This window comes from Hyla sarda, chromosome 3, assembly GCF_029499605.1.
Source record: "Hyla sarda isolate aHylSar1 chromosome 3, aHylSar1.hap1, whole genome shotgun sequence".
Classification (NCBI taxonomy): Eukaryota; Metazoa; Chordata; class Amphibia; order Anura; family Hylidae; genus Hyla; species Hyla sarda.
The window spans coordinates 236,374,135-236,662,492 of NC_079191.1; the positions used below are offsets into that span (position 1 = coordinate 236,374,135).

At 42.7% G+C, this 288,358-nt stretch overlaps 1 protein-coding gene across 9 annotated transcripts; it reads left to right on the forward strand.

Moving 5' to 3' along the window:
• The first annotated feature begins 37,552 nt into the window (after nucleotides 1-37,552).
• On the forward strand, nucleotides 37,553-236,162 carry AFG1L (AFG1 like ATPase). 9 transcript variants are annotated; one of them, XR_008891304.1, is made up of 15 exons: nucleotides 37,553-37,743; nucleotides 45,809-46,023; nucleotides 88,839-88,890; nucleotides 96,245-96,346; nucleotides 112,796-112,926; nucleotides 141,509-141,608; nucleotides 148,451-148,509; nucleotides 159,940-160,022; nucleotides 164,471-164,541; nucleotides 164,798-164,898; nucleotides 174,485-174,625; nucleotides 183,894-184,007; nucleotides 185,906-186,048; nucleotides 203,391-203,548; nucleotides 235,876-236,162. XR_008891304.1 is itself a non-coding variant. In XM_056566261.1 (14 exons), the coding sequence occupies exons 1-13, from the start codon at nucleotides 37,614-37,616 to the stop codon at nucleotides 185,670-185,672; spliced, it is 1,428 nt and encodes a 475-aa protein (XP_056422236.1). In that variant the 5' UTR covers nucleotides 37,553-37,613; the 3' UTR covers nucleotides 185,673-185,716; nucleotides 185,906-188,194. The 9 variants fall into 9 exon arrangements, 5 of the variants coding, with proteins under 5 accessions (XP_056422236.1, XP_056422238.1, XP_056422235.1 ...); XR_008891303.1 differs by lacking the exon at nucleotides 235,876-236,162 and adding an exon at nucleotides 203,651-203,873; XR_008891306.1 differs by lacking the exons at nucleotides 203,391-203,548; nucleotides 235,876-236,162 and adding exons at nucleotides 185,544-185,574; nucleotides 186,586-188,193.
• The last annotated feature ends 52,196 nt before the right edge of the window (nucleotides 236,163-288,358 follow it).

Genomic DNA, 288,358 nt, shown 5'->3' on the forward strand with positions numbered 1-288,358 from the left:
CTGATTGGCGCAGTGGTTCCAATTAGTGTTTACACCTGTGCACTTCCCTATATCACCTCACTTCCCCTTCACTCCCTCGCCGGATCTTGTTGCCTTAGTGCCAGTGAAAGCGTTTCCTTGTGTGTTCCTAGCCTGTGTTCCAGACCTCCTGCCGTTGCCCCTGACTACGATCCTTGCTGCCTGCCCCGACCTTCTGCTACGTCCGACCTTGCTTCTGTCTACTCCCTTGTACCGCGCCTATCTTCAGCAGCCAGAGAGGTTGAGCCGTTGCTAGGGGATACGACCTGGTCACTACCGCCGCAGCAAGACCATCCCGCTTTGCGGCGGGCTCTGGTGAAAACCAGTAGTGACTTAGAACCGATCCTCTAGCACGGTCCACGCCAATCCCTCTCTGGCACAGAGGATCCACTATCTGCCAGCCGGCATCGTGACAGTAGATCCGGCCATGGATCCCGCTGAAGTTCCTCTGCCAGTTGTCGCTGACCTCACCACGGTGGTCGCCCAGCAGTCACAACAGATTGCGCAACAAGGCCAACAGCTGTCTCAACTGACTGTTATGCTACAACAGTTACTACCACAGCTCCAGCAACCATCTCCTCCGCCAGCTCCTGTACCTCCTCCGCAGCGAGTGGCCGCTTCTGGACTACGACTATCCTTGCCGGATAAATTTGATGGGGACTCTAAGTTTTGCCGTGGCTTCCTTTCCCAATGTTCATTACACTTGGAGATGATGTCGGACCAGTTCCCCACTGAAAGGTCTAAGGTGGCTTTCGTAGTCAGCCTGCTGTCTGGAAAAGCCCTGGCTTGGGCCACACCGCTCTGGGACCGCAATGACCCCGTCACTGCCTCTGTACACTCCTTCTTCTCGGAAATTCGAAGTGTCTTTGAGGAACCTGCCCGAGCCTCTTCTGCTGAGACTGCCCTGTTGAACCTGGTCCAGGGTAATTCTTCCGTTGGCGAGTATGCCGTACAATTCCGTACTCTTGCTTCTGAATTATCCTGGAACAATGAGGCCCTCTGCGCGACCTTTAAAAAAGGCCTATCCAGCAACATTAAAGATGTTCTGGCCGCACGAGAAATGCCTGCTAATCTTCATGAACTTATTCACCTAGCCACTCGCATTGACATGCGTTTTTCCGAAAGGCGTCAGGAGCTCCGCCAAGATAAGGACTCTGTTCGCACGAGGCGTTTCTTCTCCTCGGCTCCTCTCTCCTCTGGTTCCCTGCAATCTGTTCCTGTGCCCCCCGCCGTGGAGGCTATGCAGGTCGACCGGTCTCGCCTGACATCTCAAGAGAGGACACGACGCCGCATGGAGAACCTCTGCCTGTACTGTGCTAGTACCGAACACTTCCTGAGGGATTGTCCTATCCGTCCTCCCCGCCTGGAAAGACGTATCCTGACTCCGCACAAAGGTGAGACAATCCTTGATGTCCACTCTGCTTCTCCACGTCTTACTGTGCCTGTGCGGATGTCTGCCTCTGCCTTCTCCTTCTCTTCTGTGGCCTTCTTGGACTCTGGATCTGCAGGAAATTTTATTTTGGCCTCTCTCGTCAACAGGTTCAACATCCCAGTGACCAGTCTCACCAGACCTCTTTACATCAATTGTATAAACAATGAAAGATTGGACTGTTCCATACGTTTCCGCACGGAGCCCCTTCTAATGAGCATCGGATCTCATCACGAGAGGATTGAACTTTTGGTCCTCCCCAATTGCACCTCGGAGATTCTCCTTGGACTTCCCTGGCTTCAACTTCATTCCCCAACCCTGGATTGGTCCACTGGGGAGATCAAGAGTTGGGGGCCCTCTTGTTCCAAGGACTGTCTAAAACCGGTTCCCAGTAACCCTTGCCGTAACTCTGTGCTTCCTCCAGTAACCGGTCTCCCTAAGGCCTATATGGACTTCGCGGATGTTTTCTGCAAAAAACAAGCGGAGACTCTACCTCCTCACAGGCCTTATGATTGTCCTATCGACCTCCTCCCGGGCACTACTCCACCCCGGGGCAGAATTTATCCTCTCTCTGTCCCAGAGACTCTTGCCATGTCTGAATACGTCCAGGAGAATCTAAAAAAGGGCTTTATCCGTAAATCCTCCTCTCCTGCCGGAGCCGGATTTTTCTTTGTGTCCAAAAAAGATGGCTCTCTACGTCCTTGCATTGACTACCGCGGACTTAATAAAATCACGGTTAAGAACCGCTACCCCTTACCCCTCATCTCTGAACTCTTTGATCGCCTCCAAGGTGCCCACATCTTTACTAAATTGGACTTAAGAGGCGCCTATAACCTCATCCGCATCAGAGAGGGGGATGAGTGGAAAACAGCATTTAACACCAGAGATGGACACTTTGAGTATCTGGTCATGCCCTTTGGCCTGTGCAACGCCCCTGCTGTCTTCCAAGACTTTGTTAATGAAATTTTTCGTGATCTGTTATACTCCTGTGTTGTTGTATATCTTGATGATATCCTAATTTTTTCGACCAATCTAGAAGAACACCGCCAGCATGTCCGTATGGTTCTTCAGAGACTTCGTGACAATCAACTCTATGCTAAAATTGAGAAATGTCTGTTTGAATGCCAATCTCTTCCTTTTCTAGGATACTTGGTCTCTGGCCAGGGACTACAAATGGATCCAGATAAACTCTCTGCCGTCTTAGATTGGCCACGCCCCTCCGGACTCCGTGCCATCCAACGCTTTTTGGGGTTCGCCAATTATTACAGGCAATTTATTCCACATTTTTCTACCATTGTGGCTCCTATTGTGGCTTTAACCAAAAAAAATGCCGATCCCAAGTCTTGGCCTCCTCAAGCGGAAGACGCCTTTAAACGACTCAAGTCTGCCTTCTCTTCGGCTCCCGTGCTCTCCAGACCTGACCCATCTAAACCCTTCCTATTGGAGGTTGATGCCTCCTCAGTGGGAGCTGGAGCTGTCCTTCTACAAAAAAACTCTTCCGGGCATACTGTTACTTGTGGGTTTTTTTCTAGGACCTTCTCTCCGGCGGAGAGGAACTACTCCATCGGGGATCGAGAGCTTCTAGCCATTAAATTAGCACTTGAGGAATGGAGGCATCTGCTGGAGGGATCAAGATTTCCAGTTATTATTTACACCGATCACAAGAACCTCTCATACCTCGAGTCTGCCCAGCGGCTGAATCCTCGTCAGGCCAGGTGGTCTCTGTTCTTTGCCCGATTTAATTTTGAAATTCACTTTCGGCCTGCTGATAAGAACATTAGGGCCGATGCTCTCTCTCGTTCCTCAGATGCTTCTGAAATTGAACTCTCTCCTCAACACATCATTCCTCCTGACTGCCTGATTTCCACTTCTCCAGCCTCCATCAGGCAAACTCCTCCAGGAAAGACCTTTGTTTCTCCACGCCAACGCCTCGGAATCCTCAAATGGGGTCACTCCTCCCATCTCGCAGGTCATGCGGGCATCAAGAAATCTGTGCAACTCATCTCTCGCTTCTATTGGTGGCCGACTCTAGAGACTGATGTGGTGGACTTTGTGCGAGCCTGCACTATCTGTGCCCGGGATAAGACTCCTCGCCAGAAGCCCGCTGGTTTTCTTCTTCCTCTGCCTGTTCCCGAACAACCTTGGTCTCTGATTGGTATGGATTTTATTACTGACTTACCCCCATCCCATGGCAACACTGTTATTTGGGTGGTCGTTGATCGATTCTCCAAAATGGCACATTTCATCCCTCTTCCTGGTCTTCCTTCAGCGCCTCAGTTGGCTAAACAATTTTTTGTACACATTTTTCGTCTTCACGGGTTGCCTACGCAGATTGTCTCGGATAGAGGCGTCCAATTTGTGTCTAAATTCTGGAGGGCTCTCTGTAAACAACTCAAGATTAAATTAAATTTTTCTTCTGCATACCATCCTCAATCCAATGGACAAGTAGAAAGAATTAACCAGATCTTGGGTGACTATTTACGACATTTTGTTTCCTCCCGCCAGGATGACTGGGCAGATCTTCTACCTTGGGCCGAATTCTCGTATAATTTCAGAATCTCTGAATCTTCCTCCAAATCCCCGTTTTTCGTGGTGTACGGCCGTCACCCTCTTCCCCCCCTCCCTACCCCCTTGCCCTCTGGTCTGCCCGCTGTGGATGAAATTTCTCGTGATCTTTCCATCATATGGAGAGAGACCCAAAATTCTCTCTTACAGGCTTCTTCACGCATGAAGAGATTCGCGGATAAGAAAAGAAGAGCTCCTCCCATCTTTTCCCCTGGAGACAAGGTATGGCTCTCCGCCAAATATGTCCGCTTCCGTGTCCCTAGCTATAAGTTGGGACCACGCTATCTTGGTCCTTTCAAGATTTTGCGCCAGATTAATCCTGTCTCTTACAAACTTCTTCTTCCTCCTTCTCTTCGTATTCCTAATGCCTTTCATGTTTCTCTTCTTAAACCACTTATCATTAACCGTTTCTCTCCCAAATCTGTTCCCCCCACTCCTGTCTCCGGCTCCTCGGACATCTTCTCCGTCAGAGAAATTTTAGCATCGAAAAAGGTCAGAGGGAAAACCTTCTTTTTAGTGGATTGGGAGGGTTGTGGTCCAGAAGAGAGGTCCTGGGAACCTGAGGACAATATCCTGGACAAAAGTCTGGTCCTCAGGTTCTCAGGCTCCAAGAAGAGGGGGAGACCCAAGGGGGGGGGTACTGTTACGCCGAGCGCTCCGGGTCCCCGCTCCTCCCCGGAGCGCTCGCTACACTCCTCTCACTGCAGCGCTCCGGTCGGTTCCACGGACCCGGGGCGCTGCGATACCGCCTCTGGCCGGGATGCGATTCGCGATGCGGGTAGCGCCCGCTCGCGATGCGCACCCCGGCTCCCGTACCTGACTCGCTCTCCGTCAGTTCTGTCCCGGCGCGCGCGGCCCCGCTCCCTAGGGCGCGCGCGCGCCGGGTCTTTGCGATTTAAAGGGCCACTGCGCCGCTGATTGGCGCAGTGGTTCCAATTAGTGTTTACACCTGTGCACTTCCCTATATCACCTCACTTCCCCTTCACTCCCTCGCCGGATCTTGTTGCCTTAGTGCCAGTGAAAGCGTTTCCTTGTGTGTTCCTAGCCTGTGTTCCAGACCTCCTGCCGTTGCCCCTGACTACGATCCTTGCTGCCTGCCCCGACCTTCTGCTACGTCCGACCTTGCTTCTGTCTACTCCCTTGTACCGCGCCTATCTTCAGCAGCCAGAGAGGTTGAGCCGTTGCTAGGGGATACGACCTGGTCACTACCGCCGCAGCAAGACCATCCCGCTTTGCGGCGGGCTCTGGTGAAAACCAGTAGTGACTTAGAACCGATCCTCTAGCACGGTCCACGCCAATCCCTCTCTGGCACAGAGGATCCACTATCTGCCAGCCGGCATCGTGACACTTATCTAGACACACCCTAAGAACAATTGGATATAATGCCAAAGGCTTTAACTATTCCCTGTTCTTCCGGTTAGTCAATCTGTCCGATGCTGCTACTGTCAATCTGTCCGATGCTGCTACTGTGTTACCTAAATACACCCCAGTCACCCAGCAGTATCTCATAGAGTCAAGGGACATCCTAACAGAACGCAAGGTGGCCCGACAGCGTGCGGCCCAAGTGGCTGAAGGATCCGGTGCAAGTACTCCTGAGCCCTGGTGGGCACAACTCCAAGTAGGAGATGATACTACCCCAAGGGATCAAGTCAAGGGAGTCGTCAACATCGCCAAAAGGTACCACGAGGCTTTTAATAAACATCCCCAAGACTTTGGACATACGTCTATGATCCAACACAGAATCCTCACCGGCGACAGTCCACCTATTGAAGAAAGACACTGTCCGGTCGCACCAGACATGTATCAGACTGTCAAGAAGATGCTGGCCGACATGAAAGAGGCAGACTTCATTCAAGAAAGTCAGAGTCTCTGGGCGGCGCCCCTTATTATGGTCAAGGAAAAGGATGGAACTATCCGCTTTAGTGTTGAATACAGGAAGCTGAACAATGTCACACATAAGGACGTTTATCCTCTGCCAAGAATCGAAGAGTCACTCACAGCCCTCGGGTCAGCAACTTACTCATCCACCTTGGACTTAACCAGAGGGTATTGGCAAGTACCTATGGCTGTGGAGGACCAAGAGAAGACCGCCTTTGTGACACCTATGGGACTGTTTGAGTTTAAGAGTACACCGTTTGGGCTATGTAATGCCCCTGCTATATTCCAGCGTCTGATGGAGTGGTGCCTGGGCCATCTTAGCTTTCAAAGTGTCCTATTTTACCTGGACGATGTCATCATTTATTCCAAGTCCTACCGGGAGCACCTCAGACATCTGTCAGATGTCTTCCAAGTCCTGATCAAGCATGGGCTTAAGATCAAGACATCAAAGTGTCATCTGCTTAAGCCGCAGGTACACTACCTGGGACATGTTGTCAGCGCAGAGGGAGTCCAGCCTAATCCTGAAAAAGTGGAAGTTGTTAGGAACTAGCCTACCCCGTGCACGGTGAAAGATGTCAGGAGCTTCTTGGGATTTGCTGGCTACTAACACCTCTTCATTCCCCACTTTGCCCAGGTTGCAGAACCCCTCACAGCTCTTCTGCAGGGTACGGCGAAGGAGAACTATAGTGGAAGATTACCTGTTGAATCGGCTGAAGAGCAAAAGACAGAGTTCCGAGCTCTAAAACATCTGCTGACAGAACCACCCATCGTGGTGTATCCAGACTACAGTTAGCCATTCCGGCTGTATACTGATGCCAGCTTTGAAGGTCTGGGGGCTGTCCTGTCCCATGTTCAAGAAGGGCAAGAGTGAGTGATAGCCTATGCCAGTCATAACCTGCAAGGAGCAGGAAAAAAACTATGCAAACTTCAGCTTCTTCAAGCTTGAACTTCTCGCCCTTGTAAGGGCCGTGACTGAAATTTTTAAGGACTACCTGGCTGCCACGCCATTCACTGTCTGCACAGATAACAACCCATTGGCTCATCTCAATACTGCCAAGTTGGGTGCCATCAAGCAGGGTTGGGCCTCAAGATTGGCCAACTACAGTTTCACCATCAAGTAAAGGAGCGGCAAGTCAATTGTCAACGCCGATGTACTCAGATGACCCCTGGCGAAGAATCACCTGTCGAAGACGAGGGGGAAGACGTGGAGATGCCCCCATTTTACCAGAAGTTCATGAATCAGAACGTAGTGACCGCACTTGGGGATGGTGAACCCAGGCCCGAGAAGGTCCAAAAAGACCTATACGCCTGGAAGACTCTACAAGACGAAAGTCGAGTCATGGGGGATCTGTTTGACTACCTTCTGATGAAAAAGGTAACAACCCACCTACGCTGGTCCCAGTGTGACTACGAGTCGAAACGTCTGTGGCGACAGAGGAAACGACTGTTTGTGCACAAGGGACTGTTGTACCGGAATTCTTTGAATCCGATCTCTGGTGATGGACTTCATCAGATTCTGGTTCCTCGAAGAGACGTGGCGATGGTCCTCAACACATATCTCGATCAGCCGGGACACTTTGGAGTCCACAAGACCGGGGCTACTGTCAGGCGAAGATTCTTCTGGATTGGGATGCGGAGCGACATTGAGAAATGGTGCAGTGAGTGTGCAGTCTGCAACGTCACCAAGAATGTGTGCAAGGATGCAAGAGCTCCATTCCATCCAGAGTGAAAAGTCTTAACAGTTGGTCATGCTAGACCATGTCAAGTTATTTCACCATGTCTCACTCACATGTCTCACCATGGTGGATCACTATGCTATATAGGTTGTTGTAGTACCAGTTAAAGACCTCACAGCAAAAACAGTGGCCCAGATATTTTACTCCAATTGGGTACAAACCCTTGGGTGTCCAGAGTCTGTCCTAATGGACCAAGGAACGGCCTTTGAGGCCCAACTCTTCCATGAGCTGTGTCAGTTCCATGCCTGTAAGAAACTTACAGCTTACCACCCTCAAGGGAATGGCCTCTGTGAGCGCATCACCCAAGTCTTCATCCACATGTTGTGAGCAGCTTCTGTATCCAAGCAGTAAGAGTGGCCCCGATTGTTGACCGAATTGTTGGAGATTTAAAACAACGTGGTCCATTGTTCTACAAGGTACACCCCTTTCTACCTGATGATGGGGCAGCATGGGCAGCTGCCGAAGGACCGAACATTTGGGCTTCAGCCGCCATTCAATAACTCCCCGCAAGCCTCCATGGAGTGGCTCTCTAACCATCAAAGAAGGATCCAAGAAGCATAAGAGATTGTTGGCAAAAAGATGGGCAAGGCTCAACGAAGACAGCAGCAAGATTATAACCGTCATGCCTCTGCCAAACCCCTCCAGTTAGGTGACAAAGTCTGGCTGCGGAAATTCTCGAGAACTCATAAACTGGACTCTATCTGGGAGACAAACCATATACAGTGACGGCCGTACCCTGTCCAGACTCTGACGTGTACAAGGTACAAAAACTTGGGTATGAGCCACAAGTTGTCCATCGTAACAGAATCAAGCTATGTCACAAAGAAGACTTACCTGTGCTCCCCACACCTACCTGCCAGGAGAAGGGACCCATCCATCCATGGATGTTCCAATGTTCTCTCTCAGCCAACCTGCAATCTTCTGTATCGCGCCAACATCGGGACCGGTGCAACCAACCTTAGTCTCCACACCAGCCCCCGTTCTGTCACCATTGGCACCAGAGTACACCCCGGTTTCCAGGTCTCCAGTGTCTCTGCCAGCCAGCCCGAGTCCTGATAGTCCAGAACCAGTTACAATCCTGGAGTTAGACAACAGCAAAGCCCTCGCAACTCCCGTGATGACAAGAGCTCCCGAAAAGGTAGCTGTTCCTGACTCGCAAGAAGTGGTGTTGCGTAGGTCCCAGAGGTCTACACAGGGTCAACTGCCAGCAAGATACAAAGAATAAAACACAAAGTAAAGTCATGTACTACACATAGGGGGAGATTTATCATTAGGCGTCTATTGTAGACACAGATCTACCCCTTAACACTGCTTGTCTAATTTACACTCTTGCTCAGAATTTACAAAGGTTGTGCGCTCCTTTGATAAATCTTGTGCAAATATAGAAACGCCCACCCTCGCTCTACCGTGCACTCCTTCTCTACCTCACAGGAAAAGTGGACGTAGGGATTTTGTTCTATTGCTTTGAGGCCAGGATTCCATTGAGGTTTTTTGTCCATCAGCAAAAACGCCAGACAAACTGTCCCAGCTTTCTCCTGCATTTTGTCAGTTTTTCTTGCGTTTTTGTTGGTGTGTGGAAACAAAAAAATGTACTAAACATTTTGTTGATTTTTTTTCTTCGAAATTTAGATACATGAATGCTGAGGACTATGTCAGATTTGGTGGATTACAAAGAACAGCGTTTAAAAAAAATGTGAATAAAAAGGGTTAATGAGGGCTGTGGGGGAGTGTTTTTTTAAATAAATTTTTTTCCAATGTGTTGTGTTTTTTATAATTTAATTTTCAGGCTTAGTTGTGGAAGGTGTCTTGTAGACAGAATCCATTACTAAGCTGGGGATTAGCGTTAGGCCCCAAAACAGCTAGCTCTTACCCCCAATTATTACCCCAATACCCACCGCCACAGGAGTTTCCGGGAAGAGTGGTACCAACAGGCCCAGAGAATCAAAAATGGCGCTCCTGGGCCCAGGCGGTAACAGTCTGACGTTATTTAGGCTGGGGTGGGCCAGTAACAACGGTCCTCGCCCACCCTGGTAATGTCAGGATGTTGCTGCTTGTTGGTATCTAGCTGATACTGAAAAAATGAGGGAACCACACACTTTTTTATTTATTTATTTATTTATAAAAAAAAAACATAGGGTTCCCACTATTTTCAGTATCAGCTAGATACCAACCAAGCAGCAACAGCCTGACGTTACCAGGGTGGGCAAGGACCATTGTTACTGGCGCAATGTAGCCGCATGTACCGCTGGCTTGTTAACTCAAATGTGGATCGCAGTGGGTCTCTGCAGAATGACCCGATGCGATCTGCACCTCAGCCCCTGGACTACAACTCCCATCATAGGCAGAGTCTGTCCATGATGGGAGTAGTAGTCCTATAAAGTCCTACAGCTGGGGGATGTGCAAGTGCCATCCCTCAGCAGCGCCGCGGTACTACAACTACTCCCATAATGGGACAGTAGTCCAAGGGCAGAGGGGGAGATCGCAGCAGATCATTCTCCGGAGATCAGCTGCGATCCGCATTTATTAACTATATAAGCCGGCGGCACATGCGTCTACACTGCGCTGTCCGCCGGCTCCTATATACAGTTCTTATAATTCATAATCCCCGCCGGGAGACGGGAGCTCCGATTGGTTAATAGCTTTTCACCAATAAGAGCTCCCGTCTCCAGGCGGCGGGGATTATGAATTATGGCAGTGTAAACAGGAGCCTGGAGCCGGCGGGTAGCGCAGTGTAGCCGCATGTGCCGCCGGCTTTTACAGTTAATAAACGCGGATCGCAGTGGGTCTCTGGAAAGTGAGCTGGTGCGATCTGCACCTCAGCCCCTGGACTATAACTTCCATCATGGGCAGAGTCTGTCGATGATGGGATTAGCAGTCCTTACTGTCCCAAAATAGGCACTTTGGTACGTGTCCTCCGAGATGGTGTATATTTGCGCAAGAAAAGTGCTTTTGCGCTTTTTTTCTTTGCATAAAAAAAATGCAGTTAATAAATTTGATTCTACAGTAGAAAGTGCTCCATGGTAAACTTAACCGTAGACATGGCTATGAAATTTTTTTTGCAAAAAACCTCTTGTGCAAATTTTTACAAAAAAATACACCAAACAAACTCTATATACAATGATAAATTCCCCTCATAGTCACTAAGTACACCTATAGTCATGTACACATATCCGTCACTACAATAGGGCTGTAGCACTAACTACATAACAGTCCATTCAAATGTCTTTAAGTTGTCATATGTCTAATGTATAATGTCTTCTTGTGTCCACGTTCTCAGGATACTTTGCTGACCAGAAGATATTCCTGTACCCACTACGCACGTATCAAAAATAAAGGTAACAAGTGTCAATTGTTGTCTAGAAATGTTTAGTCTAATTTATATATCTAGTATTTTGGGGAGAAGTGTGTTATGCCAAGGGACCCCAGTAGCCAAGGCATTGGGTAAAAATCCTCTGGCAAAAATCTGTCAGAAGGATGTCTAAAGTTAAACATAATGTCATAGTCATGTGTATAATGTTATAGTCATATATAATGTCATAGTCATATTCTTCAGTAGTCTTTATAAGTTCAGAGCATGTATGGACATTTCATATACTCTTTACATCTACCAGTTCAAGCAAGTTCAGCCTGATATGGACATTGTGTGTAATGCCCCAGGACTGTATGTGGCCCCTGTGGTCGTTTCGCTCCTCTGCCCGACTGCGACTTCGTTAAAGTAGGGGAGTTTGTGGTGTCCCAGTACAGGATGGTGTGGCCCAGTACTTTCCTTCTGCCCTGTCAGGCAGAGTCCCTGCATGTCCCCAGGGTCCCCCTTATAGTATCACTAAAATGTATGTGTTTGTTTTATAAAAGTGTAATGTTTCTTTAATGTTTGCACCACATGGTTGTTACCCAGGAGGCACTAGTGACCAGGTGACCCTCCAAGTGACCTATGGGCTTCTTGCACAGCCCTCCTATGAGGGGCTGCAATCTCTCTCTTAGTTCCTGAGGTCAAGTGCAGTCAAGTTGTTCCAGTGGCTGTGTCCAGAGCATTGGAGGCCTCAAGTCCTGAAGCCACAAGTCGGTCATCAGTAAGTCATCTTATTGTAAGTCACCATCTCTGTCAAGTCAAGTCCATCTGTAGTCACCGTGGCCTTCACTAAAGTCAGTCTAACTACTGCAAGTCCCTGCGAGGTCCCCCTGTGTCACTGGTCACCTCCCTGGGATATTTGGCTGTAGTGCAAAGACTATATCACCTGTTTTGCCTCAGTAATGCTGCCGTTATCCTTAATCTGGTGTTGGTGTCTTCATTGCCCCTGCCTAACCTAGGATCAGCGGTTTTACCTTCAGGTGGTTAAGGCTAAACCATGCCTTGGCGTCACGACAAGAAGGGGTTAATACAATCTGCCCCTTGGGCCATAACATCTGCCCTGCGTCTACCTTGCATTGCACCCCAATTCCCCATATGCAATGGTGTCAGTATTCATTTTCCATGTTGAGACAAAAATCTCTGTGTTTGTTTTGTTCATAAGCAATGTTTTGGGCAAAAGTCCTTCATCAGGCTCCAAAAGAGAGACTGCAAAACAGCACATGCATTAGATCTAATCAGTATGACACAGAAAGAAGTGCATCGACATGATATTACAAGGTGAAACAAAGACATAATGTAGTCCAACGGCATACCAATATAACAATAATATTAGCTGGAATATACCCCTGACTGAAGAAAACTGTAGCCTCTGGAGAGAAGGACCCCCCACCCCAATAAAAATGATAAGAGCAAGCTGGACATGTAGAACGTAAAGCTGCCTGCCTTTGTTTATAGGACTGTACACAGACATGAATGCGATAGCTATTGATAAAGCACCCTATAGATGTGTGTTTCTAACCAATTCCAACAGGCCATAGCATTCATTGGGTGTATATCCCCCCCCTTTTCTTCTATGTAAAATTATATGTGTAATATCACCAGCTGGTCTAATGCAGTGTTCCCATTAATCAGTAGCCATACCTCCTAACTGTTACGCCGAGCGCTCCGGGTCCCCGCTCCTCCCCGGAGCGCTCGCAACATCCTCGCAATTGCAGCGCCCCGGTCAGACCTGCTGACCGGGTGCGCTGCGATACCTCTCCCAGGTACCTCTCCCGCGTGCGCCGGGTCTCTGCAATTTAAAGGGCCACTGCGCCACTGATTGGCGCAGTTAGTTTAATTAGTGTGTTCACCTGTGCACTCCCTATTTATACCTCACTTCCCCTGCACTCCCTCGCCGGATCTTGTTGCCATTGTGCCAGTGAAAGCGTTTCCTTGTGTGTTCCTAGCCTGTGTTCCAGACCTCCTGCCGTTGCCCCTGACTACGATCCTTGCTGCCTGCCCCGACCTTCTGCTACGTCCGACCTTGCTCTTGTCTACTCCCTTGTACAGCGCCTATCTTCAGCAGTCAGAGAGGTTGAGCCGTTGCTGGTGGATACGACCTGGTTGCTACCGCCGCTGCAAGACCATCCCGCTTTGCGGCGGGCTCTGGTGAATACCAGTAGCAACTTAGAACCGGTCCACCAGCACGGTCCACGCCAATCCCTCTCTGGCACAGAGGATCCACCACCTGCCAGCCGAATCGTGACACTAACTTTTGCTGAGAGCCTCCTAACCATACTGATAGCCACGCCCCCTAACCACGTCTTCAGTCACGCCCTTACCACGTCTGCACCTGCAGAATGAGAATACCTCTTTAACAGCAATAATATTGTCAACACTCGAAGTTGTTCAGTTTCCTTTTTCTTCTCCATTTAGCTCAGACCACCATGATGATTTCTTCCAGCTACGATTCATCTCTGGAGAACCTGGTGGGAAAAAAACATTTTAGGCTCCACACTTTTCAGTAACTATCATGCCCCAAATTGTACGAGTGGGTAGCAGAAGAATCCCCCTCCCCATAGTAGGCGGCAGATTCCCCCCATAGTAGGCGGCAGACTCCCCCCATAGTAGGCAGCAGATTCCCGCATAGTAGGCAGCAGTACCCCCCCCCCCCCCCCTTAGCAGGCAGCATTTCCCCCAAAGTAGGTAGCAGTTTGAAATTTTTAGATCTACAACCTAGGATCTCTGCAACCACAAGGTTTAAATGAGATGATGGAACTCATCCATTGATCTTAACATCACAACACCCCCCCCCCCCTCCAAAAGCCATGCAGTTTCCCCCATTGTAGGAAGCAGTTTCCCCTATAGTAGGCAGCACTACCCCCATATTAGGCAGCAGTTCCCCCATAGTAGGCAGCAGCAGTTTCTCCCATTGTAGGCAGCAGTACCCCCATAGTAGGCAGCACCTCCCCCTTTAGTAAGCAGCAGTTTCCCCCATTGTAGGTAGCACTACTCCCATATTAGACAGCAGTTCCCCCATAGTAGGCAGCAGTACCTCCATATTAGGCAGCAGTTTCCCCCATATTGGGCCGCAGTTCCCCATAGTAGGCAGCAGCAGTTTTCCCTATGGTAAGCAACAGCAGTTTTCACTTTCCACCTCCCGGATACTTATCTCTTTGGCTCTTCTGTCTTCTTCCCCTGTCAGCTTCTGCGGCTCCCTCAGCGAGGCCCCTTCCATTCCTACTTCCATCCCACCCACCGCATCCAGGCCGGTTGAAAGCTATGCAGTAGCTAGTATTTGTCAAATGTAGCCCAAGCATTGATGCATATGGTCTGAACAGGAAAAGCTACTGTAGCACATATTGCTACAACAAGTCAACGCTGACTACGATAGGTGTCAGAACACCTTGTGCATCGCATCTTGCTCTGTATGGAGTTTCGTAGCTCCAGGCTAGTTAGAGTAACCATATTTATCACAGTCCAAAACCAATGAGCACCTAAAGTGAATAAATAATGCAAATCTGTTTGATACCTTTGCAAGGCACTGTATGTTATTTAACGACATATGTAAAATATTAATGGATTTATTTGAAGGTATCCATGCATTAAAGTGACAAATACCCTTTATTTTGGTGAGGAATATAAAGCATAACATTCAGTCTAAATAGCATATACTCCCATTTGAAAACATGCATTGATATCCTTTTTGCTATTGCTTAAGAAATCTGCCAGGAAGTCGCTGTCATAAATATTTTCTCGCAGGATATTTTTTGAGCCGTCTTGAAGCTATTGTACATTTTCATCATAAAATACTGATGAATGAGGAAGACTGTGTCATTGTCTCTCCTTTCACTGTGATATCATGAATAACCATTCGATAATATACATGTTCAAAATTATTTATATAGAGACTGAGAAGGAAGAGAGAGTGCACATATTTGGCTACAATCTTGAATGTCACATCATAGTTTGCATTGTTAGACAGAAGGAAACTAAGACGGTTTCAGAAATCAGATGTTTCCATGGAAGATTACTCTGTGATTTGCTTTAATTATTCATGACATCTCACCCTTCCATATTGTAAACTGCTTTAATAGTAGAAGTAGGAATAAACTGTCTCCTTGCTAGCTCATTGTTCTCAAGGAGACAAGCTCTTTATAGAGAAAAGTTATTTGTTATTTAAATCATTTTACTGAAGTTGTTTATTTCCCTATTTGTGTGTTCTAAAAATACTCCCACAATTGTAAGGCATTTAAGAGAAGTTTTTTTTCTCTTTCAAATCACTGCAATCTGTATTAAAATTCATTGCTAAATAGACACAGGTGTTGATATAAGTCGTGATAGCGGGCACCCAGCTTTACAGTGCTCCCAGAGCCATTCTGTAGTTTTGCTGCATTATTGATTTTTATATTTAGATGAGCATAGTGCCAGTATCCAACAACCTATAAAAAAAAAAAAAGTTTTCTAACTAAAGCGGATATTCAAAGATGTTTTCCAATATATTGAAAAATGTTTATGCAGGCTGGGGATTGAGTTAAAAAAATAAAAATAAAAAATGGATTTAACACCATATCAGGTGGTAAACAAATTATTAACAGAAGACTTTCTTCAGACATACTTTTTTTGGCCTAAAAAAAAAAACAAAGGACCCAAACTCCTTCATGAAGTTTTTTTATTTGGTTTTGTTTTTTACACCCACATTTTTTTTTTCATTATAAGTCAGGTAATGCTTTGATTATGTAATTTTTGGATTTCTAATGAAGAATGTGAAGGGGGGGGAGCAAAAACACTCACATTAACACATGCAATTTTCTCAATCTATACATAGAGAGAGGAAAAAGGCCACAGACTGGGTAAGAGCAAGAACATTCTGCTATTTGAAATTGCCACTGGTGCATAAAATGGTATAAACAGAAAACATTGTAAGTTTGGCATTTTAGATTTTGCTATTGATTGCTATTGATATTGCTAAGGTTTTCTGCGAAACCACTCCCACGGGACATCTTATTTCACAACAGTGAGTTTGCAGCACCAGCTATTCATTCATGGCTGTTCCACTGGCTGTGAACTTGTTCAGTACTAGGCAGCATGCTGTAAATACACATCATTCTTTCCTATATGTCCCAAAAAGAATATATAGCCATCACAATTTGTCATAGCATTATATTAGTAAGTTATATAACTTGGGGTGACAATATTATTTAAATAAAATCCACCATCTGAACAATACCGCCTTAGTATTTGTTGTAACACAAAGAAGTAAAACATAGCAAAAATGATAAACTGGGCATCACTGTAATTTCACTGACTCAAAATATAAAGATAAAAAAATTTCAACACAGTAAACGCCATTAAAATGAAACACAAAAAAAAAAAAAATGACAGATTTATTTTTTTTAGTTCCACCACACAAAAACTTTTTTCTCTGTATATTTAAGGGTCGGTTAAACGTTGACATTGAACAATACAATTCAACTTGCAAAAAAGACCTCATATAGCTGTATTAGTAGAAAAGTTCAAAAGTTAGAAGGCAAGGATGAAGATGCACACTTGGCTAAACCCCTGGTTTGTTACTGGACTGGTCTGCTAACATGACAGTTATATATTTATTCATTTTTAAAGGGGCTTTTAGGGCTATGCCCAAATAGCAGGCATGTAACTAAAGTCCTATGGATGCTGTTGCAAATTCTGGACCCCTCCTCCCACCACTAGCACTGTTAAGGTATATAATGATACATATTGCCAACAACCCCCCCTCTCTTCCTTTTTAAGAAGTAATAGTAATAATAATAATAATAATAATAATAACTTAACACCTTAAAGAGTACCATGTCATGATCTTAAATAACAATAAGTGGGGGTACTCTATCTATCTCACAGTGTATTGTCCGAGAAATTAGCCTAGAATGGTATCCTCTAACCTCTGGAGAAAATGATAAAAAGCAGAAAAATTTGGCTGGTTCTCAAGGACTATATAGAAATGATGATAAGATGCACAAAAAAAAAAAAATTATAATAATTATAATAATTAAATAAAATAAAATGTATAATAAAATGAGAAAAGTGTGTGTGTTATTAAATGATAATGGGAAAGAATATGTAGTAAATATAGTTGTAATGAATGGTAGAGAATAGTGAGTAATAAATGTAGTTGTGGTATTGGTGTGAATGGAAACAGTGTTGGTGTTAATGTAATATAGCAAATGAACCAAAAGGATATATGGATTTACTTGTGTTGCAATAACTCTAGCACTAACCTAGCACAACAAGCGCTGTAGGTTAGCGCTAGGATCCAGCACTTGCATTATTAGTGTTATGTTTATGTTGATAAATTGTATCTAATAAACTGTTATACTTTGGACATGGTCAGCACATGAGTTATTGCAACACACGTAAATCCATATATCCTTTTGGTTCATTTGCTATATTACATTAACACCAACACCGTTTCCATTCACACCCGGACATTATTCCACTGTCACATACACCAATACCACAACTACATTTATTACTCACTATTCTCTACCATTCATTACAGCCATATTTACTACATATTCTTTCCCTTTATCATTTAATAACACACACACTCTTCTAATTTTATTATACATTTTATTTAATTATTATTATTATAATTATTATTTATTTTATTTTTTTGCATCTTATCATCATTTCTATATAGTCCTTGAGAACCAGCCAAATTTTTCTGCTTTTTATCATGTCATGATCTTGTTAAATTTTATAATCCTCCCAGTTCACTCCCCCCCATCATGATAAACCACCCCCTGCCTTTATTTATTTATTTTTTTCTACCTTTATGTTGCTCTGTATTTTCTGCTCAGTCTCAGTTGGATTCACAGACTGGGAGGGGCCTTATCCAGCAGGTGTGACATCATCTGAAGCCATACAGGGGAGAACTTCCTCCCTCACTTTACTACACACAGCCCAGAACAGTTCAGTGTGTGAGATGAGCTATGATTGGCTAAAGCTCCACCCCCCCCCCCCCCCTCAGCACTAAAGATTGCATTTCCTGATTTTGGACTTCTGCCAAGCCAGCAGGAGTCCAAAGTCTGTGCAAGAGATGGGGGGAAATGTGCTCTAGGCAAGTAGAGAGACACCTAGTGACAGCTTTTTTAAACACATAAGGAGTGTAATAGCAAAAATTTGTCTTAATGACACAGCAGGTTTTGATTTCATTTAACCATAAAATGTACGGTTGAAACAAAAAACAATATTATTTTTGAGGGGAAATTTGCAATTTTGCAACTTTTGGGGGCTAAGTTTTCACGTGTAAAACTGACATGTTGAAACAGCCCTGCAAAAATGGAATAAAAGTGCCTGATAAGGCTAGGCCCCCAATGTGTTTAGGGCTCCTGTTACGTATACAACCTGAAAAGATTGACTAGGTGAGTCCTTTGGGGTCATTGAAAAAATTAGCATCCCTTCCCCTCTGCTACAGTATGTCGGCACTTGTTCTCAGCAGGGTGCCGACAGATACCTGTGACGGAAGCCTTAACCCCTTATGAACAATTGACATAAATATACATCCTGAGTGGTGGTCTGACTATGAAGCAAGCACAGGAGCTGCGATTGCTTCACAGACTGTAAGTGATGGCTGCTATCAGCCAGTCAATGAAAAGAACAGTGATCTCCGTTATTAACTCCTCAAAGAGGTACTCCGCCCCTAGACATCTTATCCCCTATACAAAGGATCTTATCCCCTATACAAAGGATAGGGATAAGATGTCTGATCGCGGGGTCCCGCCGCTGGGAACCCCCTGTGATCTCTCCTGCAGCACCCTGTGTCAGCTGCTGCACAGAGCGCACTTCACTCCGTGCCTGATGACGGGCGATACAGGGGCCGGAGAATCGTGACCTGACGGCCCCATCCCCTCCCATAGACTTGTATTGAGTGGGCGGGCGTGACCTCACGAGGGGGCAGGCCGTGACCTCACGATACTCCAGCCCCTGTATCGCCCATCATCAGGCATGGAGCGAGGTTCGCTCTGTGCAGCAGATGACACGGGGTGCTGCAGGAGAGATCACGTAGTGCCCAGTGGTGGGAACCACTGTGAACAGACATCTTATCCTTTGGATAGGGGATAAGATGTCTAGGGGCAAAGTACCCCTTTAAGTTTCGTGCTCAAGCAATCAGGACACTTAAAGGGGTACTTCGACCCTAAAAATCTAATCCCCTATCCAAAGGTTTGTGACGTCACACCACACCCCCTCCATTCATCTCTATGGGAGGGTGCATGACGGCTGTGTACTAACCGTCACGCCCCCATAGACATGAATGGAGGGGACGTGACTGTGGTGGTCACCCATCATCTGACACGGAGTGGAGTTCGCTCCTACATCAGATTACAGGGTGCTTCGCCTGGAGATCGTGGGGGGGTCCCAGTGGTGCCCCCCCCCCCCCCAGCGATCAGACATTTTATCCTTTATCCAAAGGATAAGATGTTAAGGGGCAGAGTACTTCTTTAACCCCTTAAAGACCCAGTCCATTTTCACCTGAAAGGGGAACTCCCGTGGAAAACTTTTTTTTTAAATCAACTGGTGCCAGAAAACTTAAACAGATTTGTAAATTAATTCTATTAAAAAATCTTAATCCTTCCAGTACTTATTAGCTGCTGAATACTACAGAGGAAATTGTTTTCTTTTTGGAACACAGAGCTCTCTGCTGACATCGTGACCACAGTGCTCTCTGCTGACATCTCTGTCCATTTTTAGAACTGTCCAGAGTAGGAGAAAATCCCCATAGCAAACATATGCTGCTCTGGACAGTTCCTAAAATGGACAGAGATGTCAGCAGAGAGCACTGTTGTCATGATGTCAGCAGAAAGCTCTGGGTTCCAAAAAGAAGACCATTTCCCTAAAAAGTACTGGAAAGATTAAGATTTTTTAATAAAAGTAATTTACAAATCTGTTCTGGCACCAGTTGATTTAAAAAAAGAAAAAAGTTTACCACGGGAGTACCCCTTTAAGGACCCGAGAATTTTTTGCACATCTGACCACTGTCACTTTAAGCATTAATAACTCTGGGATGCTTTTACTTTTCATTCTGATTCCGAGAATGTTTTTTTTGACATATTCTACTTTATGTTAGTGGTAAATTTTCAACAATAATTGCATAATTTCTTGGTGAAAATTTGATTTAAATTTTTTTTTTACTTTGAAACTCTCTGCTGATAAGGAAATTGGACATCCCAAATAAATTATATATTGATTCATATATATACAATATGTCTACTTTATATTTTCGTTATAAAGTTGACATGTTTTTACTTTTGGAAGAGATCAGAGGGCTTCAAAGTTCAGCAGTAGTTTTCCGATTTTTCACATTTCCTAAATCGGAATTTTTCAGGGACTAGTTCAGTTTTGAAGTGGATTTGAAGGGCTGTCACGATTCGGCAGGCTGGAGGTGGATCCTCTGTGTCAGAGAGGGATTGGCGTGGACCGTGTCGGTGGACCGGTTCTAAGTAGCTACTGGTTTTCACCAGAGCCCGCCGCAAAGCGGGATGGTCTTGCAGCGGCGGTAGCAACCAGGTCGTATCCACCGGCAACGGCTCAACCTCTCTGACTGCTGAGATAGGCATGGTACAAGGGATAAGGCAAGAGCAAGGTCGGACGTAGCAGAAGGTCAGGGCAGGCAGCAAGGATCGTAGTCAGGGGCAACGGCAGGAGGTCTGGAACACAGGCTAGGAACACTCAAGGAAAGACTTTCTCTGGCACAAGGGCAACAAGATCCGGCCAGGGAGTGCAGGGGAAGTGAGCATAAGTAGGGCAAGGAACAGGTGCAGCTAATCAAGGTAATTGGGCCAGGCACCAATTATTGGTGCACTGGCCCTTTAAGTCTCAGAGAGCTGGCGCGCGCGCGCCCTAGAGAGCGGAGCCGCGCGCGCCAGCACATGACAGCAGGGGACCGGGACGGGTAAGTGACTTGGGATGCGACTCGCGAGCGGGCGCGTCCCGCTGTGCGAATCGCATCCCCGACGGCCATGTCAGTGCAGCGCTCCCGGTCAGCGGGACTGACCGGGGCGCTGCAGGGAGAGAGACGCCGTGAGCGCTCCGGGGAGGAGTGGGGACCCGGAGCGCTCGGCGTAACAAGGGCTTTATTATTAGAAATACCCCATAAATTAACCCATTATAAAAACTGCTATAAGTATTCAAAATGACATTCAAAAAGTGTGTTAACCCTTTAGGTGTTTCACAGGAATAGCAGCAAAGTGAAGGAGAAAATTCTAAATCTTCATTTTTTACACTCACATGTTCTAGTAGACCCAGTTTTTAACTTTTTACAAGGGGTAAAAGGAGAGAAATCTCCGTAAAATTTGTAACCCAATTTCTCTTGAGTAAGGAAATAACTCATATAAAGTGCTCTGTGGGTGCACTAGAGGGCTCAGAAGGGAAGGATTGACAATGGGATTTTGGAGAGTGAGTTTTTCTGAAATGGTTTTTGGGGGGCATGTCACATTTAGGAAGCCCCTATGGTGCCAGAACAGAAAAAAAACAACACATGACATACTATTTTGGAAACTACACTCCTCAAGGAATGTAACAAGGGGTACAGTGAGCCTTAACACCCCACAGGTGTTTGACGGCTTTTCGTTAAAGTTGGATGTGTAAAAAAAAAATTTCCGCAAAAATTCAGTTTTTCCCCAAATTTTACATTTTTACAAGGGGTGATAGGAGAAAATGCCCCCCAAAACTTGTAACCCCATCTCTTATGAGTATGGAAATACCCCATGTGTGGATGTCAAGTGCACTGCGGGCGTACTACAATGCTCAGAAGAGAAGGAGTCACATTTGGCTTTTGGAAAGCAAATTTAGCTGAAATGGTTTTTGGGGGACATGTCGCATTAAGGAAGCCTCTAAGTTGCTAGAACGGCAAAAAACAAACAAAAAAAAACCACATGGCATACTATTTTGGAAACCCCTCAAGGAACCTAACAAAGGGTACAAACACAGGTGTTTGATTACTTTTCGTTAAAGTTGGATGTGTAAATGAATTTTTTTTTTCACTAAAATGAGGGTGTTACCCCAAATTTTTCATATTCACAAGGGGTAATAGGAGAAAAATCCTCACAAAATTTTTAACCCCATGGAAATACCCCATATGTTAATGTAAAGTGCTCTGCGGGCGAACTAAAATGCTCAGAAGAGAAGGAATGCCATTTGGCTTTTGGAGAGAGAATTTGATTGGAATGGAAGTCGGGGGCCATGTGCGTTTACAAAGCCCCCATAGTGCCAGAACAGTGGATCCCCCCACATGTGACCCTATTTCGAAAACTACGCCCCTCACAGAATGTAATAAGTAGTGCAGTGTACTTACAGCCCACTGGCGTTTGACAGATCTTTGGAACAATGGGCTGTGCAAATGAAAAATAAAATCTGTCAGACACCTATGGGGTGTACATGCTCACTGCACCCCTTATTACATTACGTGAGGGGTGTAGTTTCCAAAATGGGGTCACATGTGGAGGGGTCCACTGTTCTGGCACCATGGGGGCTTTGTAAATGCACATGGCCTTCAATTCCAGACACATTCTCTCTCCAAAAGCCCAATGGCGCTCCTTCTCTTCTGAGCCCTGTAGTGCAACGCAGAGCACTTTACATCCACACATGGGGTATTTATATACTCAGAAGAAATGGGGTTGCAAATTTTGGGAGGCTTTTTTCCTATTACCCCTTGTGAAAGTGAAAATTTGGGATAACACCAGCATTTTTGTGAAAAAAAATTTTTTCTTCATTTTCACGTCCAATTTTAACAAAACTTCTTCAAACACCTGTGAGGTGTTAAGGCTCATTATACCCCTTGTTACATTCCGTGAGGGGTGTAGTTTCCAAAATGGGGTCACATGTGGGTGTTTTTTTTTTTTTGCGTTTATGGCTGCATTCACACCTCGTTTTCAGCCTACGGTTGCCAGATCTGGCTGGGGGAGGGGAAAACTGGGCGCTCCCGTACCCCAGCCGGACGGCGCTGAAATCCATTTACTTTAATGAGCCGACTGGAGTCAAATGGGGACTCCGATCGGCTCATTTTTGAGCCTTATCTGGTTTTGTGACCGGTTCTAAAACCGTAGTATACTACGGTTTTAGGTCCAGTCAAGAAACCGCATATGGGTCAAAAATGACACCATTTGACACCAGACACCATTTGACTCCGGTCGGCTCATTAAAGTAAATGAATTTCAGCGCCGGTCCGGCTGGGGTACGGGAGCACATATTTTTTTTTTCCCCAAGCCGGTTCCGGCAACTGTAGGCTGAAAACGAGGTGTGAATGAAGCCTATGTCAGAACTGCTGTAACAATCAGCCACCCCTATGCAAATCACTTCAAATGTACAAATGTCTCACTCCTGAGCCTTGTTGTGCGCCCGCAGAGCATTTTACGACCACATATGGGATATGCCCGTACTCAGGAGAAATTGCGTTACAAATTTTGGGGGTCTTTTTTTCCTTTTACCTCTTGTGAAAATGAAAAGTATGGGGCAACACCAGCATGTTAGTGTAAAAACTTTATTTTTTATACAATATCATGCTGGAGTAGACCCCAACTTTACCTTTTCATAAGGGGTGAAAGGAGAAAAAGCCCCCCAAACTTTGTAAGAAAATTTCTCCCGAGTATGGAAATACCCCATATGTGTCCCTAAACTGTTGCCTTGAAATATGACAGGGCTCCGAAGTGAGAGAGCACCAGGCCTAAATTAGAGATTTGTATAGGGACGGACCCGGATGCAAGAATTAGACTTGCCTCTGATACCAAAATTACCCTACGGCACTGCTTCATAAACAGGGTGCCTCCAGCTGTTGCAAAACTCCCAGGATGCCTGGGCAGTCAATGGCTGTCCGGCAATACTGGGTGTTGGTGATTTTAAACATCTGGAGGCTCCATTTTGGAAACAGTGCCGTGCGGGACGTTTTTTCATTTTTATTTGGGGAGGGAACTGTGTAGGGGTATGTGTATATGTAGTATTTTAGTTTGTGGTAGTGTAGTGTAGTGATTTTAGGGTACATTTACACAGGCAGGGGTTCACAGCGAGTTTCCCACTGGGAGTTTGAGCTGCAGCGGACAATTTGCTGCTTCTCAAACTTGCAGCTGAAAACTCACTGTAAACCCACGAACATGTGAACATACTCTGTATATTCAGCTGTCGCAAAACTACAACTCACAGCATGCCCTTTGGCTCTCCACGCATGCTGGGGGTTGTAGTTGTGCAACAGCTGTAGGAACACTGGTTGCAAAACACTGAGACTTTGATACTTAACTCAGTGTTTCACAACCAGTGTGCATCCAGCTGTTGCAAAACTACAACTCCCAGCATGTACGGTCTGTCAGTGCATGCTAGGAGTTGCAGTTTGCAACAGCTGGAGGCACACTGGTTGTAAAACACTGAGTTAGGTAACAGACAATGTTTCCCAACCAGTGTGCTTCCAGTTGTTGAAAAACTACAACTCCCAGCATGCCCAGACAGCCGAAGGGTATGTTGGTAGTTGTAGTTATGCAACAACTGGAGGAGTACAGTTTGGAGACCACTTTATAGTGGTTTTCAAACTGTAGCGCTCCAAATGTTGCAAAACTTCAACTTCAAGAATGCTCAGACTGCCCAGGCATGCTGGGAGTTGTAGTTCGGCAACATCTGAAGGGCCAGATGTTGCTGAAGTACAACTCCCAGCATGCCTCGACAGTCTCCGCTTGCTTTGAATTGTAGTTTTGCAAAATCTGGAGGGCTACAGTTTGGACACCACTATATAGTAGTCTCGTAACTGCAGCCCTCCAGATGTTGCAAAACTACAGCTTCCAGCATGCCGAGACTGTCCAGGCATGCTGGGAGTTGTAGTTCTGCAACATCTGAAGGGCCACATGTTACAGAACTACAACTCCCAGTATGTCTGGACTGTCTGGGCATGCTGAGAGTTGTAGTTGTGCAACATCTAGAAGGGCACAGTTTGGAGACCACTGCATGCTTGAAGTTGTAGATTTGAAACACCTAGAAGCAGCAGTGAAGATCACCGCCGCTGCATACACTTGCCTGTGCCGGTCCCCCGCTGCCTGCACCGGTCCACGCTGCCTGCCACCGGTGATCAGGAAACTGCCACCGGTCCCCCCGCCATGCTGGCCCTCGCAGCCGTCTTCCCCTGCTCTGCCCGGACTTCCAGGGGACGGCAGAGCAGGGGAAATGAACTGTCACCCCCCGCACCTGCCCTATGATTCACCGGTCAGTCCTGACCGGCCAATCGCAGGGGATAGGAGGAGGTGGCACCCCTGCCACCTCGCTCCTATCCTTCAGGATGGTCGGAGCTCTGACAGCTCCCATCATTCCTATTTTCTAGGCGATCAGGTACCAGAGATCTGATCAGCCCGGGAATCGCTGCAAATCGCCGATCTGATCTGGGATCTCAGGACACCCCACCCCCCCTCAGCAGGCACACCGTTCTGGCCCCCGCCCGGCGCACGGCGGAGACCGAAATTCCCACGGGTGTACAGGTACCTGTACGCCCTTGGTCCTTAAGGGGTTAAGTGCCAATAGCATAGCATTATTCAGTGTTAGCAATCTGAATATTGCATGGAAAAGTCCCAAATTTTGATTTCTGGCTTACGTCTTCTTTCTCTTCACCTTCTAAGACACATAGCTTTTTTATTTTTCCACTGACAAAGTTATATTAGCTTGTATTATGATACGTATGCGCATACGTATTACGAAGCCAGAAAAAATTATATGTAATGCAAAATAAAAATAAAAAAATATGGAATTGCACAAATTTTTTTTTCCAACTGTAGTTTTTACACAAAAAAAGAACACAATAGAGCAAAGCAAGGCAAATAAATCACCAAATCCTGCAATAACAAAATAGCCATCAGGAACAATGACAAAGACTATTTCAACATAAGAAAGGAATACAAATCCCCACCAGGCAAAAATAGTAGTGTAAGAACAATAAGTCCAAACAAACATCAAGGGAGCAATCCTTCATAAAATAATAGTCAATAAAAAACTTTGAATTATAGGGGGGGGGGGAGGTAAAGGGAAAACACAAAATGAACAGAGCGTAGAAGAAAAACACCGGGAAAAAGGAGAAACCAGAGAAGCAGAGAGAGAGAGAACAGGAGGTAGAGAACTAGAGGTCAGGACAAGAATGAGGCTAGGAGAAATAAGGTCACGGAGGCTGTCTATCTGTAAATCGATCCCATGGATCCCAGATGGACATAAACATGGGGACATTATTATTCAAGGAAGCAGTGAGAGATTCGAAGGAGCGAATCTCACGAATGTGGGCAAGGAGATCACAGAGGCAAGGTCTGTTTCCAATGTTTGGCGATAAGGGTCTTGGCCGCGACAACTATGTGCATGAGAAGCTTAAACAGCTTTTTCAGCAGGACCCTAGTAGACAGAGGACACAGCCAGAAAATATGGAAAATAGTACCCAGGCCAACGTCACAATGCCAGCATTGGGGAGGAATGTCAGGGTTCAATTTATTCAATAGTACTGGAGTATGGTACCAGCCCATGTGCATGTTAAATTGCGTCCCTTTATAAGCCATGCATATCGAGGCCTTGGAGGCCCGCTCCCAGATTATGCGCCATTGAGGGATCGAGATAGTATTATTATCGAAGCCTATGGGCAAGGACACCGTCAGCGAGCCTTGTCTGGAGGACAAATAATGGCGAAGGTGAACATAGTGGGCTTCCTCATAAGAAGGAAGATCCCGACAAGAAACCAGCTGATCAAAAGAAGGGAGAGAACGATTGATGGGGATCAACAACATCCGCCCAGCAAAATAGACCTCTTGAGCCCAATTACCTAACCATACCCGAAGTTAGCCCCGGAGAAAAATGAGGGTGTTAGAGAAAAGACTGTAGAGGGGAGAAAGAGGAGAGAAGCCTAAACTGTCTAGAACAGTAGCTCCAAACGTAACGGGAGAAGGACATTGTACCTAAGAGAGGACATGCAGAGGTGGGGGGAGCTGACAGAAAGGAATTAGGGTGAATCGGGGCAAGCCACAATTTCTCCAATTCCATCCATTTACTGTAAGCATGGTAAGTAGACCACGTGGCTAAGTGGCGTAAATGGGCAGCCCAATAATATTTAGTAACATCAGGTACTCCCAACCCTCCCATAGATTTAAAAAAAAAAAGGGGGGGGCTTGGACGTACTCAATCTACTATTGTGTCCGGAAACTCTGTCTGGGTGATATCCTCCTATACACCCAAGAAAATAATCCAAGGAGTGATTTACAGCAAATGTCAGGTTCTCAAGGACTTTAGAATGTATGCGAGTGTTAGGTGAATTGAATATTATTAAATTCTAAATTATAAGGTTAGAAAATTAAATAAATAATGAAGTAAGAGAATTCGATAAATATTAGTGCACGTGTTAAAAAATGAGATGTACTGATGCAGGTGGGAACAATATGCCTCATTACATGTCCAAGGTACAAAACAATTTATTGGGTAATAAAACAGATATGTTATGAAACAATAGTTAACAATTAGAGAGGATGCAGGATCCTTGCAAGTCTCTCTGAATCAACAATATAACCACTGATCATAAAAGGGAGCAGAGTATAGCGCTATACTCGGCTCCCTTTCATGATCAGTGGTTATATTGTTGATACCAGGGACATGTAATGAGGAATATTCTTCTCACCTGCATCAGTACATTGCATTTTTTAACACTTGCACTAATATTTATCTAATTCTCTTACTTTATTATTTATTTAAAGGGGTATTCCATTTATTTTTTATTTTTTTATTTGACTATGCTACAGGGGCTGTAAAGTTAGTGAGCCCACGCTTACCTCCTTCTCATGTCGTCTCCCTGCACTGTATACCTTTGATGTGGACTCTGAATAAACCTCATGGATAAAGCAGCTATTGTGGTGAGTGCACTCATTTTCTTTCCTACTTGTTGGATTACATGGACTTGAAGCTCTTGTATTTATAAGTTCGCACCACCACCCGCTGCCATAACACCACACTGCAGGCAAGTGTTCATTACACGCAACATCCTACAGGTGTATGCAGAAGCAGTGCCAGGCTGTCTTTCTCTCTTATTTTGCTCATAATATAGTGTATGTACCTGTATGTGACGGTTTCCTCACAATTCTTCTGTGATTTTCACCCCAATATTTATTTTTAACAGCATACAAAATGACTGTTGTCTCAGATTTTTCCCAGGTTGCAATGCGGCCGAGACCTGACTCACTAGTCAGCTGATGACAGGGAGCCTGTATGCTTCAATGGGTGAAGGGATCAATCTGCAACTAATGCAACAGCTGTAGCCAACCTGATTGAAAACCACAGGTCTTTTGAATGGATGCAGCTCATTTATGTCTCAATGGGTGGGGTGGCTGATGTGTGGGAGGGAGGAAAATGGAATTGTGGGATTTGTAGTAAAAAAAAAGAAAAGTCAAACAGGAAATGCCAGTTCACAAAAATATTGCCACAGTATTATGGTAATCTCTAGGGATGTAAGAAAAAATCGATTTGCGCGATTATCGCGATTTTTCATTTGGCTATACTGAATCGATTCAAAACATTTTTGAATCGATCCTTTTAGGGATGTGGAATTTGTATCTCCTGACGCACGGAACAGCAAGTCCTGGGCGTCAGGAGATACAAATTCAATTTATGGAATACAAATTTGTGGAGCCGGGCAGGCCGGATCTGACGCGGCGGCGCTCTGGGTGTATGGAGCGGGCTCCGACTCGTGCCCGCTCCTTACTCTGCGGCTCCCGGCTGATTTCAGTAGCCGGGGCCGCTGATGCATCACCGCTGCTAATATCCAGTATGCGGCGCTCAGAGGTGTGTATGGAGTGGGCTCCGGACTCCTGCCCGCTCCATACTCTGCAGCCCCCGGCTGATTTAAGTAGCCGGGGCCGCCATTGATATCCAGCATGCGCCACTCTGCAGTCTGTATGGAGCGTGCTCCGGACTCTTGCCCGCTCCATACTCTGCAGCCCCTGGCTGTTTTCAGTAACCGGGGGCCGCCTCTGATAGCCAGCATGCGGCGATCGCCAAGGCTGGCTATTAACCCTTTAGATCACCGCTGTCAAAGCTGACAGAGGCGTCTAAAGGGATCTGTGAACGCTCCCTGGTGGGCTAGTGGTGTGGATCGCCCCCCCCCCCCGCAGCGTGATCGCGGGCGGGCGATCCACTGTGGAGGTAGCCGGAGGACTTACCTCTGCTTCCTGCTGTCCCGTGGCTCTGTCATTAATAGAGCCTGGCTGGACTAGGCTCTATCAATGGATCACAGAGCAATGGAGTTCAATAGAACTCTATTCATCTGTCTGAGGAATCTAATGATTCCTCCTAAAAGTCTAATAAAGTGTATAAAAAAAATAAAGTTTTAATAAAAGTGTAAAAGACATTGTTTTTGAGACAGAATCGGGATATATCGCGATGTATCGTCACCTAGACGGTATTGCGATATATCGGGATATATCGAATCGCCACACTGGTATCGCGATTCGAATCGTACCGTCAAATTCTTGGCTATTCACACCCCTAGTAATCTCACAACATAGCTATTTAGCCCCAAGACAGGCGCAGATCCTTCCTAAGCCTGTCCATTACTGTCTGCCAGGTACGTACTAAAATCCCCTTATGGTGGATAACCCCTTTAATTCTCTCACCTTATAATTTTGAATTTAATAATATTCAATTCACCTAACACTCACATGCATTCTAAAGTCCTTGAGAACCTGACACCTCCCATAGATTTACAGGCTAAAATAACCAACATAGGGAGACGGTGGCGCTTGGCATCCAAAATAAAGCGGAAATAGCCGACTGAAAAGAACGTAGCGCAGCTAAGGGGACCCGGACCGGTAACATCTCAAAAAAGTGAAGTAATTTTGGAAGAATGGCAATCTTCACCGCCACAATGCGTCCGAAAAAATAAATATATTGGGACTGCCATTTTTCCATTAGAGCTCGCAGCTCACGAAAGAAAGCAGGAAAGTTGGTTGAATATAAAGAAGAGTAGCGAGGGAAAATCGACACACCTAGATATTTAATGGCAGAAGGAGACCACTGAAAGGAAAAATCAGCCTGAAAAAGAGAAATCAAGGAGGGAGGGAGATTTAAAGGCAAAGCCTCAGATTTAGAGAGGTTGACCTTGTAGCTTGAAACAAGACCATAGGTGTGGAGGAGTTTATACAGTGTGGGTAAAGACAGCAAGGGATTAGTGAGAGTAAGCAAGACGTCATCAGCAAATAGGCAGATCTTAAATTAATTAACCCCTTCCCTATTAAAAGTTTAAATCACCCCCCTTTTCCCATTTTTTAAATAAAATAATGTAATAAAGAATAAAAATCATCATATGTGGTACCGGCGCGTGCGTAAAAGTCCAAACTATTCAAATATTAGGTTAGCTAAACCACACGGTCAATGGCGTACACGTAAAAAAATACCAAAGTCCAAAAGGGTGCATTTTGGGTCACTTCATATACCATAAAAATATTAATAAAAAGCGATCAAAAATGGTACCTTTAAAAACTACAGATGACGGCGCAAAAAATTAGCTCTCATACCACCCTGTACACAGAAAAATAAAAAAGTTATAGGGGTCATAAGATGCCAATTTTAAACATACTAATTTTGGTGCATGTAGTTTATAATTTTTTAAAGTATTAAATTAAAATAAAACCTACATAAATTGGGTATCCTTGTAACCGTATGGACCTACAGAATAAAGATAAGGTGTCATTTTACCAAATATTGCGCTGCGTAGAAACGGGAGCACCCAAAAGTTACAAAATGGCGTTTTTTTGTAATTCCACCCCACAAATAATTTTGTTTTGGTTTTGCCCCAGGTTATATTCTAAAATAAGTGATGTCATTGCAAAGTACAATTGGTGACTCCTTAAGGTGAAAATAGGCTGAGTGCCTAAGGGGTTAATCGTGAACCCAAAGCAATGCAATGACCTCTGACCACAGATTTATGGGCTTCCCACAGAACCGCCTGAGAGGTCACAGAGCCTTTGTTATTAGCGAAGTACTCAAGTATGCATGCTCGGACCCAGTCCTGGGATGGGGGGGGGATTTAGGCAAAGAATCATTAAGATGCAGTGACAGCGGGGAGGAGAGGTGGTGAAAGGAGAAAAAGAAAGAAGGATAGGGCTATGATCAGACCAATGGACAGGTTTCACAGAGGCACAGGAAAGCATACAGACCATAGGGAGGTTGCCAAAGAAATAGTCAATACGAGTATGAAGTTTATGAGGTTGAGATTAGAAGGTAAAAGGTCAGTAGGGTGATTAATGCGCCAGAGATCAAAAAGCAAGGCCGAACGAACCAAGCGCCAGAAAAGCGTAGATAAGCACAACTGCGAAGGGGACGGCAACGCATCTACAGTAGAATGGCGGTCCATAGAAGGGAAGAAAACCAGGTTAAAATCACCCCCCAGGAGCCACACTGAGGAGGGGATTTTATGTAGGCGAGACAGAACTCATCACAAAAAAGGCACCTGAGAGGTATTGGAGCATAAATATTACAGAGAAGTAACTGCCTACCCCCCATAGAGCCCTCGTTTATAACAAACCGACCCAGGGGATCCGCATAGGAAGAAAAGACCTGCAAGGAACAAGATCTAGAGATTAAAATAGCCACCCCCGCAACCTTCCTGTCCATTAAAGCTAAAAAGACCTGAGGGTAGATATGGTGAAGAATTTGGAAAGTACCTGTCTTGTCAAAATGTGTCTCCTGGAGGTAAACAATATCCGCCTTCAGGGCAAACAACTCTCTCTGCAACAGTCGCCGCTTAGATGGAGAGTTAAGGCCCTTTACATTCAGGGATACACAGTTAGCCATGAGAGGGTGAGAGATAGGGAGAGTGCAAATGTGGAAGGGTACTCACTCAGACCGTTAAAAAAGCCCACAGGAATCGGGGGATGAAGAAGAGACCGGTAGAACCACCACAACAGCAGTCCGGACCTGAAAAAAGGTAAAAACCCCAGAGAAGACAAGTAGAAAAAGAGAACGACAAGACAAAAGGCGAAAGAAGAGGCTAGAGGACGAAGAAAAACACAAGGGAGAACACAAAGGGAAAACATAACCATAAATGAACCAATGGCTTGTAAGCCAGAGAGGAGACCATAAAGTTAGAAGGGAATATGTTAATCAAAAATCCCACAAACAATCCTTTAGTTGCCACGGCCTCAAAGGGGGAAGTAGAAGAACGCTCCAGAAGGGAAAACCCAACACAAGAAGTGTCCCGGCCCAAGGCCAGGGAAGAGAAAACCCCTGAAATAATGGCAAAATAATAAAAACTGAACAAGTATATGACAAACGTAACAAATTAAGCACAGAGCATACTACAATGAGGAAGATAAACGGACAAGGAGTCTCGAAAAAATCCAATGGACAAACAGCAAGAGTCTCGGATGGATCCCTCATGGTGGGTCAGAAGGGGTGCTTCGTTGGCCCGGAGAGGATGGCTTCCGGACAGCTCGGGAGTGCTTGCCCATACAGGTTGCCACACCTGGGGCAAGGGAGGAGGAGGAGTTAGGCCCTAATCCGTAAGTTGAGGAACCGGTAAGTCCAAGGCAGCACAGAATGCCGTCAGGTCAGCAAAGGAGCGTAGCATAGCAGAGCGTCCATCACGGCGTGCCAAAAGGGCAAACGGGAAGGACCACCTGTACGGGATTTGGGCAGAATGTAGAGCTAACAGGAAAAGGCTGCAACATTCGTCTCTTGCGTAAGGTGATCCAAGAAAGGTCTTGATACAACTGGATGGGAGCACCATAAAAATCAAAGTGCCTGAGTTAGGGCAATTTTGCCATACTCCTTTCCTTCAGTTGAAAGTTAGCAACACAGCAGATGATGTCTCTGGGAGGACCATTGGTAGGGCAGGGACGGAGAGCCCTGTGGACACGGTCCATCTTTTTCTTGTGAGACAGGGTTTCACCTAAGATCATGTTAGATATACTGTAGCTTCCAACGTAGCATGTAAGTCCTCCACCTGAGTGGCCACCGGGAGCCCATGGACCCTAATGTTGTTACGCCTACCCCTATTGTCTAAGTCGTGGGCCTACTCCAGACCCTCCATCCAGTCCAAAACATGCTGTAAATCCTGATGGAGCGTAGAAATCTCTGCCCAGAAGGTATCTTTAACCTCTGAAATAAGATCCAACTTATCTCCCAAATTCCTACTTAGAAATACTTTAAAGGGGTAATCCAGCCCAAAGGATAGCGGATAAGATGTCTGATCGCGGGGGTCCCACTGATGGGGACCCCAGCAATCTGGCATGTAGCAGCCACCTGTGGGCGCTGCACGCAGTGCTGCAGCCACCGCGTCTGCCGGGTCATGACTACGGGGCCGGAGTATCGTGACATCCCGCAGGGGAGTCCAGACTCGGTGGCTGCAGTGCTGTGTGCAGCACCCACAGGTGGGTGCTACATGCCAGATTGTGGGGGTCCCCAGCAGCGGGACCCCCGTGATCAGACATCTTATCCCCTATCCTTTGGATAGGGGTTAAGATGTCTTAGGGCCGGAGTACCCCTTTAAAGTATTTCTTAGTAGGAATTTGGGAGAGAAGTTGACTCAGGTCCGGGGGGACAGGTAGCAGGAACACAGGACAGTCCAGGTCAGAGTCCAGACAGATGTCCCAAGGTGAGTTATCAGGAATAGAGCGAGCGGCCCAAAGGGCCCGTGAGACTGAAAGTGGGTCCTGCGGAGGTACAGCTCGGAGGGGTCCAGCAGTGTGCTTTATAGCATAGTCCTCTGTAGTTTAGGAGGAGCACTGAGGGGAGAAGTATGGACCCCAGATGAGACACCCTGCAAGGGTTCAGAGAGCTTCATTTTTGCTTAGTTTAATTGTTATAAAAAATTGAAAACTTGAAAAAGAAAAAAAAAATCTCTGCCATGTTCTGACCCCTATAAATATTTTTATTTTATATCCACCTATGGAGCTGTGTTAGTGTTTTTTTTTTTTTCTTGTGCTATGAGCTGTAGTTTTTAACGATACTATTTTGTGCAGTCCTGGCTTTTTGACAACTTTTTATTACATTTTTTCTGGGATGTGATGTCACCAAAAATCAGCAATTTTGGCGGCTGAAATTATTTTGTCTTTACGTCGTTGACTGTGCAGGAATAGGAATGTAATATTTAATAATTTGGACAATTATGCAGTAATACCAAATATGTTTATGGTTGTTTTTTACAGTGTTTTTTTTTTTTTTTTTTTTAAAGGGGGGGGGGGTAATTTACATTTTAATTATGGGAGGGAATTTCTTTTTATATTTTTAAAAAACTTTAATTTAACTTTTTTTACTTAACGGGAACTATCATAAGCCATCAGTAGATGGCTTGGCTTACATTGATCAAAGTAATGCTATTGCATTACATTGATCCATGTAATCAGCACTCGATTGCTACGGGCTGCCTAAGGCAGCCTTCAGCAATAACTGATCCATGGAAGCCTGGAAAGCAGAGGTGAGACCCTGGGCTTCCACAACAACCCATCTGCACCGCGTGATTACATTGCAGAGGTGCCGATGGCGCACAAGGGATTACCGGCATTTGATGTTTACATGCTGTGATCGCTATTGATCATTGCATTTAACCAGTTAAAGGACAGACATTTGAGCGATAAACCACTAATTTTAATTATTACCTTGTTCTAGTTTTTAAAATAAAAAAAAAACACAAATTGCAGTTTTTGGTCACATCACATCCCAGAAAAAAATGAAATAAAAAGTGATCAAAAAGTCATATGTTTCCGACAAAAACTACAGACTATGGCACAAAAATTAGCCCTCACACAGCCCTGTATATGGAAATATAAAAAGATATATAAATAGAGCAATTTTAAACATATTCATTTTGTTTAACCCCTTCATGACCCAGCTAATTTTTTTCAGGTTCACATTTTTTCCTCCTTATCTTCTAAGACCCATAACTTTTCTTTACATTTGACTGACAAAGCATTAGGGCTTATTTTCTGTGTGGCGAGTTGTACTTTCCACTGATACACTTTTTTTTTATTATACAATGTATGACAAAGCCAGAAAAAAATTATATGTATGGCAAAATTGAAAAAAGTATGGAATTGCACAATTTTGTAGGGCAATAATTATTTTCAGAGTTCAAAATATGGTAAATTTGATATGCCATCTTTATTCTATGGGTCAGTATGATTCCAATGATACTGTGGTGCCGGGGTGTTGCAATGGTGTAGCACAGTCTTTACATTTATGCAGTTTCTCTAGAGGCAACCGGGATGCAGGATACCTCACAGGCTTTGCTGGGACTTGTAGTATTGAGATGATTTATGCAGGCAACTGGCTACTAATATTATTCTTGCGTTGAGTAGTAGTCACAAGAGTTGTAGATAGAGCTTGATAACTCACGTTTTGAAGTGGCTGCAGGTTCTTTAGGCTTTGGCCTAACGGAGATGAATTTAAATAGTACAGGTATTGTGCTTTCTTATGAATCCAGGAATCAAGAGAGAGAGAGAGTTTAGAGACTACAGCCCCTTATATACTAGGGGGGCTGGACTAAAGCCCATTGGTTGCTAAGCCTGTGGTCCCTGTGCCCATGGTACTCTGGGTAGTGTCACATGACTAACCTCTATACATTTGTACAACTGTAAGTATAATGAACAGTATGTACACAACACATTTACAATGCATTAACAGAAGGTGAGCAAGGGGGTGAGCCCCGAAGGAGAGCCATATGGACTGCAGGGACTCTTCCAGAGGGGACCTAGAGATAGTACAGGACCATGTCCTGTACCGGGACACCACAATACCAAACTTGAATAATCTTTGTTTCGTTTATGGTTAAAAAAAAATTTACCTTGAAAAATAAACTTTGTTCATTCCCATGTTCTCACTCCTATTTTTCCACCTACAGAGCTGTTTTAGGGTTTGTTTTTTGTGCCATGAGCTGTCATTATTCATGGTACCACTTTTGTGTAGTTCTGGCTTTTTGATCACTTTTTTATTATGTTTTTTGGGGGGAATTAATGCAACAAAAAAAATCAGCAATTTTTGCATTTGGAATTTTTTTATGCTGTTCACCGTGCAGGATCAGAAGCATAATAATTTAATAGTTTGGACAATTACGTACGCGGTGATACCAAATATGGGCATTTTTGCTTGTCTGTACAGTGATTTATTAAAAAAATTGGAAAAAGAGGGTGACTTGAATTTTTATTGGGGGAGGGATTTTTTTTTACAAAATATTTACTTACAAAAACTTTTTTTTTTTAACACATTTTACTAATCAGGAAAAAAAAAAAAAAAAAAAGACGCCGTTTAAGGACGCCGCACGACGGCAGTGTGAAAGTAGCCTAAAACTTTTTTTTTAAAAGTGAATAAAAAAGCTATAGAGGGTCAGAGTAGGGAAATTTTAAACATACGTATTTTGTTAAAAAGTTTTACTTTTTTAAAAGCAGCACAATAATAGAAAAGATATGTATACATGGGTATACATTTAAAACAGCGGTCTTCAAACTGTGGCCCTCCAGATGTTGCAAAACTACAACTCCCAGCATACCCGGACAACGGCTGTCCGGGTATGCTGGGAGTTGTAGTTTTGCAACATCTGGAGGGCCACAGTTTGAAGACCGCTGTTTTAAATGTATTGACCCAAAGAATAAAGATAACATGTAATTTTTACCATAAAGTGCATTGTGTAAAAACAAAAAGTTTTCTCTTCAATTTCCTGCTACAAATTATATTTTTTTTGTTTTGCGCTGTACATTTAATTTGTGGTGAAATTCCGCCCTTATGACTCTTAGAAGTAGAGATGAGCGAACTTACAGTAAATTCGATTGGTCACGAACTTCTCGGCTCGGCAGTTGATGACTTTTCCTGCGTAAATTAGTTCAGCTTTCAGGTGCTCCGCTGGGCTGGAAAAGGTGGATACATTCCTAGGAAAGAGTCTCCTAGGAGTGTATCCACCTTTTCCAGCCCACCGGAGCACCGGAAAGCTGAACTAATTTATGCAGGAAAAGTCATCAACTGCCGAGCCGAGAAGTTCGTGACGAATCGAATTTACTGTAAGTTCGCTTACTTAGAAGGCCAGGAGAAAAAATAAATAAATAAAAATAAATTGGCTGTGTCCTAAAGGGTTTAAATGCAGCGTGAACCCAGCCAAAATATGGCGTTTCCTGTAAATGACAATGGTTTTAATTGGTTACTCATTTCAGATGGGCACTGGTGGGCAGACAGCTGGCAGCTTATATACCCATCTTTGTGACAACCTGATGGGGCTTGGATGATATGCCCATCATGTTTAGTCACTGTGTAACAATAATACAGTATATAATATAAAGCAGTGGTTGCCACTGTTGTAAAACTACAACTCCCAGCATGCCCAGACAGCCGTTGGCTGTCCGGACATGCTGAGAGTTGTAGTTTAGTAACACTTGGTACACTGCTATAAAGGGCTTTCCTCTGCCTCCTCTCTATAGAGCAGTGTTTCCAAACCAAGGTACCTCCAGCTGTTGCAAAACTATAACTCCCAGCATGCCTGGACAGCTGGGAGATGTAGTTTTCATCAGCTGGAGGCACCATGGTTTGGTAACACTCGCCACCATGCTGTTCTCCGTGTTGCCTAGCTACTGGCCACGCCCCGGTCCACGCTCCTGTGTGAACATTTGTCTCCCTTCCTTCCTGAATAAAGTTATTGAAACCTGCCTCTTCTAACATGGCGGCTCCCGTTGCGCCCTTGGTTCCTTTACGCAGTTTTTTGACAGCATACCGAAGGCTGCAGTATAAAGCCCAGTGTGCTCAGCTGGCACGGCGTACGGTGCCCTGTCTATGGAGTAGTGCGGCGGGTGAGTGGCTCCGGGTTATGGAGGGGATCAGCAGCTTGTGAACAATGAATGGGAGCTGGGGACACAAGCCCTGCCTGCATCACAGCACTGTGCATTCCGGTTATGGGCTGTTCTTTTTTTTTTTTTTTTTTATCTATAAATAAAGCTTGTTGAAATGAGAAAATTGTGGACATAACTATGTGCCCCCAGCAGCCAATCAGATTACAGCTTTCTTTTATCTGAGAGATGTGGGAAGTTAAAGGAGAAGTCTGATTGGTTTCTGGAAATCAGGTGGACTTGCTGATGGGATTTTTGGTTCAGATTAGTTAAAGCAATGCCAATGTATTTAATGAGTTGTCCTGGAATTAAATAAAATGACATACAGCTGGGGGCACTATGAAAAAGAGGTGATCCTTACTTGACCGGATTCCCTGCAGCTGCCATTCAGACATCTTTCTGTCACCACTTCCTCCTTGTTCTTGTGATTCATCAATGGAGATGACCCGCACAGCCAATCACTGGCCACAGCAGTTTCCAACTTTAGTCAGTGATTGGCAGCTCCTGTGGAGAAGACTCATCACAGTAAGGGTCTATTCACACAGGCAGAATTCCGCCTGAAATGAAAGCCCAATACACTTCTATGGGATTGTGCACTCCCGTTGACACTTTGGGAATCCCGTTTGCGGAATAGCGGGATTTCAGAAATGTCAGCGGGAGTGCGGAATCCCATAGAAGTTTATTGGGCTTTCATTTCAGTTGGATTTCTGCCGTGTGAATAGACCCTTAGGGTATGTTCACACTGAGGAATTGTAATTCTGCGCCAGTATTCTGCTCCAATTTTACCTTGAATGAAAGTCCCATTGACTTTGGCTACAGCTTGGTTCACGCTGAGGAATTTCTGCAGATGAAATTTTGACGTTGACTTATATTCCGCCGGTAGATTGAACATTTCTGCTGAAATCTAAAAGCCCACTGAAGTCAATGAGACTTTATCTTTTCCTGAAAAATGTTTTCGGAGCAGAACTAACACAGAATCGTATCTAACCCCAAAGTGGCTGAACATCGTCTGCAGCATATCCTGATCCTCCTCTTCAAATCATGTGCCAAGCAGAAGATGGCAGATCTGCCTGACCAAAATGATTCTTCATCCATTCCTCAGGATGAACATACCCTAACAAAGAAGTAGCTTCCCCAGCCATAAGTTAAAGGGGTACTCCACTGCCCCAGCATTCAGAACATTTTGTTCTTAATGCTGGGTGTGGGCTGCCGGGGTTGTGATGTCACGCCACACCCCCTCCCATAGACTTGCATTGAGGAGGCTTGGCGTGACACCACGAACCTGGAAGCCCGCACCAAGTGTTCGGAACGAAATGTTCCAAACACTAGGGCAGTGGAGTACTCCTTTAAAGATCTGTATAAAAAAAAATTTCTGTCCCTACCTATTGTTAATCTAACCCCCCACCCTGCCATTTAAAAATGTTTTCCTACCTTATAAAGGGCTACTCTTCTGCTTGAGTCTCTTGCTCTGCAGGAAGCCGACTTCCCCAGCAGGTGCAACGTCACTGATGCCTGCTGGGCGCCGACTTCCGCCCTCACAGCTTCTATGCTGTGCCCCTGTCGGGAGCCTGCATTGATGAGCGGCCAGTAGCACAGCATCCTGCTCTGGGATCTCCTCCTCCATGTTTAGCAGTTTACGCGCTACCCAGGGAGGAGGAGTATAGCCACGCCGACCTGCCATGCATGTACATACGGGGAGGCCAGTGAGCCAATGCTGCCGCCAGTCTGATTGGCAGACAAGGAGCGAGCACAGGCTGACTGAATTCGGACCGATCCAAATTCGGGAATCGGTCCAAATTCATTTGTGACCTCACGGCAGGCTGCAGCCGGCCATTAGGAGGGAGATCCCTAGTGGCCGGTTTTCAAATATAAAATAATATATTTTAAACAAAAAAATAAAAAATAATGAATGTATATTAGAGATGTTATAGTACAGGTCACTTTCAGCATTGATCCCTTTAAAGTTTTTTCTTAAAATCCCATCCACATTGTTGCTACTGACAATCTGTAACGTATATGTCACATGTAGCCTTACAGTTATACATTTGTTTGTATCACTGACGTTATCTTTAAAGGGGTACTCCGGTCGAAAACTTTTTTTTTTTTTTTTTTTTTTTTTTTTTTTAATCAACTTGTGCCAGAAAGTTAAACAGATTTGTAAATTAGCCTAGACCACTAGAGGAGGAGAGAGCACACCGTGCAGCTGAACATGCAATTATACGATACCGCTGGTATACACTGGCAGCCTCCGGACCCGTTAAATAACAGAGCAGCACCTGCGGGGTGCACACACTAGATAAAGTATCCAATAGTACAATAAAAAAAGAGGTAGCGTGCACTCACCACGGGTAAACGGCTGCAGGCCCAAGGTCCGGGATCACCGAGGCATAGACGAAGACGGTAAGGGGCGCTCAGAGGCTCTTCCACTGTCTCTATATGCTTTCAAGGAGTTCACTGTCCAAAAGGACCTAAGCTCCTTGTCAGCTAGAGAAGTAATCCTGTATTCTAAAGCTTTTACACTGAGTACTTTAACTTCATCCAGGGAATTGCAGGACATGAAAAACGCCCCTGCGTCTTGTCTATTGGTGTTAGTAGAGCCAGAGGCTCCAGCTGGTGGGGTATCTGTATCCATAACTTAATAATGTGTATAGAAATAAGGCTGAATAGGGTGCTCATCAATCCAGACAATTTTTATTGTACTATTGGATACTTTATCTAGTGTGTGCACCCCGCAGGTGCTGCTCTGTTATTTAACGGGTCCGGAGGCTGCCAGTGTATACCAGCGGTATCGTATAATTGCATGTTCAGCTGCACGGTGTGCTCTCTCCTCCTCTAGTGGTCTAGGCTATTTTGCTCTGCTATTACTTGTTTTTCTGGATTGATGAGCACCCTATTCAGCCTTATTTCTATACACATTATTAAGTTATGGATACAGATACCCCACCAGCTGGAGCCTCTGGCTCTACTAACACCAATAGACAAGACGCAGGGGCGTTTTTCATGTCCTGCAATTCCCTGGATGAAGTTAAAGTACTCAGTGTAAAAGCTTTAGAATACAGGATTACTTCTCTAGCTGACAAGGAGCTTAGGTCCTTTTGGACAGTGAACTCCTTGAAAGCATATAGAGACAGTGGAAGAGCCTCTGAGCGCCCCTTACCGTCTTCGTCTATGCCTCGGTGATCCCGGACCTTGGGCCTGCAGCCGTTTACCCGTGGTGAGTGCACGCTACCTCTTTTTTTATTGTAAGATTTGTAAATTACTTCTATTAAAAAATCTTAATCCTTCCAGTACTTATTAGCGGCTGTATACTACAGAGGAAATTATTTTCTTTTTGGAACAAATCCCCATAGCAAACATATGCTGCTCTTGAAAGTTCCTAAAATGGACAGAGGTGTCAGCAGAGAGCACTGTGGTTGTGACAGAAAAGAAATCCCCAAATAAAATAATTTCCTCTGTAGTATACAGCCGCTAATAAGTTCTGGAAGGATTAAGAATTTGTAATAGAAGTAATTTACAAATCTGTTTAACTTTCTGGCAACAGTTGATTAAAAAAAAAAAAAGTGTTCCACCGGAGTACCCCTTTAACTATCGCTGATATACACGGTATAAGTACACGGGGATTACAGCCCCTAAGCACCTTAAGCAAGTCACTTCTAGGTCACCCAAACAAAATATTTGTGACTTATTGGCTGTAAATCAAAAGAACCCCCCCCCCCTACTGTCGTGTTGCAGCTGTGTCATGTTACCTATTGCAGCGCAACCACATTAAGGCTAGGTTCACACTACGGAATCTACGACCAGATTTCCGCCAAGGAATTTCAGTTGGGAATTCCAGTGCAGCAGAATCCTATTGCTGGCAATGGGATTCCGCTGCCTGGTGCACACTATGGAATTTCAGTGGCAGATGTTCCACCACTGAAATTACACTGCCAAAAGAATGGTCTGGTCCATTCTTTAACCCCTTACGGACCAAGCCCATTTTGACCTTAAAGGGGTACTCCGGTGGAAAACTTTTTTTTTTTTTTTTTTAATCAACTGGTTCCAGAAGGTTAAACAGATTTGTAAATTACTTCTATTAAAAAAATCTTAATCCTTCCAGTACTTATTAGCTGCTGTATAATACAGAGAAAATTCATTTCTTTTTGGATTTCTTTTCTGTCTGACCACAGTGCTCTCTGCTGATACCTCTGTCCATGTCAGGAACTGCCAAGAGCAGGAGAAAATCCCCATAGCAAACGTATGCTGCTCTGAACAGTTCCTAAAATGGACAGAGGTGTCAGCAGAGAGCACTGTGGTCATGACAAAAAAGAAATCCAAAAAGAAGAATTTCCTCTGTAGTATACAGCTGCTAATAAGTACTGGAAGGATTAAGATTTTTTAATAGAAGTAATTTACAAATCTAATACAAGAAAGAAAACATGCGTGCACTCACTGCTCAGCGGAGACAGTTCGGTGTATCTGTTTGGTAAACGGGTAGCTGGATCACAGCATCAGCGCAGATGTAATGGCGTTCGGAGGCTACGCCGGCAGTTTCACACGTGAATGCGTGCTTCTTCAGGCCGGAAGAAGCACGCATTCACGTGTGAAACTGCCGACGTAGCCTCCGAACGCCATTACATCTGCGCTGATGCTGTGATCCAGCTACCCGTTTACCAAACAGATACACCGAACTGTCTCCACTGAGCATTGAGTGCACGTATGTTTTCTTTCTTGTATTATATAGGATACTTCACTCTTTGTATGTGCGGGGTGCAGAAGATGACTATTTAGGTTGCCGATACCAGGCCGCACTATTATTAAGGTGAAGTAACCTCTTTGTGTGCCCTCTCCTTTCCCGTCTTATCATTATTAATTTACAAATCTGTTTAACTTTCTGGCACCAGTTGATAAAAAAAAAAAAAAAAAAAGTTTTCCACAGGAGTACCCCCAAGGACCAGGCCAATTTTATTTTTGTGTTTTTTTTTTTTTTTTTTTTTTTTTACTCCTCTCCTTCTAAAATCCGTAACTCTTTTATATTTCCTTCCACAGACTCATATTTTGTTTTTTGTGTGACCAATTGTACTTTGTAATGACACTTCTCATTTACCATAAAATGTACGACGAACCCAAAAAATACCGTATTTATCGGGGTATACCACGCACCGGCCTATAACACGCACCCTCATTTTACCAAGGATATTTGGGTAAAAAAAGTTTTTTACCCAAATATCCATGGTAAAATGAGGGTGCGTGTGTGCGCGTGTATACCCCGATACATCCCCAGGAAAGGCAGGGGGAGAGAGGCCGTCGCTGCCCGCTTTTCTCCCCCTGCCTTTCCTGGGGTCTAGAGCCATGCTGCCGGCCCTTCTCTCTCCCTGGCTATCGGCGGCGCTGCCCGTTCTGTCCCCCTGACTCTCGGTACCGGCGCCCCATTGCCGGCGCCGATAGCCAGGCTGAGAGAAGCGCCGCCGACAGATAGGGGGAGAAAAGGGGCAGCGGCACCCAATGCCGGCGTCGCTGCCCCGTTGCCTCCCCCCAACGGGGAAGCGACGCCGGCAATGGGTGCTGCTGCCCCTTCTCTCCCCCTGGCTATCGGCGCCGGTACCGATAGTCAGGGGGACAGAATGGGCAGCGTCGCCGATAGCCAGGGGGTGAGAAGGGCCGTCAGCAGGGCTCTAGACCCCAGGGAAGGCGGGGGGAGAGAAGCGGGCAGCGACGGCCTCTCTCCCCCTGCCTTTCCTGGGGCGGTATCGGCGTATAACACGCACATAGACTTTAGGCTAAAAATTTTAGCCTAAAAAGTGCGTGTTATACGCCGATAAATACGGTATATATTTTTTGGTGAGGAAATTTAAATGAAAACCACAATTTTGCAAATTTTGGAGGGTTTCGTTTTCACACTGTACACTTTACGGTAAAAATATTTACTTTATTCTGTGGGTCAATATAATCAAAATGATACCCATCTTTACATACTTTTCTATTACTGTACTGCTTTTAAAAAAATATCAGACTTTTTGTACAAAATCAGTATGTTTAATATCGCCCTATTATGACCACCTATAACTTTTTCATTTTTCCGTATGCGCGGCTGTATGAGGGCTCATTTGTTGCGCCGTGATCTGTACTTTTTATTCATACCACATTTGGGTTTATGATTTAGATCACTTTATTAATTTTTTGGGGAATAAAATGTGACAAACAGCAATTTTGGAAGTTTTCTTAAATTTTTTTACGTTTATGCCGTTCACCATACGGGATCATTAACATTATATTTTGATAGTTCTGACATTTACGCACGCGGTGATACCAAACATGTTTATTAAAAAAAAAAATTTAACACTTTTTGGGGGTAAAATGGGAAAAAGGGACAATTTACATTTGTATTGAGGGAGGGAATTTTTATTTTTACACTTTTTATGTCCCCATAGGGGACTATCTATAGCAATCATGTGATATAGGCATAGCACTGATCAGTGTTATTGGCTATCTTCTGCTTTGGTCTGCTTGATCTCAGACCAGAGCAGAAGACCCTTGGAGATGGCCGGAGGCAGGTGAGGGGACCTCCGGCTGCTATTTTAGATGATCAGATCTCCGCGGCAGCACCACGGGCGATTCGATCATCCATTTAAGCATGCGCATTGCCGCAGATGCCATGATCTGTATTAATCATGGCATCTGAGGGGTTAATGGCGGACATCAGCGAGATGGATTTTTTTCATCTGGCTCCAGAAAGACAAAACTAATTTTTAGCAGTTTTCTATAAAAAATCTTAATCTTTCCAGTACTGCTGTATACTACAGAGGAAGTTGAGTTGTTCCTTTCTGTCTGACAACAGTGCTCTCTGCTGACACCTCTGTCAGGAACTTCAGTGTCAGGAACTGTCCAGAGTAGGAACAAATCCCCATAGCAAACCTCTTCTGCTCCGGACAGTTCCTGACATGGACAGAGGCGTCAGCAGAGAGCACTGTGGACAGACTGAAAAGAACTTATTAATCACAAATTCCCATCTGATCCTAAGCCCAGATGGGACTAATTCCCAATACTCGGGATCCCCCCTAAATATAAAATTTTACTTTTATTTCAAAACCCTTAAAATACTTATTAGGTGAACATATATACAAATATAATATTAAAATTACATGGGGAAACTAGACTCTGAGTGGTGTTTATATATCCACTTTTTGATAGGGGATTATCTTCCTTTATTTATGCAGTTCTGCTACTTTATTCTACCTACTCCTATGCATATAAACAGTGTTGACTCCCTAAGTAAGTCTGTCCCTATGCGATTAAAATATCACTGGTGTACCCTCCCGACGTTTCGTTGGATAAACCAACTTTGTCAAGGGTCGGGGTAACCCTGGGAAACCCTTTGGGATATTTTGTGAGATAGACTGAAAAGAACAACTCAACTTCCTCTGTAGTATACAGCAGCTGATACGTACTGGAAGGATTTAGATTTTTTAATAGAAGTAATTTACAGATCTGTTTTCTAGCATCAGTTGATTTGTATAAAAAATGTTTTCCAGTGGAGTAACCCTTTAATTATAGTAGAGTTGTCTTTATGCTGTCTTATGCCCAGGTAGTCTACTGTTAGCCAAAACAGCATAAAAAATATAGGGCAGTTGGATAAAATAATACAGTGGATTCATAGGAATGAGTGGGGTGTATTTGTTAGGGGATTGCTCCCCCTCTCCTCTCTCAGCGATGGTTGTCGGCTGCTCTCTCAGTGCATTCTCTGCTTGCTTCTATTAGCCAGAAAGTAGTTTTCATACCGTGTCTTGATGTCCTGTATAGAAATGAGCCCCAAGTAGTCCCAGGGGCATGTAGCATCCTTCGATCATGGCGGGTCTGGGCTGTATTCTCACCTACTCCAGAGTGAATGACAGCCCAGGCACTGCGGACATCACAGCTCTGCTTATAGAAATCCCATGGAGGCCCAGAAGTAGCCCTATCGTTGGCCATGAAGCAGCTTCAGGGCAGCACAAGATTGACTTGGACTATGGACTTGATTTGCTAAAAATCTGATTTTTATTCTTTCTTTCAGCTCCTATAAGCCAGTTAACGGAGTCCAACTGTGAAATAAACACTAATTGTAACCTGTTTAAAGAATGCACTGGGCCTCTTCAACATTATGACCTTCTAGTGAAGGACGGTGTGCTAAGGAAAGATGAGCACCAACGAAGAGTCATGCAGGAGTTGCAGAGTCTTCATGAGGCTCTCCGAGGGTACGTGAAGGAATCCAAAGGAGTTTTAGCAAAGGTCAGGCATGCAAACATACATTTATGCTTTCGTACATCCTTTTTTATGTAAATATACTTTAATTCTCACCAGCTTTATTAGCTGAAAGTGGGAGTAACTGAATGTAGTAACCTATTTGTAATCCACACCCTGCTTGTAAATGATATGGAATTAATGTGGCAAATACGCAATTAAATGATTATATAAGAAGCCAGGCACAAAGTACATTTAAAACTTTATACATGGAAACCTACAAGATGTCCATAAATAGTGTATTTCCATCTGGACATTTATGGCATATTCACAGCATAGCTTTGAACAGCATAGTTTGTGATGCTACTTTGTTTAGCAAAACTCCCATTTAGGGTGCGTTCCCACATGGCGTATATGCAGTGTATTTCACGCTGCGTAAAATTTATGGCAGCAGGGGAAATACGCAGCGTATTCCTCGCTCTCTATACACACAGGGCTTTCCGGCGGCAGCCCTATGTGTGCAGTGAGTTTTGGTGGCGGGGCCGCACGTCACAGACACGCCGGCACACGGCCCCGCCTCCAAAACTCACTACACACATAGGGCTGCCGCCGGAAAGCCCTGTGTGTATAGAGAGCGAGGAATACGCAGCGTATTTCCCGCTGCTGCCGTAAAATTTGCGCAGTGTCAAAAACGCTGCGTATACGCCCTGTGGGAACGCACCCTAAAGGGGTACTCCGGTGGAAAACTTTTTTTCTTTTTTTAAATGAACTGGTGCCAGAAAGATAAAGGGGTACTCCGGTGCTTAGACATCTTATCCCCTATCCTTTGGATAGGGGATAAGATGTCTAAGCACCGGAGTACCCTTTTAAACAGATTTGTAAATTAGAGAAATATGTGTGCAGCTCAACAAATCTGTTTAAAGGGGTACTCCGGTGCTTAGACATCTTATACCCTATCCAAAGGATAGGGGATAAGATGCCTGATCGCGGGAGTCCCGCGGGGTGCCGCATGCAAGATCACGGGGGTCCCCAGCAGCGGGACTCCCGCGATCAGGCATCTTATCCCCTATCCTTTGGATAGGGGATAAGATTTCTAAGCACCGGAGTACCCCTTTAAACAGATTTGTAAATTAGAGAAATATGTGTGCAGCTCACAACCAAAATCCGAGGTATATGTGCTTAATAAGATCGATCCTCACCGACCAAATATATGGAAAAAATAAATTAAAAAATACCATACCAAATGATACACAATGATAAATGGAGACAGATTGTATGAATCAAATGTAAAAATGTATTACATATCATAAACAATTACTGTATATACTCGAGTATAAGCCGAGTTTTTCAGCACGATTTTTCGTGCTGAAAACGCCCCCCTCGGCTTATACTCGAGTGAACTCTCCGCCCTCAGTGGTCTTCAACCTGCAGACCTCCAGATGTTTCAAAACTACAACTCCCAGCAAGCCCGGGCAGCCATCGGCTGTCCGGGCTTGCTGGGAGTTGTAGTTTTGAAACCTCTGGAGGTCCGCAGGTTGAAGACCACTGCGGCCTTCGACATCATCCAGCCCCCCCCCCTCTCACCCCCTTTAGTTTTGTACTCACCTCCGCTCGGCGGGACGTTAGGGTGCGCTGGTCCGGTGGGGTAGTGGTTCCGGGCTTCATCGGGGGGGCCTCTTCTCCGCGCTTCGGGCCCGGCCCTGGAATAGTCACGTTGCCTTGACGACGATGCAGAGGGACGTTCATTACCAACGCCTCTATGACGGGCCCGAAGCGTGGAGAAGAGGCCCCCCCGGTGAAGACGGCAGCCCGGAACCACTATCCCACCGGACGACCTCCCCACCGGACCAGCGCACCCTAACGTCCCGCCGAGCGGAGGTGAGTACAAAACTAAAGGGAATGAGAGGGGGGGGGGGGGCTGGATGATGTCGAAGGCCGCAGTGGTCTTCAACCTGCGGACCTCCAGAGGTTTCAAAACTACAACTCCCAGCAAGTCCGGACAGCCGATGGCTGCCCGGGCTTGCTGGGAGTTGTAGTTTTGAAACATCTGGAGGTCCGCAGGTTGAAGACCACTGTATCAGACATTGACAAGCGGTGATGATGAAGGTGGGGGGGGGGCTGATGACATGTGGTGATGATGACAAGGGGATGATGAAGGGGGTGTGTGGGATGATGACGGGGATGATGAAGGGGGGGTGTGGGATGATGACAAGGGGATGATGAAGAGGGGGTGTGGGATGATGACAAGGGGATGATGAAGAGGGGGATAATGTATTTCCCACCCTAGGCTTATACTCGAGTCAATAACTTTTCCTGGGATTTTGTGGTGAAATTAGGGGCCTCGGCTTATATTCGGGTCGGCTTATACTCGAGTATATACGGTAATCATAAAATAAATGGTGCATATAACAAAGAAAATAAATAAATGAGGTAAAATACTTAGAATTTTGCACTATATTTGATACCGCAGGACTTTACTTTCGGTTCATCACAGCACGGGACCAGTGGCCGATATACCCGGTGAGATATAACAACTGAATTCATTGTAGGTGGTCTACTATAACTATCTAAAAGACTGTTCGACATCTGATTCTTATCTATTGCTTGACATCACATGCTGAATAATATAAATTTATTTGAACATTCCAAAGTGCTGGAAAATTAGCATTGCCGGATTATCAACCAAAAGTGCACCAACTATCTAATAGCAGAGCAGCACAGTTGCCATTAGGGCCCAATGGTAATAACAGTATCAAATAGTTCAATATTCTAATTATTTTACCTCATTTATTTATTTTCTTTGTTATATGCACCATTTATTTTATGATTAATTGTTTAGGATATGTAATACATTTTTACATTTGATTCATACAATCTGTCTCCATTTATCATTGTGTACCATTTGGTATGGTAAAGTTCTTGAGGTGTGGTTAATATTTTTTAATTTAGATTTGTAAATTACTTCTATTAAAAAAATCTTTATCTTTTCAGTACTTATTAGCAGCTGAATGCTACAGAAGAAATTCTTTGCTTTTTGTATTTCCTTTCTGTCTGACCACAGTGCTCTCTGCTGATACCTCTGTCCGTGTCAGAAACTGTCCAGAGCAGCATAGGTTTGCTATGGGGATTTTCTCCTGCTCTGGATAGTTCTTGATACAGGCATCAGGTGTCAGCAGAGAGCACTGTAGACAAGACAAAGAAGAAATTCATAAAGAAAATAATTTCCTCTGTAGCATTCAACTGCTAATAAGTACTGGAAGGATAAAGATTTTTTTAATAGAAGTAATTTACTAATCTGTTTTAACTTTCTGGCACCAGTTAATAAAAAAAAAAAAAAAAATTTTTTTTCACCGGAGTACCCCTTTAACCTCTATGTAAACTGTGTGAACATCCCGCTCAGCTGCTTTCAGACCACTACTGGCAGCTGCAAACTGACCAGAAGTAGCCAGGGAACCCTCGATCTAAAGATAGGGGCAGGGTTGAACCCATGTCTATGAGATATTTATGGCATTAAGTGGATATGCCAGATTGGAATACCCCTTTAGAGTAGGGTCACACGTCCCGCAGCTGAAATTCTCTGGTGGATTTTCTGCTGTAGCATTATCAAAGCGGAATTTCCACAGAGGAAAATCTGTAAGTGGATCATGGTGCTACCCATTGGAGTCAATGGGTTCCAATTGCGGATTTTCCGCTGCGCAAGTGAAATTTCAGCTGTGGTAAAGTCTTTGCGGAGGTTAGTTTACTATTGAAATCTACAGTAGTGAACTCATTAATATTATGAAAAGCGGCACAGTGAGCACATCAATCAAGTCTTTATCCACATGTTGCGAGCAGCCTCTGTGTCAAGACAAGAAGAGTGGCCCCTACTGCTGCCCGAACTATTGGAGAGCTATAATAACAGTCCACTGTTCTACGAGGTACACCCCTTTCTACTTCATGATGGTGCGACATGGACAGCTGCCTAAAGACCGAATATTTGGGCTCCAAGCCCCATTCAACAACTCTCCGCATGCCTCCCTGGAGTGGGTCTCTGAACACCAGAGAAGAAGCCAAAGAAATTGTCGGCAAGAAGATGGACGAGGCTCAGCAAAGACAACGACAGGATTATAATAGTCATGCCTCTGCCAAGGCACTTCCATTGGGCGACAAAGTGTGGCTGCGGAAGTTTCCAAGAACCCATAAGTTAGAATCTGTCTGGGAGACAGAACCGTACACAGTGACGGCCATACCCTATCCAGATTCTGATGCGTATGAAGTACAAAAGCATGGGTATGAGCCGTAAGTTGTTCACCGAAACTGGATCAAGTTGTGTCTAAGAGAAGATCTGCCAGTGCTCCCAGCACCATCTCTTCCAGCCGTCAGACCTGCGAGAGAGTACGTCCCAGGTGAAGGGATCCATCTATGGATTTCCCCTTGTTTTCTGAGTCAGCCTGCGATCTTCTGTGTCTCACCAACCCGGGGGCCGGTCCAACCGACACTAATCTCCACACCAGTCCACGCCTTTTCACCGTTGGCTCCAGCTTATACCCCCGTCTCTAGAGTGCCGACCCTGTCACCAGTCTCTCCACCACTGCTTCCAGCGATTCCAAATCCAACTAGTCCTGGACTAATACCAGCTCCCTAGTTCGCTGAGGAAGAGCCAGTTGCCGTTCCAGAGGTTCCAAGAGCTGCCAAAGATGAAGGCATTCCAGACTCTCCAGAAGTAGTGTTGCGCAGGTCCCAAAGGTCAACACAAGGACAAATTCCTGCAAGGTACAAAGATTAGCTCACAATATAGTGTGCAAGGTTATGTACCACACAGTCAGTTCATATGTAAACACTTAGGACTGCAACATTACAAGTTAGGACTGTAACATTACTTGTAGTGCCAGTCCACCAATGTTCAATGTGTGTGTGTGTGTGTGTATATATATATATATATATATACACATACACACACACACTAGCTGAGTACCCGGCGTTGCCCGGTTTTTCCTTCAATTGCGGATTTTCCGCTGCGCAAGTGAAATTTCAGCTGTGGTAAAGTCTTTGCGGAGGTTAGTTTACTATTGAAATCTACAGTAGTGAACTCATTAAAATTATGAAAAGCTAAACTACATTATAGTGATATTTATGAGAATGATATATATATATATATATATATATATATATATATATATATATATATATATATATATATGGCCCAGATGTATCAAACTGTGTGAGAGAAAAAGTGGAGAGATTTTTCCACAGCAACCAATCACAGCTCAGCTAATGAGCTCTGGTAAAGTGAAAGCTGAGCTGTGATTGGTTGCTCTGGGAAAATCACTCCACTTTTTCTCTCGCATAGTTTGATTAATCTGGGCCTACTGTCTAGATAACCAACCAGTATGTATACTAGTGTTTCCCAACCAGGGCACATCCAGATATTGCAAAACTACAACTCCCAGCGTGCCTGGACAGCCAAAGGCTGTCCAGGCATGCTTGGAGTTGTAGTTTTGCAACACCTGGAGGCACCCTGGTTGGGAAAAACTGACATATCCAGTAACATATATCGTAGGGTTGGAAAAAGATAAACACCCATCTAGTTCAACCTATACAGTGATCCCTCAACTTACAATGGCCTCAGGTTACAATAATTTCAGCATACTGTGGTCTTTTCTGGACCATTGTAACTTGAAACCAGATTCCACATACAATGCTATGGACAGTCCAGATCTGCAAAACATTTCAGTGGCTGGAAAAACTGACCAATTAGAATGGACATTTTACTGGTAAAACATGTATACCTGAAGTGCATGCACTGACTGGTGTCTGGTGGCGTCTTCTACAGAACAGGGAGGTACTACATGTTCTGTACTACTCTTTACTTGTGCCAGAGTAAGCTTCCTTTTTTGACATCAGGTGAGGGTAGCTCCGCTTAGCTCTACACCTTTAAAGGGGTACTCTGGCGCTAAGACATCTTATCCCCCCCCCCGTGTGACGTCACGCTTCGCCCCCTCAATGCAAGCCTATGGAGGGGGCGTGACAGCTGTCACGCCCCCTCCCATAGGCTTGCATTGAGGGGGCGGATCAGGCATCTTATCCCCTATCCTTTGGATAAAATGTCTTAGCGCCGGAGTACCCCTTTAATTACTTTGTGGTAAAATGGCTACAAATACACTGGAGCGTTTGAAGGCAAAATAAACATATTCAGCGGTTTCTTTCAGTCCAGTTGCTACAGATGTGTATAAAATCAACCACTTTCCAATTTAGTCGGCCTTTCGGAATAGGTTGTTCTAAAGAGTTCTCTGAATTCCAGTTTAGTACTGTAATAGTATGCCAACGTTGTAACAGGTCAGTGTCTGAAATGTCTTCCACAATTCATAAAATATTATTGAAAAGTAGAAATGTTTATGGACCATTGAAAATCGACAAACCACATAAGATTACAGAGCGGGGGGCGTGGCTTGTGCAGCGGTCTGAGCAGTCGCATGTAGCGGTAGCTCCCGCACCAAACCTGGGATTTCTTCCTCCTGCTTAATATCCTGACTCCCGATCCACCACCTGGTTGTACCGACAACATGGGCCGTACTAATAGAACAGACCAGAACCGGACTAAGGACAAATCTGCTGTTGAAAAGCTCCAAGACTACGCCAGAGGCCCTGTCCAAGATGGCGACGGTGGAGCGGCCTGCGCAGCTCCGGAGATGGAGGATGGCCGGCCTGAGCCCGAGAGCCCCGAGGTTCCTGACCCTGAACTTACCTTGAAACAAGTGTCGGACCAGCTCCTCCCGGCGATCGCGTCGTGTCAGGCGACTCTTACTGGAAAACTGGAGGAAGTGAAGGTAGATGTGGGCCTGCTACGTCAGGACTTACAGAATGTGCGTGGCCGGTTGGTGCAGGCCGAGAATCGCATTTCCGCCTTGGAGGATACTGTCTCCCCGATGCCGAATACTATTTCTACCCTGGAGACGCAGCTATCCCTGTGTAAGCAGAAACAGGGCGATCTGGAAAATAGACTGCGTAGGAACAACATTTGCATTATAGGACTACCTGAGCGAGCTGAGGGGCAGTATCCTTCTTTCCGGACTTTTCCGCAGACCTACAGAAAAGGAGAGCAACCTTCACCACTGTCAAGGCTCAACTTCGGGAACTGCAAATATCTTACTCCATGGCATACCCCGCCCACCTGAGGGTGGCTGATGGCGATCGGGCAGTCTTCTTTAACGATCCGGCGGAGGCATTGGACTGGCTACGCAGAAGAAGAGGAGCTTCTCCCCGCATAAACGCTTGAGTATTTCAACTGTTTTCCTCCATGGCTCCATTGCCCTTTTTTCTGGTTTATTGCTAATATACGTTTCCCCTGCCCTTATGGGATAATGTTATGGCCATTTCCGGTGGTGGGGTGGAGGGGTTTGTTTTATACTCAACATCCCAGGTTCATCCCCGCATACAGAGTCACCTTTATAACATCTACGGACTGTAGTGCACCTGCTGCAGTTGTGAGTGCATAGGACTTGGTTACAGACTATGTGTTTCTATGAGATGCTACGGTCTCTCATTTATTGGGTTTACAAATGGTTATTGTTTTTGGCCTGCACTTCTCTATACCTTACGGAGGAATATGTTGTATATGATGCCTTTTTTTTTTGGGAGGGTATTAACTTCCTGTCTCATGCTTACCTATGTTGCTTTAAATGATGGCTACTTATCGAGTAATGTCGTGGAATGTCAGAGGTTTAGGGGCCCCAGGGAAGAGGGTGTAAGTTTTTTCACATATTCAGAAGTTTCAGCCGCATATAGTGTGTCAACAGGAGACGCACATGGTTCCGTCTCGGTGTCACCTCCTGGGAAGGCCGTGGGTGCAATGGCAGGCACACTCCTGCCACACGTCGTTCTCACGGGGTGTCTCCCTGCTGATCCATAGATCTCTTAGATGGGAACCCATTACAGTCAAGATTGACCCTCAGGGCCGCTTTATCCTAGTCCACGCCTTTGTGAATAGCACTCCCCTGGTACTGATCGGTATATACAACCCCCCACCCGATACGTTGGAGGTTTTTCATATAGCGATATAATTTGCGGCGGCGTACCCAGGGGTCAATTGTTTGTGTATGGGGGATTTTAATATAATCCCCAGTGTGGCCATGGACTGCCATTTGGTGGGCCTGGGTAACCCCTCCGGGGGCCCCAATCCCTTCATGGCTTTTATGCAGGAGGTGAGTTGGATTGACCTTTTTAGGGTTAGACACCCAACTGTTAGAGTTTACTCCTGTTACACCCTAGGTCATAATTCCTTATCCCGTGTAGATCACGCCTTTGGCTCCTCTGCTTGGGCGGGACTGGTGTCCGAGATATTTTATCATACTAGAGCAATATTGATTTTTACTGTTACTGTTCCTTCTATTTCAGCTCATGGGAGATGGAAGGTGCACCCCTTTTGGTTGCAGCTTTTAGACCCGGTGGACAGGATCCCTGACCAACTGCAGGTATTTCTTGGGACACATGACAGTGAGACGGACCCAGGTATTTTGTGGTAAACTCTAAAGGCGTATTTACGAGGTTGCCTTAGGTCATCTATCTCTTACCTGAAGAGGGAGACATCTGTTAGGGAGGAGGAATTAGCTAAACAGTGTGCTGAGTTGGAGGCCATGTATGCAGAGGACCCCTCGGATGCCTGCAGGGAAGCTTGGCTTGCCATGGGAAGGACATATTTACAACATCTTACTGAGAAAATGAACCGTAAGTTGTTCTTTTCTAAACAATTTTTCTTTGAGCATGGCAACCAATCCAGTAAGCTTTTGGCTCATTTAGTGAGACAGGACAAAGCTGCTCCCCCTATTCTTTGCATTTTGCCGATTTGATGGACTATCTGGCTCAGATAACATTTCACAGACTGACGGATACGGACAGGGAGGACTTGGACAGGGACATTACGATTGAGGACATTGAGGAGGCGGTGACAGAGAGGAACAAGGGCAAGGCAGCTGGTCCTGATGGGCTTCCCTTGGAAGTATATGTTAGATATCTCCCTCAGGTGGCCAGATGTTTGCAGTCTATGTACAGCAACGCGTTCGCATCGGAGTCCTTGCCGGCATCCTTATGTGAAGCTACCGTAGTGATCCTCCTTAAGCCTGACAAGGACCCCTTAGAGTGCGGGTCCTATAGGCCAATATCGCTGTTTAATATTGACTACAAAATACTTACCAAGATCTTGGCCCTACGTCTGAACAAGTGTATTAGGTCCATCATACATGAGGATCAATCCGGCTTTATGCCGGGCAGGTCCACCACGGATAACATTAGGAGAGTCCAGACGGCAGTGCAGTTGGGGACGGCATTGGAGGAGGACTGGGCCTTGGCTTCGCTTGACTCGGCCAAGGCCTTCGATCCAGTTGAATGGCCTTATCTCCTGGCAGTCCTACAGCAGTTTGGCTTTGGACCTTAGTTCATTCGCTGGATCAGTGTCCTTTATACAAATCCCAGGGCGCAAGTTTGCGTTAATGGGATTTGTTCTGCTTTCTTTAGCCTGGGGAGGGGCACCCGGCAGGGGTGCCCGCTTTCGCCCCTGTTGTATGCTATAGCGGCGGAGCCTCTGGCGATCCAACTTAGACAGGACGGGGATATCTCCGGTATAGCGTACGGCGGTAGGGAGGACCGGGTCGGCTTATATGCCGACGATATGGATCTGTTCTTAAGTAACCCTCGTACCTCCCTTCCCCTGGCCATTTCCAGGATTGATGACTTTGGGGTGTTTTCTGGTCTCCTTATCAACTGGTCCAAGTCCTTTTTACTTCCTCTTCTGCCTTCTGGGTGGCCCACCGTTTTTGCGGGCCTCCAGGTGGTCGAACAGTTTAAGTATTTGGGCATTCTGGTGCATCGAGATATGTCTAACGATTTTACATTGAATTCCCTCCCACTTCTTTCCCTGATCAGAGAGAAATTTAGGATCTGGAGTACCTTGCCCCTCTCTGTTCCTGGCCGGATTAATTTGATCAAAATTATCATATTGCCTAAATGCCTTTATATCTTGGAGCACGCTGCTACCCCTGTTCCAATGTCTTTCTTTAAATCCCTTTACTCCCTTCTGCCCTCTTTTATCTGGGGTAACTCCCGTTCCAAATTGAAGTTGACGACTTTGCAACGCATGAAGGCCCGGGCGGGTTATGCCCTCCAGGACTTCCAGGTGTATTATTTGGCGGGACAATTGAGGTTTATTCGCTCATGGGTCAGGAATGAGCCATTGCCCAACTCGGAACACCATCTTGCCCATTACACTCATCAGACCCATTTTGCGGGCCAGGCCTTCTCCTGGTGGAGGCAGACTTTTGCCTCTCCATCGCCTGGCCTCCCAGGTTTGGAGGATGGTTAGGCAGCTCCACGATTTTAGGGACATAGCGACTGACCTCCCTCTTTGGGATGCCCCGTATCTGACGCACTTGACGACGGACTTGGACCCGACTTTCTGGAAGACCCATGGAATCAGAGAACTGTCCCACTTGTATTCTGATAATGTTCCTTCCTCTTTTACCCAGTTACAGGACAAACATGACTTACCTCGGACAACTTTTTATAAATACCTGCAGTTGCGTCATGCCCTCCTGTCTCAATTTCCCCCGTCCACTACAAAAATTTCTGATTATCCATTGATAGGAGTCCTCTGGTCTCAGGGACCTGGTGGGCTAGTCTCTGCTCTCTACTCTCATATTATTGAGACTAAACATGCTAGGACGCCTCTCCCTGCTGAGGCATACTGGAGATCTCATGTACCTACTATGAAAGAGGAACAGTGGCAGGAGATTCAATTATCCCACACATTGGTGTCCCCTGCTGCAAATAACAAGATCACCCAGCTCTATATTATTCATAGTTGCTACCTTACACCGATTAGGTTATGTTGTATGGGTAGAACTCAGTGACCAGTGTCATAGATGTAGCTCCCCTAGGGCGGATTTCTGGCACCTTATCTGGTCCTGCCCATATGTACGCTCTTTCTGGGGAGAGGTGACTTCCTTTCTCTCGACCCTATTGGGTAGATCTGTCCCCCGGGCGCCCCTGCCCTGCTAGTTTGGTATTTTTGATGAGGAACACTGGCCCCCTTTCACTCGGGTTTTGCTTCGAGAATCGCTATTTATGGCCCGCAAAGCCATAGCTTTGAAGTGGATGGACCCTAGACCTCCTACTATGTCTACGTGGAAGGGATTGATTAACACTGTGTTACCATTTGAGCGTATGGTTTATAAACACCGGAAATGTGCGGCGAAATTTGAAAAGGTATGGGGAGTGTGGTGTGCGTCAACTGACACTCTGTTCTCATCTCATGATTTCCGATCATCTAGGGACGCGTTACTGTCTCGCGCTCCACCCTGACTTAGAAGTTGATTGTTATTCCTTTAGGGGGTTCTCCACCAGTCCCTCTTCTTCTTTTCCTTGTTTTTCTTTACTTTCCCTTTCCTGTGCCACTCCCTTTTTCTCCTCTGTTTCCTCTTACCTGCCGCTGTCCCTCTCTATATTCTTATTCTTTGTTTGTTTTCTTTTCTTTGCCCCCCCCAGCCGCCCCCCCCTCCCTTCTTTTCTTTCCTCCCCCTTTTTATTTCATATTTTCCGGGTTTTGTTTTTTATTTCCTTTTCCTTTAGTTGGTTTATTGATGGCATTATGACACAGTAAGCACCCAATGATAGATGGTCCTGATAGTAGCGTTTGCCTTATAAGTTCGAGGTGCACTTTTATTACGGGATTTGTAACATGTTTGAATGCTGTACGATATGTCTATTTCTGTACAACTATTTCACCCCTGCGTGGGTATTTTGTCGTGTGTCACAATGGCTTGTGTGGAGTCAATAGTTTTTTTTTTTTTTTCATGTTTTGTTGTCTTTATTTCCTATTTAATAAAACGAATAAAAAAAAAAATAAAAAAAAAGATTACAGAGCGGAGTTGTCAAGTGCTGAGTGACATAAAATTCACCAACATTCTGCTGACTCAACATCTGCAGAGTTCTATACATCATCTGGCATTAAAGGGTACCTTTCATCAAAAAAACTTTTTGATATATTCTAAATTAATGTATGCAGAATAACTTTCCAATTGCATGTTATAAAAAAATAGGCTTCTTTCTATTTAAAACAAAAATAGAAAAAAAAAAAAAAACACAGCCGCACATCCACAATTTGTATTTTGATCTACTTGCTTCTCAGTATAAATTCAAACACTCACAGGTAGTTAGTATACATTTTGATCAAAAAGTACAAGTCCACTCGCCACGTCAAGGCCACCTATTTAGAGTGGGTCCCTAACCCAACATTGGTGTAGCGCCGAGGGGCGGCTAGCACCACTGCAACACCATGCCCACAGCGGGAGCAACCCAGTGGCCAGGCATTCACACTGCTGCCCGAATAAGCCCCTGGCTCCGGGCCACACCACCCCACATACAAAGCATCACCGTGACAATGACCGCCGCAGTGCAACCACACCAATGTGAATGCCAGAGAGCAGGGAGCAGTGCTGAGCTTGTCTGTGTCCCGGCTGCAGTCTGAGATTTAGGACTCCAGCATGAGTCTGAAATAAAAAAATAAAATAAAATAAAGCTTGTGGCCAGAACTGGTAGGGAGACCCCTAGTGGTCATTTTTTCAAAGTGGAAAATTAAATAGAAAGAAGCATATTTTTTGATAACATGATATTGTAAAAGTTAGTCTGCATACATTAATCTGTAAAATATTAAAAGTTTTTTTTTTTGCTGAAAGGTACCCTTTAAACTACATGCCAGTCTTACATCATCAAGTACAATTTAAAGTGTCGGATGAAGGAGGAATAATGCTATGAGGTTGTTTTTCAGGGTTTCACCTATGCCCCTTAGTTTCAGTGAAGGGTAGGGTCACACATGACGTATTTTGCTGCTGCGTATTTTCCTACTCATTGAAGTCAATAGGTATTTTGATACCCATTTTCTTCAGTATAAAGGAAAATACACAGCAAAATATGCCATGTCCATGACCTTACCCTAACACTTAAGTATAGCAAGACAGTTAAAATAATTGTATACTTCTTACTTTGTGGGAACAGTTTAAAGATTACCTGTCATGATCTTGATAAATATTTTCATGAGGGACAAGTAGAGTGTGTTCCGTTTTATTTTATCGGACAAGTAGTTTTTTTCCCCCCCCCCACATTCCTGCAATGTTTAGCACAATATTCAGCACTATGCACTGAAGGCTTCATGACTTTACAGCAGTGTTTCCCAACTAAGGTGCCTCCAGCTGTTGCAAAACTACAACTCAACGCCTTTGGCTGTCCAGGCTTGCTGGAAGTTGTAGTTTTGTAGCTCAGGAAAAGAAAGATAAACTATTTAGATCTATACACTCTATACACTGTGCTGAGCTGAGGTCCCACCTGCATTTCCTGACTTTTGTCTCTGCCAGGCTACTGGAGGCAGGGCCAGAAGGAGGACCCCTGGTGACCAATCTTTTAACCCCTTAAGGACCAATGACGTACCGGTACGTCATTGGTCCTGCTCTTCTGATATAACGCGGGGTTACACAGTAACCCCACGTCATATCATGGCGGGCCCGGCGTCATAGTGAAGCCGGGACCCGCCTCTAATAGCGCGCAGCGCCGCGCGCTATTAACCCTTTAGCCGCGCGCTCAAAGCTGAGCCGCGCGGCTAAAAGTGAAAGTGAAAGTTCCCGGCTAGCTCAGTCGGGCTGTTCGGGATAGCCGCGGCTAATCGCGGCATCCCGAACAGCTGACAGGACAGCGGGAGGGCCCCTACCTGCCTCCTCGCTGTCCGATCGCCGAATGACTGCTCAGTGCCTGAGATCCAGGCATGAGCAGTCATGCGGCAGAATCGTTGATCACTGGTTTCTTATGAGAAACCAGTGATCAATAATGAAGATCAGTGTGTGCAGTGTTATAGGTCCCTATGGGACCTATAACACTGCAAAAAAAAAGTGAAAAAAAAAAGTGAATAAAGATCATTTAACTCCTCCCCTATTAAAAGTTTGAATCACCCCCCTTTTCCAATAAAAAAAAAAACACAGTGTAAATAAAAATAAAAATAAACATATGTGGTATCACCGCGTGCGGAAATGTCCGAATTATAAAAATATATCATTAATTAAACCGCTCGGTCAATGGCGTGCGCGCAAAAAAATTCCAAAGTCCTATCAATGCAAAAATGGTACCGTTAAAAACTTCAGATCACGGCGCAAAAAATGAGCCCTCATACCGCCCCATACACGGAAAAATAAAAAAGTTATAGGGGTCAGAAGATGACAATTTTAAACGTATTAATTTTCCTGCATGTAGTTATGATTTTTTCCAAAAGTCCGACAAAATCAAACCTATATAAGTAGGGTATCATTTTAATCGTATGGACCTACAGAATACATATCAGGTGTCATTTTTACCGAAAAATGTACTACGTAGAAACGGAAGCCCCCAAAAGTTACAAAACAGCGTTTTTTTTTTTCAATTTTGTCGCACAATGATTTTTTTTCCCGCTTCACCATAGATTTTTGGGCAAAATGACTGACGTCATTACAAAGTAGAATTGGTGGCGCAAAAAATAAGCCATCATATGGATTTTTAGGTGTAAATTTGAAAGAGTTATGATTTTTTAAAGGCAAGGAGCAAAAAACGAAAATGCAAAAACGGAAAAACCTCCGGTCCTTAAGGGGTTAATCCCTTCCCGCTATAGGACGTATGCATACGTCTCAGCACCTGACACGTTCGTGAGCTGGGACGTCTGCACATGTCCTAGCGATCTCCTGCACTGCAGCGGTGGGACCTGGCTGTCAATCACAGCCGGAGTCCCGCTGCAGCATTAACCCCATAGATGCCATGATCAATCCTAATCACGGCATCTATGGTGTTGACAGGGGGAGCGTGTTCACCAAGGGCGGTGCCGCAATACGATCGCGGGTCGTTGTTGATTGCTATGGCAGCAGGAGGTCAGATCATGACCTCCTGTCTGCCTGCTATGGAAGCCTGTGAGATCCAGCCACAGGCTGGATCGCACAGGCTGTACTGTGTGCAGCTTATCGGGTCTTACTGTGCTGCAGTACAAATGTATTGCAGCATAGTATAACCAGTAAAAAGTGTAAAAAAATAAATAAAAAGTTCTTAAATAAAATTATGAAGTGTAAAAAAAAAATAAAAAAAAAAAATAAAAAATAAAAAAAACCTTTCCCAATTAAAGCCCTGAATTATCACCAGAAAAGATCAAAAACACAAATCATATACATAATAGGTATTACCACGTCCATAATGACATGTACTATAAAACTATAATGTAAATTATCACGTACGGTGAACGTCATAAAAAACTAAAATTCGCCAATTTTGGTACAAATAGCGGAATAAAAAAGATCAAAAGGTAGCACGTATCGCAAAAATAATACCAATGAAAAGTACAGCTCATCATACAAAAAAATAAGCCCTTACTCAATGGCGTCAGACGAAAAATAAAAAAGTAACGGCTGTTGGAAAATGAGTGCCAGAAAAATAATTTTGCTCAGAAAAGGAAAAAGAACATAGAAAGCTATATAAAATGGGTATCGCCGTAATCGTACTGACCCACAGAATAAGTATAACATCACTTTTACCGTACAGTGTACACCATAAAAAATTAATTAAAAACGTCAGAAATTTTCCAGTTTTTCACAATATTTTGAAGTTTTTCACAAAAAATGCTGCACGTGTCAACAAAAATGCACCACTTACGGTATGTAAAGTACAATATGTCACGAAAAAACGATAGCAGAATCGCTCTGCTCAGACAAAGCGTTCTAAAGTTATTACCATTTATAAAGAGACACATGTCAAATAAAAAAAAAAAAAAAGAGCCTGGTCATTAAGGTAAAAAATGGGTCCGTCCTTAAGGGGTAATTTAACACATAAAGTTACACAATTTTATTAAGAAGTATATTAGAAAGGTAATTCATATAGGCTAATCTATAATATATTAAAGGGGTATTCCAGGAAAAAACTTTTTTTCTTATATCAACTGGCTCCAGAAAGTTAAACAGATTTGTAAATTACTTATATTAAAAAATCTTAAGCTGTCCAGTAGTTATTAGCTGCTGAAGTTGAGTTGTTGTTTTCTGTCTGACAACAATGGTCTCTGCTGACACCTCTACTGGTCTCAGGAACTGTTCAGAGTAGGAACAAATCCCCATAACAAACCTCTAATGCTTTGGACAGAAAAGAAGCACTCAATTTCAGCAGCTGATAACTACTGGAAGGATTAGGATTTTTTAATAGAAGTAATATACAAATCTGTTTAACTTTCTGGAGCCAGTTGATATTAAAAAAAAAAGTTTTTTCCTGGAATTCCCCTTTAACCCCTTAAGGACTCAGGGTTTTTCAGTTTTTGCACTTTCGTTTTTTCCTCCTTACTTTTAAAAATCATAACCCTTTCAATTTTCCACCTAAAAATCCATATTATGGCTTATTTTTTTGCGTCACCAATTCTACTTTGCAGTGACATTAGTAATTTCACCCAAAAATTCACAGCGAAACAGAAAAAAAAAATCATTGTGCGACAAAATCGAAGAAAAAACGCCATTTTGTAAATTTTGGGGACTTCCGCTTCTACGCCGTGCATATTTCGGTAAAAATGACACATTATCATTATTCTGTAGGTCCATACGGTTAAAATAATACCCTACTTATATAGGTTTGATTTTGTCGCACTTCTGGAAAAAAATCATAACTACATGCAGGAAAATGTATACGTTTAAAAATGTCATCTTCTGACCCCTATAACTTTTTTACTTTTCCACATACAGGGCGGTATGAGGGCTAATTTTTTGCGCTATGATCTGAAGTTTTTATCGGTACGATTTTTGTTTTGATCGGACTTTTTGATCACTTTTTATAAATTTTTTTAATGGTATAAAAAGTGACCTAAATACGCTTTTTTGGACTTTGGAATTTTTTTACGTGTACGCCATTGACCGTGCGGTTTAATTAACAATATATTTTTATAGTTCGGACATTTACGCACGCGGCGATATCACATATTTTTATTTTTATTTACACTGTTTTATTTTTTTTATGGGAAAAGGGGGGTGATTCAAACTTTTATTAGGGAAGGGGTTAAATGACCTTTATTAACACTTTTTTTTATATCACGGGAGCCGGCGCAGGACGTAAATATACATCCTGCATCGTTAAGGGGTTAAATTTCATTGATGGTGACAGGAAGCATTTAAAGGGGTTATCCACCATAAGGTGATTTTAGTACGTACCTGGCAGACAGTAATGGACATGCTTAGGAAGGAGCTGCACTTGTTTTGGGGCTAAATGGCTATGTCATGAGATTACCATAACACTGTGGCTAGCTTTTTGTGAACTTGTATTTCTTGTTTGACTTATGTTTTTTTGACTACAAATCCCACAATTCCATTTCCCCCCTCTCACACATCAGCCACCCCACCCATTGAAACAAAAGACCTGTGGTTTTCAATCAGGGTGCCTACAGCTGTTGCATTAGTTGCAGATTGATCCCTCCACCCATTGAAGCAGACAGGCTCCCTGTCATCAGCTGACTAGTGAGGTCAGGTCTCGATCGCATTACAACCTGGGAAAAATCTGAGACAACAGTCATTTTGTATGCTGGTAAAAATAAATAGCGGGGTGAAAATCACAGAAGAATTGTGAGAAAACCGTCACACACAGGTACAGACACTATATTATGAACTACACTAACTTTACAGCCCCTGTAGAATAGTCAAATTTAAAAAAATCCTGGAATACCCCTTTAAGGTAGACCCTTTCCTGTTCCAGCATGACTGTGCCCAGTGCATAAAGCAAAGTCCATAAAGGCATGGTTGATTGGGTTTGGTGTGGAAAAACTTTACTGCCCCACAGAGAACCCTGACCTAAACCCCACTGAATTAGAATGGAGATTGTAAACTAAGCCCTTTCATCCAACATCCGTGTTAGATTCATGTGTCAAACATTCCCACAAACACACTCTTAAGATCTTATAGAAAATCTTCCTGGAAGAATAGAAGCTGTTATAACTTAAAACGTTGGACCAAACTCCATAAATAATATTTATGATTTCAGAATGGTATGTCCTAAAAGCCCCAAGACATTTTTATCATGTTAGATCTTAAAGGGATACTCTGGTGGAAAACATATATATATTTTTTAAATCAACTGGTGCTAGAAAGTTTTATAAATAGATTTATAAATTACTTATATTTAAAAATCTTTATCCTTCCAGTACTTATCAGCTGCTGTATGCTCCATGGGAAGTTCTTTTATTTTTTAATTCCTTTCTGTCTGAACACAGTGCTCTCTGCTGACACCTCTGTCCATGTTAGGAATTGACCGGAGTAGGAGCAAATCCCCATAGCAAACCTCTCCTGCTCTGGACAGTTCCTGACATGGACAAAGGTGTCAGCAGAGAGAACTGTGGTCAGACAGAAAGGAAATTCAAAAATCAAAGAACTTCCTGTGGAGCATACAGCATCTGATAACTACTGGAAGGATTAAGATTTTTAAATAGACATAATTTACAAATCTGTTTAACTTTTTGGCACCAGTTGATTTAAAAAAAAATGTTTTCCATTGGAGTACCCTTTCAAGGGGCTATCCCAAGAATTAAACTAGCATCTCTATTTAAGTATTTGATCCATAAAGGTCTGACCACTGGGATCCCCATAGATCGATAGAATGAAGGTCCTTGTCACCAAATTGAATGCTCAGTGTGCATGCTCAGCTGCAGCTCCATTCATTCACTATGGAACTTCCCAAGATATTTGAGTGTAGTGCTATTTTCAGAAGTCTTTTAGCAAGTGACTGGAGCAGTGGTCCTGATGCTCCATTAACTGGTTAAGGTCTTCTACATTCAGATCCTTATCACATATCCTGTGTGTAGGTTAAAATTTTAAATCTTAGAATAACCCCTTTAAAGGCTATAGATACCTTTTTGAAAATATGTATTCTTGCTTTAAAATTATGTTGTGTTAAAAAACTAAAACTAAAAAAAACCCTGCTTCTTATGAATAGTTCATTATTAAAAATGTTGCTTGCTTTTGCTTCTCCAGTCTCTACATATTGCTTTATGAGCTCTGTTTTCTCTCTTTACTTGTAAACAGCTGAAATAATTCGCTCCTGCATTGTATGATCACCTCTCTCCAGTCTGTATCAGCTGTCCTCTAGGGTTTTTCTTGCTTCTGTCTACTATGTGAGCTGGTGTGGAACCCCCTCCTTGCTTTTATCTCTTAGGCTTCTTTCACACTGCCGTTAGCATACGGCAGTGTGACAGCCATCAGGGGAGCCCGGGGAATAGCGAGAGAAAAAATACTGCTTTCGCTGTCTTTTACTCCCTCCACAAAATAACGGTGCCAGAAGGATCCCATTATAGTAAATGGGATCCATCGGGACCAGTTATTGTCCGTTGTGCCCCGTCCCGATAACGGCCGTTAAAGGCTGGGAAAAAGAAAAGAGCCTAACGGCCGTTTAAGGTCAAAGCACGGCGGCAGTGTGAAAGTAGCAATAAGACACAAGACTCTGGTGGACATTGGCCCTCATTTACTATTCTAAACCCGACCTCTTTTGTCGGGTTTTTTTGTCGCATCTTTGTCTGCGCCATGTCGCAGACATCGTGCGCCAGTCTGCGACACGATGCGTCATTTTTTCCCGACGGACCCGATGTGGATTCTCCCAAACCCGAAAAAGGGGCGTTACCCGACATTTCTGAGCTTTCCCACGTATTTATAAAGGTTTCCAACCCGAATTTGTTAAATTGTTGTGGATTTTTTCCCGACAGCTCAGAGGAGTTGGAAACCAAAACCAACAAAACCCAGTGCGACAAACAGGATGCGACATAATAATAAATACCAGGGGAAAAAAGCAATCGGGTAAGAAAGCAACATAGACTTACAACCCGATTTTCTTAGTAAATGAGGGCCATTATGTAGAATGTGGGTTTCAATTTGTATTCTGGAAATAAATAAAATGAAATAGTGACAGGCCTGCTTATTAAAACTATATGACCTTTGTGTATAAATGCTAGGCTATGAACTGTTCTATGCTATGTACAAACAATGTACAGTAAGTGTTTTGGGTCATTATCCTGTTGGAGGACCCATGACCTATGACCAACTTCCTGACATTGGGCAGCAGATTTTGTTCCAGAATGCTTTGATAGTCTTGAGCCTCCTCCATGGTGGTTTTCCTTTTATTTTAAATTTTTGCGTGTGCGAGTATGCGTGTGCCAAAAAGCTCAAATTTTGACTCCTCTGTCTAAAGGACATTCTCTCAGAAGCATTGTGGCTTGTCCTTTTGACAAATGAGACAAAACTGGAGCTTTTTGGCAAGTCACATCAGCCCTATGTGCACAGACGCAAAAATGAAGCATACAAACAAAAAGAACAGTGTACCGACTGAAGCATGGAGGAGGTTTGGTTATGTTTTGAGGTGCCGTTGCTACATCTGGCACAAGGTGTCTTGAATCTATACTGGGTACAATGAAATCTTGAGACTATCAAACCATTCTGGAGCGAAATGTGCTGCCCAGTGTCAGGAAGCTTGGTCTCAGTATCAGGTCATGGGTCCTCCAAAAGGAAAAAGACCCGAAACACACAGCTAAAAACACCCAAGAATAGCTAAGAGCAAAACACTGGACTATTCTAAAGTAGCCTTCTACAAGCCCTGGTCATGAGATCCTTTCACTTCTCTGCATAGAAGTCTATGCAGGGCAATTAACACTTTTGACATGTCTGATCCACATGTCAAAAGTGGCTGTTAAAGGAGTACTCCACACGACATAACTTATCCCCTATCGAAAGGATAGGGGATAAGTTATAGATCGCAGGGGGGTCTGAGCACTGGGGCCCCCGGGATCTCCTGGATGGGGCCGCGGCAGTCATGCCCCCTCCATGTATCTCTATTGGGTACATGCAGGGAGTGTGTCGGCCGCCGCGTCATGCAGGGACGGAAGTCCCCCTTTCCAGCATACTGCCGCGGGCCCGTCGAGGAGATCCTGGGGGGCCCCAGCGATCGGACCCCCCGCTATCTATAACTTATGGGATAAGTTATATTGCACTACAGTTGTCCTTTGATGCCAAAAATGCTTTGAATAAAAAGCAAAAAAAAAATAAATTATAATTTTTTTTTTTTCCACTACAGTACCTTATACTAGTACAGTACTGACTTTTTATCCTAAACCTTTGTGGGAGTTTAAGTAAATGTTCTTATTTGGTATTCGCTCTAAAAAAAAGTTACATTAGATGAAGTTTGATAGAATCAATTTTCATTGCTTGGGCAGTTCAATTCTTAATTCTTAAGAAAATGTTCTCAGACGATGAAGTGGTCTACTTTAACAGAGAAGTGTTCCTTGTGGAAAGTGATATAATGCTAGGGCTTTTTCAGGAAATAATTATACAGCAAATTCTGGCTAGAATCATTTGTCCCTGATTCTTTAAGGAGATAATGATGGATCCAAGAGAAGGAAATCTTACATTCAAAGAAAAAAAAAATCTATCGGGCTGTTAAAGAATAAAGTTAAACATTCGGGTTTAATGTACACGTATGAGAAAAAATGGTTGCAGCACCTTGATCATGTCTACAAGTTATTTACAAAGGAGGATTTAAGTCATTTGATTTACAGCTAATTCTTAAACCAGTTTGTTTTGCTATGAGATTGTGGAAACTGGTTTGGTTTATCTGAGTGGCCTTAGTAATAGCTTTGATAAATACTTAATAATACATTCCAGTGGTATTGCAGAATATGTCAGAAGTACAATGCTCAAAAAAATAAAGGGAACACTAAGATAACACATCCTAGATCTGAATGAATGAACTAATCATATGAAATACTTTCGTCTTTACATAGTTGAATGTGCTGACAACAAAATCACACAAAAATTATCAATGGAAATCAAATTTATCAACCCATGGAGGTCTGGATATGGAGTCACACTCAAAATCAAAGTAGAAAACCAAACTACAGGCTGATCCAACTTTGTTGTAATGTCCTTAAAGGGGTAGTACAGTGGTGAAAAATGTATCCCCTATCCTAAGGATAGGGGATAAGTTTGAGATCGCGGGGGGGTCCGACCGCTGGGGCCCCCTGCGATCTCTCTGTACGGGGGCAAGGCTCTCTGGCCAGATAGCGGGTGTCACGCCCCATCAATACATCTCTATGGCAGAGCCGGAGATTGCCGAAGGCAGCGCTTCAGCTCTGCCATAGAGATGATATCCCTACAACGCCTGGGCATGCTCCTGATGAGGTGGTCTACTGATAGATGTCCTCCCAGACAAGGAATAAAGCATCTGCCAACTCCTGGTCAGTCTGTGGAGCAACGTGGTGTCGGTGGATGGAGCGAGACATGATGTCCCAGATGTGCTCAATCGGATTCAGGTCTGGGGAATGGGCGGGCCAGTCCATAGCATCAGTGCCTTCCTCTTGCAGGAACTGCTGAAACACTCCAGCCTCATGTGATCTAGCATTGTGTTGCATTAGGAGGAACCCAGGGCCAACTGCAACAGCATATGGTCTCACAAGGGATCTGAGGATCTCATCTCGGTACCTAATGGCAGTCAGGCCACCTCTGGCAAGCACATGGAGAGCTGTGCGGCCCCCCAAAAAGTCACCCCACACCACTACTGACCCACCGCCAAACCGGTCATGCTGGAGGATGTTGCAGGCAGCAGAACGTTCTCGATGGCGTCTCCAGACTCTGTCACATGTACTCAGTGTGAACCTGTTTTCATCTGTGAAGAGCACAGGGTACCAGTGGCTAATTTGGCAATCTTGGTGTTCTCTGGCAAACGCCAAACGTCCTGCACGGTGTTGGACTGTAAGCACAACCCCCACCTGTGGACGTTGGGCCCTCATACCACCCTTATGGAGTCTTTTTCTGACTGTATGAGTGGACACATGCACATTTGTGGCCTGCTGGAGGTCATTTTGCAGGGCTCTGGCAGTGCTCCTCCTGCTTCTCCTTGCACAAAGGCGGAGGTAGCGGTCCTGCTGCTGGGTTGCTGCCCTCCTACGGCCTCCTCCACATCTCCTGATGTACTGGCCTATCTCCTAGTAGCGCTTCCACGCTCTGGACACTATGCTAACAGACACAGCAAACCTTCTTGCCACAGCTCGCATTGATATGCCATCCTGGATGAGCTGCACTAACTGAGCCACTTGTATGGGTTGTAGACTACGCCTCCTGCTACCACTAGAGTGAAAGCACCGCCAGCATTCAAAAGTGACCAAAATATCAGCCAGGAAGCATAGGAGCTGAGAAGTGGTCTGTGGTCACCACCTGCAGAACCACTCCTTTATTGGGGGTGTCTTGGTAATTGCCTATAATTTCCACCTGTTGTCTGGTCCATTTGCACAACAGCATGTGAAATTGATTGTCAATCAGTGTTGCTTCCTGAGTGGACAGTGCGATTTCACAGAAGTGTGATTTGACCTTTATTTTTTTGGAGCAGTGTACATCTTCAGGAAGGTTATACATCACCACCTATCAGTTAGTAATAAAGTCTTATTGCCAGTTGGAGAAGATCTCTTATGTCCTTCAAAAACTTAAAGGGGTTATCTAGGAATAGAAAAACAGAGCAAATTTCTTTAAAAAAAAAACAGGTCCACGTCTGTCCCCAGGTTGTGTCTGATATTACAACTTGGCTCCATTCACTTCAATAGAACTGAGCTGCAGAACCACACACACAACCAGGAGACAGAGGGGAAGCATTTTTTGAAAGAAATTAGCTTTGTTTTTCTATTCCTGGATAACCCCTTTAACCTGACAGCATACCATTTTCCCCTTTCCCCCGTCTCTCCCCTCCTTTTTTTTGCTAAAAATTGGTGTTTTATAAATTGACAACATATCTTGTGCCAATGTTTACAGAACAGATTGCAGGAGTGGGGTGGGGGGGGGAGAGACTAGGGAAAATGGTAATAGGAATCTGGTCCTTTTTATGGGTACGTTCACACTCTGATAACCCACTGCTTGTTCTGCTACCATTCACTTCAATGTGTCTGCAGATCTGCCACTATTGCAGATTTTCTGCGGACCCATTGATGTGAATGGTAGCAAAACCCGTTGCAAATTATCATTGTGTGGGGTAACTTCTGAAATCCTTTTAGTTCCCTTTAGTTAATGGGGTTATCCAGGATTGAAAGAATGGAGGTGATTTTGTTTAAAAAACAGCACCACATCTGTCGTCAGTTATATTGAAGTGAACGTAGCCAAGTTGTAACACTGCACACAACCTGAGGACAAGTGTGGTGCTGTTTGTGGAAGAACTTAGCTCTGCTTTTTTGTTGCTGGATAACGCCTTTTAAGGCTAGGATTCCACTGAGGTTTTTGCACTGTTTTTTTTTTTTTTTTATGCTTAAAAACACAAGGAAAAAGGGCAGAAAAACTGGCACTGTTTTTCCCTGCGTTTTTCTGGCGTTTTCACCTTTGTGTGGAATTTGCCTTTTTTGTCCCCTTTGTGGTTTTTTTCCAAAATTTGTTGGGTACGAAAAAAATAAAAAAATAAAAAAAAGGATGCAGTAGGGATGAAAAAAAATGTACTGTATTTAACGAAATTTTTATTTTTTATAACGAAATTTTAATACATTTTTAATGAAGTGTGTCCATGATGGGAGTAGTAGTACCAGTACTAATGGACAGATCGCCCCAGTGTTGCTCCTGACACCAGATGAGATCGTCCATAATTTAGCAGAGATGCAGAGCGGCTCTATACAGCGCTCGCATGTCTACATTATACTCCGGGCCGGCCAGTGATGTGAATAGAAATTCACATCACTCATTCATATTTTCCGCCCAGAGTGGGGATTGGCCGGATGATTGCAGACAATCACAGCTCTCAGCAGGAAATATGAATGAGAGATGTTCTATTCATATCACTGGCCGGAATATAGTGCAGAGAGGTGGAGCGCTAGAGAAAGCCGCTCCACATCTCTGCAATAGAAAGGACGATCACAGCAAATGTCAGGAATTATACCCGCTGTGATCTGTCCTTAACTGCGGGTACTACTACTCCCATCATGGAGCACACTCTGCTCCATGCTGGGAGCTGTAGTACCTGCATTAATAGACAGATCGCAGCAAGTGTAACTGATGACACCTGCTGTGATCCTCCTGTATAATGTATAGATGCAGGCGGACGCTCTTCTATGGTCCCCTGCACTGACATATATATGCACCTATTCATATTTCCCACAGAGAGTTGTGATTGGCTGGAACCATCTGACCAATCACAGCTCTCTGCGGGAAATATGAATAGGTGTATATATACGTCAGTGCTGGGGACCAGAGAAGTGCGGCCAACCGCATCTAAACATTATACTGGAGGATCGCAGCGGACCCTGGGCGATCTGTCAATTAGTACAGGTACTACTACTCCCATCATGGAAAAGTGTGTTCCATGTTGTGAGTAGTAGTACTACCTAAAAAACTAAACAAAAAAACGCACACTACATTTTTATTATTGTCGGCTACATTTTTAGTGCCCTGCCCACCCACATAAATTGATCCCTGTTTAAAAATTTATAAAAATTTAGTTATAAAAAAGTTAAATTTCGTTAAATGCAATTCTTTCCATCACTACTGTAGCTTTTTTATTTTTTAATGGTACCCTATGAAATTTTTATTAAAAAAAGGTATCTCCATCACTTTTTTTGGATCGCTAAAGTCGAAAAAAGAATCAAAACTGCCGTCAAGAACGCCAAAGTTAAAACCCACATAGACTTCTATGGGAGAAAAGCGCCACAATTTCTGTGCAAAAAATTTCAAACTAGGTTTTGTAGGACGTTTTGGAAAACCAGCCTCTGAGCCCAAAATAGCTGAAAAATGCCAAAAGGATTAAAAAAAATTCCAAACTGAAAAACGCCAAGTGGATCTGGCATTTTGCAGTTTACTATTGACTTGCAGCTTGCATCTGGACGTGGCAAAATGGGTGTTTTTTACTGCGTTTTTGCTAGAAAATCCTCAGTGGAATTCCAGCCTTAAGCAAATATCCCACAAATACTATGTTAACCATGATTTTAAACTACTTTGCGTTGTTTCCACGGGAAAATGGGCTGCTGGAAAGTGTCACATAACTACCCACAACTCTTAAACCCTTTGCATTCACTCTATTTGTATTTGACCTGCCATTGCTCTACTTTTTTTTTCTTTAGCATTTTGTTAGGGTCAGAAAAAGGCCTTCTATGTAAGGATAGAAATACATGTTGCAGAAATGCTGCTGAATCCATTTCTGGCTTTAGCTAGAAAATCGGCTGCTTTTTCTGCAATGTGTGTTTGTAACCTTAGCCAATTTTTTGTCCAGCTTAAGCTGCTTTTTGGCTTGAGCTACTTCCTGCAGTTTAGTTTATCATTAGAACAGCGAATTAGTCCGGCCATGATAGCTTGCTTAGAGACATGGGGAGGATTTACCAAGACTGACATTTCACACACCAGTCTTAAAGTGGTACTCCGCCCCTAGACATCTTATCCCCTATCCAAAGAATAGGGGATAAGATATCTGATTGCGGGGGGGGCCCCACCGCTGGGGACCCCTGAGATCTTGGCTGCGGCACCCCAGATATCCGGTGCACAGAGCGGACTTCAGATGACTGGTGATGCGGGATGGGGGCTCGTGACGTCACGTCCCTGCCCCCTCAATGTAAGTCTATGGGAGGGGGCGTGACATCCTAAACGTCCTCAGAGGTGAGACCCCCACGATCGGATATCTTATCCCCTATCCCCTTTGGATAAGGGATATGTCTAGGGGCGGAGTACCTCTTTAAGTAAATCCCTTCCAGTGTAGGGGTTCACTACATTTATCGAAAGGCACACACCTCATGATAAATTCATGTGCATGGGAGACAGTTACTGTACACACTCGCTTACCTGTTTGTGTAAATGGCCTTTCACTCTTTTACATTTATGAATGGGTAGCCTGCCATCATGCAAGTAAACAGCCACACAAACAATCTAGCTTTCTTTCATACTGCACAATCATTGAGTCATGTGAATGGGAGGCCGATTTAAAGCATAGATCTACGCATGTATCAGGCATGGACCTGCCCATAAGAGGACCCTTAGCCTTTTTGCTATCCTGTTGCAGTCTGAGCAGTAGGAAGGGTCTATCTGTAGCCATCTAACAGCCAGACACCGGATTGTGATGACAAAAAGTGATGGTTAAATGGCTGATTTCATGGGACACACAGGGAAGATATCTTTATAGATTTAACTAAGTTTTGATTTCCGCATATGATAATATATGATCACTGGAGAGGGGGAGGTTAAGGGAAGAATTGATGGGACTTTTAAATGCTTTGTGTATTTTCTTTGAAGCGTTGGCTTTACCTCTTAGAGGTATACAACAGTGGACATATCAGTCAGATTTTATCTGTTTATGTAAGAAGTTTTATTATCTCCAGTAGGGCTGCACGATTTGGGGAAAATAGCGATTAAGGAGGTAAATATTGTGATTGCAATATAATAAACTGTGAACTTCCTGTCCAGTTTCCCTTATTTCATCTCTATTCCTCAATTTCACATTCCCCATATTTCATGTCTATCCTGCATTTCGCATTCCCCCACCCCCATTTTATTTCTGTTCCCTCATTATGTCCACACCCTCCATTAAATCCCATCCATTTTATGTCACATGACATGGGGGATGTCATATCTACCCCCCCCATGTCACATCTCCCCCATTTCATGTCCACATCCCCATGTCACATCTCCTCTAATAATGTTGTGCCGTAGGGCTGCCACAGTTCCCGTTCTCCTCCATTCAGTCCGGTGTCTTATGGGACTTACATGACCTTCCTGCTCAGCCAATCACTGGCATGACACCGCTGCAGCCACTAATTGGCTGAGCGGGAAAGGTCCTGGAACCAGATGCATGTCAGGAGCACAGAGAAGATACCGGGACCACACAGAGGAGAATGGGATCTGCAGCAGAACTACAGGGGCCGAGGCTAAGTGAGCATCAGTTTTTTTTTGTTTTTTTTTTTTTAATAGGTCTTCCCCGAGCCCCTTTTATTACTTAGGACAGTGTTTTCCAACATGGTGCCTTCATCTGTTGCAAAACCACAACTGGTTGCATGCCCGGACAGCCAAAGGCTGTCCAGGCATGCTGGGAATTGTAGTTTTGTAATAGCTGGAGGCACCCAGGTGGGAAACACTGCCTTAGAATAGGACCTTCCTTGGCAGGTAAGTTTTCCCCGGTGGGGGGGGGGGATATGGCTATATCGCAGTTCGCAAAAATTGCGACCAATATATTGCACAGCCCGTATCTCCAGATGACTTTCCTTGGCATGTCCTGTCCTGTCTGACTGATTACCTTGCTAAGAACATTATTGGAATATTTTTAGTGACCTCAGATGTGAGTTGTTTTTTTTTTTTTTTTGTCTTGATTAAGCAAAATTATGCACATGCATTTTTCTTCCTGTGATTCTGATGACGCCTGGATATTTGCATGATGCCGATCTATAAATCCTGCCAATCTCCTGGGAAAAAGGAAAATAACATTTTATCATTATGTGGGTTCTGTTCTTGACCAAAGTCAAATGGGATGATCCCATACATATATTGTATGATTAGTTTAACCTCTCTTAGAAGGTTTGTTATCTCTTTAGCTTTAACATAATTGTACAAATAAAAATGTTCTCAACATTGCTTACTGGTGCTATTTAAGTTGCTGTAAAACAGTGTCCTTAAAATTAATCCGCACTCTAAGAATAAATAGAAAAGATAAACTAGATAACACATTTTGAGGTCAGAGGCTGTTTGAATTAAGGAACTCTTAGCATAGAAAAGTCACAAATAAATCCCATTACTCCCTTAAAGGGGAACTCCAGTACATTACATCTTATCCCCTATCCACAGAATAGGGGATAAGTTTCTGATCACAGGGAAGATCCGACTGATGGGACCCCCTGCAATCTCCTACCTTGCCTGCAGTTTAAAAAAAGTGATACTCCCCTACCCTTATTCCTCACAGCTGCTTCTGCATAGCTCTTGACCTGTGTTTATCACCGCTCCTTACTGGTTCCAGTGACTCCTCGTTCCCACAGGGAACTACCTCTTCAGCCAATTAGTGGTATATCACAGTTTCCAGTGATTGGCTTAGTCAGGCTATACTTGGGGGATGGGAGCGACAGCTGTTGAGAATCAGGGTATTTAGTGTTTTCTTTTTTATACCACCTTTAAATGTAAATTTTTATATAAAACCCCTCAATTGTGATTATAGGTGAAATCAATTTCTCCTTGTGGCAATATTTCTCTAAAAACACAGTTTGAGTAAGAAAACACATTAAAACTGCATGAAATGTGAATGGACACCAACCTACTCGTAAGAATTAGTTCACCTGGGTGAACTCGAGCACCCTCCCTAATTTAACTGCAGTGATCAGACTCCACACCCTTCACATATTCAGGAGATTTATCGGAAATGAAGGCAGCACTGGAAAATCATTTCAGTGTGAAAATAGAAATAAAGATGGCTGAAAACCAATTTCTATCACATCAGCTAAAACAGGTAAACACAAGGCATACACAAGAACCTTTATATCATTCTCTAATAATAGGCTATGTTGCATTTTATTTTCCTAAGAGTGCTTCTTAAAGGGAATTTGTCAGCTCTACTTGCTGCTAAGAGCTGCAGACACCACTGGATAGCTGTTTGGAGATATATAGTAAGGATTTCTCCCTGGGGATAGCTCTGGGATCGTAATTGACACAGCCACAGGACACGTTTCCACTTCAATCAGCAGGCAAACAACAATACTTTATGCAAGTCTGGCCCCTTGCCAGGTTTATTAGATAGGTTGCAGGATAAATAAAAACATAACACAGGAACAAAAAAAACCTAGACCATCTAGTCACTAACTACACAATCCAGCATGCCCTGACTATCCACTGGTGGGCTTTTTCCAGCCAGTTAAACTTATGCCTACTGCAACCTTTTACTCACTGCTCACACACAGCGTTTGCAACCTCTTGCTGTGTGTCTCGTCCACATGTCACCGTTGGGGCCTCTCACAGCTCGGGCTGTGTGTTCCTCACCAGAACTCCTGCCTCCCCCAAAGCCACCTTGCTGTCTTCTGTGGAGAGCCCAGACTACACTGTCTGACTTCCTTTTAAACCCACTTCCCCTTTCTGCTACCTCATTGATTAGTTCACAGGTGGAGGTTTCTCCAGGGTTAGCTAGGGAAATACACCCTTCCCTTGCCACAGTGTCACAATATATAAAATAGCAAAAAATGGCTGTAGCACTCAAGGGTCAGATGAAAAAACGTGAGTAGCTTTATTCCATAGTAAAATACTTGCAACGTTTCTACTGCCTGTGCAGCCTTTATCAAGCAAGCTACTCATGTTGCTCATCTGACCCTTGAGTGCTGCAGCCATTTTTTGCTCTTTTGTCTGGAACATGGACCTGTGACAGCAGTTGGTTGGCCACCTGCACCATTACTATTATTTCTATTTGGTTGTGCTGCTGCTCCATTATTACTTTATATACACACACACACACAGAGTGACCCCCCCCCCCCCCCCCCCCCCGACCTACGGTGGCCCTGACATACGATAATCGCATGTTGAAGGCAGCATCAACATACAATGCTTTTGTATGTGGGGACCATCGCATAAACAGCTATCCGACAGCGCTGACTGCTTCAGCTGCCACCGGATAGCCGTTTACGGTGCCCCTTGTGCTTCGGTGATGGTCTCTTACCTGTCCTCGGGGCTCCGGAGCGTCCTCCTCGGGATCCTTTCCATCGTCGTCATCATGTCGCAGCGCACGCCATCCCATCATCCAATAGGAGCGGCGTGCGTAGTGACGTGGCAACAGCGACGTGAGAGCGACGTACCCGGGCAGCAGAGACGTTCCGGAGCGGCGGGGACACCACGGGGACGCGGCGACAGCGATGGAGGGCGACATCCAGGGCAGCGGTGACCAGCGGTGATGGGTCCGGAGCGGCGGGGACAGGTGAGTGTAACTTCCTATTCTTTACATTGCACGGATCCCTCAACATACGATGGTTTCAACAAACGGTTCATTTGGAACGGATTACCATCGTATGTTGAGGGACCACTGTATTTTTATTTTATTTTTTTTTATATAAAGTGGCAAGGAAAGGGTGGATTTCCTTTGCTCACTCTGGAGCATCCCTCACCTGCGGCCTAATGAATGAGGCAGCAGAGAAGGGAGGCGTTCACACGTGCGTATTTTTGCTGCAGATCTGCTGCTGCAGATTTTGATGTCCATTGACTTCAATGGGAAGCAAAATCTGCTAAAGCAAATATGAAGCAGATCTGCAGCAGAAAATACTCATGTGTGAACGCACCTTAAGGGAGAGATTCAGTCTGATCTGGGCTCTCCCTTGGAAACAGCAGGTTGCTGTAAGGAGCAGACAGCGGGCCCTGTTTGAAGCACACAGCAGGAGCTGTGAGTGGCCCAAGTGACAGTGTGAACTGTGAGCAATCAGGTTGCAGGAGGCATATGTTTTAACTGAATCAGGGGAGCTCACCAGTTAGTAGACAGGGCATGTTGAGAGTTGTAGTCAGTGACCAGACGGTCTAGAACTTTATTTTGTTCCTGTTTAATGTTTTGTTTTACCTGCAACATGTGTAAAGCTGTATGCTGAACTGTTGTCTGGCGAGTTATTGCGAGGAAGCGTGTCCCCTTGGCAAGTTATCAGGACGATCCCAGAGCTATCCCCGAGGACGGTTCCTCACATTATATGTAATATATATATATACGGTATATATAGCTGTGTGTGTTTTTATTTTTTAGCCAAGAGTCAAGGAGGCAAAGTGAACTGCTGTATTGCCACAGTCTTGCATGCTTCCCTATTTGTCCTTACTTTCCAGCTCGTACATGCTGTGTACATCAGTCAAGGAGGGACGTTAAGATGAGGGCAACTGAAGAGGCATGCCAGGCTGTGGCAAGTTTAGCAACCACCATCAGCTCCAGGAAAACAAAGGTTTGCTTTTATACCCCATCAGCTTTCCAATGGTGTCAGCTTTTGGCAGTAAAAAGAACTATTTTAGAAGACACAATTTACAAAAAGTTACGAAATGCATTATTGCAGTTGAGGGTAGGATCTGAATTGAATTGGATATGATAACAACTACAAAAAAAAGGACTCAAATAATTTGTGAAAATAATTGTATTAGAGCTCAAAAAACGTGATCTGGAAACAGGCATGCAACAATCTTGTTTTGGTCCAACAAAGGGCAGTTACATTGTGCTCATTCACCCATTGCCACTTTGTTGTCTCCCATAAGTACTCCTTTTAAGGTAAACATTCCAAAATCTTGTTGGAAGCTATTTTAAAGATAGCTAGCAAAACACAGATGGCTGGGAGCAAGCACAGCAGCACTGGACCTGCCTGCAGCCCTGTCAATCACTCATGGTGTCCATGACGTGTCGATGACCACTAGACACTGCAGGACTGGTATGTGTCTTACGAGGCAGGGGGACCTCTAGTGGCCATTTTTTGGACTGGCTTTTTCAGTATGAAATACTGAACATTTTCTGATGAAAGCATTTGCAAAACATGTTGTTTTTGCATGCTTTATAACATATCAAAAGTTATTGTATCTGACAGTGCCCATTTAAAAGCTCCTGTAGGTGTCCCTGTACTTTTGTTTATGTGGTAGATCTGGCCAATCTCAGACTAGCAGTATTACGTGATATACATTTCTTTGATGAATCTGATCCCCAGGAATGACAAAATTAAGAAACTACAGCACATGAGTGATAAGTAAACCCAGGTGCTATACTGGGATATTGTTTATTGTATTCTGTCTCTTAATGGGGTATTCAGTTGAATTAAAACACCTGTTAGAGGGGTTATCAAATAAAAAACAATGTATCCCCTATCTAGAGAAAAGGGGATAAGTGTCTGATTGCAGGAGGTGCAACTTTTGGTACCCCCATGATCTCCAGAACAGCACCCCCGGCTTTCCCCAGGTCCTGGAGCTGCAGACGTCATGTCATCTATTTATTTCCATAGGAGATACCTGAGTGCTGTATTCCCATATCCCCTACAGTCCCATAGAAATGAATAAATTACTTGGTGTCTGCATCTCCAGGATGCACAGAGAGCCGGGACCCTGTTCTAGTGATCACGGGGCATCACAGTGGTTGGAATACATGGGATTAGATGCTTATCTCCTATCCTATGGATACATTTTATTTTTTTGTAGTCTTCTTTTTAACTAAATAGGAATATATGGAGCTGTTGGAGACATGTTTTATTCATGATAAATCCCTAAGCTTTCTTATTTTTCCACTCACATTGTTGTGTGTGTGTGTGGTCAAAAAGTTGCATATTTTTTGCACAAGGACCTTCTTTGCACAAAAATGTTGCAACTTTTTGAACATTTTCGTCCGGATTTCAGAGAGGGGAGGTTTTTGTGTTTTTTTTCGGGCCAAAAAATACAATTAAAGGGGTTGTGCGCTGCCCTGCAGTTCGGAGCTCCGCTCACAGCACCCGGAAGTTCATTACTCCGAACGCTGTGTGCGGGCTTCCGTATTTGCAGCCGTGATGTCTCGCCCGCCCCCTCAACGAAAGTCTATGGGAAGGGGGTGCGACCGCTGTCACGCCCCCTTCCCATAGACTTTGGTAGAGGGGGCGGGCGTGACGTCACGAGGGGGCGGGCGAGACGTCACGAAGGGGCCGGGCGTGATGTCGCGGCCGCGAACACGGAAGCCCGCACACAGCGTTCGGAGTAATGAACTTCCGGACGCTGTGAGCGGAGCTCCGAACTGCAGGGCAGGACACAACCCCTTTAAAAGTTTGTGCGGTCGTAGCCTGAAAGCCTTACATTAAACTTCAATTTTATATTTCTGAGGAGCATAAGAAATATTGTCTAACTTAGCCCAACTATGAATTTAAATATCTTTCACTGTTATGAGGGGGTCTTAAAAAATGGTGTCCAGGAAAAATTGTCCCTACGTTTGGTCTAAATGAATTGTAACCAGGTGCAGTCTATCTTATAATCACAGAAACAAGAATAGTTTGAAAATCATAGTGTTTTTGGAACTATCACCTAAAAAAAGGCCCGGAATTAGCAACACAATGTCTACAGCTGCAGCGTAAAGCAGATGTTGCACATCATAAACCAAATGATGTCTGCTGAACACTTATAATTTTACATCTGGCATATTGTAGCAAGATCATTTTTTTTAAATGGATGGAGCATCTATATATACTTTGTCCACCTTTTTGTATGCTACAAATTGTTATCTTCTATTTCACTTAGTTAAAATAAAAAGTAATAATAAACAAGTGTCATTCAAATGCTGTACATCCCTACATTACGTTAGTTACAATATGACACTGATGTTGAGAGGATGGATGCAGTTTTAGGTTAGCAGATCTGTGACAAATTCGACATATTTAAAATATATATTTCTTTATGGGTTTTACCCTTGTTGGTTAATAAAAATGAATCCTGCCATTAGTTATTCTGATCACTGTTTGTACATTTATAATGGTACCATGTTTGTTAGCAGTTGAAGAGTCAAACTGGGGGTGCTGAGCTGCAGCAGCATGCCTCTTCAGGCCCTGCACTACATGATTTATGTACAAGGCTTGGCTTTTAGCCCTGTATATCAATCAGTCAAAGCACAAAAAAGAAAAAACACAGGAGCACAACTAGTGAGGACCGTATGGACAAGTTGAATACAGTGGGGATCAAAAGTTTGGGCACCCCAGGTAAAAATTTGTATTAATGTGCATAAAGAAGCCAAGGAAAGATGGAAAAATCTCCAAAAGGCATCAAATTAGACATTCTTATAATATGTCAACAAAAGTTAGATTTTATTTCCATCATTTACACTTACAAAATAACAGAAAACAAAAAAATGGCGTCTGCAACAGTTTGGGCACCCTGCAGAGTTTATATCTTGTACTGCCCCCTTTGGCAAGTATCACAGCTTGTAAAGAGTCTTTAAATTCTTGTTTGAGGTATCTTTGCCCATTCTTCCTTACAAAAATCTTTGAGATTTCTGGGCTGTCTGGCACGCACTGCTCTTTTAAGGTCTATCCATAGATTTACAATTATGTTGAGGTCAGGAGGTTGTGAAGGCCATGGCAAAACCTCAGTTTATTCCTCTTGATGTAATCCCCCGTGGATTTCGAGGTGTGTTTAGGATCATTATCCATTTGTAGAAGCCATCCTCTCTTTAACTTCAGCTTTTTCACAGATGGCATCAAGTTAGCATCCAAAATTTTCCAAAATTCGATTGAATCCATTTTTCCTTCTACTCGTGAGATGTTCCCTGTGCCACTGGCTGCAATACAACCCCAAAGCATGATTGATCCACCCCCATGCTTAACAGTTGGACAGAGGTTCCTTTCATTAAATTCTGTTCCCCTTCTTCTCCAAACGTACCTTTACTCATTCCGGCCAAAAAGTTCATTTTAACCTCATCGGTCCACAGATCTTGTTTCCAAAATGCATCAAGCTTGTCTATATGTTAATTTGCAAAGTTCAAACACTGATGTTTGGGGTGAGGACATAGAAGAGGTTTTCTTCTCATGACTCTTCCATGAAGACCATATTTGTACAAGTATCTCTTTATAGTGGAATAGTGTACCACAACTCCAGTGTCTGCCAGATGTCTCTGGAGGGATTGTGCAGCCAATCATGGGTTTTGAATTTTTTTTCTCACAATCCTGCAAGCTGTTCTGTCTGATATTTTTCTTGGTCTTCCAGATCATGCTTTAACTTCCACTGTTCCTGATGACTGCCATTTCTTAATTACATTCCAAACAAAGGATATTGAAAACGTTTTGCTATATTCTAGCCTTCTCCAGCGTTGTGAGTGTCAACTATTTTCAGTTTCAGATTTCTAGACAACTGATTAGAAGAACCCATGGTGCTGATTGTTGGGGCAAGGTCAGATGAGTCTGGGCATTTAAAACCTTTGAGATTGACATCACCTGGTCTTCCCTGATGATGATTGAGAACAAGCCATGACACTGGCAGGTCTCAGCTTTGCAAAGGGGGCAGTGCATGCTATAAATTCTGCAGGGTGCCCAAACTTTTGCAGATGCCATTTTTTTGTTTTCTGTTATTTCTGTTATTTTGAAAGTGTAAATGATGGAAATAAAATCGAACTTTTGTTGACGTATTATAAGAATGTCTAATCTGTAATTTAGGCCTTTTGGAGATTTTTCCATCTTTTTTTTTTTTTTTCTTTTGTAGCTTTTTTTTTTTTTTATTACCACCACATATTACAAAAAGAAAAAAACGAATAATACAATATTTTATACAAGATTTTTCCATCTTTCCTTGGCTTCTTTATGCACATTAATATACATTTTTACCTGGGGTGCCCAAACTTTTGATCCCCACTGTATATTAAGGAAGGAAAAATTGGCCCCTTACCTGAGGGTGTTATGATAAGAGCACACCACCTTTGAAAGCGTATGGGTATATTGCAGTGGTCAACAGCCTTGTGGCCCATCTGATTCTTCAGGTAGGAACAGTAGGTACAGACATAGAGACCACAGTTGGACTCCAACAGGAGGAAATTGGGACTTCAATTGCCAAGGCACTTCTCCAAGGAATGGATAGAAGTATATGGCTTTTATTTAGCTAAAACTACAACGCATATAAGAGCGTTTTCAGCTTGGTCCGGACTCTTGGTCCAGTCTGGTTAAACAGACTGCATGACAAAGAGCCCGGTCCAGGCTGGAAATGCTCTTTTATGCTTTGCACTTTTAATCCAAATAAAAGCCGTATGGAATGGCTACCCGTATATTATATATATATAGTCATGGCCGTAAATGTTGGCACTCCTGAAATTTTTTAGGAAAAGGAAGTATTTCTCACAGAAAAGGATTGCAGTAACACATGTTTTGATATACACGTTTATTCCCTATGTGTGTGTTGGAACTAAACCAAAAAAGGAGGAAAAAAAGCTAATTGGACATAATGTCACACCAAACTCCCAAAATGGGCTGGACAAAATTATTGGCACCCTTTCAAAATTGTGGGAAAAATAAGATTGTTTCAAGCATGTGATGCTCCTTTAAACTCACCTGGGGGCAAGTAACAGGTGTGGGCAATGTAAAAAATCACACCTGAAAGCAGATAAAAAGGAGAGAAGTTCACTATGTCTTTGCATTGTGTGTCTGTATGTTCCACACTAAGCATGGACAACAGAAAGAGGAGTAGAGAACTGTCTGAGGACTTGAGAACCAAAATTGAGGGAAAATATCAACAATCTCAAGGTTACAAGTCCATCTCCAGAGATCTAGATTTGCCTTTGTCCACAGTGTGCAACATTATCAAGAAGTTTGCAACCCATGGCACTGTAGCTAATCTTCCAGGGCGTGGACGGAAGAGAAAAATTGATGAAAGGTGTCAACGCAGGATAGTCCGGATGATAAATAAGCAGCCCCAAACAAGTTCCAAAGATATTCAAGCTGTCCTGCAGGCTCAGGGAGCATCAGTGTCAGCGTGAACTATCCGTCAATATTTAAATGAAGTGAAACGCTATGGCAAGAGACCCAGGAGGACCCCACTGCTGACACAGAGACATAAAAAAGCAAGACTACATTTTGCCAAAATTAACTTGAGTAAGCCAAAATCCTTCTGGGAAAATGTCTTGTGGACAGATGAGACCAAGATAGAGCTTTTTGGTAAAGCACATCATTCTACTGTTTACCGAAAACTGAATGAGGCCTATGAAGAAAAGAACACAGTACCTACTGTGAAATATTGTGGAGGTTCAATGATATTTTGGGGTTGTTTTGCTGCCTCTGGCACTGGGTGCCTTGAATGTGTGCAAGGCATCATGAAATCTGAGGATTACCAATGGATTTCGGGTCGCACTGTACAGCCCAGTGTCAGAAAGCTGGGTTTGCGTACGAGATCTTGGGTCTTTCAGCAGGACAATGACCCCAAACATACGTCAAAAAGCACCCAGAAATGGATGGCAACAATCGCTGGAGAGTTCTGAAGTGGCCAGCAATGAGTCCAGATCTAAATTCCATTGAACACCTGTGGAGAGATCTTAAAATTGCTGTTGGGAAAAGGCGTCCTTCCAATAAGAGAGACCTGGAGCAGTTTGCAAAGGGAGAGTGGTCCAACATTCCGAAGAAGCTTATTGACGGTTATAGGAAGAAACTGATCTCAGTTATTTTTTCACATATATATAGATGTGTGTGTAAAAAAAAAAAAAAAAAAAAAAAAAAAAAAAAAAATATACGGGTAGCCGTACCATACGGCTTTTATTTGAATTAAAAGTGCAATGCATAAAAGAGCATTTCCAGCCTGAACTAAGCTCTTTGTCATGCAGTCTGTATAACCATACTGGTTAAACATACAACATGATGAAGAGCCAAGGCCACGCTGGAAACGCTCTTTTATGCATTGCACTTTTATCCAAATAAAAGCTGTATGCTTGATAATACTCCGTTCTATCCATTCCTTGGAGAAGTTAGTAATAAAAAAATAAAAAAAATAAAAACACCTACCTTTCCATCTTATTTTTATACTTCTAAAAATTGTACTAATCTCTGAGGAGGCTAGATCTCAGATGGGTATGTACTAATGCAGTTTATTGTCGTAATATTTGCCGATTAATTAAGATCTGATCCGCATATTGTTCCATATGCGTCTAAACCAAAGTGATCTTATTTGGCAATTGTACTTCTTCCACTAAGGAATCTTTTTAATTTGAATCCTCTTATGTTGTCGCACATCTTCTATGAAGCTTTAGATTTGAAGGATTTATTAATATCCAAGCAAGGACCCTTATGGGTATTCTGTTGTTTTACATCCTGATCAGCCTTTTGTTTTTCAGTTATTATCATAAAGACATGATTTCTGTAGGCTATAGCAAACAGAAGGTACCCAAAATGAGGAGAGGGAAGCACTTAAAGAAAGTACTGCCTCTGAAGAACATCAATTATGAATGTAACTTGACAGTCAATTGGTGATTCAGAGTATAGGGAGTAGTAAATGATCTGTGGTATAATTTTATTAAACTTTGCAAAAAAGAAGGTTGCAGCAGCACTCTTGTTTAAAAAATGGAGGCTCATAGCGCACTTTTTGATCAAAACATGTCCCCCATCCACCATGCGGCGGTGGCCTCACTTCAGAGAGTCCATCCGAAGTGAGGCCACCTCCGTGTGGATGGGGGACACATTTTGATCAAAAAGTGCGCTAAGAGCCTCCATTTTTTGACCAAGAGTGCTGCTGCAACCTTCTATTTTGTATACTTTGTATTTGCCATTTTCTTGCTCTATTAAACTTTCTTTTATTATGGTCAGGGTAATGGGGGTTGTATAGGATTAGAACTATTGGTGTGTGTGTGTGTGTGTGTTTTTCCCCTCCAAAATCGCCACCACATTTGTCCATGGGATGTATCTAGTATTGCAGTTCATCCACATGGACCAAACTTGGAATGAGGTTCAGTACTAGACAGCTCAGAACAAAAATGTCTCTGAAAAAATAAGCAAACCACATGTGCATCTACTAAACCCATACTCTCTTCACTTTACCCAAGATTTTACACAGAAAAATACTTTCTTCTTACTTAGCTCTAGGAATTACTCTATTGGAATTACTGCTATTTTACCTGTAAAAATGCTGATACATCATTAAAGAGTACCTGTCATCAAAACATTTTTTTTATATGTTATAGATCATTCCATATTAAACAACTTTCTAATAGGATTTTATTTAAAAAAATGTTTCCTTGGATGTCTTTTTACATTTTGAAAATGTAGCCACTAGGGGTCTCCCTTGGAGTCCCTGGCTGCAGGCCTTGTGCATTGATTTCGGACTCACGCCGGCCTGGCAGTGAGTCCAAAATCGCAGACCGCTGGCTGAGCATGTGATCAGCTCAGTGTATCTCCCTGCCTGTCAATCAGATAGGCGGGAGTGCTGTGCTCACTCGCACACCCCGCAGGGCTCTGTGCAGGGAGGACAAGCGGCGCTCTGTGCAGTGAGGACAAGCGGCGTTCTGAGCAGTGAGGACAAGCGGCACTCTGAGCAGTGAGGACAAGCGGTGCTCTGATCAGTGAGGACAAGCAGGGCTCTGCAAATGTGGGCTCCCCCCCCCCCCCTCCAATTTTTTTTTAGGAGTAGTTAGGGAACATAGCTTGAGTTAGTTTAGAAAAGTTTGTTTAGTGACAGGTACTCTTTTAATAGATGTTTGCTACATGCTTATTCAATCGACAGCCAATCCTACCCCACCATACGCATGCATGCTCAGCCAGGGAAATGGATTAGAGTGGAGTAAGCTGCTGCCGGACACCTATGGCTGCAGCTTATCTTCCCTGTAGACAAAAGGGTTGAGTGTTAAAATTCAGAATGACCAGTCTTTCTTTCCCCCAGCATAACCTGTCAGGGTAAATTCAGAAGGCCCACATAGTTATAGGATAGTCTGCTATTCCTGCTAAAATTTGCAGATTTGGACAACATTTCTCTTATTTGAATTTGGGTAGAAAACAGACATGGTGCACATCTACAATCTTGTATAATGATCTGATTGCTTCTCAGCATAATATCAAAAACGAACAGGTTGTTAGTATACATTTTTGATCAAAAAGTACAAGCCCACTCGCCACGTCAAGGCCACCTAGTTAGAGTGGGTCCCTAACGTCCCTAGCATAAAATGGTGTAGCACTGGGCGGCGACCACCACTGCCGCGACACCAGTGCCCACGGGGGGGGGGAAATTAGATCATTATACAAGATTGTAGATGTGCGACCATGTCTGTTTTTTCTACCTGAATTCACATTGTGTTTTCTATCCCCTCTTTTTTTTGTTTGAACATGTGTCTGCACTCTTCCCCACCCCCTCAGCCCAACCCTATATAAGTAGTAGTTAGCTACACAAGGGCCATTTCTTTCCTGGCATCCTCCCAGTCTGACTGGGAGAGCATGGTAAGTGTGCTAGAACACCTTGTTCACACTGGTGTGGTGCTGTGCGGCATCCGTTGCCGCCGTGGCGCCGTGTCTGTGGGGAGGGTGTGGGCCATAGACTGGTTTGAGTGGCATGGGGGCTGCTCTGCCAGTGGGTCATTCCCCCCGTGGGCACTGGTGCCGCGGCGGTGGTGGTCGCCGCCCGGTGCTATGCCATTTTATGCTAGGGACGTTAGGGACCCACTCTAAATAGGTGGCCTTGACGTGGCGAGTGGGCTTGTAATTTTTGATCAAAAATGTATACTAACAACCTGTTAGTTTTTAATATTATGCTGAGAAGCAATTAGATCATTATACAAGATTGTAGATGTGCGACCATGTCTGTTTTTTCTACCTGAATTCACATTTCTCTTATTTGCATGGGGCTTTAAAGGGGTTCATCAGTTTTAAAAAATAGTTTATAAATAAGACTATCACCCCAAATTATATAGCTTATTAATATAATGTTGTCACAAATTGTACTGGTATCAGCATGATTCACCGCTGGCAGGAAGTTGTGTCGTTTTTTTATCTTAACAATTGATTTACTGAAATCTTTGAGAATCACCTGGACTGCAAAAGCCGAAATACAAAACGTCACTATTTGTTTACCCAACCTCCAGTACAGAATGATGCCAGGCTAGCTAATCGTTAGAGATCATGAGTAATCCTCCCCCCCCCCTCCCCCCGCTACACCCCCACTCACACACACACACACACACGCACAAACAAATCTTTACAACTGAGGTGACGATTCCTGCAGTCACTGTAATGCTCCTAAAGCCTGACTTCTCAAGAAAAAAAAAATGCTCACCATGTCTACTAGTGTACCTTACCAAGCTGTCACTTATGGAAGTCACTAGAGCGCCAGGAAATGCAATAAAAGAAAGACTGGCTAAGATTTATCAATATGTCTGAGACACAAATTTGTCTTTTTTTTTTTTTTTTTTTACCAATTTAAGATGGCAACCAATCTCAACTCACTTTTCACGTGTCAAATTGCTCGAATAAAATGAAAGGTAAGCTGTGATTGGTTGACATCTGTCTGAGACAAATACAGACACATTTTTGTCTCAGATTGATAAATATGGGTCTACACGATCATCAAACACTTAGAGAAGGCACATGATGAGTGACTAGAGACTATAGTCATTACATCCTTCAGAATGATTGTCATCAAATTCTCCTGATCTATTTCATGCTCTCAGACTCCAATATACACCAACCACACTCCACTGAGGATCACGGCGCTGTGATTGGTGTATATTGGAGTCTATTATTCACACCTTTGTCTGCGTGTGGAGGAAGGTGCAGCAGCCTTACATGAATACGCTTTTACATGTGTTGTGCGGTATTTGCACAACCCGTTCTGGTAAGTTGATCTTTGGCTCACCTGATTGTCTTATTCCATCTAAGGGTATCACCCAAAGGAGCGCTCCTTTGCTTTGTTTGTTCTATGCTCTCAGATAGGTCAGGCTGAACATTCTGCCCTAAGTGTATACATATTAGTAATTTTTTTAAACTGTATAAGGGTTGTGTAATATATAATGCAAAAGAAGGATAACCTCAATTGAAAAGATGATCAATGCGATTGATCTGTGGATTGAACTGGGAAATCAGGAGTTGGACAGGATCCAAGAAGAGACACCTGCATCCACTGGCATTGGGAACATCCATTTGTAATACAGGCTTGAATTTCTAAAGAATTTCTAATGAATGAAGAAAGGGACCATCAGGGCTCCGGGGAGGAGCCCCCATGGAGCAGGTTTTGGTAGTCTAGGGAATCCTGAAACTCCAACGGTACCATATCCTAAAGAGAAAGGCATTTGAGTTATGTGTCACATATGTTTGACAGCACAGCCCTATATTAAATAAAATAAAAATCTATACAAAAAGCTACCAGTCACTCAGACCTTTGTAGAATTACCTGTAATGGATATCTATATAACAGATGCAAGTGTCTACATTTGCCCATTTATTCTTTTTTTTTTTCTCATTTCAGTTTTTCACTCGAAGGAAACCTCAGAAAGGGTTGTATGTCTTTGGAGATGTGGGTAGGTGATATTATTTTTTTTTTTTAAATACGTTTTATTGAAGATTAAACAAACATCAGACAAATCGCCTCACAGAGCAAAATGGTATAAAGCGGAGTACACAATTAAAAGAAAGGCACTGAGAACATATACAAGTAAGCAGGATGTAAACGACATAATATCATATGAAGATCCGGCCTTAATCAGTGCAGTGAGGGCACAATCTGAGGGAAACCGAGAACAACCAGTTGAGTAACCTTAACACAAAAAGAGGGTGAACAAGGTGAACGAAAAAAAAAGGAAAAGAGAAGAAAAGGGGGATGGTATGTAATATAAAATCGGCAAAATAATATTGAATAGAGGCCGTAGTGTAGAATTCAGCAGATATTGCCACATCTAGTCACGAGTGCCAAGCATATCGTTTCTAATGTTAATGCTAAAGTAGACCCATGCGTCCACAGAGGGGAGGGAGCACACACATCCAGCACAACATCCTAACACATAAATCAAAGTGGTACAAACTACCACATCTAGAAAGGGAAGGGCAGTCATGACCTTAAGTCCCCTCAGGGGATGCGGAGTATGAACATTGGGTCAATGGTGAGGAGCACCAGGGACCCCACACAGAAAGAAATTTACCAGGGCATTTTCTATTCTTATAAACAAGATGGGAGAAGGGTATCATGGCATTAACCAAAGCTTTCCACTGAGACAGGGAAGGCGGGCCGGGGTCCATCCATTTGAGGGCAATCGCCTTCCTAGCAAAAAATAAGGATTCTCGCAGTAAAGTGCGTACATAATGTGGCCACACTTCCTCATCCAGAACTCCAAATAAACAAATCAGAGGGTCACACCCCGGGGAAGGTTGGATAATTGTGGCAAGAAGACCAAGGACATCCTGCCAGAAGGATCTTATATCAGGGCAAGCCCAGATAAGATGCCAGAAATCAGCTTTAGCCGCACCACATCGATGGCAGGCGTCCGAGTCAGAACGACCCATTCTATGCAAACGAACGGGGGTGACGTAACTATAATGTATAATATTTAATTGAATCAGTTTATTATTAGCAGAAGGAGACACCACCATATGTGAGGAAAGCATCTCCTCCCAATCATCTTTAGTCAAATTGGGAATATGAGATTCCCAGTGTCGGATAGCCGGCAACCGGGAACGGGAGTTCTTGGCCTGAATGAGGTGCGTATATAGGATGGACACCAGTCCCCTAGGACCCTGCGATTTTAAAACACCAATAAGAGGGAATGCCGATATGGGTGCACGTCCAGCAGGGAACTGTATTGACAATGCATGACGGAGCTGTAGGTATTTAAAGAAGCAGTGTCGGGGTAAATCATATTCTGATTGCAATTGCTCGAAGGAACACAAAACATTATCCCTATACACATCGCCCAGAGTGCGCACACCAGCATTCATCCAAAAAACAGAGTCTAGAGTCTCACCCACATGGATGAGAAAGGGGTTGTGCCATAGAGGGGTATCAGACGGGATATCAGCATATCCATATACTGATTTAGCGGCCCGCCATACCTTTACAGCCAGCTTATGTGAAGGTAGGTAAGCACGACCCCCTAGAGTAGGGCTTTCTAAAAGCATCCGGGGAGACATTGAGGGGACGAACCTATCCAGGCATTGTTCAGAGTCGGGCATGGAGTCTCCCAGAACCCAATGTCTAATATATCTCAGCTGCCCTGCCAGGTAATACAAATAAAAATCAGGAAGGGACATACCCGCCTCCAGCTTGGGACGTTGGAGAGTGGTGAGACTAATCTTAGGTCTGCTAGGTCCCCAAATAAACGGAGACAGAAGGGAATGTACAGAATCAAAAAAGGATTTAGGGACAGGAACAGAAGCATGTTCTAGGGTATACAAGCATTTGGGGAGAATAATAAGTTTGATAAGATTAATACGACCAGAGACGGACAGTGGCAGCTGGGCCCATATCCTAAACTTAGATTTAATGTAGGGCAGGAGGGAGAGAACATTGACCTCAAGATCCAGCATGGGATCCCTATTGATATACACCCCCAAATATTTAAATGTAGTGACAACCGGGAGACCACCCAACGTCGGGGGCCACGCTCTAGGCAGCAGAGGCATGACCGCCGACTTGGACCAATTAATGAACAGTCCCGAAAAAAATCCGAAACGATCCATCAGGTCGATCGCATAGGGGATCATTGTAGTGGGGTCGGACACAAAGAGAACCATGTCATCGGCATAAAGGCCTATGCGGTCCTCCCTACCTCCCACAGACATGCCCCGGAAACCAGGATCCTGACGTATACGCAAAGCAAGGGGCTCCACCGCCACCGCAAACAGAAGCGGGGACAGGGGGCACCCCTGACGCGTACCACGGCCTAGGTGAAATAGGGGAGAACACACACCATTCACCAGGACCTGGGCCCGCGGACACCTGTAGAGGAGGGAGACCCAGGACCTAAAATTGTGACCAAAGCCAAACCTACAAAGCACTTCTAAGAGGTATCCCCACTCAATCGAGTCAAAGGCCTTAGCTGCATCAAGTGACGCCACGGCCCAGTCCCCTCCCATAACACCACCCACCTGGACGGCAGTTTGGACACGACGGATATTATCCGAAGTGGATTTGCCTGGCATAAAGCCGGATTGGTCATGATGCACAAGCGACAATACAACCCGATTCAGTCTATTGGCCAGGGCTTTAGTTAGTAGTTTATAATCAAGGTTCAATAAGGAGATAGGCCTGTAGGAACCGCACTCCATAGGGTCTTTATCAGGCTTTAGGAGGACAACTATCGTCGCCTGGGTAGGTGATATTATTATTGTTATTATTATTAATAATAAATCTCATTATTTTCGTAAATGTTTACCATCACATATATGTCATTCCTCTCCACCCCCATGATGTGCTTAACCTCTTAACGACGAGAGCCGTAAATGTACGGCGCTGCTAAGTGTCACTTCGCGCACAGCGCCGTACATTTACGGCGCTGCATCTCTTAATCACCGCATCTCTGGCGCGGTGATCGGAACGAGATGACTGCTGATATCTATCAGCAGCCATCCCGGCATATCGCCCAGGGGAGTCCTGAGATAAATTCTGACCAGCGAATCACGGCTTTTCTGGGCTGATCGGGTCTCTGGTGACCCGATAGCCCGGAAAATTGGGATGAATGGAGCTGATGGAGACCGATCATCCTAAAGGATAGGAGCGAGGTGGCAGGGATGCCACCTCCTCTTATCCCCTGCGATTGGCCGATCAGCAGCGAATCGCAGGGCAGGGGCGGGGGGAGTCAAAGTTTAGATCCCGCTCTGGAAGTCCGGGCAGAGCGGGGCAAAGATGACTGCGGCGGTTACCCGCGGGACAGCGGGGGACCGGAGGGGGACCAGCGGTGGGGAGGACCGGCGGCAGACAGCGGAGGACCGACGGCAACTACAACTCTCAGCATACCCAGATAGACAAAGGCTGTCTGGGCATGCTGGGAGTTGTAGTTTTGCAACATCTGGAGGGCTACAGTTTGGAGACCACTGTGCACTTCCAGATGTTGCAAAACTACAACTCCCAGCATGCCAAGACTGTCCAGGCATGCTGGGAGTTGTAGTTCGGCAACATCTGAAGGGCCAGATGTTGCAAAACTACAACTCCCAGCATGCCCTTCGGTTGTCCGGGCATGCTGGGAATTGTAGTTTTGCAACTACTGGAGGCACACTGGTTGGGAAACACTGTCTGTTTCCTAACTCAGTGTTTTCCAACCTGTGTGCCTCCAGCTGTTGCAAAACAACTCCCAGCATGCATTGGCAGACCATGCATGCTGGTAGTTGTAGTTTTGCAACAGCTAGTGGTACACTGGTGCGGAAACACTGCGGTAGTCTGTTACCTCACTTAGTGTTTCCAAACCAGTGTGCCTCCAGCTGTTGCATAACTACAACTACCAGCATGCACGGTCTGTCAGTGCATGCTGGGAGTTGTAGTTTTGCAACAGTTGAAGGTTAGCCCCCCCCCCCCCCCCCCATGTGAATGTACAGGGTACATTCACACAGGCGGGCAGAGGTTTACAGTGAGTTTCCCTTTCAGTTTGAGCTGCAGAAAATTTTCCGCCGCAGCTGAAACTCCCAGCTGGAAACTCGCTGTGAACCCTTGCCCATGTGAATGTACCCTAAAAACACTCCACTACACTAACACATAATAAAGGGTAAAACACTACATATATACCCCCTTACACTGCCCCCTCCCCAATAAAAATTAAAAATGTCTCATAAGGCAGTGTTTCCACAACGGAGCCTCCAGCTGTTGCAAAATAACTCCCAGTATTGCCGGACAGCCATTGACTGTTCAGGCATGCTGGGAGTTTTGCAACAGCTAGAGGCACCCTGTTTGGGGAACACTGCCGTGTCCTTCTCTATGCAAATCCCTAATTTAGGCCTCAAATGCGCATGGCACTCTCTCATTTCGGAGCAAGGGGTATAGTGAGCCTTAACACCCCACAGGTGTTTGACAAATTTTAGTTAAAGTTGGACGTGAAAATGAAAAATCTGATTTTTTTTCACTAAAATGCTGGTGTTACCCCAAAGTTTTTATTTTCACAAGGGGTAATAGAAGAAAAAGCCCCCCACAATTTGTAACACCATTTCTTCCAAGTATATAAATATGTGTATGTAAAGTGCTCTGCTAGCGAACTACAGGGCTCAGAAGAGAAGAAGCGCCATTGGACTTTTTGAGAGATAATTAGGCTGGAATTGAAGGCCATGTGTGTTTACAAAGCCTCCATAGTGTCAGAATAGCGGAACCCCCCACATGTGACCCTATTTTGGAAACTACACCCCTCATGTAATTTAATAAGGGGTACAGTGAGCATTTGCGCCCCACAGGTGTCTGACAGATTTTTGGAACAGTGGTCCGTGAAAAAGCCCACTGTTCAAAAAATCTGTCAAATGCCAGTGGGGTGTAAATGCTCACTGCACCCCTTATTATTGGAGTGTAGTTTCCAAAATGGGGTCACATGTGGGGGGAGGGTCCACTGTTCTGGTACTATGGGGGCTTTGTAAACGCACATGGCCTCTGACTTCTGTTCCAACCAAATTCTCTTTCTAAAAGCCCAATGGCTCTCCTTCTCTTCTGAGCATTGTAGTTCGCCCACGGACCACTTTACATCCACATATGAGGTATTTCCATACTCAGAAGAAATTGTGTTACACATTTTGGGGGGGCTTTTTCTCCCATTACCCCTTGTAAAAATGAAAAATTTGGGATAACACCAGCATTTTAGTGAAAAAAATTTAATTTTTCATTCTCACGTCCAACTTTAGTGAAAATTTGTCACCTGTGGGGTTAATGCTCACTGTACCTCTTGTTACGTTCCTTGAGGGGTGTAGTTTCCAAAATAGTATGCCATGTGTTTTTTTTTATGCTTTACTGGCACCATGGGGCTTCCTAAAAACATGCCCCACAAAAACCATTTCAGCAAAATTCGCTCTCCAAAATCCCACTGTCGCTCCTTCCCTTCTGAGCCCTCTAGTGCACCCACGGAGCACTTTACATCCACATATGAGGTATTTCCTTACTCGAGAGAAATGGGGTTACAAATTTTGGGGGACATTTTTACCTATTACTTCTTGTGAAAATGAAAAATTTGGTGTTGCACCAGCATTTTAGTGAAAAAAATAAAATTTTTCATTTTCACGTCCAACTATTGTGAAAATTCGTCAAACACCTGTGGGATGTTACGGCTCACTGTACCCCTTGTTACTTCCTTTAGGGGTGTAATTTCCCAAATAGTATGCCATGTGGGTTTTTTTGCTGTTCAGGCTCCATGGGAGCTTCCTAAATGAGACATGCCCCCCAAAAACCATTTCAGCAAAATTCGCTCTCCAAAATCCCCTTGTCGCTCCTTTCCTTCTGAGCCCTCTACTGCGCCCACAGAACACTTTACATCCACATATGAGGTATTTCCTTACTCGAGAGAAATAGGGTTACAAATTATGCGGGACATTTTTACCTATTACCCCTTGTAAAAAGAAGAAAAATGGGTTTACAAGAACATGTTAGTGTAAAAAAAAAGATTTTGAATTTTCTCCTCCACTTTGCTGCTATTCCTGTGAAACACCTAAAGGGTTAACAAACTTTCTGAATGTCATTTTGAATACTTTAAGGGGTACAGTTTTCATAATGGGGTCCATTGTAGGGTATTTCTAACATAAAGACCCTCAAATTCACTTTGAAACTGAGCTGGTCCCTGAAAAAATTCAGATTTTGAAATTTTCATGAAAAATTGGAAAATTGCTGCTAAACTAAAAAGCCCTCTAATGTCTTCAAAAAGTAAAAACATGTCAACTTTATGATGCAAACAAACTAGACATATTGTATATGTGAATCAACATATCATTTATTTGGAGTGTCCACTTTCCTTACAAGCAGAGAGCTTCAAATGTCGAAAAAATGCTACATTTTAAAATTCTTCATGAAATTTGGGTAATAATTCACCAAGAAATGATGCAAGTATCGACAAAAATTTTCCACTAACATAAAGTAGAATATGTCAAGAAAAAATAATCTCAGAATCAAATTCATAAGTAAAATCATCCCAGAGTTATTACAGTTTAAAATGACAGTGGTCAGATTTGCAAAAAACGGCTGCGTCCTTAAGGTCAAAATGGACTGCGTCCACTCAACAGGTTTACATCCCATTTTCCTCTCAAATTTAGTAGAACATGTCCACCAAACAGTCTTCACACCCAGGTGCATCAGCACTGCCAACTCTTCTCAAATATGGGTAATGGGTTCCAAAACCACTCAAATACTTACTGGTACTAAATACATTATGGTAGTTAACAGGTAACATGTACAAACAACTTGTTCATATATATATATATATATATATATATATATATATATATATGTATGTGTATATACACGTATATACACGTATATACACACACACACACACACTGCCTTTCACAGACTGGTTGCCTGGAACACGACTCTGCTTGGGGGTCCTTCATTCTTAGGATAGGCAAGGGTCCTAAAGCTCAGACCCTTACCAGTCATAAAGTAGTGATTTTTCTTTGAGATGGAAATAGATCTGTAACTGATGCTGTTGCTTTACAGTGATGTATTGCTAGTAAAGAGAGGAATAGGTAGCCTACGACAATGATTATAGCTCTGGCTATACATATTGAATAATGACTGTACACTAGAACACTTGCTATGGGAAATATTGATACTTAAAATAGCTATGGGCAATATTGAGACTTACATTACATTGAGTTTTCTATGATCTGTTAAGACAACTGCATCAATCAAGTTTGTTGGTAGGATAATTGTCAATTACAAAACGCTAATAAATAAAAATACAAATGCATGTGTGTTTATCATTTAAGGCACTGGCAAGACTATGGTAATGGACATGTTTTTTGCACATGTTGAAGTTGAGAGGAAAATGAGAGTGCACTTCCATGGATTTATGCTTGACGTACATGAAAGTAAGTTGTCCTAGTTTGACTTTTTCTGTCTAAGCCATTTAATTTCTGTTTTATGTTCTGGATTCATTATATCTTACAAAAACCTCATATTTGAAAGGAGTTATTACAAAGATAATATAGCATATCTTCCTCACATTGATCAACTTCCACTGAGACACTTTTGTTTGTGTTACAAAAAGATGTCAGGGGTGGGGGCCGCATGATTTGGGCATGACCTGACCGCCAAGCTGAGCAGATGCATGCTGTCTTGACTTAGCTTTGAGCTTGTGTCTTATTAGTATCCTGGACCCTCATCACTTACCTACCACAACTACTCCAGACCAGACCTGGACCTTCTTGACCTCCAGCATGAGTCAGACCCAGGGTCAGTCTGGCACAGAATATTTGCAATCTTATGCCTGTCCTATGCTATGTTGGTGCCAGCTCCTCCGCTGCTGCCAGAGCACGCACTTTAGCTCTACCTGTCTCTGCTGAGTTATTAGCTCCTGACTCGGCACCTGAAGAAGAACCTACCCTCAGGCATGTATCAGCACAGTGTTTACTGCCTGTAAAACTTCCCTAAAAGGTATGTTAGGGGAGGTGAAATTTGACTTTGGTCGCCTGATACTGGATGTCAACTATTGAGGACAGGTTGCATCCATTGCCTGTTGACCTGCTAACCCGTGGAAGGAAAAAGCTGACGACTTGGAAAACCATCTGAGACGTAACAACATAAGAATCATCAGTCCCCCTGAAAGTGTTGAAGGCCAGGACCCGGCTCCTTTGTCAAACAATGAGTGAAGGACATATTTCCTAATGCGGCTTTCTCCTCAGCCTTTGCAGTGAAATGGCCCATAGGGTCCCCACCAGGCCGCTGCCTCCAGGAGCTCCTCTCCAGCCATTTATGACACGTAACCTGAACTACAGTGACTGGGATCTCATACTGTGCCTTGCCCGTAAATTGCCGACACTAACCTTTAACAGCTCTCCAGTATCTTCGCAGATTTTTCTCCGGATTTGCAGAAGAAGAAAGCAACCTTTTAAACTGTCATGACGCCGTTTAGAGAAATGACCATCCTTTATTCAATGGTGTACCCCACAAGATTGGGGGTTGTGAATGGCGACGTATTTTGTCTGACCTCTGGAATCTGTTGAGTGGGCCTCGCGAAAAAGTGGTGCACCTGGACTCTGAACTGTGTTCCTTGATTATGAGTGCTTAACCCATAGAGGACATGCAACATACATGTACATCACTGTGCCCTGGTACTTGGTGTACAGCGATGTACATCGTGAGGTTCCGCGATCCCCACATCTCCCTAAACCTCATGGGGCATCATGGATAATGGGGGATATCAGCAATTACACTGATGTCCGCCATTAACCCTTCAGATGTCTTGATCAATACTAATCAGGGCTTCAGATGTATCTGCGGTGCTCAGGGGGTGCTCCTTTGACCACCCGCAGTGCGATTGCAGGTAGGTTTGTAGGTTTGCATTATTTTTGGGTTTGTAATTTTTTGTGCAACATTTGCACCTGAAAAAAATCTGATACCACTGCAAGTTGAAATCTGAAATCGACTTTTGTAAGATTGTTTGTTGCTGCATAGCTCTGAAATTGCTGTGAATTCTGTACAGATTATGTCATGGAAAAGGTACCTGAATCTGGACAGTACTCACAACATATTAGCTTTTTTTGATGGCGGAGTTAGCAAAGATTTGGGGGCAAATTTACTAAGACTGACATTACATATGTCAGTGTAAGAACGTGCCTCCTGATAAAACCAGGTGTATCTGAGGCTGCCCATGTGGCTGCCATAGAAATCTAAGGCAGCTTTGAGCTTGTGTAAATTTCCAATAGGCATACTGCCCTTCAGCAATTTACATCTGCTAGCCCAGAGCTGCCAAAAGTGAAACATTTTGTGCAAACTGGGAGTTTTGTGCAGATTTTACGACACTTGGCAGATCTGCGTGTGCCAGGTCTATAAATAAAGTTTTCTTTTACTTTTGTTTTTTCAAACATTGAAGTGTATTCTTTTCAAATTATTTTTAGTTTTTAAACCATTATGTAGATAGGTATACTGTAAGTACTTACTAACATAGAAAGTAAACCTATCCAGAAAAAAAAAACTTCCAGAAATCCTTTATTTGTATTTTTTTCAACTGTAAATTTTTATTAAAATTTTAAACCAACTGTAATGCAAAGGACCCTAACTGGTCTGCTCATGGAGCCCAAAACAGGCAAACTCCGATTGAATCCAACATAGGACAAAAATGAATAGCTCCACAAGGCCCTCTAGGAGCCAGAACAGACATTCAGGTAAACATCACAAAAACTCGACAAACCTAAATAGACAAAACACACAACAGTTAGACAAGGAATTAAAAGGGTGGAGAGAAGAGGGAAAAATAGGGGGGGGGGGGGGGGTTAAGAGATGGAAAGAACTAAGGGGGTTGTCAGAGAATCGATCCCAGGGTTCCCAGACAGAAAGAAAGAGAGGCAAGGTATTGTTGAGAGAGGCAGTGGGGGACTCGAGAGATCTGATCTCCCTAATCCTCCCCCAGAAGATCCATCTCAGATGGGGAAGGGTTTGCTTCCAACACTTAGCAATGAGGATTTTGGCCGCCAGTTGTAACTCCCAGCATGCCCTTCGGCTGTCAATGCATGCTGATTGTTGCAGTTTTGCAACAGCTGCACACACATTGGTTGTGAAACTGAGTTTGTTAGCTAACTCAGTGTTTTGCAACCAGTGTGCTTCCAGCTGTTGCAAAAATACAACTCCAAGCATGCACAGAGAGACTGTAAATGCTGGGAGTTCCAGTTTTGCAACAACTGGAGGCACACTGGTTGCGAAACACTGAGTTAAGTAACAAACTCTGTGTTTTGCAACCAATGTGCCTCCATCTGTTGCATAACTATAACTCCCAGCATGTATGGTCTGTCAGTGCATGCTGGGAGTTGTAGTTTTGCAACAGCTGGAGGTTTGACCCCCCCCCCCCCCCCCATGTGAAGTGTTTTTAGGATACATTCACACGGGCGGGTTTACAGTGAGTTATGCTGCAAGTTTGAGATGCGGCAACTTTCCGCCGCAGCTCAAACTCCCACCGAGAAACTCATTGTAAACCTGCGCACATGTGAATGTATCCTAAAAACACTACACTAACACATAATAAAGGGTAAAACACAACATATACACATACCCCTAGTCCCCCCCCCCCACCACCACTCCAATAAAACAAAAACAAAAAACTTATTGTATGGCAGTGTTTCCAAAACGGAGCCTCCAGCTGTTGAAAAACAACAACTCACAGTATTGCCAACAGCCACTGACTGTCAACGTATGCTGGGAGTTTTGCAACAGCTGGAGACACCCTGTTTAGGAAACACTGCCATAGGGTATTTTTTGTGGCGGATTCAAATACCCTATTTAGTCCTCAAATGCGCATGGCGCTCTCTCACTTCGGAGCCCTGTCGTATTTCAAGGAAAGAGTTTAGGGCCACTCGGGAGAAATTGCGTTACAAATTTTGGAGGGCTTTTTCTCCTTTTATCCCTTATGAAAAGGAAAAGTTGGGGTCTACACCAAAAGTTGGGGTCTATTTTTTTTTACACTAGCATGCTGGTGTTGCCCCATACTTTTAATTTTCACAAGCAGTAAAAGGAAAAAAAGACCCCCAAAATTTGTAACGCAATTTCTCCTGACTACGGAAATACCCCATATGTGGGCGTAAAGTGCTCTGCGAGCGCACAACATGGCTCAGAAGTGAGAGCGTGCCATGTACATTTGAGGTCTAAATTGGTGATTTGCACAGGGGTGGCTGATTTTACAGCGGTTCTGACATAAACGCAAAACAATAAATACCCAGATGTGACCCCATTTTGGAAACAACACCCCTCACAGATTGTAACAAGGGGTATAGTGAGCCCTAACACCCCACAGGTGTTTGACAAATTTCCATTAAAGTTGGATGTGAAAATAAAAAAAAATAAAAATTTCACTAAAATGCTGGTGTTACCCTACATTTTTCATTTTCACAAGGGAGAATAGGAAAAAAGACCCCCAAAATGTGTAGCCCCATTTCTTCTGAGTAAGAACATACCCCATATGTGGATGTAAAGTGCTCTGCGGTCAAACTACAATGCTCAGAAGAGAAGTAACGCCATTGGGTTTCTGAAGAGAGAATTTGTCCGAAGTTGAAGGCCATGTGTGTTTACAAAGCCCCCATAGTGCCAGAACAGTGGACCCCCCACATGTGACCCCATTTTGGAAACTACACCCCTCATGTATTGTAATAATGGGTGCAGTGAGCATTTACACCTCACAGGTGTCTGACAGATTTTTGGAACAGTGGTCCGTGAAAATGAAAAATTGTATTTTTCATTTGCACAGCCCACTGTTCCAAAGATCTGTCAAACGCCAGTGGGGTGTAAATGTTCACTGCACCCCTTGTTAAATTCTGTGAGGGGTGTAGTTTCCAAAATAGGGTCACATGGGTCCACTGTTCTGGCACCACGAGGGGCTTTGTAAACGCACATGGCCCCTGACTTCCATTCCAAACAAATTATCTCGCCATAAGCTCAATGGCGCTCCTTCTCTTCTGAGCATTGTAGTTTGCCAGCAGAGCACTTGACGTCAACACATGGGGTATTTCCATACTCAGAAGAAATAGGGTTACAAATATTGGGGGAAAAACAGCATTTTAGTGAAAAAAAATAAAAATTAATTTACACATCCAACTTTAACAAAAAGTCATCAAACACCTGTGGGGTGTTAAGGCTCACTGGACCCCTTGTTACATGCCTTGAGGGGTGTAGTTTCCAAAATGGTATGCCATGTGGGGTTTTCGGCTGTTCTGGCACCATAGGGGCTTCCTAAATGTGACATGCCCCCAAAAAACCATTTCAGCAAAATTCACTCTCCAAAATCCCATTGTTGCTCCTTCCCTTCTGAGCCCTCTACTGCGCCCGCCGAACAGTTGGTATACACATATGAGGTATTTCCTTACTCAAGAGAAATTGGGTTACAAATTTTGGGGGGCATTTTCTCCTATAACCCCTTGTAAAATTTGAAAAACTGGGTCTACAAGAACATGCGAGTGTAAAAAATGAAGATTTTGAATTTTCTCCTTTACCTTGCTGCTATTCCTGTGAAACACATAAAGGGTTAACACACTTTCTGAATGTCATTTTGAATACTTGGAGGGGTGCAGTTTTTATAATTGGGTCATTTGTGGGGTATTTCTAATATGAAGTCCCCTCAAATCCACTTCAAAACTGAACTGGTCCTTGAAGAATTCCGATTTTGAAAGTTTTGTGAAAAATTGGAAAATTGCTGCTGAACTTTGAAGCCCTCTGATGTCTTCCAAAAGTAAAAACATGTCAACTTTATGATGCCAACATAAAGTAGACATATTGTATTTGTGAATCAATATATAATTTATTTGGAATATTCATTTTCTTTACAAAAGAGAGTTTAAAAGTTAGAAAAATGCTAAATTTTCATGAAATTTGGGGATTTTTCACCAAGAAAGGATGCAAGTAACAACGAAAATTTACCACTGTGTCAAAGTAGAATATGTCACGAAAAAACAATCTCGGAATCAAAACAATCGGTTAAAGCATCCCAGAGTTATTAACGCTTAAAGTGACAGTGGTCAGAATTGCAAAAAAGGGCTCAGTCCTTAAGGTGAAAAAGGGCTCAGTCCTTAAGGGGTTAAAGGCTCTTTCCCAGATAATCCTCCACTGAGGGAGCGTAATAGCGGTATTCAAGGCCTCCTCCCAATGATTCATATAACGGTGAGACGGAGGACCCCCATCCAAAGGAGCACTAAGAATAGAAAAGATATCAGAAAGAAGGCCTTTCATCTGTGGTCAAGAGCGGCACATACATTCAAAAGTGGTTGGTAAAGTAACCACATCAGTTACCAATGCAGAAGACATATAATGCCTAAGCTGGAAATAATGCAGCCGTTCGGATGAGGGAAGGCCGTGCCTAGAAACCAAATCCTCAAAAGACAGTTAAGCGAGAAAGAGGGTCTGCAACATCAGCCCAACAGAAGAGCCCCCTACCACCCCACTCCCTAACCATGCAGGTGGTTAAACCCAAAGGGAAGGCAGGATGATAGAGTACGGATTGTAGGGGAGAAAGAGTAGAAAAAAGCGTAAACTTTCTGGAGCAATACCCCCATACATAACGGGAAAAAGACATAGGCCCTAGGCCTGAAGAGACTGAGGGAGGAAGGGTGCACCACAGGAAGGTGTTAGGGTGTATCGGGGCCAACCACAGCTTCTTTAGCTCCATCCAGCGACTGTAAGCGTGATAAGTAGTCCGCAGCCAAGTGTCGTAAGTGGGCAGCCCAATAGTACTTAGCGACATCTGGAACCCCCAAACCTCCCATAGTCCTGCTAGCCATCATGACCGACATCGGAAGACTATGCCGTTTACCATCCCAAATAAACCGAAAAATGGCAGATTGAAAAGCAGGGCAGACAAGGGGACTTGGATGGGTAACATTTAAAAAAAGTACATTAGCTTAGGAAGTACCGTCATTTTAACCGCTGCAATGTGCCCAAAAAAGGAGATATACTGAGATCGCTACTTTTCCATTAGGGACCTAAGATGTTGGAAAGAGAGGATCAAAATTAGTAGCGTAGAAGGAAGAGTAGCGAGGGGTAAGGTCCAAGGTAACTAATAGCCGAGGGAGACCAACGAAAAGGGTAGGCAGAATGTAGCTCGGTGGAAAGAGGTGGAGGAAGGTTCAGTTTTAGAAAGCTTTTCCTTGTAGCCAGAAAAAACACCATAAGAGCGTAGAACCCTATAAAGATAGGGAGAGAGGGGGTGTGGCCTGGATGGCGGAGTGAGCGAACGCGTGTGGTGAGAGCTACCGCTGACCCTCGCTTCACCCTGATTATATCTACCCTGTTCGGCCGGTCATCTCCCTGCTGGTCCCTCCTGTGCTGCGGATTCTCTGGTGCTGTCCTCGGTCCAGTCCCAGCGGCTGTCGGTGGTGTGGGCGGCTTCCTTCCCCTGGACGGTCTGAGTGTGCGGGCTGTGCAGTTTCTGCTGGCTCTCCCAGGGTCTCTTCAGCCCTTCCTGGGGCTGGGAGCCCCTTCGTGGGCGGGGCTAGTGCTACCAGTACTGGTTGCTGTGGACACTCCCGCCGTGGAGTGCGGCCTCTGCTGTGATCCCTGGCTGTGGTGCAGCTCCTAGTGCAGTGGGACCTGTGTGGCTGCTGATTTATCCAATGCCCTTCCCTCAGGTTCTACCAATTGCTGCTTTGTGACACCCTGTGGTGTCCTGTTGAAGTCCTGGCCTCATTCTTCCAGAACTTTTGCTGGACTGCCTGATGAGTTTCCCTCCCTGCCTGTGAGTACCCTGGTGGGAAACATTTGTGCTTGCTGGGGCTTGTGGTGCATTGCCAGTTTATTAGGCCTATCCGCTCTGCTGTGGTGCCCTGAGCTTACTGGACTGTGTGGCTAGTGACTTTCTACCTGCTCTCCATGTGGCCCTATCAGCCATGGGTGGCCCCTGTGGTAGTATGAGGAATAAGAAATCCAAACTGAATGCTGAAGCCTCCCGGCCGACCTCTGACGAGGATGCCTACTCTGATGATGGGTCCCCCTGTTCCTGTGGCCCTTCCCAACTGGATCCTGGTGCTCAGACCCCGCTTGCTACTAGAGTCTCTGTGCAGGCGGCAAAAGCATTGAGCCAGTTTTCCAGGGCTCCCGACCGTCCTAGGGGTGATTCTCCTGATCCTCCGCTGTCCTTGTTTAAGGGATCTCCGACTCCGCCGCAGCAACAGTCCCCTGAAAGGCTTGTCTATGATGCTGCTACTATGGACCAGCGGTTCGCTGAACTTTTGGCTGCCTTCACCTCCTGCCAATCAATTATGGTGTCCAAAGTGGACGAACTGCGGCAAGAATTTATCCTATGACAGGAGACCCAAAAGATCTGTGAGTGCGCTGAAGAAGTGGAGCGCAGGTTCTCTACAGTGTAAGATACTTTACACCCGTTGCCAGAGCGGGTTGAATCACTGCAGCCTCAGGTTACAGGGGTGCTGAGCCACATAGATGATACGGAGAACTACCTGAGGCGCAATAATATCCATCTTGTGAACCACCCTGACAAGGTGGAAGGGAATGATCCTATGGTGTTCCTGGAAATGTGGCTGAAGGAGATTCTTCCAGCGGACACATTTTCTCCTTATTTCTCCATTGAGCAGGCTCACAGAGTCTCGGCTTGGCCTCCTCCTCCTGGGGGTCCTCCATGTCCCTTCCTGGCCAAGCTTCTACACTTTAAGGACAGAGATGCTGTTCTCCATGCAGTGCGGATCAAGGGCGAGGTCATTTGTGATGGAAGCAGAGTGTCCTTCTATCCTGATTTTTCTGTGGAGCTACGCAAGCGGCGGGTGCAGTTCACAGAGGTCCGCGCGAAGCTGCTTGCCAAGGGCTACTGTTACTCGATACTGTAGCCTGCTCGCCTGAGAGTGGTGGATGGGGCCTCTACTAAGTTCTTTACTTCTCCGACTGACGCTCTTCACTGGGTGAAGGCAGCCACCCCTGTCAGACCTCCGGATTGATCTGCCCGGGACTACCCTGCTTAAGACTGCTCTCCAAAGCTGTCATTAGATAGTGGTTAGGGAGCTAGATTTTGCCTTAGGGTCTCCATTGGTTCCAGTCTCCCTAAGTTCTCTCAGGGTAGTTTCTTTAGCTACCGGCCGTTTTAGTTTATGGTGGGGTGGTGGGTGGGTTTTGGTATAAGTAATTTTTAGATTCACTTGGCGTTCTTTTGACTCCCGTAGTTGTTGCATTAGGGTCTAGGTCTGCACTGTGTTAGGGTATAGATGTTTACTATGTCCCGCTTAGTGTAAGACAGGGTTTTCTTGGGAATGTTTTGGTTATGCCTTATTGCCTTTGTCTACATGTCTTGTGTTTGTGCCCTGTTTGTCTCTTTGTTGGCTGTGTGTGGTCCCGGTGCTCTGCCCTTCCTTGTCCTGACCCTCCTTTGGTCTTTCCTGTTCCAATATATTGTTATTTTTTTCTGATGGGGGCCCTGAAAGTGGTTAGTTGGAATGTTCGGGGCTTAACTCTAAGTTGAAAAGGCCCTTATGTCTAGACTTTGTGAAACGCCAGTCTCCTCACATTATTTGTCTACAGGAGACCCATATTATGGGTCAGAAGGTTCTTGCCCTGAAAAGGGCTTGGATAGCACGGGGCTACAATGCCTCCTATTCTAACTATGCTAGGGGTGTCTCTGTGTTAATTACCAAGTCCCTGCTGTTAGCGGTCTCTCAGACAGCCTGTGACCCCTTTTGGAAGGTTTTGTGATATTACATTGTTCTCTGGGTTCTTTCTCCTTTTGTTCTTGTCTCCGTTTCTGTGCCCCCTACTTTTCAGGTCTCTGTTCTGGAGCTAATTACTAACAAACTGTTGTCTTTTCCCTCTGATCCTGTCCTTTTCATAGGTGATTTCAGTGTGGCTACTGATCCTATGCTCGATCGCACTACCGCTGCTGACCCTGTCTCCTCCTCATTTAATACCTGGTGCTTGGCTTTGGGCCTGACCGACCTCTGGAGGTGGAAGTACCCGGCTGCATCTTCCTTTTCCTTTTACTCTGTGGCCCATAGGTCATTCTCTCAAATTGATCTTGCTCTGGTGTCTGAGGACCTCCTTTAGGTGGTAAGAGATGTTTCCTACACTACTAGAGGCATCTCAGACCACTCTGCTGGTAGTTCTCCTCCTAGGTCCTAGTCCCCCTTCTTATCTGGCACATGCACCCTGACTGGCTGCAGGCTGAAGCAGTTGTGGAGGCTCTGGGGGTTACCCATGCAGAGTATTGGGAGAATAACGCTTCTTACCCTGACCCCTTAATTCAATGGGATGCATACAAAGCCACGGGTTACGGGTGCTTTTGTAGCGGGTGTTGCGAGTCAGAGGAAACTTAGGTTGGCTATGGAGGGCAGGCTGCTGCAGGAAGTTAGTGCCTTGGAGGCAGGGTATGTTAGAGATCCATCTCCTGATCATGAGAGGGTGTGGGCCAAGGCTCAAAAGTCCCTTTTGGTTGTTCAGAAGCATAGAGTCCAGTTGCAGTTCGCAGATAGGGAAGCTGCCCTATTTGAGTTTGGGGATAAGAACGGGAAACTGTTGGCGTATATAGCGAGGGCTAGTCGTCCTGCTGCCTCTATCCCTTGTATTAGGGGCGGGGACGGTTCTGTGGTGGTTCACCCTCAGTTGATTAACTCTGTCTTCAGGGACTTTTACTCCTCTTTGTATGCCACTCCTAGGCCCGGTCAAGGGGAAAATTTGTTTTTCTTACATGACCTATCCCTTCCCATGCTTGGTCGCGCTCAGGCGGAAGCGTTAGATGCTCCCTTTACAGTTGAAGAGGTGGAACAGGCTATATGTGATCTTCCTCTTGGGAAGACTCTGGGTGTAGATGGGATGATAGGCGATTAGTATAGGATGAATGAGAAGCGACTGGCCCCTATACTCCTTAAACCTTTTCACTCAATAGCTATTGCAGATTCTCTTCCAGACTCTGAGGGAGGCATTGATTGTGGTGCTCCCTAAGCCTGGAAAGGACCCGTTGCTGCCTGATTCTTGTAGACCTACTTCCCTTTTGAATGTTGATATTAAGATATTGGCTAGAGTGCTGTCTACTCGCTTATATTGAGTCATTAACGCTATCTTTCATCCTGACCAAACTGGGCTTATGCCGGGTAGGGCTACTGATGTTAATGTGAAGCGCATGCAGCTCAACATCGCAGAAGTGGGGGAGGGCTTTCCTACTGGTGTGGTGGTTAGTCTGGATATTTGTAAGGACTCAGTTCTGTGGCCCTATCTGTGGGAGGTACTGGGTGTGTTTGGGTTTGGTCCCCAATTCTGTGCTTGGGTTCGCTTGTTATATGATAGTCCTAGGGCCCATATTCGCACTAGCTTGGATGTTTCTGCCCCCTTTCTCCTGGGTCATGGCACGAGGCAGGGGTGCCCGCTATCTCCCTTTCTTTTTGTGCTGAAGTTTGAGCCTTTGCTAGCTGCCCCTGATATATAGAACTATTTTCTTGCCTCCCAACTGGTCTATGCAGCGTGGTGGATCGATCTGGATCTATCGAACTCGGCGACCGCCTTGGCTAGAGCAATTATGGGTTCCTATGAAGCTCTCACTAACTCACTCTACAGGTTCACTCTCTCTCCTCCTTTCCTATTAAACAACAAAAACCGTGGTCTCAAATGGCTGGAAGTGCTCAACCCCAAATGCGGTTGTGCATTTATACTGGGGGAGCAGATCCTGCCCTTGTAGTCCGTTGGTTGGAGGTGTGTAAACTCCATATGTAATGCGCCTTGAACATTTTCTAGATAGCATTATGGTAGCACCTGTGAGGCCATGCACCTATATTAGCCAACTCAGGTGGGGCTTGCAGCTTGCCTCCCTCCTCCCATTGTGTGTGTGCTTGGCCACGCTGGAGGGTACCTGGGAGGACTCTGTGAGCCGACCTAATGCTACCGTAATTGCCCACTTGCCCCTGTTTTGCTTAACACGCACAGGTAGGTTTAGCGCTAGGTCCCGTGCCATTTGAGAAACCTTGGCGTTGGTGTGCGGGCTCTGGTATGTCCTTCATATAAGGATATACTGGCGAATGTCTCATTTTTAACATCAGTGTTGAGGGATAGCCAATGTCGCTGTATACATCTACCACAGTAGTGCACCTAAATTCCTGTATTGTATTCTCCTTTCCTATTCCCCTTCAACCTATAGCTAAAGTGTGGTCCTTGGTGTTGAGTAAATTTCCACGCGTGGGTATATATATATATATATATATATATATATATATATAGACAAAGAATAAGTCAGCCAGCACTTTAGTTGATACCAAACTATTATATGGACCTGGCCTACAGGTGCACGCTACTAGGCTAGATATACAGCAACAAAAGAATACAGCAGCACACTGCCAGCACAAAGATATAGTTGAAACATGAATATGCAGTTAAAACATGGAGAGCTATACAGCTATGGTGTAATAGATGCAAATGTGAAACTATGAAATAGTGAGGCACTTAGCTCGCAAATTTGTCTCCGCCGGCGGTCAAATAGCTTGGACCGACCCACCGCGATAAGGTGGCCTCATTGGGACGGACCCTACACTGTGAATATGCCTCTGTGTGAACAGTTCAGTAAGCATGGCAGGGTCTGGAACATCCAAGACACCTTATATACACACCTGAGGTGGGTGGGGTGCAAGGCCAACATGGAGGTAGCCACTCCCCCGTATGTGCAATACAGACAAAGAATAAGTCAGCCAGCACTTTAGTTGATACCAAACTATTATATGGACCTGGCCTAGAGGTGCACGCTACTAGGCTAGATATACAGCAACAAAAGAATGCAGCAGCACACTGCCAGCACAAAGATATAGTTGAAACACTCACATAGTTAGTATAGTTCCCCCACATTAGGTGCAGTATAGTTCCCCGCACATTAGGTTGGCAGTACAAGTTCCCCCACATTAGGTTGGCAGTACAAGTTCCCCCACATTAGGTTGGCAGTACAAGTTCCCCCACATTAGGTTGGCAGTACAAGTTCCCCCACATTAGGTTGGCAGTACAAGGTCCCCCACATTAGGTTGGCAGTACAAGTTCCCCCACATTAGGTTGGCAGTACAAGTTCCCCCACATTAGGTTGGCAGTACAAGTTCCCCCACATTAGGTTGGCAGTACAAGTTCCCCCACATTAGGTTGGCAGTACAAGTTCCCCCACATTAGGTTGGCAGTACAAGTTCCCCCACATTAGGTTGGCAGTACAAGTTCCCCCACATTAGGTTGGCAGTACAAGTTCCCCCACATTAGGTTGGCAGTACAAGTTCCCCCACATTAGGTTGGCAGTACAAGTTCCCCCACATTAGGTTGGCAGTACAAGTTCCCCCACATTAGGTTGGCAGTACAAGTTCCCCCACATTAGGTTGGCAGTACAAGTTCCCCCACATTAGGTTGGCAGTACAAGTTCCCCCACATTAGGTTGGCAGTACAAGTTCCCCCACATTAGGTTGGCAGTACAGTACCCCCCCTCCTTTAGGTGCAGTATAGTTCCCCCCCCCACATTAGGTGCAGTATAGTTCCCCCCACATTAGGTGCAGTATAGTTCCCCCCCCCACATTAGGTGCAGTATAGTTCCCCCCCACATTAGGTGCAGTATAGTTCCCCACAGACATACAGCCTTCAGCCATATACAGTGTATGGCTGGAGGCTGTATGTCTGTCTGTGTACTGCCCCACTTCACTGTTCCGACCACCACTCCTCCGGTCCTATAGGCCATAGCAGTAGGTCGTGGGACTGGAGGAGCGGTGGTCGGAACAGCGAAGATGATGATCAACTTACATGCCCGCGCATACTCCTCTTCAATGCTCCTCCGTTCCTATGGGTGCACGCATGGGACGTCCGTGACGTCCCTGCGTGCGCTACCTCCCGGCTGCCCCTGCATTTTTAAAGTTAATACGGGGCCACAGAAAGATAACAGGGACATCCTTGTGTCCCAAAATATCTTTATGGGACACAGGGATGTCCCGAATGTGACGGGGGCGATTAACAGGGAATGGAGATCCATGGAGGGAGAAAAATAAGATTAAAGTTGCCGCCAAAAAGCCAGGCCGAGGGGCGTACTTGTGTAACCAAGCATGAACCTGACACAAAAAGGGGATTTTGGCGGAGTTAGGGGCGTAAATATTGCAGAGAAGCAAGGGTTTAGAACCTAGGGAGCCCTCAACTATAACACAGCATCCTAGAAGGTCAGCATAGGAAGAAGAAATTTGTAGGGTACAAGAGCGAGAAACCAAGATCGTCACACTGGCCACCTTCCTGCCGGAAGAGGCGGAGAAAGCGAGCGGATAGAGATGTTGGAGAAACTGAAAAGAACCAGAGCTGTCAAAGTGTGTTTCCTGAATAAAAGCTATATCAACCCTCTGCATAACCAACTCCCGTTGCAAGAGGTGCCATTTATGGGGGGAAAGACACTTGGCCTTGTCGTTCAGGGAAAGACACTTGGCCTTGGCAAAAGAAAAAGGGAGAAGTGGAAGAAGCAGGAGGAGAAAATGCACTCACCTATACATAGTCAGGAACTACCCTCATCCAGCAGCGCCAACGACAAAGGGTATCAAAGGAGAAGACGGCCACCTCAGGGAAGCTATAAAGAAAAAGGAGAAAAAGAAAAGGGACGACACAAGGGGGGGGGGGTGTCAAAACGAACCCGACAGGACAAGACAGATATACACACCACAACACAACAATAAAACAACAAGTCAAGATAAACCAGTGACCACTTGGTCAAAGAAGAGGCAAAAAACTGTATTAGAAAGGAGGTACGAGAGCCCTCCAAAGTACCTTTCTGATTGGTAACGCCTCGGTAGGGAGATTAGAGAACAACTACCTGAAGAAATAAAACTGGCTCATAGAGGCTCCACCACCCACCAGGCCCTGCCAAAGGAAGCGAAAGTTATGATCACTAACATGGTTAGAAAATACATCAGCGATAATTATTCAACAGCAGAAAACAGGCAATATAACAATAAGTTGAAAAGTGACCATGGGGAGAACAGAAGAACAAAAAGTTCCACAGGCGTAGGGATATCCCACCAAATGCCCAGACACCATCTCACGGTGGAGAAGAAGGGGGTCACGGCGCCCTGGGGGGTGGGCGGAGTGTTTCTTTTGGCCTCCAGACCGCCGATTGCGGACTGGTTGCCACATTGGACGGGGGGGGGGGGGGGGGAGAGACCCCAGTCTAGCACTTGAGGGTCCATCTCTACAGGCATGCAAGGCAAAAGTTCCAGCGATAGGGAACATGGTTTTCCCGGAGGACAGAGAGCAGAGGTTGGAGAAGGCATTGCTTCCTGAGGGTGATCCATGAGAAGTCTTGGTAGAGCTGAATAGGTGCTCCGTCAAAGTCGAAATTCCACAAGGAGCAGGCCTTGGCTATGATAGTTTCCTTAAGTTGAAAGTCATTCATGCAACAAATTGGAGGACTTAGGGCAGAGGGCTCGCTGGGCTCTATCCAACTTAATTTTGTAGGATGGAGGTTCACCCAGGATAAGATTGAAAATGGCCTCCAAGGTGACATGTAGGTCTTCCTCCCGGGTAGCCTCAGGAAGGCCACGGACCCGGATGTTGTTAAGACGTCCCTGGTTATGCAAGTCCTCCATATGGTTATGCATGTCACAAAGGAATTCCGATTTGCGAGGCAACAGTGGATTGAAGCTAGCCCTGGTAGAATCATGGGTTTCCTCCAAACCCTCCATCCTGTCAGAGACGTGTTGCAAATCTTGGCAAAGGGAGATTTCAGCAGGGGAGGTATCCTGCACTTCTGCAATGAGTGACTGAAAGTCCTCCTTAGTAGGAATTTGCGACAAAAGCAGGCTCCAGTCATGGGATGCAGAAGGAGTAGCAGGGACCCCAGAGCAAGCCAGGTCTGATTCCGATACAGTGTCCCATGAAGGACCACCATCAACCACAGGTGGGACAGCTGGGGCTGCGGGCATAGAGGAAGGGCCACACAGGGCCGTAGAACAGGGTGCCCGCACAGAAGATCTCGTAGAAGCCATACTCGTAGGGGGTTTGGGAGCACAGGCCAGGGGGAGCAGTGAAGGTCCGGGCGGTGAGGCAGGTGGAGAGGCCCAATACAGGAATGTTGTCTGAGGGCCCTGGGGAGAGTCCAGAGAGGTCTGGGAGGCAGCAGGCAGGCCCGGGCTAGGAGGGGGCTGTGTGATTGTGCCTTTCACAATGGGGAGTTTGGAGGCCCAGAGAAGAGGGTGAAAAAAACGGTGAAAAAAGCAGGGGAGGGATGGCAGAGTCTTCCCCCACCGTGTGGCAGTCTGAGAGCTGTGGACTCAAGGAGACCCCACACAGGACCTTTGGCAGTGATGGCGGCTGCGTCGCTCTCTGGGTTTTCCCTGCAGTCTCCGGGCCCTGCAGAGGAAGTAGGCCCGCAGGTCAGTGTTGCTGGGTTCACTAAGGGCCTCTGATGCAGGAGAGTCAGGATGGCGAGCGGGTCTCAGTGCTGCCGGCGTCCACGGGGGTGAAGCACTGCCAGAAGACTCCCCGCAGGAGGAAGGAGGCTCAGAGTGGGACTGCAAGCCTGCGGCAGGCCCTGTAATGGCGGGGGGGGGACATCCATGGAGAGAGCCAACCGGGAGGGCAGGTATCTCCGGATGCCGCTGGTCACCGGAGGAGGTGGGTGGACAGCGCAGAATCTCTTGGGGTTTCTCCTGGAGGTTCTCCCCATAGGTTGGCAGGCAGTCAGAGCTAATTATAGCAGGCAGAGTGCCTCGTGGCACGGGATCACTAGCACTAAGCGGCCATCTTCAGCAGTGCATCGCCACAACCCTCCTCCATTTTAGATTCTTAAAACAAATACAACAATTATGATTATTTTCTGTAACACCCAATACTTATAACTGAGACTAAATTCATTGTCTGCTTATTTTTAGGAATACACAGACTTAAAAAAACCTTACCAAAAAGAAAAGTGGGATTTATGGCTAAAACATATGATCCCATTGCCCCAATAGCTGAAGAAATAAGTGAAGAAGCCTGTCTTCTATGCTTTGATGAGTTTCAGGTAAGTAGCAATGTCCTGTTTGATCCCTCTTCTAGCGTGGTCAGCCAAGTCCCTAGGCTAACAGAAGCACCTTCAACCATCCTAGTATAATAAAATGTATACAGATTTTTATTTACTTATGTATTTATTTATTTATTTTTATTATGTACTGAAACTTGTCTGATTACATTACAACTCAGCAGGCAGTATTTAATGCCGCTAGATGATATACATCATATTCTTCTATGACTTGTTTAGTTCACGTACACTTCTCAAAAAAATAAAGGGAACACTAAGATAACACATCCTAGATCTGAATGAATGACCTAATCGTATGAAATACTTTCATCTTTACATAGTTGAATGTGCTGACAACAAAATCGCACAAAAATTATCAATGGAAATCAAATTTATCAACCCATGGAGGTCTGGATATGGAGTCACACTCAAAATCAAAGTGGAAAACCACACTACAGGCTGATCCAACTCTGATATAATGTCCTTAAAACAAGTCAAAATGAGGCTCAGTAGTGTGTGGCCTCCACGTGCCTGTATGACCTCCCTACAACGCCTGGGCATGCTCCTGATGAGGTGGCTCCTGGAAGTCTGTGGTGCAACGTAGTGTTGGTGGATGGAGCGAGACATGATGTCCCAGATGTGCTCAATCAGATTCAGGTCTGGGGAACAGGCGGGCCAGTCCATAGCATAAATGCCTTCCTCTTGCAGAAACTGCTAACACATTCCAGCCACATGAGGTCTAGCATTGCCTTGTCTTAGGAGGAACCCAAGGCCAAACGCACCAGCATATGATCTCACAAAGGGTCTGTGGATTTCACCTCAGTACCTAATGGCAGTCAGGCTACCTCCGTCAAGCACATAGAGGGATATGCGGCCCCCCCAAAGAAATGCCATCCCACACCATTACTGACCCACTGCCATACCGGTTATGCTGGAGGATGTTGCAGGCAGAAGAACATTCTCCACAGTGTCTCCAGACTCTCACATCTGTCATATGTACTCAGTGTAAACCTGCTTTCATCTGTGAAGAGCACAGGGTGCCAGTGGTGAATTTACCAATCTTGGTGTTCTCTGGCAAATGCCAAATGTCCTGCACGGTGTTTTACTATAAGCACAACCTCCACCTGTGGACTTGGGCCCCTCATGCCACCCTCATGGAGTCTGTTTCTGACCATTTGAGTGGACACATGTACATTTGTGGCCTGCTGGAGGTCATTTTTGCAGGGCTCTGGCAGTGCTCCTCCTCCTACTCCTTGCACAAAGGCGGAGGTAGTGGTCCTGCTGCTGGGTTGTTGCCCTCCTATGGCCTCCTCCAGGTCTCCTGTCTCCTGGTAGTGCCTCCATGCTCTGGACACAATGCTGACAGACACAGCAAACCTTCTTGCCACAGCTCGCATTGATGTGCCATCCCAGATGAGCTGCACTACCTGAGCCACTTGTGTGGATTGTAGACTCCGTCTCATGCTACCACTAGAGTGAAAGCACCGTCAGCATTCAAAAGTGGCCAAAACATCAGCCAGGAAGCATAGGAACTGAGAGGTGGTCTGTAATCACCACCTGCAGAACCACTCCTTTATTAGGAGTCTTGCTAATTGCCTATAATTTCCGCATGTTGTCTGTTCCATTTGCACAACAGCATGTGAAATAGATTGTCAATCATTGTTGCTTCCTGAGTGGACAGTGTGATTTCACAGAATTGTGATTGACTTGGAGTTACATTGTGTTGTTTAAGTGTTCCCTTTATTATTTTTTGAGCAGTGTATATAAAGCATACCTTCAAAATGAAAAATTCTAAAAACAAAATAAAGATTGAAATTTCTCCCAGGATACACATGCTTTGTGCCAACACTAATTACTAGTTATATATGCTTATATTTGCCATTCATTATGTGGCTCTGTACCAATCAGCCGATGACAGAGTCCCAGGCACTTACACATGTAAATTAACTATTAGATTTTTCTTTTCCCTTTTTTTTCTTAGTTAAGTGAGTCATAATAGAAAGCAACTCTGGGTCATAATAAATCTTTTCTCTTAAATGCTAATGAAATTTCTCCATTCTCTTCATTAGTAGGCTGCCATTAGTGGTAATTTGTAGCCTACTCTTTTGTTCTACAGTATAATGAATGTGAGATACTAGAATTTTTTTTTTTACTATTACAAGAATACGATGCCCATTGTTTTCTGCTTACTTCTCAGTCTCTGAAACAGAGCTGTAATTTTACAGTATAAGTAAGGGGACGAGATCAAAAGAGAGTAAATTGGCAAGCAAGCACATGAAGTGACTCTTGCTTTATTAATTAGATAGCTTTTACAAATCAATTTATTCTCCTAAGGCAAAAGGCATTGGAATAGTGCAGCATCAAAACACTACATTATAGCCCCAGGCACATCTATTCACTGTGTTTTTTCTTCATATATCAGACAGTTTGGTGTATTGCTATCACTCATATAATCCAAATGTTATTACAGAGCTTTCCAAACACTGGTTCAAAAGTAATGTTTGCCTCTGTAAAAGGGAAATCGTTACAACTGTAATAAGACATAAAGAGGAGAGTTAAACGCACGTAAATTGCATGCCAATTATCCAAAGCTGCTCTATAATGCTATTGTACAAACATGGATATCGTCACTCAAGTCAAGCGTCTGATCTGGAATTGTATGTTATAATGACACCAGTGTACTTGTATATCTACCGGCTAAATGTACCTATCCCCAGGAGCCTGGTATCTGACATTTCCTACTCACCCCTATAATTTTTTTGTGATGTTTATGAAAATGTTTATCATGGCCAAGCTCCTTGGAATAGACCGGCCAGCCCATAAAGTTCATTTGTAGAGTAAATGTGTCCATCTCTATAGTCCAATATTGGAAAATTGACATAAATATTTGTTTTTCCATATGGTAGATTAAAATGTTGTTTAAGGGGTTGTCTTATAAATACAGGCTCTTTTTAAACAGTGCATGTACTGATAGTGGCCCCAATTATTTTGTTCACAGAATATACCGTAGTCAACTAGGGAGGAAGTTTAGGCTATTTCCCACATATGGGACTCACAGCAGACACTTGAGTCAAGGAAAATAAACATACTTGTTTGGAACCCCTTCAGGATTGAGCCAGTTTAAATTTTTTTCCTTGTTTTGTTTTTTCCTTCTCTCCTTATTTTTACAGCCATTGTTTTTCTGTGCAAAGTATTGTACTTTGTGATAAAACCTTTTATGTTACCATAAAATGTACGATGCAACCTTAAAGAAAAAACATTTTTGTTTGGAGAAATTGAAGAAACTTTGCAATTATGCAGCTTTTGGAGGATTCTATTTTACGTAGTGCATTTTACGGTAAATATAAAATGTCATCTTTATTTCAAAGGTCAATATGGTTAAAACTATACCCATATGTACATAGATTTTCTATTTTCTAGTTTATAAAACAAGTCAAATGTATTTTTAACAAAACAAGTATGCTTAAAATTGCCATATTCTCCAACTTTTTTACTTTACCATATACAAGCATGCTTGAGGGCACTTTTTTTTTTTTACTGTGATCTGTAATTTGTATTTGGGTATTTTTTTGACAGTACTTTTTTTTAATTTTTTTTAATCACTTATTATTGTTTTTTTTCTGATACTTGATGGGACCAAAAAAATCTGCAATTTTGATGTTTGGTATTTACGTTTTTGCTGGTCACAGTGTAGGATCATAAACATTATATATATATATATATATATATATATATATATATTTTATTTTTTTTCAAATTGAAAAAGGGGTTATTTAAATTTTTATTACAGGAAGGGCTTTTGTATTTTGCAGAAACTTATTTTTTATTATTAGACATTTTCTAAGTCCCCATAGCGGACAATTATACAGTCGGGCAAAAAAGTATATAGTCAGCCACCCATTGTGCAAGTTCTCCCACTTAATAAGATTAGAGAGGCCAGTAATTTTCATCATATGTATACCTCAACTATGAGAGACATAATGAGAAAGAAAATCCATGAAATCACAATATCTGATTTTTTAAAGAATTTATTTGTGAATTATGGTGGAAAATAAGTATTTGATCACGTACAAACAAGCAAGATTTCTGGCTCTCACAGACCTGTACTGTGTAACTTTTTCTTTAACCCCTTAAGGACCAAGCGTTTTTCTGTTTTTGCCCTTTCGTTTTTTTCCTCCTTACCTTTTAAAAATCATAACCCTTTCAATTTTGCATCTAAAAATCCATATGAGGGCTTATTTTTTGCGCCACCAATTCTAATTTGTAGTGACATCGGTCATTTTACCCAAAAATCTATGGCGAAACAGGAAAAAAAATAATTGTGTGACAAAATTGAAGAAAAAACACAATTTTGTAAATCTTGGGGGCTTCCATTTCTATGTTGTAAATTTTTCGGTAAAAATGACACTTTATCTTTATTCTGTAGGTCCATACGGTTAAAATGATACCCTACTTATATAGGTTTGATTTAGTCGTTCTTTTGGAAAAAATCATAACTACATGCACGAAATTTAATACATTTAAAAATGTCCTCTTCTAACCCCTGTAACTTTTTATTTTTCTGAGTACAGGGTGGTTTGAGGGCTCATTTTTTTGTGCTGTGATCTGAAGTTTTAATCGATACCATTTTTGTTTTGATCGGACTTTTTGATAGCTTTTTATTCCTTTTTTTATGGTATAAAAATTGACCAAAAATATGCTATTTTGGACATTGGAATTTTTTTTGCGTGTATGCCATTGACCGTGAGGTTTAATTTACGATATATTTTTATAGTTCGGACATTTACGCACGCGGCGATACCACATATGTTTATTTTTATTATGTTTATATATTTTTTACATGGAATTTGGGAAAAGGGGGGTTATTTAAACTTGTAATAAGGAAGGGGTTAATGTGTGTTTTTAAACTTTTTTTTTTTTACACTTTTAGTCGCCTTAGGGGACTTTTTGGAGGAATCATTAGATTCCTCATACAGGTCATTATGGTTCCATAGAACCATATTGATCTGTGTGCTCTGCGCTCGATTGATAAAGCCTGGCCCTGCCAGGCTGTATCATTCAGAGCACCGGAGCCGCCCCAGCAGGAGAGGTAAGCCCTCAGGCTACCTCAGTAGTGGATCGCCCCCCGCAATCGCGCTGCGGGAGGGGGGGGGGGGGCGATCCACCCCACTGGATCACCAGGGACAGGAAAAAGGCACCTTTAGACGCCGCTGTCAACTTTAACAGCGGTGATCTAAAGGATTAATAGCCAACTTCGGCGATCACCACGTTACAGGAATCAGCTGGGGTCCGGCCGGTATGATGCGGGCTCGAGTCGGAAGCCCGCGTCATACTCCGTTAACGGCCATTGGATGAGCATAGACGTCCATGGTCGTTAACGGGTTAAGAGTCTCTTCTGTCCTCCACTCGTTACCTGTATTAATGGCACCTATTTGAACTTGTTTTCAGTATAAATGACACCTGTCCACAACCTCAAACAGTCACACTCCAAACTCCACTATGGCCAAGATCAAAGAGCTGTCGTAGGACAACAGAAACAAAATTGTAGACCTGCACCGGACTGGGAAGACTGAATCTGCAATAGGCAAGCAGCTTGGTGTGAAGAAATCAAATGGGAGAGCAATTATTAGAGAATGGAAGACATACAAGACCACTGATAATCTTGCTCGATCTGGGGCTCCACGCAAGATCTCACCCCGTAGTGTCAAAATGATCACAAGAACGGTGAGCAAAAATCACAGAACTATACGGGGTGACCTAGTGAACGACCTGCAGAGAGCTGGAACCAAAGTAACAAAGGCTACCATCAGTAACACACTACGCGGCCAGGGACTCAAATCATGCAGTACCAGACATGTCCCCCTGCTTAAGCCAGTACATGTCCGGGCCCTTCTTAAGTTTGCTAGAGAGCATTTGGATTATCCAGAAGAGGATTGGGAGGATGTCATATGGCCAGATGAAACCAAAGTAGAACTTTTTGGTAAAAACTCAACTTGTCGTGTTTGGAGGAGAGAGAATGCTGAGTTGCATCCAAAGAACACCATACCTACTGTGCAGCATGGGGTGGAACCATCATTCTTTGCGGCTGTTTTTCTGCTAAGGGACCAGGACGACTGGTCCGTGTAAAGGAAAGAATGAATGGGGCCATGTATCGTGAGATTTTTAGTGAAAACCTCCTTACATCAGCAAGGGCATTGAAGATGAAACATGGCTGGGTCTTTCAGCATGACAGTGATCCCAAACACACCACCAGGGCAATGAAGGAGTGGCTTTGTAAGAAGCATTTCAAGGTCCTGGAGTGGCCTAGCCAGTCTCCAGATCTCAACCCCATAGAAAACCTTTTGGAGGGAGCTGAAAGTCTGTGTTGCCCAGCGATAACCCCAAAACATCACTGCTCTAGAGGAGATCTGCATGGAGGAATGCTTTGTAAGAAGCATTTCAAGGTCCTGGAGTGGCCTAGCAAGTCTCCAGATCTCAACCCCATAGAAAACCTTTTGGAGGGAGCTGAAAGTCTGTGTTGCCCAGCGACAACCCCAAAACATCACTGCTCTAGAGGAGATCTGCATGGAGGAATGGGCCAAAATACCAGCAACAGTGTGTGAAAATCTTGTGAAGACTTACAAAAAACATTTGACCTCTGTCTTTGCCAACAAAGGGTATATATAACAAAGTATTGAGATGAACTTTTGTTATTGACCAAATAGTTATTTTCCACCATAATTTGCAAATACATTTTTTTAAATCAGTCAATGTGATTTTGTGGATTTGAGGTATACCTATGATGAAAATTACAGGACTCTCTAATTTTTTTTATGTGGGGGAACTTGCACAATTGGTGGCTGACTAAATACTCTTTTGCCCCACTGTACACAATCATTCAATAGCATAGACTGTTCAATCACATGCTATCGTATAGCATTGAAAAGTAAACTCAGTGCTCTACTAGTACAGTCTGTTATTTTACCTTTTAGATGCTATGATTGGCATTGATCATTTATCTCTTTAAATAAGACATTGTTTATTTCTCACAGTGAATGAAACCAGAGGAAAAACAATACTAAATGCCCATTTTTGGCCACCTTGCCCCACTAAACACGCATTAAAAAGTATACAAAAGTTCCTTGTACCTCAAAATGCTACCAAAAAAATAGCAAATCACTGTGCCAAAAAAAAAAACCTTGGGGTGCATTCCAACTATGATTATGCAAAACGGCACCTTATCCCATTAATTTGAATATGGTGAATGAGTCAGATAGTGACTCCACTTGGCTCCTTTTTGAATCATATCAGTTTTATTGCCAGAATAAAAACCATGATTATAAATAGATCCCCTATTTATGGTAAAGATAGATACCTAGACTTGTGTTCGGTTTACAACAATTGTATAGAGCAGCTGTACTCAACTGGCGGACCGCCAGTCATCCGGACCTCCGGCCGGTTCAGGGAACCGGCCAGAGGTTGCAGCCGTTGTCCCGGCATTCATATGTATCGGTGTCTTTAAGACACCGATACAAATGAATAGCTGAGCATTGCAGGAGCGAGGGAACACTCTGCTCCCTGCCCGGCCAGCGCTTCTCCTGTGATGCAGGCGGCGCGATTAGCGCTGACTGCATCATCTGCTCTGGCCAGTCCTGACAAGAAGAGGCCAGAGTAGCTGAGCAGTGCGGGACCTGAGAAGCAGCAGGAACGGGCCATCTATGGGGCCAACCATCTGTGTCCGGCGCCATAAAAGTGAAAGTAAGGAAGCAGGGGTCTTGGGGTTGGGGGGTAGTGGTGTTAGGGCAGTAGGGAATAAATGGGTCATGGGGGTTAAATGTGAAAATAAGAATGATGCAGGGGTCGGAGGGGGGGGGGGATAATTAGGGCAGAAGGGGATAAAGGGGTCTGGGGTGGGGGCATAAAAGTGAAAATAAGAATTATTCAGGGGTGTTGGGGGGTGGGGAGAATGTTGGGGCAGAAGGGGATAAAGACGTCTGGGGGGGTATAAGAGTAAAAATAAGAATGATGCAGGGGTGTTGGGGTGGGGAGAATGTTAGGGCAGAAGGGGTTAAAGGGGTCTGAGGGGGCATAAAAGTGAAAATAAGAATGATGCATGGGGTCTTGGGTGGGGGGTGTTAGGGCAGAAGGGGATAAAAGGGTCTGAGGGGCAGAAAAGTGTAAAGAAGAATGATGCAGGGGTCTTAGGAGGTGGATGGTATTAGGGCAGGAGGGGATGGAGGGGTCTGGGGGGAGGCAGAAAAGTTTAAAGAAGAATGATGCAGAGGTCTTGGTGGGTGAGGAGTGTTAGGGTAGAAGGGGACTGAGGGGTCTGGGGGGGGGCAAAAAAATGTAAAGAAGGATCATGCATGGGTCTTGGGGGAGCAGAGGAGTCTGGATGAGGACTTAGGGGTCAGGGGGGCAGAGGAGTCTGGGGGTATCTATGGGGGGGGGGGAACGGTCTGAAAGAGAACTTTGGGGTCTGGGGGGACTTAACGCCCATCCACATTGAGGACATTCCTCCAGCAGAAATCTGCTTGCAGCAGAGTCCAAATGTTTTCAATGGTTTTCTGCTGCTCTGTGGAATCGCCACAGTGGAATTCCCCCAGAAGAATGGACGTAAACCCCAAGAACTAACATGTTGTGTGGCAGTATTATACCAGGGGCACAGTGTGTGGCTGTATTATACCAGGGGCACAGTGTGTGGCAGTATTATACCAGGGGCACAGTGTGTGGCAATATTATACCAGGGGCACAGTGTGTGGCAGTATTATACCAGGGGCACAGTGTGCGGCAGTATTATACCAGGGGCACAGTGTGTGGCAGTATTATACCAGGGGCACAGTGTGTGGCAGTTATATATTCAGGGAAACAGTGTGTGGCAGTATTATACCAGGGGCACAGTGTTTGGCAGTTAGAGAACGTTTATGACTTAGTACTAATTATGTTCTACAACAGGCAGTGCCTACTTCTGGCATGGCACTGTGGTCGCCAGGTTTGAACCAGGTCTTAGGGTTTAGCTTGGACCTTCACCGGATGGCAGACCTGGAAAAGCAGAGCCCCACTAAAAGTAGTTGAGTACCCCTGGTATAGAGAATAACACTAGAGTCTTTAAAACATAGTTTTATTAGTAGTCAATGGATAAAATAAGACAAATATAACACATTTAGATTAAAAAAAAATGAAAAACCACAGTGAAGCACGGTTTTCAGTCTGGCGATAAAAATTGACACAGTTCAAAAATTAGCTGACCAAAGCCACTCTGTAGCGGGGATACGGCAGTGGCTGTTTTTTAAATTTCCCAGCTGGATCCTGCAGCCGTATTGCATAATCTTAGTGGGAATGCATCCTCACTTAGTTGACAGCGATGCAAAGAAATTTTTTTAAACAAAGTTTTTTTGTTTTGTCTTTTTGTATCGTAGTAATCATACTGACCTGCAGAGTAAAGATAACATCAAGGTTTGGTGAAAGGCATAAACATGCTGAATTTTCCAACCCAAAATGATTTGGGTAGGAAAATTATGTTTTACCTGATCTAATGGAGTAAATTTTAGATTTTACCCATGGCACAACCCCTTAATAGCCGGATCATCAACTTTCTGTTGTCAGTTGAAGGGACTTGTAAAATTGGTTGGGGAAGGGAGAGGGTGTTTGATCAATTTCACCCTCTAAATTCTTGTCTATAACCCTCCCACCCTCATCTCATTACTCAATATGTGAATAATGAGTATACAAACATTAAGAGGAAGAAAACCAGTGTTACCAGGTGTACGCACATAATGGTGATACACTTGACTATATTCTATATATCACAGAAGCACTGATGCAATTAATCAGTGTAAATTCTCTAATGCGTATGTCTTGGTTAAGTAAAGAAATTGGTGCACTTGGTGTCTGTTTGAAGTGCACTTCCTTTGTGCGGCTCATTGAGCTGTTGTGAGGTTACGGGTTATGGTCTATTGAGGAAGTGACTATGAACTATTGTTTCAGACAATATTAATAAAGCTCTGGCTCACCATGAAGGTACATGCATTTCAGATAGGCCATTTGCTGAATTGTATTATCCTATAATAGTATCTGTATCATTTGATTCTGCTCATTCAGAGGACAAGTAGCTGACTAAAGTGCTGTAACCTAGTATCTTCTCATCTTTTACCATTTGTGCCTAGAGAATAATAGGAATGTAAAATAACATTCATGTTTTGTGGTGTTCATTATGTTGGCTCTAATTAAATGGATCAACTCAGTGTTTATCCCGACTTTGTGAAGTACGGTAAGCACTTGTATTCTTTGTAGGAAAGGTAATGGTATTAGCTGAGCTAGGATAATATGATGGTATAAGCAGAATACAGGTTTTTTTAAATTATCCATTAGCCAGTTTAAAAATCGTATGTTTCAATTGTAACAGTTTTTTTTATCACAAATTCCTAATTAAAAGGATTGTGTCATCAGAAAATGACCTATTTATGTTAAATCTACTTTTAGTTAAAAAAAACTTTAAATACAGAAAAATAATACCTGGAAAAAGAGGAAGATATAAATGAGGGAAGGATAAAAGAAGAAAAAAGCGGAGGGGGCAAACTCCATACTAAGGTTTTTGGAATGGTTTTGAATAATAAAGTCCTTAGCCTTCTGTAGAAGTGTTAGAGGGTTAGTTCATTTCCATTGTTTAAGTGTTACAGCCCTTGCATTTGCAATGATATGTCTGAACAGACTGTTTTTAATGGAACTTATTGGGCTCAAAAACATTGACAGTAATGGCACTTGGATAGTGGCCATCAGCTTACTACCACTTACTGTCTTGTGGGTAGAGAAGATGTAGATTCCAAAAGGTTTGCAATCCAGGACACTCCCACCTAAAGTACAGCATAGTTCTTCTCTCCGAACCTCATCACTAACACTCCTCCAGTCGCGTATATGTTAAGTAGGAGCACTGGACAATGTTACCATCTAGTCCGCAGCTTTTAATTTTTAATTTGGCACCACGTGCCAGTTGCATTTTGTGGGACAATATGAAGGCTTTGTTTAAGTCCGCATGTTGTCCACAAGCATGTCATCCTCCAACACTTGAACTTGTCTATGGTCAGAACAAGAGGGAAGGAGGAGTTGCAGAACAAGGTAGTTAACGGACCATGGTATAACATTTTTAGATACATTTCTGTCTCATGCATAAAGGCAACTGGAAAAGTGTTAGTGACTCCAATCAGCTGTTATATTATGGGATAAGAGGCAAAGAAGATACTGTAGCAATGTACTACTGCAGTTTCTTTGTCCACCTACTGCTTTGTTTTGTAATAAAAGAGAAGGAGTCATATTTGGCTTTTTGAGAGCAAATTTTGCTCGGGGGCATGTCGCATTTAGGAAGCCCCTATGGTGCCAGGACAGCAAAAAAAAAAAAAAACACATGGCATACCATTTTGTAAACTAGACCCCTTGAGGAATGTAACAAGAAATAAAGTGAGCCTTAATACCCCACAGGGGTTTCACGACTTTTGCATACGTAAAAAAAAAAAAAAAAATTCACTAAAAGGTGTGTTTCCCCCCCCAAATTTCACATTTTTGCAAGGGTTAATAGCATAAAATACCCCCCAAAATTTGTAACCCCATCTCTTCTGAGTATGGAGGTACCCCATAAGTTGACCTGAAGTGCACTACGGGCGAACTACAATGCTCAGAAGAGAAGGAGTCATATTTGGCTTTTTGAGAGCAAATTTTGCTCGGGGGGCATGTCGCATTTAGGAATCCCATATGGTGCCAGGACAGCAAAATAACCCCCACATGGCATACCATTTTGGAAACTAGACCCCTTGAGGAACGTAACAAGGCGTAAAGTGAGCACTTACCCCCCCACTGGTGTCTGTCAGATCTTTGGAACAGTGGGCTGTACAAAATTTTTTATTTGCACAGCCCACTGTTCCAAAGATCTGTCGGACACCTGTGCCAAAACTGTCCAGGCATGCTGGGAGTTGTAGTTCTGCAACATCTGAAGGGCCAGATGTTACAGAACTACAACTCCCAGCATGCCTGGACAGTAAGGGCATGCTGAGGATGTGTAGTTTTGCAACATCTGGAAGGGCACAGTGGTCCCAAAACTGTGGACCTCCAGAAGTTGCAAAACTGCAACTCCCAGCATGCCCAGATGCCAAGGGCTGTCTGGGCATGCTGGGAGTTGTAGTATACAGGGTCTCAATACAGCAATGCATGTCTCTTTACGGCGATGTGCATTGCTGCAAAGGGCCCGTCCGCGGCTGAAGATCCACTCGCCTGTCGCCGCCGCCGTCTTCATCACCAGGATCCGGGTCTTCAGGGATGAGGTAAGTACCGGGGCCGGTCCCCAGCACTCCCCTGTCCCCCTCCGCGTCCTCCGGTCTTCCTCCCTTCCTCTACGGATTTCAATGGGCCGGGCAGGGCGGGAGGAAGTAACCGCCCCCCCCCCCCCCCCTGCGATTGGTCGGTTAGTTAACCGAATAATCGCAGGGTTCGGAGGAGGTGGCAGGCTTGCCACCTCGCTCCTAGCCTTCAGCATGGTCCTGGCTGTCTGTGACAGCCGGAATCATGCAAAATTACCGGGCGGTCGGGTCCCAGAGACCCGATCAGCCCGGTATCGCCGCAGATCGCAAGGGCGATTTCCCTTGCGATTTGCGGCGATCGCCGACATGGGGGGCCTACATGGCCCCCCTCGGTGTTTGCCCTGGATGCCTGCTGAAGCCCATTTCAGCAGGCATCCGGTTCCGATCTCTGCCCGGCGCGCGGCAGGGACCGGAAAACGCCAGGACGTACGGGGACGTCCTGGGTCCTTAAAGCCCAGGGTGCGGGGACGTCCCCGTACGTCCTGGGTCCTTAAGAGGTTAAGGATCGGGCGTTTTTGGTTTTTGCTCTTTAGTTTTTTCCTCCTTACCTTTTAAAAATCATAACTCTTTAAATTTTGCACCTAAAAATCTGTATTATGGCTTATTTTGTGCGCCACCAATTCTACTTTGTAATGATATTAGTCATTTTACCCAAAAATCTACGGCAAAACGGGAAAAAAAATCATTGTGCGACAAAATTGAAAAAATACAGCCATTTTGTAACTTTTGGGGGCTTCCTTTTTTTTCGGTAAAAAGGACACCTTATCTTTATTCTCTAGGTCCATACGGTTAAATGGGCACTGTCACCAACTTTATTTTTTGATATGTTGTAGTACTTATGTACTACAACATATCTCTAATATACTTTTATTATAATTTTTTTTAATTAAAATTGTTTAATTTACATTTGAAAACTGACCACTAGGGGTCTCTCTCCTAGTGGCCGGCTGCAGCCTGGCGTGACGTCACGCCTGAAAAAGGACTGATGCGGCCAGGCATCGGTCCTTTTTCATTCAGCCTGCGCTCGCTCCCTGCCTGTCAATCAGACAGGCAGGGAGCGAGCGCATTGGCTCCCCGGCCACTGGCTGGTAGGCCACCCCTCCCGCACTTCGCCGTCTGCAGTAAGTGTAATGAGGGAACGGGGTATGCGGGAGGGGGGTTTGTGATGGAGGGAACGGGGTATGCGGTTGGGGGGGGTTTGTGATGGAGGGAACGGGGTATGGCGCGGGGGGGAGGGAGACGGAGGGGACGGGCTAGCGCTGCATGTAATTAACTAATAGTTTATCTACACAGGGTGCCTCCAGCTGTTTCAATACTACAACTCCCAGCATGCCCTGACAGCCAATAGATCTCAGGGCAAGCTGGGAGTTTTAGTGATGAAACAGCTGGAGGCACCCTGTGTAGATGAACTAAGGGCGGAAGTCCCCCCCAGCAGGCATCAGTGACGTGGTGCCTGCTGGGGAAGTCTGCCTGGTAGTGAGCACACTGCCAGGCAGACAAAAGGCATTTTCAATATAGTTAAAATTAAAAGCAGGGAGGGGGTTAGGGATAGATTGGCAATAGGCAGGGACAGAAAGAAAAAAAAATAGGATGGTCGGAGCTACCCTTTAAAATGATACTCTACTTGTATAGGTTTGATTTTATATTACTTCAGAAAAAAATCATAACTACATGCAGGAAAATGTATACGTTTAAAATTGTCATCATCTGACCCCTATAACTTTTTTATTTTTCCGTGTTCAGGGCGCTATGAGGGTTCGTTTTTTGCGCCGTGATCTGAAGTTTTTATGGGTACCATTTTTGCTTTGATCTGACTTTTTGATCGCTTTTATTAATCTTTTCATGATATAAAAAGTGACCAAAAATACGCTATTATGGACTTTGGAATTTTTTTGCGCATACGCCATAGACCGTGCAGTTTAATTAGTTGTATATTTTTTTAATTCAGACATTTTTGCACGCGGCGATACCACAAGTTTATTTTTGTTTTTATTTACACTGTTTTTTTTATTATTGGAAATGCCGGGTGATTCAAACTTTTATTAGGGGAAGGGATAATTCAAAGGGTTAATGATTTTTTAACACTTTTCTTTTGCAATATTATAGCCCCCATAGGGGGCTATAACATTGTATTTACTGATCTTTAACAGTGTTCAATGCATCTCCATAGGGATGAATTGATCAGTGTTTTCGGCGATTGATTGCTCAAGCCTGGATCTCGGGCTTGAAGCATTCAATCAGCGATCGGACTGCAGGAAGGAAGGTAAGAGACCTTCCTGCTGTAGTACAGCTGTTCGGGATGCCGCCATTTCACCGCGGCGATCCCGAACAGCTCCCTGAGCTAACCGGCACTTTTTACTTTCACTTTTAGCCGCGTGGTTCAGCTTTGAGCGCGCAGCTAAAGGGTTAATAGCGCGCGGCACCGTGATCAGTGCCGCGCACTATTAGCGGCGGGTCCCGGCTTCACTAGGACGCCGGGCCTGCCGTGATATGATGCGGGGTCACCGTGGGACCCCGCGTTATATCACGGGAGCGGGACCAAGGACGTACTCATACGTCCTTGGTCCTTAAGGGTTAAGGGGTATTCCCAACTGCCTCTTCCTGGTGCTTCCTGGTTTCCTGGGCAGTGCTACAGAGTTTAGGCCAGAAGTTTACACACAATCACATACAATACATACAGAAAAACTGACATACACTCACAGACAGACGCACATCATTTACTTCATTCACTTACTAGATTTTATACGGCTCACTTTGACCATTGATGACCTTTTGATCACATGATCTGGGTTCTACACTCACTCTGAGAATTAGACTAAGGGTACGTTCACACGAGCAGATCATAAGCGTGTATTACGCTGCGGACCCGCCGCTGAAGGACCGCTGTATGCTGCCTTTACAGGTGCCTGCTCAGAGCGGCAATCCACCACTACGAGCAGACACACTGCGATGTGCGAGTTGCTGTGCGCATGCGCAGTATACTCACACATCGTGGCAGCTCTCGGGCTAGCTCATAGAGCAGGGGAGCGGCTGCGATGTGTGCGAGTACACCGCGCATGCGCAGCGACTCGCACATCGCTTCAGTGTGTCTGCTTGTAGTGGCGTTATACCGTTATATACCGTGGAACCGCCAAAAATTACAAAAATACTGTGATACACACATTTAGTCATGCCGCCCAGCCCTAGATTGAGGGCAGATACAGCGGCATGAGACGTACAGGAGAAACTTGTTGGTATATAAGTTTTGATCTGTTGCTAACTGATTTGAGAGCCATGCAGGAACCACAGTGTGCAAAGAGCCACTGCCAAGTGCTCCAAAACCAACATATAAAGCAGCAGAGACCATGGGCACCCCTGACTAGCTGCTTTCAAGGCTCAGACTAGCATTCATCCTCACTTGCACGGTTGGACCACTACATAGGGACATAACTTTCCAAATAAACCAAGGGCCCAAGCCAATTTGTTCACCTTCAAAAAAACTCCATTGCACACAAAGGCCTTCTCTGTGTCAATGGTAAGGAAACATGTGGCCAGATTCCTTGCTTTGGCATTGGCCATCAAGTGAGCTTTGGCAATGCCCATCAAGAGAAGGTTCTTGTTTGTGGTCTCTTTTCCGTTTCTCCCCCTAAAAACATCAGCTAGTCAATCTGTATTAAAGGGGTTATCCAACAATAAGAAAACAGAGCTAATTTCCAAAACTGCTCCCCGTCTGTCTCCAGGTTGGGTGTGGTATTACAACTTGGCTCTATTAAAGGGGTTATCCAGGAAGCAAAAACTGACCTATTTTTTTCAAAGACCGCTCCATGTCTCCACTTTGGGTGTGGTCTTCAATTTTGGCTCCATTAACTTCAATAGAACTGAGCTGCAGAACCACACCCAACCTGGAGACAGACAGGGAACGTTTTTTGAAAAAAAATCTTTTTTTTTCTATTCCTGGATAACCGCATGAAAATTATGGTGGCCTGGCTCCAGTGCACACCTCCCAGCAGTGCCTAGCCAGTAGGATATTAAGTGGGGAGAATGAACAGAGAATGAGGGTAAGGGACACGGAACATCCCCTTCTGATAAAGTAGTCTTACATTCATGCCTTTTTGTCTTTTAGGAAGCCTGAATATATGGGGAGTCATCTTATAATCAGCAAATATTGTAATTGGAATATGTCAACTATTGTTGACATCAAACCCTGTAAAGCCACCCTATTCATTGTGTTATACTTTATAAAATTGACATATGCTTCCACCCAATTGTTTCAGTAATAGAAAATGAATTAGAGATTTAGGCTGTGTTCACACACAGTATTTTGGTCATTATTTGTCAGTATTTTAGCCAGAACCAGGAGTGAAACTGACACAGAGAAAAACTTTAGTTTTAACCCATTCCTAGTTTTGCCCCAAAAATACTATGGGGGAGATTTATCAATACCTGTCCAGAGGAAAAGTTGCTGAGTTGCCCATAGCAACCAATCAGATCACTTCTTACATTTTTCAAGGGGCCATTCAAAAATGAAAGAAGCAATCTGATTGGTTGCTATGGGCAACTCAGCAACTTTTCCTCTGGACAGGTATTGATAAATCTCCCTCTGTGTGTGAGCCCAACCATAAACTTCAGCACTCCTGTAACAAATTCCAGACTTTTACAGCATGTGGGTAAGTATTTTGTTTTATTTAGGCTGCGTTCAAATCATGATTTGGGGATCCAGCGGGAGAATTTAAAAACTCTGCTGGACCCATGCCGCACCCGATTCAATTGAAAGAGCCAGATGGAGCCAGCTAGTCACTCCGGTCTACGCATTTGTGGACCATATCTGCTTTTAGTGCTTGACTGAAACAGCAGCAGACCACGGTTTTCAGTCCGGCAACAAAAACTGATGTGGTCTAAAAATAATTGTTTTCAATAAATGTACTAAAATTGCCCTTTATTGCCCCTATAACTTTTTTTTTTTTTTACTTTTCCATCTACGGGGCTGTGTGGGGGCTCATTTGTTGTGCCTTTATTGTGTAGATGTACCTACTGCTGAAAGCAGCCAGCTGCTGCTGAGTACAGAGTAAGTTCACTTCATACACCCTTAGCAAGTCATGTACATGAATGTGATTGGTCGTTAATGGGTTAAATCTCAGATTTTATTTGCTGTTTCTGATGCAGTAATAGCCAATCCTTGTGTGGATGACCAACATTAAGAAATCTGGCTGCAGCTCTGAGATAGCAGTCTAAATAGACCACATCAATTACAGGAGCTGTGTCGGTACACAACAGGACATTAACCCATAAAGGATATTGGACATTCATGTACCGCATGATTGTCTGTGCCTTACTAACACATGACCTACATGTATGCTCTGAGCTGCATTATGTTTGTAAAGCACAGGAACTGCAGCTGGGACTCATTGCTAATGGTGGACATCAGCGATCAGGCTCATATCTGGTATAACCCCTACATTTATTCTAAAGATTAAAATGACTGGTGCCTGTGGGTTTGGACTCCCCCCAGTGAGATTGAGCTAGTCTCCTCCTTAAAGGGGTATTCCAGGAAAAAACTTTTTTTATATAATATATATCAACTGGCTCCAGAAAGTTAAACAGATTTGTAAATTACTTCTATTAAAAAATCTTAATCCTTTCAGTACTTATGAGTTTCTGAAGTTAAGATTTGCTTCTAAACTGGGCGTTTCCCGAGACACGTGTCATCAGAGAGGACTTAGACTGAAAAGAACAACCTTAACTTCAGAAGGTCATAAGTACTGAAAGGATTAAGATTTTTTAATAGAAGTAATTTACAAATCTGTATAGAAAAATATTGCCCGGACCTTCCAAGGTAGTGTGATTTGATTGAATAAACAATAGATAACTGGGTCGTACTCCAATAATAATTCAATGGTTATTTATTTAAAATGTATAGTGCATTACTCCTCACAGGGCCCTTGTGAGAAAAAACACATATAATAGATATACAAAATTAGATATACAAGATTATACGATCTTGAAATGTAAAAATATTATAAAAATATATCACTGGCATATAAAATAGCTCTATATAGACGAATTCATATAACGTCTTTAAGGTATTGTAAAGGTATGGTATAAATGTCCTTTTGTGTGGCAATTATAAATCAAAGTGGATACTCTGTTACCGGTCCTGAGTGATGTGGCTCTGTCAGCTCCCGTGCCCGGATAGCGGTCAGCGGTCTTAGATAGTGCTGTGGCTTTAACTCTCAAGGTCCAGGTGTTATGCGGTAGTGGTCGTCCCAGGCTGGTGGCACTGGCAGGCGCCGATGGTGAATTCGCCGGGAGGCCGTGCGCTAGCAAGCGCCGATGGAAGATTTGTCAGGAGACCAAGCGCTGGCAGGCGCTGATGGTGTCGATCTCCTCACCGCTGGACTTGGAAGCCGGAGACTACACGCTGGGTAGATGGAGCTTGCCTCGTGTAGATGGCGTGTGACGTCAGCTTGAGCCGGAGCTGACCAGGTAAAATCAGGACCGGACACTAGTCTAGATCGACTAATGCGTAGGAGATCCACAATGTGATGAATTTGCTCCGTGAGCTAGAGCTTAAGTTCATGGAGAGCATAAATGCCAGTGAGCAAGATTAGTGCATAAGACTAGACGCGTTTCAGGGTTCTCAAATACGACCCTTTCCTCAGTAGTCATGATGGTTAAAAACAATGTTTGTCTATTTATAGGAGTACGAATCCCATGATTCAACAGTATTCTAAGTGATAACAAAAACATGAAATGGATAATCAAAAGGAATTACCTAGAGAGCAAAAGTAAATGATTGTATATGTGAATACCGTCAGACGGGAAATGGACATATTGGATTACATGTGTGGGTGAAACTGACTAAACTATTTGTAGGATTGCAATTGAATATCTTTCCCACAATTGCAATGAAAGTAAACATTATTAATAGAATGGAAATGTAAATAAAACATAAAAATAAAAGTGAGGGTAAAATTAAAAATAAAAATAAGAATAAAAATAAAAATAAAATAAAAATATAAAGATGAACATAAAAAATGGAAAAAATGGAAAAGAAATTAGATAAAATTAAATAAAAAATAAAAGATAAGTAAATGAATCAATGATAATAAAATAAATATAAAAATGAAAATAAAAAATAGAAAATAAATAAAAATATAAGTGCGAAATAAAAAGAAAATGTAATGAAATGGAAATTAAAATGTATAGGTAAGATGTCATTGTAGAGGATGGAGTCAGTCCATGGGGCACCCCCCCAAAACACTACAGGGGTGATCCCATGGGCCAAGTGCATCCCCTACAGAAATCCAAATAGTTCAAAACTGGAGTTGAGTCCCCCTGGTTCTAAAGTTACAAATTCAAAGATCTTCTTACTTTCAGCCTTGGACATCTTAAGCAGATAACTGCCACCACGCCAATCTTGTTTGACTAATTGGAAACCAGTGAAGGAGAGAGAAGACATATCGCTGTTATGGATGGTAGAAAAGTGAGCTGATAACGGATGTTTTAAGTTTTTATTTTTGATGTTATTGAGGTGTTCAGCTATCCTCATCTTAAGGGCCCTTTTGGTACGACCCACATACTGCTTTTTACAGCCGCATTCGATTATATATAGTACACCTTTTGAATTACAGGTAATTAGCTCTTCTATTTTCCATTTGAACGTGTTAATTTTAGAACAGATCTCTAGAACTTTTTTAGGGCCCTTAATTTTTATACAATTAGCACATGTTCCACACCTCACAAATCCCTTTGTGTTTAACCAGGTAGTGTTCTGTTTCCTTGGGGGAGCTTTTATGGATGGTGCAACGGTAAGGCCCAAATTTGGGGCCCGAGTATATACTATCGGGGGACGTGATGGTAAGAGTGCCCCCACCTCACGGTCTTGTTGTAGCAAATGCCAGTGTTTCCGTATTATTTTTTCTACTTTTTTATAAGAATTATTAAAGGGAATTACCAATTTTCCTCCAAAATCGGCTTCTTTTTTTTCCCTAGTGTTTTCAAAAAAAGTGGTTCTGTCTAATAGTTTAGAACAATCTCTTGAAAATATCAAACTATTAGACAGAACCACTTTTTTTGAAAACACTAGGGAAAAAAAAGAAGCCGATTTTGGAGGAAAATTGGTAATTCCCTTTAATAATTCTTATAAAAAAGTAGAAAAAATAATACGGAAACACTGGCATTTGCTACAACAAGACCGTGAGGTGGGGGCACTCTTACCATCACGTCCCCCGATAGTATATACTCGGGCCCCAAATTTGGGCCTTACCGTTGCACCATCCATAAAAGCTCCCCCAAGGAAACAGAACACTACCTGGTTAAACACAAAGGGATTTGTGAGGTGTGGAACATGTGCTAATTGTATAAAAATTAAGGGCCCTAAAAAAGTTCTAGAGATCTGTTCTAAAATTAACACGTTCAAATGGAAAATAGAAGAGCTAATTACCTGTAATTCAAAAGGTGTACTATATATAATCGAATGCGGCTGTAAAAAGCAGTATGTGGGTCGTACCAAAAGGGCCCTTAAGATGAGGATAGCTGAACACCTCAATAACATCAAAAATAAAAACTTAAAACATCCGTTATCAGCTCACTTTTCTACCATCCATAACAGCGATATGTCTTCTCTCTCCTTCACTGGTTTCCAATTAGTCAAACAAGATTGGCGTGGTGGCAGTTATCTGCTTAAGATGTCCAAGGCTGAAAGTAAGAAGATCTTTGAATTTGCAACTTTAGAACCAGGGGGACTCGACTCCAGTTTTGAACTATTTGGATTTCTGTAGGGGATGCACTTGGCCCATGGGATCACCCCTGTAGTGTTTTGGGGGGGTGCCCCATGGACTGACTCCATCCTCTACAATGACATCTTACCTATACATTTTAATTTCCATTTCATTACATTTTCTTTTTATTTCGCACTTATATTTTTATTTATTTTCTATTTTTTATTTTCATTTTTATATTTATTTTATTATCATTGATTCATTTACTTATCTTTTATTTTTTATTTAATTTTATCTAATTTCTTTTCCATTTTTTCCATTTTTTATGTTCATCTTTATATTTTTATTTTATTTTTATTTTTATTCTTATTTTTATTTTTAATTTTACCCTCACTTTTATTTTTATGTTTTATTTACATTTCCATTCTATTAATAATGTTTACTTTCATTGCAATTGTGGGAAAGATATTCAATTGCAATCCTACAAATAGTTTAGTCAGTTTCACCCACACACGTAATCCAATATGTCCATTTCCCGTCTTCTGACGGTATTCACATATACAATCATTTACTTTTGCTCTCTAGGTAATTCCTTTTGATTATCCATTTCATGTTTTTGTTATCACTTAGAATACTGTTGAATCATGGGATTCGTACTCCTATAAATAGACAAACATTGTTTTTAACCATCATGACTACTGAGGAAAGGGTCGTATTTGAGAACCCTGAAACGCGTCTAGTCTTATGCACTAATCTTGCTCACTGGCATTTATGCTCTCCATGAACTTAAGCTCTAGCTCACGGAGCAAATTCATCACATTGTGGATCTCCTACGCATTAGTCGATCTAGACTAGTGTCCGGTCCTGATTTTACCTGGTCAGCTCCGGCTCAAGCTGACGTCACACGCCATCTACACGAGGCAAGCTCCATCTACCCAGCGTGTAGTCTCCGGCTTCCAAGTCCAGCGGTGAGGAGATCGACACCATCAGCGCCTGCCAGCGCTTGGTCTCCTGACAAATCTTCCATCGGCGCTTGCTAGCGCACGGCCTCCCGGCGAATTCACCATCGGCGCCTGCCAGTGCCACCAGCCTGGGACGACCACTACCGCATAACACCTGGACCTTGAGAGTTAAAGCCACAGCACTATCTAAGACCGCTGACCGCTATCCGGGCACGGGAGCTGACAGAGCCACATCACTCAGGACCGGTAACAGAGTATCCACTTTGATTTATAATTGCCACACAAAAGGACATTTATACCATACCTTTACAATACCTTAAAGACGTTATATGAATTCGTCTATATAGAGCTATTTTATATGCCAGTGATATATTTTTATAATATTTTTACATTTCAAGATCGTATAATCTTGTATATCTAATTTTGTATATCTATTATATGTGTTTTTTCTCACAAGGGCCCTGTGAGGAGTAATGCACTATACATTTTAAATAAATAACCATTGAATTATTATTGGAGTACGACCCAGTTATCTATTGTTTATTCAATCAAATCACACTACCTTGGAAGGTCCGGGCAATATTTTTCTATACATATTTTGTTATTTTTTGCAGCTGTGGTATAGTTGCATGCCCTGTTGACCTCAGGCAGTGTCTACACATTAATTGTGAGCTGCACTTGCACCCCTTTTTTTCCTTTTCTTCTAATTTACAAATCTGTTTAACTTTCTGGAGCCAGTTGATATATAAAAAAAAGTTTTTTTCCTGGAATACCCCTTTAACTCCATGCTTCCCATCTTCACTCTTCTTGTACAGTCTGCCTCAGGTAGCCTGTGCTAACATTGCACCAATATTACTGTACATGATCTCACACGGTGAACGGTGTAAAAGTACGAGAACAATAATAGCCCATACACACTATGGATTTTCCACTCGTAATTAATTTTGAGCAGAACCAGCTTGCAGCAGATTCTTAAAGGGGTAGTCCAATGCTGAAAAACATATCCCCTATCTTAAGGACAAGGAATAAGTTTCAGATCGCGGGGGGTCTGACCGCTGGGGCCCCCCTCGATCTCCTGCATGGGGCCCCGGCTCGCTGGCCAGATAGTGGGTGTCGACCACCACATGAAGCAGCGGCTGACACGCCCCCTCAATACATCGCTATTGCAGCGCTCCAGCTCTGCTATAGAGTTGTATTGAGGGGGCGTGTCAGCCGCCGCTTCGTGCGATTCCTTCCTCGCGGGGGGGGGGCCAGTGGTCAGACCCCCCGCGATCTGAAACTTATCCCCTATCTTTAGGATAGGAGATACGTTTTTCAGCTCTGGATATCTCCTTTTAATAGGATTGCATACTATAGACGTTCTGTAGCGGAACTTCAGATGCAGACTTTTGGTGGAATTCCACCATGGAAAGCCCATTGTAAATAGGACTTGAATTGCTGCTGAATTGCAGGGGTTAATTTCTGCTGCAAATTCTGCATAAAATTAACCCTGATTAACCCAGATCCAAAATTCCTCGCTGAATTTCCTAGTGTGCAATGGCCTTAATTGAAAAACTATGCAAATATGGATATCGATTTGATCTTACTGAACCATAGAATTAAAATACTTCCAGTTTTACTGTAAAGTGCACTGCGTAAATATGAAACACTACTCACCCCCAAAAAGTCGCAAAAAATTGCTGGCATCGAGGAGGGGTTCAATTTCCCCTTACAAATAATATATATTTTTTTTTTTGGTTTGCGCCGCACATATTTAAAAAAAAATTTTTAAATGAAAAAAGGATTTCTAAATACAATTGGTCACAATTTTAATTCAATTGGTCATGCAAAAAACATGCCCTCAGATGGCATTGTGGATGAAAAAAATAAATGTCCTTAACCCCTTAAAGGGGTATTCCAAGAAAAAACTTGCTCCAGAAAGTTAAACAGATTTGTAAATTACTTCTATTAAAAAATCTTAATCCTTCCGATAATTATCAGCTGCTGAAGTTGACTTGTTCTTTTGTGTCTGGCCATAGTGCTCTCTTCTGACACCTCTGTCTGTCTCGGGAACTGCACAGAGTAGAATAGGTTTGCTATGGGGATTTGTTTTAACTTTGGACAGTTCCTGAGACACGTGTCATCAGAGAGCACTTAGGCAGAAAAGAACAACTCAAGTAATTTAAAAAATCTGTTTTAACTTTCTGGAGCCAGTTGATATATAAACATTTTTTTTTTCTCCTGGATAAGACCCAGCCATTTTTTGCACATGTGACCACTTTTCCTTCTGATTCCGAGACTGTTTTTTCGTGACATATTCTACGTTATAGAAAGAAAAAATTATGTGTGCAGCTCACTACCAAAAATCCGTGGTGTAACTGGTTAATAAAGTCGATCCTCACCGACCAATGTGGAAAATTGAATATTAAAATATATTAACCATACCTCAAGGATTTTACCAAACCATATGGTACACAATGAGAACAAAAGGTCTGAAAATGATATAATATTTATTATACAGGTATAAAACAATGCAAGAGCATATGATAGATTCACAAATAAAATACATAAAATAAAATAAAATGTGCACTGTGATATCTATCTACTGTTGGGCCCTAATGGTAGAAATGATGAAAAAACACTATGGCTGATTTTCAAAGCACTGGTTATAATGCTGTAGCTCAGACGTTCTGATAGTTCAGCAAAAAATTTTTGCTGATAGTCCGGCATATAAATTGTTAAATTGCTGTAATCTGAACATTTGGCAGTCCTGAATGGAACTAGATGTAGCTTTCTAAGCAATTGTGGATTATTATCTCACCGATCCTCCGGCCCCTGGTCCCGTGCTGTGACGGACCTGATGGAAAAGTCCTGCGGCTGATATGACAATGTGGGTGCTACAAATAGCTCTCCCTGGTGCAGGCAGCTGCTGGTTCCGTGAAGATGACAATGTGGGTGCTGTAAATGGCTCTCCCTAGCACGGGCAGCCGCTAGCTCCGTGCAAATGGTATGGAGCGATTTCTCAGGAGGCAAGTAGAGATGTTTGCTCCAGCAGGAGACTGGTGATTGTGCGGCAGCGATCCCAAACGTGGATGAGAGGATCAGGTGTGGTGAGTGAGGACTTGTAGAATGTAGAAAAGCCGGTACTTCAGTGCAGGTTACAGCCAAACAGCAGTGATTGTTTTTAGTGCTGTATTCAGACAATTCAGACTCTAGACACGTTTTAGGGTGCTTAAACCGACCCCTTCTTCAGTAGACAAATTGTCTACCCATATCAAAACATTGTTTTATAACTGTATAATAAATATTATATCATTTTCAGACCTTTTGTTCTCATTGTGTACCATATGGTTTGGTAAAATCCTTGAGGTATGGTTAATATATTTTAATATTCTACTTCTATGTTAGTGGTAAAATTTTGTCGATACTTGCATAATTTCTTGTTGAAAAATTCCAAAATTTGATGAAAAAATAGAAACTTTAGCATTTTTTTTTTTTACTTTGATGCTCTTTGCTTATAAGGAAAATGGATATTCCAAATAAATTATATTGATTCACATATACAATATGTCTACTTTATGTTTGCATCATAAAGTTGACATGTTTTTACTTTTGGAAGACATCAGAGGGCTTCAAAGTTTAGCTGCAATTTTCCAATTTTTAACAAAATTTTCAAAATCGAAATCTTTCAGGGACCAGTTCAGGTTTGAAGTGGATTTGAAGGGCCTTCATATTAGAAATAACCCATAAATTACCCCATTACAAAAACTGCACCGCTCAAAGTATTCAAAATGACATAATTTTTTTTTTAACCCTTTAGGTGTTTCACAAGAATAGCAGTAAATTGAAGGCGAAAATTCTAAATCTTCATTTTTTACACTCGCATGTTCTTGTAAACCCAGTTTTTGAATTTTTACAAGGGGTAAAAGGAGATAAATCTTCCTATAATTTGTAACCCAATTTCTCTTGAGTAAGGAAATACCTCATATGTGTATGTCAAATGCTCTGTGGGTGCACTAGAGTGCTCAGAAGGGAAGGAGCGACAGTGGGATTTTGGAGAGTGAGTTTTTCTGAAATGGTTTTTGCGGGGCATGTCACATTTATGGTGCCAGAACAGCAATAAAAAAAACACATGGCATACTATTTTGGAAACTACACCCCTCAAGGAACGTAACAAGCGGTACAGTGAGCCTTAACACCCCACAGGTGTTTGACGACTTTTCATTAAAGATGTGTAAATAAATTTATTTTTTTCACTAAAATGCTAGATTCCCCCAATTTTTTTATTTTTACAACAGGTAATAGGAGAAAATGCCCCACTAAATTTGTAACCCCATCTCTTCTGAGTATGAAAATACCCCATGTGTGGACGTCATGTGCTCTGCTGGCGCACTACAATGCTCAGAAGAGGAGGAGTCACATTTGGCTTTTGGAAAGCAAATTTAGCTGAAATGGTTTTTGGCGGCATGTCACATTTAGGAAGCCCCTATCGTGCCAGAACAGCAAAAAAAAAAAAAAAAACACTTGGCATACTATTTTGGAAACTACACCCCTCGAGGAACGTAACAAGGGTTACAATGAGCCTTAACACCCCACAGGTGTTTGGACAAATTTCTGCAAAAGTTGGACATGAAAATGAAAAATTTGTTGTTGTGTTTTTTTTTTTTTTTTACTAAAATGCTGGTGTTACCCCAGATTTTTCATTTTCACAAGGGGTAATAGGAGAAAATGCCCCCCAAAATTTGTAACCCCATTTCTTCTGATTATGGAAATACCCCATATGTGGATGTAAAGTGCTCTGTGGGCAAACTACAATGCTCAGAACAGTGGACCCCCCCCACATGTGACCCCATTTTGGAAACTACACCCCTCACAGAATTTAATAAGGCGTGCAGTGAACATTGACACCCTACTGGTGTTTGACAGATCTTTGGAACAGTGGGCTATGCAAATGAAAAATTAAATTTTTTCATTTTCAAGGACCACTGTTCCAAAAATCTGTCAGACACCTGTGGAGTGTAAATGCTCACTGAACCTCTATTTAAATTCTGTGAGGGGTGTAGGTTCCAAAATGGGGTCACATGTGGGGGGGTGGGTCCACTGTTGTGGCACCATGGGGGGCTTTGTAAACGCACATGGCCTTCAATTTCGGACACATTCTTTCTCCAAAATCCTGAAATCCTCCTTCTCCTCTGAACATTGTAGTTCACCCGCAGAGCACTTTACATCCACATATGGGGTATGTTCTTACTCAGGAGAAATGGGGTTACAAATTTTGGGGGGATTTTTGTCCTATTCTCCCTTGTGAAAATGAAAAAGCTAGGGTAACACCAGCATTTGTTTTTCATTTTCACATCCATCATTAACGAGAATTCGTCAAACACCTGTGGGGTGTTAAGGCTCACTATACCGCTTGTTACGTTCCATGAGGGGTGTAGTTTCCAAAATGGCGTCACATGTGGGTATTTATTGTTTGGCATTTATGTCAGAACCACTGTAAAATCAGCCACCCCTATGCAAATCACCAATTTAGGCCTCAAATGTACATGGTGCGCTCTCACTTCTGATCCATTTTGTGCGCCCGCAGAGCATTTTACGCCCACATATGGAGTATTTCCATACTGAGGAGAAATTGCGTTACAAATTTTGGGGGTCTTTTTTTCCTTTTACCGCTTGTGAAAATTAAAAGTATAAGGCAACAACAGCATGTTAGTGTAAAAAAATTATATTTACACCCATGCCACCTCACTCCTGCTGGGTAAGGGTGAATGGGGCTTTTTTGGCGATCGCGGACATGGGGGGTGGGGGTTTGCACGGCGTGCCTGCTGATAGATATGAGCAGTCACCCCGGTCCTTAACTACCAGGAAGGGTTATTATTTTTATTTATTTTTTTTAATCAACTGGTGCCAGAAAGTTAAACAGATTTGTAAATTACTTCTATTAAAAAATCTTAATCCTTCCAGTACTTATCAGCTGCTTTATGCTCCAGAGAAAGTTATTTTCTTTTTGAATTTCTTTTTTGTCTGACCATAGTGCTCTCTGCTGACACCTCTGTTCATGTCAGTAACTGTCCAGAGGTTTGCTATGGGAATTTGCTTCTACTCTGGACAGTTCCAGATATGAACAGAGGTGTCAGCAGAGAGCACTGAGGTCAGACTGGAAAGAAATTCAAAAAGAACTTCCTGTGGAGCAAATAGCAGCTGATAAGTACTGGAAGGATTAAGATTTTTAAATAGAAATAATTTACAAATCTGTTTAACTTTCTGGCACCAATTGATTTAAACATTTTTTTTTCCACCGGAGTACTCCTTTAAAAAAAATAACCCTGAAGTTTTGACCAAAGGAGGTTGGACAAAGCACTGCAAATACAGCTGCAGCCGCCCCCAAGTGCAGTTAAGAAGTAAAAACCATATTAGCAACAAGATGAATATCTCTGGAACTGCTGTACTCTTCTGTTAGTTTTCCGTATAAGTAGAAAAAACTTATAAAACTTTACTCAATGTTTACTATGACCTCTGATGTGTAAGGCTAGGTTCATAGTGCTGTTGTTATTAGACTTATTTGTGCAAACATCAGGGTAGCCTATTTTACCATATCAATTCTGTTCTCTTTGTGCAGGTGACAGATATTGCTGATGCCATGATCCTAAAGCAACTTTTTGAAAATCTCTTTCAAAATGGAGTTGTTGTTGTAGCAACATCAAACAGACCACCAGATGGTAAATTTGTTTATATAGTTTATTTTTTTGATAATTTTTGTTGTTGTTCGCTTTAAAGGGGTACTCCAGCCCTAATACATCTTATCCCCAATCCAAAGGATATAGAGAATAAGATGTCTGATCGTGGGGGTCCCGCCGCTGGGGACTTCCGCAATCTGTCATTCAGCACCCACCTTTGCGAGCGCTTCACAGCGCTGGAGGCTCAGAGTGTGCAGCGTGATGACCACGGGGCCAAAGTATGGTGACGTCAATACTCCGACCCCATGTGACATCACGCCCCGCCCCCTCAATGCAAGTCTATGGGAGGGGGCGTGACGGCCGCCACGCTTCCTCCCATGGACTTCCATTGAAGATAGGGGATAAGATGTATTGGGGCCGGAGTACCCTTTTAAGGCAATTAAAGATATTTAGAGTATTAATTATATTATGCTCATTGGGGTAGATTTATCAAAACCTGTCCAGAGGAAAACTTGCTGAGTTGCCCATAGCAACCAATCAGATCGCTTCTTTCATTTTTTTAAAAGGCCTCTAAAAAAAATAAAAGAAGCGATATGATTGGTTGCTATGGGCAACTCAGCAACTTTTCCTCTGAACAGGTTTTGATAAATATCCCCCATTGAGTTTACAATCAAAAGGCAAGATTAATTTGACTTGTATAAAACATTAAGATTCATAAAGAGATACAAATATATACCGTATTTGTACAAGAATATGTCAACCACATTGGTTGTCTCTATTGGCAAAGGTTTGTGTAAGGCTATGTTCACATCAATTTTACAGATCTCTATTACTGATATTGATAACAGATCTGGACAGAGTGTGTGACAATGGACACCAACTGCTCCTGACAGGTCCCATTAAATTTGAATGGAGTCTGTTGGGTTTCTGTTTGATGTCAGTTATTTTTCAGGATTTTAGCAGAGAAAAAACAAATCCTGACCTGCAGGACCATTTTTCTCTGCTAAAGTCCCATCATTATAATGGAATCATCAAACACAGCTCCTAAAGCTGATGTGAGCAAGACCTAAGCTGGGCATGTCTATTTGAGCCAAAGGTGGACACCAAAAGCAGAAGGTCTCTTTGCCAGAACAGAATATGAGCTCATTGATTTTGACAATGAGGTTAACTTAGAAATACTAGTTGGATGTCACAGTATAGTAACTGACTGTTATATGTGCAGTATAAAATATGGATGTTTTTATAATGACATTATCAGTTTTATATGTTAGCATGCCTACCCTCTTCTAATTGTCAGTTCTAAACATTGTTTGGGGTCTTTTTTTTTTCTCTACATAAAGTATACACAAATGTACAATGCACTTATGCAGATTCTGAAGTGGAGTTAGCCCTGAAATGTTGTACTGTACTTTTTAATTAATTCATTAATTAATTAGTTTATTTAACTTGTATATACTAAAGACAAGATTTGTTTAATAGTGGCTTGATACATCTAGTGGGCTTTGGCAGCTTACCATAAACTCCTGGATATGACTACCCTGTCAGAGATATTGAAAAGTAATGGCAGTCAAAATGTGTTCTTAATGCCCAAAATAACTGTGATGTTCATGGGTTAAAATAATATTCTCAAGTGCAGTTTTAAAGTTCTCAGTCCCTTAGTAATGAAACTAATGCTCGAATATATAAACACTCAGTCTCCCTTGACAGTATTTGGCTACCATCTTTTAGAAAACATACTTAAAAGAGAGTTACTATGTAGTGAACCCTGATCTTTCATAGTGTTCATTAAATAATAGGATTTGCATAGGTGCTGTATGAAAACACCACCAATTTTAAGTTTTTTCCCCTTTTTTATTCTTTTACTTTTCAAAGCAAAGCTTTGAAAACCTTGCAGATAAGATATTCTTAATGGTTGGAGATTGGAGAACAGTGTACTTCATTACCTTTCTAATTAGCATCATATTTAAATGATAGGCAAAAAATTCCTCTTAACATTAATCAATACAGTCTTCTTGCTTAAGTGTCATAGAGTAACTGTGTTCTCTCATACTGAATAAATTATGTTGGTACTTTTTCTTTTTAATAAGTAAAAAGTTACTTTGGATTCCCATTCAATGTAATCATTATCAATATATACAGCAGGTAAAATGCGTATTGAACATATCACTTATTTTCTCACTAAATACATTTTAAAAAAGTTGCTATTGATATGAAGTTCTTACCAAATGTTGGTAACTACCCAAGTAATCTATAAATACAAAGAAACCAAAACAAACAAGCTTAGAAATAAGTTATGGGAAATGACACAGGGAAAAAGTATTAAACACGTGCAAAAAGGCTTGGAAAGCCAAGACAACAGCTGTAATCTATCAGTAATCAAAAAGCAATTCATCTTCTTGTCAGTGCAGATTAATACAGCTGGTTCGGTCCCAAATGATGGCCAACAAAAAGGTTTAATTGCCGAGGTGTCAAACAAGACATATCTCATAATGAGTAAAAGCAAAGAGCTGTCTATAGACCTTCACAACCTAATTGTTGTAAAACATAACTATATAAGAAATTTGACAAGGTGTGGACCCCCTGGGTTACCGGAAAGTGTGCTTGTGTGAGTGTTTGTTTGTCTGTCTGTGCTGGGCTTTCTCGGGTCGGGTCCCAGATGTACCTTTCCTTACTGCTGGTGCAGTTTAAGCATACCTTGATTCCTTGTCATTATTGTAGAGTTGGTCTCCGGGACCTACGGAGGCTGTTGTTGTTGACTGTTTGTTCTTTAAACTGCAAAACTAAATAAATACTTAAAAAAATAAATAATAAAGTGGAAAGACAATTATTTCACCCTAAATTTAACTCGACCAGGTGTTCCTCACAAGATTTCTGAGAGAGTAGTGAAAAGAATAATCGGTTGTCCAAGAGCCAAGGACCACTTATGGAGAACTTCAAAAAACGACCTGGAATTATCAGAAACGGTTGTCTCAAAATAATAAAATAAAATAAAAAAATAAAGTATTTAGTGAGGAAAATGGGGATGTGCTTATTTCACCCACTATACCTATGGCATTAGCCACAAATTAAAGAAACAAATCTAAATGCGCGTTTCTTGAAGTAGAGATGTTTATACTAGACACTGCATTTAAAGAGTACCTCATTAACTTGATACATTTTATAATCCTCCCAGTTCACTGCCCTCATCATGATAAACCACCCCCTGCCTTTATTTTTATTATTTTTTAGTTTTCTACGTTGATATTGCTCTGTATTTTCTGCTCAGCCTCAGGTTCACACACTGGGAACGGGCATTACCCAGCAGGTGTGACATCATCTGAAGCCATACAGGGAAGAACTTCCTCCCTCACTCTGCAACGAACAGCAAACGGCAGTTAAGTGAGAGAGGAGCTATGATTGGATGAGGCTGGGGACCCACCCTTCAGCACTCCAGACTGCATTTGCTGTGTTTGGACTTCTGTCAGGCCAGCAGGAGTACAAAGTCTGCCCATGAGATGGGGGAGAAATGTGCTCTGGACAAGTAGGGAGACACCTAGTGGCAGCTTTTTTAAACAAAAAACATAGAAAACTTCTTTTAGAAATATTTTTTTATTTTTTAAGGAGTGCAATAGAAAATTTTATTTTAGTAAGAGTGCCCATTTAAAGAGAAACTGACATCACTTCTTGAATTTTAATTTTTTTTAAACAAGTATGATTCTTTTATTTTATTTTTTTAAATCTCCAGACAACCAATTTAATAGTTGCAGCGAAAAGCTATGATTATGGCTGGGTTCACACCACATTTTTGAAATAAAGTTCCCAGATCTGGTTTTTGATTTAAAAAAAGCATATTCCTCAAAACCTGACTAAACTGTATCAAAACATGTACAAAACGTTGAAAACCGTGTACAGTTTGAAAAGTCAAAAACCATATGGGGAAAACCAGATGGAATCGTATGTTTCAATACGGTTTTTCACCAAAAAACGTGGTAGGCTACGGTTTTGGATACAAGAAAAAAACTGACAAAACCGAACAGGATGCAAAACGGACACAAGCTGATGCATCGTTTGGCATACGGTTTTCAATGGAGAGTCCATGCATATGGTTTTCATTACGGTTCCATACGGTTTTCACATTGAAAACATATACAGGGACTGTATTGCAAAAACGTGGTGTGAACCCAGCCTATGAGACAAAAATGTGGTGTATGTATAAAAGGCATTTTCCCTCTGCTCTCCAGCCATAAGAGCTTTACTATCTGCTCTGAACCAGAGTAGTGCACCCTCCTGCACCCCCCCCCCTTCAGGAGGCAGAGCAGTGCACCCTCCTGCACCCCCCCCCCTCCAGGAGGCAGAGTTGTGCACCCTCCTGCACCCCATCCCCTCCAGGAGGCAGAGTAGTGCACCCTCCTGCACCCCCCCCCCTCCAGCAGGCAGAGTAGTGCACCCTCCTGCACCCCCCCCTCCAGGAGGCAGAGTAGTGCACCCTCCTGCACCCCCCCTCCAGGAGGCAGAGTAGTGCACCCTCCTGCACCCCCCCCCCCCTCCAGGAGGCAGAGTAGTGCACCCTCCTGCACCCCCCCCCCCCCCCCCCCCCCCCGATAGCAAGCGAAGCAAACTCTCCCTCTCAATGCTGTAATGCAGACTGTGGCAGGATCATTGTGGCATCCTTTTATACCCTCCCCTTCAGGTAGGAGGAGCTTCAGCTGTTGCAAGGTGTGCAGGTAGGGAGAGGTCAAACAAAGGTGAATATAATGGACATTAATAATGAGGTATTAACGGATAATAACGGATAAACATTTATCCGTTTAATTAACGGACGTTAGAAATCTATTCATCCGTTATATAACATCCGTTAAATCAGTATAGAATTGAATATAACGGATGTTTTATAACGGATTTATGAACCATAGTGTGAAAGTAGCCTTAATTGTAAAAACAAAAATGTATGTTTAATAACTGACCAAATGTAGTCAATAATAGACTATATTTGGTCTATTAAAGCAGTGGTTCTCAACCTTTTCGGCGACTGTACCCCCAAGGCCTGAAAGTATGTCCGTGGGTACCCCCTCACGCGGAACTTGCGCGCGAGGGGTACCCGCGGACAAAAGGCGTGTTCTTACCTTTATACTAATGCATCTTAATCCCCTAGTGCTACTATTCCCCCTCTATCTTAATCCCCTTGTGCTATTATTCCCCCCTCCATCTTAATCTCCTTGTGCCATTATTCCCCCTCTGTCTTAAACCCCCTGTCCCACTATTCTCCCCTCCCTCTGATCCCCTTTTGCCATTATTCCCCTTCTATCTTAATCCTCTTGTGCCATTATTGTCCAATATGGCAAAAGGGGATTAAGATGGAGGGGGGAATAATGGCACAAGGCAATTAAAATGGAGGGGGAATAATAGCACAAGGGGATTAAGATAGAGGGGGGGGAGGTTAATCAACCCCCGCCTCCATCTTAATCTCCTGTGCCATTATTGCTCCCTCCCTCTGATCCTCTTGCGCCATTTTCCAACCTCCATCTTAATCCCCTTGTGCCATTATTCCCCCTTCCGCTGATCCCCTTTTGCCATATCGGATAATAATAGCACAAGGGGATTAAGTTGGAGGTTGGGAAAATGGCAAAAGGGGATCAAAGGGAGGGGGGGAAAATGGCACAAGGGGATTAAGATGGAGGAGGAATGATAGCACAAGGGGATTACGATGGAGGGGGAATAATAGCACAAGGAGATTAAGATGGAGGGTGGGATCATCAACCCCCCCCTTCCATATTAACCCCCTTGTGTCATTATTCCCACCTCCCTCTGATCCCTTTTTGCCATTTTTCCCGCCTCCATCTTAATCCCCTTGTGCCATTATTATCCGATATGGCAAAAGGGGATCAGAGGGAGGGGGAATGGTGCAAGGGGATTAAGATGGAAGGGGAGAGGGATAATGGCGGAGGGGGGGATGGGGAGTAATAAAACACAAGACATTACATTGTAATTTACACTTTATTACTCCCCATTCCCCCTCTGCCATTATCCCTCTCCCCCTCCATCTTAATGCCTTGTGCTCCATCCCATACATCCCCTCTCCGTCCCATACAGTCCCCCCTCCGTCCCATACAGTTGTTTTTAACTTTCTTTTTTTTTACCTGGCGTCCTGCGGTCCCCTGTTAGGTGTTCCTTCACGCAGCGCGTCCCGTTCAGCGGGGTCGCACTGACGTGTGACGTCCTGCTGCGCTGTGCGGCAACTCCGCGCAACGTCAGGGGACGGCCACACGTCTCCCGGGCAACCACGCAGCTCACTTACAGTAGCCGCGGCCGCAGCTCTGGCTTCGCTACTGTACAGTGAGCTGCCACGGCTATGCGCTGACAAATACTGGCCAATGCATGGCCGGTATTTGTCAACGCTTTCGCATACCCCCAAGCAATCCCTGGCGTACCCCTAGGGGTACGCGTACTTAGGTTGAGAACCCAGGTATTAAAGTGAATAGGACTGCCATGTGTACACTGCAGTATATGTCAGCATACATGCATATACCACAGCCGCATAGCACTTATGTAACGTGAACCAAGTCTGATAATTTATGGAGACGCTTAGGTTCTTTAGGCCAACAAGGCAAAACTTTGAATGTTTGCCATTTTAACATACAAAGGTACAGTGCTTAAGAGTTACTAAAATACAAAGCAGAAAAATGTCAATTCTTAGAGTCCAATAGGAGTCCAATGTCTGCTCCTATGGACAGAAGTTGCACACAGATCCAATAAGCTTGGATTACAATGGAGTTATTTCCAAGTAACTGGTGTCAGAAGATTCTTTCTATATACTTTACCGGTCTACTGATCAACATGCCTTGATAATTGTGTTGGAAGATATTGCAATGGAACTAAATAGACATGTTAAAACTTTTCTTTTTCAGACCTTTATAAGAATGGACTTCAGAGGGTTAACTTTGTGCCCTTCATTGCTGTTTTAAAGGTAAGCAGAGCTTTTAATGTGTTTGGCCAAAAATCTCCATTGTGTGCGTCCTTTCATTGATGCGCTGAAAGGAAATACAGTTTTACACCTTTCTAAACTTTTATCATAGTTCTTACATGTACACAGGCCATCGTGAAATTCTTTCATTTTAACCCGCATACTTTAAACAGTTAGGCCATGATCCAAAGGGGTGGATTTGTTTCTAATTTGTTATTCCAGTTCACATTGAAATCAGACCATGTTTACATGCTACAAAACAAAATAGTAATAAAAATAATAATCTCAGATTCAAGGACATTCTTTGTTTTTTGCTGCAGATTTCACAATTGCAAATGCCAAATCCTCAGCAATATCGAAATTTTATACATGCAATAGGATTGTGAATCTGTGGGCCTTATATGTGACCATGGCATTAAAAATGTTATCTCACCATGACAACCTCTGTTCACATGCTCTATTAGGGTACGTTCACACGAGTGGACCCACAGTGTATTTTACGCTGCAGATCCGCTGCTGAAGGACCCCAGCATTGTGGCTTTACATGTGCCTGTTCGGAGCGGTAATCCGCCGCTACGGACAGACACACTGCCATATGCGAATTGCAGCGCGCATGGGCAGTATACTCGCATATCGTGCCAGCTCTTGGCCTAGCTCATGCAGCAGGGGGAGCGGCCGCGATGTGTGCGAGTACACTGTGCATACGCAGCAACTCGCACATCGCACTGTGTCTGCTCGTAGCGGCTATTGCCTCTCCAAGCAGGCACATGTAAAGCCACCGTGCAGCGGTCCTTCAGCAGCGGATCTGCAGCATAAAATACGCTGTGGGTCCGCCCATGTGAACGTACTCTTAGGGCATATGAAATCCCTGCTCTTTGTGCCAGAATAGAAGGAAGTCTGTAAGAGGTGCTTCTTCTGACCCAGCATGGCTGTATGTTACATGGATAGTTGTTATATAGCCACTGATTGGGGAAGAATTTGCTTACCCCAAAAACTTTTTTTTTTTTTTTTTTTATCAAAGATGATTTTTTTTTTCTCTAAGTGCGTGTTTTTTGGTTTTCTTATTGTAACTTTTTACTAATTACATTTTAACAAATAAATAGCATTTCTTATATTTTAATAAATAAATAGAATTTTTATACACAAAGATTTTCACATGATTTTTCATACCTTTGGAGAAACAAAAACATAAAAAAAAATAGAATGTGTCGGCAGATAAGAACCATTGGCCCATCTAATTTGCCCAATATTCAGAATACTATCAGTTGTTCGTGGCCCTATCTTATATGAAGAATAATGGTGTTAACCATTTTGTGAACACTTTTTTATTAAAATTACATTTTGAGTGTTGATTTCATTGACATCTAATGAGCTATTTTTTATCGAACATATTTATTAAGCAAATTTCTAAGTTTATTCATGGTTCAATGTCTGTGTAATAATGTTGCTTAGTAGTCACCAGACCCATCATCTTCAGATGTTTAAAGGGGATGTTTCGCATCAGAAAAACAGATATGGTTTCTTAAAAAAAAAAAAACTTTGTCTACAGGTTGAGTGTGGTATTGCAGCTCAGTTCCATTGAAGAGAATGGGGCCAAGATTTAATACCACACACCTGAGAACAGGTCCGTTTTTCTTTTGCTGGATTACCCCTTTAACAAGTTCTATAGAACGTTTAAGGAGACAATGGTTTAATTCATTTTTTAATCCAAATTTTCAGTTTTTAGGCTTAGTCTCAGCCACATTTCTATATACTATGTATGGAGACCTGTTGCTCCCTCCTGTTACTGTGTAGCTAAAAGATATATAATCCTTGCTCTCCATGGACCCAGAGTGCTCCACAGTACCCACATTTATTGGTGCCTCCTATAGTCTGCTCTATACACAACTATAAACAACTCCAGTCATAAGCACTCACTTTAACTGCCATAACTCACCTTTAGAACATAATTACTACATTACATATTTACTTTTATATAAAACATAATAGACTCATTTCTTTTTATCGTCTGATGGCTGTGCCCCTAATAATGTACAGTAAATTGTACTTGGTAAAAAGAGTTCTGATGTAATGTGAAGCACTTTTTCTTTACTGCCTTCTCCCTAATGTTAATCACATCGTGGAAAGAACTGTAAGCCAGTTAAAAGGACTTTTAAGTATCACAAGCCATCATGGAGGTCTGAAGAAGAGAGTCTTTAATCCAATAAACCTTTAATTGAGCTCATGAATAGAAAGCCAAGGGAGAAGCTACAACAAGAGTGTGTTGAGGGTCATTTTAACCAGGTGGAACTCCTGGGGATTTGACAAATGTACCAAGAAACTTGTATTAGTTTCTAGCAATGTTTATGGGAGCATAATTAGTTTACCTGGACAAACTTCATATTGGCCGTAGACAAGAAGCCACTGCTATTGAAGTGATCTAGTGTCAAGCGGGATGGACAGGCCAGGCCGAGGCTGTGAGAAATTCACATAGCTAATAGCTTTGTCCAAAGCTGCTCGTACAAGGGAACAGATAATTAGATGTAATTAGGGTGTAGGAATTGTTGTCTCTTTGCCCTCAGCTTGAATAATTTTAGGAGTAAAAACTGCTCATGGTGTAAATGCTTTGATGTATGAAGAGTCATTGTGGCTTGGCAGTATAAAGGCAGTGTTTTATTCTTTTTACATAATGGCTGCAGTACATAAAGAGTGAATGGGCATTGCAACCCCCAAATCTGCTCAATAGCAAGGACCTCTGGGTTTTCTTGAAACAGAATGTGGAAGAAGTTTTTTTTTTTTTTTGTTGGTAATGAGGGAATGAATGTAAACTCAGATGTGACCCCCCTTCCCCCTACTTTTACGTTTTTATGCTCCTTATTTAAATTGAACTATGTTTGTAGAGTAATGTCTATCTAAAACGATTTGGGGAACCGATGAGGCACTATAATGTTGATGTGGAAATGTAAACATACAAAGATTTAGATGCTTGTTATTTATAAACTGCAGGAAAATGTTTTTCAATTCATAGCCCCTAATACGCACTTATGAAGGAAAAGCAAATCAAAAAGTTGTTTAAGGAGCTTTTGGGGCCCCAAGCTATCAGCAGAATGGGGAAAAAGAGGAGGAACAGTAGAATGATGACACCAGGAAGTTTGACCATATTGGTTGTCAGTTTGTGATCGACTTTAGTATATTCTATCATTTTACAATCAGTGGCTAATAAGCTAAATTGAATTTGAAAAATGTTGCGTTGTTCCTGTTGTCAATTTTTCCAGGAGGACGTCAGCATAGTGAGGTCATTATTCTGTCTCACCATACTGACTTAGCAGCAAAGCAGAGAGAGCAGTGCATAAAGAAAGGGAGAAATGGTGGCCACTCATGAGGTATAGGATTGGGCAATCACTTATTTTTACAACTGGGGAACTAGCTGGATCTTACAGGGTCTCTGGCCACAGGATATTCCTTACACTATGAATTGTCAGCATCCACCAAATTCCTGTAATGCCAAAAGTGTCTCCTATTTCTAATAGGTAGAGTAGATATACATTGTTGTACATGGTTTACATAATTTAGTCTCAAAATTGCCCTCATCAATTACATCTGAATTAACAGACATACCTGACGGATGACACTGAAGAGAATGTTCTACTTTATATAACCTTTTGGTGATTGTATTGTGATATTGTATTGTAGTATATGCATTCTTGTACTTCCTAAACCAGAGATCTTAATTGACAGAATAAAGTAAAGAACTTATATTACTGGCTGACCCTTCTGTTTATATGGTTCTATTAAAATTAAGTAGCGTTTGTTCACAAATTCGGCATCGGAGATGTTTGACAGAACATTACAGCAAATGGGATAATTATGATGATTGTGCTTCAGATATGGGTCACATACAGGCTCCCTCTTATCATTGCCTAGTTCAGCCGAAGAAAATCTTGCGGTTCGATTGAAAATTCTTTGAAAGCTATTTACAGCTAATACTTGCATGAAGGTTAGAAAGGTTGATGAAGTGATACCAAGTTGTGCCTTACTATTCTGTTCATGTCAGAATGTAATTACCATTGATTCATAAAACTGTCTCGGAGAAGAGCTGTGGTGTATTCATCTGCTGATAAGACAAGAGCTGACAAATAAAGAACATAGCGTTTGGAGTCTTGTTGCTTTTGAATGATTAGTAATTACCCTTGAGGTCATGAGCAATTCTTGTATTGATTCATTGACATTAGTTATTGAAAATTTAGTTTAAATTGCCTTGGTAGCATGACAGGCTATTAATGTCACACATTTAGGTTTCTTTTGTACCACCTTAAGATTAGTTACATTTTTCAGTCTTTTTTTTTTTTTTTTTTTGGGGTTGTTTGGGGATTACAGAAACCTTACTAAACATTTACATCATGCACTATAGATGCTGGTTTATATGCCTTCTGTAACCATTGTACTTCTAGTCTCATGCCAACCCTACCTTATTAATACAGAATTGGGGGTAAAAGTATGTAAAGGATATTATCTAACTATACATAATACATTTTTGATAAATATTACATTTATGAAAAGTTTGAACAAGCCACTTCATTCAGTTCAGTTACATAGTTCTTAAGGTTCAAAAAAGTCCAATGTCCATCAAGTTCAACCTACATTTTTAATGTGTCACTACTATCCAGAGAAAGTCAAACAACCCTTATGAAGCTGGTGCCGTTTGCCCCATACTAGGGGTAAAAATCCTTCCCGACTCCAATATGGCAATTAGAATAAATCTCTGGATCAATGTTCTGTCCCTAATAATCTAGTATCCATAACCTGTAATGTTATTACTCTCCAGTAATGTATCCAGGCCCCTTTTAAAATCTTATATTGAGTTCACCACGACCACTTCCTCTGGCAGAGAATTCCATAGTCTCACTGCTCTTTCAGTAAAGAACCCCGTCTGTGCTGGTGTAGAAACCTTTTTTTGTCTAGCTGTAGAGGATGCCCCCTTGTTATATAGATACAGTCCTGGGTATAAATAGATCATGGGAGAGATCTCTGTATTGTCCCCTGATATATTTATACATAGTTATTAGGTCACCTCTAAGTTTGTATTTTTTTTCTAAACTAAATAACCCTAATTCTGATAATCTTTCTGGGTACTGTTGTCCTCTCATTCCCCGTATTACTCTGGTTGCCCGTTTTTGAACCCTCTCCAGCTCCACTATATCTTTCTTGTACACTGGTGCCCAGTACTGTACACAGTATTCTATGTGTGGTCTGACTAGTGATTTGTACAGTGGTAGAATTATTTCTTTGTCATGGGCATCTATGCCTCTTATGATGCACCCCATGGTTTTTATTTACCTTGACAGCAGCTGCCTAACAATGGTTGCTATTTTTTTCCTATTATTCTACTTATATCGAGGTTGGTTGAAGGCAGCCACTCTTGCTTGGTAGGGGCACTGTTTTACAATAATTTTTGTGTGATTTTATTTTTCTGTGTAGTCATCAACTGAACAACATAGCGAACTATCATCATATGAAATACACAATCTTATGTCAGACATTTTTTTCCCCAAAATGTTCCACTATTTAATTTGAAAACTTACAGACTTAGGACATATAAATCAATTCTACTTTATTCATCTTACACTTAAATTTAGTGTTATCCAAGATCCCTTCTCCAATTATGTGGGCTGATCCATTAATTTGACATCCTGAAATAAACCTTTGTATATAGATGTATTTCAGTGTATATGAACACTTTGATCACTTTTATACTATCCTGTGAGAATGTGTAAGGATGGGGAGAAAGGGGGTTCTTTTTCTTTTTTTCTTATTTATGTAGAGTTAATCTTCCTTGTTCTGGACAACAACTCCTCTTACTTTGTTAATGTAGATAGATGGAATAGAAAAGTTTTTTTTTTACTCTTTTGATGCTCATGAAAATAAAATAAAAAAAATATATAATTCCTCTTTTTATATGATATATAATTCTTAGTAAAACATACGAGATGGTCCAGCGCAGGTTCGGTGAAATAACGAGTATTTTATTCAACACATGCAGGTATAAACAAAGTGACGCGTTTCGGCTGCTATTTCACAGCCTTAGTCATACAAAAGTTAAAACACACTGAGGAATCTTAAATAGGGGGGGGGGGGGGGAGAGAAGGAGTCACCCATCAGGTAACATGTCACACCTGAGAGAATCAACCTACCTCCTCTACTCCCTTACAATCTGTGTGGTGCTCTTACTTGCAAATACAAAGCAAAGATACATGCTACATAAAACATAGTTCACACACAAAGATAAAAACGCATATAACTGATGGTAATGTATCAAACAAGCTGTGAGTAGACACCATTCATTTAATAGCACTGAACACCAATGTCGAACTAGTACACATTATAGAACTCATTATTATACTATGTCTCGTACACCTTATGAAAAAAGCTGCAAAGTATAATTATACAACTTTGTGTGTTCAGTGCTATATAAATAGCGTCAAACCTCAAAATAAAAGTTTTTGACCGTAACTAGTAGCTACTAGAATGATGGAATGTACCTTCCTAAAATTAAAGGTGTTATCCAGGAATTGAAAAACAGGTAATTTCTTTCAAAGACTGCTCCCTGTCTTACTCCAGGTTGGGTGTGGTTCTGCAGCTCAGTTCCATTGAAGTGTATGGACCCAAGTTGTAATACCACATCCAAAGTGGAGACAGACAGGGAGTGGTCTCTGAAAGAAAATAGGTCGGATTTTCAATTCCTGGATAACTCCTTTAAAAGGGGTATTCCGGGATATAACATTTTATCCCCAATCCAAAGGATAGGGGATAAGGTGTCTGATCACGGGGGGCCCGGGCGATCTCGCTGCAGCACCCGCATTGTATCCGGAGCTGCGTCTCCCTCCCATAGACATGAATGGAGCGGGCGTGGCATGACGTCACGAGGGGTGTGTGGCGTGACGTCACGTCTCCAGTCCCGGAAACTGGAGGTTTCCGAACCTGGACACGCAGCTCCGCATACAATGCGGGTGCTGCAGTGAAATCCCCCGCTGCTGGGACCCCCCGTGATCATACATCTTATCCCCCATCCGTTGGATAGGGGATAAAATGTTAGACATAGTACAATCAAAGAGAAAACATAGCCTGCACTCACCGCACAGTACGGGTATCACGGCCTCGGATTCCGGACCTCCTCGGTGACGTGGGAGTAACAGCCGCTGCTGACAGCGCTCAGAAAATGGGCAACAGCCGGCGGTTTTGCGTTACAATCAACGCTTCTTCCGGCCCAATGAATACGTCATCGCGCTGGTTTTTTATCAGTTGATTACTGAATCATGTGACCAGGTGACATAGTGGTGCAGAATAGCAAGAAAGGAAAATAACGTAAGTATAACTTAATCCCTTAACCAAAACATATATAATTATTCACTATTAGTGTATAGCACTTAATATAAAAAGGGAGACATGTCTAATCTGTCATTTAAACCAAGCGGACCCTGCGCATCTAGGCGCAGAATCCACATGGCCTCAGCTTGCAGTAGAGCCTGCCTTCTATTCATGTTGTTACGACACGTCACAACCACTTCTATTCCTCCAAATTGAATATCGGCACAGTTCCCATTATGTTTAGATCACATGTGTTCTACAAATCGAGGGGAGCTACCTCCTTTTTTCACAGAATACACATGCTCCCGGATCCTTATCCGTAACTGTCTTTCCGTTTTTCCAACATAAAAGTTGCCACATGTACAGAGCAAAAAATAAACTACAAACCTACTGCGACAAGTAATTAACTCCTTCGTCCTAATTGTGTGACCTCCCAGCAACACTATATTTGAGTTAATATTCATGCTGCACTGGGTACACAATCCACATTTTTTATTTCCTTTTGGGAAGGAAGTAGTTAACCAGGTCTCTTGTCCTTTCTCCTTCTTAGTTTGTTTTGATTTATTTTTCAAAAACTCTTGAATCGTAATGCTCTTTCTGAAGGTGACAATTGGTCTGTTTGACGCTGTATCCTGTATATCAGAGTCTGCAAGCAGAAGATGCCAATTACTGGATATAGCTGTTCTAATCATGGAATTCAGGGGACTGTTTTTGAATGCAAATACAAATCTTTTATTTGCTGGGTTAATCTTTTTAAAGTTGTTCTTAGCTTTAATAAGTTCAGTTCTGTCTTTTGTTTCTGCTCTCCTATATACTTGATTGATAATTTTAGCAGAATAGCCCCTTGCTCTTAATCTTTCTGATAATTCAGTCCCTTGTTTCTTGTAGCAGTCATCCTCTGTGTTATTCCTCCTTAGTCTCAGGAATTAGCTATACGGAATTCCATCTTTTACTTGTTTCGGATGTGAACTTTCATAGTGCAGGATGGCATTTTTTGCCACAGATTTTCTGTAGCCCTCAGAGATCAATTGTCCGTTTTTCACCAGTAGTCGTAGATCTAGGAACTCAAGAGTGTCCCCTCCATACACATTTGTAAATTGCATATTAATTTTATTTTCCAAATTGAGGAAAGACACAAAGTCCTCGAAATCCGACTGGGACCCCTCCCAGACCACTAACACATCATCCATATATCTCATATATGCCTTAAGATGTTTGATGTACGGATTTGTGGTACTGTATATATATTGTTTCTCAAAAATAGATAAAAAGAGGTTAGCGTAGGAGCATGAGGTCGGACTCCCCATGGCAGTCCCCGTGCGTTGTGTATACCATTGTGTATTGAATTTAAAGGTATTGTTGGTAAGTATGAACATCAATGCATCACAGATAAAGTTGACATATGCCGATTTTTTATCTGTCTGATTTAATACTATGCGGACGGCCTGCACACCCGCATTATGGGGAATGCGGGTGTATAAAGCCTCCACATCAATAGATGCCAAAGTGTAAGACTCCTGCCAACAAAAATCCTGCACAAATCTCAGTACATCCCCTGTATCTGTCAAATAGGCTGGCATCTCAGGCAGTAGGGGCGTAAAGCCCAATCTACGTATTTTGAAAGATGCTCAGTTATTGAGCCTATTCCAGCCACAATGGGCCTACCTGGGGGGGGGGGGGGTACGAGATTTGTGCACCTTTGGGAGTAGATACCATTTAGGATCTTTGGGGCTTTCAGGTATCAACCGTTCGGCCAATTTCATGTCTATTGCTCCAGATTCTACATGGCCCCTAAGAAATTACCTCAATTTTTCTTTTATTTTGGTGGTGGGGTTCACAGCCAATTTTTCATAAGTGACATCATCCTGCAACTGGCTGACTGCTTCCTAATTATTTTGCTCCTGAGACCAGACCACAATACTTCCTCCCTTGTCAGCTCTGGATACTATGAGATCTTCACGTTTCGCAATCCAGGCTAGACCTTCTTTTTCTTTTTTGGGAGATATTGCATATGGTTTGTGGGTAGATTAATGCCTTCATGTCATTCCTGACTGCCTTACTAAACAAGTCTATAGGACTTCCTGGAATAACAGGAGGATTAAAAGATGAAGGGACTCCCCCTGTAAACCGCACTGACTGAGTCTGACCGTTATCTTGTAAACCAGGTTCCCCTGCTGCTAAACTAGCTAGTAGCCTAGTAAATTCCATTTCTTCAGGATCTAACCCTGATAATGGGCAAAAGCCTAGTGGACCTATCACACATGGAGAATTATGATCTGCATTAGGCATTGATATTTTTTCAGGAATTTTTGCTAAAAAAAATTCTAAATAAATGTTTCTTATTGCTTTAAACAAATCAATCTCAAATGCCGTAAAATCAAAATTCTCCATTAAACAAAAAAAAAAAACTTTTGAAAGAGCAGATATAGTATTTTCAGGAATAGTCACCTCCGATAAATTGACCACTAAATTGCCTGGCTCTAATCCCTCCAGGACACCCCTTTCCTCTTTTGATAATACTTTCCGCGGGGTCTTTCTTTTTCTCCCACCCCGCCTCGTCCTTCTCCTAAAGGGGGCCTCTGAGCATACTCTTCAGGGATATTAGTTTCTCTACTCGCCTCATCCGAGGCACTAGTGTCGGATTCAGTCGTCCAAAATTCCTGACTAAGTTTTTTCTGTCCAGGTCTCCTCCTATAGAATCTTCCTCCTTTTTTATTTTTAAATGTGTTCCAAGAAAAAACATTATCGGAGTCATAATCTCGCTTGTCGCGAATAAATTTGTCTCTTTTCTGCTCTTTAATTTCAATTTGTAATAATGCTATTTTTTTATCTAAGTTTAAAAAAAATGCTGCTCCGAAAAATGTGAACGTAGTTCCGATTTGGACCTGCACAACTCCTCTGTAATCTTCGCATATTCGAGTCTGTGCTGTTCCAAAACAATCTCTACCAGCGTGGTGGCATGTGTCATATGCGCTCTTTTCCATTTTTCAATAAACTCCATATTATCTTGGAAAAGGGAAGGCACCTTATATGTCCTCAAGCCTTGGGGTGCTCTTCCTGACTCCACATACGCTTGGAGAGAGTTAATAGACCAGAAGGACCTAGCTTCTTTGTCTGCTAGTGAGTAAACCCTGTGTTCCAGTGATTTTGTGCTGAGAATCTGCAATTCATCCTGCGTGTTGCAGGATGAAAAGAACGTATCAGCATGCTGTCTCCCTACGTCGGGAAACGACTCCCCGGTGCTTGTAGCTGTTTCCATGTCCATTTTACACAAACTCGATACTAAATGCTGTGCTCAGCTTAAGGTAAAAGGATACAACATACACTTCTCAAGTGAACAGAAAAAACAGCGGCACGAGCAACTTGTATCTAAATCCACTATTATGGACCAAGGACAGCTCTGGGAGTCTCAGTTCAAAAACCCGCGGCGGTGCTAGGACAGAAAGTCGACTTCAGTAAACATAGTACAATTAAAGAGAAAACATAGCCTGCTCTCACCGCACAGTACGGGTATCACGGCCTCGGATTTCGGACCTCCTCGGTGACGTGGGAGCTGTCCTTGGTCCATAATAGTGGATTTAGATACAAGTTGCTAGTGCCGCTGTTTTTTCTGTTCTCTTGAGAAGTGATAAAATGTTAGATCCCGGAATACCCCTTTAATATTGCACTGAGAACAAATTGATCTAAATAGTCAAGATTTGCCCATTAAAGTTCCATAACATACACAGAAATGTTACCTAGTTTATTTCAACCCAATAGCAAGATTTTATGGTTTCATATCTGGTTTCTTTACTGTAACAGCAATGAGACTATATAAAACTCTCTGCTATATAGTCTTGATTAATAGTTATGATTGATAAATTACTGTAAAGGGGTTGTTGATTGATAGTGTTATAGCAGTACCTAAGGAAAATTGGCTTTGCCTTTTTTTTTATTTTTATTTTTTTTAATGAGTATCAATAATAAGAGAAAACATTAATGTATGTCTATTTTATCAGTTATCGTGTGTTACTGTTTGCCTGAACCTTTGTGTGGATGTTCAGAGTTGTATACAGGTTTGACTGTCTTTTATTTTTTGTCTTCTTTAAGGAATACTGCAACACGGTTCAACTGGACTCTGGCATAGACTACAGGAAACGCGTTCTCTCTGCTGCTGGTAAAATATATTTCCTGTAAGTTCTTTTTTTTGTTTGCACTACTTACTAGTAAGGAACTATATTATCGGTACGTAGTATGTATATTGTGAACATCAGCCTACCTTTACACTGCAGTCATTAAAGGAAATCTGTCAGAAGTATCACCGTCACTAAAGCTGTCACACAGGTTTGTAGTGTGGGGGATGATGATGAAAACGATACTCACAGCATCCAGATTCGCACAGCTATTCCGCCGCAATTCGCTTTTTTCTTTTTATGCAAATGAGGGCTTTGGGGTATGGGCGGAGCTCCGAACCAAGCTAGGGGCACGCTGACGTCATCTTCGCCGGGCGGGCCCTCTGTCCGGCTCATCAATATTCATAACCCCCCTCCCTGCTCTTGCGCCCTGTGTTAGTGTACGGCGCATTCGCTGCTTCCTTCCCTGCTCTTACGCCCCATGTTAGTGTACAGCTCGTGCACCGTACACTAACACGGGGTGCAAGAGAGGGGGGTTATGAATATTGATGAGCCGGACGGAGCGCCCACCCAGTGAAGATGACGTCCGTGTGCCCCTAGCTTGGTTAGGAGCACTGCTCTAGCCCCAAGGCCCTCATTTGCATAGAAAGAAAAAAGCGAATTGCGGCAGAATGTCCGGGCGAATCTGGACGCCGTGAGTATCGTTTTGATCAGCATCGCCTGCACTACAAGCCTGTGTGACAGCTTTAGTGCGGGTGATACTGCTGACAGATTTCCTTTAAAGGGGTACTCCGCCCCTAGACATCTTATAAGATGTCAGATCGCTGCGGTCCCGCTGCTGTGGACCCACAGGATCCCTGCTGCGGCACTGCGCTATCATTACAGCACAGAGCGAGTTCGCTCTGCACGTAATGACGGGCAATACAGGGGCCGGAGCATCGTTACATTACAGCTCCGCCCATCGTGACGTCACGGTCCGCCCCTTTCAATACAAGTCTATGGGAGGGGGCGTGGCGGTCGTCACGCCCCCTGCCATAGACTTGCATTAAAGGGACGGGCCGTTATGTCACGAGGGGCGGAGCCGTGACATCACGCTGCTCTGTCCCCTGTATCGCCCATCATTACGCACAGAGCGAACTCGCTCTGTGCTGTAATGATAGCGGGGTGCCGCAGCGGGGATCCCGGGGATCCCCAGCAGCGGGACCGCAGCGATCTGACATCTTATCCCCTATCCTTTGGATAGGGGATAAGATGTCTAGGGGCGGAGTACCCCTTTAAGCATATTAGAAAAAGCCAAGCTCTACGTGTGCTGTGATAAGATGGCCATTGTTTTCTATAAAGTATAAAACCCTTTTAAGATGTCATTAAAATACAGTACAACTCTTTGATGATGGTTATTTGACTTAATATTATAGGATTTGTAGCCCATAATAGTCCTCAGATAATAGTCCAATGGTCATAGTAAATGGATCTTGAAGAAGACTCATGTCAGCCTGTATTTCAGATGCTCTGTCATTTACAATGAATTGGTTAGACTGTAAAGTTATTCCACAATTAAGTTCACTGACACTACCAATCTTCTGTAAACCCCATATAAAACATAACATTTACTATGTATGCATTTCAACTCAAATGAATCAAAAGGTCTTGAGATTGCAAATGCATGAAATATCAAAGAGTATAGAGGTGTTACAATAAAGTCCAAAAAACAATACAATAGGGGCGATTCAATTCTTAAAATGTATTACTTATACAGTAACAACTAATTCAATATCCAAAATAAAATAAGTAAATATGTTACTTAACAAAATGTCCCAGTGGAAAAGCCAACAACATCTGACAACATGACCCAATCAGTAAGATATAGAAACCACTATGTAGAAGTGATATCTGCAGCCGTCTGAGTTGGACCACTCAATTGGGTACCAGACTGAGGTAGATCATAGAAGCATATGACAAATATGCTTTAAGAATTGTATTGCCCTTTTTTGTGGATGTTATTGTAACACCTCTATACTCATGGAATGTTTCATGCATTTGTAATTTTAGGACCTTCTTGATTCATTTGTGTTTTAATGCATACCTTGTGAGTGTTAGGTTATAAATTGGGGTTTATGGCTTTGTGATGAGTTTTTGTTCTACTTACCCTACCTTTTCCATCTATGACTTAACATTAACAACAATGTTTCTCTGAATAGCAAGATATCTTATCATACTTTCTTCTTTTCAATACTAATTGAACATAATGGGAATGTATTTAAAACTGTACCTATTATTTGCAAAAACTTTTTATATAATGTAGAAAATAACATTATGGACCTGATTTACTGTTGTAAACCCGACGTGTTGTCGTGTCGTGCATCAGATTCTTGAAAAAAAAAAAAACCTGACTAACTCTCCATTTTACTGAGAAAACCCGAAAAAGGGGCCATGGAAAGTGGGCGTGGCCACCGAACAGGGGGGGGTGTCCCCGACATTTTCACAAAAACTCACCATGTTTACTAAGGTTTCCACAGAAAATGTAGTGGATTTGAGCTGAGGAAAACCCGACAGATCAGAGCATGTGTAAAAAAAACAAAATGTAGGGAAACATTAGTAAATACCGTGGAAAAAATTATAGGGAATTAAAACCCACAAAAGAAAACTACACTTAATCAGGGACTATATGTATATTTGTAATATACATTGGTTTAAAAATGTGTATATTTTGGGTTGAAAGATTTTGCTTTGTGTCTCTGTGCAGAGACAAAATACAGGATGTGTCCGTGCAGTGAGGCTCTATGACATGCTACTGGCTCACACAGCAGGCTGATTGACAAGCGAGGAGCCTGCACATAGCCCTGCTTGTCCACTCACACTTCCTGTATTTTGTCTCTGCACAGAGACACACAGGCAGTAGCGGCAGGACTGGCATTTTTTCACCCAAAAATATACATGTTTTTAACCAATGTATATTACAAATATGCATACAATGTTATCTACTTTATATAAAAAGTTTTTGGAAATGACAGTGCCCATTTAAGCATTGCATTATGTAAGGTTCCAATAAAGCCATCCAGAAAGTGTTATGTTCCAATAGAAACCTTTAATTTCTCATGTATGGATAGCATATATAGTAGCGCATTTAATTAATAGCTTACCACCCAGTCTTGACAATAAAAGGGCTGCCTCACCAATTTAGTACAGTACTGTGTTCCCCTCTAAGTTTTCCTGCTCAGCTGTGCCCCAACCATCTGGCTAGGATGAGAAACTACAGCTGTCCCTATCCACAACTGCAGTTCCTGCACAGTAGATGTGTCTGGGGCACAGCTGTGCAGGGAAATTGGGGGTCCTAGAGGTTTGACCCCCAATCCTAAAATGAAGGCATATCCTAGCAATATCACTGCAATGCTATTAAGAGCCTATTGACCAAAGTGCCACTATTACTGGGTAAAAAACAGACCTAGTTAAGGCTAGGAAATGGATTTCTTTTGACTGTCGGTCAGTGGTCACGACTACTTGTGGGTTACAGGGCGACCTCATTCAGTCATCGATGCTGCAGTGGGAATCGGTGGTTTTTACCTGTCCCAATGTGTACTGTATGGTTTGTATAAGCTTTCTCCGTGTGCATATAACCCTGTGCACCACACAGGAGACACCATCCCATCCTGAATCTCTTCTGTGCTTCAGGGTATAGAAAAGAGGGCAAAAATAAGGGTTGAGACCAATTTTCCTGGGATGGCCTAAACCAGCACCAGGAGGTGGCTCTAGTTTGTTTTCTTCTTTTAGTCCCCTACTGTTCATAAAACTGCATACATTTCCTATTAAAGGGGTATTCCAGCTTTATGCATGTTATCCCCAATCCAAAAATTAGGGGATAAGATGTATGATCGCAGGGGTCCCGCCACAATCTCAGTGCACGCTCCTAGTGACGTCACGCCACGTCCTCTCCATTCATGTCTATGGGAAGGGGTGTGACGGCATTAGGGGGAGTGCACCGAGATAGGGGGGTCCACAGTGGCGGGACCCCTGCAATCATTCATCATATCCCCTATCCTCTGGAAAGGGTATCATATGTATAAAGCCGGAATACCCCTTTAAGTAGTATACCAGAGATTCCCATAGCTGCATTCCATACACAACCATGAAGCCAGCACAAAAGTAATAGAATGAAGACATTTGCTGATCCTTAGTGTTTGCCTTTGCTTTGCATGCAAGAGCAAGCCAATGTCCTTTCTCTTTGTGTACACATAGCATTACCAGCTTTGTTGTGCCGGCGTGGCCTCATTACTAGACGGTTGTGGAATCACATGAGTCTTTCAGTGTATGCAAATAAGGCCAAATCATCTCCATGCAAGTTAATATTCCCAATCTTGAATTGTATTGTAAAAGTAATGTTTGTGCACAACATGCTGTATCTAGCTACAGTATATAGGTGTATAGGCAAGAAGCTAAGCGGCGGCAGGCAGCTGTTGGGTGCCGGCTTTGAGTGTTATTAATCTCCCGTGCTATTCTTCTTTTCTCTCCAGCACAAGTGAGGCTGATGTGGAGGCTGTCATGGATAAGTTGTTTGATGAGCTGGCTCAGAAACAAAATGATGGTACGTAAGTTAATTTCTCTTGAAAGAGAACACATTTAAAACACAATGCCCAATCTCTACTGACCAATTAATAAGTTCCATTGCTGTCTATGGGTTGATGCCACACTCAAGTGGCAGTCATTGTATCAGCATTTTGTCTAATTTCTGTGTTGAATCATGTGCTATTATTCATCAAGCTATGCATTTCCTAGCTGGAAGGGATGAATTTTAGGGTAATTATCCAGACAAGACTGAGCTTTTGTTCCCGTTTCCATAGTAACAAGACCAAGGATTCTGAAAGTGCAGGGCAGGGAGCTGAAGCTGTGCAAAGCCTGTGGATCCATTGCTGACTGCACATTTGAGGAACTCTGTGACCGTGTAAGTGCCCCAGCAACTATAAGCAAGTTAATAGTGAAAAGTTTTTTATTTATTTTTTGTGAACACCAATCCGTGTTTCTCATAAACATTAAACAAAAACGTGTCTTCATGGAAGAACACCCCGATTATTCACTCTTCTGTATAATAAATTCATAACTTCATTTCTACAATTATCAGGCCAATGCACACATGATATTTTACCAATGGTGGCCACTAAAAATAAAGCAAATGTCAAAATACGAGAGGTACAATGGCACATAGTGTTCCCTGTGGCTCCATGTGGTGCCATATGTTGGAGATGCTGTCCTCTAAGATTAATGCTTATTGGGAGAATAACTTCATACTGTGACATGTGTTGGAGCCATCTTGTAAAGATAGATTGTGCGCGCATATAAATTCAATGGCGGACATTTATCATTGTCTTTAGACAGTTTTGTGTCTAGAAAAGTAGGGTCTTTTTTGTGCCTTTTTTGCACCTTTTGGTTTACACATTTCTGCGGATTTTGAGTTGCAATCCACTGATTTTGGCAATACACATGATATGGAAGGGTTTTATTAACTGTACCTTTTTTTGAAAAGGCGCAAAAAAGGCGCAAAGCCACTGAAAAGTCTCTAAAACTACACCAGCCCAGACTTAGCTTAGCTTTTTGGTGTCTGTGAACAGCGAAATTTCTGAAAATGTGACCTGCACAAAATTTATCAAATGCTCTGCGACCATTTAATAGATTTGGTTCTATTACACATTACCAGCACACAAAAAATGTGTAGACAAATGCTTCACTTACACCTACAATGATAAATGCCAGCCAATAAGTCAAGTTGCCTAGTCAGAGCTCAAACTATGTTAAAACACATTGGAGCCTATAGGTGACAGATTATGTAAAAATATATAAAGTTTAAATGTGTGACTGAAAATGACAGGTGACCCAGGGCTGGTACATGCCAATACATCCGCTGGATGCATGCATTTTTATTTTTTTACATTTTGTACCATACATCTTAGGATTTGTCTGGTTTACCATTAAGTTAAGGAAGGACAAACCTGTACAGTAAAGTCTCATGCACAGAACCACGTTACAGCCGTGTGTTATACAGATCCATAATAGGGTACCCCTAGAGAAGAATGGAGCCCTACTTAACCTGCTTGACTCCGTCACATTTGATTATATCCAAGGGGTTATGGTAAATTTTCAGCTCATTCTTAAAGCGTACCTGTCATAGTGCAAAAACAAAAGTGATATATTACTCAGTTCCTGATCATGTGCATATCATTTTTTTGTGTCTAGGACCTATATATCCCTAACAAATTGCATTTATATGTTGCTCACTTGCTTTTTCTTCTTGCCTTATGGAGGGGGCGTGTCCATCTATCTCCCTCACTGTGGATGACTCATCTGCTCTGAGTCTGGGATCAGCCTGGCAGTCTGCAAATCACTGCACAGTAGTTTTTATGCATACATTTTCTATCTGTACCTAGTAAAGCTGAATGCTTATCAACATAGCTGTCACTATGTGTGTCATTCAGCTTTCACAGGCTCCTGATTGTCTGATCAGCTTCTATGCTATTCAGGAGTCAGAAAGCTTTGGCTGTTCAAGTATGCTGGGAGTTGTAGTTTTGCATTGCAGCAGCTGGAGCTGCAGTGTTTGTAAAGCACTGTGTTAGAGCAGTGTTGCCTTTAGCTGTTGCAAAACTACAACTCCCAGCATGCCCACACATCATTTGTCTGTAGTTTTGCAAGAGCTGGAGGCACACAGCTGGATAATTCACAGCTCTAAAGCAGAGTTTTACAAAGATTGTACCCCCGGTTGTTGCAGAACTACAACTCCCATCATGGGAGTTGTAGTTTAGAAACAGCTGAATGTTGCAGTGGTGCAATGGTGATCTCCTATACTGGATACCAACACACTTTATGGCTGGTATCCAGTATACTGCAAAATACAGAGTAGTCTGTCTGCATAAAGACAGATGACCCCTAGTGGTGGCTATTTTCATTTTTTTTTTTTTTTAGTAAAATTAAAAAAAATTTAAATGCATATTTAAAAAAGTCATCTTATCAGCAGTACTACAAGGTATCAAAAGTTTCATAATGACAGTGCCTTTTTTAAGGCAAATGCAACAAGTATCATTAACTTACAACCTGTTAAGAATAGTGGTCCTGATTTACTAAGAGTGGGGTGTAGATTTCTGTGGGTTTTAACTCCACGGTATTTATTAAGGTTTCCTTACATTTTGCACTTTTCCCTAAATTTTTCTTTACATTTTTTACACATGTTCTGATCTGTTGGGTTTTACTCAGCTCAAATCCACCACATTTTCTGTGGAAACCTTAGTAAATATGTTGGGTTTTTCAGAAAATGTAGGGAACATGCCCCCTTTTCGGTAGCAATGCCCTTTCTTGATGGCCACACCCCTTTTTCAGGTTTTCTCAGTAAAATACAGAGTTGGTCAGGTTTTTTCAATTATGACACAAAATCTGGCGCACAACCCAACAAAACATGTTGGGTTTACAATAGTAAATCAGGGCCAATGTGTTAATATTTTCCAAGAAAACAATCAACAACAAAAAATTATCAGGGATGTGGAATTCCTATCGCCCCACGCCAGGGACATGCAGTTCCGGGCGCCGGGCAGGTGAATTTTTCTGGCCCTTAGCCCGGCTTCAGGCAAGCAAGGCCGGACCTGACAAGCGCGGCGGCGCTCATCAGTCTGTATGGAGCAGCTCCGGACTCGTGCCTGCTCCATACTCTGCAGCCCCCGGCTGTTCTCAGTAGCTGTGGGAAGCCGCTGATAGACAGCATGCGGTGATCGCCGTGGCTGGCTATTAACCCTTTAGGTCGCCGCTGTCAAAGCTAACAGCAGCGTCTAAAGGGACATGTGAATGCTCCCTGGTGGGCTAGATTGCACCACACCCCCCCCCGGAACGCGATCGCGCGGAAGGTGGTCCACTACAGAGGTAGCCAGAGGGCTTACCTCTGTTCCCTGGTGTCCCGTGGCTCAGTCATTGATAGAGCCTGGCTGGACCAGGCTCTATCAATGGATCACAGAACACACATATCAACTCTATTGATCTGTATGAGGAATCTAATGATTCCTCCTAAAAGTCTAAAAAAAATAAATAAAAAAGTTTTAATTAAAGTTTAAAAGGCACATTAACCCCTTCCATGTTAGAAGTTCAAATCACCCCCTTTTCCTATATAAAAACATGTAAACATAATAATAAACATATTTAGTATCGCTGTGTGTGTAATTGTACGAACTATTAAAATATAACATTATGTAACCCATACGGTAAATGACGTAAATGTAAAAAAAAGATACCAAACCACAGAATTGCAATTTTTATAATATCCCAGAAAAAAAAAAAGTTAAAAAGCGATTAAAAAGTCAGATCAATACCAAAATGGTACCGATACAAAAAACAGATTATGGTGCAAAAAAATGAGCCCTCATACTGCCTGGTATGCAGATTTTTTTTTAAAGCTACAGGGGTTAAAAAAATGGCAATAAAAAAAAATTGGAAAAAGTTCAGAATTTTTTTTAAATTTGTAAAACATGACGGAAACTTTACAAATCTGGTATTGCTGTAACCAGGCGACCTAAAGTATCAAAACAACATGTTGGCTCAACCACAAGGTAAATGGCGTAGAATAGAAAACCACCAAATTTGCTAAATTATCTTTTACTATTTCAATTTAACTTCACCGATTACATATATATATATATAAACAAATAGAGGTAGAAGCGGCACTTCAATATTGATTAAATCAATCGGTGGTTCTTATTCACACATCCGTGCAAAACGTGGATAAAAACCACTGTTTGATTTAATCAATATTGGAGTGCCGCTTCTACCTCTATTTGTGATATTACTTGGGAATTGATCTGTTCCTGGAGCTGAGCACCCAGCTGGATCTGGAATCCTTGTCACAGTGCTCCTCTTCCTCTATAGCCGGTATATATATCATTTTTTTTTTTTTTTTTGGAGAATGTTATTGAAAAATGTAAAGGTATCATTATAGTAGGTAGTTATGGCTATTATAGGGCGAGGAGGAAAAAACGAGTGTGTAAAAGCAAAAATTGGCCTGGGCAAGTGGATTGTCATGAGGGACGAGTAGATTTTGCTCCATTTTAGTCCCGTGGACAAGTAGTTTTTTATTAAATTCCTACACCCCTGATTCAGGCAAAGCAAACATGGAAATGCGATTGCTAAAGTTTTACACATATCTGCCAATGTTCAGTCTGGACACGTTTCAGGGCTCCACCCCCTTACTCATGTGTACTAGACTGTGTGGGTGGAGAACTTGTATACCTATGTTAGCACCTGTTGTAACATAATTAGGTAACATCTTATGTTCTTGGTATCAGACTAAAACTTTAGTAGTGAAAGTATAGATAAAGTGCCATAGCATAGATTTCACAAATACACCTTAAAAAACTGTTCTCATTCATTCATTATCCAATATACTATTAAGATTGTCATTAGCATTGAATTTTAACTCTTTAATTACCTGCCAGCACAGGTCTAGTAGCTGATGTCTATAGTCACAAAAATAGTTTAAAATATTTTTGATCTGTCAATGCCCTAATTTGCATGCACCATCTTCTGCTACTCCCACCCTTGCCTTCATTATTATTCAATCCTTCTTCTGGTAAAGTCGCTCTCAGCAACCAAGCAGGGAGATGGGTAATCATTGTATGCTTTTCTATGGGTTTCCTACTATGGATCTGTACAACACAATGCTGTAACAGGTTTCTCTATGTGAGGCCTTACTGTACAGGTTTGTTCTTCAAACCCAACAAATCCTAAGATGTATGCATCCAGCGGATGTACTGGCATGTACCAGCCATCTGTCATCCACAGTCATACATTTAAAACTCTACAATTCTTACTGGATGCCTCTGACAGGTAGCATCTTCAAGCCCTCTGTCCCCTATAGGCTCCAATGTTAACCAGTTGCAAGTGTATGGACACCTTTACACTGCTGGTTGGTACTTGGAATCAGTCAACACTGTGCAGACAGACACACTCTGAACAGGTTATCTCTACTGCTGTAGTTTAGTCTTCCAGCTTTCCATCACTTATCCATAAATAGGACTTGTTGTTTGCAGGACTAATTGTACTTTGTAATGCAATCACTCATTTTAACACAAAATGTATGGAGAAGCAATTGGTTTTTGTTTCTATGCAGTACTTTTTATGGTAAAATTATAAAGTAGTTTTTTTCTGTAGGTTATACAATTACAATGATAACCAATTTGTATAGGATTTGTTTTATTTTACTATACATTTTTATGTCATCATGTCATCCTCTGACTCCTATAATTTTTTACTTGTCTATACGGGGCTGTATGAAGGCTAATTTTTTGCCCTGTGATCTGTAGTTTTTATCGGTACCTTTTTTGTTTTTAAAATTTTGATCACTTTTTATTCATTTTTTACTGGTATATGATGGGACCAAAAATTCACAATTCTTGGCTTTGATATTTTTTTTTTTACATCTATGCCCACCATGCGGTTTACTTAATGTTTTATTTAACTAGTTCGGACATTTCTGCACACAGTGAGACCACATGTGTACGTTTATTTTTGTTTACATTGTTTTATTTGAAATGGAAAAAGAGGGGATGGTTCAAACTTTTATTTGGGGGGGGGGGATTTATTTATATTTATAACTTTATTATTTTTACACTTTAACATATGAAATCATTAGACTGCAGTATCGGTGAAGAGATCAGACTTTACAGGTATGGGCCCTCTGTCCATTATGCAAGTTGATTGGGACCCCGCTATTATCTTGCGGTGGTCCCGATCACCCATAGCAACCTTAGAAATTGTGCACTTTAGGTCCCACGATTGACTTTGGTCACAGGATCTAAAGGGTTAATAGCCTAGCAGCGGTGATCATCGCTGCAGGCAATTTTCTGCAACCAGGGGCCGCACGGTATGGAGTGGAATGATGTCACAATCCTGCTCCGATATAAACTCCCCCCCCTCCCAGGACATACCCATTCATCCTGTCAAGCGAAGGGGTTAATGTATGTCATCCTATGCGATCTGTTAGGAACTTGTACAGTGTAGACTATTGATATATACACTACTACAAATGCAACTCTGGACTAAGACTCGATGTGACAGAAGATAAGTAAAGCTATGTATTTGCAAAAAAAATGTAATACAGTAAATAACTAATCAGATTATTAAAATTAAAGGAGTAGTCTCTTGCAAAGAAAAAAAAAAGATCCCCTATATGCAGGAGGGTCCGAGCGCTGGGGGCATGGTGGCCTCGCTTCCACCGCTCCAGAAGAGAGCCGAGGCTCTGTACAGGAGATCACGGGGGGGGCCCGTGATCTTTTGCCATGAGACTACTCCTTTAAGGTTATTTAGTTAAGAAAAAAGACACCTATGTAAAAATACATCGGGGGAAGTACAGAGATCTCCCACAAGGAGGCATCCTCTACGTCTAGGGGAAAGAAGGTTTCTACACCAACACAGATGGGGTTTTTTACTGTGAAAGCAGTGAGACTATGGAACTGGTCATGGTGGTCATGATGAACTCTAGAGATGAGCAACGTCACAGTGATTCGATTCGTCACCAACTTCTCGGCTTGGCAGTTGCTGACTTTAGTCTGCATAAATGAGTTCAGCTTTCAGGTGCTCTGGTGGGCTGAAAAAGATGGATACAGTCCTAGGAGACTATCTCCTAGGACTGCATCCACCTTTTCCAGCCCACCGGAGCACCTGAAAGCTGAACTAATTTATGCAGACTAAAGTCAGCAACTGCCAAGCTGAGAAGTTGTTGACGAATCGAATCACTGTAAATTCGCTCATCTCTAGTGAACTAGGTAAAAGAGTTCAAAAGAGGTTTGGATAAATTTCTAGAGAGTAATAACATTACAAGTTATGGATAATAGATTCATATGGACAAAACGTTGATCCAGGGATTTATTCTGGACACTCATGCTATAGACTGTATGTTTATTGAATATCATTGCTATAGAAGCAGATAAATGAACCTTGCAAATTACAATATCACTCAACCCTATATATAAATGTGTACTGGCACTTATCATTCCATTTTCAACTTGTGATCATGGGTATTTTCTGTGTTCTTTTCCACTTTAAGTGGTTTAGATGGTTGAAGTATGTTGCAGTTTAAAAGAATACAGAAAGTCTTCATTGTTTGTGTACTGATATCATTAATGTAAGCCGATGCATTAAGTAAAAGTGATTTCTTTTTAATTGCTCACATGAAGAACGTGGAATGTGATAATTGCCGTGATATGCAAAACAGACATAAGTGTGTAAAGAATAAGGATGTATGGATGCCAGCTCCGATAGGAGACTGATGAATGCCTCAGCAGTACAGGCATTAGATAGTAAACAAACAAGTATACAGTCCATGGCAACAATTATGGAATCACCACACTTTACAAATACTCAAATCACAGATGGCACAAAACAATCTTTAATAGGTTTCCTCTGGCTTTTATAACAGCCTAAATTATTGAAACCTGGATTTCCCGAATAATAAACAATATTCTATATCAGGCTCGCTCCATCAATCAAGAAGAGACATATCAGATTTGTATTAATCACTTTTACACTATACATTTTTAATTGGGGGTTTTGAATACAAAAAAAAACATGGGCAGGGATTGGGAGAGAAAATAAAAAAAAAAACAATACTTACCCTCCTAATACAGTACTTCCAGGTTATCGCTGCTGCTGCTTCGGAGTCCCGGGAGAGCCCCAATATGGCAGTGGCACTGGACAAAACGGCATAAAGGGGAGAGCTTTTTTGTCCTGTGCTTCTTTATAGCTGGCTCTTTTTTTGAGTGCCAGGAAAACCAAGGGAGCTAAGATTCTTGGCCTTACACCAGGAAGGAGATTCCAGCTCTAGCTTTCATCTAGATTGCTGTTTTAAGTGACAGCTACATATACTTTCAGCTCTCATTCCTGACCCAGTTACTATGGGCTCGGTTGCACGTAGAGCCCTGATCCTAGTCTTGATTGTAGGACAGAGCTTGAGCTCGTGTAGGAATGCTGCTTCTGAACACAGTTCATTCCTAAACCACTTATAAAGGGACTTTACAACAAGTTCCCCTTCTGGAATTTGCCTAAAAGCCAGATATATGGGGGGGGGGGGAGATTTTTACAAAGGATTTAGACTGGTTTTTCCCATCTAAATTTGTTGCACAGAAAGTCACAGTCTAAATATGTGCGACTTTTGCTTTAGAGGATTTATAGAACATGATACATTCTAGTCTATTTTAGCCTGAAAAATGCATTTGTGCTGAATTTATCAAACGCGACTTTTCGGCGACGAGTTACATCGGCTAAAAGTATGCCGAAATGTCAGACCATACTGGAGCAGGTTTAAATACAGTCTAAAGCATAGATCCCAAAGTCTGTGCGCAGAATTTATCAAGAGCCTTGCGACTTTTGATAAACTAGGCGCACAATAGACCGGCCTAACCCTCTGTAGTTTGGTCTATATTGATGTGGGACATAGACAGCTTAATCTCCCCCATGGTGTCTACTGCTGCCTCAGGCTCTTCTACCAACCAATATGTAGAAGTATGTGAATTTTTCTCTGCTAAATCAGGGACGAAGGAAACAAAGGCTACCAAGACCTAGACTACCTAGTCACCACCTTTCCCTAAGTGTGATGAATTTGAATCATCTGGGCAATCCACACATGCTTTGGCCAAGACAATTGCAGATCCTCCAATGCCTGCATTTGATGGCAGATAAAAAAAATTCGAAGCCTCCTTGGACTCTGTTGCGTCTCAGATTACATCTAATATGCAAAAAAAATTTCAGAGGTAGAACAACGGATCTCTGACTTGGAGGACTCAGCCCAATCTTACTTTTTCCATCCTGAGAGAAACTAGAAAAGGCTCTTGATAAGCTGAACAATTTGGAAAATCGCAGCCCACCTAACAATCTTATAGTGGCCATTCCTGAATCTGTAAAAGATCTTTGATTAAAAAAAAATTCTGCCATAACATTGAACCTGCTCAATGTTCTGGTGGATACCGCGCCGCAGACATTGCCGTCTATCAGGGCGGCAATGTCTGTGCGTTCTAACACTGATCGATTCTGTAGGCTCTGGCCACACCAGCTAAGGATTTTGTAGTGTGACCCCGGCCTTATAGTGAGAGAGCAGAATGTCTGATGCACTTATGTTATCATTCCCTAAGTAGCAGCTAAATGGTAGAAACTTTTTTAATAAAGACTATTTAGAAAGTTGCTCAATTTTGCATTAGGAGGCAAATAAGCAATAAAAATCTGTACAATTTGTACGCTATCAAGTATGAAGAAAATATTCAGAATGAGGTTATTACACACAGTAGAACATAGAATCATGTCCAGTTCTGTGATGACCTGTTGCCTTTATATCAGTGTTTTTCAAACCGAGTGCCACCAGCTGTTGCAAAACTCAAACTCCCAGCATGCCCAGACAGGCGTTGGCTGTCCAGACATGCTTTGAGTTGTAGTTTTTGGAACAACTGGAGGCACACTGGTTTGGAAACAGTGCCTTATATAATACTATTGGTGACTTGTTTATTTTTACATTGTAGCCTCTGGGTGCCAGTGATTATTTGGAGATATGCAAACATTTTGACACCGTTTTTATACGACATATCCCACAGCTAGATATGACGAAGCGCTCCCAGGCTCGCAGGTTCATTACTCTCATAGATGCCTTCTATGATCATAAGGTAAAGTCAATAGATATTATAAATATTTTTGTATGAAATAATCTGGGGACATATAATATTGTTCATATTACATATGTTTTATCATTGCTACTTACTGTATTCTTATCACTTCATGTAATGTATATGCATTGAAAAAGTATTATTCTATTTTTTAATAATCCTATGCCTATTTAAACTCTAACCAAAGGACCGACACCGTCTTAGTGTTTTTTAGAGGCCAAGTAGAGAATGTTCAACATAGTAGGTGCATTACATTTAATTCACCTACTACACTGGACATTCACTTTTTGGACTTTACTGAAGGTGCTGCCGGCCACTTTTCCACTATCCTCCAGTTTTTAGATACTGGACTACTTTAAAACTGTAAGAATAAAAAATGAGTTTAAAAAGCTTTAACAAAGTAGTATGGAAAAAAAATCAACATGAAATATATTTTCCTGTTATTTGCTTAAATAAAAATATTTTGTGCCACCTTATCTGCCTTCCATTCTGGTGTATGGTGGATTTTTTCCTGTATATGAACAGAATCTATGGTTACTAATTTTGCTACTATAATTTTTTTTTTCTTTACTGTTTTATTATATATTTATTTTCAATAGAGTTTGCATTTCGCTTGTGTTAAAAAGAAATACAGTAATAATCTTTTCAATCCAGCATGCAATGGTCCAGCAATTCTGCTACCCGGTCAATGTGACAAAGAATAAATTGAGCCAACAGTTGAATTTTTGAGGGGGAAGATCCATGGCATTTGCTTGGTATCTGTTTTATGGTGCCACAATATTAACATGCATACAGTAATGAAAGTTTGTGCACACTCCTATGTACTTGGGCATTTAATACAGTATTGACACGTGCATATTGTGTTTTTGTTGTACAATACAAATAATATGGAACCCTATTCTCCAGAATGCCGGTGGTTTTCTGCTGGGGAGTAGGTAAGTATATAGTTTAGGGCTTAAAAAACACTTGGTCCTTAGAAGGTCTTAAAGGGCTACCCCAGCCCTCCAGATGTCTGATCGCGGGGGTCCCACCGCTGGGGACCCCCGTAATCTCTCCTGCAGCACCCACTTGTCATCAGCCTCACGGCAGCCTCAAGTCTGTGGGTAGGGGTGTCACAAGGGGGTGGAGCCGTGACATCACTATACTCCGGCTCCTGTATCGTGAGTCATCAAACATGGAGTGATCTTTGCTCCGTGAGGCTGATGACAAGTGGGTGCTGTAAGAGAGATTGCGGGGGTTCCCATTAGCGGGACCCCCCACGATCAGACATCTTATCCCCTATCCTCTGGATAGGGGATAAGATGTCTAGGGCCATAGTACCCCTTTAAGATTAACAACACATGGCAAATTACCATGAACCAAAATGCAGAAGCAGTGTAAACTGTCTTTAAAGGAATCAAGTGGGTAAGTAGCTGCAAGGTTCTACTAATCAAATGCCCTTGATTATTTGATCATCTGCAAGTCTTACCACCTCTTTAAAGAAAAAGAGGATTTGTCTGCTTGCCGGTCTGGAAAATTCTGACATGTTTTGACACAATGCAAAGGCAGAAAGATATTAACAGTTTATCTTAGAGAAGCAACTGTTGCTACCAATACATTTGGGAAGGGTTATAAGTCAATTTCCAAACAATTTGAAGTCCATCATTCTACAGTGAGCAAGATAATTCACAAGTGGACAACGTTCAAGTTGACAATCTTCCAAGGAGTCAACGTCCCAGCAAAATCACCCAAAAGTCAGAGTAGACAGTATTCAAAGAAAATGCAAAAATCTCAAGAACTACATCTCAGACTCTGGCCTCATACAGGCCTCAGTTAGCATGTTACATGTTCACATTGATGACAGTAAGCATTCTTGACAATATGGTTCCACAGTATTGTGAACTGGTTTGTGTTGCCCGCAAGATTACTGTAGTGATCCATAGCCCCTGACAAACATCAAAGAGCATGACACACAAGGGGTGGGCAGACTATTTAATATTGTTAGGAAGAGTTGCCAGCATAAAACCTCTTCATTTTTGAAAAGACCATGGCAGCACAGCTTAAATTTGCAAAGTTGCATTTGAATAAACCACTAGAACAATGTCCTTTAACCCCTTCCCGACCTATGACATACCTGTACGTCATGGGTGGCAAGGTGTTCCCGACCCATGACATACAGGTACGTCATGAACATTACTGCCGCTACTCGCGGCATCCCGCAGCTCCCGGAAAGATGGTGGCTATCACTGATAGCCAGCCATCTTACCATGCGACCACGGGGGGTTTCATCCCCCACCCCCCCACCCCAGCGATCGCTGCTATCAGCTGGTCAAATCTGACTAGCTGATAGCAGCATTTCGCTATGAAAATACTTAGCAGCGCGGTGTGTGAGTCCGGATCACGGGGATCGGGACACACACCGCTCTGCTAAGTGTCCCTGACCCGTCCCCCGGCGTCACTTACCCGTCCGAGCGGTGTCCCGAGCGGTCCCGGCGTCCTCCATGCGGTCCCGGCTGCGCTGCGTCCCGGAGGTGAGTTTCCGGCAGCAGTGCGGCATCTTCATTGGCAGCAGTGAGATCGCCGTAAAGCGATCTCACTGCTGCCTCTTAGAGTTTCAAAACTGCAACTCCCAGCATGCCCAGACAGCCTTTGGCTTTCTGGGCATGCTGGGAGTTGTAGTTTTGCAACATCTGGAGGCCCACAGTTTGGAGACCACTGTATAATGGTCTCCAATCTGTGCTCTTCCAGATGTTGCAAAACTACAAATCTCAGCATGCTCAGTCTGTCCAGGCATGCTGGGAGTTGTAGTTCTCTAACATCTGGAAGAGCACAGATTCGAGACCATTATACAGTGGTCTCCGAACTGTGGACCTCCAGATGTTGCAAAACTACAACTCCCAGCATGCCCAGACTGCCCAAGCATGCTGGAAGTTGTAGTTCGGCAACATCTGATCCTTCAGATATTGCCGAACTACAACTTCCAGCATGCCTGGGCAGTCTGGGCATGCTGGGAGTTGTAGTTTTGCAACAACTGGAGGCACACTAGTTGGGAAACATTGTCCGTTTCCTACCTCAGTGCCTCCAGCTGTTGCAATTGTTGCAAAACTATAACTCCCAGCATGCACTGACAGACCATGCATGCTGGGAGTTGTAGTTTTGCAACAGCTGGAGGCACACTGGTTTGGAAACACTAAGTTTGGTTGCAAAACACTTGAAAGTTTATTACTTAACTTTCCAAACCAGTGTTCCTCCAGCTGTTGCAAAACTACAACTCCCAGCATGCACGGACAGCCAAAAGGCATGCTCGGAGTTTGCAACAGCTGGATGTTTGCCCCCTCCCCCCAATGTGAATGTACAGGGTACACTCACATGGGCGGAGGTTTACAGTGAGTGCTGCAAGTTTGAGATGGCGCAAATTTTGCGCTGCAGCTCAAACTTCCAGCGGCAAACTTGCTGTGAACCTCTGCCCATGTGACTGTACCCTAAAAACACTACACTACACTAACACTAACCTAAAATAAAAAGTAAAAAACACTACATATACACATACCCCTACACAGCCCCCCTCCCCCCAAAAAATGAAAAACGTCTGGTACGCTACTGTTTCCAAAACGGAGCCTCCAGCTGTTGCAAAATAATAACTCCCAGTATTGCCGGACAGCCATTGACTGTCCAGGCATGCTGGGAGTTTTGCAACAGCTGGAGGCACCCTGTTTGGGAATCATTGGCATAGAATACCCCTATGTCCACCCCTATGCAAATCCCTAATTCAGGCCTCAAATGCGCATGGCGCTCTCTCACTTTGGAGCCCTGTCGTATTTCAGGGCAACAGTTTTGGGACACATATGGGGTATCGCCGTACTCGGGAGAAATTGCCTTACAAATTTTGGGGGGCTTTTTCTTCTTTAACCCCTTATGAAAAGGTGAAGTTGGGGTCTACACCAGCATGTTAGTGTAAAAAAATAAATTTTTTACACTGACATGCTGGTGTTGCCCTATACTTTTCATTTTCACAAGAGGTAAAAGGGAAAAAAGACCCTCTAAATTTGTAACGCAATTTCTCCTGAGTACGGAGATACCCCATATGTGGGCGCAAAGTGCTCTGGGGGCGCACAACAAGGCCCAGAAGGGAGAGTGCGCCATGTACATTTGAGGTGATTTGCATAGGGGTGGCTGATTGTTACAGCAGTTCTGATAAACGCAAAACAATAAATATCCATATGTGACCCCATTTTGGAAACTACACCCCTCACGGAATGTAATAAGGGGTGCAGTGAGCATTTACACCCCACTGGTGTATGACAGATTTTTGGAACAGTGGTCTGTGAAAATGAAAAATATAATTTTTGATTTGCACAGTCCACTGTTTCAAATATCTGTCAAACGCCAGTGGGGTGTAAATGCTCACTGCACCCCTTATTAAATTCCATGAGGGGTATAGTTTCCAAAATGGGGTCACGTGGGGGGGGGGTCCACTGTTCTGGCACCATAGGGGCTTCCTAAATGGGACATGCCCCCCAAAAACCCTTTCAGAAAAACTCACTCTCCAAAATCCCATTGTCGCTCCTTCCCTTCTGAGCCCTCTACTGCGCCCGCCGAACACTTTACATAGACATATGAGGTATTTCCTTACTCGAGAGAAATTGGGTTACAAATTTTAGGGTGATTTCTCTCCTTTTACCCCTTGTAAAAATTCAAAAATTGGGTCTACAAGAAAATGCGAGTGTAAAAAATGAAGATTTAGAATTTTCTCCTTCACTTTGCTGCTATTCCTGTGAAACACCTAAAGGGTTAAAACACTTACTGAATGTCATTTTGAATACTTTGGGGGGTGCAGTTTTTATAATGGGGTCATTTATGGGGTATTTCTAATATGAAGACCCTTAAAATCCACTTCCAACCTGAACTGGGCCCTGAAAAATTACGATTTTGAAAATCTTGAGAAAAATTGGAAAATTGCTGCGGAACTTTGAAGCCCTCTGATGTCTTTCAAAAGTAAAAACTTGTCAATTTTTTTATGCAAACATAAAGTAGACATATTGTATATGTGAATCAATATGTAATTTATTTGGAATATCCATTTTCCTTTCAAGCAGAGACTTTCAAAGTTAGAAAAATGCAAAATTTTCAAAATTTTCATGAAATTTTTAGATTTTTTACCAAGAAAGGATGCAAATATCAGTGAAATTTTACCAATAACTTAAAGTAGAATATGTCACGAAAAAACTATCTCGGAATCAGAATGATAAGTAAAAGCATTCCAGAGTTATTAATGTTTAAAGTGACAGTGGTCAGATTTTCAAAAAATGCCCAGGTCATGAAGGTGAAAATGGGCTGGGTCATGAAGGGGTTAAAAGGGTACTCCGGTGGAAAAAAAAAATTTCAAATGAACTGGTTCCAGAAAGTTAAACTGATTTGTAAATGACTTCTATTAAAAAATCTAAACTTTTCTTTATCAGCTGCTGTATGCTCCAGAGGAAGTTGAGTTGTTCTTCTCTGTCTGACCACAGTGCTCTCTGCTGACACCTCTGTCCATGTCAGGAACTGTGTAGAGTGGGAACAAATCCCCATAGAATATCTCTTCTTCTCTGGACAGTTCCTGACATGGACAGAAGTTTCAGCAGAGAGCACTGTGGTCAGACAGAAAAGAAAAACTAAACTTCCTCTGGAGCATACGGCAGCTGATAAGTACTGGAAGGGTTAATATTTTTTTTTATAAAAGTAATTTACAAATCGGTTTAACTTTCTGGCACCAGTTGATTTGAAAACCATTATTTTCCACTGGAGTGACCCTTTAAGAAGATAAGACCAAAGTTGAAATGTTTGTCTATTTTGCAAATACCAAACTCGGCTGTTCACTACAAACACCCTATACAAACTGTCAAGCATGATGATGGTGGGGTGATGCTTTGGTTGACAGGACCTAGTCACCTTGCAGTCATTCAGTTGACCATTAACTCCTCTGTATAAATATGATTGAGTCAAATGTGGAATTATCTAATGGGTAAAGCTTAGATGCAAAACTACAAGTTTAGCTTATGCAAAACTACAATGATCCAAAGCACACAAGCAAATGGCTAAAAAATAAAAAAAACAACAACAAAGTGTTGCAATGGCCCAGTCCAGACCTCTACCTAACTGCATGCTGTGGCAAGACCATAAACCCTAGAGGACTTGCCTGCCTGGTACTTGGCGCACCAGGACATCAATACTGATCGCAACACCTGAAGTATTAGGGAGGCGTACAGAGATTCATCGGACTACCTGTGACACGATTGCGGGAGTCTGATTAGTCAAGATGGCGGCCATAGCTCCACTTACAAGCCTTTTGGCAGACTATAGAAGTAGATGACAGATACAACTAAGTGCTATGCATATCACTGAACAGTCTTGGCAATCAAAAGATTGCAATAAATATTCCAGTGGGAAAACGTAAAAAAAAAAAAAAATTTATAAATAAATAAAAACATATTTGGCATCGATGCATGTGAAGTGTCTGAACTATTCATATATAATGTTAATAATCCTGTACGGTGAATAGTATGAATGTAAAAAAAAATTAGCAAAGTTAAGTACTGTAGAAAAGCATGTAAACATGGTTATCATTTTAATCGTATAGACCGACATAATAAATATAAAATGTCAGTTTTTCCGTAAAGGGCACTGTGTAAAAATCAACTCAGTTTTGCCCAAAAATACTTAAAAAATTTTTGGTTACACCGTACATTGGCATGACGCGGGCCCACAGGTCAGCGATATAATCGCAGGGAGTGGGGTGGGGGGTGATGGTTTGCTAGGGAAGCCCAGGGTCTTACCTCTACTTACCCTGGCTCTGTGACTGCTGAAGGCTGTCAAAGGCCTTAGCAATTAAGCACAGATAGCATAGATCAATGGAATGCAAAAGCATTACATTGATCTATGTTAGTGTTCTAATGATGGCTTCTTCAAGTTTCCTTTAGTTTAGTTTCTTCATTTTTTTTTTTTACAAAAAAAAATTATCCAAGTTTGGTGTGATTGTAATCGTACTGACCTACAGAATAAAGTTAGCATGCCAGGTTTACCGTCTTGTGATCTTTGAAAAAAATGATTGCCCCACAAAATTAATCAATTCAATATTTTTCAATTTTGCCTTATATTTTTTGACATATTTTTTTCTCTTGCTCTTGCTCTTTAATACATTATATGAAAAAATAAAGTGTGTCAATGAAAAGTACTATATCCCCCAAAAAATAAGCCCTAATACAACTTTGTCAGTGGAAAAAAGTAAGCCAAAAAATTGCTGGGTCATGAAGGGGTTAAGACCTTTAATAACCAGATTTCTTATTATGCCCTGATATGTAAAATCCTAGAATTCAAGAAGAGTGCATTATATTTTTCTTATGACTGTATATATGTGTCTCTATGTATATATTATTGATCAGATTAGGACCGGAATATTCAAGATCACCCACATCTGTAATCTAAAACATACCCAGTTATATCTTATTAGTTTGATTCCAAAGTGCTCTACTGTCCGGCAAAATTGAAAAATATTGAATTGATTAATTTTGTGGGGCAATCATTTTTTTCAAAGATCACAAGACGGTAAACCTGACATGCTAATTTTATTCTATTGGTCAGTACGATTACAATCACACCAAACTTGGATAATTTTTGTTGTTGTGAACAGCCTTGGTATTTCTGAAAGACTATCCCCTGTGGTGCCCACTCACACATGGCGGCTACTGTGTGTAACTGTAAACTGTGAAGCTGAGAACTTTTAGTAGAAGTATCATATCCATTTCCATAATTGAAATTGCACACTGAAGTCTATGTGATCTTGTTTTTCCTGAAATAGTACGGATGTTGAAATGTCATTTAACCTTGTGCCTGACAAACAAAACATAACAAAATGGAATTTTAAAGCAGCATCTATTTATAAAACACTGAATAATACATACATTGATAATTGTCATAGTGATTGGATATGCTTACATAACCAAGTGCCTAAGATGCATCCAAGCATCACATGTACCATGGAAAAAATGTCATTTGTAGTACAGTATGAGGTTTGGTTATGCTTCTACCCTGTCATTAACCATGTCTCTGCCTCTTTTCTTTGTTTACATTGGTATCTTATGTTTCTGTACACATGTTGACCCCATCACTGAGTTTGTTACTTTAAATCATATGTTGCAAGAATATGCTTCTTACAGCTCTCGTAAAGAGCTGTTCATTATTTTTCGTAGTTGGCTTTTCAATACAATAGGAAGAGTAGCTGTGCTAACACATACTAACTCAATTTATTTCTAAAAGGACACTCTTTAGTCAGATGTCATGCCTATTATTTACTTGTTGTGAACATACCCTTAAAAAGGTATCTGGCCAACAATTATTGATGGACTTCAACAGTTGATCGGCACCAGAAATAAACATTGCATGACAGCCGAAAGCCTTCACACATTGTAGTGAAATTCTGTAAGTGTAACTGAGCTATTCTGTAGTAACCCAACGCATGGAGTGGGGGCTTCTCGCTTCCATACATTGTTTATTACCGGTGCCAATAAGCTGATTGGCGTTTGTGCCGAGTGTCTGTATCCCACCAATCAAGTATTGATGGCCTGGCCCTTGTGTGGATCAGCAATCAATAGTTTTTGGCCAGAAAACTTCTTCTATTAAGCAGTCAAAGACACTATCTTTCACCATAAGTACCTTCATGGGGCACTATATTGTAACCTAGAAATAATGATTCCTGGACAGCGATGTGCAGAAGTGCTTTTAAATGTAGTTTTCCCTCATCGGTCCTCATCTTGCCCTCTCTCTCTTCACCATTCTCACTGCTATTTAGTATACTTTTCTTCCTCTAGAACACAACTGCTTCCTCACATTTACTGCTGATCTTATTTATGTCAACACATTTGTTCTGAGCAACTGAATTCCTTGGTTGAATGGATGGACATATGTCAGTTTTCAACCGTACTAACTTTGTAAGGCTACATTCACACTGTCGTTCCGTCAAAATAACCCGTCGAACCATCAACCTGCAAAAAAAAAGGGAGTTTGACGGCCAAATTTGACGAGGCATACCGGCAGTGTGAAAGGAGCCTAACTATGAATATTACAATTCTGGCATCCAATATGAAAAATGTACTGCATATTGTTAGTAGTATGTGATTTCTTTTGCACCGCATTCAATAGTTCTCCACATTGTTTTATAAATATCTTGGGAGTATTTGTGGTGTTTCAAAGCTATAGTCCACTTTGAAAAACTTCAGTAAAACTTATTTTTTTTTTCATTTTTTTTTTAAAGGTGCGGGTTGTTTGCTTGGCAGAAACTCCTTTGCAAAGCTTATTCATGCAAAAGCTTCAAGATGCTGTAAATGTAGAGTCGAGAGTACTCCTTGATGACCTTGAAATTAATCAGGTATATAGATAATAGGTATATCACAAAATCTATTAACCCCTTAACGACCACGGACGTAAATGTACGTCCTGGTTTGGCGGTACTTCACGCACCAGGACGTACATTTACGTCCTGTGTATGACCGCGAGCATCGGAGTGGTGCTCGCGTCATACACGGTAGGTTCTAGCTGCTATCAGCAGTCGGGGACCCGCCGGTAATGGCCGACATCCGTGATTGCGCGGATGTCCGCCATTAACCCCTCAGATGCCATGATCTGTACAGATCACGGCATCTGCGGCAATGTGCATGATAAAATTGATGATCGGATCTCCTGCAGCGCTGCCGCGGCAATCCGATCATCTGTAATGACGGACGGAGGTCCCCTCACCTGCCTCCGTCCGTCTGCCGGCGTCTCCTGCTCTGGTCTGAGATCGAGCAGATCAGACCAGGAGATAGCTGATAGCACTGAACAGTATTAGCAATGAAATGATCACTAGAGATAGTCCCCTATGGGGACATAAAAAGATAAAAATAAATAAAAAAGTTGAAAAATGTAAAAATTTAAAGTTTAAAAAAGTGAAAAATTCCCTCCCCCAATTAAAGGAAAATTGTCCGTTTTTTTCCCATTTTACCCCCAGAAAGCATAAACATTTTTTTTTTATAAACATATTTGGTATCGCCGCATGCGTAAATGTCTGAACTATCAAAATATAATGTTAATGATCCCCTATGGTGAACGGTGTAAACATGAAAAAAAAATGCAGCTTTTTTGGCACATTTTACTCCCCAAAAAATTTATAAAAAAATGATATAAAAGTTTTAGATATGCAAATGTGGTATCGATAAAAAGTACAGATGACGACTCAAAAAATGAGCCCTCATACCAGCCTATACACGGAAAAATGAAAAAGTTATAGGTGGTCAAAATAGGACGATTTTAGATTACTGATTTTGTACAAAAAGTTTTAAATTTTTTTAAAGCGGTACAAAAATATAAAAGTATCTAGCCATGGGTATCGTTTTATTGACCCACAGAATAAAGAACACGTAATCATTTTTACCGTAAATTGTACAGTGTGAAAACGAAACCCTCCAAAATGTGCAAAATTGTGGTTTTCATTAAAATTTCCTCCTTAAAAAAATATTTTTTGGGGTTTTATGGTAAAATGAGAGGTTTCATTACAAAGTACAATTGGTCACACAAAAAACAAGCCCTTATATGGGTTTGTAGATGGAAATATAAAAGAGTTATGGATTTAAGAAGGCAAAAATAAAATTGGCCTGGTCCTTAAGGGGTTAAAAACATTTTAATCCTAATCAGTTTTATAATATAAAATCACAAAAAGTAGCAATGTGTATTAGAATGTCTTCTATTATTACAAACATAAGAACTCTATGGGGCCCCTAAGATCTGCTCTGGGCAGAAACTTAGACTGAACTGGTTACTTATTGAATGCACGGTCCCCAACCACCAGAATTGATAAAAATGTCTCCATTCTGCTAGATCAAGAGTAATCTGGTGAAGTTGTTTCTGTCTTATCTTCATTATTTTGCAGGATTCGTCTGGCGGATTGTCCATGTTTACAGGTGAAGAAGAAGTTTTTGCTTTTCAGCGTACTTTATCGCGACTTACTGAAATGCAGACAGACCAGTACTGGAGAGATGGAGACAGAAGTTCGGATTAGTGCCAAACCATGCATATATAGCACACTACATCACTTTATTTGAGGTGACATTTCTTCTGAAGTGTCCTCTCCAAGACTGCATACCATTCTCAGGACCATTATTAACATAAATCTCTTTTATTTTCTTACAGAAGGATGTATATCCTTGTTGTTTTTATTGCCATATGATGCCCACTTCTACCAGTCACTACGTACATATTTATAATTATGCATTATATGGTTGTGTCTTCCAGGGTACCAAGATGGTACTAGTGCCAAATAGTGCCAGCTGTACCATCACTTACAGAATATCTGTAACAGACTATGGAAATATAAGCTCCATTTAGTGCAGTCATGAAAGGCAACTATCTAAAGAGGATGAATGATTAAAATATGAGTAAGGAATATACTTATCAATATATTTATAATGTGTGTCTTAATATGTTTTACTGGGCATATGTCACAGTACTGAAGGTTCCAGTCTCTAAGATTATAGCAGCCAGGAAAGGGTTGACTGCCAAAGTGAGCACTGGTAACCGAATGGGATGCTTAGAATTGTTAGCACCAGCAAACACTGTATGTGCTAAATGGAACTACTGTATGTGTTATTATAGGTCAGTAATTGATAAGGATATTTTAACAATGTATTAGAACAACCAAATATTACTCCATGATGCAACATTTCTTTTTAGGCATAGTCAAGATTCCTGATTTTATTTTTTTATTCTGCCGTGCATGTTAACATTAATATAATTCATCTCTGTTATTATCTTTAAAGTGTTGTTCAGTAATCAAACTGCCTTCATGTAACCCACACAAACAGGAGCATTCTATGCATTAGGCTGCTAAACAGAGGCATTATGTAAATTGTCTCAATTCAGTTATTTCCTATTTTATGCCTTATTTTTAGATGTTTTATTTTTTAAATATGTAGACAAAGTAGTGCTTCAGCTCACCTCCTATGCCAGCACCCTGCGCACGGAACGGTGCCAACCAACACCAAGGAAGCAGTAAATGAAATAGAAGTCCAGCGCAGATTCTTGTGCAAATAAAAGCTAAATCTTTATTCCACCACGACAGAACACGATTAGTGACGCGTTTCAGCCGGTCTTTCCAGGACGTTTTTTCCTGGATTACTGCGGATGTCACCACATTGTATTTTGTTATTCCACATGATAAAGCCATCGTTGCACTTAGATGGTTTTTGAGTGTATATTCTCAATACCCCAGTGACCTGCATGAATATCTTATTTTATGTGTCAAATATTTGCTTACTCATAATTCTTTTATGTTTGACGACGATACTTCCTGCAGATCAGTGGAGCGGCTATGGGGGCGAAATTCTCCCCTTCTCTCGCCAACATTTATATGTGTTGGTGGGAGAAGGGGACACTTTTCGCCCCTAATAACTTCTTTTTTGATTGCATTCAATGGTACGGCCCCTACATAGACGACCTGCTGTTTATTTGGGGGTTGAGTGTAGAAGCCGTACAGGCATTTTTTGCCTACTTGAATGACAATCATTTGGGATTAAAATTTACTGTGCAACATAGTAAGGAATATATTTCCTTCTTAGTTAGATCTTAACCTTTTCGATGACAACACACTTGGAAAAATTGTTACATCCACATATCGCAAAACTACAGCCTCTAATACTATTTGGCACTCTGCCTCTTGTCATCCTGCCCACGTGATTAGGAACCTTCCTGTGGGAGAGATGGTAAGAGCCAGAAGAAACTGTTCTTCTATGTAACTTTTTGATAGAGGCTGACAATATAGAGGCACGCCTTGTCTATAGGGGTTACCCCAAATGGAATATAAGTAGAGCTAGATTCCTGGCCATGAACAAAGATCATACAGAATTGATTTTTTTCCTCACATAAAGTTATGAAAGAAAAAAGTAATATTATTTCTCAGAGGAAACCCATTATTTTTGTGACTCAGTACAGTCAGGACTTAAGAACCATTTGTGGCCTGATCCAAAAATACATGCCTATTATTACAGGAGATCCATTATTTGCTTCCGTATTGGATGCAGGTTACAAAAGTGTTTCTAAAAATGCCCCCACAATCGGGCAAAAGTTGTCACCCAGCTTGTTCAGTAGTCAAACATCTAAAACAAAAACATGGCTTGCAACTAAGGGTTCCTACAAGTGTGGCCACAGAATATGCATGTGATGCAAAGTGATGTACAATACCACTGAATTCACCTCATATTCTACAGGCAAAAATTACAAGATGCAACAATACATCACATGTAATTTATTTGTTTTCATGCATACGGTGCAAAGTGCAATATGGAGGCTGCACCATTAATTCATTGAAAACTAGAATTAGAAAGCACATTTTTAGATGTTGTTCGAAATTTCTCTTCCATTATCTTACAATGAATTAAAAGAGTTAATCCCCCTATAAGAGGCGGTAACTATAGACAAAAAATACTTAAAGGGAACCAATCATCAGATTTTACCCTATATAAGGCTTGGCAAAGCGTTATATAGGGTAAAATTGTTGTCCTCACCATCCCTGGGGGGACGCTCCTGCCCCCAGGGATGGTGAAGATATGAAGTTATAAAACTAGTCACCGCCGTCGCCGTAAGTAGTCACCTGGGCGGGGAGCTCTTCTCATCTACTCCCGTTCTTCGTCCGGGAGCGACGCCCCCTCAGCTTGATTGATGGGCCGCGTCATTGTTCCGCTCACTGAACAGACGGAGCAGAGCGATGACGCAGCCCATCAATCAAGCGGAGGGGGCGTCGCTGCCTGCAGAAGAACGGGAGTAGGTGAGAAGAGCCCCGCCCAGGTGACTACTTACGGCGGCGGCGGTGACTAGTTTATAACTTCATATCTTCACCATTCCTGGGGGCAGGAGCGTCCCCCAAGAATAGTGAAAATAAAGATTTTACCCTATATAACGCTTTGCCAAGCGTTATATAGGGTAAAATCTGATGATTGGTTCCCTTTAATCGTGAGGTTTATTGTATTCTGGAACTTAACACACGCTTTCCTAAAGGGTTTAATCACAGACAGGATGGTATCTTGCATTATTGAATCTATCTATATATATTCTTGTCTGTTTATCCCTTTATTTCTCAGCAGTTCTTTATGCATAAATGGATTATTTTCTGTAACATGCATCTCCATCTTACATTAGACTGGCTTTTTACAGAATTATATATGATATATCTATCCATTTGTATATATTTATTTGTTCTGTAATATGCCTTTTTGTTCATACAGTCATCTTATGTATGTTTTTATTGTTCATTTATTATATTTTTACAAATGGTTTATATTGTATGTCTTCACTATTTTGTATTTCCTTTGTGGGAGTGGACTCCTCTCCCCGCTTCAGGTGTCCTCTGTGCAAGTTGATAGTACAGCCATACCTTTATAGGAGTAAGACTTAACAGTACACCAGTATGAGTAAGGCTGGCAAGACCGGCTGAAACGCGTCCCTAATCCTGTTCTGTCTTGGTGGAATAAAGATTTAGCTTTTATTTGCACAAGAATTTGCACAGAACTTCTATTTTATTTTTTAAATAGGGTGAAAGACATGTTTTTTCATATCAACTGGCTCCGGAAAGTTAAACAGATTTGTAAATAATTTCTATAAAAAAAATCTTAATCCTACTAGTACTTATCAGCTGCTGAAGTTGAGTTGTTCTTTACTGTCTGACAACAGTGCTCTCTGCTGACACCTCTGCCTGTCTCAAGAACTGTCCAGAATAGGAGAAAATCCCCATAGCAAACCTCTTCTCTGTCTGTCTGTTTGAGGAACTGTCCAGAGCAGGTGTCAGCAGAGAGCACTGTGGTCAGACATAAAAGAACAACTCAACTTCAGCAGCTGAGAAGTACTGGTAGGATTAAGATTTTCTAGTAGAAGTAATTTACAAATTTGTTTTACTTTCTGGAGCCAGTTGATATGAAAAAAAAAATGTTTTCACCTCAACGAATGGTGCAATCTGACACTGATGTACCTTGACTAATCTGGAAGTTGTACTGGGCCCTTTCGCTGTTACTTGCAATAAATTATCCATCTCTTCGATTTGTCATCAATGTTTCTGTTGTAGCCATGTCCAGAGAGGTTGGCCTTACACTTCTAAATTATATGTACAACTGTAGGCAGAGGAACATTGAGCCGCTTTGAGATGGTCTTATTTTTAATTTTTTCTTGTTCAATCTGGTACACTCCATGATACTAAACAGCACAGTGACTATTTTTACCCTCTAAATAGGCGACTGACTGATTACAAGTTTGGAGACCTAATTGTTGGATACACCTTAATTTAACATGTCCCTATTGTTAAATTGTTTCCTATCTTTTCAAGGGATACCATCATTGTTGTCCAGGCCAGTTTGTATTATTTTGTTTTTTAAAATGATTCTAATGATCCACAATTTAAAAGCAATCAGTTAATTTTCAGTAAATTTGTATTATTACTGTTGTCCGTTATCGGTTATTTCAGGGAGCATTGTGGGTTTTACCAACAATTTTGTGCCACTGGGTCCTATGTTAAATGAAAGTATACCACATTACTGGATCCAGCTCAATGGAAAAGCAAACCCTGACAGATAAAACCCAAACGGGAGCCAAAATGACACACATACACCATGACTTAACCTTGTGTTTGTGCTAATCCACACCACTTTACACAGTAAGGGTACGTTCCCACACGGCGTATTTTGCTGCGTATTTGCTGCGTATTTGGTGCTGCGTATTTTCCTACCCGTTGACTTCAACAGAGAAAATAAAATACGCAGCAGCAAATATGCAGCAAATACGCTGTGTTGGAATGCACCCTAAAGACGAACAAATGAATGGCTTACCATAGAGCTGTAAGAAAAGATAGTCCAGAATTATTTCTTGTGGAATACAAGTGCTTATTAAAACAGGCAGGTCAAGAGAGCTCACGGGTCCTCCTTGTCGATAAACCATCAAGAATCCTTTACTCTCTGGTTGAGCAGTTGCTCAGTACTACAATTCTCAGAATGCAATGCAAGGTAATTGCCGATACCGATAATGTCCAAAATCGTGAATATCGGCCAAACCGATAATCGGTCGATCCCTAGTATACACACAGTAGACCTCTGCAGAACATATTTAAATTAATAGTAAGCAAACAATTCCATCTCTCCTTTGGAAGCTTAACATATAGAATTTTTTTTACCTTGTTTATTCTGATTCATTGCTTTTACAGTATACTTAAAGTTACACAATATGTCTGTTTATCTGCTGTACATGGACTGCCACATACTGTACACTACTTTATACTAAGCACACAATTACCAGCACCTCCTGCAAAATCTTGAAAGACCTGTTCGATTATTTTAACTTGTTAAGCTAAAAAAAATATGGCTTGCACAGGCTTTTCTCATATAAATGTTTTTAGCTTTCCCTAACTCTGTGTCCTATTTTCATCACCTCAAGAGGGAAAATATATTGGGAGACTTTTAAAAACCAGTCCAGAGGAAAACTTGATCATTTGTCCATAGAAACCAATCAGATCACTTCTTTAATTTTTAAAAAGGCCTCTAAGAAATAAAAATAAAAAAGTGATCTAATTGGTTGCTATGGGCAACTGTTAAACTTTTCCTCTGCACAGGTTGTACCACCATTTTGCACAGTCTCAATAAGACATACAGTTTTGTCACCATTACTGGCGCCCCTGATTGTTTAAGAAAAATTGCCAATATCTTTCTAAATAAGTGAATATTTACCAACGTGGTATCCTTGTCCAAATGCATTCACCACATTTGACCTGTCAACATACATGCAGTCATTTCTAAAAACAAATAAAGAATAAACATATGATATATGATATGGACAAGATTTTCCTAATTTCATTTTTTTTATAGCAATTTCCATCCAAGCCACTAAGATTAATAATAGTTTGACACTTACTGTTCTATAGAGAAAAAATTGCAGCAGTCCCCTTTATTTATCATCATTTGCAGAATGACAATGAAGTATGTGGATAAAATGGAACCAGATAATTCACAATAGATGATGCTCAGAGTTTAGCGTCCCCCATCCCTGCACAGTTAGGCTACATTCACACTACCGTTGCGCCCCGTCAATTACAGCCTTGAAAACTCCCCTTTTTATATTTTTATTTGGAGATTGACGGCTGTCATTTTGATAGGGCGCAACGTGCAATAACGAGTCCCGATGGACTCCCTTATAGTCAATGGGGTCCATCAGGCGCAGAAATTTTTAGAGAGAATAGCGGGATAAAAAGATGGTGCAAGTTCTAAACGAACACCAGGTACAGCAGGGAGATCGCGGGGGCCCCAGCGGCAGGACCTGTGCAATCAGACGTCTTATCCCCTATCCTTTGGATAGGGGGATAAGATATCTAGGGTGGAGTACCCCTTTAAGGTTGTCATGTGGGACACAAGCAGGTCTGCCACTCTCTTCCTCTCACTAGATGTTGTTTACTACTGGTAAAGAGGATATCTGAGAAGGGTAATCTAGAAGGACTCTCAGGAACAGACAATGGCTGGATGGAATAAAGTTTGATTTGCTGTGATTTATGTTCCAACCCAGAAAACGGACAGAAGGTGGATCTGAAGGATATTTGATGAGTTAGTGACACATAAAAAGTAATCTATGGCATAAACAGAATGTCTTGGGTTCTTATAAATGTTGTCATTTCTGCCACAGTTTTAGTGAACACCCTTGGGGCATGGGAGATCCTAAATGGAAAGTATTGCAGAGGGAGATGCAGACTCAAAGGGGGAGATTTATCAAAACCTGTACAAAGGAAAAGTGTCCCAGTTGCCCATAGCAACCAATCAGATTGCTTCTTTCATTTTTAACAAGGCCTCTGAAAAATGAAAGAAGGGAGCTGATTGGTTGCTATGGGCAACTTGGACACTTTTCCTCTGGACAGGTTTTGATAAATCTCCCCCAAAGTGCCTAAATGTCTGAACTATAAAAATATAACAGTAATTAAGCCACGTGGTCAATGGCGTATACATAAAAAAATACCAGTCAAAAAAGTCAGAAATTTAGTATTTTTGGTCTTTGATCACGGTGCAAAAAATGAGCCCTCACACATTCCCGTATAAGGTAAATAAATAAAAAAAAAGCTAAAGAGGACATTTTTAACGTACTAATTTTCATGCAAAAAGTTATAATTTTTTAAAACAAAATCAAACCTATATAAGTTGGGTATCATTTTAATCATATGGACCTACAGAATAAAGATAAGGTCTGTAGGTGAAAAACTGAAAGAGTGAGAAGGAAAGAATGAAAGTGCAAAAGCAGTGGAATACCCCTTTAAAGGGTTAAGTTGTAACTTTCAAATATTTTTATGCAAAATACAGGCAGGTAGAAGTAGCCTTTGTTATATCTGAAACAGCATAACATGTGTTATTATATACCATATAGCTCCCAATAACCCAGGGCACAAAGGCCAGGGGCACTAAATCCCTAATATTCCCTTCCCTTAAAACATAACTTTTATTGCGCATACTAAAAAAGTCCATATATTTTGTTATAGTGACAAAAGGATAAAATAATTAGCTGTTCCTGCACACTGTCACATATATCAATTGTTATTGGGAAAAAATTCACTTTTCAGAAAGTGAACCACATAGTCTGCAGTGCCCCTAGTGTTTTTTGTGTATATAGGAACAGTAGCTTAAAACCGATTATATTACCCCCCTGAACATGTTTCGATACCTTAGCACCATCATCAGGAGGAACATGAAGTAAACATCCTCAAAATGGCCCCCAGGTTGTATTTATAGTCTATCCCTCTCCATCATCATGCGCTCGCTTATGCTATCCAATTGCAACTACTGATGGTCATCTATTGTCAATCAAACATCATTATGACAAACCTCCTCTGTTCAAAACATCCAATTACAGGTCTTTTCATTAAACACAAACTTCACCTGTGTATCCCCTACACCAATCCAGACCTACTTACTGTTCTTGGACTCATCTGATCTCATCATCTATCGCCCACTGACATAATAGGAGCACCGGCGCCGCATCTATGTCATAGCCGCGCAGCCGTCTGGACTTACATATTATTCCAATCCAACCGGATCGACTGCGCATACCCCGAGCTCTGGTCAGTGCCGTGGTACTCTAAGGGGCCGCTCACACTCCTAACATTAAATATCCTAACTGATACAATATAATCGTTTTGAAGCTACTGTTCCTATATACACAATAGCAGTAGGGGTATTGCAGACTCCTGTGTGGTTCACTTTCTGGAAAGGGAATGTTTTCCCAAAAACAATTGATATATGTGGCAGTGTGTAGGAACAGCTAATTCTTTTAACCTTTTCTTTCACTAAATATATATATATATATATATATATATATATTCATTTTTTTTTCTTTTTTAACATTCAAAGGGAAGTTTATTTTGCAAAAACAGGGTAATACAAACCACGGGTAACATAATTCCAGCGTAGTGGAATAAGCAAACATATATTGAGGCATCACGGCTACTGTCTGAACTAAAAGACAATGGATGACCTTCCACATAAGACCAGAGAGATCAATTAGAAAATGTCATGGTTATATCAAGGGTCACCACAGAACAAAACAGGCCCACTAGAAAACTGTACCGGAGGGGAAGCGGAAGAGAGAGATAAGGGAGTATAAGGAGACAGGGGAGGGAGTCGAGGAAGAAAGGAGAAGGGAAGAGGGAGAGATAGAAGAAAATAAACAGGTGAAAACAACTGACCCATTCTCCACCAGCCACCACCATCACAATATCAGCCACTGTCCAACACTCTGCAGTAGGAGACGATGAGAACGGAGAAAAGGTCACCTACAGGAGAAGAAGGGGGCTACCCAACTCTATAGAGCGGAGTTTCAAGGAAGGCTAGCCAAGGCCGCCAGATCGCTATTTACCTGTTGTTACGGCCAGATGAGTCGGCCATCAGCTCCTCCATACGACATATAAAGAGGACCTCAGTGTACCAGTCTGAGGTAGTTAGGGGGGGGGGGTGTCTTTCCAGCGTCTAGGGATCACTTTCCTCGCTGCCATCAACATAAAGTGAGCCAGAATTTTAGAAGGGGATTTCCTGGTCACCGGCATGACAGACAAAAGAAGCACCTTCGGATCATTAGGGAATGACACGCCAGTTATGGTCTCAATGCGTGATACTACAACCGTCCAGAAGGAAGGGCCACTTGATGTGAGACATGGTATCCCGAGCCCCCCCCCCCCCCCCCCCGCAGCGCCAGCAGACGGGTACATTCTGTGTATCAAGACAGATACCCCGTACCACCTAGAGAGATTCTTGTAATTAGTTTCCTGTGCTGTAGGAAATAGACAATTTATGACACAGGAGGAAGGCCACCAACCAATCTGTCAGGGCAAAAGTGGTGTGTAGTTCCACCTCCCATGCTGCCATGAACGCTGAAGGGTGCTAAGCTGCCTCCTCTAGGAGGAGGCCATAGATTTGGGAAACCGCCCTGACTGCTGGGGAGGAGGAATCCCACAATTCCTCGAAAGGGAGAAGAGGTCTAGAAAGTTGTAGATTTCGACCCGTGGTTTCCACAAAGTGACGGAGTTGAAGGTACTGCATGTGCCTAGCCGGCGTGCGGAGGTGCTCTGGCACCAGGTCTACATATGGGCACAATATCGTTCCCCTTAGGGGGAGGGCTAAAAGAGCAGAGAGGCCAAGACAACAAGGGCAATTTTCCCCCGGTTGGAAAGGGAGTTGGCAATAACAGGTGTCAGTTGGCCATCAGGGGATAGGATCCTGGACCTGGATAAGTAATGTTTAAAGGTCGTGACCAGTTCCCTAGACACCCACAGCAGGGCATTGAGTTTACTAGCCGTGAGCGCCCCCCTGAGTAGCCAAGGATAGTGTCATGACCGACTGGGGGGGACAGGGGGAGTGAGCCATAAACTGACCCTAAAACCGCTCTCCCTGCCTACTTGCCCATCCACCCTAAACGGTGGATCGACAACTGGGCGCCGGTCCCTTCCTGTGCTAAATTGCAGTGGTGTAAAAACACAAAATATACATAGTCAGTCATAGGCCAGAACAGAAAACTACTAGACAACCAGATATACCAAACAGGATACAAATAACAGCGCAGAATATAAACAGGCAAACTCATACCGGAACATAGGACACTGTTCACAAACAGGTACAAGTACAAAGGACAAAGATCAGATAAACCAAACAGGATATAATATAGGACACTGTTCAAACTGGACACCCCAATCCACAAAAGGAGTAGCCATTATTAATAAAGCCAGATAGGCTAAAGCATTGAAGGGATTCCCTGGGACATGAACCCCCAAGTACTTGATTGACCTCGAGGCCCACTAAAATGGATGTCCCCTCTGTATGTGTGCCACATCAGCCTCGGGAAGAGCAACTTTCAAAGCCATACTCTTAGACATGTTGACCCTATGATTGCTAAAGTAGGAGTAAAGCTGGATAGCTCGCAGGACCACTGGCAAAGAAGTGTAGGGAGAGGACAGGTAAACAAGCAAGTCATCTGTGAATGCAGTGCAGAGATGCACATCTCCCCCCAGGGAAAATCCCTTGATGTCCGGGTCCATCCGGAGCGCATTTAAAAGATACTCCATGCAGATAACATAGAGGAGGGGAGTGAGCAGGCAGCCCTGGCACGTGCCATTGCGGATGAGTATCGGGGAAGAGAGAGAGCCATTGACTCTTACTCGATCTTGGGGGTCTCAATACAGGGCAGCTATCCGACTCAGCATAGAGGGGCCCAAACCTAACTGTGCCAGCTAAGCCTCCATGAACCTCCAATCCACCCGATCGAACTCCTTTTCGGCAATTAGAATAAGCATCAGGAGCTGTCGATGGACAGAGGCCCTGTGCACTATTGAGAAAGTACGCACTGTGTTGTCGTGCGCCTCCCTAGATTGGAGGAAGCCAGATTGATCAGGGTGGATGAGAGGCCCAAGGACAGCCGCCATGCAGTCTGACAGTAATTTCGCAAACAATTTAGTGTCTGTGTTGAGGAGAGAAATGGGACGGTAGCACGCGCAAAGGTTAGGATCTCAACCCTCTTTGGGTATGACCTTAATGTAGGCACTTAGAGAGGAGGAAGGGAAGCCCAGTTCTGGGGAGATGCAATTAAAGGTCCTACAAAGGATGGGGAGCAGGTCATCTCTCAGAGATTTAAAGAATTTAGCTTTGTACCCATCAGGCCCTGGGCTCTTGCCTGAAGGTAGGTTAGTTATCGCCTGCACAATCTCTTCTTCAGTGAATGGGGCCTCTAACACTTCAATATCGTCATCGGACAACCTAGAGAGGGCAGTCTGCTGGACATAGTTTGATAGAGAGATAGGTGTCGGCGGTGCAGCAGGAGGCGAAGCGGGCGAAGAGAGATTATAAATATCAGTGTAATACTGTTCAAAGGCCGGAAGTATGTCAGCTATAAAAGCATGAAAACAGTGGCTCAGTGGTCAAGCAGGAGAAAGGAGAAAAAGGGGGGGAGGGGTTAAAGGCAAAATCAGTAATAAACAAAAAAAAAAGTGTTCTTGCAAGGTGTCACTAGTGGCAGGAAAAGTCTGTCTGCAAAACAGGTGTACTCAACATACACCAACCCTAGGTGGGGGTAATATGAGAGGAGACAAGGCTCTAAAGTAAGGCTATCTAATATATATAGGGGAGGGGAGTCTAACATCAAATGTGGACGCTAAAGGCCGTCCACAGCCGTGACTAAGCATAAACAAGGGCCCAGAACGGGGCCGCTCAGTACAACTGGTGGGAGGGAGGTTTAACAAGAGAGGCCAGGAAGCAGGGGGCACAGGTAGGGATAGGGACACTACCTTACCGAGGTAAGGGTGGGGGGGGGGGGGTTCGGAATGAAACATCCTCAGGGACAATCAAGGGCAGTCCATGAGGAAGTCTCTACACTAAAGGTCAGCTGGTGTCCATGCTGGAACAAGGTAGGACTCTGGGGCTCAGGATTACATTAAGGGTCCCACCGATTGGTGGCGTGATCTTTGACACTGAGGCATTGGCCAACCAGGGTTAGGGCGCCTGGCCGTTGTGAGGGTCTGTGCCGTGACATGTAGAGCGAAGGGAAAGCCCCATCAATAAGGCACATTTCTGTCTTGGAGCACATGAAGCAAGGGCCGTAGGAGGACCCTCTGGCGGAGTGTGCGTCTCGACAGGTCCGGATACAATTGAAGGGTCGCACCATCAAAGTCCACGTCCCCCAGCTGCCTCACTTTGGGCATGATCTTCTTCAAAGCATAGCGATGGACTCGGCAAATGATGTACCTCGGTCGAGTAGGATCAGTGAACCCAATGGGCTCGATTAATTTCAATGTGAGTGTTACGCCGAGCGCTCCGGGTTCCCGCTCCTCCCCGGAGCGCTCGCAGCGTTCTCCTGTTCGCAGCGCCCCGGTCAGACCCGCTGACCGGGAGCGCTGCCATAATGTCCCTAGCCGTGATGCGATCCGCGATGCGGGACGCGCCCACTCGCGTTTCGCATCCCGGCCCGCTTACCAGACTCGTTCCCCGTCTGTGCTGTCCTGGCGCGCGCGCGCCGGCTCTCTGCGATTTAAAGGGCCAGTGCACCAATGATTGGTGCCTGGCCCAATCAGTCTATTAGCCTCCACCTGCTCCCTGTCTATATAACCTCACTTCCCCTTCCCTTCCTTGCCGGATCTTGTTGCCATTGTGCCTTGAGAAAGCGTTCCTTGTGTATCCCAAGCCAGTGTTCCAGACCTCTTGCCGTTGCCCCTGACTACGATCCTTGCTGCCTGCCCTGACCTTCTGCTACGTCCGACCTTGCTCTTGCCTAATCCCTTGTACCACGCCTATCTCAGCAGTCAGAGAGGTTGAGCCGTTGCCGGTGCATATGACCTGGTTGCTACCGCCGCTGCAAGACCATCCCGCTTTGCGGCGGGCTCTGGTGAATACCAGTAGCAGCTTAGAACCTGTCCGCCGGCACAGTCCACGCCAATCCCTCTCTGACACAGAGGATCCACCTCCAGCCTGCCGAATCCTAACAGTAGATCCAGCCATGGATCCCGCTGAGGTGCCGCTGCCAAGTCTCGCTGACATATCCACGGTGGTTGCCCAGCAATCCCGACTGATTGCCCAACAAGGTCACCAGCTGTCGCACTTGACCGCCATGCTACAGCAACTTCAGTCACAGCTACAGCAACAACCATCTCCTCCACCGGCTCCTGCACCTCCTCCGCAGCGAGCGGCCGCTCCTAACCTCCGCTTGTCCCTGACGGACAGATTTGATGGGGACTCTAGACTCTGCCGTGGTCTCCTGTCTGGGAAGGCCCTGTCAAGGGCCACACCGCTCTGGGCACCTCTCTCACAGTATCCTTTGCAATCTACCCCTGTGCCTCCCGCCGAGGAGGCTATGCAAGTGGATCGGTCTCGTCTGACCCATGAAGAGAGGACTCGCCGCAGAGATAAAAATATATGTCTGTACTGCGCTAGTACCGAACATTTCTTGGTGGATTGCCCTATTCGTCCTCCACGTCTGGGAAACGCACGCACCCAGCTCACGTGGGAGTGGCGTCTCTTGGTCTGAAGTCTGCTTCTCCACATCTCACTGTGCCCGTACGGATTTCTCCTTCTGCCAACTCCTTCTTCTCAGCTGTGGCCTTCTTGGACTCTGGTTCTGTGGGAAATTTTATTTTGGCCTCTTTTGTTAATAAGTTCAACATCCCTGTGACCCGTCTCACCAAGCCGCTCTACATTTCCTCGGTCAACAGAGTAATATTGGACTGCACTGTGCGTTACCGCACAGAACCCCTGCTCATGAGCATTGGACTGCATCATGAAAAAATTTAACTTTTTGTTTTGCCCAACTGCACCTCTGAAGTCCTCCTCGGTCTGCCATGGCTCCAACGCCACTCTCCTACCCTTGACTGGACCACCGGGGAGATCAAGAGCTGGGGTGCTTCTTGCAACAAAAAATGCCTCACGTCTGCTCCCAGTCCCGTCAGTCAAACCTCTGTGTCTCCTCCTCATAGCCCCCGTCCTGGTAACACTCTGCCCCGTGCCAAGCTTCACCCTCTCCCCCCCCCTCCCACTCCCACGCCTTCTGGTTTGCCCGCTGTTGATGAGGTTTCCCGGGACTTCTCCACCATCTGGAAAGAGACTCAAAAATCCCTCATACAGGCCTCATCCCGGATGAAGAAGCATGCCGACAAAAAAAGAAGAACTCCTCCTGTCTTTGTTCCTGGAGACAAAGTGTGGCTCTCCACCAAGTATATCCGCTTCCGTGTCCCCAGTTATAAACTGGGATCACGTTATCTTGGACCCTTTAAAATCAAGTGCCAAATCAATCCTGTTTCCTACAAACTCCTTCTTCCCCCTTCTCTCCGTATTCCTAACGCTTTTCATGTCTCTCTCCTTAAACCGCTTATCCTTAACCGCTTCTCTCCCAAGGTTGTTGCTCCTACTCCTGTCTCCGGGTCCTCGGTTAAAGAAATTCTTGCATCTAAGACGCTCAGAGGTAAAAAAAAATAAATTCTTGTAGATTGGGAGAATTGCGGCCCTGAGTGGAGGTCATGGGTACCCGAGGATAACATTCTCGACAAGGACCTAATTCACAAATTTTCAGGTTCCAAAAAGAGGGGGAGACCCAAGGGGGGGGTACTGTTACGCCGAGCGCTCCGGGTTCCCGCTCCTCGCCTGAGCGCTCGCAGCGTTCTCCTGTTCGCAGCGCCCCGGTCAGACCCGCTGACCGGGAGCGCTGCGATAATGTCCCTAGCCGTGATGCAATGCGGGACGCGCCCGCTCGCGATTCGCATCCTGGCCCGCTTACCAGACTCGTTCCCCGTCTGTGCTGTCCCGACGCGCGCGGCCCCGCTCCCTAGGGCACGCGCGCGCCGGCTCTCTGCGATTTAAAGAGCCAGTGCACCAATGATTTGTGCCTGACCCAATCAGTCTATTAGCCTCCACCTGCTCCCTGTCTATATAACCTCACTTCCCCTTCCCTTCCTTGCCGGATCTTGTTGCCATTGTGCCTTGAGAAAGCGTTCCTTGTGTATCCCAAGCCAGTGTTCCAGACCTCTTGCCGTTGCCCCTGACTACGATCCTTGCTGCCTGCCCTGACCTTCTGCTACGTCCGACCTTGCTCTTGCCTAATCCCTTGTACCACGCCTATCTCAGCAGTCAGAGAGGTTGAGCCGTTGCCGGTGGATACGACCTGGTTGCTACCGCCGCTGCAAGACCATCCCGCTTTGCGGCGGGCTCTGGTGAATACCAGTAGCAACTTAGAACCGGCCCGCCGGCACGGTCCACGCCGATCCCTCTCTGACACAGAGGATCCACCTCCAGCCTGCCGAATCCTAACAGTGAGTGTCCGGTGGTCGCCCAGTAGCATGTTAAAGATCCCAGTGACAGTGGGGAGCAGGTCTTGGGTACGCGTAGCTTCCGGGAGCCCGTGGATGCGAATACTATTCCAGGTGGTCCGCCAATGCTTGATGCATGGAAGTCTGGGAACACATTGTAGTTTACATATCGATTACAAGAACCGAAACCTGAAGTCCTTTAAGGCCCTCACTCCCAGGTCCTGCAGGTCTTCCACATCCTGCTTGATTGGCTGGAGGTCTTGGCGCCAGGCATGTTTCAGATCCAAAGCCAGGGCAGACATATCACTCTTAGAAGCGCCAGGAGTGCCTGAAGTTCAGGATGACCTTTAAGAAGAACAACAGCTTCAGCAAGGGGAGGGAGGGATGAGGATAGTGGGTCGCCCTCCCCATCAGGTAAGCTGACATGATGAATAATTGGTGGAGAAGCAAGAGAACGCCAGGCCGATGCTCACCAGCATGGTCAGGCACCACATGAGTGGGCATTGCAGCAGGGTCAGGGTTGAGCTCAAGGTAGGTGGGCTCCTGGCCCCCAGCACCTCCAGAGGACAAGTCTTTGATGAGGGAAGTCCCTGCTCTTGTTCCATATCCCCTGGGGCTGGTTCACACATAGAGGGAGACAGCTGGGTGGTGGGAGAGCCCTCCGGGCTCCTAAAGAGCGAGGGGAAGCTCTGTGAGGGTGACAAAGGCAGCAGGGGAGGAGGGCAGCTCTAGGTCCAGTGGGGCAGCCAGTCAGTGTTTTTCTGTGCCCTTACCTCAGCTCCAGGAGGAGTGAGCTTGTGAGTCTCTGCATGCTCCATCCATCCCTCAGGGCTGGCAGAGGGGGAGAGCAGTAGTGAATGGCGTGTGGCAGGGGAGCCTTGCTGGGCCGCATGAGCCTGCTCTTCGACTATGTATGCATGTTGCGCTGAGGCGGCGGTCGGATCTTACTTCCCCCAGCAGGTCTGTCCAGTGTGCTGGGCTGACGGTTGGGTCCCTTGGGTGCCGGCATCCTCGTTGGGAGATCCAGCAGGGCCAGTAGATGCTTATGTTGCAGTGCAGCGCCCACATTGGCCACGCTCTGTCTGGTGACTGGGGGAGAAGGGGCGGGTGCAGCCTCTGCAGGAGGCTCCCGTGCCACCTTGGACTGCCCCGGCATCAGGCCCGGCTGCTCAGCGAGCCCCGCTAGTGGGCTGAAGAAGTTTGAAATCAGGACTAGAGGCTTCTGGGGTGGTCCCTGTGACTTGTGGCTTCTTCCTGACCTTGGGGCTCCCATGTAGCAGGCTGGATTCCCCTTGTGCATCGGCCGTGGAGACCATCTCCTCACATGGTAGGCCATGCCCCCTATATATTCACTTTTTAGTACACACAATACAAGTTACGTTTTAAGGGAAGGGAATATAAGGGGATTTAGTGCCCCGGGCCTTGTTACATGTTTAGTACCTTCAGACTAATTGATGTTATGACATAAACCATTTTTATAAAATGCTGAGTTTTTACACCAAATGCATTATTAATAACATTGTCTTATCGAATCTATACTAATTTGCTATATATTACATGCAATTTCTTGTTGTATTGTTCTTATTACTAATTCTTCTGAAAAAAAAACAATAAAAATCATTTTAAACGGAAATGGAATCCCTGCCTTCCCCTTGGGGGATTTGTGTGTTATTTATTTTATACCATGCACTTTATCCTGTTCCAGAGTGTTGGACCATCAGAATCTCTGTACGATCTTGCCAAAATAAAGGAATTTTAGCATGACTGCATATGCAAGGTTATACAAAAGTAGGTTTTGGTGCCCTTTTCTGCTACTATGGTAAATTATTTACATTTATAGTTTTTGAAGCTTTCTATTTTACTGTCACTTTCTAACATATGTATAGATTCCTTTTAGGTGTTTTTATCTGTCACTATACTGTATTTTATGTCAGATTGCTGTAAAGTTGTCATTCACACACTGGTGTACAAGCAACCTTTAGTCTGCTTATAGCAGGAAAGCTGTTCGCCTGCTATAAATTCACATAGCAATTGCAATTCAATAAGATCCCAAGTACAAAAATATAAGCAGCTCCAGTATAATGCAAACCACTCTTCGCCACATACATTTAAAAAAAAAGAAACGGATGAAATTACAGGTTCTCAACTATTATGACTATTGCATACACTTAAATTATCAATAGGTTCATTTTTTTACATACAGCTGATTCTTTTTGTTTCTGATTTTCCCTGCCTTGTATTTGATTTAAGATATCATTTTAGTATTTTCATTTCTGCAAGTGTTATTTAATTTTTAAATATAATTTATGGGTAAGAGCGTATAAATGTATAATAATAATTATTTTCTGATGACAAATAAATCTGACCTTTGTTATTATATTATTACTTCTATTTTTGGCATATTTTTATATATGTACTTTTTATTCTTACTGACTTTTACAGAAGGTGGAACAGTTGCATGTTAATGAAATTATTTATGCTTAAATGGAAGCCAGACTATCATCAGTCTGTGTGAAGCATATGGAACTATTGGAGAGCTGTTCCATCCCTTTTACTGGAGAGATGGCTTCATGGGACATCATGAATATCTAATTTTGAACGTATGTTTGTAGTAGTGCTGCCTGATATAATTTATACTATGTGTTATCCTGTGGATAGGTGATAAATTTATGGTAGTAAACCCTCAATTATTTTTCTTTTAGATGTCCCTTATGAAACCCAGCAACAGCGGGATCTAACATGTTCATACACAATTTTTTGTTGATGGGAAATCACCATCATTTTTTTTATTATTGTCTATGTAAATGATATTTAATTGTATGACTACATTTTGATTCATTTAATAACAAACACATTTTTTCCCCATGCACAGTAGGTTAAAAAAACACATGGAACAATCAAGAAGCATAAAAATAAATGTTTTTTTTTAAATAAAGTGGACAAAAACGTGTAAAAAAAATTCACTAACAGACATCTGAAAGATACAATTTTTTGACACATCTGATTAAATTTTTTAGCATATGCTTTTAATCCATCCGTTTCAACAAGATGTTCAACAGATACAAAAACAGTAAAGCTGGTCAATTACTGCTGGTTTATTTATTTATTTAATTAAATATTAATTCATAATTGCACAATCTATTACATAGAACTACTAACATTTTGTTTACAGCTTTAAAAATTATAAGGGGACATCCAATTTTCTGATAGACCTACAACAGCTTAGTCTAAGGCTAAGTCTCCACTTGGTTTTTTTGCTCTGCGTTTTTAGGGATTAAAAAAACGCCTGAAAATTGCCAGTGTAAGTGTCGTCATCATGCGTTTTTTCTTGCGTTTTTTCTGGCTTTTTTTTTAATTTGTGTGGAAATTGCACCTTGGCGTTTTTTTTTGGTACCCAAAATTTCTTGGGTACCAAAAAAAAAGGATGCAGCAGTGATGGAAATTTTTTATTAAACGCAATGTATATATTTTATAACCCAATTTTTATTATTTTTTAATAAAGTGTGTGTTTCACTTTTTTTTTTTATACATTTTTAAAAAAATTTATGTAGTACTACTACTCCCAGCATGGAACAGACTGTTCCATGCTGGGAGTGATAGTACCTGTACTATAGACATATCGCCCCAGGTGTCAGTTCTGAGACCCGATGCGATCGTCCATAATATAGCAGAGAAGCGAGCAGGTCCATACATCGCTCACCTCTCTGCACTATACTCCGGCCACTGATGTCAACAGAAATTCATATTTCCCACCCAGAGCTGTGATTGGCCGGATGGTTGCAGCCAATCACAGCTCTGAGGAAAAGATTAATGAATGAGTGGCCGGCCCGGAGTATAGTGCAAAGCAGGGATGCGAGCGATGTATACAGTCCAGCTCTGCTATAGACAGGACGATCACAGAGGGTGTCAGTAGTGACATCCACTGTGATGTGTCCTTAAGCAGGCACTACTACTCCCAACATGGATTACACTCTGCTCCATGCTGGGAGCTGTAGTACCTGTATTAATAGACAGATTGCAGCAAGTATAACTTCTGACACCCGCTGCGATCTGTCTATTAATGCAGGTACTACAGCTCCCAGCATGAGGCAGAGTCTACTCCATGTTGGGAGTAGTATTACCTGCAGTTATGGAAAGATCACAGTGGGTATCACTTCTGAAAGCCGCTGTGATCCTCCTGTATAATGTATAGATGCAGCGGCCGCTCCTCTATGGTCCCCTGCACTGCCATATATATACACATATTCCTATTTCCCACAGAGTTGTGATTGGATGGAACCATCTGACCAATCACAGCTCTCTGCGGGAAATATGAATAGGTGTATATATACAGCAGTGCAGGGGACCATAGAAGAGCGGCCGCCACATCTATATATTATACAGAAAGATCGCAGCGGGCGATCTGTCTATTAGTACAGGTAGTACTAGTCCCATCATGGAACAGTGTGTTCCATGCTGGGAGTAGTAGTACTAACTAAAAAAATGTAAAATATATCAAAAAAGTGAAAAACACACACACACAATACATTTTTGTAATTGTCGGCTACATTTTTATTTCCCCGCACACATAAATTGATCCCTGTTTAAAAAGTGATAGTTTTTTTTTCTCAATAATATACATTTCGTTAGATACAATTTTTTCCTTCACTACTGTATATTTTTTAACAAAAAATTTTAATGGTATCCTACGAAATTTTATTAAAAACAGCTAGCTACATCACTTTTTTGGATCGCTAAAGTTCAAAAAAGATTAAAAACTGCCTGCAAAAACGCCAAAGTTAAAATCCACATAGCGCTTTTCTTGGCGCTTTCTCACTCCCATAGACTTCTATTGGAGCAAAACGCCACGATTTTGACAAAAATAGCCGGTTTGAGGGAACTACAGCGTTTTTTTCAAAACGCCAAAGAGTGGGAAAGAAACGCAGAAAAAGTGAAAAAACGCCAAAAGGATTAAAAAAACGCCAAAGTGAAAAAGCGGAGTTCGAAATTTGCGACTTCTCATTGACTTACAGCTAACATCTGGCCGCAGCGTTTTTTGACCAAAAAAAGCCATGCGGCAGAATTGGCGTTTTTCTTTGCGTTTTGCAAAAAAAAAAAAAAAAAACAAGTGGAGACTTAGCCTCACGGCCTCACAACCTTTTAACACTCAAATCAAGAAGCTTTTATTTTAGCAAGAAAAAAGAGTACATAAGAACAGCTTCCAATATAGAAACACATACACAACCTTTTAATCTGAGTGATAATCTATCAGTGATCTGATTGGTCCTTGAAGTTTGCCTTTTATTGTTCTGCATGTGATTTGCAGTGCTGTAAATGTTTGACACAATCCCACTCTAGGCTTAATCCCTTAAATCTAGATTAGAGGTCCTTCAGAATCTTTGTAAAGCAGAGACTTTTCATTAAACTAGTTCAGGGAAAGCTCCGTAAGAAGAACACTGACTTTTTCCCATGGTCTCTCATGCCTCATATCTCATAACATCAAACAGCAGTGTGTGTAGATGGGACATACACAAGGTAGATCATTTATCTGATTTGTGTATATGGAAGTTTACTTTCACAACTTGCTAGTCTGAGGTGCTGCTAATGTACTACCAGCAGTATCTGTAGTGTAACATAGTATCAGGGCTGCCAAGTTGTAGCCCCAGTTTTGTAGCCCCAGTCTATCCTTTATAGGTGTTTCATAGGATAGCTGTGACAATTCTCTAGTCATTTCTACACAGATGTAAGCTCTGCTGCCACCAAGCTGTCACCACTAGCAATACAGGGTGATTCAAAGCCTCAGTATTCATAACCGAGAGGAGATAACTTAAATGTAGCAACGTGAAAAGTTTTATCTATACACTACAAATGGTCAAAATAATGTTCAATTGGTGACACGCCAGATGTCTAGGCGGTAGTCCAATTCCGTTCAGACAGATGCCAGCATGTCCTCTGATATGGACTCCACTGTTTGGTGATATGTTGTTCAGATCCTTGATGTAGCCTTACAAAAAAAAGTTGCAGGATGTTACATCTGACAATCTTGGAGGCCAGTGCAATATTGGCGATTGTTGTTTCCGGTGCAGGTGATCCTGGAAATGTGGAGGTGTACCATCCTGCTGATAGATTATGTTTGGCACATCTTCCTATTTAATACAAAGCCCATTTTCACCTTAACCCGTTGGGGACGGAAGGTTTCTCCGTTTTTGCACTTTCGCTTTTTCCTGCTTACCTTTTAAAAATCATAACCCTTTCAATTTTGCACCTAAAAATCCATATGATGGCTTATTTTTTGCACGACCAATTCTACTTTGTAATAACATCAGTCATTTTACCCAAAAATCTACGGGGAAACGGAAAAAAAATCATTGTGCGACAAAATTTAAGAAAAAACACAATTTTGTAACTTTTGGGGGTTTCTACACAGTAAATTTTTCGGTAAAAATTACACCTTAATCTTCATTCTGTAGGTCCATACGATTAAAATGATACCCTACTTATATAGGTTTGATTTTGTCGCACTTCTGGAAAAGATCATAACTACAACTTTTTTTTGCAGTGTTATAGCTCCCATAGGGGGCTATAACACTGCACACACTGATCTTTTACATTGATCAATGGTTTCTCATAGGAATCCATTGACCAATGATTCTGCCGCTTGACTGCTCATGCCTGGATCTCAGGCACTGAGCAGTCATTTGGCGATCGGACAGCGAGGAGGAAGGTAGAGGACCCTCCTGCTGTGTCCTATAGCTGTTCGGGATGCTGCGGCGAAACAGCCCACTGAGCTAGCCGGCAGTAGTTTACTTTCATTTTAGACGCGGCGTTCAACTTTGAACGCCACATCTAAAGGGTGAATAGCGTGCGGCACCATGATCAGTGGTTCCTTGCGACTTTTTGTTCTGACAGCGAGAAAAGCTAATTTTTTTCCCGCTTTTTTTTTTTTTGTAGAAAAACTATTTTGACTTGCAATGGTCAGAAATTTATGAAGTGCGACAGTCGCAAAAAACTCGCAGGGCATTAAAAAACCTACTAAATTTACTCCAGCTCAGACATGGAGCAGACAAAACCAATACCAAAGTAAAAAAAAATCAGTTGCTTCCTATAACCATCAATAAGCTTCTTACACCTCTCAACCTCTCTTATTGGAAGGGTGCCTTTTCCCAACAGTAATTTTAAGATCCCTCCACAGGTGTCCAATGGGATTTAGATCTGGACTAATTGCTGGCCACTTCAGAACTCTCCAGCGCTTTGTTGCCATCTATTTCTGGGTGCTTTATGATGTATGTTTGGGGTCATTGTCCTGCACGAAGACTCAAGATCTTGGACGCAAACCCAGCTTTCTGACACTGGGCTGTACAGTGTGACCCAAAATCCTCAGATTTCATGATGCCTTGCACACATTCAAGGCACCCAGTGCCAGAGGCAGCAAAACAACCCCAAAACATCATTGAACCTCCAACATATTTCACTGTAGGTACTGTGTTCTTTTCTTTGTAGGCCTCATTCTGTTTTTGGTAAACAGCAGAATGATGTGCTTTACCAAAAAGCTCTATCTTGGTCTCATCTGTCCACAAGATGTTTTTCCAGAAGGATTTTGGCTTACTCAAGTTCATTTTGGCAAAATGTAGTCTTGCTTTTTTATGTCTCTGTGTCAGCAGTGGGGTCCTCCTGGGTCTCCTGCCATAGCGTTTCATTTTATTTAAATGTCGACAGTTCGCGCTGACACTGCCACTGCAGTACAGCTTGAATATCTTTGGAACTTGTTTGGGGCTGCTTATCCGCCATCCGGACTATCCTATGTTGACACCTTTCATAAATTTTTCTCTTCCATTCATGCCCAGGGAGATTAGCTACAGTGCCTTGGGTTGCAAAGTTCTTGATAATGTTGCGCACTGTGGACAAAGGCAAATCTAGATCTCTGGAGATGGTCTTGTAACCTTGAGATTGTTGATATGTTTCCACAATTTTGGTTCTCAAGTTCTCAGACAGTTCTCTTCTCCTCTTTCTGTAGTCCATGCTTAGTGTGGCACACACAGACACACAATGCAAAGACTAAGTGAACTTCTCTCCTTTTTACCTGCTTTCAGGTGTGATTTTTATATTGCCCTCACCTGTTACTTGCCCCAGGTGAGTTTAAAGGAGCATCACATGCTTGAAACAATCTTATTTTTCCACAATTTTGAAAGGGTGCCAATAATTTTGTCCAGCCCATTTTTGGAGTTTGGTGTGACATTATGTCCAATTTGCTCTTTCCCTCCCTTTTTTGGTTTAGTTCCAATTCACACAAAGGAAATAAACATGTGTATAGCAAAACATGTGTTACTGCCATGACTGTAACTCTGCAGCACCAGGACAATTTTCCCAAAGAGATGCATCGGTACTGCCTAACAACCATAGGAGAGTATGAGAAGTAAGCACCTTTTACCCCTGTATGGACAGTGGATCACCTCGAGTTGCACTATAAGTCACATCAGTCAGAAACCCAGTCAACTGAGGTGCAGAAAGCAGTTTCCAGTAGCAAGCTTTGTATTATTAAAGAAGTATCATTTAAAAAAAAAAAAAAAAGTATCCCCTATCCAAATGATAGGGGATAAGTTTTAGATCATGGGGGGTCTGAGCACTGGGGCCCCCTGCGATCTCCTTCAGAGTGGCGCGTCACGACCCCTGCCCAAAACGGGGGCCGCCACGCCCCCTCTATATACCTCTATGGGAGAACCGAAGATTGACGAACGGCTCTCCCATAGAACTATATGGAGGGGGTGTGGCGGCCCCTGCTTCGTGTGGGGGTCATAATGCGCTGCTCTGAAGAAGAGCCGGGGCTCCAAACAGGAGATTGCGGGGCGCCCAAGCACTCATAACCCCCCGTGATCTAAAACCTATCCCCTATACTTTGGATAGGGGATACGTTTTTTTTTACATGATACTTCTCCTTTAAGACTGTGGCCCTATTACAGGAAGATTTGAACCTGCATTTCTTCAAACACATCTGGACCTTTTCCTTGCAGCTACTTTCTAGTCCATAAATGCCATCCAGTGGTCCGGAATTGGGCACCACAGCTCTTTTTCACACCAGTGTCCCCTGGCCCACAGCAAAAGGTTTTGAAAGGGACCACCATCACAGATTTCATAAAAATCCCAGACAAAATAGCACAGCATGCAACGCAATGTTGTCTGCTAAAATGTCATACACCATGACGATCTGAAATAAGGAAGAAAAAAAGGCACTCCAATGGTGAAGAATCACCAGACACGGGGTAAGGAAACAGGGAACGTTTCTTACCACAGATGGTTGTGTCAACCATACACAACAATGGAATGGGCATATGGAGGACACAGGATCCGGTCTGCAGTCTTCCCAGATATTAAGGTAGATTAAAAAAAACAGGTAACTTCAGGTGCAGGTGGGAATGCATGGGCGCTAACCTGGAACAAAGTTGAGAGGAAATAGAGAAAAAAATAGGTGACAGTCCTACTAGGCTAGAAGTGAAAAGTGAGAGAAAGAAAAGGAGTAAATAAAGAGATTAAGAGAGAGTTTCCAATAATAAAATGACATTAATTTAGATACACTTGATGGAGTGAGGTCCTTAGGAGGGCCCTTGCTTCGGACTATTCACAAAGATATAATAAAAATGATGGTATACAATATAAACTTTAAGAACTGTACTGAAAGTTCATATAAAAACAATGCTTAATAGTAATACCCCTTTGGACATGTTAAAACAGGACACGGAGATTTAGAAAGTCTTTGCACTATAATATGCGCTATGAATACTGTAAATGTGGATATGCCCTCCGCTACTGGAGATGAATTAGATTTAGTCAATATCTTGGCAGGGACGGCGCCGTGTCGGCATATGTTAGATAGCAGTTGATACTGCTTAGTAGCAGCGTTTGGCAGCGCTGGATGCCCCGTTTGGAGCCCACTCTACCCTGACGGCACAAACTAGACGGGGGTTAAAGCTGATTGTCCACAGTTTTGTACTAGATTATTGTAATCCTAAACTGTCACGCCCCCTCACATAGACTTGCATTGAGGGGCGGGGTGTGACGTCACACGGAGGCAGGGTCGTGACGTCACGATCTTCTGTCCCGGTGGTCGAGATGGACTCAGCCTGAGGATCTCCAGCGGTTCCGGAAGCCGCTACAGGTGAGTGCTGCATGGTAGATCCAGGGGGTCCCCAGCAGCGGGACCCCGGCGATCTGACATCTTATCCCCTTTCCTTTGGATAGGGGATAATATGTCTAGGGGCGGAGTACCCCTTTAACTTGTGGCTCTGCTGCGCTTTAACTTCTGTGGGATTAAAAGACTCAGCATTACCCACTTGGCTCCTGTGAGAATTAAGTGCACTACCAAGTTAGTGCCAGCTGGCTGACTTTTACGGGTGCTCTCTGGTATAGAGGTTCCCTGTCTGTATTGCAGTGTGGAAATGCATTATTTAGTTTTCTTTTTGCAAACTCAGAGATTTTGTAGTCATCATGGCGGTTTGGGGTGGAGTGAGATGGGAAAAGAAAATAACTCCTGAGGGGGTATTAACACTAATATTTGATCCACCGAATTTGAAGCTGCAGATTTTATGCTGCAGATTTCAATGTAAACTAATTGAACACAGCTCCAAATCTGCATTTTCAAATCCTGTGCATCAAATATGCACAGGGTACTGTACATGGTACTGTACTTCTGACGGCCAAATCAAATGGCAATTTCTCTTTACTGATTCTCTTGGACCTGTCTGCGGCTTTTGACACTGTGGATCACCAACTCCTCCTCAGTAGTCTCCGCTCCATCGGTCTCAAGGACTCTGCTCTCACCTGGTTTTCCTCCTATCTCTCTGGCCGCTCCTTTAGCGTCTCATTTTCTGGCTCTACTTCTTCTCCTCTTCCCCTTGCTGTTGGGGTTCCCCAGGGATCGGTCCTGGGTCCTCTACTCTTTTCACTCTATACATCCCCCATTGGAAAAAAAAACAGTAGATTTGGTTTCCAGTACCACCTCTACGCTGATGACACCCAACTCTATACCTCCTCCGCCAACATCACCCCTGCACTCCTACAGAATACCAGTGACTGTCTCTCTGCCGTCTCAGACATCATGTCCTCTTTATATCTGAAACTAAATTTTTCTAAAACAGAACTTCTTGTCTTTTCTCCATCAACTGATACTGTACCTAACCTTGACATTTCCATCTCGGTATGTGGGACTACCATAACTCCCGGGCAGCAGGCTCGCTGTCTTGGAGTTATACTTGACTCTGATCTGTCTTTCACTCCCCATATTCAGTCTCTTTCACGTTCTTGTCACCTGCATCTCAAAAACATTTCCAGAATCCGCCCGTTTCTCACTACTGAAACTGCTAAAACTCTCATTATTGCTTTGATTCACTCCCGCCTCGACTACTGTAATTCTTTACTAATAGGCCTTCCTTTCTCCAAACTCTCTCCTCTCCAGTCCATCCTTAATGCCGCAGCCAGACTCATCTTCCTCTCAAGCCGCTACACTGACGCCTCCTCCCTGTGCCAGTCACTACACTGGTTACCAATTCAGTCCAGAATACAGTACAAAATCCTCAGTCTCACACACAAAGCTCTCCACAATGCTGCACCTCCCTACATCTCCTCTCTCATCTCTGTCTACCATCCTACACATTCTCTCCGATCTGCTAATGATCTCACACTAACATGTTCTATAATCCGAACTTCTCACTCCTGTCTCCAAGACTTCACTCGTGCTGCACCGGTTCTCTGGAATGCTATCCCTCAAACCCTCAGACTTAACAACAACATCCATAGTTTCAAACGTGGCCTAAAAACACATCTCTTCAGACAGGCCTATAACATTCTCTAATTGGCCTCAACATATCCTCAACATATCCCCACACCTCTTGTTTGAATAGTTATTGTGTAATATTATGTCTCATACTTGTCTTTGTTTGTACCTCATAATTGTAAGTGCTGCGGAATCTGTAGGCGCTATATAAATAAATAAAATAAATAAAATAATAGATTGCACCTGGGGACCGGAGCAGGGCACAGCAGGAGCGCTGGAGGCGAGTACAGTTTTTTTTTTTTTTATGTAGTATGGGCATTCTTCTAATGCCTCCCTATTACATCCTCATCCTGTATTATATTCACAGGGCTGTACTCACTATTCTGCTGGTGAGGTCACTGTGCACATACATTACATTACTTATCCTGTACTCATCCTGAGTTATATTCTGTAGATCTTTTATTTAAAAATATAAAACACTACAATAATTATAAATGACACCATAACAATAATACAGACAACATACAATATATACTAATGAGTCAAGTAATGAGTCCATATAAGTCCTTAAATGTCCATCAAAGTATTTCCTGGTCCAGCCACATTCTCACCAAACACACCACTATAATAACCCCACAAATGTAAACTACTAAACACTACTTAAAGGGGTATTCCAGGCCAAAACTTTTTTTTATATATCAACTGGCTCCGGAAAGTTAAACAGATTTGTAAATTACTTCTATTAAAAAATCTTAATCCTTCAAATAGTTATTAGCTTCTGAAGTTGAGTTGTTGTTTTCTGTCTAACTGCTTTCTGATGACTCACGTCCCGGGACGTGACATCATCATTGAGCAGTTAGACAGAAAATTTCAGAAGCTAATAACTATTGGAAGGATTAAGATTTTTTAATAGAAGTAATTTATAAATCTGTTTAACTTTCCGAAGCCAGTTTATATATATAAAAAAGGGTTTTGCCTGGAATACCCCTTTAATAATAATAATAATAATAATAATAACAACAACAAATAATAATAATAATTCTAACCTTAATACTAATAATAAACTAAAAACCCCTTGCCCAGTTGCATTTTTCTCATCCAAAATAAGTAAATAAATTATAAATAATTAATTGGTGTCACAAACCACCAAAACACCACAAACGGAAAATACAATTTTTTTTTTTTTTTGCCCTGAGCCCCCAGTACATGATAACAGACGTCCATTAACCAGTCCAGGATTTTTTTGGTATATATATATATATATATATATATATATAGTACCATAGAAACCCCACTCCCCCTTTTACCCACCGCCCAACCTGAACTAAACCCCAACACAATGTGATGAACCAACCCCTAGAAACAAATAATATGCTAATATATACAAACATTACATATATAAACACTAAATATATATAAATACACAAACAGAAATATATACAAAAATAGTACAAACTATACAAACCAAACAACAATGAGGCTTTACAGCCACACAAAGCCCAAGTTCAGCGCCTGCAAGCCCTATATTACCATATACCTACAGCACAAAGCAAAAAGACTAATGTACCTACAGCACAAAACAAAAAGACTAATGTGCCAGCATCAGCCCACTACCAGGGGGAGACTACAGGCTAAGGCACTTTAAAGGCAGAGCCCCTCCACAGACGAGAAGCCCTGCCAGCACCCAGCCTCTCATACTCCAGAGAACGCACCTTCATGTTCCTAACCACCTCACCCACAGGGAGGATCTTACGCTGCGTCGATGCTAAACACTGTGCGTTCCATGTAGTACCTGACCACTGAGCTAACTAGGAATAAAATGCTCCAGTCCCAGCCTCCAAGGTTTCTGAATGTCCCATAGGCCCATTCCACATTCCAACCAATGGAAGCGCACACCCTGTTGTAAACCTCTGTGTTAAAGGGACAATGAAGCAGAAAATGCTCCATGCTTTCCAGCATGCCTCCACACTCCTCGCGGGGACATCCCCGGTCCTCAGAGCTCCTGCACTTCAGATTGTCCTTCACACACAGTTTCCCATGGAAGCAGCGCCAAGTCAAGTCCCAAAACTTCAATGGGATCCTGATAGAATTCAAAAGCCCTAAACCAACCTCAGGATCTCAACTTGGGCAATCCTTGAGCGCCAATGGCCTCTGAAAATGAGTAGACAGGACCCTCTTGTCAAGGAATTTCCCCACATCCCCAGACCCCACGACGAATAACCTTCAGAACTGGGGTAGCATAAGCCGGGAGATGCCCATGTGGTGTGCGAAGATCCTTCACTTGCCCTCCTGTCTCCCATTCCTGGAAGAAAGGCCGAAACCATACCCTACAGATGGATACCCACGGAGGAGCCCTCTCTTTCCAGAGGTTTGCAATATTGGTCTTAAGAAAAGTATTCACTAAGAATACTACGGGGTTGACCATACACAACCCCCCTAGTCTCCTCGTACGGTAAGTAACCTCCCTCTTAACTAGGTTCAGTCTATTCCCCCATAACATTTAGAAGAACACACTGTAGACCCGGATCCAGAGAGGTTCTGGCAACAAGCATACACTGCCCAGATATAAAAGCAAAGGGAGCAGGAATGTTTTGATAAGGGTCAAAGACCAACCCTTCCACTGATCCACCTACTGAGCGGCGATCTTAAGCCTGCTGTCCCAGTTTTGTTTGGAGTAATCTCCTTGGCCAAATTCGATGCCCAGGACTTTTGCAGATTCCTGGGGCTCTGGAAGGGCGTCCGGGAGATCAAAACCAGGATCCCTCCCCCCAGCCAGAGACTGTCATACTTATCCTGATTTATCTTGGACCCGGATGCCTCCGAGTAGCGGTCCACCTCTGACATCACCCATTGGCCTTCCTCTTGTGAGGAGACAAACACGGTGACATCATCAGCATATGCTACCGCCCTTAGAGCCGAATCTGGCACCGTCAGGTCCATTCTCCCCGCACCCCCGCCAACGGTCCACAATCAATCCTCCTAAGGAAAGGATCAATTGCAAACACATACAGCAACGGGCTCATAGGAAAACCCTGAAGGACGCCAGACCCAACCTCAAAAGAACTGCCAATCCAACCATTTACAAGTGGGAAACTCTCTGTCCCTACATACAAGGTTTTAAGCCAATCAACAAACCCCCCCCCCCCCCCCCCCCGGCAGGCCATATCTCAGAAGAACAGACCAGAGGTACTCATGGTTAACCCGATCAAATGCTTTTGCCTGATCCAAGGACAGCAAGTACCCCTTCCAGTGGCCAGCAATGCTCCACTGCCTCTCGGACACTGAGCACAGCACTAAATGTACTGCGGCCCGGAACAGAGCAATGCTGAGTCCCCGAAAGGGGCCAGGGTGCAAACTTCACCAGCCGATTAAACAGCACTTTAGCCAGTATCTTTCTGTCCTCATTGAAAAGTGCTATGGGACGCCAATTCTCAATGAGGGACGGGTCTTTACCCTTTGACAAGATGATCAGTGCTGACCTCCTCATTGACTTCGGCAGAGTGCCCGAGGAAAGACACTCATTAAATACCTCAGGCAAGAGGGGAACCAAAGTGTCTATAAAGGTCTTATAGAAATCAGATGTTAAGCCATCTGGACCGGGTGACTTCTTGAGGGCAAGTCCATCAATCGCCATCCTGACTTCCTCTTCCTGGATCATCTCTGTCATCTCTGAACCTACTCCTGGTAGGCCGAGAAAGCTGATATCTTATCTCGATCTAGATCCTTCCTTCCCAAGAGGTGCGAGTAAAAGGATCTCACAACCCCCAGGATCCCTGATCTGGACCTTTTCAAGGAACCCATACTATCATTCAGTCCTGAGACTACTTTACTATTCACTGACATCTTGCAGTTCCTGTAAGGGTCGCGCAAGTGGTACTTCCCGTAATCCCTCTCAAAAACCAAAGATGCGCATCTGTCGTACTGGCACTTCATCAGCAAAGACTTTACTCTGGAGATTTCCTCTCAGCTACATTCAGTCGAGACAAGGTGCTCAAGTTTCTTCCTCAGGCCCTGGTACAAGCGGTACCTGTTTAGGCTTCTGAGGCCTGAGAGCTGGCGGAAGAATCTCGCAACCCTTTTTTTTTAAGATCTCCCACCACTCTGACTTACTGCTACAAAGGCCCAGCAATGGTGCCTGGCTCTGGAGAAAATCCTCAAAAGGACTGTCTTATCTCCGATTCTTCCAAGAGAGACAAATTGAGCTTCCAATAGCCTCTGCCCATCTGGGGGGCCTCTGTAACATTCAGAGAAAACAAAATTAAACAGTGGTCGGAGAACTCCACCTCAACAACAGACACTGCTGAAGAGATGGCTTCCTCCTTTAAATAAAGCCTGTCTATTCTGGACCTACAACTACCCCTATGATAGGTGAATCCCACATGACCTGGGGTGTGCCGGATGTGGACATCCACCAGGCAAGCCTCACTCGCTATGCTATTAAGGGCGACGGTATCATAAGTCAGCTGGTCTCTGGAACCTCCCCTGTCTTGGGGGCTCGTGACAGCATGAAAGTCCCCTCCAAAGACCACCCGCTGACTTGTAAAAAGATAGGGCTTGGTCCTCATAAAGAGACACTTCCGGTCCTCGATGGCGGCACCCTCGCCGTTGATGCTGGCGTCCATTAATGTTGCCAGCATTAAGTCAGATATGGCTCGATTTGCGGCTTTTGATTTTTTTTAGCCGTATGAATGCCGACATTTTATTTTTGTGAAGTTCTTGTCCATTCATCTAAAATCAGGCACCTCCCCATTTCTAACTCGATAACCCGTTGGCATTCTACCACTGCGGTAAAAAGGACCGTCACTCCGCTATACAGCTCTACTGCAAGAGACCAGTAGGAGGGCCCATGCCTTCACTCCCTTCTGGCTTTTAATATAGATGACATATCTGTTAACCTGGTCTCCTGCAAAAATAAAATGTTGGCATTCATATGGTTAAAAAAATCAAAAGCCGCAAATCGAGCCGTATCTGACTTAATGCTGGCGACATTAATGGACACCAGCATCAACGGCGAGGGTGCCGCCATCGAGGACCAGAAGTGTCTCTTTATGAAGATCAAGCCTTATCTTTTTACCTAGTCGGCAGGTGGTCTTTGGAGGGGACTTTAATGCTGTCACGAGGCCCCAAGACCGGGGAGGTTCTAGAGACAAGCTGACTTATGATAGCGTCACCCTTAATAGCATAGTGAGTGAGGCTCGCCTGGTGGATGTCCACATCTAGCACACCTCAGGTCACGCAGGATTCACCTATCATAGGGGTAGTTGTAGGTCCAGCTTTCTTTTTCACATTTCCCTTCTCACCCTCCACATCAGAAGAACTCTTCACCCTCTTGAGAGATACTGAAGTATCCATCACACCAAACACATTTTTACTTTCCTCGTCTCCTGATTCCAGGCCAGTCCCTTCCCCCGAGGACATAACCTCCTCAGGAGAAGAGGACTCGGCGCCCCCCGGAAGCCCCACCGTCACCTTCAGGACCTCACCCTCAGCCTCCCCTTCCGAAAAGGAAGAGATGTCCTTGAGGGGTTGGAATCGATTAGAAAGGCCAATCAGATGGGAGTCAGTTTTGCCTTCCTTTGGCACCTGAACCAGGGTGGGAGAAGATCCTAAATCTCCCCTTTTTCTACTTGTACTCTTCTTTCGTGTCTCCTTCTGTCATCCCTCATCATCCTCCTCCACACTATCTGAGGAGATGGCACCTTCCTCATTCTGGATCGTCCTGACCTCCTTATCCAGCTCATCATTCCTCAGGGTCTCAGCAGCAAGGTTAGCAAGGTTAGCCTCTGGGACAGTATTAGAGGTCGTCCCGGTAACCCAGGCTTTCCCCATCACCCTATCCCTTTGGAGTTTATCAAGATGTCTTAGTTGGTCTGGTGTCTTAGTTTCTTGCTTTTCCTCACTGACCCCTCATTTCCCTCACCTCTGCTAGTCCCCTCCCCAGCAGATTCTGGCTCGTGATCTTCATTTGCTGGGGCCACATTAGCGAAAGAACGAGGACAACGACTGAATGGGTGACCTAAGTCCCCACACAGGTGACACCTAATCTCTGCACAAGATGTGGCAAGATGGCCTACACCCCCACACAAGGCACATTTCTGTACCGTACAGTTTGCACTGAAGTGTGTGGGGTCGCCACACCTGTGACAGAGCTTCGGCTGACCTCAGTAGAAAATCTGGATATGATCCATACTGAGAAAGGCAGAGGATGGAATCTGGGTAACTGTATCTCCTGAACGCTTAAGTTTTACCAAAAAGTCCAGGCTCCTGACCAGATGCCAAACTCGTCCCTGTTCTTCTGGGGAACTCCCATGACCTTCCTATACCGTCCTAACCAGGTGATGATGTCCATACAAGAGAGTGATTTGTTATGGGTCAAAAAGGTCACTCTTGATTTTCTTTTGACGAGACAATGCCTGCACAGCAAAGTCTCGCCAGCCAGGCTCATTCTTTACCAATTCATAGTTCGACCAGAAAAGCTCAAGCCCCTCCAGCCGAAAAAAACCGATATCGAATTCAGGAGAACCATAGGGATGTATCAAGACGTAGATATCAACTGCCTTAAAGCCTATCTTTAGCAAGAGCTCAACCACTTTGGTCCTTGATGGATACATATCTTTGCCCTGCCACCGAAGATGAACCACATTCCTATGGTTATTACCTGGCCCGGCTGTTGGGAGGGACCACATAGTATCCCCCTCTTTCCTCTCAGAAGGCAGAGAGACCATGCCTCTCCATCCAGAATGACAAATCAACTGCTCTACCCTCTACATTGATCGACCTTTCCCCCTTTTTCAGAGCTTCCAGGAGACATTGCAATAAACTGTCCCTAGTCAGGACACGAGGAAAGTATCCAACTACCCACAGCAGTGACATTTGCATAACTCCTAGGGTCTGTCACCACTGGGGGGCAACCGGACCAGAACCTACACCACTATTTTTAACAATACCCTCATACCCAGTCACATTACCATCACCCCCAATAACATTATCTCTAATTATTTCACCACCCTCAATGACAACATCCCATCCACCCCCAATAACATGGTCCCCAACAAAAAAATTTCTAGCCCCATCACCACCACCCCCAACAAGAGCAACACCACCACCTCCCCCAAAAACACTTTCCCTGGTAACATCAACTTCCATCCTCTCCCCAGTCATACACTCCACACCCCAATTTACCTTCTCATTCACACTGGCTGGACCAGAAACAGATAAACTGGCAGCAGCAGATGATGATAATGATGAATTCTCAGTCCGTTTTGCCTCGGCATCATGGGGCACTAGGGCTGGGACAACCTCCGCTGGCCCTTTAAAGGACCAGGCAGCATGCTTACCCAGTCTAGAGGAGGCCCCAGCCCTGTTCTTATTAGTGCCCTCTGCCTCATCAGCAATTTCTCCAATCCTATCAGGGCGCCGCTGATCAATGGGATCAGCGGCGCCAATGCAAAACAATATTTTTCCCTTACTGTCTGGCCTTTCGGCCGATGTCTTCTCTGCTCCATCCCTTCTACTGCAAACAGGCATGGAGCTCTGCGCCCTTTTAGTACCTGTACTCTCCCCGCACCTTTGCACCGAGTCCACCACAGAACACGGGCTGGGCTGGGTAACGGGGCTCGCACATTAAGCTGACCCAGCGGCCTATTCAGGGTTTACAGGGAGGGGGGTGTAGATGTAGCTCACCACTTCTTGCTGCTTTGGCTTGGTCTTCTTTTTCTTCTTCTTACCCCCACGTGCCTCATCTGGGAATTAATTTCCAAATACCAGGTTCTGAAGACACACTGGGGATTTCAGCATTGTGTGTGCAATTTTCTGGGCTTTCCTCGGGTGCAAAAGGAGCTAGCTACCGCTCTGATATTATGTATTTAGTGCTATTGGGGTGAAGGGTGAACCTAACTACTATATGGAGCACAGACAAAAACTACAACTGTGTTGAGGCACAAATGAGGCATTAATGTGTAGGGGGGAAAAAGGGCATCATTAGTATGTGAGGCAGAAAGGAAAGCATTAATGTATATGATGCACAAAGGGGGGAACTATCAGTTAATGTGGGCACAAAGGGGGGGAGGTCCTATTACTGTTTGAGGCACTAAGAGAAACACTATTACTCTGTGGGCCCAAAATGGTCATTATAACTGTGTGTGACCCAAAAGAGACACTAATTCTGTATGAGTCACCAAGGGGGTACTATTACTGTGTAGGGAACCAAAGGGGACATTATTATTTTTTTCGGGGACATTACACTCCTATCTGTTATCTCCTTGGTCCCCTTAAAGGGGTATTCTGACCATAGACATCTTATTCCCTATCCAAAGGATAGGGGATAAGATGTCTGATCGCGGGGGTCCCTCCCATAGACATGAAAGGAGGGGGCGTGGAGTGACATCACCTCTCCAGTCCCGGAAACACAGAGGTTTCCAAGACTGGAGCAGCAGTCCGACATAGCATTGGGGGGGGGGGGGGGGGGGGGTATGCAGTGGTGGGGATAAGATGATATGGTCGGAATACGTAGCTCTGTGATTGCTTAAGGCTCCCTTTGGCAGCCCTTAGCAAGTATCACCTGAATTTTATTTACATTACTTCTTATTAATATCCCCAAATAGTAGCATGTGTTTCTACAAAGAGTCTTCAGAAATCATCTAGTGCCACCAAGTGTTTAAAATAGAATATTACAGCTGTGCAAATATGAACAGTTACATGAATACAGAATAATACATGGTAAAAATTGTCATATTCACCAGTACTTTAATTCCTCTGTATGAACAATAAGAACAGTCTTTTTTTCAATGTTCCCTCAAAGTCATTGTAGCTAGTGAGTGGGACAGTAAGGGTAGGGCCACATGTAGTATAAATGATACACAAAATCCTTAGCCTTCTTAGACCAAAATTGCGAAATAAAATCAAAAGAAAATTTTGAAATGGATTTGTTGTGGATTTTCTGATGGGGATTTTATTGTGGATTATGCAAATTAAAAAGAAAAAAAGTATTCACAAATAAACATTTGTTGTCTGTTGTGCTGATTCACAGCGTTTTGGAAGGAAAATCGATAGCACTGTTTATTTCTTACAGTTTCTGTCTTCCCTATTGAGGTCACTTGGGAAAATCTGCAGTATTTTTGACACAAAACTTGACATGCTGCGGATATGAGAACTGCCATACACTGTGCCCCCTAAAAAAAATAGTTCCCTATACTGTGCCCCTGAAAACAATATTCCCACACATTCTGACTCCTATTACATTGCTGCCACATAATATGCTCCTGTGAACATAATAATGCCAGAAGAAATATCCTCTAAAAACAATAGTGACACACTGTGCCTCTTGAAAACAACATTACACATTATCCCCCTAGAAATGGTCCAACACTGTGCCTCCTGAAACAAGTAATACAATATATTTGTCCCACTATGTGGTCCTGTACAGTAAGATTATTCCTTATAAGATACAGTCATGGCCGTAAATGTTGGCATCCCTGAAGTTTTTCAAGAAAATTAAGTATTTCTCACAGAAAAGGATTGCAGTAACATATTTTTCTATACACATGTTTATTCACTTTGTGTGCATTGGAACTAAACCTAAAAAAATTGGAGGAAAAAAGCTAATTTGATATAATGTCACATCAAACTCCAAAAAATGGTCTGGACAAAATTATTGGCACCCTTAACTTAATATTTGGTTGCACACCCTTTGGAAAAAATAACTGAAATCAGTCGCTTCCTATAACCATCAATAAGCTTCTTACACCTCTCAGCCGGAGTGTTGGACCACTCTTCCTTTGCAAACTGCTCCAGGTCTCTATTATTGGAAGGGCGCCTTTTCCCAACAGCAATTTTAAGATCTCTCCTCAGGTGTTCAATGGGATCTAGATCTGGACTCATTGCTGGCCCCTTTATAACTCTCCAGCGCTTTGTTACCATCCATTTCTGGGTGCTTTTTGGTGTATGTTTGGTGTCATTGGGGGAAATTTATCAAAACCTGTGCAGAGGAAGAGTGGTGCAGTTGGCCATAGCAACCAATCAGATCACTTCTTTAATTTTTAAAGAGGCCTGTGAAAAATGAAAGAAGCGATCTGATTAGTTGCTATGGGCAACTGCACCACTCTTCCTCTGCACAGGTTTTGATAAATGTCTCCCTTTGTTCTGCTGGAAGACCCAAGATCTCGGACGCAAACCCAGCTTTCTGACACTGGGCTGTACGGCACGACCCAAAATCCACTGGTAATCCTCAGATTTCATGATGCCTTGCACACATTCAACTTTGCTGGATTTTATGGAACACTTTAATGGGGTCTGGCCTGAGCTCAACTTAACTATGACATTGAGCCTGAACACAGTGAATTTTTTAGATACTACTGTTAGTATAGACATAACCGGCCTTTTATCTAATGACATATATCAAGAGCACAGATAAAAATAGTATTTTACACTATTAAAGCAATAATGCACACACAACCAAATGTGCTATCCCTAAATCTCAATATCAGAGAGTTAGGCGTATTGTATCAAACCCCGAGATACGTGAAGTGAGAATACAGGATATGAGACAGAAGTTCATCAATAGAAGCTTTCCTCTTACACTATTACAAAAAGCTGAAAGAGAGTCCTTATTAGATAGGATACCGAAAGTAGAGCAACCACGTATGTACTTTGTTCACAAGTTTCACCCTTTTAATCACAGGATTGATGCAGTGGTACGCAAACATTGGCATATTTTAAAGGAGGCTTATTCGGATATTAGAGAATTAAGTGACTTACCTATTTGCTGCAATAAGAAAGCTCCAAATATTAGGAACAAATTAGTAAAAGCAGATATTGGGAGTCAGATTAAAAGATCGCATCAACATTTTATATCGAACAGTAAAAATGGGACATTCCCATGTCTACATTGCACGCACTGTTCCAATGTACTCAAAGGCGATCACATTTTTCATCCACATCGAGACACACCATATAAAATTAAAGGCTATTACACATGTGATAGATTCAATGTAATATGTGCACTGAAATGCCCACGTGGATTACTTTTCATAGGTGAGACCTCTCAACGGATGAAAGACCGTTTAAGTACACATAAGTCGACCATTCATTGCAAAAACGTACTCCTCCCAGTACGTCACCATTTTCATGAAAAAGGACACAGTATAGCCCAATTACTCTTCTGGATCTTGGAACAGGTTAGATATCCAAGATGTGGTGGTGATATCAAAAAGCTTTTCCACTATCGTGAAGCATACTGGATTCACACATTAAATGGGTACTCAGAAAGTTAAACAGATTTGTAAATTAAAAAGAAAAAAGGGGTGTATGTGCAGCTCACAATAACAGTACACACTGAGGTCAAGCTAGGGCATGCAACTATACCTTAATTGCACAAAAAGACAAGCCAATAGAAAAAAGTTGCCCGGACCTTCTAAGTGAGTAAATAATGGTATTGATATTAAATGAAATATTAAATGAATGATTGTCTGGATCGTGCTTCAATGGTAATAGTATAAACAATTTAATAAGATAGGATAAATAGACTGTAGTTAGTTACTTCTCACAGGGCCCATGTGAGAAGAACATATACAATAAAAACAACCTTTAGGTGATAATGTACATGAAAAATGTAAAATGGCAATAATACCAAAAATTAAGATAATATTAATGGCATAATAATATCACTGGCATATAGTGAGTGCAGCTGGTATTTAACCGCTAATATCTAGGCACCCACTGCGCAATATGTTCAACAATTTTATGACAGTTTCAAATGAGTGTTACCGGTCCTTTAGGCAGCAGCCTGGGCAAAAGGCGCTGCTTTCACAGTGTGTAGATGGTGCCGGTACACTGCGTCCTCTGTGCAACGTTCCAGATGGTGTTGGTAAAGTCCAGTAAGGTCCTGGTGAGAGCAGAGGCGATTGGCGCTGGCAGGCGCCGGTGGTCGCAGATCGCCGGGAGGACGTTGGCGCTGGCAGGCGCTAGAGATGGTAAGTCCTCACCGCTGGTTAGATGGAATCAGGGCCATACACTGGATACGAGGAGCTCACCTTGTGTTGTCGGCGTGTGACGTCAGCTGCTGCTGGAGCCGAATTCGTTGCACTGGAGGTAGTTGGCAATAGTGGACCGGACTGATATCGGACTGGATGTCCTGATGGTCTTAGTGGTTTAAAAGCGATAAACCAGCCTTGGTGGATATGCACAATATATAAAATAAATATGCCAGTGATCATGTCCAAGTGGACTAGACGCGTTTCAGGGTTATTTAATGTAACCCTTTCCTCAGTAGTCATATGGTTGTCATAAACTATTTCCTTTTTTATAGGAGCACAAATCCCGCCCGTTGACTCATTTCTGGGTGTTAATGAAAACAGTGGATGGAGTCTACGGATAGGTTCCCTAGAGAGCAATACTATGTAAAAATGGGTATAAGGAAGCTGTGTGAATACTGTTAGAGATATAATGTTGCGTTTTTATAAACAATTATTTTGTAATAAATGTGGAAACAAGAAATTAGTGTTCAATAAAAAATAAATATTTTTAGCAAATTCATTTTGAACATAGGGGTAAAATGACACTTAAGAAAGAGATATAAATTAAAATTAGAAGACGAATATCAATGTGAATTCTGTAGAATGAGAAATATAATAAAAATATAATAAAATGGGAGATAAAAATATGAATGAGCAATGAGAAAAGTAAATGAAAAAATGAATGAAAAAAGGAATTGAAAAATAAGAATAAAAATAAGAATACAACTGATGAATAGATAGATAAAAATAAAAATAAAAAAAGAAGAAAAGTAAAATGAAAATAAGAATAAAAATAAAAATAATAGTAATAATGAAAATAAAGATAATAATAGAAATATAAATAAATAAAAATAAAAATAAATATAAAAATAAAAATAAATAAAAATATATAAAAAATAAATAGAAATAAAAATGAAAATAAATAGAAAAATGAATAAAAATACAAATGCAATTACAAGTACAAATAAACATAAAAATAAAAATATATATAAAGAAGAAAAATAGGAAGTGTTGCATTTGTAGGAGATGGTGTCAAACCACGGGGCACCCCCCCCCTAGATTAAACAGGGGTGTCCACATGGGTCTCCTACAAAAGTGCATCTCCTACAAAAATCCAAAGAGTTCAAAGTTGGAGTTGAGCCCGCCTGGTTCTAATGTTGCAAATTCAAAGATTTTTTTGCTTTCAGCCTTAGACATTTTGAGTAAAAAACTTCCTCCTCGCCAGTCTTTTTTGACTAGCTGGAGACCAGTGAAGGAGAGAGAAGACAGATCACTATTGTGAACTGTAGCAAAATGGGCCGAGAGTGGATGTTTCAAATTTTTATTTTTAATGTTGTTTAAATGTTCTGCTATACTCATTTTAAGGGCCCTCTTTGTTCGACCAATATATTGCTTTTTGCATCCACATTCTATGATGTATAGAACCCCCTTTGAATTACAAGTGATCAAATCTTGGATTTTCCATTTGAAAGAGTTGGTTTGAGAACAGATCTGTGTGATTTTTTTAGGGCCTTTAGTTTTTATGCAGTTAGCACATATCCCACACCTAATGAATCCTTTTGTGCTTAGCCACGAATTAGTCTGTTTAGATACAGGTGGTTTGATTGATGGCGCTATGGTGAGACCTAGATTTGGAGCCCGAGTGTAGACTATTGGGGGGCGTGATGGCAATAATAGACCCACCTCTCTATCCTGCTGTAGCAAATGCCAATGTTTTTTTATAATACCTTCTACTTTTCTATATGATTTGTTGAAAGGAATCACCAACTTTCCTCCAAAATTTTCAGTGCTATCATCTCGCTCTTTTGGTGTAAAAAAAGTAGTCCTATCTAGTGACTTAATATATTCCAGAGATTGTTCAAGTAGCTGATCAGGATAGTCATTATCTTTGAATTGAGTAGTGAGTGACTGTGCTTCTTGTAAAAATTGTTCATCTAAAGTGCAATTTCTTTTTAACCTTCTATATTGTCCTTTTGGGACGTTAGTCAGCCACCTGGGTAAATGACAGCTAGAGTAGCCTATAAATCCATTCTTAGCTGTTGGTTTATAATATGTCTTACATATAAGACTATCCTGATCAGCACTGACAACAATATCAAGAAAATTTATACTAACTTTGCTGATAGTAGATGTGAATTGAAGATTGTGATCATTAATGTTTAAATCAAATATAAAGTGCTCCAAATCAACTGTGTCCCCTTCCCAAATTAAAATAATGTCATCTATATACTGCTTCCAGAGCACCAGGCCTGCGCCAAGCCTCGGCAAGATGTTGTTCTCCTCCCATGCCGCCATAAATAGATTTGCGTAGCTTGGCGCGAACCTGGTGCCCATCGCGGTACCGATTAACTGTAAATAAAAATCCCCTCCAAAATAAAAATAATTGTGAGTTAAGATGAAACGAATGGCTGCAGTGATAAAATTAATTTGTGATGGTTCAATGTGTCCCTGTAGAAGAAATTGAGTGACAGCCGCTATCCCTAAATCGTGCTTGATAATAGTGTACAATGATGAAACATCTAAAGTGGCTAAGATGTGTTTATCAGACCACTTAAATTTTTCAATGATTTCAATGATCTGGGTGGTATCCTTTAGGTACGTATGTGTTTTCTGTACAAATGGTTGGAGAAACCTATCAACGTACTGGGACAGGCTCGAAGTAATCGAGCCTATCCCAGACACGATAGGTCTACCTGGAGGATCATCCATAGATTTGTGTGTCTTCGGAAGACAATAAAATATTGGTATCCGATCGGGAGTCCCAAGGATAAATTGGTGTTCTTTTTCATTCAAAATTTCCTCCTCTACTGCCTCTTTACATAATTGCTGTAACTGTTGACTATATTCTTGGGTGGGATCTACCTTTAGTTTGCAATAGGTAGCTGTATCTCCCAGCTGCCTATTACATTCTTGTATATAATTGGTAGTATTTAGAATGACAATTCCGCCCCCCTTATCAGCGGGGCGGATCGTGATTCCCTCCAATGCTTGGAGTTCTTTTATGGCCAATCTTTCTTTATGTGAAATATTATCTTTTGGATGCCTAGTACCTTGGATACCCCTCAGATCTTTTTCAACCAATTTTTTAAAAGTAGTAATATCAGGACCCATTACATGTTTCGGATAAAACCATGATTTTGGTCTACATTCAGTATGTATATATTTTGTTTCTCCTATTGTACGTTCCAACTGAGTTTTTAAAAAATGTTTTTTTAGGCAAATGTTGCGAATGAACTTCTCTAAACCAACATATGTTTGAAATTTGTCTAATGTATGTGATGGAGCATACTTCAAACCTTTATTTAAAAGTTTCTCCTGAGCTGGTGTCAATTTGTGGTTACTTAGATTTATAATGGGTGTGTTCCCTAATGTGGTTTGACTAATTTCTGTGGGGGTTGTGTTATGTGGTCGAGCTCGATATCTTCTGCGTAACCTCTTTTTTTGTTTGGTGTCCCTAATAGATGTTGTGTGAGGGGAGCTGAATGTATCTCCGCTGATACTGTCTGGGTTTTCTGTGGCACTCTGATTGGTGGAATTTCTCTGTTTGTCGTCTGATTTTTGTAATATTTTGACTGATACTTGTTTTGGTAGGGTTGATTTTTGTAATAGTTGGGACGAAAGTTGTATGGACTGTTTCTGTACCCTAAGTGTGGTCTGTAATTGTTTCTTTGGGGAGAGTTTCTGTATTGAGTATCTTCCCTCACTAAGACCATCAGGACATCCAGTCCGATATCAGTCCGGTCCACTATTGCCAACTACCTCCAGTGCAACGAATTCGGCTCCAGCAGCAGCTGACGTCACACGCCGACAACACGAGGTGAGCTCCTCGTATCCAGTGTATGGCCCTGATTCCATCTAACCAGCGGTGAGGACTTACCATCTCTAGCGCCTGCCAGCGCCAACGTCCTCCCGGCGATCTGCGACCACCGGCGCCTGCCAGCGCCAATCGCCTCCGCTCTCACCAGGACCTTACTGGACTTTACCAACACCATCTGGAACGTTGCACAGAGGACGCAGTGTACCGGCACCATCTACACACTGTGAAAGCAACACACTGTGAAAGCAGCGCCTTTTGCCCAGGCTGCTGCCTAAAGGACCGGTAACACTCATTTGAAACTGTCATAAAATTGATGAACATATTGCGCAGTGGGTGCCTAGATATTAGCGGTTAAATACCAGCTGCACTCACTATATGCCAGTGATATTATTATGCCATTAATATTATCTTAATTTTTGGTATTATTGCCATTTTACATTTTTCATGTACATTATCACCTAAAGGTTGTTTTTATTGTATATGTTCTTCTCACATGGGCCCTGTGAGAAGTAACTAACTACAGTCTATTTATCCTATCTTATTAAATTGTTTATACTATTACCATTGAAGCACGATCCAGACAATCATTCATTTAATATTTCATTTAATATCCATACCATTATTTACTCACTTAGAAGGTCCGGGCAACTTTTTTCTATTGGCTTGTTTTTTTGTGCAATTAGGGTATAGTTGCATGCCCTAGCTTGACCTCAGTGTGTACTGTTATTGTGAGCTGCACATACACCCCTTTTTTCTTTTTATTTTAGTTACTATACCTATTGTGAACGTGCTCCAATTATAATTTATAGTTTTTAAATATGAATATTTGGTTACACCTAGAGAGCAAAAAACAATCCATTGAGAAGTATAAATTCAATAATTCACAACATGATTTACCTATTGAACAGAATAATTTAGCATTAATCCAAGCGTTCAGAAAGTTGGAGGCAGTCATGGCCAAAAGGTTAAGAAACCAGTGGAAAATTAAAAGTCTATCCCACCTATTGGAGATTGACATTATCCCTAAGGGATTAAGCTTATTTAAAACCCCCGCTGGAGACTTAGAAGAGAGAGACATTTAACCACAAGTGGAACAAAACACTTAAGGAGTACTCTAGAGGTTTGGTCCAACTGGTCATAGAAAGAAGACAGGAACTACTAAATACCTGTGATACCCAGATTAACCTACTCAAAGTTGAGATAGACAAGTTCGACCAAAACTCTGAATACCTCAAACAACAAGAAGAGATTTGCAATAAATTAGATAAATTGGAGGTGGAGATAATCAATAGAAAAAATAAGAAATTATTGTGGCAATCTCAAAAACAAAAACATACAGTAACTGTACAAGATAATCCTAATCAGTACGCCATATCAACCCAGAACCATTTCGCTCCTCTGACAGAAACTAATGATTTTTTAGAGGTAAGCCACAATCACAAGAAACCCCACTATGTGAGGGAAGATACTCAATACAGAAACTCTCCCCAAAGAAACAATTACAGACCACACTTAGGGTACAGAAACAGTCCATACAACTTTCGTCCCAACTATTACAAAAATCAACCCTACCAAAACAAGTATCAGTCAAAATATTACAAAAATCAGACGACAAACAGAGAAATTCCACCAATCAGAGTGCCACAGAAAACCCAGACAGTATCAGCGGAGATACATTCAGCTCCCCTCACACAACATCTATTAGGGACACCAAACAAAAAAAGAGGTTACGCAGAAGATATCGAGCTCGACCACATAACACAACCCCCACAGAAATTAGTCAAACCACATTAGGGAACACACCCATTATAAATCTAAGTAACCACAAATTGACACCAGCTCAGGAGAAACTTTTAAATAAAGGTTTGAAGTATGCTCCATCACATACATTAGACAAATTTCAAACATATGTTGGATTAGAGAAGTTCATTCGCAACATTTGCCTAAAAAAACATTTTTTTAAAACTCAGTTGGAACGTAAAATAGGAGAAACAAAATATATACATACTGAATGTAGACCAAAATCATGGTTTTATCCGAAACATTTAATGGGTCCTGATATTACTACTTTTAAAAAATTGGTTGAAAAAGATCTGAGGGGTATCCAAGGTACTAGGCATCCAAAAGATAATATTTCACATAAAGAAAGATTGGCCATAAAAGAACTCCAAGCATTGGAGGGAATCACGATCCGCCCCGCTGATAAGGGGGGCGGAATTGTCATTCTAAATATTACCAATTATATACAAGAATGTAATAGGCAGCTGGGAGATACAGCTACCTATTGCAAACTAAAGGTAGATCCCACCCAAGAATATAGTCAACAGTTACAGCAATTATGTAAAGAGGCAGTAGAGGAGGAAATTTTGAATGAAAAAGAACACCAATTTATCCTTGGGACTCCCGATCGGATACCAATATTTTATTGTCTTCCGAAGACACACAAATCTATGGATGATCCTCCAGGTAGACCTATCGTGTCTGGGATAGGCTCGATTACTTCGAGCCTGTCCCAGTACGTTGATAGGTTTCTCCAACCATTTGTACAGAAAACACATACGTACCTAAAGGATACCACCCAGATCATTGAAATCATTGAAAAATTTAAGTGGTCTGATAAACACATCTTAGCCACTTTAGATGTTTCATCATTGTACACTATTATCAAGCACGATTTAGGGATAGCGGCTGTCACTCATTTTCTTCAACAGGGACACATTGAACCATCACAAATTAATTTTATCACTGCAGCCATTCGTTTCATCTTAACTCACAATTTTTTTATTTTGGAGGGGATTTTTATTTACAGTTAATCGGTACCGCGATGGGCACCAGGTTCGCGCCAAGCTACGCAAATCTATTTATGGCGGCATGGGAGGAGAACAACATCTTGCCGAGGCTTGGCGCAGGCCTGGTGCTCTGGAAGCGGTATATAGATGACATTATTTTAATTTGGGAAGGGGACACAGTTGATTTGGAGCACTTTATATTTGATTTACACATTAATGATCACAATCTTCAATTCACATCTACTATCAGCAAAGTTAGTATAAATTTTCTTGATATTGTTGTCAGTGCTGATCAGGATAGTCTTATATGTAAGACATATTATAAACCAACAGCTAAGAATGGATTTATAGGCTACTCTAGCTGTCATTTACCCAGGTGGCTGACTAACGTCCCAAAAGGACAATATAGAAGGTTAAAAAGAAATTGCACTTTAGATGAACAATTTTTACAAGAAGCACAGTCACTCACTACTCAATTCAAAGATAAGGACTATCCTGATCAGCTACTTGAACAATCTCTGGAATATATTAAGTCACTAGATAGGACTACTTTTTTTACACCAAAAGAGCGAGATGATAGCACTGAAAATTTTGGAGGAAAGTTGGTGATTCCTTTCAACAAATCATATAGAAAAGTAGAAGGTATTATAAAAAAACATTGGCATTTGCTACAGCAGGATAGAGAGGTGGGTCTATTATTGCCATCACGCCCCCCAATAGTCTACACTCGGGCTCCAAATCTAGGTCTCACCATAGCGCCATCAATCAAACCACCTGTATCTAAACAGACTAATTCGTGGCTAAGCACAAAAGGATTCATTAGGTGTGGGATATGTGCTAACTGCATAAAAACTAAAGGCCCTAAAAAAAATCACACAGATCTGTTCTCAAACCAAGTCTTTCAAATGGAAAATCCAAGATTTGATCACTTGTAATTCAAAGGGGGTTCTATACATCATAGAATGTGGATGCAAAAAGCAATATATTGGTCGAACAAAGAGGGCCCTTAAAATGAGTATAGCAGAACATTTAAACAACATTAAAAATAAAAATTTGAAACATCCACTCTCGGCCCATTTTGCTACAGTTCACAATAGTGATCTGTCTTCTCTCTCCTTCACTGGTCTCCAGCTAGTCAAAAAAGACTGGCGAGGAGGAAGTTTTTTACTCAAAATGTCTAAGGCTGAAAGCAAAAAAATCTTTCAATTTGCAACATTAGAACCAGGCGGGCTCAACTCCAACTTTGAACTCTTTGGATTTTTGTAGGAGATGCACTTGACCCATGTGGACACCCCTGTTTAATCTAGGGGGGGGTGCCCCGTGGTTTGACACCATCTCCTACAAATGCAACACTTCCTATTTTTCTTCTTTATATATATTTTTATTTTTATGTTTATTTGTACTTGTAATTGCATTTGTATTTTTATTCATTTTTCTATTTATTTTCATTTTTATTTCTATTTATTTTTTATATATTTTTATTTATTTTTATTTTTATATTTATTTTTATTTATTTATATTTCTATTATTATCTTTATTTTCATTATTACTATTATTTGTATTTTTATTCTTATTTTCATTTTACTTTTCTTCTTTTTTTATTTTTATTTTTATTTTTATCTATCTATTCATCAGTTGTATTCTTATTTTTATTCTTATTTTTCAATTCCTTTTTTCATTCATTTTTTCATTTACTTTTCTCATTGCTCATTCATATTTTTATCTCCCATTTTATTATATTTTTATTATATTTCTCATTCTACAGAATTCCCATTGATATTCGTCTTCTAATTTTAATTTATATCTTTCTTAAGTGTCATTTTACCCCTATGTTCAAAATGAATTTGCTAAAAATATTTATTTTTTATTGAACACTAATTTCTTGTTTCCACATTTATTACAAAATAATTGTTTATAAAAACGCAACATTATATCTCTAACAGTATTCACACAGCTTCCTTATACCCATTTTTACATAGTATTGCTCTCTAGGGAACCTATCCGTAGACTCCATCCACTGTTTTCATTAACACCCAGAAATGAGTCAACGGGCGGGATTTGTGCTCCTATAAAAAAGGAAATAGTTTATGACAACCATATGACTACTGAGGAAAGGGTTACATTAAATAACCCTGAAACGCGTCTAGTCCACTTGGACATGATCACTGGCATATTTATTTTATATATTGTGCATATCCACCAAGGCTGGTTTATCGCTTTTAAACCACTAAGACCATCAGGACATCCAGTCCGATATCAGTCCGGTCCACTATTGCCAACTACCTCCAGTGCAACGAATTCGGCTCCAGCAGCAGCTGACGTCACACGCCGACAACACGAGGTGAGCTCCTCATATCCAGTGTATGGCCCTGATTCCATCTAACCAGCGGTGAGGACTTACCATCTCTAGCGCCTGCCAGCGCCAACGTCCTCCCGGCGATCTGCGACCACCGGCGCCTGCCAGCGCCAATCGCCTCCGCTCTCACTAGGACCTTACTGGACTTTACCAACACCATTTGGAACGTTGCACAGAGGATGCAGTGTACCGGCACCATCTACACACTGTGAAAGCAGCGCCTTTTGCCCAGGCTGCTGCCTAAAGGACCGGTAACACTCATTTGAAACTGTCATAAAATTGTTGAACATATTGCGCAGTGGGTGCCTAGATATTAGCGGTTAAATACCAGCTGCACTCACTATGTGCCAGTGATATTATTATGCCATTAATATTATCTTAACTTTTGGTATTATTGCCATTTTACATTTTTCATGTACATTATCACCTAAAGGTTGTTTTTATTGTATATGTTCTTCTCACATGGGCCCTGTGAGAAGTAACTAACTACAGTCTATTTATCCTATCTTATTAAATTGTTTATACTATTACCATTGAAGCACGATCCAGACAATCATTCATTTAATATTTCATTTAATATCAATACTATTATTTACTCACTTAGAAGGTCCGGGCAACTTTTTTCTATAGATTTGTAAATTAATTCTATTAAAAATCTTAATCCTTCCAGGACTTATTAGCTGCTGAATACTACAGAGGAAATTCTTTTATTTTTGGAACACAGTGCTCTCTGCTGACATCACAAGCACAGTGCTCTCTGCTGACATCTCTGTCCATTTTAGGAACTGTCCAGAGCAGCATATGTTTTCTATGGGGATTTTCTCCCACTCTGGACAGTTTTTAAAATGAACAGAGATGTCAGCAGAGAGCACTGTGCTCGTGATTCAGCAGAGAGCTCTGTGTTCTAAAAAGAAAATAATTTCCTCTGTAGTATTCAGCAGCTAATAAGTACAGGAAGGATTAAGATTTTTTAATGGAAGTAATTTACAAATCTGTTTAACTTTCTGGCACCAGTTGATTTAAAAAAAAAAAAAAAAAAGGTTTCCACCGGAGTACCCCTTTAACCCCTTAAGGACTCAGCCCATTTTGGCCTTAAGGACTCAGACAATTAAATTTTTACGTTTTCATTTTTTCCTCCTCGCCTTCTAAAAATCATAACTCTTATATTTTCATCCACAGACTAGTATGAGGGCTTGTTTTTTGTGCGACGAGTTGTCCTTTGTAATGACATAACTCATTATATCATAAAATGTATGGCGCAACCAAAAAACACTATTTTTGTGGGGAAATTAAAACGAAAAACGCAATTTTGCTAATTTTGGAAGGTTTCGTTTTCACGCCGTACAATTTATGGTAAAAATGTCGTGTGTTCTTTATTCTGAGGGTCAATACGATTAAAATGATACCCATTATTACATACTTTTCTATTATTGTTGCGCTTAAAAAAAATCACAAACTTTTTAACCAAATTAGTACGTTTATAATCCCTTTATTTTGATGACCTCTAACTTTTTTATTTTTCCGTATAAGCGGCGGTATGAGGGCTCATTTTTTGCGCCATGATCTGTACTTTTTGTTGATACCACATTTGCATATAAAAAACTTTTAATACATTTTTTATAAAAAATTTTTAATAAAATGTATTAAAAAAGTAGGAATTTTGGCCTTTTTTTTTTTTTTTTCGTTCACGCCGTTCACCGTACGGGATCATTAACATTTAATTTTAATAGTTTGGACATTTACGCACGCGGTGATACCAAATATGTGTATAAAAAATTTTTTTATGCTTTTTGGGGGTAAAGTAGGAAAAAACGGACGTTTTACTTTTTTATTGGGGAGGGGATTTTTCACTTTTTTTTTACTTTTACTTTTACATTTTTTTACATTTTTTTTTACACTTGAATAGTCCCCATAGGGGAATACCATGATTGCTAATACTGATCTGTTCTATGTATAGGACATAGAACAGATCAGTGTTTTCGGTCATCTTCTGCTCTGGTCTGCTCGATCACAGACCAGAGCAGGAGACGCCGGGAGACAGACGGAGGAAGGAGAGGGGACCTCCGTGCGGCGTTCTGAATGATAGGATCCCCGCAGCAGCGCTGCGGGCGATCCGATCATTCATTCAAATCGCGCACTGCGGCAGAAGCCGGGATCTTTATTAATATAAAGTATGCTTGTTTATTTATCATCTTTTCACTTTCCTTACAGAGCCAGCAGAGACCCTCTTGAAAGTTCAGCATTTTGAAATCCTATTTGTGAGATTTATGCTATATAATATATATTTGATTACACAGCAGATGTAAATTTATGTTATTTTATACTTATATTGTTTGGATTTAACTGTATGAGGTCCATTCCGCTATGTTCATTATCATGTTATGTTACGCCCCTTTTTTGTGATGCTTAAATTATGCCATTTCCATTGTGAATACTAGCTGTTGAAAGGCTCAGGTGTGAGCCAATACGCGTGCAGTAATGCCCAGCAAAGCTAAGCTGAATAAACCCTTTTCAAGAAAACTACAGTATGCCGAGACTCTTTCCTTGGATTGCACACATTCAAGGCACCCAGTGCCAGAGGCAGCAAAACAACCAGAAAACATCATTGACCCTCCACCATTTTTCACTGTAGGTACTGTGGTCTTTTCTTTGTAGGCCTCATTCTGTTTTCGGTAAACAGTAGAATGATGTGCTTCATCAAAAAGCTCTATCTTGGTCTCATTTGTCCACAAGACGTTTTCCCAGAAGGATTTTGGCTTACTCAAGTTCATTTTGGCAAAATTTAGCCTTGCTTTTTTATGTCTCTGTATCAGCAGTGGGGTCCTCCTGGGTCTCCTGCCATAGCGTTTCATTTCATTTAAATGTCGACAGATAGTTCGTGCTGACACTGATGCTCCCTGAGTCCGCAGGACAGCTTGGATATCTTTGGAACTTGTTTGGGGCTGCTTATCCACCATCCGGACTATCCTGCATTGACACCTTTCATCTATTTTTCTCTTCCGTCCACGCCCAGGGAGAGTAGCTACAGTGCCATTAGTTGCAAACTTCTTGATAATGTTGCGCACTGTGGACAAAGGCAAAGCTAGATCTCTTGAGATGGACTTGTAACCTTGAGATTGTTGATATTTTTCCACAATTTTGGTTCTCAAGTCCTCGGACAGTTCTCTTCTCCTCTTTCTGTTGTCCATGCTTAGTGTGGCACACACAATGTAAATACTAAGTGAACTTCTCTCCTTTTTATCTGCTTTCAGTGTGATTACTTGCCCCACGTGAGTTTAAAGGAGCATCACATGCTTGAAACAATCTTATTTTTCCACAATTTTGAAAGGGTGGCAATAATTTAGTCCAGACCATTTTTGGAGTTTGGTGTGACATTATGTCCAATTTGCTTTTTTCCTCCCTTTTTTTTGTTTAGTTCCAATACACACAAAGGGAATAAACATGTGCATAGCAAAACATGTGTTACTGCAATCCTTTTCTGTGAGAAATACTACATTTATTTCAAGGGTGCCAACATTTACGGCCATGACTGTATTTGCCTTGTTTTTGTGTGCTTTACAGACGTTGTGCTGTTTTATGCCACATTGATCCCGTATGGCTACTCTGCACTTTACACTGTACTTGATACTGAAGTGCACTTTATTACCTGGCTGTGAGAAAGTTTGTCCACACACTTGTACTATTATATTGCATTGTAAGGAACATTGTATGTTGGAGGAGCCTCTCTAGCCTAGTATCTCTCTACTCAGAGAGGTAGTCCGTATGATTGATAGAGTGGGTTGCGGCCGTAACAAAGATATATTGTTTTCAACACAGGGTGTCTCCAGTTGTTTCACCACTACAACTCCCAGCATGCCCTGACAGCCAAAAGATGTCAGGGCAAGCTGGGAGTTGTAGTGGTGAAACAGCTGGAGGCACCCTGTATAGATGAACTAAGGGCAGAAGTCGGCCCCCCCAGCAGGCATCAGTGACGTTGTGCCTGCTGGGGAAGTCTGCCTGGTAAGGGAGCACACTACCAGGCAGACAAAAAGGCATTTTTAATGTAATGGAAAAAAAAAGGATGGTGGGAGCTACTCTCTATAGATACTTAGAGGAGAAGTTGTCCAAGAGCCTATAGCACATTTAGGACTTTCCATGTCTTCAGACAAGGTCTAGAAATGTCATGTCTGCCACGTCACAGATTTATCGAAACAATCTGCACCCCACAGTGGGCAGTGAATCTCAGCTACAATTTGTACATTTATTTTACATTCAATACACTATTGAGTACACGTCAATGAAAATACCTAGAAATAGTATATTCACTTCAGAATGGCTAGGGGAGAGCATAGCTTGTTATACGAACCCCACATTCCCTATCTTGTACACCCAAGGGGCACCTCCTCACTTCAGCCATTGTTTTGTCTTTAACTTTTTAAGAGACTGTAGCTCTATCTGCTGTGGAAGATTGTTTTACAAGTTAAAGACCATGTTAGGCTACATTCACACTGCCATTTGTGAAGCCTGTTATTTTAAGATCGTGAATAGCAGGAGAAAAAATAGTGCTTGCACCGTCATTTTCTCCCGCTATTCTCTCTCTGAAAACAGCGGCGCCCGACAGACCCCATTTACTATAGGGTCCATCGGGACCGTTATGACCCGTCACAATGACGGCCGTCAAACTCCCCAAAAAATTAAAATAAAAGAATTTGACGGCCATTATTGACTTGGCATAACGGTAGTGTGAAAGGGGCCTTACTCTTTCTTTTCCTTGTGATTGACGGATTAACCATTAAGAGCACCCTACTTTCCTCCCACTGGACACTACACAGGGTGTGCCCAGGGAAACAATACACCATCTGTACTGACTGCACCCACCCGTCACTGTGCCCAGTCAGCCCACTGGCTCTGTCTCATGCGACACAACCTCTAGGTCACCGCACATGATGCTGCCTTAATTAATACTACCATAGACTGTGCCACTTCAACTAATTACTATAATATACACAATTTACCCTATATAACAGGTGGCAACAGCTAATAGAGGTTAATATCATGTGCTATATTGTGCCTGGATGTCTGCTGGCACATCTATAAATGTGGGGGGAAAAAACTTTTATAAATGTCATACACAGTATGTAAATGAGGCTCAATAGTTAGCAGGCATGGTCAAGTAGTCACCAACAACCTTCTGAAGTAGTCACGGCACGCCAGGCTGTAATCACGCCTATTTAGGTTCTAATCATGCCTATCCAGCAATGACATCCGGCCCTGACTGAGTTGCTCAAGCATACCATTGATGCTATCCAGGAGGGGGAAAGAGTGTGTACTTGAATTCCCCAAAGGTGAAGTAAGTCCTCAATGAATCTGAAGAAGATTGGTGCAAGATTTGATAGAACTGCCCTTTGACCACTCGTTATTGTTTTTTTCTATATTTGTTTTGGGTTATATGGCCGGTCTGATACATTTCTTTTCAGGAGATGAACTTGTGATCTCTGCAAGCCACAGCAGATGATGGGACGCAATATTGTCATCCACTATATGCTATCTTGGCCCTAAGTTGTTGTAGCAGGACAGTGGTGATCCACTACTGCTCCCCCACTTTCACTGGATGAGTCTATTATTTATTTTTTGAACATTAGGTGTATGGTGATTGGGTTAAAGTGTGGCCTGTTTTTATAGATACAGATTTTTTTTTCTTTATAAAGAGTGGCCAAAGTCTCAGTGAGCAAAATCTGCAACAGAGCCCCATGTGCCAATTCTAATGCTTGTCTGGAGTGAGGCTCATGTATGCCCCACCTACATTTATTGTACAAGGTATATAACACCCCAAAGTTTATGCATAATATTAATGCTAGAAATTCATTATTGTGCTCTCACTGCAAAATTTACCTGGGAATGTGAAGTGCTGGTAAACTCACATACAGTTTCTCCCATAAGTAAGTAGACCCCTCACATTTTTGTAAATATTTTATTATAACTTTTCGTGTGACAAACTGAAGAAATGACAATCAGCTACAATGTAAAGTAGTGAGTGCATAGTCTGTATAACAGGGTTTAATGTTGTGCCCCCTCAAAATAACTCAACACACAGCCACTAAAGCGTACCTGTCAGATCCCACAAAAAAAACTGTTATATGTTACTCAGTACCTAATCCTGATCATGTACATGCAATTTTATGTCTCTAACACCCATATTTCCCAAAAAAAAATAGCATATTTGGCAAAATAGCATAAATATCATGCTCATTGTCTTTTCAAACTCTTAGAGTGATGGGGAGTGTCCCTCTGTTGCCTGCACTGTGCATGACTCATCTTTCTCCCTCACTCTGCTGATACACTGCTCTTTGTAGCCCAGCTGATGGCCTCCTGTCTGCCTAGTACGGCAGCTTGTGAGGTCTAGCCATAGGCTGGATCGCACAGGCTGCATGTCAGTATAGTACTGACAGTTATACTGTGCTGCAGTACAGATGTACTTCTGCATAGTATAACCTGTAAAGAAAAATAGAAAAGTTTTAGTTTTTCAATAAAAACCTATATTATCACTCAAAAAAATAAAAAATAAAATAAACAACCAAACCTATACATAATAGGTATTGCCACAAAGTGCAAAAATCGCAAACAAAATAAGCCCTCCCACAATGGCGTTAGAAGAAAAATAAACAAGTCAACAAATATTTAACATTAATATAGAGTACAATATGTCATGAAAAAACTATCTCAGAATTGCATCGCTAAGTAAAAGTGTATCAGAGGTATTGCCACTTAAAGAGACACATGCCAGATTTGGAAAATGGGTTAATGTCTAAACCTTGGCAACAAAGGCTCTCTCTCATACCCTGCCTAAAGCGGCTCAAAACGGCTATTTACCCTTTAAAACTTGAAATCTGCTCACCACTAACGCACTCTGTGGCAAGAAAGGAACAGACCGCCACCACTTGTGCCAGGCTAAGTGCTCCCGGCCAGCAGAGACTTACTGCAGGACCTTGGCACCACGAGGGGACCGGCGCCATCTTGTCACTGCTCTGCGAGCTGCAGAACTCCCCGCTCCATACACCGCCAGTGCCTATCTGCACGGCAGCTGTATTGACAGTTACAAGTACCGGCATACAGCTCAAGGAAGCTGCACTCACCTGAGGTAGGACTGTGCCCCGTCATCCTTCCCAGCCCTCACCTCACTCCAGGAGCCATCTCTTGCCCGGCTCTCCCGCCACCCAGGGCATTGAAGGTCCGGTCCCTGCACCTCAAGGGGGGGTCTGGGCTCTCCCGTTCCTGGCTGACTCCGACATATGGGGCCATAACCATTGCGATCCCACAAACCTCTGCAGGGACCAATAGTGGGAGCGGAGTCCACACCTTGAGACGTGACCCTCATACCACCATACAGCAGGGGCCATTATAGCAATTATAGTAGCCATCTACCTCACAGACTACACTACAAGCAGCCAGATAAAAAGAAAGCTGTTTTCTGGTTTATGGCAAGACATTTAATTCTCCTGCTGCCTCTTGTCCTGTATCCAGAATTTATCCAGCTTAGTTTCGCACTGCTAAGTAATTTATATTTGTAACTGCTAATTACAGAGAACGCTGCACTATTCACTCTTGCCACAAGAGGGCAGCATTGCCCTATTGATATCTTCCTTCTCTGTAAATTGATGCTGGATTTTACTCTAAGCTGCAATTCAGCTGTGTTTTTTCATTTTTCATGCTTAAAGGAAGATATACAGTTCTTTCTACACTAATTAGTGTACTAAATTATGTTAACTGGATTCTCCAAAAGACAGCAACCTCTCAAATTAATGGAGTTTTACTCACGGAGAAACAAGTCTACTCCAACTCATCTGCCTGCTGAAGAAGCATTTTCTACCCCTACTAAATCTGCTGACTCCCCTGGAGAAGCTACCACTCTCGCTCATATTCGGAGTGCCTAAAAAATCCGGTTAAACTTCCAACTACTCCGACCTCATCTATCTTGTCAGCCACGATGTCTTTACAAGGTTCTGACAACAAATCCTCTGCGGATAAAGCTGAAACACCATCAAACATGGAATCCAGATCTCTCTACTAGGAGTTTAGGGAGTCTCTACAGCAAGATTTTATGTCCTCATTGAGTGCCTTAACCAAAGAAGTAAATCATGTAGCAAAGTGTACCGCTCACCTTGAGGATAAAATGGAGAAGTTCACGGTGGCCCACAATGCTCTAGTGGACAGCCAAAAGGAAACGATTGATGATGTGTTTTCCATACAATTCAAATTGGCAGACCTTGAAGACAGGTCCAGGAGAAATAATATAGGTTTCCGAGACATACTGGAGTCCGATTCCAGTTCGGACCTTAGAGACTTCCTCACGGACTATTTTTGTATTCTCCTCCCTCAAGCTGAACAGAGACATGCTAATTGACGGGGTTGACAGGGTCCACAGGCTCCCGAAGCCATCTCACCTTCTCCGGGAAATATCTAGAGATCTCTTGGCAAGGCTTCACTTTTATCATTTCAAAGAAGATGTCCTCAGGGCAGCCAAAAAACCTCCAACTACTCCAGAAAGATTTTCCAACATATCTCTTTTCGCTGATTTATCAGCAGCTACATTAAGGAGACGAAAAGCTTTTTCCAAGTCTACTGGGATCTTGAGAGAAGAAGGGATACCCTACCGTTGGGATTTCCCAGTAAAACTTCTGATGACTAAAAATGGAACCACTCATGCCTTTCTTACGCCTAAGGAAGCTCTTCATGCGATAAGCAAATGGTTCCCTCCCCTGGTTAAATCATCCATGCTGGACTCTCCCACAAAGAAACCTGCTATTCTGCACCAGGAATGGACCACTCAGGGAGTGATCTTGCCAAGATCTTCCACTTGAATTCACAATGGGTCCTAACCTTGCTCGGAATCTCCTACCTGAAAGACTTCTTTACCCTCAAAATTGCCTTTCATATCCTGATAGTTCAGGAACATCTTGTGTCCTGAGATGGCGACACTTTGTAGCACTTTCCTCGCAGTTTCCTAACTTTTCTCCATTCTGCATTCTTCTCTTCTACTTCAATTTTCACCTCTGTCTCTCTCTCTCTACTCCCCCCACTTCTACCTTCTTTTTCTTCTACTGCAGTCTTACCTCTAAAATGTTTTCCCTAACAAGAATTGCGGCTGTTTTCCTATGTTTGCATAGGATTCTATTAACAGGAAAGCAGACTCCAATTGATTTGTCTCGCGCAGAATGGAGGATTAACAATTCCATGCTTTCCGATCTTGCTAAGCATGTTACTATTGAAAAATAATTGGTCGATTTTTTTCAAATTAATGTCTCCAGCGATACCAACCTCTTTACTAACTGGTGTGCTCACAAGGCAGTAATGAGAGGTATTTGTATTAAACTAGCATCAATCCAAAAGAAAATTAGGCTCTCCAAAACTACTGAACTTCTTAACAAAATTAAAAACATCAAAGACGCCCATAAATCCAGCAGGGACCCCAAGTTATTGAAAGAATTGTCCACCCTTCGCTTTCAGCTTTACCAAATTCTCCACTATAAATTTGATTTCTATCATAAACAGACAAACACGAAATTTTATTGGCAGGGTAATAAGGCTAATAAGGTAATAAGGTGTTAAGGCTCACTATACCCCTTGTTAAGTTCCGTGAGGGGTGTAGTTTCCAAAATGGGGTCACATGTGGGTATTATTTTTTTGCGTTAATGACAGAACCGCTGTAGCCACCCCTGTGCAAATCACCAATTTAGGCCTCAAATGTACATAGTGCGCTCTGACTCCTGAGCCTTGTGCGTCCGCACAGCATTTTACGTCCACATATGGGGTATTTCCGTATTCAGGAGAAATTGCGTTACAAATTTTGGGGGCTTTTTTTCCTTTTCCTTCTTGTGAAAATGAAAAGTATGGGCCAACTCCAGCATGTAAGTGTAACATTTTTTATTTTTTTTACACTAACAGGCTGGTGTAGACTCCAACTTTACCTTTTCATAAGGGGTAAAAGGAAAAAAAGCCCCCCAAAATTTGTTGGGCAATTTTTCCCGAGTACGGAAATACCCCATATGTGGCCCTATACTGTTGCCTTGAAATACGACAGAGCTCCGAAGTGAGAGAGTGCCATGCGCATTTGAGGCCTAAATTAGACATTTGCATAGGGACGGACACGGATGCAAGAATTAGACTTGCCTCCAATACCAAAATTACCCTACGGCAGTGTTTTCCAAACAGGGTGCCTCCAGCTGTTGCAAAACTCTCAGCATGCCTGGACAGTCAACGGCTGTCCGACAATACTGGGAGTTGTCGTTTTGCAACAGCTGGAGGCTCTGTTTTAGAAACCGTGCCGTACCAGAGGTTTCTCATTTTTATTGTGTAAGTGCAGCGTAGTGTATTGTTTTTAGGGTACATTCAGACTGCCGGGGGATTACAGCGAATTTCCCGCTGGGAGTTTGAGATGCAGCGGAAAATTTCCTGCATGTCTAACTTGCAGCGAGAGACTAACTGTAAACCCCCGCCCATGTGAATGTACCCTGTACATTCACAAAGGGGGGGCAAACCTCCAGCTGTTGAAAAACTACAGCTCCCAGCATGCCCTTTGGCTGTCCGTGCATGCTGAGGGTTGTGGTTATGCAGCAGCTGGAGGCGACCTGGTTGCAAAACACTGAGTTAGGTTGGGAAACATTGTCTGTTTCCTAACTCAGTGTTTCCCAACCAGTGTTCCTCCAGCTGTTGCAAAACTACAACTCCCAGCATGCCTGGTCTGTCAGTGCATGCTTGGAGTTATAGTTTTGCAACAGCTGGAGGCACACCAGTTGGGAAACACTGAGTTAGGAAACAGACAATGTTTCCCAACCAGTGTGCCTCCAGTTGTTCAAAACTACAGCTTCGGGCATGCCCAGAATGCCGACGGGCATGGTGGGAGTTGCAGTTTTGCAACATCTGAAAGAGAACAGTTTGGAGACCACTATACAGTGGTGCCCAAACGGTAGCGCTCCAGATGTTGCAAAACTACAACTCCAAGCATGTCCAGACTGCCCAGGTATGCTGGGAGTGGTAGTTCTGTAACATCTGTCCCTTCAGATGTTGCAGTACTACAACTCCCAGCATGTCTGGACAGTCTCAGCATGCTGGGAGTCGTAGTTTTGCAATATCTGGAGGTCTATAACTTAGAGACCACTGTATAGTGGTCTCCAAACTGTACTCTTCCAGATGTTGCAAAACTGCAACTCCCAGCATGCTGAGACTGTCCAGGCATGCTGGGAGTTGTAATACTGCAACATCTGAAGGGACAGATGCTACAGAACTACCACTCCCAGCATGCCTGGGCAGTCTGGGCATGCTTGGAGTTGTAGTTTTGCAACATCTGGAGAGCTACCGTTTGGGCACCATTGTATAGTGGTCTCCAAACTGTGGCCCTACAGATGTTGCAAAACTACTGCCAACCCCTAGAAGGCAGCCGTAAAGATCGCTTTAGTGCTACCTTCATTGCTGCTCAGCGCCATCGCCTCCCTACCACCGCCACTGATCTCCGCTGATGCCACCGATGATCGCCAGTACCCGCCGCAAGTCCCCAGGTACCGGCCGCCATCTTCTCCCCCACTCTGCCCGACATCCAGGGGCGGGCAGAGCGGGGGGTTTCCATGGTAACCCCCCCCCCCCCCGCCTTCAACTGCCATTGGTCAGTAGTCATTACTGACTAATGGCAGGGGATAGGAGGGGGCGGCATCACTGCCACCTCGCTCCTATCCCTTAGGATGATTGGGGTTGTCACTGACAGCTCCAATCGTCCCTATTTTCCGGGCGATCGGGTCATCAGATACCCGATCAGCCTGGAATTGCGCAAATCGCCAATCTGAATATAGATCGGCAATTTGCCGCGATCGCCGACATGGGGGGTCTCAGGACCCCCCCCCCGAGGCATTTGCACGGGATGCCTGCTGAATAATTTCAGCAGGCATCCTGGTCCGGTCCCCGTCCGGTGAGCGGCGAGGACCGGAAACGCTCAGGGCATACAGGTACGCCCTGAGTCCTTAAGGATCGGGGATGCAGGGCGTATGCATACGCCCTGTGTCCCCAAAAGGTTAAAGCCAGAATAGCCAAATCTAAAATTCCATTCATCTACAACAAACAGGGAGAAAAAGTCATAAACCCAGAACTAATTGCTAACGTCCTAGCTGACTATTACACAGACTTATAGAATTTGAAATCTGACCCCAATACACCCCAAACACCTTCCATTCAATCTTTTTTGGATAATCAAAAGCTAATAAAAAGCTATCAGGTTGGTTTCATAAAGCAGAGACAAACGGTCGACGGCATTAGACAGGGTTCATTGGGGGTACTTGGATGCGGTCCTTTCCAGGTTTGGATTTTTGCACAATATTTAAAAGGCGATGTTGGCTTTGTATTCAAACCCGTCTGCCTCGGTTTTTCATCAAGATTTCTTTCAAACAGCTTTAATATGACAAATGGAATCCATCAGGAGTGTCCACACTCCCCTCTAATTTTTGCTTTAATAATGGAACCTTTGGTGGAAAAAATAAGAACTAATCCCCTCATTTTGGGTATCGACATGGGAGGTGTGAATCATCATATAGGCCTATTTGCTGACGATGTTGTCATAATATTTAAGGACCCATTAGATTTACTGTTTCATATAAGACGAGATCTGCAAGAATTTGGTAACATTTCCTATTATAAAATTTATAGGAACAAGTCCCATATACTTAGCCTAGGTTTATCTACTAAAACTATCCAATCCCTTAAATCACATTATCCGTTCCCTTGGGCAGATGGGTCTATATCTTATTTAGGGATAAAGCTGACCTATTCCAGCACAAATCTATTTGAGGCCAACTATACCTCCCTTCTGCAACATATGAAACAAATTACCTCAAGTATTCCAGCCTTGGGTATCTCATGGTTGGGCAAAATAAATGCCATTAAAATGATGGTTCTACCTAAGATTTTGTACACCTTTCGTAATGTACCGATATATTTACCCCTTACTTACCTTCAAAAACTACAATCCGTCATTATGAACTATATATGGAACAAAAGAATTAAAGCACTATCTCTATTCCCACCGTTGAGGAGGGGAGGTGTTGGTTGTCTCTCAATTATTCAATATTATCGGGCTGTACTGTTAGATCAACTCAAATCAATATGGTTACAAGATGTCACCAAACTTTGGGTATCGATAGAAGCCTCTATCTTAGATAATGTTCCTGTTAAGAACAATTTGCTGGCAGCCTATCACTTTAAAACCACCATTTCTAGAACTAGGGCTATGTTTCATCTGTGGCGCAACTATATTTGTCCCAATAATCTCTGTCAAATGAATCTTCCCTCTATGTCCATTTCTTTACTGGAAGCCTCAATCCCTGACCTTCGTATCTCCCATTGGTCTGATGGAGGTATTTTAGATTAGTCTGACTTTTGGGACGGTAAGACCTGTGTAGCTTTCGAAGAATTGCACTCTAAATTTTCTATAAGTAACAAAGATTTTTATAAATACCTTCAAATTCGCCATGCCCTAGATTCTTTGCATTCTGCTCATATTGGATTTGACTCTGAACTAATAAAGTGGCTTTCCAGAATTTCATCTCCAAGTAAAGGCATAACTTGAAGTTATGCATTCCTAATTAACTCCTCATACCTTGATCCCGACCCGAATGCAACTAAGTGGGAACTTGAGCTTGGGTCTTACTTTTCTGACCACCAATGGGAACAGGCGCATTCAGTTATAGGCAAGCTTACCAAGTGTGCCACCACTTAGAAACTTCTAAGAAGCTTTTCTTCCATTGGTATCTCACTCCTTCTAGGTTGGCCCACTTTTCTGACTCACCTGATAAATGTTGGCAATGCCCTAGTACAGGTTCATTGTTTCATATTTCGTGGGATTGCCCCAAACTACTGTCCTTTTGGAGAAAATTGGGAAACTTCCTTTCACACTTCTTAAAGGGGTAAGTTAAAGGGGTAAGTTAAACAGATTTGTAAATTACTTCTATTAAAAAATCTTAATCTTTCCAATACTTATTAGCTGCTGAATACTACAGAGGAAATTATTTTCTTTTTAGAATACAGTGCTCTCTGCTGACATCACAATCACAGTGCTCTCTGCTGACATCTCTGTCCATTTTAAGAACTGTCCAGAGTAGGAGAAAATCCACAAAGCAAACATATGCTGCTCTGGACAGTTCCTAACATGGACAGAGATGTCAGCAGAGAGCAATGTGCTCGTGATTCAGCAGAGAGCTCTGTGTTCCAAAAAGAAAAGAATTTCCTCTGTAGTATTCAGCAGCTAATAAGTACTGAAAGTATTAAAAAAAATCAAAGTAATTTACAAATCTGTTCAACTTTCTGACACCAGTTGAATTCCACCGGAATACCCCTTTAATCCTGCTTTAGCCCTACTAAACATTGATATACACACTTATTCCCACTTTCATAAAACTATTGTCATGCATACCTTGATAGCAGCTAGACAAAGCATAACAAGAAATTGGAGATCATAGAAGATTCAGATGCATTTGGAGATTAAAAGGGAAGTCAATTCCCATTGTTGGCATGAATATAAGGTGTCGTGTGCCCTGAATAATGATCTTTCTTGCTAGATGGGATTTTTGGCTTCATAACTCCCATAACACTGTCCAACTCTAATTGGAGGTTTTATCTAACTTACTTGGCAGTATCCTACATATCTAGATGATTATTGATTCCTATTCTCTTTTTATGCATAGCGAAATCATATCCTTCCCTCCACATATACCAAATTACTCTAATATTTTTGAAATCCGAGTGTTCTGTTTACTTTTGTTTTGTTATAGTCAGAGGGAAAGGTAGTAAAATGAACACCCAAATATTTTAACTGAGTAACTACAGGGAGGCCAACCCTAGCAATAACCGGTACGGGAGGAAATGGATCAAGAGGCAGGATCGTGGATTTATCCCAATTAATGGTCAGGCCAGAGTAGCCACGATACGATTCTATAAGGGCCATCAAGGTGGGCAGAGTGTGCAACATCCCCTAAAAAGAGGAGCATATCATCTGCATAAAGGGCAATACGCTCCTACGTCAGCTTAGAAGAATATGTCTCTTCATAAAAGGAAAACAAAACATTCAAAATGTCAGCATCCTCTTGAAGAACATTCCCACCACTATCACAGAGACAAGAAATAGCAGCAGACCCCTGCTGGGCCCTAATGGTACGAGCTAGCAGGTGAACTGTGCTCTCACCACTTTCAAAGTATCGTTGCTGTTGGAAAAGTGCTTATTATCTTCCATCTGCAACAAATGTGAGTCTAATAAGGCCTGCAAGGACTGCAAATTCTCAAAATACTCCCCACGGTTACGACCCTCCACCTTTTCAGGAACGCCTACCAAGCGCACATTGTTCTGCCGCAGGTGGTTTTCCATGTCATCAGATTTAGCGGCAAGTGCAGTCCGATTAGTAATCACACAATGCATATCTCTCTTAAGCGGTGGAACTTGATCCTCCAGATCTCCCACTCTTTCCTCAACCGCACTAATTCTTTCAGAAACCTTCTGCATATCATGGCGGATAAGGTTAATATCTTCAAGCATGCCACCTAGCAACATTTTAACATCAGTGTTGCCCTTGGAAACAGCCAAGAATACATCTTTCAGGGTAGGCTCAGCAGTAGCAGAGGGAGGTAGGGAATGTTTTGATGCAGAAGACACTACACTAGCATTGGACTGGTTAATAGTGGCATTCAGTTTATCAGCCAGAGCCTTCACAACCCCAGCATAGGAGACAGCAGGGTTGGACACTGTTTGGCTGGCAGATAGAAGAGCAGCACTAGTAGAGGAGTCCCCAGATCCAGCAGATGGCAGTCCAGCACACAGGGGGTTAGCTCCAGACTGACCTGCAGCACCAATGTGCGAGGGCCCGCTCAGCACACCGGAGGAGTCCATAACCGCCGAGTAGACCAGAGCCCTGGCCAGCCAGTCATGCCCATCGGTCTCCTCTTTGCTCCAATCATCTATTGGAGCAAGCTCTGGCTGATCAGTGACGCGCACAAAGCGCTGCGGCCACTCCGCAATTCCCACCACCTCAGCACAAGATGGCGCTGACTCCCCCTGCATCTTGGCCCCACCGTCTCCCAGCATCTTCTGTGCCCTGGAATTGCGTCTCCACCCGGCCATCCAAACACCTCAGAGGTCCAGGTATGTTCACCAACAGATGGGTATAAAGCAGGAGGGTATTAGAGGCCAGATGCCCAGGATAAAAGCAGGATGCCCAGCAGAGCTCCGGACCATGTGTCTGCTCACGTGCCACGCTAAGCCACACCCCGAACACAGACTAAGATATAACAAGGTTAAAGCAGAACGGACATACATAATACTAAAAAGCCGAAAGATGTTACTAAAACCAAGCAGACTAAAATCTCTATCATAAACAGGAATAATAACCATAGTTAAAACACAGAATATAAACAGATAGACATAGCAAAGGTGAATCATAAAACAGTCATAGTCAGAGTAATGCACTAATCACCAGCGAAGAGTACAAGCAGAGCTTGGGTTTACATAACCCGGCCCGAGTTCCCATAGGCTAAGAGCATAAACTATTTCCTAGCCAGGGAGCACAGAAAACTGTTCATACACAATCTTGTGTCTGAACATACACCAAAACAGAAAAATACAAAAACGGACATTACAGAAACCTCTTCTAAAGATGATGCACAAAAAAGCCTGCAAACAGTTTGCTGAAGACAAGCAGACTAAGGACATGGATTACTGGAACCATCTCCTGTGGTCTGATGTGACCAAGATGAACTTATTTGGTTCACAGGTGTCAAGTATGTGTTGCAGCAACAAGGTGAGGAGTACAAAGACAAGTGTGTCTTGCCTACAGTCAAGCATTGTGATGGAAGTGTCGTTGCATGAGTACTGCTTGCACTGGGGAGCTACAGTTCATTGAGGGAACCATGAATATCAATATGTACTTGTCACGTATGGGCAGGGATAAAGTGCAGCCCTGAGCTCACCCACTCCCTCTATCTCTGCCTACTTGTGTACCTACTTGCGTACATCCTAAATAATAGGTCCACAAACACGGAGACGGTCCCTACCTAAGTAAGTGAGGGACAGTCAAAACTATAAACTACAAAATTAACAAAAGGTTGGGAAATGCTGAAGGCACACAACTAAAAGAAAAGAAACCTAAACACATACACACAAAAAATACGTAGTTAGAGAGGCGAGTCTAAACCAGGAAAGCACGAAGTACAGTAACAAAGTATCAAAGGGAAGTCAAAAGCCAAGCCAAGAGTCACAAAACCAGAATAAACAGAAAGAGTACAGAGATTGCTAGGTCAGTTACTAAGAACTATCACAAGCAGGGAATGACTGAAAAGGGCCTCCTGAGCTGCAACCAGGAGGACTCTAATTGGCTCAGCAAGCTGAACCACACCCAGGAGCACAGAGGCATTACAGAGCCTTACAAATCTTAGAGGATCGAGAGACAGATGGACCATCAATCTCCTCTATCATGTCCTCCTCCTCAATATCACACCATTCATTGGTGTTATCTAGCCCAATATTATCCTCATCACAATCCTCAGACTCAGGTTCAACATGAACAATTTTAGCTGGCTTCTTAGAACTCCCAGAAGAAATATTAGTAGATACAACAGGGATATCAATTCCCCCCCAGAGACAAATTGGCAGGTTTACATTTTTGGGAATCAGAAAATACCTGTGCGCCCATGTGGCTGCCACGATAACCACTTGGATGCGTACACTTGGCACAGGTCCTGATGAAAAAGGCATCCTCTACACAATAGAAATACAGGTTGTTAAGATACCGGAACCTTTTACGCTATTCTGGAGTAGATATGGAGCCAAGTTGCATGGGTTCCTAATCAGACACCGGTTGATAATTGAAAACAGAAGAGGAGACAGGCAAAAATAAAGAGACAGAGGAGGAACAACATTCTCATCTGCGTTCACGCAAACGTTTATCCAAACGTACCGCTAAAGTCCTAGCATGTCCTTTAGGATGTCAGATAACCCCAGTCTGAACTGGCACATCAAAGCTGGGGTGTTCCAATTGGAAGCCACACACCACTTCCTAAAATCTGCGCACTATTCCTTGACAGGTCTAAGTCCCTGTTTTCATGTACACAACTGAGACTCAGCATACGCATCCCGGTCAGATTCTGCATACAGAAGACCCAAACCAGCAAACAGAGAGCTAACAGAGTTAAGCTGAGGGTGTAAGAATGTGGGAGGATTTTGTTTGTCTGAAGGAGGAGGCGAGATTACTCTGACGGAGGATGGATTTTGAGGATGAGGGAGGAGGAATGATGGCTATTTGGCTGACACCTGATGATGTACTAATATGGACACCGTACACAGAGGACAACCCAGGGGTATTGGCATCTAGAGCAGGGGTTCTCAACCGGTGGTACGCCCCGTGTTGTGCGGGGGTATGCCAATGCGCTGACAAATACTGGCCATGCATTGGCCAGTATTTGTCAGCGAACAGTGGAGAATGGCCGTGGAAGCTCTCCGTAGAGTATCGCAGCTGGAGCTGCAGCCGCTGCTACTGTATGGGAGCTGCATGGTTGCTGGGGAGACGTGTGACCTCCCCTGATGTTGTGCGGAGGTGCAGCACAGCGCAGGAGGACGTCACATGTTAGTGCGGCCCCGCCGAATTGGACTCTGGGATGCGCTGTATACCCAGACAGGCCACACGGGATGTGCTGTATACCCGAACAGGCCGGATAATGTAAAAAAAAAAGTTAAAAATAAGTGTATGGGAGGAAGGGAGGGAGGGTCTTTGTATGTGTATATATATATATATATATATATATATATATATATATATATATATAATATACATATATTTACAGTGGGGCAAAAAGTATTTAGTCAGCCACCAATTGTGCAAGTTCTCCTACTTAAAATGATGTGAGAGGCCTGTCATTTTCATCATAGGTATACCTCAACTACTAGAAACATAATGAGAAAAAAAAAACATAAAATCACATTGTCTGATTTTTAAAGAATTTATTTGCAAATTATGGTGGAAAAGAAGTATTTGGTCAATAACAAAAGTTCATCTCAACACTTTGTTATATACCCTTTGTTGGCAATGACAGAGGTCAAACGTTTACTGTAAGTCTTCACAAGGTTTTCACACACTGTTGCTGGTATTTTGGCCCATTCCACCATACAGATCTCCTCTAGAGCAGTGAGGTTTTGGGGCTGTCACTAAGCAACACAGACTTTCAATTCCCTCAAAAGATTTTCTATGGGGTTGAGATCTGGAGACTGGCTAGGCCACTCCAGGACCTTGAAATGCTTCTTACAAAGCAACTCCTTTGTTTCTCGGGCAGTGTGTTTGGGATCATTGTCATGCTGAAAGGCCCCATTCATTCTTTCCTTTAGACGGATCAGTTATCCTGGTCCCTTAGCAGAAAAGAGCCCCAAATCATGATGTTTCCACTCCCAAGTTTCACAGAAGGTATGGTGTTCTTTGGATGCTACTCAGCATTCTTTCTCCTCCAAACACGACAAGTTGAGTTTTTACCATAAAGTTCTACTTTGGTTTCATCTGACCATAGGAAGTTCTCTTAATACTCTTCTGGATCATCAATATGCTTTCTAGCAAACTTCAGACGGGCCCGGACATGTACTGGCTGAAGCAGGGGGACACAACTGGCACTGCATGATTTGAGTCCCTGGCGGTGTAGTGTTACTGATGGTCATTCACTAGGTCATTCACTAGGAAAAAGAGATTGGGATGACTCTTGCTGCTGTACCTTCTCAGCTAAATAACGATAACGATAAGAATATTATAAAAAAAATATACAATAATATAATATAAATATATATATATATATAATTAAAGAAACAAAAAAAAAATATATATATATATACAGTGCAGGTATGCCAAGAGAAAATTATTATTAGAGTACGCTTAATGAGCTACTGATACTGGAAACAGAGTGGTGTTAGATGTGCTGGTTTTTTAATTCTTTATACTCACCAATTGTAATCATTTAGATATCTTAATAATAGTTAAGTTTTAACAATTCTAGTGAGGGATAAAAGTGGACCTTTTTACTCTGTCCTTTCTTTGACAGAGTTGCCTTGCAAATTAACGTATGTAAGTCCACCCCTCATTTGGGTCCATTTGATTTGTATATTGCCTATTATACCTGACACGTCTTCACTTTGGAAACTACTTACATTACACTGCAACTGACACGTCTTCAGACCAATACAGTTTAGCATAAGTGACATGCCCATCATACCTGACACGTCTTAAGGTTGGAAGTTACTTACATCACATTGCTAACTGACACGCTTGCAGAGCAATACCGTTACACAGTTATAGTATAAGTGACCAGCCCAGTATACCTGAAGCACATTCAGGGGGAAGTTACTTACTGCATTGTTCTCTGATATGCTCCAGAACAATACAGCGGGCATAAGCACAATATGTTAATAGAAATTATAACGATAACAATATTATAAAAAATATATACAATAATAATAATATTATATAAATATATATATATATATATATATAAAATTAAAGAAAATAAAAAAAATAATATATAAAAATATATATGTATATATATGTACATGTAGTTTTCACATTGCAGGGTCATTTCAGCCAACACGTTTCTGGGGCATATCTCATATCCTCTATCAGATATCCTCAGTACGCATTACATGGCAAGTACATAGTCGTGGTTACCCCGTTACGCTTTTTGCATTTCTCACAAACAACTTCAATACAATTCGCCTTCAAGTCCTAGGTAGTAATGCCAGTCCTTTCAATTAGTTTTTTCCAGGGCATAGCTCTTAGTGACATTGTTTCTTGTGTTGCTAGAGTCAGTAGCAGGTGTGTATAAAAAAATAATAATAATAATTTGTATGTGTCAGGGTGGATAAGAATAGTTTTTCATTTACAAATTCTGTTTGTCCATGGCACCCGTTACTGGACCGGACAGGTTGTCGGTCAGCATGTCGCATGTTTCCGATATAGAGGAGACCTTGTCGATTCCGGAGACTTCGTCAAGGGCTTCGGATAGAGGCAGTGTCTTGTCATATCACATGTGGACAATTCCCAAGATTATGGAGGAGTTGTGTAGAAGGGGAGTGCCTTTTGCGGCAAAGGCCGAACTATACAAACTACTGACTGACAGGCCCAGGTGGGGGTGCCGAGTCCGGGGCTAGGGGGAACACCCAGCTTGGCCAGATCCATTAGATAATGTCATCCATGGCTGGTTTCCAGAGCAGACTGGAATCTCTTGAAAGGGATAGGGCGGCGCCTACCCCAGTACCCATGGTACCTACAGTTACCTCAGGGCCTACAGTCCAGCAAGTGGCAAGTCCACCCCGTATGCCAGTGGCTTCCACTTCGAGTGCTCCAGTCACAGGTACGATGGCAATGGATCTAAACGTTGCCCCTGCCTTCTTCGTACCTACCAACTTAAGGAAGGAAATCATAGAAGGGAAGGATGTCAATCTAGCCACACTGTTGATCGCAGCTCATGAGATCTCAGATACGAAGACGATAACCTGTGGAGAGGTTGCAGTGATGTTTAGAAGCAAGGATGCCAGACTAAATAGGAAACTGAGCATTTCCGAATTTGTGGTAGCCTTTAGCATGTTCCGCGATTTAGTGTGTTCAGTGAAGCCTGAAAGTCGTCAGAAGTTGGATACTTACCTATTCAATGTAGCGGATCTAAGCATGAAATATGGTGGAAATACCTTTTTGACTACCACAAGTAATTTTCTTTCAAAGCAGCAGCAGCTTTGGTTCAGCATAACAGGGAGCTGGACTGGGCAAATATTGATGCTGGCCTATTCTGTAGGCACTTTGCTGGCTTGAAAGATCCAGCATGTGGGTATTGTCAATCCATTTCGCACACAACAGCATGGTGTCAGCTGGCAAAGGAGAATGGGGCTAACTCCAGAGGTCCAGCTGTAGCAGGCCCCTCAGGTCGCAGAGCTGCCGATACAGTGGATAGGTTGGGTAGGTCCATAAGATTCCTAGGTCGCAACCAGATATGCAACAATTTTAACCTATCCAACTGCAGTTACAGTCAGTGCAGGTTGCTGCACATATGTTTTAACTGCTTTAGAGCACTTCCCCGGTCAGCAAGCACGCAGACAAATACACAGTCATGACTAGGCATGGTGGAGGTCGATGTGTTGGGGAGTTTATTGAGCTCCCATCCTGAGCCACAGTGGGTCCAATGGCTACTGGAGGGTTTCACCAGTGGTTTTCACACATGCCTAGTAGCGCTACCACAAAGCACGTACAAGAACCTACTATCCGCAGTCAATGATCCGGTCACAGTAGCAACTCTGCTTAACATCGAGGTCCAGAAGGGATTCATGATTGGTCCATTCACCACATCACCATTCTCCACCTGGAGGGTCAGTCCAATTGGTATAGTCTCTGGAAAATTCAATAAAAAGAAGAGATTAATCTATGAATTGTCAGCGCCTCATTCCTCCATCATTCCCAGTTTAAATTTTCTGATCCCCTCAGAAGAGTTCAGCATGAGGTATGCTTCGATTGATGGCAATGCAGATGGTCTTAGAACTAGGTCAAGGGGCCTAATTATCAAAAGCGGACATTGCGGATGCTTTCAAATTGTTACTGGTAAAAAGGGAGTTGTGGCAATGGTATGTGGTCAAGTGGGAAGAGTTATACTACTTTGCGGTCAAGTTGACCTTCGGATCCAAGAGCAGCCCATGGTTGTTCGACCAACCCGCGATAGCCCTCCAATGGATCCTGGAGAAGGTAGTGGGGTGCAGGCATGTCATTCATTACCTGGATGACTTCCTGTTACTAGAAGAGTAAGCAGCAGTACCGCACCAATTGTCTGATTTACTCAGGTTGTTCCAGCAGCTAAGGGTCCCGGTATCACCAACTAAGATAGAGGGCCCTTCCCACATTCTAACTTTCCTGGGTATAGTTGTAGACACGGTGAGGATGGAGGCCAGGTTGCCACAGGAAAAATTTGTCAGAATCAGAGAGACCATAGTGAATTTCAATAGATCTCAGGTGGGTAACAAGGCAGAACTCCAGTCCCTCTTAGGGATGCTAGCATTTGCAATGAGAATCATATCGCAAGGGAGGTCATTTATCGCCAGGCTGCTCGAATTATTGTCCTCAGCACCAAATCAGGATAGTTTAATTTTCCTTGGGGCACCAGCTAGGTCGGATTTTGCAATGTGGCAGCGCTTCCTCAATGACTGGAATGGCATCTCAATGTTTCTACCAGCAGTCTCAGACTCCTCTCCAAGGGTCTTTACTGATGCTTCATCAGGCACAGGATTTGTGGCAATATACAACAACCAATGGCTAGCGGATGTCTGGCTGGAGCAGGTCAGTATTTTTCTGGTTTTAGACAGTCCTCGGCTGCTTTTGAAATATTCCCGGTGGTGGCAGCTGCAGTGGTATGGGGTAAGACTTGAACTGTCATGTTCGTTTGTGACAATCAAACCACGGTAGAAATTTTAAACAAAGGGCAGTCTAAGTCAGAGTTGGTCATGAAGTTTTTAAGGAGCTTGGTGTGGGTAGCTCTGTGCAATAATATTCACTTCATGACTGTGCATATTCAGGGGTCCAGAAATGTTGCAGCGGATGCTCTATCTAGGATGAAATTTTCAATTTTCTTTCAGGTAATGCCAGGAGCAGACTTGGTGGGCAGGCCAGTTCCAACAGTCACCTCCTTAATGATGGATTAAGACTGTACAAAAAAGTGTCAGATGATCTTTTCAGGAATTCTCTGGCTGCCAACACAAAGAGATTATATGACCTAGGCTGGGATAGCTACCAGAACTTTATCAAGAAGTATAAGGCAGCTGGTCCGGATCACATTGAACAACTAATATGTTTTGTTGCTTTGTGCCACCATAAACTGAAGTTATAATACAGCACCATTAAGGTGTACCTGGCAGGGGTTCAGCATCATCTAGCCTTACAGTTCCCAAGTAGACTTTCCTTGTTTACGGCACATCCCATCAAGGCCATCCTCAGGGGAATACGCAACACAACAGTTGGCAAGACTCCAGTCAGGGTACCATTATCGAAATTGTCAGACTTACTAGATGGGTCTCCTTTTGGGTTACTGAACAGTCTGGTAATCAAGGCAGCCATGTATCTAGCCTTCTATGGGTTTCTAAGGCCAGGGAAATTCTCCAGTTCAAACACTATGTCTGGGTCCCTGGTCAAGTCTCAATTAGTCTTACAGGATCAGGTATACGTGCTAACCTTGGTCTTCACCAAAACTTCCACAACCGAAGTACAGGTCTTGCATTTCCCGACAGGGCATAAATGGTGCCCCGTTTTCAATGAGTTACTCATCGCAGCGCCAGGGAGACCTGACAGCGCACCGTTACTATCCTTCAACAATGCTTTCCTAACCACCAGCAATTTCGTAAAATACATAGGCATGCTAGCGTAATCGTTAGGTTACAATCCTGCTTCTTTGTCGGGGCATTCTATCTGCATTGGGGCTGCCTCAGCCGCATCGCAACATAAGGTACCTCCCCATATCATCAAGTCAATGGGGAGATGGAATTCAACAACCACGGAGACGGTCCCTACCTACATAAGTGAGGGACAGTCAAAAAGTCAAAACAATAAGTGATTAAGCCCACAGGGATGTGTTTGTGGGAGAGGCGTAGGCTATAACACCCAGAATCCCCTACCTTGGGGCGTGTGTTGGGTATGTGTACCTGCCCAACCCTCCCTTCTTCTCTTCAATTCCACATAGGGTATGCCCTCTATAGGCGTGCCCTCGATCACAGCTATGGCACACCTCAGCTGTTTATTATGTATGTATATGGTATTTATGTATGGTTGTAAGATGTTCCAGGTAAGTATTCAAGCGTTTAAGCCCCAGGCACAAACTACAAAACTGACAAAAGGTCAGGAAAGGCTGGAGGAACACAACTAACAGAAAACAAACCTAAACACGCACACACAAAAATACGTAGTCAGAGAGCCGAATCTAAACCAGGTGAGCACGAAGTACAGTAACAGAGTATCAAAAGGAAGTCAAAAGCCAAGCCAAGAGTCACAAAACAAGAATAAACAGAAAGAGTACAGAGATTGCTAGGTCAGTTACTAAGAACTATCACAAGCAGGGAATGACTGAAAAGGGCCTCCTTATAAATGCACGAGCTGCAACCAGGAGGACTCTAATTGGCTCAGCAAGCTGAACCACACCCAGGAGCCCAGAGGCGATGTCCCAGCAACCAAAACAAACAACAGAGCTATAAAACATTAACCCTACAAGTACTGGCAGAACAAGTCATCACAGTACTGTGACCTAGTGGAGCAGAGCATGATCTCCTCCCCAGTATTCCAACAATAACAAACCCAAACACAACTCCAAGATGACCATTGCCTTGCTAAAGAAGCTGAGGAGGAAGGTGATGGAATGGCCAAGCATGTCTCCAGACCTAAACTCTATTGACCATCTGTGGGGCATCTTCAAACGGAAAGTAAGGGACTGCGTGGTCTCTAACATCCACCAGCTCTGTGATGTCATCATAAAGGAGTAGGAGAAGACTATAGTGGCAGCCTGTGAAGCTCTATGCCCAAGAGGCTTAAGACAATGCTGGCAAATAATGGTGGCCACACAGAATATTAACACTTTGAGCCACATTTGGACAAGTGTTGCCAAGGTTTAGACATTAATGGCTGTGTTATTTTGAGGGGAAACAACATTAACCCCTTAAGGACTCAGCCCTTTTTCACCTTAACCTGTTGGGGACGAAGGGCGTATGCATACACCCTAGCGTCCTGGTACTTAAGGACGAAGGGTGTATCCATACGCCCGTGCAAATTTCGGTCCCCGCTGCGCGCCTGGCGGGGACCAGACCAGGGTGACTGCTGATATCGATCAGCAGGCACCCCATGCAAATGCCCAGGGGGGTCATCAGACCCCCCCATGTCGGCGATCGGCGCAAATCGCAAGTGAATTCACACTTGTGATTTGTGCCGATTTCGAGTCATTACGGGTCTATGGTGACCCGGTGACCCAGAATATAAGGGGGATCGCGGTTGTCCATGACATCTACAATCCCCCTGAAGGGATAGGAGGGAGGTGGCAGAGGTGCCACCACTCCTATCCCTGCTTTTGGTGGTCTAGACGCGACCACCAATAGCAGATCGGGGCGGGGGGGTTAACTTTCGTCTTCCCCGTCCTGCCCACCCACAATAGGCGGGGCAGAACGGGGAAACCGAAGGGGACCGAACGCCGAAGATCCACTTACCCGTCCGGAGGTTGCGGGCGACGGTGATCGGCAGGCAGCGACGTCATGCAGCAGAAGAGGACGGCTCCCTGGATCCTACGGAAGTCGGTTAGTTACCTAGCAACATCTGGAGGGCTACAGTGGTCTCTAACCTGTAGCCCCCCAGATGTTGCAAAACTACAACTCCCAGCATGCCCAGACAGCTGTTTGCTGTTTGGGCATGCTGGAATATGTAGTTTTGCAACAGCTGGAGGACTGCAGTTTGAGACCACTATACAGTGGTCTCTAAACTGTATCCCTTAAGATCTTGCAAAACTACAACTCCTAGCATGCCCAAGCAGCTCTTTGCTGTCTGGGCATGCTGGGATTTGTAGTTTTGCAACATCTGGAGGGTCAGAGTTTGGAGATCAAGTTGCAGTATTCTATAAACTGTAGCCCTCCAGATGTTGCAAAACTGCAAATCCCAGCATGCCCAAACAACAAACAACTGTCTCGGCATGCTGGGAGTTGTAATTGCGTACCTCCAGCTGTTGCATAACTACATCTCCCAGCCTGCCCTTCGGCGATCAGTACATGCTGGGAGTTGTAGTTTTGCAACAGCTGGAGGCACACTGGTTGGAAAATACTGAGTTAGGTAACAGAACCTAACTGAAGGTTTTCCAACCAGTGTGCCTCCAGCTGTTGCAAAAGTACAACTTCTCAGTCAGTACATGCTGGGAGTTGTAGCTGGAGGTTTGTCCCCCCAGGGTACATTCACACAGGCAGGCTTACAGTAATTTTCCTGCTTGAAGTTTGGGCTGCGGCAAATTATTCACCGCAGCGCAAACTCCTAGCGGGAAACTCACCGTAACACGCCAGTGCGAATGTACCCTAAAAACACTACACTAACACATAATAAAGAGTAAAACACTACATATACACCCCCTTACACGTCCCCCCCCCCAATAAAAAATGAAAAACTTATTTTACGGCAGTGTTTCCAAAACGGAGCCTCTAGCTGTTGCAAAACAACAACTCCCAGCATTTCTGTACAGCCTCTGACTGTCCAGGCATGCTGGGAATTTAGCAACAGCACGAGGCACCCTGTTTGGGAATCACTGGCGTAGAATACCCCTATGTCCACCCCTATACAATCCCTAATTTAGTCTTCAAATGCGCATGGCGCTCTCTCACTTCAGAGCCCTGTCGTATTTCAAGGAAACAGTTTAGTGCCACATATGGGGTATTTCCATACTCGGGAGAAATTGCACTACAAATTTTGGGGGGCCTTTTCTCCTTTTACCCCTTATGAAAAGGAAAAGTTGGGGGCTACACTAGCCTGTTAGTGTAAAAAAAGAAAAAAAATTACAATAACATGCTGGTGTTGCCCCATACTTTTTATTTTCACAAGCAGTAAAAGGAAAAAAGACCGCCAAAACTTGTAACACAATTTCTCCTGAGTACGGAAATACCCCATATGTGGGCGTAAAATGCTCTGCGGGCGCATAACAAGTTTCAGGAGTGAGAGCGCACTATGTACATTTGAGGCCTAAATTGGTTATTTGCACAGGGGTGGCTGATTTTAAAGCGGTTCTGACATAAACGCAAAAACATAAATACCCACATGTGACCCCATTTTGGAAACTACACCCCTCACGGAACGTGACAAGGGGTATAGTGCGCCTTAACACCCCACAGGTGTTTGACGAATTTTCATTAAATTTGGATGGGAAAATGAAAAGTCAGAATTATGACTTACCGATAATTCGGTTTCTTTGAGTCCACCATGACAGCCACCAAAGAGAGATGGTCCCCTTGGGCCATGAATAGGTAACACAAATATAATAATATAAAAAGCGGTTTTTAAAGTAAAAAATCTTAGGGAGATTTCTTCCAAAGGTTCGAAGGGAGTGACTGTCAGCCCTGAAAGGACCCAATTCAGATTCCAGGAAGGATTCTGTACTGGAATCCTAGGTTTAATTCTGACTAAGGCCCTAAAGAACCGTTTTATCCAGCGATGATCAGCTATTTGTTGATCAAATACTGCCCCTAAAGCCGCCACCTGGACTTTAAGGGTACTTACCGATAAACCCTTTTCAAACCCTTCTTGTAAGAAGTCTAAGCTACAGGGGATATTAGGTTTGGAAAGATTCAATCTTTTAGGAGACATCCAGTCAACAAATGTGTTCCAGATCTTCATATAAATTTTAGATGTAGGTTTTCTACTTTTTAGAAGTGTAGCAATTACTTTTTTAGACAGACCTTTTTGCTTTAAAATCCACTCCTCAAAATCCAAGCCGTGAGTTGTAGATTTTGAATTCCTTGATGCGAAACTGGTCCCTGGAGGAGAAGATTGTCCATCAGAGGTAAGGAATAAGGGTGGTCTATGGCCAAACTTTTCCGAAGGCAGAACCAGCCTGCTGTCTCGAATTTTCGCTAGTGACCTGGCAATTAAAGGAATTGGAGGGAACGTATAGGCCAGAGGAAAGTTCCAAGCTTGGGCTAGAGCATCCACTGCTTCTGGATTGTCCCTTGGGTTCAAAGAAAAAAATCTCTCCACTTTTGCATTCGTCCGAGATGCAAACAGATCTATACATGGGTATCCCCATCTGTTTACTAGAGACTGGTAAATCAGGGGATTTAGGGACCATTCCCCTGGGTCTAAAGTTTTCCGATTTGCAGGAACCCTTTAAATGCACTGCCGTGATGGAGGCTACATTTGTTTCTGACCAAACAAAAATTCTTGCAGATATTGCTTGTAGCGCTCTATGTTTTGTGCCACCTTGGTGTTTGATGAACGCTACTGCCGTAGAGTTGTCTGAATACACCTTTAAGTTCTGATTTACTACCAGATGCTTGGCGGCTTGTAGAGATTCCCATATCGCTCTCAACTCCTTGTAGTTTGACGAGAACTTTTCGAGATGAGGAGGCCACTGACCTTGGAAGTATTGTTGGTTTATGTGGACTCCCCAGCCCCAAGCGCTTGCATCTGTAGTTATAATTGTTTGGTCCGGGAACAAACAAACCCCCCTCTGAAGGTTTGCTTTTTTCAGCCACCAATTCAGAGACCTCGATACCCTGGGGGATAGATAAAATTTCTCTTCTAGGGAAAGTTGGGTTTTGTCCCATACTGACAGAGTCAAGGCTTGCAGCATACGTGAGTGGAACTGAGCCCACTGGACGGCGGGGATAGTAGAAGTCATGGAGCCCAGTATGGACATGGCTTCTCTCACTGAAACCAACTTTTTCCTCTAAAATTTTGAGATTTTCTCTTGAAGAGAGGTAATTTTTTCCCTTGGAAGGAACATGGTTCTCAATACAGAGTCCAGAGTCATTCCCAGAAATAATTTTGTGTGGCTCGGAACTAGATCCGATTTTTCCAGGTTTAACCCCTTAAGGACACATGACGTACTGGAACGTCATGTGTCCACTCCCGATCTATAACGCGGGGCCACGGCGTGGCCCCGCGTCATAGCGGGTCGGGCCCGGCCTCTAACAACGGCCGGGACCCGTGGCTAATAGCGCGCGGCATTGATCGCTGTGCCGCGCGCTATTAACCCTTTAGACGCGGCGTTCAAAGTTGAACGCTGCGTCTAAAGTGAAACCGAAAGCATGCCGGCTAGCTCAGTGGGCTGTTCGGGATAGCCGCGGTGAAATCGCGGCATCCCGAACAGCTGACAGGACAGCGGGAGGGCCCCTACCTGCCTCCTCGCTGTCCGATCGCCGAATGACTGCTCAGTGCCTGAGATCCAGGCATGAGCAGTCATGCGGCAGAATCATCGATCACTGGTTTCTTATGAGAAACCAGTGATCAATGTAAAAGATCAGTGTGTGCAGTGTTATAGGTCCCTATGGGACCTATAACACTGCAAAAAAAAAGTGCAAAAAAAAAGTGAATAAACATCATTTAACCCCTTCCCTATTAAAAGTTTGAATCACCCCCCTTTTCCCATAAAAGAAAAAACACAGTGTAAATAAAAATAAAAATAAACATAAACGGTATCGCCGCGTGCGGAAATGTCCGAATTATAAAAATATATCGTTAATTAAACCGCACGGTCAATGGCGTGCGCGCAAAAAAATTCCAAAGTCCAAAATAGTGCATTTTTGGTCACTTTTTATATCATGAAAAAATGAATAAAAAGCGATCAATAAGTCCTATCAATGCAAAAATGGTACCGTTAAAAACTTCAGATCACGGCGCAAAAAATGAGCCCTCATACCGCCCCATACACGGAAAAATAAAAAAGTTATAGGGGTCAGAAGATGACAATTTTAAACGTATTAATTTTCCTGCATGTAGTTATGATTTTTTCCAGAAGTCCGACAAAATCAAACCTATATAAGTAGGGTATCATTTTAATCGTATGGACCTACAGAATACATATCAGGTGTCATTTTTACCGAAAAATGTACTACGTAGAAACGGAAGCCCCCAAAAGTTACAAAACAGCGTTTTTTTTAAAATTTTGTCGCACAATGATTTTTTTTCCCGCTTCACCATAGATTTTTGGGCAAAATGACTGACGTCATTACAAAGTAGAATTGGTGGCGCAAAAAATAAGCCATCATATGGATTTTTAGGTGTAAATTTGAAAGAGTTATGATTTTTTAAAGGCAAGGAGCAAAAAACGAAAATGCAAAAACGGAAAAACCTCCGGTCCTTAAGGGGTTAAGATCCAACCTTATTCCTGTAGAAAACAGATTACTTGATGTTGATGGATTTTTAGAAGCTCTGGAGAACCTGCTGATATAAGTAGATCGTCCAGATATGGGATGATGACAATATTTTTTAGTCTCAAAGAGGCAATTACCTCCATCATTAACTTTGTGAAAAGTCTGGGGGCTGATGCAATCCCGAACGGGAGGGCTACAAACCGGAAATGAAGAATCTCGTTGAGACGCACTGCAAATCTGAGATATTTCTGAAAATCTGCATGAATCGGTACATGGTAATATGCATCTTTTAGATCCATAGTTATCATTAAAGCCCCTGGGGCAATCATTGGGATTGCTGTTTTCAAAGATTCCATCTTTAATTTTTTGTACACAATGAACCTGTTGAGGAACTTCAAGTTTATGATTGTACAATATGAGCCATTTGGTTTCTGTATTAGAAACAGGGAAGAATAGTGACCCTTGCCCTGTTCCGAGACAGGAACGCGGGAAATGGCACCCAGATTAAGAAGATTTTGGACGCCCTCTAACATCCTGGACTGAAGAGTAGGAGAAGATTGGTTTGAGACTAGAAATCTGGGAGGAGGGAGAGACGAGAATTCTATCCTGTATCCCAATTTTATCAGATTCAGGATCCAGGAGTTTGAGGTTATTGTTGATCACTGATGAAGAAAAAATCTCAGTCTCCCTCCCACAGGTATCATGTCATTGTTTTTTGGGAGGTTGGGAGGGGTTAAGGATAAAGTCTTTTCCTTTACCCCCTTTTTGGTAGCTCCACCTCCCTGACTTTCCCTTACCTCTAAAGTTTGAGAACTTGTTTCTTGTTTGGGGACGAAAAGTTTTTTGCGGTTGGCTAGGTTTCTCATCAGGAAATTTCTTTTTCCTATCTGCAGCTTTCTCAAGGATGTCGTCCAATGGTTGGCCAAACATTTACTTTACTTTACTTTACCTAGACAGGGAACACCATATAATCTAGATTTAGAAGTGTTATCACCTGTCTAGTTTTTAAGCCATAAAGCCCGCCTTGCAGAATTTGAGATAGCGGCCGATCTAGCGGCCATTCTAACAGTCTCCACTGAGGCGTCTGCAAGAAAACCTGTTGCTAACTTCAACATGGGGGATAGATGAAAGAAGATCCTCTCTAGGTGTTTTATTTTCAATATGATCTTCTAATTGAGAAAGCCACACATACAGTGCTCTAGCCACACTAGTGGCGGCGATGTTTGGATTTAACATTGCTGAAGTAGAGTCCCACGTTTTACGTAAGAGCCCCTCCATTTTTCTATCCAATGGGTCTCTCAGCTGAGAGGCATCTTCAAAGGGCAAAGACATCTTCTTTACAACTTTAGTAACCTGAACGTCTATTTTAGGTATATCAGACCATAGGTCCACATCTTTATCATCAAAAGGAAACCGAGATCTGAACTCTTTAGGTGGTACCAGTCTCTTCTCTGGCTCCTGCCACTCATCAACAATAATACTTTTAATATTCTCATGAATGGGAAAGACCATTCTTTTCCTGGGCCTCAGCCCACCAAACATTTCATCCTGAATAGTCATAGGATGTTCTTCATCCTGAATACCCATGACGTCTCTAACCGCTTTAAGGAGAGTCTCAGTATCTTCAGATGCAAAAAAATATTTAGTATTTACTGGCTTAGAGGGTCCTGGAGAAATTTCTCCTTCTTCCATACACTCTATGTCGGATCTAGATACAAGATGCTCCTCACCAGAATCAGAATCCAGAACCACTTTGGGTCTCTTAGCTGAAAGCTGAATATCTCCGACTTTGACCAGACTCTTACTGCCACAAGGAATACCAGGTTGTAAATTAGGCATATAACCAGATGAATACTGAAGAGGGTTACTAGGTAGGTAACCAGTAGCAACAGAAGAAACATTAGCTGGCTCAGCACTGGTGAAAGTCGGATATATATTACCAGCAGATGGAACATTCATGGATGACTGACTGCTAGAAGACAGAGTTAAATTAAATCCATCCAGAGATGACTGTATTTCTTGGCGAATAAGTGATCGCATATCTTCAGAAATACACGGTTTCTCTTCTTGAACTACTTTAGATATACAATTTTTGCATAATTGTTTTTTTATTTGTCTCCGGAAGTTTAGCATAACACAAAACACATTTGTGAATTTTCGCTTTAGGTTTTTGTGAAGGTTCCTTATCTCCCTAAGAAAGAAGGAACCACAAATCAGAAGCAAAACAGAGAAGTATTTGCAGCAGAAAATATGCAGGAAAACACTCACAGCTGGAGAAACAAGCTGCTCCATAGCATCAGCCTTGGGGGAAGCCTGTGAGTCCATGGTAGCCACAGAGGACAACATAGACACAGGTAACACTGATTTTCGTACCTTTATCCACCAGGAAATTAAAATTTTAGTGCCTTGTGACATCACATCCGGCCCGCCGGCATCTCCATACAGCCCGGAACTTCCACTCGGACAGAATTAGGCGCTGCACACTCACGCAGCATCCCACGGGGAAGCCAGGAAGCCGGGCAGCAGCAGTCCATACACCTCCGCAAACTCCAGGAGACCGCCGACAGCTCACAGAGCCCCCGCCGACAGACCCCTGGAGCGCTGCCGAATCCAAGGACCCGGCACAGAGGTACATGTAGCCCGCGCGAGCGCAGGGCACATGGGCGGAGGATACCGCAGTATCCTTAGCGTGGGGACATATAGCTCCCAGGAGCGCAGTCACCCACGCACCCAGAGGCCGGGACAGGTCCCAGCGACTAAGGGGAAAAAATGGGTTAGGGGCTCCAGAGGAGACCGCAACCCTCCCCAGGGAAAAGATAAAAATAAACGTAAAGAAACCCGAAGTCCACAACAGACCCGGACCTCTGTCCTGGACCTAATAGGAACAGGAAAACACTGAGGAATGGTGGGAGGGGAGGGGCTTTTAAACTCTCTGTTCCTGTTCCTATTAGGTCCAAGGGGGCCATCTCTCTTTGGTGGCTGTCATGGTGGACGAAGAATAAAAAAAAAAAGTTTTCACTAAAATGCTGGTGTTACCCTAAATTTTTCATTTTCACAAGGGAAAATAGGAAAAAAGCCCCCCAAAATTTGTAACCCCATTTCTTCTGAGTAAGAAAATGCCCCATATGTGGATGTAAAGTGCTCTGCTGGCGCACTACAATGCTCAGAAGAGAAGGGGCGCCATTGGGATTTTGAAGAGAAAATTTGTCCGGAATTGAAAGCCACGTGTGTTTACAAAGCCCCCATAGTGCCAGAACAATTTTGGGAAACTACACCCCTCATGTAATGTATTAAGGGGAGCAGTGAGCATTTACGCCCCACAGTTGTCTGACAGATTTTTGGAACAGTGGTAAAATTACATTTTCATTTGCACAGCCTACTGTTCCAAAGATCTGTCAAACGCCAGTGGGGTGTAAATACTCACTGCACCCCTTCTTAAATTCTGTGAGGGGTGTAGTTTCCAAAATAGGGTCACATGTGGGGGGGGGGGTCCACTGTTCTGGCACCACGGGGGTCTTTGTAAACACACATGGCCCCTGACTACCATTCAAAACGAATTCGCTTTCCAAAAGCTCAATGGCGCTCCTTCTCTTCTGAGCATTGTAGTGCGCCAGCAGAGAATTTTACGTCCTAACATGGGGTATTTCCATACTCAGAAGAGATGGGGTTACAAATTTTGGGGGGCATTTTCTCCCATTACCTAATGGGAAAAAACTGCACTTTAGTGAAAAAAAATGTTTTTTTCATTTACACATCCAATTTTAATGAAAAGTTGTCAAACACCTGTGAGGTGTTAAGGCTCACTGGACCCCTTGTTACGTGCCTTGAGGGGTGTAGTTTCCAAAATGGTATGCCATGTGGGCTTTCTAAATGTGACAGGCCCCCCAAAAACCATTTCAGCAAAATTCACTCTCCAAAATCCCATTGTCGCTCCTTCCTTTCTGAGTCCTCTACTGCGCCCGCCGAACACTTGACATACCTCATATGAGGTATTTCCTTAATCGAGAGAAATTGGGTAACACATTTTGGGGGGCTTTTTCTCCTATTACCACTTGTAAAAGTTCAAAAACTGGGTCTACAAGAACATATGAGTGTAAAAAATTAAGATTTTGAATTTTCTCCTTCACTTTGCTGCTATTCCTGTGAAACACCTAAAGGGTTAACAAACCTAGTGAATGTCATTTTGGATACTTTGAGGGGTACAGTTTTTATAATGGGGTAATTTGTGGAGTATTTCTAATTTGAAGGCCCTTCAAATCCACTTCATAACTGAACTGGTCCCTGAAAAATTAAAATTTTTAAATTTTTGTGAAAAATTGGAAAATTGCTGCTGAACTTTGAAGCCCTCTGATGTCTTCCAAAAGTAAAAACATGTCAACTTTAAGATGGAAACATAAAGTATACATATTGTATATGTGAATCAATTTATTTGGTATGTCTTTTTTCCTTACAAGCAGAGAGCTTCAAAGTTAGAAAAATGCAAAATGTTCTAATTTTTCATCAAATTTTCACATTTTTCACCAAGAAATTATGCAAGTATCGACGGAAATTTACCACTACCATAAAGTAGAATATGTCACGAAAAAACTATCTCGGAATCAAATTTATAAGTAAAAGCATCCCAGAGATATTAATGCTTAAAGTGACAGTGGTCAGATTTGCAAAAAATGCTCCCGTCCTTAGGGTCCTAATGGGCTCCGTCCCCAATGGGTTAAGGAATCGTTTTTTGCAATTCTGACCACTGTCACTTTATGCATTAATAACTCTGGGATGCTTTTACCGTTTATTTTGATTCCGAGAAAGTTTTTTCTTGACATATTCTACTTTAACATAGTGGTAAATTTTCGGCATTACTTGCAAGATCAGAGTAAACCTATATGTCAGTAACCTCATAAACATTACTGGGGCATGAAGGTCTTAAACCAAAGGCCTTGCAGTTAATGTAAGAACTACTCTTAATCTTTAAAAAAAAATTTCAACTATAATTTTTATGGAGCAATTATCAAAGTATATGAACATAATGACATAAATCACACGTAGGTGGAATTAAAACAAAGTGCTCACATTTTTTATATATACATCAACAGTTTAACAGGGGGGTAAAATAAAAGTAAGACAAACAATAAAAATTGATTATAAACTGACAAAACATGAGTGACCCGTCAGCTCATGCAAAATTTCAAACAGAAAATTATTATGCATCTGGGTCGTCTAACCATAGTAAGTCGGGTGTAGAGTTCTGGATGAGGATGAGAGAGGGAGGGGGGGGGGGGGGGGGAGAGGGGGGAACTACTCTTAATCTTTTGTCCCACAGTAATGCATGTAAAATACTGTTATGTGGCTGTTGAATTATTTGATTTGTTAAAAACGTAAAAATCTTGCTATAAAAATGGCATGCTAAAACTGGAGTTAACTGGAGTTTTAAAGGGGTACTCTGGCGCTAAGACATCTTATCCCCAATCCAAAGGATAGGGGATAAGATGCCTGATTGCGGGGGTACAGCCCCTGGGAACCCCCGTGATCTTGCATGCGGCACCCCGTTAGAATCAGTCCCTGGAGCGTGTTCGCTCCGGGTCTGATTACTGGCGATCACGTGGACTGAGCATTGTGACGTCACGGCTCCGCCCCTCAATGCAAGCCTATGGGAGGGGGCGTGACAGCTGTCCCCAGCGGCGGGACCCCCGTGATCAGGCATCTTATCCCCTATCCTTTGGATAGGGGATAAGATGTCTTTGCGCCATAGTACCCCTTTAAGAAAAATTAGGTAAGCTACAGGGTTTACAGTGAGACAGGCAGCTGTAACATCATAAATGTCTTTTTGTCAGGTAAGCTGCTGTGGTATTACGAGTCTGTATTATCACTCAGCATCACTAAAGTCTCTGTAAGGTAAGCTGCTGTGACATCACAACCATATTTATGTCAGGGAAGTGGCTGTGACATCACAAGTTGGTTTTAGTCATATGATTGTTATCTTCTGCTTTACCTTCACTCAGGGAAGTGGCTGTGACATTACAAGTTGTGACATCATAAAAGAATTTTAAAGCGCAACTGTCACCAAGAATATGTTTGTGAAGCTTCACACACAGTGCACTAGGACTTCACAAGCATATTCTTGGCATACTGTTATAAATAAATAAATTAGGCTGGCTTAGGGTGGGTTCACGCCACAATTTTGCAATCCAGTTCCCGTGTCACGTTTTTTTGAAGGAAACGTATCGCTAAAAACTGTACTAAACCGTATGCAACCGTATATGCCAGATTCCGGTTAAAAACACTAAAAACACTCCCAGATAGAAGATTCTAGAAGCTGGTGGAACTTTCGGAGCCAACTGCGCATGTGCAGATTCGTAAACTGTATTGTGAAAACCGGATGTAACCGTAAGTGTTTCCGGTTGAATACGGTTCTCATAGACCACCATTATATAAAAAACGGATACGGTTTAAATACGGTTTTTCAAACGGACTTCAAACCGTAGTAGACTACGGTTTGAAGTACGGGAAATTAAACACTTTTAACCGTAATGGATACAAAACGTATGCAACCGCATGATACGGTTAACATACGGTTTGCAATACAAAGTCAATGAGTATGGTTTGCAATACGGTTCCATACGGTTTTGACGCTCAAACCGTATACTGGAACTGTATTGCAAAAACTTGGTGTGAACCCACCCTTATACTTGTGAAAAAACAGTTTTACAACTCCTCCAGGAGTCAGGCCAACAATCAGAGAGGTGGAGCTTGGGGTCCCCTCTGCTCCGGGGCCACATGGCCTCTCTCTGGCTACATCACGCAGTTGATTGACAAAGTTGTTATTTATTAGTATAATGCAGCCTAATTTATTAATAATGCTATGCCTATAATAGGCTTGTGAGCCCTAGTCAACTGTGTGTGCAGCTTCACAAGCATATTCTTGGTGACAATTGTGCTTTAAAAAGAAAAGTAACTGTCACAGGTCTTGATCAGTTAAGCTGCATTACATGTATAGGGAACTACATTTAATCCTATGCATGTATCATAATTACTGGTGGAGTCATATGTCATTTCTGGATAGTCATAAATAAAATTGTCTGTGACTAGCACCCTGATGTACAGTATTATATACAGTTCTTGCATGACAAGACTTAAAGGGATATTTAAATCTGGGACATTTATGGCATATCCACACTATATGCCAAAAATGTCCCTTTGTTGCGGATCCCACCTCGGGGGCCTGCCCCTATTTTGAGTTCAGTGGTTCCCTGGCCGCCTTTGGCAGTGCTTCGCTGGTTGCACAAGTCTCATTAGAGTTTCTTAAAAGGGGTTCTCCGGTGCTTAGACATCTTATCCCCTATCCAAAGGATAGGGGATAAGATGCCTGATCACGGGAGTCCCGCCGCTGTGGACCCCCGTGATCTTGCACGCGGCACCCCGTTTGTAATCAGTCTGCGGAGCGTGTTCGCTCCAGGTCTGATTACCGGCGACCACAGGGCCGACAGCGTGTGACGTCACGCCTCCGCTCCCGTGTGACGTCATGCTCCGCCCCCTCAATGCAAGCCTATGGGAGGGGGCATGACAGATGTGTGCCAGAGGTTGAATTTACTTGTTTGGAGCACTATTACTGTGTACAAACACAAAGAGGTGAAAGGGGTAGTCCAGTGGTGAAAAATGTATCCCCTATCCTAAGGATAGATGATAAGTTTCAGATCACGGGGGGTCCAACCGCTGGGGTCCCCCGCGATGTCCTGTACCGGGCCCCCAGCTCACAGGCCAGATAGCGTGTGTTGACCACGGCACGAAGTGGCGGCTGACACGCCCCCTCAATACAACTCTATGGCAGAGCCCGAGATTGCCGAAGGCAGCGCTCCGGCACTGCCATAGAGTTGTTTTGAGGGGGCGTGTCAGGCACCGCCTCGTGCGGTGGTCAATACGCCTTCTTCCCTCGTGCTGTCAGGGCCCCGTACAGGAAATCGTGGGGGGTCCCATCGGTCGGACCCCCCGCGATCTGAAACTTATCCCCTATCCTTAGGATAGGGGATACGTTTTTCACCACTGGATATCTCCTTTCATTTGTGGATACACTAAAGTGGAGATATTTTTGTGTGGTACACAGAGGAAGGCACTATTATTCTGTGGGCAATATTGCCATCTGGGGGACTTTTTTGGAGGTAACTATAATTATGATGGCACTGAGGTCAGCAGTATCAGTCTGGGCTAGTCTGAAAACCTGGAGTGTCCCAGGAAAGGTATGAAAAGCCCCACTACCGAACCTGCCATTCATCCCATAAAAATCCAAGCCTGATAACAGGACTTACTAAAGTCTCTAGCAAGCTAGGTCGTAACAGGGATTTCCCATATCTCATCCAGCTTTCCCTGGCTGAGATATGTGCTTCCTGAAACCTGATATCCACATACGACCTGTACCTTGTGAAATACAACTTTCCTCGACCACCATTCCTGTCACTGTTCCACAATATACACAATATAAAGTATTTTCGGTATGGCAAATTAATAAGGGACAGAGCTGATGTATCTATGAGTAAAGGTTTTATGATAAAGTAATATCCAGGGACAGGGTACTAATGAAACATAGTACATGTATCTAAGCCTGTCCTGTTCCAAAATATTGCTCACTATTATTATGTCCCTGACTGATATTTAGCTTAAAGGGGTACTCCAGTGAAAACCTTTTTTCTTTTAAATGAACTGGTGGCAGAAAGTTAAACATATTTGTAAATTACTTCTATTAAAAAATCTTAATCCTTCCAGTACTTATTAGCTGCTGTGTGCTACAGAGGAAATTCCTTTCTTTTTGGAACACTGATGACATCACGAGCACAGTGCTCTCTGCTGACATCTCTGTCCATCTGTCCATTTTAGCAACTATGCATAGCAGATGCATGCTAAGGGCAGCATGGTGGCTCAGTGGTTAGCACTGCTGCCTTGCAGTGCTGGGGACTTGGGTTCAAATCCCACTAAGGACAACAATAAATAAAGCATTATTATTATTATAATAACGTCAGCAGAGAGAACTGTGCTCGTGATGTCATCAGAGAGCATTCCAAAAAGAAAAGAATTTCCTCTGTAGTATTCAGCAGTTAATAAGTACAGGAAGGATTAAGATTTTTTAATAGAAGTAATTTACAAATATGTTTAACTTTCTGCCACCAGTTGATTTAAAATAAAAAAGGTTTTCACCGGAGTACCCCTTTAACCATGCCTGAGAAAGAGATCTAGGCAGTGTTGAAAGCTATTACATTTTTTTAGATAGCCAGTAAAGGGTATCATTTACTCAAGACTCTCAATTTTGAAACATTTCCATCTGCTAGCATGCATAGTACAAGGGTATTTTTTTCTTTCACATTTCAATGTATAAAAAAGTATCTTTCTCAAAGTGGCCACTAGATGGCCCCATAGCACCAGTTATAGATATATTCTGCTTGCGCTGCAGTTATTATCTAAATTGTGAGATATCTTCCAAATAAAGAGAAAATGCAAATCTTTTTTTTACTTGTTCGGAATATATTGCACAGACAACTTTAATACAAAGCCATCTTAACATTAATGGAATGTTTTAGTTTTGATAATAGAACCAATTTGCTGTGTTTTACATAAAACCTAAATCATTCTCTCAGATGCCTACAGATCTCACAACCCAAAGTTTTACCTTATGTCAAAATTTTGGTTTTATGGGGGTGTTTATATAAACAAATATCTTGCGTTTTATACACCAAATGTAGCTTAACAAAGGAAGATTTTAATTTATGGTTAATGTACTGTACTACATCATATTAAGGCCTTGTCAGGTGTAAAATAAGCCTGCCACCAATATTTCATAGTTATTGTGGTGAGCAAGGCAGTCAGGGTGTTCTTACATGCAGCGCTAGTGGCTGTAACTAGTGCTTGCAATCTGGATAATTGCTGGGCAGCACCTGGACTTGCCAATCTTGCCACATGGCAAGTCCAGGTGCTGCCCAGGAATGATCAGGATTGCAAACACTAGCTGCATGTTAGAGCAACTTAAAGGGTTATCCAGGAAAAAAACTTATATATATATATATATATCAACTGGCTCCAGAAAGTTAAACAGATTTGTAAATTATGGAATAAATAAGATTTGGAGTGGCTCTTTGTTCAATCGTAACCAATAGCTACCCGGGCTACCCAATAAATAACTCATATACCCAAGGTGAAAATAATATGATACTAATTTACAAGAAGATAATTGGGGCTCAGGGTAAAGGATATGCGGACACAGATGGCTTATTAATAACAATAGTAATATTTATTAATTAATTGATAGATTAATTTAGTTAAGAGACGCTATGTGTGGACCGTGACCCACAGGGCCCTTGTGAAGCCACGGCACTCACTAAATTATATACAAAATAATATAATATAATATGTTGGTTATAAAAGGTAATAAAAATGTGATGAATAAAACATAATGAGACCAATCACATGAAAATGATAATAAAGATGATAAAAATTGTCCAAAAATAAACTTATTCAAGTTCAACCAATAAAGTTTAGCCCTCCTAGGATATTAGTAGCCAATAGCAACAGTGGGATTAATAGGCACAAAAGTTTATCCAAATTCTGTTTAGTCTGTTAATAAATAGCTTATTGGCTTAATACGGTCAGTATCCAGTTAAATCAGGCAAATCCATATCCTGCAGCGCTGTTAAAAGTATTTGTACTACTTTTAACTACTTTTAAAAGCGCTGCAGGATATGGATTTGCCTGATTTAACTAGATACTGACCGTATTAAGCCAATAAGCTATTAACAGACTAAACAGTATTTGGATAAACTTTTATGCCTATTAATCCCACTGTTGCTATTGGCTACTAATAATCTAGGAGGGCTAAACTTTATTGGTTGAACTTGAATAAATAAATTTTTTGACTATTTTTATCATCTTTATTATCATTTCATGTGATTGGTTTCATTATCTTTTATTCATCACATTTTTATTACCTTTTATAACCAACATATTATATTATAATATTTTGTAGAAGAGTATAGGATAACTCAGCTCACCCTTCCAGCCAGACGCCTGTCGCACGGCACCGTGTGAACCAACACCGAGGTAGCAATGAAGAAATAGATGGTCCAGCGCAGGATAACGTGCAATAAAAGCCAAAATTTATTGTAGATTCAAGCCATAGGACAGCAGGACACAAGGTAACGCGTTTCAGCCGGAAAGACCAGCCTTATTCATACAAAAAGTGCTGTGGCTTCACAAGGGCCCTGTGGGTCACGGTCCACACATAGCGTCTCTTAACTAAATTAATCTATCAATTAATTAATAAGTATTACTATTGTTATTAATAAGCCAGCTGTGTCCACATATCCTTTACTCTGAGCCCCAATTATCTTCTTGTAAATTAGATTTGTAAATTACTTCTATTAAAAAATCTTAATCCTTTCAATACTTATGAGCTACTGAAGTTGAGTCTAAGTGCTATCTGATGACACTGTCCAGAGTAGAAGCAAATCCCCATAGCAAACCACTTCTACTCTGTGCAGTTCCCGAGACAAGCAGAGATGTCAGCAGAGAGCAATATGGCCAGTCAGAAAAGAACAAGTCAACTTCAGCAGCTGATAATTATTGGAAGGACAAAGATATTTTAAAAGAAGTAATTTACAAATCTAAGAAAGAATTCCGTCTACGATTAAGCCCTGCATAGGACGAAACGCATCAGACCATCTATCTGTATGTGAACTGCTGTTTATCAACAAAGACAAGCCTTTTAATCCACACCTTCAGTGCCGGACAGAGTTCTTTCTTAGTATCCAGAGTTGCCGAGGGCGGTACCGCTTGGTCCGCAGCACAGGTGTGGAGGATATTCAATGTTGGTGTGAGCGATATCCAGTTTTCCCTTTGTCTTGTGACTACCGAGAGGAACTGCTCCCGCGTGAACGGCTTGAAGATGTCCACAATACAAGCAGGATTACAAGGTACAGATTTGGGGGGCGCTGCTAACATAAGTAATGGGGAGGAAAAAGACTTGTATGGCCCCAATAGAAATACCAAGGCGCTGTCTGTGTTTGAAAGTATCGATACACAGAATATGGAAAAAAACGCAGACATGATTTTTATTATAAGACGCATGGAAGAGCTAATGATCAAAGAAACAAAAACTTTGTGGGACCATAAGACCCTCACCACCTACTTGGAGAAGAGTATGGTGCCCAGAGGGCTGAGGTTGAAAAAAAGTGTATTCAGAGGGATTTACTACTAAATGGGACAATGCTTTACTTGAGTGCTCAGCTAAATTGATGTCTTACATCGTGGAGGAGGAGGAGCAAGAGATAAATAATATGCAACAGGTGCTAGAAGCTCTAAAAGTGGACTTGTCAAAATTTAAGGAACATGAAAATTTGGTCCGATGGAAGAGTTAGTCCTGGAGAAAATTGATACATTAGAAAGCCATATTAAGGAAACAAAGAAAACAAAGTTTCAACGCGACTCCATGGACTATAACCAAAATAAAATATTCTCCTGGTTCCTGAACAAGGATAAATATACAAGCAGTCCCAAATTCATACTGCACACTCCACAAACAAAGTCTAAAAAGAAAAAGTTTAACCATAACCCACCCAGAAAAGTCAGCTTCTCGAATGTAGAAAGCTCCCAAGATGAGGAACCCACAGCAGTATCTAGAGGCAACTGGAACAGCAAATACCTCTATGAATCAGGGTGCGATTCCAAAAAAACGGTCGATCCAGAAAAAGAAAGAAAAAGGAAAAGGAGAAGAAGGGCGGGCCGCAGTCATAGGCGAAAAAAGATACCCGCTCCGATCCCTACTAACACCGAGGTAAATCCGGTAACAAATATTTCAGCATGTATTCTTTCACAGGATCAAATCTCCTTACTTAGTAAGGGACTTAATTTTGTGCCTACTTGTAAATTTAATTTATTCAATACTATCTTGGATATTAAACTAGCCAGAGGTTTGACCCTACAGAGACATTTTCTATTGACAAAAGAAGGGTCAATGGACAGTAGGGACTCTGATGTTTTATCTCTTACTAGCTGGGACTCCAGTACTCCTGTACCAATAACATGCACTAATTTTTGTGATCAAGTAAATGTCATTCATTTGATGAACCTGTAAAAAGAAAATAATTGTGTTGAAAATGTTTTGTTAACCCCTTACTGCTCTGCCAACCCTGGTTTATCTCCTGTGGCCTCCCGGTCGGAGGCCCTGGATAGATTCCAGGAGTTGGTAGAGAGGGATCTAGTTAAACTTTCTGAAAGTATTAAGTCTGAAAAAAATGTTTGATAATCTAAATAAAAAAGAATTGCATTAAAAGAACTAAGCAGTAATAATTATATCACCATAAGAAATGCTGATAAAGGGAGCAACTTTATAGTTTTGGATTCAGGGCTGTATAAAAAATTAAATCATGAAATCTTGTCGGATGACAGTACATACAGGAGATTAAAATCAGACCCCACAAAGCCCTTCCAAGGAGCCCTGAAAAAAGTCCTGAAGGAAGGTGTGTTTTTGGGAGCAATAAGTAGTAAATTAGAGGAATCCCTGTATGTACCTAATCCCATAATGCCGATATTCCACTCACTCCCCAAGCTTCACAAAGGGGTATTCCCGCCCCCATTAAAACCTATTGTGGCGGGAATAGGGTCCCTAGTTGAACGCTTGGGAGAATGGGTGGACTATTATTTACAACCCCTGACAAAAGTTACCCCCACTTTTCTGCAGGACACAAAGCATGTTAACATCTTTAATGGGGTACAGTGGGAAGAGTCATACTCATGGGCCACTTGTGATGTGATAGGGCTCTATCCATCCATACCGTGGTTCCGAGGTCTTGAAGCCTTGGCTTTTCATTTAGAGAATTACAGTGGGTACTCCCCTGGTCTGAGGGAATTCATCACCATCGCAACAGAATTTTTGTTAAAACACAATTATTTCATGTTCGATGGTGATTTCTTCCTTCAGACCAGGGGAGCTCAATGGGGGCGAAATACTCGCCCTCATTTGCTAATATATTTATGTTCTTCTGGGAACAACAATATATATTTAATCCTGAAAGCCCCTTTTATGGGGAAATCCACTGGATAGGAAGGTTCATCGGCGATCTGCTGATTATTTGGAAGGGTAGTGAAAAACGTTTTGAAGAATTTATACAGTATATTAGTAACAACTATTTAAACTTGAAATTCCCTTCCTACTTCAGCAGATCATCGGTGAACTTCCTAGATATTACTTTGAAAAGTAAAGACTCTAAAATAGAGATATCCCCTTTTAGAAAAGAAACTGCAACAAATTCGGTATTATTGGCATCATCGTGCCATCCTAGGCACGTGATTAATAATATCCCGTTTGGAGAACTATGCCGAACGAAAAGGAATTGTTTGGATATGGTACAATTTGAAAAGGTTAAAAAAGAAACTGTGGACAGATTCAAAGATAGGGGATATAATGATAAGGTGTTACAAGACTCAATAAAAAGAATTGACAACATGGACAGAAGGGTATTAACAGCATATTCTAATAGGGAGGGTAGGAGAATGAAATCCAAAAATAGACAGGAAGGCATAAGAAAACCATACTTCGTAACCCCTTATAGTGTTCAGTTTAATCAGATCAGAGGTATTCTCAACAAATATATTCCAGTATTGCAGACAGATCCTGCTCTAAAAAGTATAGTGCAAGAAGGGATTATGACAGTATCTCGTCGAGGTCCCACATTGGGATCCACCCTGTCACCCAGTTTGCTTTCCAGCCGGTCTAATCCTAGAGAAAATAGGGGAACCTGGCTGGAAACAACTGGGAACTGGAGGTGTGGACACACTAGATGCATCACTTGTAATTTCATCGAACCATTTAACAAAGTAGTTTCATGCCACACAGGTAAGGATTATTTGATTAAAGATTACATAAATTGTAATTCAAAATCAGTAGTATATGTGGCTACATGTACTACATGTAAGTTACAGTACACAGGTTGTACGGGTAATACCTTGAAAACTAGGTTTCGCAAACATGTGGCGGATATTAAGAATAATGTTTCTAGTGTGTCCTTGCTCTCCAAAAATTTTAGAGAGAATCATGCAGGAGATGCCAGTTCGTTGAGGGTGACAGGAGTAGAGAAGGTTCAATTGGGAGCGAGGGGAGGAGATTTAAAAAGACGATTGTATAACAGAGAGACATATTGGATGTTCCTATTAGCAACTAGACACCCACAAGGACTTAATAAGAGACTTGATCTCATAATTACATGTCCGTGATTCACAGTTTCCGTTATTCAGGGTGTGAATAGGTATTCTTAGATAAGGAGCAATAAAAAATAATAAAAAATTTATAAACATAAAATTCTGGAGAGTAATATTGTATTAAATTAATATAATGAACATAATATGAGTGGGTACATAAGAATTTACTGAAATCCTAACAGACAAATAATAAATAGGCAACTAGAATAAACAAAATAAATAACAATAATAATAATAAAACCAAAATATTAACAAAACAAATAAATAATAAATAAAAAATAATAATAAAAATTATAACAAATAAACAATAATAAATAATTAATAATAAAACATATAATCACATAAATAAAAAAAAATTTAATACAAATATTACACTCACCTATGATTAAATAATGTGTAGGAACTTGATTCACCTTAATCCCAGTATTCTACCCTCTCCAACTTGACACATTCCATTATGTAATGTAATATATAACCTCGAATTCCAATACATTTCCTCTAAGTTAGGTTTTATTGCACACATATGGTTTCTCTCTTTTTGCTTAATCAATAATGTGTTTACGGTGCTTATTCCGCTTATATATATAAAAGCCTTTGTTGTAGAAAACCGCAAGGAAACATGTGAATGATCACTTAGGTGACAAGATGCGGCTTTAGAACCCAATCCATGTGCAATCTACCTTTTCCATGTATTTTAATTGTAATGATGTGCAAGGTCATGTGACCAGATCGCATAGTATTTTAACCATGTTTGTTGTAAGATGTGTCAGTCTACGATTAAGCTCTGCATAGGGCGAAACGCGTCAGGCCATCTATCTGTATGTGAACTGCTGTTTATCAATAAAGACAAGCCTTTTAATCCACACCTTCAGTGCCGGACAGAGTTCTTTCTTAGTATCCAGAGTTGCCGAGGGCGGTACCGGTTGGTCCGCAGCACAGGTGTGGAGGATATTCAACGCTGGTGTGAGCTGTATCCAAGTTTCCCTTTGTCTTAATTTACAAATCTGTTTAACTTTCTGGAGCCAGTTATTATATAAAAAAAAGTTTTTTTCCTGGAATACCCCTTTAAGGGCCCATGCACACTATGGAATTTCAGCCAGGAATGAATTGTAAGCAGGATATTCTCTCAGCAGAATCCCATTGATCTCAAAGGGATTCTGCTGCACTGTGCAAAGAATGTTAGTTTCATAACAGAACTTCCAACACGGAAGTTCATTCTTTTGGCGTAAATGCCCATTATCAATGGCACTTTGAATTGCAGGGGTAATTTCCACTGCAAATTCTGTGGAAAATTAACTTCAATTCCGGTCGGTGCCCATCTGCTCACAGAATTTAGTGCAGAAATTGCTGAACTTCCATAGTGGACATGGACCCTTTGACTATATGCACACAGTTTTATGGGCTATTTTTTGAAAGATAACACATCTCAAAAACAGCCATTTAACATAGGCCTTTTAAATGCAAGGGTAACATTTCTGTTAATATACATAAAATGTTATATTCATAATTATTAACAAAACATAAAATTAAGTACAAAGGACTTCTTATGAGTCATCTTTTTGATGTTTTGTGAGATGTTAAAATAAAATAAAAAGTCTGCTTTGAAGCCTTATATCTTTATCTGTAGCCTAAAAAAGTCTTCAAAGTTTTTAAAACAGCACAAAACACAGTCTAAATGCATACAAAATGTTCCAAATGGAAGAAAACATGCTTGAGGAATTATTTTCCCTTTTAAAGGAAATTTTTGGAATCTGAGAACATGCATGCATATAGCCTTAATGTACATGCATCAGATTTATTGCAGATATTCTGCACCTGAGAAGAATTTACTTCCACCCCAATAGTTGTTTTTTCCTTTGGCATCAAGCACATAGGGGGAGATTTATCAAAACCTGTGCAGAGGAAAACCTGCCCAGTTGCCCATAGCAACCAATCAGATTGCTGCTTTCATTTTTATGAAGGCCTGTGAAAAATGAAAGAAGCGATCTGATTGGTTGCTATGGGCAACTGGGCAGGTTTTCCTCTGCACAGGTTTTGATAAATCTCCCCCATAAACTTCTGTAAGCCCCATTTAGATAAGCGGGTCCGTTGCTGAAATTACTGCAACAAATTTACCATATGTCAATCTTGGCACTGCACCTTTTATGGACAAAATATATACATATTGCCATATAGGTTCTAAATAATCATCCATATGGAAGTCAGATACAAGGAACCACATAGCATCTAGGGGTCTATGCCAATGTGGTGACCAAGCACAGCTTTTCCAGCTGCTACCAAGAGAGCAGTCGTGTGGCTTAAAGGGGTACTCTGCCCACAGACATCTTATCCCTTATCCAAAGATTAGGGGATAAGATGTCTGATCACAAGGGTTCCGCCATTGGGACCCCCGCCATCTCCGTGCAGCACCCAGCATTCTAAACAGTATGTTTGGAATGCTGGGTTTCTGCAGCCGGAGAAGTAACGCCACACCACGACCCCTTGTGATGTCACGTCACACTCCCTCCTTTAATGTCTATGGAAGGGGGCTTGACTGGCAACACACCCCCTCCCATAGACATGAATGGCGGGGGAGTGGCGTGGCGTGGCATGGCGTAACACCAAGTCTCCGGACGTGGAAAGCAAGTGTTCTAAGCATACTGGCATGATGAGGAGCACATGTCCTGCCCCTTATCTCTGTTCTTCTTGAGGAGACCAAAGTTTCATAAGCCTAGGTACTGCTAATGTCAGACATACATTTCACTTATAGGCCACAAAAAAAGTCACCAGTCCTGTCTGCACTAAAGTAATTTCTGAGCCAAGCCTAATTTCTGCTTTGACGATAGTCTATAGGTTGTGTTCAAGAGGCTTAATAAAAAGAAGTTGCACAAGGGCCTTGCTGAGTTTCACTTGATGACTTAGTGCCAGCATGTCTGCCAAGTGTCGTTTCTCAGATAGCCACCAAAAGTGTGAGTATAGTGGAGTCCTTAGTTTCCCGAGATCCTCGTCCAGTAGTTTCTGTAATTTTGACATTGAGCTAGTGCACCAGAGAGCTTTAACATCTACACATATCTGCAGAGAGTTTAATTTCTCGTACATGTGCCGAAGAACTCAAGATTTAATTCTATAAAAGTATATCTGCAAAAACAGCATCATTTAACCCCTTCATGACCCAGCTAATGTTTTTTGATACACTTTATTTTTATCATACAATGTAAATAGACAGAAAAAAATTATATGTAGGGCAAAATTGAAAAAAAAATATGGAATTGCACAATTTTGTAGGGCAATCATTGTTTTGGAGTTCAAAATACGGTAAATCTGATATGCCATCTTTATTCTATGGGTCAGTACGATTCCAATGATACCAAACTTGAATAATTTTTGTTTTGTTTTATGGTTTTAAAAAACCTTTCTGGCTTTTTGATCACTTTTTATTACATTTTTTTGGTATGTAATGTAACCAAAAATCAGCAATTTTGCGCTTAGAATTTTTTTGCGTTTATGCAGTTCACTGTGCAGGATCAGAAATATAATAATTTAATGGTTCGGACAATTACGTATGCGGCGATACCAAATATGTGTATTTTTTGTTTTTGTTTGTACAGTGTTTTATTTAGAACATGGGAAAAGGGGGATGATTTGAATTTTTATTGGGGGAGGGATTTTTTTTTCATATATTTTTAAATTTTTTTATTTTTTACACACTTTTTGGCCCTCCTAGGGGCCTATCATAAGCCATCTTCAGATGGCTTACATAGATGAATGTAATCCATGAAATCTTTGCTCGATTGCTTAGGGCTGCCAAAGTGAGCCTTAAGCAATCACAGAGCCAGGGAAGATGCCGACAACAAGGTAAGTCCTCGGGCTTCCCTAACAACCCATAGCCCTCCCTCGATTACATTGCGGGGGGCTATGGGACCACTAGACACCAGGGAATAGCAGCATTTAAAGTTTAAATGCAGTGATCTGTATAGATCACAGAATTTAAACAGTTAAATGACGGACATCGGAGCAATCTCCGATGTCCGTCATTACCGGAAGATGTCAGCTGCAAATAGCAGTGGACATCTCCCGGTCATGACGCGGACCCCACCCTCGGGCCCCGTCATGTTCACCCACCTGACCCATGATGTACATGTATGTCATGGGTTGGGAAGGGGTCAAAGGGATAGTGATTAAATTCTGCTTCTCCTGAATCCTAAAGTTGTACTACAAAGCTGTACTGATTCAAGCTACATTCGACTTTCTGTATTGTTCTGGATTGCAACAAGAGTTAAAGGGGTACTCCGCCCCTAGACATCTTATCCCCTATGAAAGATGTCTGATGGTGGGGGTCCTGCTGCTGCAGCCCCCCCGAGTTATCAGCTCTATGGAGCTAAGTTTGCTCTGTGGCTGATGACTCACGAAACAGGGGTCGGCGGTTCGTGATGTCATGGCTCCGCCCCTTGTGATGCCTGCCCCTTCATGCAAGTCTATGGGAGGGGTGTGGCTACTGCCACTCCCCCTCCCATAGACTTGCATTAAGGGGGCGGGACATGACATCATGAGGGGCAGACTCATGATTTCACGAACCGCCGGCCCCTGTATAGTAAGTAATCAGCCACAGAGCAAACTTAGCTCCGTAGAGCTGATGACTCGGGGGGCTGCAGGAGAGATCAGTGGGACCCCCGTGATCAGACATGTTATCCCCTATCCTTGGATAGGGGATAAGATGTCTAGGGGTGGACTGTGTAATTCAGGGTTCACACTGTGTAAAGCAATGTCCAGCCTATTGAATTTAACACAGACATCAGGCCAGGTCTCAGGTCATGCGTTAAACAAATCTACAGACCCCCATATACCTGACAGATGTCGAAAGTATATTATAAACAAAAAATCCAACTGACACCTTAGTTTTGTATACCTGTATCTTATCATTCTCAGGTCTGGGTATATAAAGGGTCTCTAATACTAAATATTGCAGTATAACTCCAAAAACATTGTATTCATAAAAAGGAAAACACTTAAGCATAACTACTGCATAAAATCACTGTAATCCATATAAGGTTCAAATAGATACAGCAGAAGAAGTAGAGAAAAACTCCTAAAAATGTGGGGCAGGATGTGCCCTTTATATGAGTATAAGGCAGAGCCATACAATAGAGAGAATAGATAAGGTCATATGGATAACGCTGGATGCACTGTGTGGTATATGGGAAAGCACCCTAACTCCTATCTATAGGTACCACGCACCAGGTTCACACTTTTTTACAAGGTGGTAACATCACATAGTATAGACTCACGCATTGTAGGATCCTGCCACCACCAGCCCCACGTTTCGCGATAGCTCACTTTCTCAAAGGTCGCATTAATTTCCGTAAATGTACGCCACTGTGTGCAACGTTACTCGCTGCAGAGCTGTACATTTGTGGCGCATGTGCTTAAGGGGTTAAACGCCTGGTTTTTACTTGTACAAACATAAACAATCCAGCTCGTCCTTGTGTTGCCACGTGTTTAGTTTACTCTAATGAAACCCAGATCCTCTGCAAGTATTAAGCTTCACGTGAGAAAAAACACTTGAGGGTCCTCAAGTACTGCATAAAATCACCACATCTTTATTTCCAATTTTTTTTAAAAAAAGCTTCATGTTTAAACACTGACATCACCAACAGTATTTTATAGAGTTCCTAGTGACATCAGTGTGTTGGATGTGAAATAAAAAGAAAATAAAGAAAAATGTTTTTATGTGGTACTCTTGGACCCTCAGATGTTTTTTCTATAGTTTTTAATTGGATGCTTTTGGGGTGCCATTTTATCATTCTAAAAGCTCCAGAAAATAGAACATTAATTTCTCCATCCATACAAATAGACTCATTCATGTCTAATTTCTAGTTTAATTAACTATTTTAAGTCCTATTGGTGTGCAAATGGGAAATTTTTTAAAGGAAAAAAGTGTTACAAAAATGATTAAATAAAATGATCTAGTACTTAAATGTTACCCATTTTTGTTGCTACCCCACCTATTCCTGACATATAGGGAATTTGTCTGTTATTTGCTTTTTTTTTTTTTTTTTAAAAGGGGTGTGAATGTTTGGCTCACAAGGGTGTGACCTTGATTCATATTCCTACCACCAGAGCCCAGCATTTACTCTCCTCTTGAAATGAAGTTCATGCCTACCCAACTACACATGAAAAAGGGAAGAAACAATTATTAAAATTCCTCTAAGGGTGCGTTCACACACTATTACTAGCAGAGGGTTTCCCACTGTGGGAATCCTGCTGCGAGTTACGCTACCATTGATTTAAATGGGTCTACAGACAGTCTTCAATAGTGTCAGATTAGCGGACTGTCCGTGGACCCATTCAAATGAATAGTAGCGTCACTCGCATTGGGTTTTTACCACAGCAAGAAACCCGCTGCTAGTTACTTGCGTGTGAACGCACCCTTACCTGGAAAGCATGCAAAAAAATACATTGGAATCAGAGAACAAGAGTCCTTGTTTATCTGTTAAGGGCACTTTACTTGAGAAGTACAAGAGGATGCTCAGGAACAATTCTACTCACCTCGCTGAAGCCCGGCATCTACCTCCATTCCCTCTCTGAAAATGTAATTTTTCAAGGTATTCCAAATGGTACAACCTGGCATATTCCTATATATTAAAAATAATTAATCCATCCCTTTCGTATATTTTTGTAAACCTGTAATGCATACTGTTTTTTTATCAAGGACTGATCTGGATGGACATGTACCTGAATTTTACCAGAAGCACATTTTGATTATACAGTGCATTTGCAAAGTTTCACTTTTTTCACATTTTGTCAGCCTTGTGCTAAAATTTTAAAATAAAATGTTCCCATGTATTTTGCACTATACAGTATAATAAAAAAGGGAACTTAAGGTTACAAATCTTCGCTAATTTATTGAAAAAGAAAAACTAAAATATTGCATGGACATAAGTATTCAGATCCTTTACTTAGTACCTACTTGAACGCAGTGGTTACAGCTTCTAAATCTTCATGGGTATGATCACTCAAGGATTGCACACCTGGATGGGGACAGTCACTCAAGGATTGCACAGGTTGGATGGGGACAGTCAGTGGAAGCCATTTTTAGGTCTTTCCAGAGATGTTCGAGTGGGTTCAAGTCAGGTCCACTCAAGCCCAAGCTACTCTTGTGTTGTCTTGGTTGTGTGCTTAGGGTTATTGTCTTGTTGGAAGGGGAGCCTTTGGGACAGTCTGAGGTCCAGTGCACTCTGGACCATGTTTTCATGAAGAATATACTTTGTTCCCTCCAACTCTTCCTAACCCTCACCAGTCTCCCTGTCTTAGTCACTGAAACGGCAGGATGCTGCCACCACCACCACCATGCTTCACTGTAGGGTTAGTAATGGGCAGGTGGTAAGCAGTGATTGGTTTCCTCCATACACAAGGCTTAGAATTGAGGCCAGAAAGTAAAATTTTGGTTTTATCAGAGAATGTTGTTTCTCACAGTCTAAAAATTCTTTATTTGCTTTTTTGCAAACTCCGGGTGGGCTTTTATGTGTCTTTTACAGAGGAGAAGCTTCTTTCTGACCACTAAAGCACAGATTGGTGTGGCAGTTATGGTAGACCTTCTGGAATTTCTCTGCAGATAGAATCTTTCATCTGCAGATAGAATCTTTGTAGCTCAGCAAGGGTGACTAATGGGTTTTATTGAATTCATGTTCCCTGTGCCACTGGCTGCAATACAACCCCAAAGCATGATTGATCCACCCCCATGCTTAACAGTTGGACAGAGGTTCTTTTCATTAAATTCTGTTCCCCTTCTTCTCCAAACGTACCTTTTCTCATTCCGGCCAAAAAGTTCAATTTTAACCTCATCGGTCCACAGAACTTGTTTCCAAAATGCATCGGGCTTGTCTATATGTTCATTTGCAAAGTTCAAACGCTGATTTTTGTGGTGAGGACGTAGAAGAGGTTTTCTTCTGATGACTCTTCTATGAAGACCATATTTGTACAAGTATCTCTTTATAGTGGAATAGTGTACCACAACTCCAGATCTTTCTGGAGGGATTGTGCAGTCAAACGTGGGTTTTGAATTATTTTTCTCACAATCCTGCGAGCTGTTCTGTCTGATATGTTTCTTGGTCTTCCAGATCTTGCTTTAACTTCCACTGTTCCTGATGACTGCCATTTCTTAATTACATTCCGAACAGAGGATATTGACATCTGAAAACGTTTTTCTATCTTCTTATAGCCTTCTCCAGCTTTGTGAGCGTCAACTATTTTTAGTTTCAGATTTCTAGACAACTGCTTAGAAGAACCCATGGTGCTGACTGTTGGGGCAAGGTCAGATGAGTCTGGGCATTTAAAACCTTTGAGATTGACATCACCTGGTCTTCCCAGATTATGATTGAGAACAATCCATGACACTGGCAGTTCTCAGCTTTGCAAAGGGGAAAGTGCATGCTATAAATTCTGCAGGGTGCCCAAACTTTTGCAGACACCATTTTTTTGTTTTCTGTTATTTTGAAAGTGGAAATGATGGAAATAAAATCGAACTTTTGTTGACATATTATAAGAATGTCTAATCTGTAAGTTGATGCCTTTTGGAGATTTTTCCATTGGCTTCTTTATGCACATTAATAC

Coding starts and splice junctions, on each gene's coding strand:
- AFG1L (XM_056566260.1), top strand. CDS start 37,614: ATGGCGGCTCCCGTTGCGCCCTTGGTTCCTTTACGCAGTTTTTTGACA. Junction 37,744..45,808: donor TCTATGGAGTAGTGCGGCGG/GTGAGTGGCTCC, acceptor TCTTTCTTTCAG/CTCCTATAAGCCAGTTAACG. Junction 46,024..88,838: donor CCAAAGGAGTTTTAGCAAAG/GTCAGGCATGCA, acceptor TTCTCATTTCAG/TTTTTCACTCGAAGGAAACC.